Source organism: Lynx rufus, unplaced genomic scaffold (assembly GCF_022079265.1).
Source record: "Lynx rufus isolate CCGP_SWC_20201006 ecotype Redwood Valley unplaced genomic scaffold, mLynRuf1.p SCAF_11, whole genome shotgun sequence".
Taxonomy (NCBI): domain Eukaryota; kingdom Metazoa; phylum Chordata; class Mammalia; order Carnivora; family Felidae; genus Lynx; species Lynx rufus.
In genome coordinates, this window is record NW_025814825.1 from 48,848,179 (window position 1) to 49,136,536 (window position 288,358).

Here is a 288,358-nt window from a genome sequence, read left to right on the forward strand (position 1 = left end):
TTCTTGTGATTTTTTTTTCCACTTTGTCCTAAAAATAGAGTGCAAGAAGGGAAATCATGTTAATTGAGGGTTCTGGTTAATTGAAGTTTTTACTATAATTACCCATTATAAAAATGAAGGGTTTGGGCAGAGAAGAATAGATTCATAGTCTTGGGCATATTTAATTATTACCTTGGCTTGTAAATAACCCTGTGGTGAAAAATTGCTGCTTTAGAAAGATACACATTTCAAAATTCCCTTCCATAAAGCAACAAAGACGATTAACTGTAGTTACATTTGAGAATTGATTTAGGATGAGAGGTGTGCTGCCTGTGCCTTGTCCTCTAGTGCTTAGTATTTTCATTCAGCATGGAGTAAATACAAAGGTAAAAAGCGCATAAAGGCAAGCTGGTTATTTTTTAAACTCAAGGGTGATACATACGCATCCAGTTGCTATCTTGACCAAACCAAGATTTTTAAAAGAACAATCTTCTTTTTGGCCACTAGAGGGTGTAATAGACCTAACAATCCACTATGTTTCTAGTCCTTTGAGTTTTAACTTCCCTCGCTTTAGTCTGTAGGCACCATGTTTGTTGTGAAATACTCAGAACTTAGAAGAGGAGACGTTCCCTTTGTTGCTTATCATTCTCCTCACTAGACTATTCTCAACGTTTTGTCATAGCAAGTCCCATTTCATCAATAAAAACACCACCAGCAAGGACTCTAATGCCTGTGGTGAACACGATGAAACAATTTTTGAAGTGATGTCTCAGAAACCATGGTAAAAATTACTCTTCATGCCCGTGAGTGGAGATAAAATGCTTCCTTCAATAATTGGCATGTTTTGACTGGGGAGGTAATTGATAACATCTCTCTTTTTTAATGCCTTCTGTTATCAAAAATTATGCTAAGTGCTTTTTGTGTACTATCTAATTTGGCTTTCCCAACATCCCAACCAAGTAGATGTTATTTTCATTTTGTAGATAATGAGACTAAAGCTTACAGAAAATGAAAAGGAGGTGCTAGCATTTATTTCACCCATAAAAATTCAGATTTCTAAAATTAGTGACAGATGTGTGCCAGACCCAATGTGGCTCCAGGGTACATTTTTTGTGAGGTTTTTTTAGTTGGGATTGTAAGTCCATCCATTGTGAATTCATGTTTTGATAGAAGAAGGGGTGTAGATTTGGGATAAAATGTTAACTTTTGATTTGGGAGACTTTTCTTTTTTTTTCAACAAATCACCCCAAGAATGAAGAAATTGATGAATACCATCAAAGCAGGAATGGCCTATGGTGACATTATCCTTTAGGTTAAGAACCAACCCTTAAACCTTCACCATGACTCCTGGAAGACAAGGTATCTCTATATCTTTGATTAAGATACAAGAGGCTTTATTTATTTTCCTTTTTGATTTTCAGTGTTGGGGATAAGGAGAGACATTCCAAGGAAAATGTCATTGTAAAAACTTTCAGACTGCTTAATCTAGTTACGGAATTAGTTTTATTAAAAAAAAAACTTAATTTATTTTTCAAAAAAATTTTTTTTACATTTATTCTTTTTTTTTTAATTTTTTTTAACGTTTATTTATTTTTGAGACAGAGAGAGACAGAGCATGAACGGGGAAGGGTCAAAGAGAGAGGGAGACACAGAATCTGAAACAGGCTCCAGGCTCCAAGCTGTCAGCACAGAGCCCGATGCGGGACTCGAACTCACGGACCGTGAGATCATGACCTGAGCCGAAGTCAGACGCTTAACCGACTGAGCCACCCAGGCACCCCAACATTTATTCATTTCTGAGAGACAGGGCACAAGCAGGAGAGAGGCAGAGAGAGAGAGAGACACACACACACAGAATCTGAAGCAGGCTCCAGGCTCTGAGCTGTCAGCACAGAGCCTGACACGGGGCTCAAACTCACAAACCATGAGATATTGACCTGAGCTGAAGTCGGACACACAACCGACTGAGCCACCCAGGCACCCCTAATTTATTTTTTAAGTAAGCTCTAGGCCCAGTGTGGGGCTTGAACTCTCAACCCTGAGATCAAGAGTCACGTGCTCCATCAACTGAGCCAGCCAGGCACCCCTAGTTCTAGAAGTAGCTTCGAAGTCTACATTAATTTACCTACAACTTTATTTAAATGAATATATTTGAAGACGATCTTCTGTGGAGAAAAATCTAGTGTACATGCTAGTGATCAGAACAAGGATAAGCCTTTTGGGGAAGTTCTGATAGAAAAAACTTGCAAATTCATTGGTTTTCAAAGGGATTTCATTTCTAAGAGATGACCATCAGAGGGCAATCCTGGGTCTAAATTTAGTTTTAATTCATTGCGGGAACTTTTCTTCAAAATATCTTTGAACCTCCATTGGGGACTTGATTCTGATTATGGATTGCTGGGTGCCGTTTAAGGCTGAGGAAGATTTATAGGTACCAGATTACTCCATTCATTCCTTCAGCCTGGTTTTCTTGCTCTGACTTAAGAAGAATCCGTCCTCAGAGAAGCTGTGCTCGCCTAACATAAAGCTCAGAGGCCGCTAAGCCAGGATTTAAGCAAAGGACTTCAAGTCTGTATCTCCCGCTCTTCTGCTGTACCATAATTTCCCTTAGAAGCTCATCAGATCATAACCTGGGAACACATACACATTCTAGAGTGCCCTGCAAATTAATGCTTAAAACGTTACTATGGAAATCATTGAGAGAAATATATTGCAGGACTGAGCCTGTATATTATGTAATCAATAATTGTTTTCCTTAAAGTTTCAAGTCTAAGATGTCTATGAGAGTTTTGTGCATTTTCTCAAGTTAATCAAAATGCTGATTTTACTGCTGCAACCTGAAATATTATAAATGTCATTTATACCTTACGTGACAAACTCTGGTACCTTTTGATATTACTTCATAGCAAAAAAGTTATGTATTTTATCCAGCAGAAAGATAAATGGATACATAGCCAACCCATAGTTATTTTTAAGACCTGTATCATTTCTGTTGGGTAAGTCTTGATACTGAAGCAATGGTGAACGTTCTTGATTAAGCTAGCTTTTGTTTTATTCCTACACAAACAGCTTTAGGATCTGTCATCCTCCAGGGCCAGCTTTGACCTTGCTTACAATAGTAAAAACAAACACGCACCAAAAAACCCTCATTTTCAGTCCCAGGTAACCCCCATCACTCGCCAGAATACTAGTTCTTTTGCTAAACTCCATACCTTAGAATCAATAGCATTGATGGTATTAATCTAATTTGGTAAAAGGCGAAGGAGGAAGCAGAGTGGTAGTATTAATCTAGCGTGGAGGTGCACTGATAAATACGAAGTTTCTACAGAATGATTCCAAAGCTTTTTAGCTCTGCTTTCAAAATGACAACCAGTATGCGGTACAAAATCTTGTCTAAAATCTTGTAGACAGGATTGTGTCCTCACTGTCTGTCTACTTGTAGAACAGACTGCCCCTCAAAAAGCCAAGAAACTTAAGAGCCCTGGGGAAAGACCAATTTGGAGTCTCATTTGGTTGGACTTCTCAGACCAGTGTCCCTTCAGGTTGATATTTAGCCTGGAGGTTTTTCAAGAAAAGCTTGGATCTCCCACAGCAGTAATATTCTCGCGGATGGGTTGGAAACGAGAAAGTGGTATGGTTGTAAAATTCAGGAGTTGAGAGGTAGACAGTTTTGTGGAGTTCCCTCTGGTACACTTGGCCTCAAGTACCTTTCCTGGGTTTAAAAAAGGTTGGTAGTGACTGTCCCAGCCCGCGCCTGGGGCTGCAGTGCTGCTAGACCCTCTTCCAGGATTTGCCAGTCTGGTGTCTGTCCTCGATGTAAGAGCATTTTCTCTCACAGGCAGGATCTAAACTAATCGGTTTTCCCAAAAGCAATAGGTTCTGAGCGGGAGCTGTGGAGGAAGTCGTTGTTGCGTTCTATAACTCACCCTTTCCTGTTGAGTAATGCTCCAGGGGCTGGATTTCAGTGGCGGCCAGCTTCATAGACTTTGACTTCAGAATAGGTGACCGCTCGGTTTGAGGAGCGAGCCGGCAGATACGGCCAGCTTGATGGCGGGCACAGGCCTACTCTTCCGGGGGTGTTTACTAGGCTCACTGGTTAAGGTTAACGATTACCTCCTACCCAATTTCTAGTTTAGAAGTGTTGGCTGCAATCATTTCAACTTAAATGAAGGTAATCTGGGGCTATTAAGACCACCAAAAACGTTTTCCAAAATGTTAGCTGCTGGCCCACGGGGGCGAGGGGAGGCTTCCACGGCCCTCGATGTTTGGCTCTGTTTGGCCTTGTAAAATACTTTGTTGTGTGGTAATTGAGACTCTTCGTTTTTAAAATATCTTTTATAGGAAATGATTTTGTATCGGTATGGTCTCATGTCTCCGCTTTGACCTTTAGGTTAATGTTGGGCAAGACTACATGCTCGTGCGCTCGCTAAAGTCGGGCTGAGCGTGGCTCAATTAACTGCACAGGAACAGGGCAGGCTGGGTGGGGCGAGCTCTGGAATCCTACCCCACTCATCGAGCAAAGTCAGGCGTGGGGAGAACGGCTCGGGCCGAGGCCCAGGAAGTCCAGGCCAGCAGGTGAAACACGGACCCCGGGCGACATGGCAGTCGACCAAAAGCACGGTCCGGTAAAGTGGTCTTCGTCGGGGAAGTGTACGTCCCAGTCAGGAATCCGGAGCAGGAAAGCGGGACTGCAAGTCTCCTAGCATGCTGCCGGAGCCCCAGCCACAGGCTGCAAGAGCAGCGCTTCCTCTGCTTCCTGTGGGGCAATGGCAGGATCTCCAGCTTAAGGGGCCCGGGGATAGTTCCTCAGGACAGGAACTCAGATGGAAGGAGAATGACAGATGGAGATCCTGTTGTCAGACCCGAGGCACACGATACCACTCAGAATTCCAGGAGCAAGGCTGTGCTGGAGCCTAGACACAAGGTCATGACTGGCCCAGAGACAGGCGTGGCTTAATGCTGAGTGAGTCCCCAGAGCCCCGGAGCTAGAGCCGCCTTAGTTCCTCCTGCCTCATCGGGACTGGTCCTGGAGGCCACAGCCAGGGGAGGGGGGCCAGGGGCTCCAGCCGCGGAGGGAGAGCTGTGCTGCAGAGACCGGAAGGGGCCTGGCCCGACTGTCCCAGCGGAGGCAGCCCTCTGTGACAGCAGACAGCCATGTAAGAGTGCTGCAGGGCAGGGGGAGCGTCTTGTTACTATTTCACACCAGAACCTACCTGGGAGGGCTAGCAACGGCCAACGAGCTACCAAAACGCTAGCTGTGAATCCGGCCCGATGTTCCTCGTGAACTCACTTGCCTTATCTGCAGGTACGGTGTCACCACAAAAATTAGCTCTGGCGACGACTCTGGCCCCCGACCGGGAGTCACCACAAGATGCTCCCCACGAGTACCAACTGACTGGGTTGAAGAGAATGAGTGGTGTCTCCCTCCTCCTGGAATACGTGAGGCTGTGAGTTTAGCCAAACAGCTTTGATTCCACCAGGTACATCCTCCACGAGGCTGGCGGTGGTCATCGCCTTTTGCCGTGACCCGGAAGGCCTCTCTGATTCCTCTTGCCGCGCTTGCCCAAATAATGACCTCTCCACTCCTCCAGCCTGCTGCTAGAGAGAGAATGGCTTCCTTGGGCCGTCACCCGTAGGAGCTCAGACCTGTCATCAGTGTCTGCTTGAATCACTCAGCCCTCTAAGCCAGCAGTGGTCCGCAGAACCCCCGCTCCTCCTCCCCGGTAAGCAGACCCTCTCTCCACCCCTCTTCCTAACCCACACACCTGGCGGAGGGCTGGCACTCTCTCAGGTCCCTTCCTGGCTCTCCAGGCAGCCTCCGCCACCTGACGGAGGATGTTTCTTTCATCAGAATGACTTTCTTCCTTTACGAACTCCAGTAGTACTTTGGGATCATACTTCTCCCAGCCTGTCTTAAATTAACATTATCGATTATGTATCTGTCTCCTCTAGCAGCTCGGGCGCTCTGGGAGCACAGAGACTGTACCTTGCCCATCCTTTTGTCCTCCGCCGTGCCTGGCCAAAAATAGAATCTGCATTTCTGTGGCTCACAAGAGGCAGCACGGTTCACGTTGATGACACGGTGAACGATACGTGTTTAGCAAAAAGATGCTCTCATATATACGAAATCGTGAAAGTCGGGAAGTGGCTTAGGATAAAAGTCCTGGGTGACGTGATTAGTCTGACCTGTAAGGCAAATCATTGCCACGGTTTATCAAGTGCCTACCCTGTGTAGGCATTGTATTACGTGTTTGAATTACATTATCTCCTTTCATCCACCGATCTGCACCGTAGGGTTAATGCCACTGAAGGGAACCCAAGGTTTAGACAGCAGCGGAGTAACTTCTCTTACGTGGGCACCCAGGAAGTGGCAGATCTGGGATTCAGACTCCAAGTCCGTTTCTTACGGTCATGCCAGGTTATTCACCAAATGCAGCCTTCTTCTCAGCTAGTAGGAAAATCAAGTGTTAGAGCTTGTAGCAATGTCAGAGAAGCCTTCCCCAACCTGTCTCTCAGGGTAAAGTGGCCTCCGGGTGAGGCAGAGTTTGCCCCCCTGGCAAATTGCTTGAGCAGCCCGGCAGGCGTTCACTAATCCAGGGTGGGGAGGGGCTTCCTGTGCAAGTGTACAATGAGGTTTTGGTTAGGAACCCAAGGACAACTTGGGGGATCCACAAAGAGTGTTGATTGGTCTTTGTATTAGCAAACTACTACAGATATGTTTTTAAATGGACAGTGATATCACACCACATCCTGAACCCCAGTGTGGTTTTCCAAGTGGCGTATTGCCGATAATTATTTATTTAACTGAAGGCTGCTGTCATTGATAGATATCATTGACACATTCTAACTCTGTGGGTTAAGTGTAATAGCTAGAATTTACTGAACACCAAGTGCTTAAGATGGATGCATTAATTTATTTTTTTAACATTTTTATTTATTTTTGAGAGAGACAGAGAGTGAGCGGGGGAGAGGCGGAGAGAGAGGGAGACACAGAATCTGAAGCAGGCTACAGGCTCTGAGCTGTCAGCACAGAGCCTGACGCGGGGCCCGAACCCACGAACCATGAGACCATGACCCGCGCCGAAGTCGGATGTTTAACCTACTGAGCCACCCAGTCACCCCTGGATGCATTAATTTAATATAACAAACCTCTGAGGTAGATGCTATTATCCCATTTTACCAATAAGAAAACTAAAGTTTAAAGTAGCTGCCTGACGTCACACAATTAGTGGCAAACCTTGGGTTCCTAACCGACATAATCAAACTTGAGAGCTTATACTTCTATGGTCTTTAATTCCAAAAGATAACTGCTGTCCTGTCATCTTAATTTACGTGAATCTCTGGGGACAGCAGACATCAATTAAATAAACTGACACTGCCCTAGGCTCACGTTTTCTTTCCCTCTCAAGTCATTTTGGTGCTAGAATATGGCATATGACCTGTCACATTGTCTTATTAAACAATTAATACCGGGGCGCCTGGGTGGCGCAGTCGGTTAAGCGTCCGACTTCAGCCAGGTCACGATCTCGCGGTCCGTGAGTTCGAGCCCCGCGTCGGGCTCTGTGCTGATGGCTCAGAGCCTGGAGCCTGTTTCCGATTCTGTGTCTCCCTCTCTCTCTGCCCCTCCCCCGTTCATGCTCTGTCTCTCTCTGTCCCAAAAATAAATAAACGTTGAAAAAAAAAAAATTAAAAAAAAAAAAAAAACAATTAATACCAATAATACCCTGCAACTTCCACATCCGATATTGTTGTAGCATTCTTTTTCTTTGTCCAACAACAAAGCATGATAGTTTCAAAACTAAGAGTTTATGCCCTGGAGTCCTAGAGATCTGACTTTCATTCCTAGCTCTTCACTTTTCTATCAAACGGGCGGTTTGGGGCAGTTTTAAAAATTCTTCTTTGGGCGGTTATAAAAATTAAGCAAGATTATAATATACACAAAACTTACCCCAGTATCAGTAAGCCCTGAATTAATGTTAGCCTTGTTGGTGTTACCGCTTTCCCCGCCCCCTCATCTCCTTTATCTGCTGGAAGAAAATGCATATTAGGAAAAAGATTAAACTCTAGCTAGCTTATCCCTTTCACTGTTATCCATTTGAAATGTTGTCATTCTTATACTTTCCAGAATTCTTTGTACAACTGTGACCAGACTTCCAATCTTTGAAAAAGGACCAAAGATGACGAGGAATGAGTAGATAGCCCTGTGTAACTTGCCCTTTTCCAGTAAGAAATGGCATTGGGAGGTGTGGTTTGTGCCCTGGAAGGTGATGGATGAGACAATTGTCATGATCATTCCTCCCAGGCAAGGAAGCTCCAGAGGGGCAACTTCCTTCGAGATCAAGGGGAGTGCCTGGACCTAGGGCAGCTTCCTGGAGAATCCCACAGGACTGGACAGATCACTGTGATACCAAGTCGCGTTCAGGGGAGCAACGGACTTTGGGGCCCTTGTTAACAAGGCCGACCTTTCCTAGCTCTCTCTGCCCCTTGACAGCTGAGTGCCATCACACAGGGTGTGGGCCATCTGCGAGCTTTGTGGCCCTAACTGTCTCATCTTGGCAATCTAGAAAGGTCCTTTATGAAGGGCGCCTGGGTGGCTCAGTGGGTTAAGCATCCAACTTCGGCTCAGGTCATGATCTCACAGTTCGTGAGTTCGAGCCCCACATCGGGCTCTGTGCTGACAGCTCAGAGCCTGGAGCCTTCTTCGGATTCTGTGTCTCCTTCCCTCTCTGCCCCACCCCGCTAGCGCGTGCTCTCTCTCTCTCTCTCTCTCTCTCTCTCTCTCTCTCTCTCTCAATAATAAACCTTAAAAATTAAAAAAGAAAGAAAGAAAAACCTGAATATACTCACAATATAATGGTTAGTAGTAACGGAGAGGGAATGGGAGTATGTACAAGTAAATGGGAGGAAAACTCCAGCATGTGAAATTCTTTCCATGGTTTGAAAAATTAAAAATACTACGTATTTCATCTTCGTAGGGGAAAGACCAGAAAGAACACACCCAAACAGCCACAGTGGTGGCTTCTCGATGCTGGGATTACAAGTGCTTTTTATCCTCTTGACTCTTTTTTATATTTCCAAAGTTTGAATCATAAAATACTAAAAACTCAGAAAGTCAAACACTATGGTAAATTAAGGGAAATGTGATCTTTAAATCCTGTATCAGTATTGAATAATAAAAGGCACAGTACTGAACCACACCTGTAGTGTGCTACTGTTTGTGTAATAAAGGGAGCAAACAGTATATATTATTTCTGGTAAAATATCTCTGGAAAAATAAACCAGAAAGCAATCACAGGGGGCTGACCATGGGAAAAGGAACTAGCCTGTGGGGGACAGGGGTGGGATGGAGACTTTTCCTATAAACCTTTTTATACTTTAGTACCTATATAAAAAGCTTGCAAAATACAGTGTACATTTTTTCCAGTCTTTGTGAGGCCAAGAGTTTCTGAAAACGGTCAGAAAGCGTCTCAATGTAAGTGAACTGTGTGTTCCCCTTTTGAAACCCGCTCAGTATGATCTACAGTAAGTAGAGCATCTGTAAGATACCAAGTATCACCATCCATCATACTGTGGTGCTATTTAGCTAAAGGCCCACATGTCAAATGCATATCCTTATTCTGAGCCAAAAGAAAAGAAAAACCAGTTTTAATAGCCCGTTAGGTTTCCCTTTTCACCTTGGCTTGTAAGAAGACTTAACGCTTTATTTTGTCTTTAACCAGATTTTCTAAGCGAAGGAAATAGACTCTTCCCTATACCCACCCCATTTATTCACTCCCATCTTTCAAATCTTGTTCTGATCGTTTTCCATGTACTTAGAGTTGGCCTCTACCTCTCTGCAGTTTCAGAACCTCTTTGGAAGTGAATGGATACGTATTAATCCGTTGCTGTGTAACAAGCCCTTCCAAAATGCAGAGGCTTGAAACAGCAGTTTGCCTTTATTGTATCTCTTGGTTCCTTTGGGTCAGAAATGCAGGAGCGTCCTGGCTTGGGGACCTTTCCAGAGGTTGCAGTTAAGATGCCAGCCAGAGCTGTGGTCATCTGAGGGCTTGACTGGGGCTGGAGGGTCTACTGCCAGGATATTGGCAAGCTGGCATTTGCTGTTGGCGGGACACCTTCCGTCCTCCCTCCGTGCGCTGCTTGCTTGTCCTCGTGACAGGGTGGCCCAAAGAGAGACAACCCAAAAGAGGACAAGGCGGAAACTGCAATGCCTTTTATGACCTGGCCTCGGAAGTCACACACCTTCACTTCGGCTTTGCCCTCTTCGTCAAAAGCAAGTCACTGGGTCCAGCCAGTCTTTGAGGGGAGGGATGTTAGTTGCCACCTTCTGAAGGAGGGAGCGTCAAAGAATTTGCAGTCATATTTAAAAACAAACACAGGGTGCGGCGCCTGGGTGGCTCAGTTGTTGAGCACGTGACTCTTGATTTCGGCTCAGGCGGTGGGATCCAGCCCCACAGCGGGTTCTGCGCTGACAGTGCGGAGCCTGCTTGGGATTCTCTCTCTCCCTCTCTCTCTCTCTCTCTGCCCCTCCCCTGCTTGCACTCCCTCTCTTAAAATAAATGCACAGATTTGAAAAACAAACACATGGAATAATAATCAGAAATAGGGCACCTGGGTGGCTCAGCCAGTTGAGCATGTGACTCTTGATTTTGGCTCAGGGCTTGAACTCACCATGAACTCATGGTCATGATCTCACGGTTGGTGAGTTCAAGCCCCATGTCGGGGGAATCCCGCTTGAGATTCTCTGTCTCCCTGTCTCTGTCTCTGTCAAAAAATAAATAAATAAATATTAAAAAAAGAATCAACTAATATCAAATTAGTCAAATGAGAAGGTAAAGACCATGAGAAATAAAAGAAAGGAGGTTTTTGGATGGAGGGAACACCCACGGAGCACACCTACTGTCCTACGCTCTGTACTCCGGACTTAGCATACATTATTGTGTTTAATTTCAACACTTTTGCTAATGTTAATTTTTGAGAGAGAGTGCACAAGCAGGGGAGAGGCGAGGAGAGGCGGGGAGAGGCAGAGAGAGGGAGAGGGACAGAGGATCTGAAGCGGGCTCCGTGCAGACAGCAGAGAGCCGGATGTGGGGCCCAGACTCACGAACCGTGAGATCATGACCTGAGCCAAAGCCGGACGCTCACCCAACTGAGCCACCCAGGCGCCCTTTGTGTTTCATTTCATAAAAACATATTCTCAGTTTTACAGGTGAGGAAAGTGAGAACTCTAAGGCCTCTAACTTGTCCAAGGTCACATAGTGTCAGAGGAGCACGTGAAGCACCTGTCAGCCTGAGATCACACCTGTGCCATCACTCTACCTCAGTGGGAAAAGGAACGCTTTCTTGATTATTTGCCCTCTTGACTTACCTAAACCGTGACCATTTTGCCACCGGGGAGAAATATGAGCAATACTCCAGGTTGAATGAATTCTGACAGAGATGTTTAACTCATTTCTAAAGCCTCTGGAATCAAACAGGTGTCAACTCTCCTTCGGAAGCCCCTCCCCTGCCTTTTGCCATTGCCAGTGTTTGCCCAGTGCAGGTAGCGCCATGCCTCTGCTCACCCCTGACTTTGAAAGCCATCCAACTTCTCTTCCCATTATAGCTGGCTGTGACATGGAGGCCAGTGAGGTCAATGGAGTAGGGTGACACCGAGCACAGGGTGTGTGAGGACGAGGCCCTCCCTCTCATGGGACTGAGCCAAGTCCAATAGGGTGGAGATTGGACAGCCCATCTGCCCTGGTGCCATGCTGGACTGCAAGGGCTTGATAAGGCCAGGGAACCACCCGCCCAACTTAGCGCCCTCTTCCAAATATAGATTTCTCCCAGCACTGCCCTCCCAGCCGTTGACCGTCACATGGGTACCTTCCTCCAAAGGTAGCTGCTGGTCTCTGCCACTGTGAGATGGGACCCGATCCAGGGCAGGACCAGCTCTTTGGGGTGCCAGGTTTTCAGGCCATGGGTGTGGAGAAAGCACTGTGACTTCTTACCTCCCCTGCCCACACTTTCCTTCTCAGCAATGGCCTCTCCATTCCTCTTAGGAAACAAACTTCTCTGACGGATTCTCTGGTCGACACTGTCCTCTCTTCTGAGAACTTATGCCTGGAGAATCACTGGAGCTCTGTGCCATTGCTACTCTCAGCTCCCAAGGCACATTTCCCCGTGCAGAGAATTTTCCTTGAGTTGGAAGTTTGAGGAACCAGCACTGTTTGTCACAACCAGAGCATTATTGTCTTACTCCAGAGCTGGAGTAAGAAGTAGGCCAACTGGGCATTAACCAGGACTCTGGTCTATAGAGGCACTAAAAACCATCCTGATAAGATAAAACATCGACTCCCTGGAATTTCTCTTAGCAGGTATGTTTCAACCATCTGAGATTGAAAAAACACCTGATGAGGTATTTTGGGGTGAGGGAAGTCATCGAGAACTCTTGTATCAATGTGTCTCCAGAGGGGAAGATCTGGTTAACATCGGGGCTTCTTTTTCTGGGTGTGATCTGTGCATTCAAAGACCATTGCTACTCCCACCTCGCCCTGCTTGGTCCTCCACCCTTCTGTCTGTGCTCAGCCTTCTCTTTAAGAAAAGGAGTAAAAATATTGAGAATTTATCACCTGGAACACCACCAAGGGCTTAGCTGGCACAGGCCCCGGGGCTTGTGTGCCCTGGTGGGAGCAGGGTGTGTATGGGGCAAGCTGTCCCCTGAGCTGGCCTCCGGGTGGACCAGATTTGCCACTCACTGGGACAGCAGAGGGAGACCTTGGGAGGGACTGGACCCATAGGCCACCTTCCCCTCAGATCTCCTTCTGGTTTAATGGTCTGTAATTGAGTTTTCCCTTTCCTCCTAGCTGGAGCTGATCCCTCACTCGAAAGCCCCTGACAACCGACATTGAACAAAGCAGGGGGAGCTCACAGTCCTGCCAGATGGGCAGCCGTGAGCCAGGACCAGTCGTGTTATGTGCAGGTGAGTGAAGGTCTTGTGGAGCGGCCTTGTGCCCTGACCGTCAGCTGTGTTTCCCTGAGACCCCCAGTGCGGGCCCTGGGAGAGGTCAGCCTTGAGGTAGAAGGTTCAGGAATGATAAATTCCGCTATTAGGCACGGTGCCTCTGCCGCGTCGATGGCAGTGAGCTGGGTGCTTTACCTGGAAGATGGACTTTTGGACAACACCCCCCCCCCCACCCAGCGGCTGGGGGGACAGGCTCCAATATTATTTACCCCGTCTTAGGAGCGAGGAACCTCAGTCCCGTAGAGGCGAAACAACTTGCCCAAGATGATCAGTGACGGAGGATCAGGAATCAAAGGCTGGTGTCTCTGAGCCACTGTGTCTCTCCCGAGAGAGAAGTAGCTTCTTTCGTGCTTGGGACTCCCAATTCTTGCCTCTCCTGTGCCTCTGCCTGTTCTCCCCTCCTCCAAGGATGGAGGCTTCATCCTGGGAAGCTGGTGGGCAGCTCGAGTGATCCTTGCTGTGAGACAGGCTTTTCCAGAACAGATCTCAGACCTGAGACGTAGGGGCATGTGTCCCTCCAGAAGGCAGAGCCCCTTTGGTGAGAGGACACAGAGCTGTGCTTGGGGCCCACGGACTCTACTCCAGGACGAGAGAATGAGGCGAGGCAGACGCTGAGCGGCCGAGGAGAAGAAAGCAAACATGTGAACTTTGGAGCCAGAAGCTCTGTCACAGAGCAGCTGAGAGACCTTGGGCACATTTCTCCTCTGAGCTCAGTTTTCTCAGCCGCTAAGTGGAGGTCAGCCTACTTGCCTCGTAGAGGTGATGTTGGGGATGGAACAAGTGTGAGTCGGGTGCCTGGCGCCGGAGCTGGTCCACCCCAGGCGTCCAGACGCTGTCACTGAAGGCACGTGAGGCCCCTCCTGGGACTTCCCCCAGCCCTACCCCTGCTGCCCCTCACTGTTCCTGTCTCTTTCTGCTTCTCCCACCTTCTTTCTCTCCCATTTCCTCCTCAGTGGCTGGAGGCCTCCCGGAGGGGTCACTGGACATACCCTTTGGTGGCCTAGGACGCTTCCGATGGGCAAGGTGGATAGCCAGGCCCGAGTCAGTCCTGTGACAGCCACACCCCATGCCCCTGACCTACCCGCCCACCTCACTCACAGCCACCTTCCCTCCTCACCCCTGCCTCCCACCCCAGGAGCTCCGACCCCGCTCTGGGAGAGACAACTGACTGCAAAGAGACCGTGGCCACAGTCACTCTTAATTGGAGGGGAGACTGCAGACTGCCTTTCTTCCTCCCCGCCCCCGACTCCTCCAAGCCAGAGGAAAGGAGAAGCACGGGGAGGGAGCCCAGGGATCGCCACGCTTGGCTGCCTGGCTTTCTGCACACAGGGGATTGAGGCCGCCTAACTGACAGATAGTAAACACGGGTAAAGACTCCAGGGCAGAGAAGAAGGGGTAGTTGGGCTGAGGCGGCCACGGCACTGGGGACGGGGAGGTTCGAGGGTCTTGGGAGAAGGCCAGATGGCTCCCTGCCACGTCCCCATCTGGGCCTCTGCCAACTTGAAGCCCAGTGAGCAGGGCCTTTCGCACAAAGGCCGATGTGCACAGGAAGGGGGCCGTGGGAGTATGGCCTGGGGGGACGTGGAAACGAGGGGTTCCCCTTCCGTGTGAGGCCTGGCAGCTTAGGACTCCCCTCTTGGCGCCCCCTTCCCCACGGTCCTACTCGGGATCTCGTGCCATCTCCACACTGCCCCCTCGGCTCACCTGCTCCTGGGAGGCAGGCCTGGGACAGGCCCCCACGCTGCGAGTGTGGATTTTTCCAACAAGGGGTTGGCGTCTCTCGGCCCTGCTGAAGGGAGTGCTCAGGGAAAGGCCCGAGGCTGCTTGGGAGATCCAGCCTCAGCCACCAGCCCCTGACACCCCCCTTCCCCAGGTTGGCCCCAAATCCGGAGGCTCTAGGCTTCTGGCCAAGCATGGGGTTCTGAATGAGGCAAGAGCTGCCTGCTCTCCGCCCGGGGTCCGTGCGCCACCCTCACTCCAAACAGGGCCGGCTGGCTGGGTTATGGTCTCCATTCAACACACTTCTGTTTCCAAGGCTTCACGTTGTGCGCAGCCCCCTGAGGAAGAGGGGGGATCAGAGACATCCCAGCTCCTGTGGGGCGAACTCTCCTGTTTCGCCGTCTGCCTTGCTCCTCAGAGAGGCCTTGCAGCCCTCGGCCTGACCCACCTGAGCTCTGGGCTGCCCGCCAAGCCCAGTGAGCCCCTCCCTGAGGACTCGCGCCCCCCTGCTCGCCCTCCCTCCTCCTCCTTCCCGGGCTTGACAACGCAGCCACGTCCTTCCCAGAGTGGCCAAAACAAAGAGAGCAGGCAGGGCTGGGTTCAAATTGTATCCCTCTGTTACGACTTTGGGCAAATCTCTTAACTCTCTTTGAGCCTAGGTGCCAAGTCCAGACCTGGAAAGCAGGTCTGTCCTGCAGAGTCGTGAGAATTTACAAAGGTGCGATCTCTAGGGCAGCCTGCCGGCAGAGGGACCACGGGGCTGTCACATCCCATTGATGCCCCCTCCTAAATCTCTCTCCCTTTGGGTCCCTCTTGCTGTTCCCAGTGTCCAGGTGCTAGTCTAGACCTCTCATTTTTCGCCTGGGTTCATTTCAGCAGCCCCCTTGCTCAGCCCTCCTGTCAGAGGCCCCTCAGTGCAGCTCACCTGCTGAAAAGGGAGACCTTTAACACGCAAACTGTGGTCCTGTCCCCTCCCCGCCTAGAGTCTGTGCCGTGGAGGAAAGGTGAAACTCCCTTTGCACACGGGAGCCCTTTGGGGACCTGGCCCCGTTGGCTCTTGGCTTTATTTCCACGCTGCGCCTTCTGACCTTACCGCAGCCGCGTGCTGTCATGCCTGTGTCCTTGCATATCCCTTCCTTGAGGGGCATGTCCTTCCCCAGCTCATCCGGGAGCCAACATTTTGTCCCCCTGAGGAGAAGGGGAAAAGGACCCACTGTGTGTCTGGAAACTGTGGCGAGTAGTTTACTTGCGTTATTTCGTGAGGTGGGTTACTGTCCTCAGTCTTAGCTTCGTGGGTGATTGCACCAAAGTCTCAAGGGGTTGGTGGTACCCCCAAAGCCACTCTCTGCCTTTACAACTGTCTCCCAGCCCAAACGCTTCCCCCCCCCCCCCCACAAAGCCTTCCCCCACTCCAAGTACAAAGGCTGGATCTGCCTTGGTGTTTGGGGAATGAATTGTGTAAATGAGTTTCAGAGAAGCAAAAAGTTTCTGTTTGGGGCAAGTGCATGATCAATCCAGCAAATGTGGATTCAGCCGGTCCTATATTCAAGGGACAGGTCTTGTGTTAAAAACCACTTGGTGGACAAAAATAAGTGATGGCCAGGAGGTGGACAAATTGGAGTATCCATACTTTGCTAATGGAAATGTAAAATGGTCCAACCACTTTGGAAAACAGTTTGGCAAATCTTCAAAGAAGTTAAACTTGAAGTTACCCTACCATCCACCGATTCCACTCCTAGGTATATGCCCCCCAAGTTGAAAACATACGTTCACATAAAACCTTACAAATGTTCACACCAGCATTATTCATAATAGCCGAAAAGTGGAAACAACTCGTGTCCATCAACTGACGGATGTATAAACAAACTGTGGTATTAGCCATACAGTGAAATGTCATTCAGCAGCAGATAAGAAGTGGTGATATGTGACATTATAAGTGAATAAAGCCACATATCGTACAATTCCATTTATATGAAATCTCATGGATAGTAAAATCCATACAGAGTATAGATTAGGTTTCTGGGAGCTGGGAATATGGTGACTGCTGACGGCCGTGAGCTTTCTTTTGGGGGAGATGAGAATTTTCTAAAATTAGACAGTGATAATGATTGCAGAACTCTGTAAACATACTAAAAATCCCTGAATCATTCACCTTCACATGATGAATGTATGGTATGTAAACTATATCTTAATAAATCTATTTATAATGTTTATTTCTTTTGAGAGAGAGAGAGAGAGAGAGTGGGGGAGGGACAGAAAGAGAGAGAGGGACAGAGAATCCCAAGAAGGCTCCACGCTGTCAGTGCAGAGCCCGATGCAGGACTCAAACTCATGACTTGTGAGATAATGACCTGAGCTGAAACCAAGAGTCTGACACTCAACCGAATGAACCACCGAGGAGCCCCCAAGCTGTTTTCTAAAAAAAGAATTACACGCAACCTAAAGGCCCAACAATAGGAGACTGGTAGGAGGAAAAAAAAAAAAAAACGTGATACAACTGTCTGATACGACACTCTGCGGTGATTTCCAATGAAATAAAATGTTGATATGAAAATATCTTAAGATTATTAAACAGGCATAAAAGGAGTTAGAGAATCCAAAATAGAACAGATTCTACTCTAAGTGAATGTGGTGTGTGTGAGTGTGTGTGTCTGCATAGGAGAATGGAAAGATCACCAAAATGCTACAAGTCCCAGCTGGGGCATCATGGATAAATTTTATCCTTTTTTTTTTTTGCGGGGGAGGGCTCTCGGAATTTTCTATTTCCAAACAGCAAACATATGTTAGTTGTACAATTTCTAAAAAAGAGTGATAAAGGACTCCTGGTGGCTCAGTCAGTTAAGCATCTGACTCTGGATTTCGGCTCAGGTCATGATCTCATGGTTCCTGAGATCAAGCCCTACGTCGGGCTCTGTGCTGATAGCGTGGAGTCTGCTTGAGATTCTCTCTCTCCCTCTCTCTCTGCCCCTCCTCTGCTCATGCTGTTTCCCTCTCAAAATAAATAAACTTAAAAAAAAAAAAAACTTTAAAGAGTGATTCAGTGGTCATCCATACCCCTCCAAGAGCTCACAATCTAGCAAAGAAGATGTACAATAATATAGCAAAGGGAGGCTAAGAGATTGGCTGAGGGTAGAGTTAAGTTTCACTGCAGGGCTCCAGGGAGATCTCTTGGAGGGGTTGGAGTTCCAAATATGGCTGGAAGAAGGATTTGGGGGGTAAATGAGAAAAATGGGCCAATGACATTTGGTTTTCCATGGGACAGAGGCAAAGAGGGAAAGGGCATTTATCATTAACTGTCCCCAAGGATCCTATGTCCTGTGATCCAGTCCTCTACTGGTTGCGTAGGTCCAGAGAGCAATGATGCCTTCCATATCCCTACAACCATTGGTGAGTCTGTAGGTACAGTTGTCAAAACCAATAGCCAAGATTCATCCAGGATTATCCCTGGCAGTGTTTGATAGCATCTGGACCAGAGTTCCCTGGGACTGCCACACTGGAGGGTGGGAAGAGAGTCCCCCACCTTTCCAGCAAAATGGATGAAGAGAGGTGGGACATTGACCCTTAGTACCCTGCTCTTTCCCACCTTCCATCTTCTCTTGGTCCTTTTTCAATGCTGTTTCCTCTCAAGCTGGGGGGGGGGGTGCCCGTGGGCTGTCAACAGAAGTCAGAGGCTGTGAAATAAAGCCACCTTTAAGATCAACAGGAAGCAGGGAGATAAACCACGAGAAGAATGACTTGGGGAGGGCATGTATTGGGTTTGGTCTTATTGTTAGTGGTCTCGGTGGTGATGGTGGCGGGGAATTGAGGCCAGAAGCAGGAAGCCAGGTTTCCCAGCCTCAGCTTTTGATGGTTTCCGGGTCTGCTTGGCCCTGCAACGAAGGGACCGGCTCTGTGATGAACCAGCTCTTTTAAGTTGCCTTTGTCTTCCAGGGGGTGTTAATAGGTTCTTGTGAAACAGCTGCTCCTGTGAGGGGTCCCTCACAGTTCAAGAAATGCAGAGCAAGTTAACCAAGGTCTGGGCATCACCCTAAATCATAGGATTGGGAGTGAACCCCAGTGCACACACACAGAAAGTTCACGCACAGCCGGGGGAAAATTCCCAAAGGGACCCACAGTCTGCCTCAAGTTAAGAATCACTACTATGAGGGGCACCTGAGTATCTCAGTTGGTTGAGTATCTGACTCTTGATTTCGGGTCGGGTCATTATCTCACAATTGGTGAAATTGAGCCCCACATCTTGCTCTGTGCTGACAGCATGGAGCCTGCCTGGAATCCTCTCGTGCTCTCTCGCTCTCTCTCTCTCTCTCTCTCTCTCTCTCTCTCTCAACCCCTCCCCCACTTGCTCTCTTTCTTTCTACATAAATTAAAAAAAAAAAAAAAGAATCACTACTATAGAAAAAAGAGCACTGGACTAGGAGTCAAAAACAAAGTTTGAGTCTCAGCCTTGCAACTTACATGCTTTGTGATTTTAGGCAAGTTATTTAATGTCTCTGGGCCTTAGTTTTCTCATCTGGAAATGATATGTAAATGAGCTATAGCACCTGAAAGCATCTACTCCTGATTCTTAGGTGGCCAGAAATATTTGCTGTATGTGAGCGTCTCTGGAGAGGGTGGGAGGGCATTCGGGTCAAACAAGGAACCCGTGCAATGCAGCAGGAAGTAATTGGGGCTTATAAACTGTGCAAAGACACTGCCACAAAGAACCACTTTCTTTTTCCCCTATTTGTCCCTCTCCTGCCTCCGCCTTCCCCCCACCGGTATTTCACCCAGAACCACTGCATACACCCCACCAAGTGTCTTGCTCCTTTCTTATTGGTCTTTCTAGCTGCCACGTGTATCGCCACGTGTCCTGACTCCTCCAGAATTCTGTGAGCTCCCCCAGGGTAGAGAAATGGCAGCATGGGGTCAAACAGACCTCGCCTGTTTCTACTGAGACTGTTTCTACTGAGTACAGAGATCTTGGATGACTCCATCCCTCTGAGCCTCGATGTTGTCATTGATAAGGAAGGAATAATTCAGAGTACCTTAGTTACTTCTGCTGACGGTGCTGCTCCAGATGCTGGAGTACAGAGGTGACGGAGACCCACTAAATCCCAGTCCACGTGGAGATCCTATTTTTGTGGAAGGAGATAATAGGGGCGAGCCACATGGCTCAGTTGGCCTCTCCCAAAGAACAAGGCCAAAGACCAGGTGCTAAATGAGAAGTGTCTCCAGAATGGAGGGAAGACGAGGTTAGTGCCGCCCTTCCCCACCACTGGAAAACTCACCGAGAACATAGATTCATAAAGAGTAAGAAGCGGGTGGGTCCCCACAGCTTGTACTCCAACACCCTGATTTTACAAAGGCAGGGACACATCCGGGTTAGATATGTATCTTACCTAGGGTCACAGAGCTGGTTTAAGACAGGGCAGAACCACACCCCATGTTTCCTGAGTCCAGTGTCAATGCATGAAGCTGGCTGGACAAACCTTCCGATGGGAAAGGGAAACCCCACATGTCTCCCTGGGATCCCCCCACCAGAGTAGAGCCACCAGGTAGCCCCTAACACCACCTACAGCCGTGTCTGTGCCTTGACTATGCCAGCAGCTCCTCATCTAGGATTCTAGCCTACACGCACGTGCTCAGGCGTGCACGATTAGCCCCCGAAGCATCATTTAAAAAAAAATGCAGGTCAAGCCCTGCATTGGGCTCTGTGCTGACACCATGGTGCCTGCTTGGGATTCTCCCTCTCTCCCTCTCTCTCTCTCTCTCTCTCTCTCTTTCTCTCTCAAAAAAAAAATAATAAAATTATTTTAATTATTTTAATTATTATTTTAATAATAAAATAAAAAATAATAAAAAAAGAAGAAATTTCTTCATTTTTTAGGAGAAAAAAATGTTATTATATATCTCTGCGTTTCTTTTGTATCTAGAGAAACAAATGACATTTTCCAAGATAAGTAACAAAAGAAACCAGCAGAGCTGTTTCACAAATCTGAACACGGGGTCCTCAGCCAAGGTTGATCTGAACTGTAACAAGAGCTAGAAGTTCGGGGAGTAGGTGGCTGTTCTGTCCGCACAATGACTGGCGAGGTGCTTAACCCCTGTTCAGGAGTGGAGGGAAGGAGGTGACAAGGCCCCCATCTCCTTCCTGCCTTCAGGGAGATTAAAGAGCTAAAGGGACTTCAGGCTAAGCTTTGAACTCCTGGGACACGCAGCACCCTTCCACTGTCCCTGCATACATGTCAGGACAGAGGGATTTTCTCTGCCCTTCCAGAAAGTAGCCCTTCAGGAGCATAGGACTGTCTGAGGGCTCCCCCATCTGACTGAGAGTAAGAAGGCCTGGGTCTGGCCCTGCTCTGGCCCCCCTTCCATGTGGGGAAGCAGACAAGTAGGTGAACTGTCTTTTCCATCAGCATTCCCCTAACACCTGCCTCTCTGGCCTCACAGGGATAGGGTAAGGCTCACAAAGGAAAATATGAAGTAGCCAGGCCCTGACTGGTTTCTGGGGAGCACCAGTGTTGCCATAAGGGAATCAGTGGCTCTGTGGCCAAAATAGTCCGGAAAAGGCTGGATAAATAGAGTTAGACTGGTTCCTTCACAGCAGACCTTCTCAGAGCCTTGAACATCTAGATGCATTGTGACGTGTCAGGTGTGGCTATGGTATTTATCATTTCCCAAACTTGTCTGACCATAGGACCACTTTGGAGAAAAACATCTAAAAATCTGGAATAAAGGTGATCCATGGAACAACGGTTTGAGAAACACACCAACTGGATGAATGTGGGGTAAACACAAAACATCATTCAAAGGCACAATGGTAGAGGTAGTGATTGCAGCGTAAATTCCGTCATTAACACCTCCTGCTCGGTTTCCCTGGCCCTTCTCACCAGGCTGGAGGTTTTTTAAACTGCGGATCATAAACCATTAGCGGTTAGTGAAATCAATTCAGCTGGTCACGATCAGCTTTAAAACGAATTTGGCTAGAATGAAAAACAAGAGTGCACTGCATTCAGTACAGTTAGGTATTGTTTTCTGAAACACGTATACACGCAAGTCTGTGCTGGGTCGTGACAGAAAATGTATTTCTTAACCGCGGGTTGTAGTCAGAAAGTTTGGAAAACGCTGCTGTGAGCCCTCCTTCCAGAAAGAAGGGCCACTACCAAGGGAAGGTTACCCTCGTCTTCCGACTGAACCTGTGTGACTATCTGGTGAGGGCTTGGGGGACAGGGGCCTCTCTCCCTGGCCGGGTGGTTGCAGGATAGATTTTAGGATTAGCAGTGTCACCTTGCCGGACCCAGAGAACGACAGAGGCCCCCTTTGTTATTCACCGTGTTCCAGAAATGCAACTGATCTTTCATTCTTTTTTCAAATGCTACTTTTCCTCTCCAACCAGAAAGCACCTTTCCACCTGGGAAAACAGGCTTGCGGAGGCTCTAGCTTCTTGGTTCACCTTAGACATTCAGGATGCAACTTAAAACACTAAGATTCATTTTGACCCCCTCTGCTGGATTTGTCTTTTTTTTTTTTTTAATGTTGTGCCTTGACTTAAGTCATTTCCTCATTTCTGGTTCTACATTCTGTGACAGGTGAGCATTGTTTAAAACGTTGGGGTGTTTCACATCAACCAGTTAGAGAAAATATTCCGTGGATCTTTATTTATTCCTCAGTTAAGGGGCAGATGATCTGCTCCCTCTGTGCCTCTGTCTTCTCATCCGTCCAATGGGAGTAATGAAATCTGCCTCAGAGGGAAGTTACGGGGAATAAATAAGACCGTCTCTCTTAGACACTTGACCACAGTCCTGTCGCACAGGAAGAGCTCAATTAAGAAGGAATTTGGTTGCCATTCCTCCTACGGCGTCATAGAGTGTAATTCATCTGTTTACTTGAAACTTGAGGTGATCTGGTCCAGCCCTCTGTCTTTCAATGGACCTTTCAAAGTTTGTGAAAGAGGCCAGAGTATTCAGAAGTGGGTCCCAAACCTCCAGACTCCCCAGCTATCTTTCACCTCCTGTCTGCTGGAGAGAGAGTCTGGTGTCTTGAAGGATTCTTCTGTGCCTCGGGGAAGCTCTCAGGTCCTTCCGAAGATGACCTCAACCTGCCCTCCCTGTAGGGTCTGCCCAGGACTTTCACTGAAAGTGAAACCCCCCTCATCCCTGGCAAACTGGTGGGTTAGTCACCCTACCTGGCAGGTTCCCCGCCACTGTGGCCTCTCACTCGGGTCCATCCCCCACACCCTCTTTCCTGCCCCCTGGGCTGTGCTCTGTGCTCCCACAGTCCCCTGGTTTCAATGTCCCAAGTTCATTGACATTTCTCGCTTGGCTTGTCCACCTTCTCAACTAGACTCTGGGTCCCTTGAGGCCAGGAACCATGTCTTGCCCTATCAAATTCACTTGCATCCCCCAGCAGCTTGCAAAGCTCAGAGCAGAGACTCAGGAGAGGCTGGGTGAAGGCTGGTAAGTGGAGGCAGGGGAGAGGGGAAGGACAGGCCACTGCTCAGAATCAAGGAGGAGCAGGTGTAAAGAAGTCCCAGGGACTCCCTCTCCTTTCGTCCTGCTCAGGATCCAAGCCCAGGAGCCCCTGCCCTGTCCCTCTGGGACTCCACACCTGTGCCACTGCCCCAGGCACGCATAGAATTCACGGAGAGTCCTTCTCTTGATTACAACTGCGGGCTGGGCGGATAATGTGGACTCTGACCTTGGTCAGCCTTTGTCAATGGGCCTTTATGAAACTCCTGAGGCCTAAAAAGAATGAAATCTTGCCACTTGCAACAACGTGGATGGAACTAGAGGGTATTACGCTAAGTGAAATAAGTCAGTCCGAGAAAGACAAGCATCATATGATTTCACTCATATGTGGAATTTAAGAAACAAAACAGATGAACATAAGGAAAAGAAAAATGAGATAAAAACAGAGAGGCAGGCAAACCATAAGAGACTCTTAAATACAGAGAACAAACTGAGGGTTGCTGGAGGGGTGTTGGGTGGCTAGGCTGAATGGGGGAGGGGTATTAAGGAGAATACTTACTGTGATGAGCACTGGGTGTCCTATATAAGTGAAGGATCACTAAATTCTACTCCTGAAACACTTATTACACTATGTTAACTAATTTGAATTTAAATAAAATTTGAAAAAAAGAAAATTTAAAAAAACCCACCTCAGACACATTTAATCAGAATCCTTGGAGGTGGGTCCCAGCGATCGGCTCTTGAACAGGTGATTGTGATGTAAACAAAAATTACAGACACCTGTGATCTAGTTGCAGTATTTCCTCCACCTGCTGCACTCCCAGATACCCGCCCCCCCCCCACCCCACCCCAGACCAGACCCCTGGATCACATCTTACCAGAAAGGCAAATACAAGCCCAGTAACTTCAGGGCAAGGGACCAGGGAGGAGACGGAGCTGCCCAATGGCATGGTCATTCAGAAAGCGAAGCGCAGCAGGACGTGACCTCTCCCCAGCCTTGGAGGAGACCCCAGAATCTAGAATTGGCAAAGGGGCAAAGGCAAGCTTTAGAGCAGCCTGGCCAAAGGCCCTAGGCCTTCACTCCCGTCTTCCAGTACATGGTCTTCCTGGAACCATAAAGCCAAATCGTTGACTTTTGATTTTTTTTTTAAGCGTTTTGTTTTTTTTTTGAGAGACAGAGCGTGAGGGAGGGAGGGGCAGAGAGAGAGAGAGGGAGACACAGAATCCAAAGCAGGCTCCAGGCTCCGAGCTGTCAGCACAGAGCCCCACATGGGGCTCGAAATCATGAACAGTGAGATCATGACCTGAGCCAAAGTCAGACGCTTAACCGACGGAGCCACCCAGGCGCCCAAGTTTTGATTTTTTTTTTTAAATTGATCCTTGGGTATTGTTAACCGAGAGCCAGACCCCAAAAGAGGATTTCAGGAGAGCCCCAAATTCCCTGTGTAGAGGGTTGGGGGCGGGCAAAGTCCGTACTTCTCTGGAATAAGGCAGTGTAGAATAATGGTTAATAGTGTAAACTTCAGAGTCAAACACTGAGATTGAAACTTGGTTATACCAGTTTACAGCCTTTGGCACAAGTTACTCAACCTTTTCAAGGCTCTGTTTTCTCATCTGCTAAATGGGGATAATGATAATACCCTGTAGGGTTGTTGCCAGGACTAAATGGATCAGTACATGTAAAGCACGCAGAGCAGGATTAGGTAAATAATGAATATCATTGATCATTAGCTGTTAGGACAAAATAATAGCTTTGGGCACATTGTCAACAAAAGTCAATAATACAAAATGAAGTTAAGAATCACTAGGGGCGCCTGGGTGGCTCAGTCGGTTGAGTGTCTGACTCTTGATTTTGACTCAGGTCATGATCCCAGGGTCATGGGATCGAGCCCCACATGGGGCTCCGTGTCGGGCTCTGCACAGAGCATAGAGCCTGCTTGAGATTCATTCTCTCTCTCTCTCTCTCCCCCCCCCCCGCCCCCTCTGCTCTTCTCCCCCTCTCTCCCTCTCAAAAGAAAAAAATAAATAAATAAACACTGAAGTCCTCTGGGAGCTGGTTGGAGTGTGGCCTCACCATTGAGGAGATCTGAAGGCTCTGCTAGTCAATGTGGGGCTGGAGACAAGTAACCTCACTCCCTAATTGACTCCCTTAACTCTTCTGGCAAACGGCAGCAGTGGCCGTGCTCCTGGGACTTTCGTGAGGATGGCTTGAGAGGCCGCATGCAGGGACTCAGCACAGTGCCCGACACGGAAGAAGCATGGGCACTCCTGAAGGCTCCACAACCACTCCCACCGTTTGGGACCAGTGGGGGTTCCCTACAGCATCTCCTCTACCCTTTCCCCAAAAGCCACCTTCCATCCCCCCAAAGCAGTGGGGGAAATGGCCCATGGAAACCTCCTTCGGTCTGTCCATACTCTCTGATAAGGGATAACTTTTCTGCAAGGAAGGGCGGTAACAAAGACCAGCCTCCCAGCTGTTGGCCTCCGGGTGGAGAGGATCAGCCATTGCCCCTCAGAAATGAAAGGCTTTCTTCGCCTCATTTCGTCCCCTCCCACTCAGCGAATGTGGCTTCCCTCTACTGCCTCCTGCCCACCCCCCCCCCCCCACCCCGGGCTCTTCCCAGCCCTGCTCCACACACATATCTCTGGAGCATCAGGGCAGCTCTGAAGACAGCTCAGGTGCCCTGGAGCCATCAGAAGGTGCCAGAAAGTCTGACACATCGATTCAGGAAAGACCTGCCCTAAAAGTAGAATCACAGAATCTCAGGCCACACAGAAGTTGGGAACCCTGAGAGGACATCTGGTCCAGCCTCCTTTCAGGGAAGGACTCCCGTAAAGCCAGCTTCCACGTTCCCAAACACAGGCTCTGGGGCCCTCCCCAGAGATTCAGCTGTGGTTCTGGGGTGAGGCCTCGGCTGCTGGAGCATCTCGGGTGACTCCTGTGATCAGGCAAGTGACAGCATCCCTTGCATACCTCTGGGAATGGGGAGCTCACCAATCCTTCTCAAGGGTGGGGGAGAGGATGCACTTAATGGTTAAGAGTGTGGACTTTGCAGCCAGATGTGGGCAGGAACCTCAGTTCTCCCACATGCTAACTCAGCCGCATTCAACCAGTTACTTAACTCTGCTGAGCCTAATTTCTCATCTGTGGTGTCGGGACACTAATTAACTGCAGGCATCTACTCCCCAGGTGGTCAGGAGGTTTACTTTAGCCCATGGACAGGAGAGCGCGTGGCATCATGCTTGACCCCATCCTCGGGAAACCCCTGTGAGAAAATTAATAACAGCAACAACAAGAAAACAGTCTTCCGTGCTTTCCTCGCTTAGGCGGACGTGCGCCTGCCCGGGGAGTGTATCCAGGCCCTCTCCCTGCCGTCCCCAGTCCCACTCTCTAATCTCTTATTTGGGATAGCTCTCCAAGCAGATGCCACTTTTTTTCCTTCCAGCTTTATTGAGATACGATTGACAAATGTGAACTGTAGATATCGGGGTACAGCTCGATGTTTTGATACACATGTGCACTGTGAAATGACAACCACAATCAAGCCAATTAACGTATCCATCACCTCACACACTTCTCTCTGTGTGGGGGTGTGGTGAGACATCCTGAGCTCTGCTCTCTTAGCACATTTCAAATACAGGATTCGGTATTATCAACTCTAATCGCCACGCTGTACGTTAGGTCTCCAGAACATATGCATTTTATAGCTGAAAGTCTGTACCTTTTTTTGTTTTGTTTTTTAATTTTTTTTTAACGTTTATTTATTTTTGGGACAGAGAAAGACAGAGCACGAACGGAGGAGGGGCAGAGAGAGAGGGAGACACAGAATCGGAAACAGGCTCCAGGCTCTGAGCCATCAGCCCAGAGCCCGACGCGGGGCTGGAACTCACGGACCGCGAGATCGTGACCTGAGCCAAAGTCGGAGGCTTAACCGACTGAGCCACCCAGGCGCCCCGAAAGTCTGTACCTTTTGACTAACCTCCCCCGTCTCCTGTGCCTGCTCCAGCCCTGGTAACCACCAGCCTACTCTCTGTTACTAGGGGTTTGGCTTTTTTTAAGATTCCAATCTTAAAGTGAGACCATGGACTCTTTGTCTTTCTCTGTCTGGCTTATTTCAGTTTAGCATAATGTCCTCCAGATTCATCCATGTTGTCTCAAAAAGCAGGATTTCCTTCTTTTTGAAGGCTGAATAATATTCCATTCTGTATGTGTGTGTGCTTATATACAAATAATATATATAATAACTATGTATATATAATATACATATGTATATATACATATATGCATTATATCTGTATAGATACATATATACATTGTATACATTATATATACGTATATATACATTGTATACATTGTATATATGTACCTATACATATATATATACATTGTATACATTGTATATATGTATATACACATACATTGTATACCTTATATATGTATAGATACATATATACATTGTAGACATTATATATATGTATCTATACATATATACATTATATATGTGTATATATACACATTATATATATATAAACTATATATATACACATATGTATATATACATTATATATATATAAACTATATATATGTGTATATATACACATATATATATATAATACATGCACACACAAAATACAACACATTTTCTTTATCTACTCTGTCTACGACTCTTGGGTTGTTTCCATATCTTGGCCACACCCCACAAGGTTTTTTTCTGCCCCTTGAATATGAGGATCCCCAGGCTGGGTGGCAACCTGCAGGGTTCAGTCTGAGATCTTCCCTCAGACCTCCTGTGGTGCCACAAATCCCCAACACTTCACATCTTTACTTCTAAAAGGCCCCGTGAAAATGTTTGACTGAAAGGAGGAAACAGGGGACTTAGGGGCAGCCAACAGCCCATTAGAACACTTAGCTCAGAATAAGTTGCAGGAGGAGAGCAAGTTGCCAAGGGAAAGGCCCGGGACCTACGCTCTGAGTGGGATCAGCATCCAGGGGTCTACAGAGGCTGCCAAGCCAAGGTGGCTGGATCCCAAGTGGCCTCCTGGTGCTAAACATGTGTTCTCCCCTCCCCCACCCAGTCCAGCTCTCCCTGCCCCCCCCCCATTAACATGTGCCCCGTGATTTCTGGAGTAACTGCTTCCTCTTTTCCCAAGAGGGAGAGGACCCCTGAACACTTCGCACCGGCTGGTCATCGTCGGATGGAAGGCGTGATGGATTTTTCCTAACTCTGGGAGGAGCCCAGGATCTGCCCCTCGGTGGGTGGTCCAGAGCCCAGGCTCAGGAGCCAAATGGCCTTGGTGCTGATCGTGCTTCACCACTTACTACGCTAAGCCTCAGTTTGTTCATCTGTAAAAAAGGAATAATAACGGGTATCCACCACACCGGGTTACTTTAAGAAATAAATAAGACAACTCACATAAAAGTGTCTAGCAAGCCTTTGCTCCTGTTACTAATAGAAGCCAAAGCTCTCCTGACCTGTATGGAGAATTGGACGAATGTGCTTTGCTTTGCGTCTCGTGGTTTGAGAATAGGCAGAGCTGGTCTGCCTATTTCCACAGGTGGGAAATATTTGGTCTAAAACACTTGGTCATTCTGGGTGTCAAAGCATCACACAGTGTCCCCTAGAGCTGGTAGGCTGGCTGGGAAGACTGGACAAATAACTATGGACCAAAGGCTAGGGCTCGGCCACCAGTGTTCCCCCCCCACGCAGAGCTCATGTGCAGCACCCAAGCGGCAACACCTCTATTACTGGAGGTTAACTGTTACTGGGGCTGTTGCTGGAGTGGCCCCCTGGAGCCCTTTGTGACCCTGGGCTCTGTCCATGGCTGCCGCCCCAGGAAGGGGATGATCAGTCTCCACGTCCTTTGCTCTGTGCTTGTGGTAGGACACTCTGGGGGCGCATGAGCAGCCCTGTTCCTGGGGTGGGATTTGGGCACAGCTTTGTGGCAGGAGAGGATTTCTGGTGACCTGTTAGCTTCCAGGGACATGACGGGGTGTCTTTTTTCTTCCCAACAGCCTTGAGCCAGGGATTTGACACCACCCAGGGATGATTTTCCTTGTGTTTGCATTTACGCTATGGGAGGTTAAGCCTGATGTGTGGTCCTCCCGGGACTTCCCCGAGAGGACCCCCGCCTTGCTGTCTTCCTCCCGGCCCATTTATTTTGTGACCACCCTGGGCTGCTGGGGCCACCAGTGGCCAAAAAGAAGATCTTTTAACTGCTAATAAAGAAGACATCCTCTATCCCACACTGCACTGAGGAGCAGTAAATTTTCTAACAGAGATGGGAGATCAGGAGTCAAAGCATGAAATCAGAAAGAGAAATGCCCTGTTTCCCTGGGACTCGCTGAAGTATTCCCAACTTTGGAATGGCCATGCTCACCTCCTGTTGAGGTCTGAGAGTCGTAGCTCAAGAGCCTGGCGGGGCATAGGGGGTGTCCTGTCTCGTGATGACAGGTCCTGGGAAGGCAAAGGGCCCTCTCAGAATGCAGGATCCTCCTTTCTTTCAGGAAGGCGATTCTGCACATGAGATCTTTGTTGGCCCCTCCCTGCTCTGGGCTGGGGAGGAGATCTGTACCACACAGGGGGCCCAACCCTGCTTTCACGGGTGAGGAACCTGAGGGGAAGTGACTCACCCAAGATTACAGCCAAATGAATCCTAGGGGGAAATCACACCTCGTATTTCAGAGTTGGACAGAGCTGCGTCCAAGTTGTGCTGTCCGATCCTGGATATACAACCGATCTTCCTGAGATCCACATTCATCCATATAAAAAGAATACCTCCTTTTGCAACACTGTTGTGAAGATGAAATTACTGTTTACCATGCTGGTCTGTGGTAGGTCATCAACTAATCATCCTGCGAGCCCTCCCCTCCCCCTCCCCCCACACAGAGTTATTAGTCATTCATTCCCTTCTCTGCCTGGTTCCCACAATACTCGTATTACTCCTTTTGGGGCACTTTCCATTATTTTATTATAATAATTTGTAATATTAGATGAAGATGTCTCTTCATCTCTGTGAGCACCTTTAGGGTTAGATCAAAGAGGATCAAACCCCCATTCCATCTCTTTTCTCATCCCAGCCTGAGCCCCTAAACTCACACACAAGTGCCCATGCACCCACACCCCCAATCCATTCTTAATAAGATGGCCGACACTGTACATCATTGGCCAATGGTGGCAGAGATGGCATCAGTAAAGTTGGGTACAAAGCCCTTGGCTTTCTGGTGTTGACTTCTCCACTGGGGGAGGGGGACCTGCCCCCTCTTCCTCAGCATCCTGTGTTCTTCTGTTCTCTCTCCTCCCTCTCACTTCCCCACTAAAGTAGGAAAATGGCCCACAAGCCTTCAAGGAGCCAAACAGGGTGGTAAGGGCTGGGTTCAGTTTTAAACTTTTAAATAAATTGAAGTGTTCGAGCTGAGTGCTTCTCAAAGTATGGTCCTAGGACCACACTCATTAGCATCACATAACAGGCTTCCTGACACACAGTTTGTGGTCTGAGTCAGAATCAGGTAGTGGGAACCTGGAATCTGCATATTTATGAATCCAAAGTACATCTCAGACTGAAGTTTGAGAACAGATGGATTGAGTCTCAGGCTCTACATTTTGGGGGACTAACCACAGGCTACAGAAAGAGTTAAGAGGGGATAGACTCACTGGCCTCCCTTTAATCCTCAGAAATGCCCCACAATGAACACACTGATAATGAACTTGGCTTCTTTGAAGCAAATGGGATGTCCAGCTCGCCTTTGTTCTTCCTCATCGTTGTGTAGTGTTTGCTGTTTATATTTAAACACAAAACAAAACAAAAAACTTGAATGTAGCTTGAGGACCAGCCTTCTACATGATGCAGGTAAGTCACTGATGTGAACTCAAGGGCACCAAAGAGACCTCCCTGCCCTCCCAAACTCTCCCCCAACATGCTGGCCCCATGTCTGAAATTCCATCATAGGTACTGCTAATGTTCTTTGAGTATGGCTTCGTGTTTTGGGGGTCCCCAGAAATGTTCCTAGGAGTGCCGGCTCAGCTGTCATCCATCGTTAAGCTACGCATAATGACGCCCACAGCTTTTCCTAACTCCCCCACTGCTGTGTACTGTTGGTGTTCTGCATAGTGTTCTGAAAGCCAGATGACGTGCCTGTCCCTCTCATGCTACTTTCTAGATTCTTCATTGTATAGTAAGCTAACATGACCAGAAAATTACAATCATGCCCATCTACCTTAAAACAACCATTTTTATTCTGTAATGCTTTTCTACAGTCACTATCACTGTGCACCTAAGATTTTACACACATGTCACCAAGGCCTGCAAGCTGTTTCTAGGTTCTTCCTTTACCTGATACTATTTCCTCTGCACATCTCTCCATGCATCCACTTGGACTTCACTATTATCCTTGTTGATGGTGAAGTAATGTCTCATTAGTTTGACAAAGCAAACTTTGCTTAACTGACCCTGTTTGGTTGGGCATGTGGGCAATTTCCAGATTTTCATCATTCTGAATCACACCGCTATAAATATCTTTATACAAATGGCTCTTTAACTTTTGACCAATTTCCTGGAGACAGCTTCCCCAGAAGGGCATTTCCCAGGACCCTTTTGGATTTTGAGCTCCTGGAAATCAAGAACTGCACTTACTGTTTCCCTGACATTTTATATCTCCTATGCCTACTTTTCAACCCCCTATCTCGCCCAGGACAGAAGTGTGTCCATCTGCATCTGCTGAGGAGGTTTCTGCATCTGCTGTCTGAAATTGCGGGGAAGAAAGAGAGTAGCCCTATCTTTCCTACTGTCCTTCTAGAAAGGAACTGATCATCTTTATTCAAGAAATACATGAATCTTTGAAGGACTCAATGGCTGGGACATTGTCCGATGGTGTTTGGGAGGCCACTTCCAGCAACTGCTGAAGGAAGGACCCTCAGTGCACTAGGCTGGCTACCCACCTGTCAGCCTCAGAGTTTAACTTGGTTAGTTTTCCTTGAGAACCGTTGTGGGTCCTTTTATTTCCTAGAAGTAAGTGATGAGGACAAGGAGAGGTTTTTTACCCCAGAAAAAAAAAGGCTCCTGGACTGAAAGAGCCCAAGACCCCAGCGTTGAGCAAAGGTGAGGTCTGAGTTATTTCTAGGAGATCAGGAACATTTCATTTTAAGCTATATGCATTCAATAAACAGATTATCAGGAATTAATTTCCCGTTAGTGGGACTCCTCATGGGTCATAAGTGCTGTAACAGCTCGCATACTGGGGACAACATGGGCCCTTGGAGTCCCAGCCTTGCCACTCACCCACTGTGTATCCAAAGATAAATCACTGACCTCAACAATTTCCTTGGAAGCTATGCAGTGGGAACAGTGCTGGTCCTCAGGGGTTCTACAGAGTCACTGTGAGGTTCAACCATGTATGCATGAAAGTGCTTCATAAACACTAAGCAAATGGCATGGATTTCTGTTGTTTATTAGTATTTGGATTACTATCTTTGGCTAATTGGAGAATACTTCTCTTGTGCTTTTGAATGGGTCTATGACCTGTGTCTTTGCTTAGAGCATCAGGTAATTGAGTTTAACAGCTCAACCTAGTCAAGAAAAGTATTATTTCAGTCATCATGTATTGAATGTTACTTTATTCATAAGACACTGAACTTCCTCAGGAAAGAGGAGAGTCTGGGTACCAGACTCTTCCCCATCCATTACTTTATCCATATTATATCCTGCATGATAGAAAGTATTATTCCCAAGTAATGGAACAGAAATGACTTGCAAAATGTCCTATCTCTATACATGCCAGGAGATTTGAACTTTGTTTGTCTCTCTCCAGGGCGTATCCCCTTGTCCCAATATCTTCCTCTCTACCTGTCCATGGGGTCTTTAGTCTAGATAATAATGGATCAAGGCATATAGATAGTAAGTATGGGAGGAAGGAGAAAGTACAATAATAGTTTGCTACATGCATCGGTTAGTTGTTGCTGCATAACAAACGACCCCAAAATTTAGTGGCTTAAAATAATAAGCATGTATTTAGCTCTTAAGTCTGTGGGTTGGCTAAGTGGTTCTTCTGGTCTATGATGGCCTCACTCATGCTCCTGTGGTTAGTTGTGGGTTGCCTGTGGGTTGACTCATTGATCATGGTTGGGCTTTCTCACATGTCTGGGGCCTCAGCTAGAACAATAGGGCTAACTCAGCTCTGCTTCATTTAGTCTCTTATCCAGTAGGCAAGACTGGGCTTGTTCTAATGGCAGAGGCAGGATTCCAACAGGACAGAAGTAAGACTACTTGGGGCGTAGGCTCAAAAGTGGCCCACTGTCATTTCTGCTGGCCAAACAAAGAAAGAAGCTGGCTCTGTTTCAAGGAGTGGGAGAGTAGATTCTTATTCCCGATGGGAGCCCCTACAAAGCCACATTGCAAAGGGCCTGATGCAGAGAGGACGTTAACTGAGGCCGTCAATGCAATAAGTCTACAGTCCAATAGTTCTGTTCTACATATCTTATCTACATTTAGGTATGTAATCCTCATAACACCTGTATGAAATGGGAACTTCTGGTAGCCTTACTTTACAGGTGGGGACATTGAGATACAAACGAATTCAGCAAATTTACCCAGAGTGGTACAGCTGCTAAGCGACAGAGGCAAGATGAGAACCCAGAACCCACTCTCTTAGCCATTCATGTCTCATAGTCAGGTGTGTTCACGGCACAGTCCTTCCCTGGGGAGGGACAGAAACCAAAGCCATCAAGGGAGACTGGACAGGCTACGCATCCCTCAATGCCTGATTGTGCAGCTCTAGCAGGTGGTCAGGTTGGCCAACTTACGTAACCAGGCTCTCCTGAGGAGGCGCTGAGGGAAGAGAGGTAAGCAGTCCTGGAGGGATAGCACAGCTCAGCCTGGAGCATCGACCCCCAGATCACTGAAAGTGCTTGTTTTGTTGCATTTAACTTTTTAGAAAGGTCCCCTGCCTGGGACTTCCCGTGTCTGGCTCCGTCTGCGAGCTGTTTGTCTGGGAAGAGCTGGGAAGCCCTTGGACCTCAGAGGCCCGGACTGCCACGTCAGCTCAGTATTGTCACAAAAATAGCCCTTCTCAGGGAAGGCAGGTACTTCCTCTGGCTGTATTTCCACCCCCACCACCCCCCCCCACCCCCGCCCCCTGCAGCCCCGCCTGGCCCTCAGAAGAAAAGAGACAAGAAGCACAAGCAATGGGGCCGGGGGTGAGGGGGCTTTATGGGGACTCAGCAGTAACAAAGGGAGGAAATGAATATGCAGTATTAGTAATTACACTGTACACATCCCAATTTGTATTTCAATATGTCATTTCCATAATAAAACTGCCAAAGCAGTAGCTAATGACACGGACTCATGTCAGGGAGTTGGCAGAGGAAGGGAGGACAGGGGCTTTCTTTTCCCTAATAACAAAATTGCCTTCAGTGAGAAACTCTTTCATGGCAGACGGCTGTTTCCAAGGTAGATGTATTCCAGGAGAAGAGGCTGCAACCCAAGCCTTCTATGGAAAAGGAGCCACGGTTGGCTGGCCAGCTGTTGGGAGCTCCTGGAGTGCCATAACCGTATGGAGTTGTATTCCAGGGAACAGAGGCAGTCTGTGGGACCCTCAGGCCAGAGAAGAACAAACTGAGATGGGCTTTGGGCTTTGGAAAGCCCATGAGATAAAAGCATGAGCTCGCAACAGCCTTGCGAATCTGACCGTGTGGTCCAACCCTCCCCAACCCACCCTGTGGCTGAAAACCTCTGCACCATTGCACCTGCTGTTTCTTCCACGTGAAGTGCCCTTTCCCCTTTGCCTACCTGCTTGTTTGTTTGAATTCAGTGTATGGTCACCTCCCTAAAAAGCCAGCCCCGACCACCAGTCCTCAGCGTCAGATTCTTGTTCTGGAGGGATCTGCTCTCCCTCTCCCAGATTCAGACATCTGCAGCACTTGCCCAATCCATGCAATTGTCACTTCTCTTTCCCCCCTGTCCCCCTGGACTGTAAGCCCCTGGAGGGCAGAGAGCCCCGGGGAGGGGTGGGGGTTGAAGCAGGAGTTGCAGGGCCCTTCTGAGAAAGGAGTTGGGGAGCAATTGCCACAACTTTCTTTCTCCACCTTCCCTGATGGCCAGGTGAAACTTACCTGGCTTTGCCCCAAACTCATTTCCTCACTTAGAGATGGGATAGAGTGTGATATTCAGGAAAAATAACAGAATAAGTGTCTGGGCATGAAAAAATTAATAGTGCCCATAATTGTATGGTGCTTTCCCAATTACAGAGCTCTTTGTGGACGATTTCAACTGATTCTCTCATAACAACACTGTGAGGTAAGCAGGCATGTATTATAATTATTCTTGTTTCACAGAGAGGAAGCCAAGGCTACAAGAATAAGTGATCTATCCAAGGTCACAAAGGTGTGTGTGTGGAGCTAAGTCCTGAGCCTGGGTCTTCAATTCCAATTCCAGAGCTCTTCCCACCAATATGAAATGTGTCTGAGGTGGTTTCATAAAGTAAACTGGTCATCCAGCTCTGATGTTATCATAGCATTGGAACCAGAGGGCTCCCATTACCGTTAGCTCATATTTTTTTGAAGAAACCAATACAAAAAGATTTGAAATAATACCTATAAGAAGAACTTGCTTTTTCTCAACTCGATATTGGGTGAATGCTCTTTAGAAATACCCTCTCCTGAATTTGTTATCTTAGAGCCAGAAGTTTTGGCCAGAACGAAAGAAAACAAAGGAGGTTCTCTAGCTGAGAGTCTCCTCAAACACTAGCTTTTTAAGTGAAAGAATTACATAATCTTCGTTCAATCTTTAATCCCTCAAGATCTCCCTTTTCATCCATTGTCTTGTCCCCTCCAAGCAAAATCACACCGAAGCCCTTGATTTTATTAGAAAAGATAAAGCAAAATCAACCAATAAGCAAATAAGAAACATGTCCCTTCCACTCCATTTTCCTTTTCTGTTCTGCCCTAGACTTCTAGAAAGGTCTTTCTCCAGGTCTCCACAGCTTTCTCAAGTCCACTTGTCTGCTCCGTCTGCAAAACCACCTGCTTCATTTGAACCTCTTCTTCTCCATCCTGGACTATCAGCCTCTGGAGGGGTTTCCCATCTTTAGGCTCTCTCTGATGCTCACAAGATAAGACACCCCCAGCCCCCGTGTTACAAACAGTCCCTACCCATGACTCAGCCAGGTCAAGTTTCTAACATGGTTTAATTAACAGGCCTGCAGTGGGCGGAAAAAGGGCTACATCCTAAAATGTCTGTCCCCTAATCCTTGGGACCTGAGAATAAGTTACCTCTACATCTACTTTGCAGATGTGATTAAGCTAGGGATCTTGAGCTAGGGGGATTACCCTGGATTATCTAAGTGGGCCCAATATAACCTCAAGGGTCCTTATAAGTGAAAAGGGGAGGCAAGAGAGAGAAAGATAGGTTTGAAGACAGTACATTGCTGGCTTTGGAGATGGAGAAAAGGGACTACAGATAGACCAAGAAATGCAGGCAGCCTCTAGAAGCTGGAAGAGGCAAGAAAAAGGATTTTTCCCTAAAGTCTCTAGAAGGAACATAGCCCTTTGGGTACCTTGGTTTTAGCCTGGTAAGGTCATTTCTGACCTCCATAAATAGAAGATGACAATTTTCATTGTTTTAAGCACTAAGTTTGTAGTAATTTGTTACAACTGCAATAGGAAACTAATACAAGGCCTTTCATCATTTTTCCCTGACTTACCCTTGCCAACCTCGTCTCCTGCCAACCTCGTCAGCCTCTCAGCCCTTCAGTCACTCAGACTGCCCTTAAGTACACCATTCTCTTTCACACCTTTGTGCCTTTGCAAAGGCTGTTCCCTCTGACCCAATGCTCTTCCCCTTTTGGCTGCCTCTGAATTCCTCTTGGTTCTTCAAGACTGATCTCAAGGGTCATTTCTATGGGAAGCTGTTTCTGTCCCTTTAGCTGATCTAGCTGTCTCAGCCACTATGTGTCTCTCTTTATTTGAGCCCCTGAGATAGACTCTATGCATTTTTTTGTCCATTTTTTTTATTGATGAATCCTTTATGCCTATTGTAGACACTCAACAAATATCTGTTGAATGGCTGTGTCTTTCTTTCCTAATCGAATAGAGGATCCTGGCACCTAAACTTTTCCTACTTTGTGTATTAAGCATCTAGCCCAATGCCTGGCCCCTGGTAACTCCTCAAATATATTCTTGATTGATTGATAGCAGTAAACCATGGCTTGAAAATAGATTGCTCTGAAGTCTCATCGGGCTTCAGAAAAGTAAAACTTAGATTTCTGCCCTACTTCCTGGGAAAACTGGCATCCCCCAGGCCGGGGCAGTACTCAGAGCAGCTTGCTCAACACCCCATCACCTGTTCCAACTGGTGGTGCACTTACACGTGTCTGTTGCTTCCACACACGTTGCCCCATAGTTTCTGCAGAATGACCTTGAGTGGTGCACGTGATTACCACCACCCACCTGCCCTTTGCCTATAAGGCAACTAGGAAGTCAGCTTTAGAGGCGGGAATCCAATCCACGTATCCTTATGCCAAAGCCAGGATTCTTTCCACCCAGTCTTACTGCTTTGGGGCTGATCGGCACTCGCGGGGACAGTTATCTCTCTCCCTCAAAGCTTTGCCCCCTGACAATTTACATGGGTATAGGAGAGGGAGGGAAGAAGATGGTGAGGGGCTGTATTTAAGTCACAGACCGTATTGAAAGATATGCTTGCTTGTGCCCAGAATATATCCAGAAGGATACACAGGAAACCAGGGTGGTGGTTGTCCAGAGTGGGAAAGAGATACCCTTTGTTTATTGGGTCGCTATGTGTCAGGCACTGTTTAAGGCACTGGGGATACACCAGTGGATGAAACAGGCACAATATATACCCCTTTGTACTGTTTGGCACTTTCAGTGTATATATTCTCCTTAAAAAAAAAAAAAAATTCTAAGGGGGCGCCTGGGTGGCTCAGTCGGTTGAGCGTCCGACTTTGGCTCAGGTCATGATCTCGGGGCCCGTGAGTTAGAGCCCCGCGTCGGGCTCTGTGCATACTGCTCGGAACCTGGAGCCTGTTTCGGATTCTATGTCTCCCTCTCTCTCTGACCCTCCCCCGTTCATGCTCTGTCTCTCCCTGTCTCAAAAATGAATAAAACGTTAAACAAAAAAAATTTTTTTAAATTAAAAAAAAAATTCTAATAAATAGACAGGGGGAAAATCACATTCATACTATGAATACTATTTCCTTATTCAAAAGAATACCCCGGTATATTGCTGCGTGGAAAAGAGTCACAATTTATACCATATTATTTTTTGTGCATAAACAGGTATACATCTACAAAATTCCATATGTTTATGTTTGCAAAGACGAATGCAAATATATGAGGAAAAACCTGGTAGGATTGTGGTGAGTGATCTGAGGAGGTGTGGTAAGATGAACGGGAACTGTACTTTTTACACCACTTATTTCTGTATCGTTTCAAATGTGTCTGTGTGTAAACACATATAACTTTCAGGTTAAAAAAAAAGACTCCGAGACCCTGAGGCCATAGCTGGTCTAGAACACGAATCCTGGTGAAAGAGCTCCATCCACCCTTGAAGGCTGCTTCACCTCCAGGTTTGGACTGGCCATCGCAAATCGAGTCAGGGCTGAAAAGCTCTCCCCCCTCTTTTCTGGAAATAAAGAAAGCCGGCTGGCTTTGAAAACTGATAATGCTGTACCTGAAGATAAGGCCAGAGCCCTCAGGAAGCCTGGAGGGGGTGGGAGGGCCCTGGGCGCTGCAAGAACCACATTGTTGATGGTGTCACCCAGACCCCTGCTCCAGGAAACAACAATGAAAAGATATTGGCAACTTTGACATAGAGGAAATTGCTTTCTTCGGTAGAAAAGAAGAGTTCTGTTTTGAGGACAAAAAGCCACTTGCCCTGACAAAATGCTTAATTAGGAGATAAGCCAGGGAGCAGTGGGAGGGGTGTTGTTTGCCAGGGGTCCTGGGGAGTGAGAACACAGATGCTGTCCTGGCGCCCCACTGTCACCGCTGATCAGGGCTTTGCTGGCCGCTGGAGAAGCGGTGTGTGAGCAATTATGGTCAAGGTTCTCCTGGCCCTGGGACAAGCCATCAAATCTGTTTCAGGACCTCAGTTTACTCATCTGTAAACTAGTGACTGTGATCAGCGAGACTGCCTTCCAGTGAAGACACCGAGTTTATCTGCTCAGTGGCTTGTGGCTCAGGCCACTGGGATTATTGCACAGGCAGTTCCACTCAGTGCCTAGAGCTTGGGCTCTGGAGCCCTGAGGCTCTGGGGGCAGACCACCTACGTCAGACTCCTGTGTCTTACCAGCTGTTCCCACACTTACCAGCTGTGGGCGCTTGGGTGATCTCTCGACCTCTACGTGCCTCAGTTTACTTACCAGTAAGTTGAGGGTAAGGCTGGGACTTAAACCTCATAGAATTGTTGCTAAGACTCAATGAGCTAATACCTGTTCAACAATCTGTGCCTGGCCCGTGGTGGGCAGCGTGTGGTGCATATTAGGGGCCATTAACGGTGCAACGGTAATAAACACAAGGTAAGTGTATCCTGAGGGCTCAAAGTCCCTTTCTCACCATTCTCTGGTTGTCCAATCCTGTGAGCTTGGAAGACATATGGAACAGGACACCTCTTCTTCCTGCCGCCCAGTGAGATGAAACAGAGCGGGGGCGGGGGGGGGGGGGGCTTGGCCTCCACATCCCCGGCTACCCTGCTGGAGAGGGAGACCCAAGACCTCTGTTTCCCTGGTTTCAGGATCAACGTTTTCTCTAGATGTGGCTCTAAGGCGGCCCAGCCAAGGAAGCAGTGATGTGGAATGTGTGCCCACTTGCTGTGCTGCCTTGAAAAGTCCTCAAGAGAGTGAAGATGGCAAGTGTGGGGCCTCCTGCGTGGGACTGAAAACCGGAGATGACCTAGAATCGGGTGCTATGGCCGACTGAAGTTGACGAAACTGGACGTCTGAGAAGGGATATGTGTCCGTCCTGGTGGGTGGGTGCCTTGAGGGACTTGGGCTTGGCTGTTTTTCATGGAATCACTCCTTCCCAAAAGGGGTAGGGAGAGGGGTGTTCCTGGCAAGCCACCCTCCAGTGTGGTGAGCAGTAGTTGGGGACACCCCAAAATACCTCCTCTGATCTCTGATTGCCAGCTGCAGATGTTACAAAGGTGTGGCCCATTATAGAGGGCACACTACCCACACCACCCTCCTCAGACACCAGGTTTAGAGTATAAATTGCCACAGGAAGGGTCCAAACATGTGTCATCAGCCTAAACTCCTTTTGCATCACTTAAGAGCTAATGACGAATTAGGTGGCAGCTTCTTGAAAATTAGAATGGCACCCAAGTGATGGGGACACTGCGTGTGTTGGAGAGAGGGGGCAGGACGTCTTTAGACACAGCTAGCTAGTGGGAGCAAACTAAGTGCAGGACAATTTGACAAAACCTTTTTATAACCTTAAAAATGTGCAAACGTATACCCAGCTATTCCCTTCCAGGAATGTATCCTAAGGAAATAATTAAGGACTTGGAGCATAGATTTTGCTACCGGATGTTTATTGTAACATTGTTTACAGCAGCAAAAAATATTTGGAAACAATTTAAATGTCTACCATTGGGAGGCTGGTTAAATAAATGATGGTACAGTCATACAATAGAATACTGTGCAGTCATTAAAATATTGTAAGAGCATATTTATTGACCTGGAAAGATGTTCATGATTCATTATTGAGTGAAAAAAAAAAAAAAGAGGTTACAAAACAGCCTGTACAGAATGACCTCATTTTTTGGTTAAAAAATACATATAAATATAAATATATAAAAATATATTCATATATATAATATAGCTAGGGAGAACGTTTTTTTTCTTTCTTTTTTTTAGGGAAGACTGCTAAAGGCACATGTAATACAGGGCCTTATACAGAATGTTTCTGGATTATGGTAATAAAGCTCTTCACTTAACATTTTTGACTTTACTCTGGAGGGGAAGGTGGTACAAATTAGGGGCCTGAAGTGGGAAAAGTAGGTGTGTTTGTGTGTATATATCCACCAAAATGTTATCAGTAGCAGCTGGGACTTGGGTAAATTTTTATTATCCTATTTTTTCTTCTCTGTATTTCTGTGATGATTATTTACTTAGTTTTTTAAAAAATTAAGCTGTTAAAAAAAAAGACTAAAGGAAATCCAAGCTAGATGGCTGGAGGACCAGGAGAGCTGGGGGTGGAGGGGAGGGGGCTGAGAGAACAAAAAGGCAATCTCCATTTGCTTCAGCCTCTCATCCAGTCTTTCAGGGACAACGTCCATGACCTTACCTGGGACACGTGTCACCACACCAGGCCCTGTTTTCTGCAGCCATGTCTCCTCAGACACAATCCTGCGGACTCATGCTAGATTACACATCCGGGCAGACTCTGGGTCTCCTTGGCCTGACTCTGCCATGTGGCTACCTCAGGCTTGGAAAGGAGAAAAAATGAAACCAAAACTGCTGGGTGCAGGCGAGCTCTCCCAGGACACATGAGACAGAGAATTCCAGCCCAAGGACCAGGATAACATTCAGAAAAGGGAGCTTCCTGCCTGGTAATATCTTGCAAGCACACATGTGTTTATATATGCATACAGTGAGTCTTTTGTCCCAGCTTTTCTGAGATATAATTGATCTGTAACATTGTACAGATTTAAGGTATACAGTGTGATGATTGGATACACATATATATCGTGAAGTCGTCATCAGAAGAAAGTTAACACACCATCACGTCACAGTTGCCTTTGCGTGTGTGTTGTGAGTACTTCTAAGATCTAGTCTTTTGACAACTTTCAAGTACACGACACAGTATTGTTAACTGTAGTCACCCTCCTCTACGTGAGATCCCCAGAACTTCGTACCTGGAGATTTGTACTCTTTGACCACCTTCACCCATCTCTCCCACCACCCAACCCCCACCCCGGCAACCACCCATCTACTCTTTGTTTCTATGGGTTCACTTTTCATTGTTGTTGTTGTTGTTTTTGTCTGGATCCCCCATATAAGTGAGATAATAGAATATTTGTCTTTCTCTGTCTCACTGATTTCACTTAACATAATACCCTCGAGTTAAGTTTCATCCATGTTGGTAGTTTCAGCCACAGATGGCAGGATTTCTTTCCTTTTAACGGCTAAATACTATTCTGTTATCTACATGGATATATACCATGCTTTCTTGATCCACTCATCTGTGGATGGACACTTAGGCTGTTTCCGTGTTTTGGCTATTGTAAATAATGCTGCAGCGAGCATGGAGGTGCAGGTATCCTTGAGCTAGTGCTGTCATTTCCTTCTGACATGTACCCAGAAGTGAGACTGCTGGATCATGTGTATGATAGTTCAAATTTTAATTTCTTGGGGAAACTTCATACTATTATTTTATAGTGGCTGCATCCATTTCCTGTCTCACCAACTGTGCACAAAGCTTCCCTTTTCTGCATGTCCTCACTGGCACTTGTCATCTTTCTGATCAACCATATTAACAGGTGTGATGTCGCCAGTCAGAGTGGCCAAAATGAACAAATCAGGAGACTATAGATGCTGGAGAGGATGTGGAGAAACGGGAACCCTCTTGCACTGTTGGTGGGAATGCAAATTGGTGCAGCCGCTCTGGAAAGCAGTGTGGAGGTTCCTCAGAAAATTAAAAATAGACCTACCCTATGACCCAGCAATAGCACTGCTAGGAATCTACCCAAGGGATACAGGAGTACTGATGCATAGGGGCACTTGTACCCCAATGTTCATAGCAGCACTCTCAACAATAGCCAAATTATGGAAAGAGCCTAAATGTCCATCAACTGATGAATGGATAAAGAAATTGTGGTTTATATACACAATGGAATACTACGTGGCAATGAGAAAAAATGAAATATGGCCTTTTGTAGCAACGTGGATGGAACTGGAGAGTGTGATGCTAAGTGAAATAAGCCATACAGAGAAAGACAGATACCATATGGTTTCACTCTTATGTGGATCCTGAGAAACTTAACAGGAACCCATGGGGGAGGGGAAGGGGAAAAAAAAAAAAAAAAAAAGGACGTTAGAGTGGGAGAGAGCCAAAGCATAAGAGACTGTTAAAAACTGAGAACAAACTGAGGGTTGATGGGGGGTGGGAGGGAGGGGCGGGTGGGTGATGGGTATTGAGGAGGGCACCTTTTGGGATGAGCACTGGGTGTTGTATGGAAACCAATTTGTCAATAAACTTCATATAAAAAAATAATAATAATAATAATAAAAAAAACAGGTGTGATGTGATATCTCATCATGGTTTTTGACTTGCATTTCTCCTATGATTGGTGATGTTGAGCATCTTTACGTGTACCTGTTGGCCGTCTGCATATCTTCTTTGGAAAAATGTCTATTTACGTTCTTTCTCCATTTTTAATTGGATTATTTGAGGGAGGTTGCTATTAATTTGTCTGAGTTCCTCATATTTAAAAAAAATTTTTAATGTTTTTATTTATATTTGAGAGACAGAGAGAGAGAGAGAGAGAAACAAAGCATGAATGGGGGAGGAGCAGAGAGAGAGGGAGACACAGAATCCTAAGCAGGCTCCAGGCTCTGAGCTGTCAGCACAGAGCCTGACACAGGGCTTGAACTCATGAACCATGAGATCATGACCTGAGCCAAAGTCAGACGCTCAACTGACTGAGCCACCCAGGTGCCCCCTCATATATTTTAGATATTAGCCCCTTATCATACATATGACCTGCAAATATCTTCTCCCATTCCATGGATTGCTTTCTCATTTTGTTGATTTTTTTTCCTTTGCTGAGTAGAAGCTTTTTAATTTGACAAGTTCTACTTGTTTATTGTTGCTTTTGTTGCCTGTGCTATCAGCGTCATGTGCAAAAGACCATTGCCAAGACAAGAGTCAATGAGCTTTCTCCTTACGTTTTTTCTAGGAGTTTTACAGTTTCAGCTCTTACACTTAAGTCTTTAATCTATTTCAAGTTAATTTTTGTGAGTGGTGTGAGATTGGGTTTATACAAAGTCTTGAAATCAAGCAGATTGAGTCCTTTCACTTTATTCTTCTTTTCCAAAATTGTTTTAGCTATTTTAATTCATTTTCTTTTCCACATAAACTTTAGAACAATCTTGTTTATATCTGCCTTTTCCCCTGCTTTCAAGATTTCTTTGTCTTTAATTTCTAGACATTGTATTACAATGTGTCTTGTCATAGATTTGTTTGGATTTATCTTGTCTGGTATTCCCTCGCCTTCTTAAAACTACAGTTTAGGGGCGCCTGGATGGCGCAGTCGGTTAAGCGTCCGACTTCAGCCAGGTCACGATCTCGCGGTCCGGGAGTTCGAGCCCCGCGTCGGGCTCTGGGCTGATGGCTCGGAGCCTGGAGCCTGTTTCCGATTCTGTGTCTCCCTCTCTCTCTGCCCCTCCCCTGTTCATGCTCTGTCTCTCTCTGTCCCAAAAATAAATAAACGTTGAAAAAAAAATTTAAAATCATTTAAAAAAAAACAAAAACAAAACAGGGTTTTTTTGTAGTTATGTCTCAGCAAATTTCAGAAGTTCTCCATCATTATTTTTTCAAGTATTTTTTCAGTCTTTTTTCCCTCTCCTTCTGGGACTCCGGTGAGATGAACATTAGATTTATTGCTATAGTCCTATGTGTTCTTGAGGAGCTGTTTTTGGTTTTTCAGTCTTTTTTCTCTCAATTGTTCAGACTGGGTAATTTCTATTGTTCTGCCTTCAGTCCATGTATTATTTCTTCTGTCCCCTCCATTCTGCTGTAAAGCCCATCCACTAAGTTTTTTATTTTGATTATTGTACTTTTCAGTTCTAAATCTCCCATTTGGTTTTTCTTTAGATCTTTCATTTCTTTGCTGAGACTTTCTGTTTTTTCATTCGTTTCAGACATGTTTGCAATTGTTGACGGAATCATATTTCCATCATATCTAGGTGTTGGCATTCATTGCCTTTCTTCATTTGATTTGAGATCTTCCTGTTTCTCGAAATGATTTTCTACTGAAACCCGGACACTTTCATATTACATTATAAGACTCTGCACCTTATTTAAACCATCTGTTTCATGTGGCTTCCAGTGACTATGGCAGGAGAAGAGAGGTGCTGCCTTGTTACTGGTAGGTAGAGATAGAGTCCAGGTAACCCTTTTAGCCTCCACTGGTGCCTGAGGAGAAGGGCACATTGTCAAGCTGTGCAAGGGTGAGAGTTCCCTATGTGGTCTGCACTAAGACTGCAGGGCCTTCATTAACGCCCGTAGGGATGACGTCCCTAGCTCCATACTCCGTCTTCTCTGACATCACTCTGGAAGTGGGTATCGGGGAGCCTTGTTACAACATGGCTGGAGTAAAAGTTTATTCTCCCCATTTGGCCTTTACTTGTGTGGGTGTGGGTGGGTTACAGTTTTACTGTGGTATTTGGCTGAAGCAGAGTGGTTATTACCTAAAAGTTTTTTGTCTTGCCAGGATGCCCTTTTCCTGGTCCTTTGGTTCCAGAGAACAGACTTTTGTTTGGCCTTTTTCTGTGTGCACCTGGTGTTCCAGGTTGCTGCCTTCTTTAGCTCCAAGACTAAGGTAAATAAAGTAAAACTAAAGCCCAGAGAGCTCATCACGGTGTTGTTCCTTGAATCCTGAGATGCCTAGCCATTGTGCCTTCCTCTCTCCTCCTCTAAGAGTTGTCTTATGTTTGTTTTATATATAATGTTCAAGGTTCTTTGTTGTGCTTAGTAGAAAGAATAAAGTATGTCTACCCCATCTTCCTAGAAGTGGAAGTTCTTTCCCCCACCCCAAGTTTTTACTTGTACCTCCTAACCAAAGCAAAAACCCATTGAAATTTCAGTATCATGCTAACTTTTGGCTTAACTCACCAGCATTTTTAGGTGATCAGAGTCCTTTGCTAATGGAATACCTCCATGACATATTTTGGGCCCATCTTTCCAGAGAGATAATTGTGCCTAAACCATGTAAGGATCCTCTCTAGGTAAATCTGTCATCACAGTAATATTGACCCCATCAAAGGGTGTTAAATCTTGATAGTTCAAAGAGGGGGGAAGTGGAGATAGTTTTACATCCAAGATGGATGTCCTAAAACCCCCAACATGACTAGCTGTTGGGTCTTGCTTTACCATGCAAAAACTCTGGTGGCTGACAATGTGCCCCCCTCCAAATTAATTACCTGCAACCTCCTTCCCCCAACATTTTGGGTTTGATTTCTGAGAGATATTGACCAAATTTCCATTTTCTTTCTTTCTGCACAGCAAGTTACCAAAACCAAATTAGGAACAAATCTCTGAATATTATTAATAAAGGAGGAGTTTCCTTTGAACTCGAGTCTTTTTAACTGTGTTTCCCAGAGATTTCCTGTGCAGCTTCAAAAGGAGTTCATGACCACTTTGATTAGGACTTTATTTCAAGCCCTAATGGAAAGGGGCACATTCTCAGAATATCCATCAGTATGAGTGTTACCCAGTTATGTCCCCTTGTAAAAAAACAGCACAGCCCCTTCTTGGGATCCACACTAATAAAATGATTTTCTTCATTGGAGGTGACAGCTCTTTCTCCAGCTCTGAGCCCTAAGTGTGGCGGGAAAACTTCTGAAAACCAAAGAAGATTTTTCTACTGCTACTTGGTTTGCTCTTAGGTCCACCCTCATATTGAACACACATGGACAAAATGCTGTCTGTTGCAACTAGACTCTTTTATTGCACTGTTATTTCAGTCATTTAGGGGTTTGGAGGAAGATGGGGGGCACAATATGGCTAATGGAGACAGATGGTCAATGCAATTATCACTTGAAAAACAGGTTTGTCCTTCAAAAATGGCAACAGCGGTGGACTCTCAATGGCAGGTGAAATTTGGAAAAGGATTAAGAAAGGATTACCTTAGAGAAAAAGAACAGATGTATCCAGGGTGTTCCAGTTTGGGGGTGGGAACCTTCAGCTTTTGAATGACACCCTCAAAATGGCCCCTTCACATTTCAATTGCATTTGCACCCAGGGATTATGGCAATGGTCAGTGTTGGTTACCTTAAATAAGGAAAAAAGATAAGGTGAAAGCAAAAATTTCCTTCCATTCTTTGAAGGGAAAACATAACTTAAAGGGGAGGGTATGTTGCACTTTTTAGCAAAACAGAAGAGTATACTTACCTGAAGGGAAGATAGGAAACCCAAAAGTCTCAAAGCTCTCCACCCTGCATGAACACTGATGTTCCACTTTATAGCCCTGGGAATAGGTGGAAAAAGAATCAATTCTCTGGGGAGAGCGTCTGTGGCGTCAAGGCCAGAATTTCTACAAGTGAGCTGATCACAGAGTATTATGAATAGAAGTGACCGTCTGCCCTATATCCATTTTATAGGTAAAGAAATTTAGCCCAGAGAAGTGCAATGACCTGCCTAAGATCATGACCGGTTAGTGACAGAGTCACAACTGGAATTTAGTCCATTTCCTTTGTACTATGAGTCATCCTACTTTACAAGACTTGGTCAAGGGCTCAAAGACAGAAAGGTGAGAACAAGGAGGTCTGAGCCCACGTTCTGTCCAACGGAGGGACTCTTCGGAGGGGGGGGGGCTCCAGGTTGTACTGCTGCCCCACCCATGTTGTCTATTTTACTGCCAAGCCTTGGGAGAGGAAGATCTGCAGGGGAGATCTGGGAGAGGTAGCAGCGATGAAATAATAATAACAGCTACTTATTGAATGTGTCGTCCATGCTAGGCACCGTGCTAAGCTCTTTACAGGCATTAATCCATTGGATCCTCGTAATAACCTTATGAAGTGAGTATTCCAGAGATTCTAATTTAATCGCACTTCATCTCCCAAACTAAAGTTGCCAGATAAATACAGGATGATCATTTAAATTTGAATATCAGATGGACAACAAAAAATTTTTAGCCTAAGTACGTCCCAAATATTACAAGGGTCATACTTATACTAAAACATTATTCCTTGTTTACCTGAAATTCAAATTTAACTGGGCGTCTTGCATTTTCATTTGATAAATCTGGCGATCCCATCCCTACGGGCACAGGCTGAGACCCTCCGTCGTATGTGACCAACAGTCTTTCCAAATGCACTACATGTTGTTCCCAGCTTCACAACCTTTGGCCAAGGCAGCAGATACATGTGGTTTCTCAGCACCTTCTGTGTGTCCTCTACCTCAGCCGTGGAGTTAATTGTGTAAAAGGAAGGACAGACCATGAGAGGCACTTGGTGTCACGGTAGATTGGTGATGTCTGATAAATGACACGGAAGGTACTTTTCTATTTTCTGAGTTGGTCCCGCGTGCTGAGCTCCAGTTTTCAAACAATGTCTACTGAACAGGTTTTCTGGGCATGGCATTTGTTAGGCCCTGCTGGAGACACCACGGAGGCTCTGGAAGAACTCACAGCCTGGGAAGGGAGGACCCAAGTTTCCTCTATTGGAGAAATTTTCAGTCTATAATCGAATAAGGAATTGGAACAAGCACCCTTGCAATGCACGTAAACCCAATTAGCAAGACCGCATAAACTCATACCCGCCAAACGTGCGGCTGGACCCAACTGAATGAAGGTAAGCGGGTTATGAACAGGAGGAAGGGATGTTCCGCTGTGCCAGGCTGGAGGCCTTGGAGTGCCCAGCTCTGCCACTTGCTAGCTGCGCCATCTGGGGCAAGGCACTTATTTTTCCCCAGTCTCCATGTCTTCACCTGTCACATGGGGGTGAGAATAATAGCTCATGGAATGACTGCGAAGCTGAAATAAAATTGTGGTTGGAGAATGGGGCCTGGAATGTTACAAGCATTCTATGAATACTAGCTCTTGTGCCTACCGTGTCTCTAAGATACTCTGGGACTACATCACATGTTTTATAATAAACTCAAAAGCCCTCATGCCCAAAGGATGTAAAATTAAAACTAATGGGATGAGAAAACATTTCCCTTAACATCAATTCAGCCTAAGAATTGATAGAGCCCAGTTCTTCCAAGGCTTTAAAAAGTACACAGGAAATGCCTGGGTGGCTCGGTCAGTGAAACGTCCGACTTCACCTCAGGTCATGATCTCCCGTGTCGTGGGTTTGAGCCCCGCGTCAGGCTCTGTGCTGACGGCTGGAAGCCCTTCTTCAGATTTTGTGTCTCCCTCTCTCTCTGCCCCTCCCCCACTCACGTTCTGTCTCTCTCTCCCTCTCTCAAAAATAAAATAAATATTAAAAAAAAAATTTTAAGGACACAGGAAATGCACACCAATTTCCCAATTCCAGTGTTTCTGCTGGGGATATTCTACTCAATTCGACTTTAACAATGATGCAATTAAGTATCAAAAGTCTAAGACAGATTCTGGCAACTGTATACCAACATGTCATTCTCCTGTGCTAGCCTGTCTAGGATGGGTGTTTTTAGGGTGTAGTTATATGGAAATAGCCTCTGATTACATTTCTGACTTTTCCAGGTAGGTTATAATTTTAGACAGCTGTTTTGACGTGACTCTTTGGCAGGCCACACATATCTGCGAGAGCTTCAGAACTCTGAAATAGGATGACATAAAATTTTAAAAAAAATTAACTCTTCTGAGACATAATGCAGTATTCTTACTATGTGGAAACATGCAAAGGTTCATTTGTACGCAAACAAAAATGAATGTCCAACGTAAGCAAGAAGCTAGAGAAAGGGAGATATGAAGGTAAACCCGTCCTCACTCTCGTTTACGACTGTTTCTTTGATGTGTAAGAGGATGTAATAGTCTCTCGGTATGAATCCCATATTCTGGCTCCACCTTAAGGTTTACATTTCATTTTCTGAAAGACACAGGAGTAAAGAGGCCTGTCTCTGCGTGCATGTATGTGACTATATGTATATCTGTATATGTACGACTGGTCCTATGTCTTCTATATTTATACCTGGGGTAAGAGATGAGTCCCGTGTGGGTAGAGGTTTTGGCCCTTTCCTCACTGCTGAGTCCCTATAACCAGAACAAGCCTGACATATGGAAGACTATGTCTTCTGATGGAATGAATTAATCTGCATGTTAAGTATGTGCTCATATATCCATTATCCCTGATAAATGTACCCACTCCTTTGCTCATCAACCTTTTCACCCATGAGAACTGAGTTCTGGAGCAGGAAAGAGAGAGGGCAACTTGCAAGCCTCAGATAGGAGAGATGGAAAAGGGAGAAAGAGAAAATAGGCTTCAGAAGGAAAGAAGGGGTGAGTAGTGGGCAGGTATCCGGGCAGAAGTTCAGAAACTAAAAGCAGCACCATTCTGGGCTGCTTCCTTCTGTAGATCTTGTATCTTCTTCAGTGTGGGGGTGGGGGGGGGGCTGCCTCCCTGATTACTGAGTCCAGTGTTTCACAGACCGGGGTCCTGGGCCTTCAGACCTCATTGAAGACAGAAAGGGGCTCCTCTGACTTTTTGTTGATTTGTTTTCAAAACAAAAAACAAAGCAAACAAAAAAACAAGAAACAAAAAACAGTGGGAAGCAGGCTTTTCTCAGAGATAAGGCAGATTGGGATATCCAAGATTCCAGTTTCTTTGCTTTGGGCTAGAATTTTACTAGCTTAGTGTGGTCATACTTGTTCTCCCCTGCTGACCCAAACAGGCAGTAGCATCCCAGTAGATCCCAGTAGGATCCCAGTAGCATCCCAGCATTAATGAACCTGGAGGAGATGAATTAATGATGCTTCTTGGAATGGGGAAGAGCGGAAGACGGTGCCACAGAACTCACCCTTCAGAGGAGAGGACACAGATGCAGCAAATGATGGGATTTTTATCCAAAATTACCTGGTCATGCAGCGGAAGAGCTGGCCCAAAACCCTGGGCTTGTATCTCTTTCTCCCATCTTTTTGTCATTGGTTTTGTTTTCCCTGAAAATCTTCCAGGACTCTTGAGACTAATACTATGCTGACATGTGCACAGCACCTAACAGTTTCCAAAGTCCCTTTATATATATCCCATCAGCAAGGTAAACATTGTTCTTCCCATTGAGCACGTGAAAATACTGAGGTTCTAAAAGGTTAAGCAAATTACACAAGTTCAACCAGCTAATAATCAGAAGGAAGATCCTTTTTGGTACCTTAATGTACGTGAATTTCGAATCTTTGCTGAATGCATTTTTTATTTTTTATTTTTTAATTTTTTTTAACGTTTATTTATTTTTGGGACAGAGAGAGACAGAGCATGAACGGGGGAGGGGCAGAGACAGAGGGAGACACAGAATGGGAAGCAGGCTCCAGGCTCTGAGCCATCAGCCCAGAGCCCGACGTGGGGCTCGAACTCACGGACCGCGAGATCGTGACCTGAGCTGAAGTCGGACGCTTAACCGACTGAGCCACCCAGGTGCCCCTGAATGCATTTTTTAAAATATGGGGATGTTAAAGAAAATAGGGGCCGGAAGGACTGCTCTCAGCTAGTAGAAACCCTACAATGAGAATACAATGAAAAAAAAAAAAGCTCCATATGACTCCCACTTTGGTCTCAGGCCATTGCTTTCATCATCTGGTAATGCTTCCATCAGAAGCATCTTATTACAGAGGAGACCCATCTTGTCACAAGAGATATAGAGCAGTAAGGACAGGGGAAAGGGTGATTGAACCTCTGCACTTTTGGGGAAGGGAACCTCAACCATCTGGCTCAGTGGGTTTCTGGCTTCTTGACAGACAGTATTTTGATAGTTAAACTTTAATACGAGTGACTCAGGAGTAGTTTTGCAGACAGTGTCAAATGCCTCTTCTTGCCATGCTGGAGCAAGGAAGCCATGAAGGGCCAGCACCAAGGTTCCAGCCGGGCAGGAAGGAGCATTCATGACTTTGACCCTCATGCCTTAAGTCCCTGTCATGTGCCGTGTATGTGCTGTGCTAGGTGCCACGGGCTGGGGATGCCAGGGGGAGCAAGGCATGCTCCGTGCCCTTAATGAGCTCATAATCTAATGAACCCTGTAAGTACTGGGCGTTGCATTGGAGAAGCCCAGGAGTTGGTTGATGCCAGGAAGAGCCTGGCAGCTTGGAGGTCCAGGAGAAGGGAGGGCAGAGTCCAGAAGAGCAGAGATAATGCCCCAGGAGCAGGTGACACCCGGGTGAGCTCCAATGTAGGGTGGAGGCTATTTATCCTCTGTCCTTGTCTACACCCACTGGTGAATGTGTGGGTGGGGGTGGGGGTATGGGGAGTGGTTGATGGAGGCCTGGTCAGCACTTTTAAGGCTGTTCCAGGAGCCAGTGGGAGAGGTAGTCACACAGTTCTCCTTGTTCCTGTCATTCTGCTTGCGTCTAACCAGTCCGTAAACCTCTACTCCTGGGCTTTCCTTGAAGCCAGTTCTCCCTCCTAGTAGATGAAGGCTCCTCCCTTCATCTCCCTTCATCACCTCCTAGTAGGTGAGGGCTCCCAAGGAAAGAAGAAGTCAACTCCTCAGGTCTTTGCTGGACAATCCCTTTCCAAAGGGAAAGGTGCTCAGGAAAAACTTGGCTAGGAAAGCTCTGGGGAATTAGGACCCGAGTGACAATATTGGGGACAGGAGATCTCTTGATGGTGTTTATCAAGCCTAAGTACAAAGACCACAGGTCAAAGAACAGGGAAGAACCTGATCTGGCCATGCTGGCAAGGTCCAAGGAAAAGCTAGATGGTGGAGTAGTGGACTTAGGCAGAAAGGTCTAGGGAGGGAAGGATGGATAAAGAGGAAGAGTAGGGCTAAGGAACCTAGGAGAACCAAAATGGCCCAGGACAGGAAAGGGCATCCCATCCACATGTAGAATGGGGAGCTGGGGTGGGGGGGCACTCTCCTTGGGTCTTAGTAATTAACCGGCCTCTGTGTACCTGAAGACATAATTAACAAGCAAAACAAACTCCTTTGATGTGAGAATGTAGAATGTCTGGGGGGGGAAAGGGGGCAAATACATGAGAGAGTGATCTGGCTTTAAAATGCAAACAAGGTTGACAGAAAAATATTACCAACAGGCAAATAGGCCAAACAAAGAAACAGAAATTTGGGGAAACAAGACCCTGACTGAATAGGCATCCAAGGTATCTTGGGCCTTTGGGCACATCTTGGCTGGCCTCACTGGGCACTGCAAAAAGTCACTACTTTTCTTTCAAAGGGTTCACATGTTTTTATCAGGCCAGCTGTCTTCTCATCCACTACCTGTTCTCTGCAAAAATTGCCAGCAAGTTTCCAAAGAAGCCGTTTATTTATGGAGTCAAAGCCCCGGAGAAAGTGAGGTGCAAAGGGCTTGAATAGCTCCTCCTGGGAAGCAAAGCTAATCGGGAATGGAGCTGAGCTTGTAACCCAGCATCCTGGATGCCTGTCCTGTGATATAACCCCTGAAACACCACTCTTTCTGTGGGGGCCAATGTTATTAGAGGAGTCTGTGAATTGGGGGATAGTGTGGGAGGAGGGAGAGAGCAGTATGATGCTCTCAATTTAACACTTGATGGGCTTGGGGGAAAAAATAAGGAAGGGGCTTGGAGCTTTAGGTTGGCACATTCATCATTCCACACACATGTTACCAAAATGCATACATGCAACTGTCCTATATGTGGGCTAGAGTCTGGGGCACAATAGCACAGACTTTGTGAAACAAAAAGGCATTTCTCCTGCCTCCACTGTGTCTCTTGTGGTGCCATTGTCTGATGCTAAGAACTCACATAATAACAAAAAACAATGCCCCTATGAAGGGGGGGAAACTTGATTTGGCACCAGCAGTGGTGTTTTCCATGGGAATGATGGTGGGGGCTGTGGCGGACTGTGGGAATAGTGCAAATCAGCACTTTTTTGTAGATTTTCTTCAAGCCATTGTTTATTTTGGCTTTGGTCAGATCCGTGGCCCAGCTTGAAGATTCCCACTGGGCTTTCTGAAGCTCGCAGACCTATGAGAGATGAAACAGGGATAAATAAATAATTACAAAACACCCTACCCCCGCCCAGGCACTCATGTGTGGGGTGTGCCTACCTCGGTGGGTGTGGGTAGACAGACATGTAGGTCACAGCACTGCATATGTACGCATTTGGCACCCACTGGGGAATTAGAGACTAAGGTTTTCTTGGGGCTTAGCTGGTTCATTGTCTCACTATCATCTTTCAACTGGGACAAGGGAGATCGGGGCTGTCTTACACACGTGCCAAGTTTTGCAAAATGGCATTAGATAAAAGCTGTTTGAAAATATACCTTCCTAAAGTCCTCAGACACTTAGGGACTTTTAAACATGAGCGACTCGGGTTGTGGTCCCAGCAGGAACAAAAAGTCAGCAGTCAGTCTGATCGTGGAAGGTGAACTTTTATTTCACAGCTCCTAGGAGCTTCTACTCTCCCCTAGCTGAAGGATGCAAAGACCAATCATGCAAAATTTGTCACAGGATGAAAAATGAACGGACAGTATGTGTAGTATGATTGTATCCAAATGTGAATTGGAAATGTGAATACATTTGCTTTAAAATGCCAATTACCGGGGCGCCTGGGTGGCTCGGTCAGTTAAACGTCCCACTTCAGCTCAAGTCATAATCTGTGGTTTGTGGGTTCGAGCGCCCGTCAGGGTCTGTGCTGACAGCTCAGAGCCTGGAGCCTGCTTCAGATCCTGTGTCTCCCTCTCTCTCCATGCCCCTCCCCCGCTCACGCTCTGTCTCTCTCAAAAATGAATCAACGTTAGAAAAAATTAAAATGCCACTGATTGGTGCCGTCATCTCAGCAGCAGGTTATTATATTCTAAAAGTACACAAGACTTTAGCGAATGTTTTACAAAGAAATGTACTTTCTCTCCTTTTTTAAAAAAAGTTTCCATTTCCAGTAAGAGTCTTCTGGACAAATGTGTGTGAGGCCACTCTGAGTTTTAGGGTGGCTGGGTTGCTCAACTGCAGGGGGCAGTATTCCATGTGTCTTCTGCCTAAGTGGTTCCCTGGCAGCGGGTGGGGGGGCTGGAGGGGGGGGATTTCCAGTTGGCTTTGCAAGGTGACAATATTTGGATGGGTTTGTTGCAGAGATGTTTTCCAACAAAGTGCAGAACAGTCTTGTTTCCTGTAGCTTGTTCCCTCCACCTCTTAGATACAAGTAGGGGACCCAGGTTCTCATCTGGGTCTGGATTGAAAGAAAAAGATCTTACTAGGGGCCAGGTAGTGTGCTAAGTGCAGATATGATTTAATCAGCACAAGAATCTTATTGGAGTTTCATGGATGGGGAACAGGCCAAGAGAGGTTGGGGGACTTGCCCAAACTCACACAGTCTATGTGTTTCAGAGCTGGACTTGAACTCTTCTCTGTGACACTCCCCAATGGCCTTCAACTATCCCTCTGACTCCCACTGTACCTCCCAGGCCTGGAAAGCATCCATGGTTCCGGCAGACCCTGAGTGGGTGGGTGACAGCAGCAGCAGCAGCAGCAGCAGCAAAGACAACATCTTCGACTTCGACTTCAGTCTTCAGAGCCAAAAGGTGGAGTTCAGCTGGGGTGGGGTGGGGGTCGGTCCTGGGCTGCCATTTTTCTGTGGCTCTGTCAAATAAAAGGGTGCCAGGTGTGGAGGCACCCTAGTGTGAGCTTTGCACAGCTGGACCAAGGCCGGGAAGAGGAGTGTGGAGAGAGATGCTTACATCTCCTCCCCTTCCTGGAAAATAGCTTTGCATTTGAAGGGAGAAAGAACGAGTTGAGTAAATTTGTAACTGGGATTTGGTGGCTTGGGGATTTCATTTGACCCGGTGAAGGCACATGCCTATGCCTGTCTGTGTGTAGGGGTGTGTGAACTGGGGGGAGGAAACTCCAGGCTACATATGATGGGTTTTTTGGATTGGGCTTTTATTTTTTAAAAAAAGTCATACCAGCTGCCATTTATTGGGGATCCACTCACTATGTGCGAGGCATTGTCCTGGACCCTTTACCAGGTATTATTTTTATGTGAAGAAAAAAAATAGCTCACTAGTTTGTTTTCCTGCAGGTGCACTCGGAGGCATCGAGTATTTTTTCCATTTGTGTTAAAATACAGTGCTCTGCTCTGAGGTAAGATTTGGGGAGAGGCGGGGAAGGGTGCAGGGACGGGCAGAGGGCGTCCCTGTCTCGCTTTTCTCCACCTTTTATTTTGACCGGTCCGATGGTGACAGGCTCGCACTAGGACCCAGGCGCCAGAGCGCCTCCGTCTGTCCTGTAGGTTCATTCAATCTCCCATACACACAGACCCACTGCGAGACAGACACACACTCACACACACTCACACACACAACTGCACGCAGCGAGGCTCGGGAAGTCAGGTCGCCTCCTCGCCTCGGCGCCTCCTCCGCTCCGGCCAGCCGGGTCTTCTCCAGGGACCGGAGCTCGGCGGGGCCGCGCAGCCCCAAAAGAGGACGAGCTCGGCGGACCCCGGTTCCTCCATGGGCAAACGCGGGCGGCCGCGCAAGGAAGCGCGCTGTGAGGGCGCGGGGCTGGCCCCCGCCGCGCCCCCGGCGGTGGCCGCGCCCCAGCCCCCGGCCCAGCCCGAGGAGCCCGCGGGGGCCAAGCTCAGGTGCCCCTTCTCGGACATTTTCAACACCAGCGAGAACTCGATGGAGAAGCACATCAACACTTTTCTGCAGAACGTGCAGATTCTGCTCGAGGCCGCCAGCTACCTGGAGCAGATCGAGAAAGAAAACAAAAGTAAGTTTAGGGGCCCCTGCTCCTCCTCGGCGCCCGGCTCTTTCTTCCTCAACCACTTGGGCGACCCCTGTCGCCTGCTCGGCCCGCGCCCCCCTTCCCCCAACACACATCCAGCCCTCGGCAGTAAAGCCGATGACACCGGAGAAAGGACACGCACGCACAAAGCTGCTAAAGATGTAACAAAGACGAGCGGGGGCGGGGGGTGGATGGCGAGGGGGGCCTGTCGGTGCGTCCGTCTGTCCGTCTCCGGGAGGCTGGGAGGACCGCCGGATGGACAAGCGGGGGAGTGTTGTTTGCTGACAACTGAGCCGAGAGCTCATCTCTTCGAGGTCGCCTTTCTTCCTTTTTCTCCCCCCCCCCCCCCAACCCCGGAGCCTTCTCGGGCAGACAAGTGTTGTTTTTCTGTCGCTCGTTCCTGGGTGGGGTGGGGATTAGAAGCCGAAAGTTGGAAATCGTAGGCAGAGCTCAGCGGCTGGAGAAAAAAACACACGCAGACACACACGACAACAATAACAACAACAACCAAACAGCCCTCCACGGCATGGGCTTGGTCTGGCTGGCTCGGCTCTGCTTCTCCCTTCTGTCTACTGTGCTTCTTCCTCCCCTCTCGTAGCAGGGCTCAGGCCATCGCGTCCACGGATACAGTCCCCCAGCACCTCTGTTGCCCTGGGGTGCCACCCCCCCCCAACTCCCTCCACCAAACAGGCCGGCTGGGCCGGGCAGCGCCAGCAGCTTGCCCCGGACCCGCCGTCCTGCGCCCGGGAAACTTGGCGAGGGGGACACAGCTAAAAGGAAACTTTGGGATCTCGCAGGAAACAATAGTTGGGGAAGAAGGTGTGGGCTGTTGTGTGAGGTTTCTTTATTTTCCGGGAGACGACTTACGAGTGAGCGCGCCTGGCTGGGAAGGCGAACGCCTGCCTTGTCGATTTCTACTGTCGTCCTCCTCTCCCCCCCCCCCCACCCCGGCCGATTCAGGTGGAGAGCAGTGCTGGGGAGAGGGGTGCTGGGAGCCCCACCCCGGCCTGGCCTCCTTTTTGTATTTGTTTGTTTCATTTTTGCCTCTGCCTGCTGGGTCCCCCAGTCCTCCCAGGCAGTCGACTCAGCGTCCTAACGGGGGCACGCGTGTGCGGTGTCTCCAGCACAGTCCTCACAAATAATAGCTGCGAGAAGGGGGAAAGGGCCAAGGCAGAAAAACCGATAGACTAGGGAAAACCAGGCTGTTTAATCTGTCCGAACAAGTAGGAAGATCAATGAGACGAGAGAGCGAGGGGGAAAAAAAAAATGGTCCGATTGCAACGTGTCAGATCTTGCAACCTCCTCCCCCCAAAACACAACAACAACAGTCCTCAAACACAAAAACACCTTAGCTGACCAACACCCCAGGCCTCCGTGGTGAAAGTAACCGTGTGTTGCCAGCGCAATTGTGCAGTGGCTGGAGGCAAAAACAAGGATTTGTGTTGGGAGGACGGTTGTGTGCGTTTTCTTTCTCTTCTCTCCTGTTTTCTCGGAGTGCCTGGGTTGCGAGAAAGGCGCATCGCTGGCTGTGTAGCCGAAGCAGTTTGCGATTATTCATCCGGGCGGGAGGGGGGGGCGAGGTGCATTTGTCAGGAGGGTAGTTTCTGAAAAGCTAGAGCTGGTAGGGAGCTGGGTGAAGACGTGGTTTTGTTTGGTGTGTTTGCTTTTGTTGGAGGGGGGAGGGGCGCGATTTCTTTAGCTACCCCCCACCCCTGTCCGGGGTTCTCTGGAGTCTGTCCCGTGGTACCGACTCTGGTGGGGGTGCACTAAAAGAGGGCACCTTGGCAGTGTGTGGCAAACCTGGGACCCCCACCCCCAGCACGGTGTACGAAGAAGGCGTTTGGAGCTTCCACCGCGTCCCGCCCCCCCCCTCACCCGCAGACAATCGGAGACCTCCGCCCCCCCTTGCCGCCTCCCCCACCCTCCCCCGCCGCCCTGGCCGCCGCCACCTCCTAGTTTACCCCGTGCCGGGGCTCCGGCGTGGCCACCAGTCACGTAAGCAGAGGGCCGGGCGCGCCGGGCCGGGCTACCCCTCACGGGGCGGGCCAGCGGCAGCCGACTGGGGCTCCTGTGGCGGAGGAAGCCAGGGGGCTTCCTCCTGGTCCCTCTCCCGAGCGTCCGCGCTGCAAGCCCAGCAGCCCCCGAAGAGGGGTTCAGGAACCTCAGCGCCCCAGTCAAAGTCAACTTCGTGTGCGTAATCAGCCCCTCGGCCCCACTGCCCCCCCTCCGGCCGGCTCCCCGCGGGAGTATTTTTAGCTCTGTTGCCTCTATTTGCTGCCGCTGTTTGGCTCTGCATGACGTGATGCCAACGGCCCCCAGATTTCCCCGAGAGCGTGGGGGCGCTGCGCCTTGCCCAGCTTGGCTGCGGGGACCCTGCTCCAGGCCCTCGTCCCCTCCCCAGCAGCTCACGCAGGCGAGGGTGACCTCCAGCAAACTAAGGGCTACCATCGCCAGGCCCTTTATTATGCCCCCTGCAAACAGGAGCGGCCCACGGGGGTTGCTTTATCCTCCCCACTTTCGACTCCCCCTCCAACCTCCCACCGGGGCTGGGTTTCCCAGTACGGAAAACGGCGGGCCCTACATCTGCCTCAATTTATTGGGGGCGCTTCTTCGCGCTGGCGGCGCTCGCCGTTGTTTTCTGTTCGCTGCACACAATGCCCGCGCGTCACGGCGGTCCGCGTGTGCACAGCAATAACGCGAGTTGGGGGGCGGGTCGTGCGTGCGCCGGGCTCGGGCACTGCGGGTCGCTCCGCGCGCGCGGGGCTTGTTTTGCTTCAGAGCCCCGCTTTCCGAAACGCTTACATCATTCAGTCGTTGGGGGAGGGAGGAGGATCTGGGCGTTCCGATAGGACTCCAGCATTTCTCAGGTCCCTGGTTTTTGGAAGGAAGCAGGGATCCTAGCTGTTTATGATGTTCATTATGATAGGAGGGGGCTCAAGTTTTGTTTGTTGGGCAAGTTTTGTTTTTTTTTTTCTCTCTCTTTTTAGGTCACTACTGCAAAGGGCACTGCTGGCCGGCTCAGGTGCACAACCTCCCCGCCTTCATTTCAGCCAGTTCCCCTGTAATCACTTGATCTCAGTTTCTCCGCCTCCTCCTCCTCCCCCTCCCAGCTAGAGACACATGGTTTCCACATGGAGACAAACTTCTTTCCTCTGACTGGACTTGACCTAGCTGCGTTGTTCAGCCTATCGGCAGCTTCAGCTTTCTCTGACATCACGCGTTGCTGAGGCCTGAAACTGGTGGGTGGAGCCAGGAGGCAAGCCAGGAAATCTCTGGGAGCTGTAGTGTGGCCAGCTGCTACAATCCCTTCTTAAAGGGACGCTCTTCTCCCCTGAGACGGGTGTCAGCTTTGATTCTTCATTTCGGGTTCGGTGAGACCTTCCCGAAATGCTCCAGTAGACCCTGGTCACGAGTTCACATGTTTCGTTTTTACTGTTGTTTGCAAAGTACTTACTTGGCAGCCGCTTGCCTTATTTTCCATTGTTGCCAGAACTGCTTTTCATTGCCTCTTTGAGGTTTCCGTAGTAGGAGGAGTGCTCACCAAGTTGTGGCCACAATGTTGAATTATTCCCAGTAGGTATGGTGAGCCTCCTCAGGAGGAAGGGGTTCAAATTAAGTCACCCAGTATTGACTGTTCTGTGCAAGGCAAGGATTCCCAAGGATATGTGGGTACATTCTCCTGACGTTCCAACTGATGCGAATCCTTAAGGATCTCAAATTAAAGGTCTCCAGAAATATTAATCAATGGAGACTGTGACCCGTTATCACAAAATCAGAAGTTATATATAAATCATCTCTGGCATCACCTCTATCCATTTGGGGTACAGTGAAGGGGTGGCAATTTAGGACCGACTGATAATTAGAAAAATATTTACTTCCTGTTTTGGAAAAGGTTAAACTGAAAGGGAGGAAGAATGAGATTCACAAAGCAGTGTTATGTGCAGAAAAGCTGTTCCGTGGTCAAGTAAAAGCTACTGTAGTGTAACGTCTAGAGGGTTAGAAATGGGCTTCCCAGTGTCTGGGGAGGGTCACTTGGGGGGCAGTGCTTAAGATACAGAAGAATGATTACATGGGAGTAGAAGCCATAGATCGCCCTCTGGAGTGGATTATCTGGGTTTAGAGTGAGGTGCTTTCCTGGACCAGGCATGGACAGGCCAAGGGGCAGCCTCTTCTTCCTGATGGAGAAAAGCTGCTGCTGTGTGCTTTCATGGGCCCCGCCCTGCCTTCCCCATGTAATCGCCTCTGCTCCCGTCCAGCAGGTCCACCAGCAAGCAGGCTTCGCAGTCATGCCTCTGTGCTTGACTCAGACTCTTCCTTCTGTCTAGAATGGCCTCATTCTCTTACTCCACTGGGGTTATCTGTTTCTTACTCACCCTTCAAGACCTAGGTAAGTTCCTACCTCCTCTAGGAAGCCTCCTCTGGCTATTTCTTAATTCAGGGTAGTTGAGAGAATGAAAACCTTACAGTTACCCAGAGTAGGGCCCAAATTCCTCCGTCACTGCTTACTGGCTTTGTGACTGTAGGTGCAAGTTACCTAACCTCTGAGGTTCCATTTCTTTTTTGTAAAATGAGGATAACAATAACACCAGCCTCACATCATTGCTGAACAACTAAATGAGGTACTCTATTTAAACATTTAAAGTACCTAGAATATAGTAGGTGCTCAATAAATAGTCTCTGAGCCTTGATAATCAGTACTATGCAATTTTCCACTTGCTTCCTATGTATTAGCTTTATCCTCACAGGGAGATGATTAGCATCCTAAGGGAAAAGATCACCAATAATATTTCAGTATATGTCACCATTGCATATAGCATACCACTGGGCATATAGAAGACATTTAATGTCCATTCTTTGATTGGTTGGATTTGTCATTTACTGGCTATGGCACAGTGATCAGGTTTGAAGGCCAGGGGACACAGAATAGACTTTCTGGAGACTTGGAGAAGAATTGGAAATACTGATCTCTTCCAAGGAGAGGGGAAGTTTCATGTAATCAACATAGAGTGCCCTTGGGCTACAAAGACCAGGGGCTGCAAAGAAATGGTATTTCAGGCCTGGAGAGCTGAAAGTGCCCACTGTCATCAACTGTGACCCTGAAAATGAATGTTACTAGCTTAGAGAGCAGGAGACTAGGGCAAGTTATGCTAAAATTAAGGGGTTTGATGGCAACTAATGTTCAAGCAGGTCACATTTCTGCATAGAGGGCATCTTACAATTCATTCATTCATTCTGCAAATATGTATTGAACATGTACTATGTGCACTTGCTTCTTTCCTGAAAATTCTGTGGGTTCATTTATGGTGGGAGTGGAATGGGACATTTGGTTTTTGGGGAGTTGTGTAAAGAACACTTTTTTAATGTTTATTTATTTATTGTTGGGGGGGCAGAGAGAGAGAGAGAGAGAGGGAGAGAGAGAGAATCCTGAGCAGGCTTCGTGCTGTCAGCGCAGAGCCCAACATGGGCTCTCGAACTCACAAACTGTGAGATCCTGACCTGAGCTGAAATGAAGAGTCGGACACTTAACCAACTGAGCCACCAGGCGCCCTGTGTAAAGAACATTCGTAAATCGAGTTTTTGTTTTTGCTGTATCCTAAATTATGTTTCTCAGATTCAGCTTTTTTCTTCCAGTTTTAAATATGATCTCTGCCCACTGGTAAATGCCAGAAGTCGACTTTGAGGATAGTTGTGGCTTTCAGAGTCCCAGAGCTCCCAGGGACTAGGCACCCTACAGAGGATGCCCAGGGAAAGGGAACAGAGCCTTCGAAATTCGGAGAAGTTGAATTGAACCATTCCTGGTTTGTGGGGGGAAAGAAAGTTCCTTCCGTCAGCTCCAAGGCAAGACAGCATGTTCACTGACCTTCCCTTGCTGATGAAAATGCTGTACCATTGACATACCCAGAAATGGGAATTTTCATCTGAGGATGGCTGGGCAAAAGTTTGGAGGCAAAACTGAGGGAAATGAAGAAGATTCTAGCATGTTGCAGCAGCAACTAATTGCATTACATACTGTGAATACTGGTTACCATTTTTTGAGCACTGACTGTATACCAAGTATGGGGCTAAACATGCATTATCTCCTCCAGTATTCACAACAACGCCATGATGTGTGCAATTTTATTGCCCCATTTTATAGAGGGGGTAACCAAGGTGCAGGGATGTTGAGTAACTTGCCCAAAGGTCATATGGTTTAGTAAGTGGCAAAGCTAATTTTTGGAACCTAGGCCTCTGATTCCCGAATGAGCCTGCAGTCTTAACCATATATATGCATGTACACGTTTTCCAGTCAAGGAATGAAGTCCAGAGAGGTAAAATGACTTGCCCAAGGTCACCCAGCAACCTAAAGCAGAGCTGGTATTTGAAACACTCTGTTGATTGTTCAAGGTCTTCCTGTACACACCCTGCTTAGAAAAGGCTTAGAAGTAAGGCCGAGGACAGAATAGCCAACCAGAGAGGGTTTTTTGTTTTGTTTTGTTTTTGTTTTTCAGACTTGTTCAACTCTCCTGGCCCTAACTCAAGTTTAGGCTCCTAGGAAACACCACCCCCTCCTGCTGCCTTTCCCAAGTCCGTCCTCTGGGCATATCAGAGGACTTGGGCTGTTGCTATGGTACTGGGGCCAACAGCAGGTTCATCAAAAGCTGGGTCTTTTGCCTTTAAAAAAAGCCTGGCCCTGCAGAAACGAATTGGCCACAAAGATTTGCATCAGTCATTGTGGCTTGTTCTGTTTTAGATCCCCCCTGCCTCCCTACCCCACCCCCTCCTCCCTACCACCACCACTTTCTATAAATACAGTTGGATAAATATTGATTTAAACCGGGTTTCTGGAGGAGAAGCACATGGCTGCCCTGGCCTGGTCTTCACTTAGATACCACCAGCATGCCAGGCCTGACACACCTAACCCCCGACAGCTCTGGCTTCCAAATGACCCGTTTGGGGGAGGTAAGTTGTGGTTTTGTGGCTTTGATTAAGAGAGAGAGAGAGAGAGAGAGAGAGAGAGAGAAAGAGAGAAAGACAGGAGAGAGAGAGAAGGAGTGAAAAGGCAACAACCCAGCAAGAAATAGGAATCTTCTTGCAGAATGAAGAAAGCAGTTCTCGGCAGGCAGAAATGGGGAGCGGGAGGCCGTATTGCAGACTGGCCTTCTGAACCGTTCTCTTGCCTTTCCCATTCTTCCTTCCACTCCATTTTGGGTTTTGTTTTTAAAGGAGGCAGGTGGTAAGTGTCAGGGCCAGAAGGAGCCCCAGAGGTCACAGAGCATCCATCATCCTATTACAGATGGGGAAGCTGAAGCCCAGAGAGGGACAGTGGCTTGCCCAAGATGACACAGCAGAAGCAGAACCAGATTCTTCTGGGCCTCTTGCCTGGTGTGAGAATGGGTTACAAGCAGAGCCCCAAACTGGGCTTTTGTTTTACAGGTCAGGTGCTTATAAAGTCAGCAATTCTCAAACCTGGTTTACTGATCCTAGGGTGTGGCCGGTTGGTTATTGCAAAGGCCATTGCAACATTCACAATAGTCTTTCAAAATGAAGCTAATTTGAATTTGCCATTTAGAAAAAAAAAATTTTTCTTTTACACTGGGGCTGGGGGAAGTAGGAGGAGTCCAAAGGCAGTGACAGTGACAGGATGGCTACCCAAGCCTTATCTGAGGAGGAGAAATACAAGTCTTCCCAGAGGGGCCTCCTCTGGGGGCGGTGGGTGGAGCTCTGGGCTCACACTGAAGAGTGGCTTCAATTCCACAGGGACAGACACCTGCTCTCTGGCTCTTCTGCTACTAAAGGGAAGTAATTGTCTCTGATATCATTGTCCCTGAGTGGCCTGGCTGGAGGTGTTAAAGCTGTCAACAGCTGACTTGATCTCTCTGGCCAAAAATAATGGGAATTTGCCACCATCCCCTCCAGAACTTGAGCCTCCTTCTCTGCTTCCTCATCTTTGCAGAGTTGCGCTAGGCCCCTTGCTTGTGAAACATTTTGAAAGTTCAGGTGACCCTTGTTTTGAGCAATAAATCTCCAGGAAATATATGTAAATAAGATCTCTTTTTTTTTTTAAACAAATTTAAATTAGAGAAACTCTCTTTAAAAGGCCCTTGTGGCAAATACTTTTATTTGGAATTATGTTTCTTGCCAGGGGTTCTCCCTAAATTTGTTCCCTGAATGTCTTCCTTCCTTCCTTCCTTCCCTCAGACTGATGTTTAAGGAGCACATACTGTTTTATGTCAGGCACTGTGCTAGGTCCTGGAGATAACAGTCCCTGCCCTCATGGAGTGTATACTCTATTCCAGTGCCAGTTTTTAGAAATTCGTTTGTCTTAAACCCCAACAATGTAGAATTACACCTGACTTGGATTTTGTGTCTTCAGTTCTAGACATCATTACAGACAGAACAAAATTTATCCTCCTCTCCCTGCACCCCCTACCCCCACCTCCATGTTTAAAATCTTTTGTGTTTGTCCTTGTAATTTTTCCAGATCTGACTTGTTGTTGTTGTTGTTGTTGTTTTACTACCTGAGCTTAGGAACTAAGTACCCCGTGAGCAGCCTTGTAAATAAACACATTCCACTCTCAGTTCTTTCCGGAATGGGGCATTCTGTACTTAGAGGACTGTCCATACCAGTGTTCCTACCAAGTGCACCCTCCTATATAACATGCCCTTGGCCACATATCTCTAGTACCCAACTCCAGCATCTGCTAAGGAAATTTAAACACAGCAAAATTAGAAAGATAAACATAGTGTCCTGAGGGAGATTAGGAAATTCAAACTAAAGCCAATAAAAAGGGATTTGGATTACCTCCTATTTGAGATATTTTACTCTTGTGTGTTTAGGGCCATTAGCAAGAATACTTGAATAAAGATGATTTGGGACAGTTTTAATACTGTTGTATTAAAATGGAGGGCATGCCCAGGGCTGCTTTGTTCGTGGCCATGGGTGGCGAAGTGTGAGCTGGGATGGCCTTTGTTTTTCTTTCTACGGTGGCCCAGACTGCCTTATGGCATCCCTGTGTTATCTCCCTCTTACCTCCACCACACCTGACCTCCCATACCATATTTCTTGACTCTTTTAAGGCCCTGAGTGCCTTGCATATGACCCTCTTTCATTCTTTTCACCAGCTGTAAAATGTAGCTCAGTTCAACAGATAATTTCTAAGACCTGCCAGGAGCCAAGCACTGTGCTTGGTCCTTTCAAAGTGCAGGAGGTGTGGAACTGGAGAGTTCCAGCTCAGATTCCAGTGCAAATGATAGACAAATAAAGACCAATAAAGAATTCTTGTCTATCTCCTAGGAGTCTGATAACCTGTCCCCAAGGGGACTGCTGACAGGTGCAATGTTTTCTCTGTTTTCCAGAGGAACAGTGATCATGACTCCCTTTACTGAGCAGTTACTATGTACGAGCACAATGCTAAGTGCTTTGTATTAAATCCTCACAACCATTGAATAGGAGGGTGCTAGGATTATCCTCATTATAAGTGAGGAAAGCCTTAGCCTTAGCAGGGCTAGCTAACTTTCCTAAAGTCATATGTTAACATAGAGCGGAGCTGAGACTCAAACCTAGGTTTTTCTTTCTTCCTAGGAGAACTTAGGCCTCAGGGGGCAAGAGGCAAGAGATGGAATCTGGACTGTTTGAATTACGAGCTGAGGGTCCCCTTGGGGATGCCTCCCTGGAGTGACTTCCTTTACTTCCCACTCATCCTGGGACAGAGAGAGGGCAGCCAAAACCTTCCAGGGCTCTCTGGGTATTGACAGTAAAGTCTGACTAGGGCCCTTTTCCTGAAGGGCAATGGTCTAGGGTGTTGCTACTTGCATGTGCAGCACCACCTTGCCCAGCACCCCCTGGGGAACTCACCCAACCAGTAGAGCTCCTGTGGTTCTGCACACTAGGGTGGCAAGGGTGTGAATCCATACACTATGAGGCTATGCTAGGTTTCCTGAAGGCGTTCGAGCTTGTAGGGGAACTGGTCTGGCCATGCTTGGAGCCAAGGGCTTCTGCCACAGAAGCCAGAGGGGCGAGAGGCACGTGTGAGCTGCGGAGATGAGCTATAGACCCTGACTGCCACCGTGACAGTGTGGGCAGGCTGGTTCTGGTCAGTCGGCATAGGCCAACCTCTTCTCCTCAGTGAAGATTGAGGAAGCAAGAGTGATCTTAAATATAACTGGGTTCATGTCACTTGTTTAAGCCTTTCAATAGTTTATCTCACCCTGACTATGTAGAGTGAGTGTGGTCCAAGGATGCACAGCCTTGGCATCTGTTGCCACTTTGTCAGAAATGGGACTCCCAGGCTCCACCCCAGACCTGCTGGATCTGAATCTGTATTTTGCCACAATTTCCAGGTGATTTTTTTGCTCATTTAAGTTTGAGAAGCCAGCCTAGACAGCCCTTGTGATTGCCCTGATGCTTCTACCCACCTAAAGCAACCCCTCATTTATCATTTATCCTTTATCCTATTTATCACAATTTGCAATGATTTTACTTGTTTATCATCAGTCTCTCCGGCTAGAATACAAGGAGCACAATGGAGCACAGGGACCATTAAGTAGTTTCGTTAATTATTCTATCTTCAGCATCTAGCTTAGTGCCCAACACATAATAGATGCTTAAGGAATATCTGTTGAATGAATGATGAGTTCTCTGTCTTTAATATTCTGACCTAGTGCTTCTCAACAAGGGAGCTACTGGTGAGGTAGTTCTTCTTGTGAAGATTAGTGTAGAATAATGCAGGTTGTAACATCCGTGGTTCCCACTCAGTAAATGCCAACAGGACCCTCTAGTCATTGTGACACTCAAGAAAGCCACTCCTACTTATTTCCAAAGCCTCCTGGGGGTTGGGATTACCCCTGGCTGAGACCATTGCCCTAACCAATTTTGTCTGTTTTGTCTGATTGAACATACCTTGATGAATGCTGTGGGGTCCCAGAATTAGAAAATCTAAGTTTGAATCCAGTCACTACCTAGGTGACATTGAGCAAATCCCTTAAGCTTTCTGGGCCTCATCTGTGAAACAGGGAATCTCAGAGGTGTGCTGAGAATTACATGAACTGACTGTATGAGCAGCACAGTCATGTACACAGTTGGTTCTCATTTCATGCAAGCTGGTATGCAAATGGAGGCATAGTGTTCTAGGGTCTCTGGGGAATCCCAGAATCCCAGAATCAGAATGCTGGGGCTGGGAGAGATGGCGAGATCACTGATGTCCTTGGGCAAGCAAGGGCCTGGTGTTTTTATTCTAAATGGTGCACCCGAGGCTGAGAACTCAGCCCCAAAGCAGCAGGCTAGGTGTGTGATTTAATTAATAGTGTCCAGGGCCTAGCTGAGCCTAAGAGTGACCTCTACAAGTTTCTGCTGCCTGGAAGGGAGTGGTGATGCCAATGGGTGGGGGCAGGGCAGCTCTAGCCAGACTCCTGGCAGAGGAGGGAGGGTTACCCAGGACTGTGGCAAGAATGTGGGGCATCCTCTTAGCAGCAAGGAAGGCCTCTGGCGATCTTTTTTTTTTAAGGCTTTAAAATCAAGTTGCATCTATGTTTGAAAGAACTGCTGATTGCATCCAAGACCTGATACATGCAACAAAAAAATAGTATATTCTTGCTTTTGAATACAGATACAAACATTCTAAAGAAAATATTAACTCATGGAATGAGTGCTGTTTCAAAAGAATAACGTACTGTGGCTGACCAGGCTATATGCCAGGGATGGCTGAAACTCACAACATCTACCCAGTATAGATGATTACAACCACGAACTAAAGGAGAATAATAGGTGACTGAAACAACAAATGATGAAATGTCATTTGAAAAAAGTATTTGGGAGGCATTCCTGATGAAGAAAACTACTTCCATACAATAAAGATTATTTACCTGTGGTGGTCTTTTAATTATAGCGGTGTAATGAGGTTAGGCCCATGGCTCTGTGGTCATCACCAGCAAAGGAGTTGATTCTGAGGCCACCGCTTTCCTTAGAGAACAATGAACCTTAAACAGAAAACAAAAGCAGGCTGTGGATCCCTTTGGAATGTAACTTGATATTTAAAGGTTTGGGGCTCCACAAATTTAAAAGATCACAATACTTATATATTTATTTATTGTTAAGAACACGAATCAAAAAAAAAAAAAAAAAAACCAAAAAAGAATATAAAGATGAGTTGAGAGCACAGGATGAGAGCCTGTAGGTCTGAATCCTAATCCTTGCTCCATCGGATTTGATAGATAGCTCTGTGGCCTTGGGTAAGTTACCCTACCTCTCTGACCCCTCAGTTTTTTCATCTGAAAAATGGAAAATGGAGACTGGATTGAGGAATAAGCTTACTGATATAAACTTCTATGAAATAAACCATGAAATGATATTTGGGGGGGACATTAATGTGGCATGTCCCTGGCAAGATCCTGTTCCAAAATCCAGAATACTTGATCAGTTACACCCCAAGTGGGATGCTCCAGGGTCAGCAAGTGGCTTAGATGTGCATATTAACTGAGTCCTGCAATGCAGATTTCTTCTTGGATCCAAGTTAATGCAAAAAAGAAGAAAAAGCACATTCAAGAAATTAACGCATCCATTATAATCACCGAAATAGGCTGCTGTAATAAGGGCCATTTAATAAAATTGTAAAAAGCCCTTTTCTAAGGGGGAAGAGATAGGCCAGGATGGAAGTCAAGTGCAGCTGTTTGAGCCTCTGCCAGTGGCCTGATCTCACCAGAAAACTGAAGTTAAAAAACAACAAACTTCCAGATTCAGCGATCTCAGATGAGCACTGCCTCCCCCTACCGTTTCCTCCCACCCCCATGTCCTTTCTTTCCCTGTCTCCCCAGTTCAGGCACCTGGGTGGCTTGGTGCTTTTCCGTGTGGTTGGGATGTCAGCCGGCAGCCCTGGCGACTGGAGCCCTGGGAGGCGGCAGCTACCTCTCGGGTTTAGCATTACGTCATCCCTTCTAGACCCAAATTTATCTCGGCTGCACACAGACCCGCAGTTCTGAGCTGCCGCTGACTTGAGGAGAGCTTACGCATGAAGTTAGGCAAGGCTGACTCACTGGGCAGAAGGAAAGGTTTTCTGCTGCTCTTCACGTTTTTGGGCCCTGAGGGGAGAGGTAGGAAGGAGGCTGCGGTTGCCATTTCGGGGTGGAGGATGGAAAGATGTATAGCTATTACGGTTTTCATTTAAGAGCTCAGGACTCACCCTTCCTCCATCTTCAACCTTCATTATTTGAAAACCCCCCCATCCTTAAAGATAATTGCAGAAAACAGTGCCCTTCACAGTAAGCATGTTGCACTTTCAGGGAAGTACTCTCATTAAGTGCCAGGCGTCACCAACACAGTGACTTTGGACTTGTAGCTTAACCTCATGGTCCCTTCCCTTCTTTCTATCTCTCCTGTCTGCAGAAAAGATATAATACAGACCAGCCCCCTCCATTGTTCATGAATCTGCAGTAAGTCATTTGGAAATTTGCATTGAGTAAACGTGATGGAAAGGACCCCAAAGAATGGAGAGCTTTGCCTGTTTACTCTGAAGGGCAGATTTTCCCCATCTGGGCTGTGTTTGTTACAGGTCTGGGGGATTCAGGGGGACTTTTTCCATCTTCAAATGAGGCTTCCCTTAGAGAGATATTTTAGGGACAGGACAGAACCAGAGACTGTGGGTAAGATTCCAGGTTCTTTTGTCAGAAGGCAAAAGCCTTCTGGAAGCCTTGCTTTTCCTCAGTTTCCACATTTGCATTTGTAGTGCAAACTGGATTCATCTGAGCAAAAGAAAGGCCATGGCTGCCTTTGGGTTCCTCCAGGCTGGGACTGGTGCTGAGGGATGGTTTGTGGGGAGCATTACTCTCCTGAGGCTAGAGCCCCAAGCTTTGTGCTGTGGGAGGCCCTTGTGGCCAATGTCAAAGCAAGACCTCAGGGAGCCCGAGCAGGGAGAAGGAAATAGCACCTTCAATTGCTATTAGAAAAGACTGAATATTCCTGCACATAAATCCATCCTTAACACTGCCACACTGCTCACCATCACCATCACCTCTACTTTTCTTTAACATATGCAGGTGGCCTTTTTGGTGACTCTTGCCCTACTTTCCATTTCCTCATCTCCCTCTTGGCCATGGCTCTAAAAGAAGGGCTGGTTAGTTCATCTGGAGGTCAACTGTGAAAGGTCAGGCACGTGCACCAAGTATCTTGCTTTCCCTTAATAACCTGCTACGGCTTATGATCTATGGATTTAATCCCAAGTGCATTTTCAGTTGGTACTTTTTTTTCTTGACTGCATGTCACATGGTTTACCTCCCATTGGGGAGACTTTTATTGGTCATAAATTTACCTCTTTTAAATCCTGGAGTAGCCCTTAGCAATTTGGGATCTAAAGATTAAGAGTCTACAAGTGGTAGAAACTAACTTTCAACCAATAATTTTTGCCCTCAACCAACAGGTCTTCTTGTTGAATAGCTATTTTCTTTTAAATAATTCCATTCTTCCCCTTACCCAATGTATCCCTTGTTGAGAGTTATTGATATCCGGTGGGAAAGCCCGTATCTGAAGTGACCTAACCAACAGCAGAAGAAGCAAAGTCCCTGTTTCAAAGTCTTTGCAAAATTAACTCTCCTGTGGCTTGTGAACACCTTCACTTTTGGGTCTCCCTGCATTTGATGGAACACCTATTTGGTTCTTAAATGTGGTGCCAAATGTAATATTTAAAAGGGCCGACATAATTTTGCAGCTTTTGACCTCATTGGGAATCTTGTTCACTTTGAAAAAAAAAGAGTGGAGGAGAGAGGGCATTAAAATGCAGCATGAATCTCATAACATTTTTGAGAGTAAGATTTTCATTCTGAGATGATATTTTCTGCAGTAGCCACTGGAATGACCACAGGGAAGGGGAAATTCTCCCCTCACCAAGAGCTTCCTGTTATTTTGGATGTCCACAAGCAGGTTAAAATAATCAGGGTGGGAAAAAGTTATGGATGTTTACACAATTCCCAGCTTGCTCCTAGAGCATTCAACAGTTTTGACCCTCTTGCCCTTCCTCTCCCTAGACCAATGGTTCTCAACTGGAAGTGATTTTGGGCCCCGGCAGACATTTGGCAATGTCTGGAGACCTTTTTGGTTGGTAGTGTGCTACTGGCATCTAGTGGGTAGAGGCCAGGAATGCTGCTGAACATCCTACAAAGCACAAGTCCACCCCCGCCCCAACCCTCCTGAATTATTTGTCCAAAATGTGAATAATGCAGAGGTTGAGAAACTCTGGTCTAGACTTCGAGGGCTTGTTAGACTGAGGACTTGGAAAGAGAATGACAGTGAGGGTAGCCATTGGCAGTCCTTTATTATGGTACCTGCTCTCCTTAGCCACTGCTTTCAGTTCCCTCTCTATGGAGGAGAACACGAGTGGAAACAGTCATCACAGCTTCCATTAATTGAGTATTATGTACTAAGTGCTGTAATTTTTTCATTGAATCTTCACAATAAGCCCTACTGGTTATAGACTCCTTGAGAGTAGGATCCATGTCTGTTTCTCTCCTTACACATTATGTCTAGTACAGTGCCTGGCACATGACAGGCCCTCAATGTTTGGATAAATGGAGTGACCGTATCCATTTTATACATGAGTAAATGAGGCTTTAAGGGTCCAGGCAGCTAGTGTAAGTAGCAGAGTCAGGATCTGAACTGAGCCCTGTGTGACTTCAGCACCAAATCACTTACCCACTGAATTATATCCTTCACTTGCAGCACCAGAGAGGCTTTCGAGCCTCTAAAGTCACTAGTGAGGGGCTTGAGGAGAAAGAAGTTTTTAAAAATAAGATTTAAAAAACCCATGAAAAACAAAACTACTGTGTGGAAACTAAGGGGGGAAGAAGAGCCTTATGGAAGCCCTCTCTGGCTCTGACGGGATCAGATCCCTTGTTTCTGAACAGTGATCTTGGTTTTTCAAATGCTTCTGTATGTGCTGGCCGAACAGCACATTTTGCGATGGGTAAACTGAGGCATGGAAGTTACTGGAAAAAGTAGTACTAGACAGAGGGCTGGAACATGGCACTTCAGATAAAGAATGCTTTAGCTTCTGGGCACCCGCTGGGAGTCGCTAAGAAAGAAGCTTCCTGGGACCTCGCTCAAATTCTTACTTCCCAGAAGTAAAGCCCCATAACTTCTTAGTCCTTACACCCTGAAGACAGAGGCTAAGCGGGACTACATCTCCCAGCGGCCATTGCGGAATTCGGCAGGGCGCAGGCGCACTGAAGTGGTCGGCATACTACCACTCCCGGCGTGCAGTAAGAGGGGAGGGACTACATTTCCCACGAGGCAGAGGAAGGGGCGGGACGGGGCGGGCCTCGATGCTGCGCCCGCCCCTCCCCCGTGCTCGCGCGGAGAGGTAAACAAACCGCGCGCGGGCTGCCGGCGGCGGCGGCGGGCGAGGCGGGCGAGGCGGGCGCGGCGGGGGCGGCAAGGGCGGCGGAGAGCGCGCCGAGCCGCGGCCGGGCTGGCCCGCCCGCCCGCCGCACATGTCCCGGGGCGGCACCGGCCTGTAGCCGCCCGCGGCGCCTCCTGTCGGCCGGGGAAAGGAACGCGGAGAGGCCCCGGTCGCCACCAGCGGTGCCCATGGAGCGGGTGCGGATGATCAACGTGCAGCGCCTGCTTGAGGCGGCCGAGTTTTTGGAGCGCCGGGACCGAGGTAACGGCTGGGCGCCGCCGCCGCCGCCGCCTCCGCTACCACCTGAGCCCGCGCTCTCCTCCGAGTGCGGTGCGGCGTGTGAGGGGAGGGAGGGTGCGTGTGTGAGGACCGGAGTCCGTGCGTGAGGAGTCGAGTGAGTGTGAGGGGAGAGGTGCGTGTGTGAGCAGGGATGTGTGAGGGGAGGAAGGGGTGCGTGTGTAAGGACGGGTGTGTGAGGGGTGCGCGTGTGAGGGGAGGCGGGGGTGGGTGCGTGAGGGGTGCGTGTGAGGGGAGGCAGGGATGCGTGCGTGAGGGGAGACGGGTTAGAGTGAGGAGGGGTGCGTGCGTGAGGGGTGCGTGCGAGGGGAGGCAGGGGTGTGTGTGAGGAGGGGAGGGCGCGTGAGGGGAGGGAGAGGTGCGTGTGAGGGGAAGCAGGGGTGCGCGTGAGGAGGGGAGTGCCTGTGAGAGGAGGCAGGAGTGCATGTGAGGGGAGACGGGGTTGCGTGTGAGGGGAGGCGAGGCAGGGCTGCAATGTGAGCAGGGGTGCGAGGGGAGGGTGCGGTGATGGTAGGCACCTGGAGCCCGTGAGGGGGCGGTGCGGGAGCGGCCGCGCGTGCGTGTGTGTGAGGGTGGCACGTGTGCGCGGGGAGGTTGAGGCGAGGCGGGTGTGGGGGATCTGGGGGCGGGGGGGGGGGCGGGAGCAGCGGGAGGGTGTGTGCTGAGAGTGGGCGCGAACCCGAGGACTTGGGGAGGAGAGAGGGCAGGACGCACCGCAGGGAGGGGGCGGCAGCAGCGCGGGCAGGGGTAGGGGAGACTCGGCCCGGGGCGTCGCAAGGGAGGCCAACTGGAGAGCTAGTGGGGAGGAGGCTGGCCACCCGTGGGGGAGGGGCCCCTGAGAAGCTGAGGTTTGAGGAGATGGGACCCCATCAGGGACAGGTGTCAGGACACGGGGGAGCGAAGAGCAGGACCTCTGAAACTGGTGGCAGGAGAGAAAATGTCCTCTGAGACAAGGCGATCGAATTGTTTAAGTACGTGAAAATGTGGCGCTTGGGGAGGAGACACCTAGAATGGGGAGAGTTAAAGGGGGTTTTGAGGCCAGCGAGATAACTGAAGTGAATGGTAACTAGTCTCCCAAAGCAGCGTGTTTGAGTCAAGAATTCTTGGCGAAGAGGATTTTGGAGAGGATGGAGAATTTACTTGGTTGAGGAGGTGGTATCTGTACACCTTTCAGGTGACGGGCTGGGTCTGTAGATAATGCCACAGGTTTGGTGTCCTGGCAAGGACTGAGAATTTTATCTTCCAAAAAGTGGAACAATTTTTACCTCTTTTCCTGCAGCTGCTTTTAGCAGTGTGTGACTGCAGGGACTTCCGATCTGTGGGTCCATGGATTTGGGTATGTTCCTGTTACATCTTTTTTTCTTGCTGTCTCTTTAGAGTGTGAACATGGCTATGCCTCAACGTTCCCCTCCATGCCGAGCCCGCGGCTGCAGCATTCAAAGCCCCCAAGAAGATTGACCCGGGCACAGAAACACAGCAACGGGAGCAGCAACACCAGCACTGCCAACAGGTAGCAAGCTGTGGGAGGAGGTTTAGAAAGGGTTGCTGGTGGGAGGGAGCACACGCTCCGGCGAAAATGCAGGCCCTGGTGACCTCAGTTCTCTAATACCAAGTCTAGAGCAGCACTGAATAATAGCCAAATGAGTTCCTTTGCGACCGTCCTTGGAGATTTGGCCCTTTTAAAATAATAAACTCTGGATATCCTAACCTGACTTTGTGTGGAAGGGAAGAAGTGGAATCCGAAAGACCACTAAAGAGTTTTTGCTGGGATTAAGCCAGGAGGTCTGTGACGGATGGAGAGGGACAGTAAGTTGAGGGACTTCACAGCATGTGTCCATGCATGCAACCGAGTGCTAAAAGTAATCTTGGGCCAGCCTTAAACTTGGATGATCCAAGAATTTCTAAAACCCAGAAATAGCTCAGGCAGGATATAAAGCAGAATCAAGGGTTTTGTTAAAGGAATAAAAATATTTAGAGTAGGAAGTTAGTGGGCATGGTCTATTTGTTGTTTATGGATGAAAGGGAAGACCATGCTATGAAAGTGTTGTCTCTTATTGGGTAAGATTGAATTGGTAAGGGAGATTTTAAATTAAAAACAACAAATGACACAAAGAATATGCTTATTTTTCAGTCCAAAGAGGTCCCTAGAAAATGCTTGTCTGGGTGTAGTCAGACACAGTTGACTTCCATTTTTTGAAAACTTTTGGTAGTGTCTGGCTGTCTCTTCAGTGTTTTGTCCCAGAGGGCCAGCAAATTCTAAGGATTCATCTCATAGGAAGTTTTCAAAAGGCCATCTTAAAATCAACAGATGTTGTCTTTTCCATCAGTAAGAGGAATTAAATGAGACCTTTTTTCCTGATTCCCAAAGAGAATACAAGCATTTTTTTTTGGAGAGGTACAGAGCAATCTCTCAGTAACTAAGTTTGCCTGAAGAGTTTGGAGAACTCCGGACAAGTAGTTGGGTAGTCACTTGAAGAAGCAGGTTGGGAAGAGAGCAGGAGTAGGGGCTCTTACTAATTGATGCAGGAAACCTGAGGCTCCTATAGATAATAATTAAGCTTAAAAGGTTGGATCTTCCCACTCTGTATTTTTGACACTGCTGAGGCAAAACTAGGATTCACTCTTCTCCCTTTGACTAATCGTTAAAGCTGTGTTTTCTTTTTTGGCTTCGTCATTAAGACTATTTTGTATCTTTTAAACTTAATTTTCAAAATTGTAAAACTAATTACCCATGAACTTGGTATGTTATATTTTTATGTGTGGGCCTAGAGGGTTTGCTATAGTATGATGGGTTTGGGATGAAAATATGTAACATGATATAGAGTATTAAAACAATAAATACAAATTTTCTTGTTCACAGTTTCTCTGGTTAATGTCTCAGCAATTAGGATCTATATTCAAGAATTCATGGGTTTTTCAACCCACGTGTAGGTTAAAAAAAATTTTTTTTTTTTAATTTAGAGATGTGCAGAGAGTACCAGATAGGAAACCAGGCCTGGGTTTTGTTATGCTACAAGTATTTATTGAGTTTTTCCTATTTTATAGAAATCAGGTAAATGATATCGTTACATTTTCTCTTCATCTCTGTTCTCATCTGTAAAATGAAGGGATGGTCTACATACTCACCAAGGTCCCTACCTCCCCTGAAGTTCTATGACACTGATTTATTGATACTTTTAGAGATCAGTTACTATATTAGTTATTCAATATACCACTTCCATCATTGCAGATGTGACATTTTTACTAACAATTCAAGGATTATAGAGGCATTAATTAGACATTCATTTCTAGATTTTACCAGTTATGTTGCAGGTCATGAATAAGTCTTTGTCATCTGTTGACTTACACTTTGCTCAGCTTGGAGTTTTGACTCAGTGCTATTTCTCTTTTGTGGTAGTGTTCCTTTTAGGATTCTGTGATTGTGTGTAGGACCACAGTGCTAATTACCATATGTTTTAACATAGCATATCAGAAAAGTTTTAAAACTACAGGCATGCCATGTTGTTCTTACAGTACCCATGGGAAAATAATTGTGTATATACTGGACCACCCAAGGTTAAGGAAGATAATTTTTCATGGAAATGTAAGTAATAAGAAGGAAAGAGAAAGAAATAGAGTTCAGAATGTATTAAGGTCCACCCATGGGTAGGGTTTAGGCCGGGGCCTATAGATGAGAACTAGTATGTTAAGTGGAACATTAGAAATTATTTTTCCTTACATTCGTTTAAAATTTCTGCTTCATGGACTAGAGGAGCCAAGGATCAATTTCCAGTGCCAGGGTATGTGGAAATGGGGTTGTTAGTCCATTTGAAGGAGACCTTATAGACTTCTGTTAACCTTAAGCCTATTACTGGACTTAAAAGAAATTTTATTATATTGGTTACATAGAGCATATATACATATGTATACATATATATGTATACATATGTATACATATATACATAGAGAAAGAATACTTGTAAAAATTTCCACTTGTAGTCATCTTAAACAAGGAAAGGAATAGAGTTATGAGTATATTTGTTTTATTTTTGGGAACAAAAAGCACTTGTGTCGAGGTTGTTACTGTTATGCATCTTGGATGTTGGGTATGTTGTATGTCATACAATGACATTCATTTCTCTGACATTGTAGGATCTTTTAGATATAATGTTGGCTGATTTTTCCCCCCTAATATTGTCAGGTATAATATGGTCTTCCTGATATAAAATGTTATTTTATAAATTTATGGGTGAATGTTAACTCCTGATATTATAAGTCTTGAAATCTTATTTTCACACAAGTACAAAGGAGAGAAAATAAGTGATGTAATGTGATATTACAAGCATGTACCTCGAAAATCTCAGTAATTTCATCTTTTGGTATCCTTCTAACTGACAATTCAGAAGTGGGATCTATAATATGTAATTATTTTTTAAATACCTGGTTGACTTTACTGTAGTCTTGGTCATGGCCTTCTGGCACATTTCCTGAAATTACCCTTCCTGAGATGTTACTGGTATTAGAAAACCTGGCTGCAATTGCTATCTGGCTCATTGAGGAGCATCAGATAAGCTTAAATTCCCAGCGTTTTAACTCTTTGGTCTCACAACTGAAAAATTTCAAGATCTGTCAGCTTTAGAACTCTACTACCACTAGTCTGCCTGGCTTCACTGTAATGCTGATTTTCTCCTAAATACTTCATGAATTTACCTTCTTTTCTCTTATCTTCATTACGACCCTCCTGATGAGATACCATCCATCTCTCAACCTGGAGAACCATCATAACCTCCTAACTTGTATCTGTGCAACCACTCCTGCCCCATATACAATTCTGATTAATTATATTGGCTAGCTGCCTTTCAGTTCCTTCAGTACACCATGTTTCCTCCTGCTTCACTGTCTTTGCACATATTCTGTTCTTTCCCCTTTTGCCAAATTGTGTCTGTCTAATAACACTCATTTCCACTCAGTCATAACTTCTGGGAAGCTTTTCTTCATCTGCCAAAGTAGATAAGGTAGTCACGTACCTGATGGCACGTTTGTGAATATACAGTTTGTAGATACATACAGTTCTCTGACTGAAGAATTCATGTCTCATTCATTGGACTAGAAGCTATATGAAAGCAGAAATTGAATCTCTACTGCTTAAGGATTTATCCCCAGTAACTATTACAGTGCTTTGTACATCGTAGGTGTTTCTTAAAGAATGGAAGGTTTTCAAACTCCAGGTAGCCTGCCTTCTTTAGGAATTGAGTTTCTCTTTTGTGCTGAGTATCATATTCAACTCTGGAAGGAAAAATTATGCAATTCCTGCTTTGGCAAACTCTGAATACTTTTTTTTTTTAAGTTATTTATTTATTTATTTTGAGAGAGATAGAGACAGCACAAGTAGGGGAGGGGGGAGAAAGAGAGAGAGAGGGAGGGAGGGAGGGAGGGAGAGAGGGAGGGAGGGAGAAACCGAATCCCAAGCAGGCTCCATGCTGCCAGCACAGAGCCCAATGCAGGGCTTGAACTCCCAAAGCCACAAAATCATGACCTGTTCTGAAACCAAGAGTCAGATGCTTAACTGACTGAGCCACCCAGGCACCCCTGATTACTTTGTATCCTAAAGGACTTTAACAATAATACATCTGGAAGGGAAAATAATATGTATTATTTGAAGAGTAAAAAACTCAAACTACTATAATATACTAAGTGTATATTATAGTATACTATAATATAGTCTGTAAGTATATTATAGTAGACTGTAGAATGTTGCACTTAATTTTAAAGAACATTCATTGTCATCTTGTCACGAAAAATATTAAAACTTGTATATGTAAGAACCATAAGTCTTGGCAGTAATATTGGCAGTAAATGTTGGTATGAGCTTATGACACATAGCAATTGCATTGTTTTAAGATGATGTAGGAAGTGGTAGTAAGTACCAATTTATGCTTGAATTTTAAGTTGAGAAAAATTTATTCTATTTGGTATTTTTTGGATATTAAGGAATCTCACAGTAACAGCTATATTTCAGTTCCACCTGCTTAGGATTGAGGACATCGAAAAACAAAACAACTTTCCTTTTGCTTGTAAGGCTTTAGTTTAACTTTTCTTAAAACTACAGAATAATTAAATATGTTAGTCTTAGAGGGAATGATTGTAGTGTTATGTTTTCAGGTTTGTAGCCTTTTGAGCTGCCTTTGTGCATTATTAGTTTTTGGGGGGAATAGTGGTGAATTCTTTTTTTAGGATAGTTGTAGAGGATTTTTTCCAGTAGAAGTAATTTGAAATTTGTTATATCTTCTGTTTTTATTTTTAAACATGTACCTATTTGTTCACTAAATAGTTGAATGAAACCATATAGTTATTGTGAAATTCCTTTTTACTATTCTGTGCTTTTCAAATTTTCTGTATCAAGAAATAGTTTCTGAGTCTCTGTCGAGTAGAAAATTCCCAAAGTTTCAGGACAAAAGTAGAGATTAGTAGCAGTTAAATTCTTTGTGATATTAGTATTGTTCTTCAGTATTTTCCAAACGTTGAGTGATTAACACAGCCTATGTAATGTTTTCTGTGATATTCTGTCTTTGACTAAAACCAAGTTTAAATGAAAAATTCTCAAGAATTATTTATATGCCTCACTCTAAACAAACTCAGACTTTCCATTAAATGCTTCATTGAAACAGAAGTTTACTGTTGCAGAGTTTCTAAAGGACATACTCCCTGTGGAAGTATTGTTTCAAGGAGACATGATGATCATGACTTATAAGTCAGTAGGACAGCTGCTTATGTTCCTATTTGATGAGCAGCCTTTTGCCAGAATATTGAATACATGATGTAGAAGATCACAAATTTTAGAAAGGGAATTCAGGATTTCATTTGGTATAGTTCTCTGCTTTATGAAGGTAAGATATTAACACTCATTTTGTGATTAAAACTCATGTGGCCTAGAGATGGTAAGAGATACCTATTTAACTATAAGTGGTGGTTGGTTTAAGATCAGTCTGGATTTTAAGCAGAATATGCATCATTCTAACCAGATGAGACTGTTGGCCTGAAGAAAGCTTTTTCCTTCTAGATTTCTCCTTACAAATGAAACAGCGTTACCTCCTTTTGGGTATAGTATGATATCTTAAGTGAAGCTGTTTTCCAAACAGAAATCTAATCAAAGAGGTTTGATGATATGGTTTGACCAAGTATATATTTCTGGGTCCCAATTTTGATCAGTAATGCCAATGTAATTTAAGTGTGCATATTTTTTGTTAGATTATTTTTATTTTTCATTTTGGCTTCCTACATTTTAAAGTACTGGCAGCCTTCCCCCATCCCCGTGCTCCACCCCCCCCCCCCCCCGCCCCCGGCTGTGTATGTGTGTGTACACACCATCTTCGTTGCCATTTAATGAAGGAAACACATGTTGTCAAGTAAATATATAAATATATTATTTCAAACTGTGATGAGTTTAATGTGAGGGAAATATAGGATTCCATGGGGGGCATAACAGAGGACCTGATTAAATTTGATAGATGAAGGCAGGCATCTCAAGAATTGAACCTTTTGCAGTCTTGCTTTCTCTTATCTTGAATGTTTTTTCATGTTCATACACATCTGTTAAATCATTTTTAATTATAGTATGATACTCTGATTCATGTGTATACCATAATTCGTTAACCCAGTCATCCATTGATGACATTTAAGTTATTTTTAGATTATTTTTTTCATTTGAAACAGGGCACTATGAACAGACAACTTTGTGCAGATACCTCTGTGCATTTGTCCACCTAGATCCTTTGGATAAACATGAAGAATTAGAATTGTTGGCTCAAAGAGTAGAATCCATCTTCAATAATAATGAATAGTAACCCCTTACATTTAATATACTACTTATGCATAAATACCTGTAATGTACATTATTACCTCATTTGAATTTCATAACAGTTCTGTGAGGTAAAATGAAAATATTTTCCCTGTTTTTTTGATGAGGAAACTGGACTGGCATGCAATGCAAGGTAACTTGCACAGGTAGAACTAGGAGATGAGACAGATCCCTGGATTTGTTTCTCTAGGATCAGCAAATAATCCTCAGTAATAATTTACTTAAAGGGGTGCCTGAGTGGCTCAGTCTGTTAACTGTCCGACTTCAGCTCAGGTCATGATCTCACAGTTTGTGAGTTCAAGCCCCGCGTCGGTCTCTGTGCTGACAGCTGACAGCCTGGAGCCTGCTTCAGATTCTGTGTCTCCCTCTCTCTCTGCCCCTCACCTGCTTGCTCGCTCGCTCTTTCTCTGTCTCTCTCAAAAATAAATAAAACATTAAAAAAAAAAAAAAAACTAAGACTCAGTGACTGTACCCTGAAATTTTTGTGTTAGTGCTCTCCTCTTCCGCTCTGCCAAATGCTTGAAACATGTGGTCAGCATCTGCTACTTTAATGCCTTCCCACCAATATTTTTCAACTTTTGTAATTTGCTTCCTTTTTCGCTATAGCTACTGAGACTGCTTTCTTAAAGGTAATTAGTAACCAAATGTATTGAACTGACAGTATATATATATATATATATATATATATATATATAACTGTTGCTATACATGCTTCCCTACAATAGAGTTTATGGTATGTTTGGAAATATATGTATATAATAAAATGGTAAATAATACAAGTCAGTAAGATGTCATAAACATGGCTGTTTTTATTTATCAGATGACAGTATACAGATTAAATTATTTAGATTTATAGAAAAGATTACAATAGGTTCTTGTAGAAATGCTGTAGACTCCTAGTATATACTTATTCATTGATTAACTTTAACATACATTCAGGGAGATATAGGGATTCCATAACTTAATGTAAGTGAAATTCCTTGCATTTTATCTAAGTAACTAATTTCTTAGAAAATATTTGGTTTGATAGATAATTTTGTTATTAACGTTGCTTCATACATTTCAGGGAAAAGTATTGTGGATTTTCTTTTTATTTAGTTTTATGACATTGGATAAAAGGGTTTCTGTGCGGTATTTATTTCCTTATGTTTGTTTATCATGGGAAATATTTTTGATAGTCTTTTGAGAACACTATGTAAACACTATTTGTGGAGGCCACATGATGAGAGCTTTGAAGCCATTTGAAATGGGCATTTTTAAATTATAGAAGAATATAATTTTAAATACAGAAGAACATAACTTTTAATATAGAACATAATTTTAATTATAGAAGAATATAATTTTAAATATAGAAGAACATAAATTTGTTACATATTTTGACAAAACAACTGATTTTCCTTTATTCTTATTTTGATTAATTAGACATGGACAATTTAGGATTCTCTTTGAGGAACTGTAAAGAACCTTTCTTTTTATGTAATGAGAGACTAGCGGGTAAAAGGTAAGTTTGTTTTGGTATTAGAGGAAATGTAAATTTTGAGGTTTTAAGTTTTGATTACCATAGACTTGTGTGATAGTATATGTCTTCTATATGAATACCAGGAAAAAAGTGACTTTCAGACTCCACAAAACTCTGGGCGATATATTGGTTTTTTTTTGTTTTGTTTTGTTTTTTGGTTTTTTTTTTTTTGTTGTTTTTCCAACGTTTATTTATTTATTTTTGGGACAGAGAGAGACAGAGCATGAACGGGGGAGGGGCAGAGAGAGAGGGAGACACAGAATCGGAAACAGGCTCCAGGCTCTGAGCCATCAGCCCAGAGCCTGACGCGGGGCTCGAACTCATGGACCGCGAGATCGTGACCTGGCTGAAGTCGGACGCTTAACCGACTGCGCCACCCAGGCGCCCCGATATATTGTTTTTAATACGGAACGTGTTAGGATTGGTTTCTGTAGTCTTTGTTGGTAACAGTCCGCAGAAGTTACAATTTAAAATTTAAAACTAGTCTGGTTCTAAAACCATTTGATGTTCTTAACATTATCATTTTAACATGTTATCCAGTCCATTGTCCTTTGGAAGGCAGGTTACATTCCTGGAAATAGTACAGTATGCCAAAAAGAAGTATTTAAATCTCATTTTTCTATAGAATCATGGTTTTTTAGGGAGGTTACCAAAAACCCAGAGTCTAATATTTTTATGGAATTTATCACAAACACCACATTTCATCCATTTAAAGAAACAAAACAATTTATCTACATAAAAGTTAAACATCTTTAAGTATATATAAATTAATTAAATAGAATTACATGGTGGTTACTTAACTATTGTAAGGATATAATGCCAAAGTCATAGTGTATGTTATATAGTTGTAATTTTTTTAATGAGTTATGCCTTATTTATTTATTTGCAAAAAGTGGATGATAGAACGTGAGTTATACAAGGGCAGAGACTTTGTAATTTTACAGTATTTATATTCCTAGTGTAGGTGCTATTCATTAAATACTAAATGAATAGCTGAATACTTTGAGCATGATCATGTAGATCTGAAGGTATTTTTGAATGAAATGTTCACATATTTTTGACAAGACTTTTAGAGAGACTTAGGCACAATTGATTGCTTTGTATGAAATATAGGGGTGTTTAATGTCATTATTCTCATTGTAATTTTGTGACAGGTATCCTTATTGCCGACAAAGTTATGTTTGTGTTTTTAACATTGAAGTTGAAGCCCATATTATCAGAATTGCTGAGTAACGTTTCTTTTATTCTTTAAACAAACATTTAAGTATTAGTAGGAATTTAATATTAACTTACTAAGTACCAGTAAGTGTTTCATACTGTTGGCCTTTTTCATAGATGTGGTAAATAACTTGGATGTTAATGATAGAGTGTAACAAGTGTGAAACACTGTCCTATGAGATGAAGGTCTCCTATTCTACATGTCCACAGGAATACTTGAGTGTGAATGGTCATAGCATTATTCATAATCACCAAAAACTGGAAACAAAATATCCATAAGCTGGTGAATGAATGGACAAACAAAATGCAGTGTATTCATACAATGGAAATACTTTGAGCAATAAAAATAAACTACTCATACGTATAACAAAGTGGATGAACCTCAAAAACATTAAATGAAGTCAGATACTTAATAGTACATATTTCACATGATTCCATCATGTGAAATTTATAAAAAAGGGAAAACTATAGAAAGCAGATCAGTGGTGGTCTAGGAAATGGGAGTGGAAATTGGCTGCGAATGGGCATGAGGAAACTTTTGGGGGAGACAGAAGTGTCCTAAAACTAGGTTGTGATAAAGGTTATGCAACTGTATAAATTTACTGAATCTCACTAAACTGTATACTTAAAGGGGCGCCTGGGTGGCGCAGTCGGTTAAGCATCCGACTTCAGCCAGGTCACGATCTCGCGGTCTGGGAGTTCGAGCCCCGCGTCGGGCTCTGGGCTGATGGCTCAGAGCCTGGAGCCTGTTTCCGATTCTGTGTCTCCCTCTCTCTCTGGCCCTCCCCCGTTCATGCTCTGTCTCTCTCTGTCCCGAAAATAAATAAACGTTGAAAAAAAAAATTTTTTTTTAAAAATAAACTGTATACTTAAAATGGGTGAATTTTATAGTATGCATATTATACCTCAGTTGAAGTGTAAAAGAAAAAGAAAATTGCCCATTCCTGTTTATTGCACTAAGATGAGTCTTGAACATGTGACAGATGCTAAAAGAACTAAAGGTGTAGTGAATGAATGAATGAATGAATAAATAAATATTAAGCAATGAAGCCTTCAAAACTTGAAATAAACCAATAAGAGGTTAGAAGTAGGGAGTGTAGCCAGTTGGAAAAAGGTACCTCCATTCTCCTACAGCTACCAAAGCAAGGAGATTCAGCTGTCCTGCCAGCCTCTCTTCTACTACTCTCTTTGAGAATCACTTTTCTGTGTGGTGTACTTCTCTTAGTAAGATTCTTTGAAATAGATGCATAACATCTAGTACTATAGAGAAGAATGTAATATATTAACAATAAAACTTAGGATCAATTTCAAAAAAAAATGGGCTTTATATTATAAGTAATGCTGTTAATTGTGGTTCCATTCATTTCTTTTCCCACCAAAGTAACTACTGAATGTCTATTTCATGCCCAACTCTATCCTAAAATATCAAATTACAATTTTGAAGTCAAGGGATTTAGGAAATCACCTATATTTTCTCCATTTTTTTCTTAATTTTTTTTTTTTTTTTATATTTATTTTTGAGAAACAGAGTGAGACAAAGCGTGAACGGGGGAGGGGCAGAGAGAGTAGGAGACACAGAATCTGAAGCAGGCTTCAGGCCCCGAGCAAGCGGTTAGCACAGAGCCTGATGCGGGGCTCGAACCCACAAACTGTGAGATCATGACCTGAGCCGAAGTCGGACGCTCAACCGACTGAGCCACCCAGGTGCCCCTATTTTCTCCGTTTTTTAAATGTTTGTTTATTTTTGAGAAAGACAGAGCACAAGCAGGGGAGGGGCAGAGAGAGAGGGAGACACAGAATCCGAAGCAGACTCCAGGCTCTGAGCTGTCAGCACAGAGCCTGATGTGGGGCTTGAACTCCAGGACCATGAGATCATGACACAAGCCAAAGTCAGATGCTTAACCGACAGAGCTACCCAAGCCCCCTGATATTTTCTCCATTTTTAAACATTTTTAGAATGTTGCTCTGTAATAGAATGTGTTATCACACATTAAATATCCTGTTTTAACTTTTGTAAGTATGCTTAAGAGCAATAATTTTAATTTCGAAATTCCCTGTGTTTCTTTTAAAAATTAAAAAAAATTTATTTTATTTTATTTTTGAGAGAAACAGATAAGAGTGTGAGCGGAGGAGGGGCAGAGAGAGAGAGACACACACAGAATCTGAAGCAGGATCCAGGCTCTGAGCATCAGCACAGAGCCTGAAGCAGGGTTTGAAACCATGAACTGTGAGATCATGATCTGAGCCCAAGTTGGATGCTTAGCCGACTAAGCCATCCAGGTGCTTCTATCTGTAGTTTTTAATATTGCTCTCTCACCTAAGAAGTGATTATTTCATAAATAATGTGTAACTTTAGTATGTATTAGATACTTCTTAATTTCTGGCACTGCTAAGAATAGAAAGTGAGGTAGTTATCTTTTATTTTAAATTCATAACATGTTTAAAAAGTAATAGTTGTATATAGTAGCAAGAGTCCATTAATACCAAGTGGCTTATAAAGAAGAATAACATTTCCCTGCCTTATCTTTCCCCTTCCATTTTCTACTTCCTAGACGCTACCACTTCCAACGATATAACAATTTCTTCGGCTGTTTGCTTTCTTATTTATTTATTTTTTTTAAGCTTTCATTTATTAAGTAATCTCTACTCCCAGTGTGGGGCTTGAACTAATAATCCCACGATCAAGAGTTGCATGCTCTTCCAACCAAGCCAGCCAGGTCCCCCTGCTTTTTTATTTCTAAATAAGAAGCAGGGAGCCTAGGTGGCTTAGTCAATTAAGTATCTGACACTTGACTTCGGGCTTAGGTCATGATCTCAGGGTTCATGAGATCAAACCCCCTTTTGGTTTCTGGGCTCTATGCTGACAGGGGCAGAGCTGGCTTGGGATTCTCTCTCTCCCTCTGTCTGCCACTCCCCTGTGCTATCTCTCAAAAATAAATAAATATTTAAATAAATAAACGAGAAGCTTGTCCTGCTTATTATCTATTGATTTCCTGTTACAGAAGATGAAGACTTGACTGTCTATACTCTTAACTAACAGCAGATTAATTGTATGCCAGAAATGAAAATTTTTTTAAGTGGACATAAATATAGATATTTCCCAAAGGAATGACGTTTTTAAATTATGTACTTTCTAGTAATTTATATTATTAGTCTCCCACAATAAGGAATTAATATTTTACTCTCATTTTTTAGTACTTTGTGGTACATTAGATTATTGCCTCAATTTCTGGATGAGGCTTACTACTTTTTTAAAAAATAAGTTTTGTTTGGATATAATTTCTATACAATAAAAACCCCCAGTTTTTAGTATATAATTCAGTGGCTTGACATATGTATACAATCATACAATCTCCAGCAAAATTATGATATAGAACATTTTCATCACCTCAAAATATTACCTCATGCTTCTTGACAGTTTCCTATCTGTACCTCTTGTTCCTGGCAACTTCTGAACTGTTCTGTCACTGCAGTTTTGCCATTTTTACAGTTTTATATAAATAAAATCATATACATACTCTTTTGTGTCAGATTTCTTTCACTTAGCATAGGGTTTTGGGTTTTTTTTTTAATGTTTATTTTTGAGAGAGAGGAAGAGCACAAGTAGGGAAGAGGCAGAGAGAGAGAGAGGGAGACACAGAATTCAAAGCAGGCTCCAGGCTCTGAGTTGTCAGCGCAGAGTTCAAAGTGGGGCTCGAATCCATGAACCATGAGGTCATGACCTGAGCTGAAGTCGGACACTTAACTGACTGAGCCACTCAGGCGCGCTTAGCATAGTGTTCTTTGAGATTCATTCATGGTGTTCTGTATTTCAGCAGTTCAGTTCTCTGTATTGCTGAGTAATAGTCCATTGTATGAATCTACCACAATTTGTTTATCCATTCACCGGTTGATAGACATTTAGGTTGCATATAGTTTTTAGCTATTATACGTAAAGATGCCATGTACTTTCACGAACAGCTCTTTGTGTATATATGTACCTAGGAGTGACATTACTGAGTCATGGAGTAAGTGTATATTTAACTTTATAAAGAAATTGCCAAACCATTCTCCAAAGTGTCTGTACCCATTTTACATTCTGACTAGCAGCGTAAGAGACTTTCAGTAGCTCCACAACCTGGATGGCCCTTGGTACTGTCAGTCTGTAAATTTTAGCCATTCTAGTGGGTGGGTCATGATAGCTTCTGGTTTACTTTGCATTTTCCTTATAACTGATAATCATGGGCATCTTTATATATGCTTGTTTGGTATTGATATATCTTCTTTGGTGAAGTGTCTGATTATATTTTCTGCATTTCTTCTCTTGAGTTGTTTGTTTTCTTGTTGAGCTGTAAAGTATTCTTTGCAAATTCTGGATATAAGTTCTTTACTGTGTATGGGTTTTGCAAATGTTTTCTCCTACTCAGTGGTTAACTTTATCATTTTTTTTAAATGCTTATTTATTTTTGAGAGAGATACAGGGTGCCAGCAGGGAAGGGGCAGAGAGATGGAGACACAGAATCTGAAGCAGGCTCCAGGCTCTGAGCTGTCAGCACAGAGCCCAGTTCAGGGCACGAACTCATAGTGAGATCATGACCTGAGTCAAAGTTGGACACTTAACCGACTAAGCCACCCAGGCGCCCCAGCCTTTATCATTTTGTTAACAGTGTCTTTTGAAGAACCAAAGTTGCATATTTTGATGAAGTCCAGTTGATATTTGTCATTTATTGTTCATGCTCCTTATGTCCTAAGAAATCTTTTCATAATCCAAGATCATGAGTATTTTCTCTTGTTTTCTTCTAGCAGTCTTACAGTTTTAGGTTTTACATTTAGATCTAAGCTTTATTTAGAGTTAATTTTTGTAGAAGGTGTGAGGCAAGGGCTAAATACCATTTTTTGGCAAATAGACATCTGGTTGTTCTAGTACTATTTTTTGAAAAGACTATATTTTCTACATTGAATTACCTTAGCATCTTTGTAAAAAATCATTTGACCATATATGTGCAAATCTATGATTGGTTCATTGATCAAAATATTTATTTTATTTCAAAACCATAGTGTCTTCATTACTATAGTTTTTTTTTTTTTTTTAATAAGTCATGGAATCAGGTAGTGTAAGTCTTCCAATGTGCTCCTTTTTTCAAAAGTTCCTTTGACTATTTTAGGTCTTTTGCAATTTAAGATACATTATAAAATCTGCTTGTCAGTTTCTATAATAAAGCCTACTAGAATTTTGATGGGGATTGCATTGACTCTATAGATTAATTTGGGGAGACCTGACACATGTGAACGATATTGTATCTTTCTATTAATGAATATGGTATGTCTCTTCATTTTGTCAATTATTTAGATGTTTTTTATGTTTTATTTTTTAAATGTTTATTTTTGAGAGAGAGAGCACAAGTGAGAGAGGGGCAGAGAGACAGGGGGAGACACAGAATCCAAAGCAGGCTCCAAGCTCTGAGCTGTCGGCACAGAGCCTGATGCAAGGCTCAAACTCACGAACCATAGATCGTGACCTGAGCCGAAGTCAGGTGCCCCTAGATGTTTTTAAAGTTCAGCGATATTTTGTAGTTTTTCAGAATGTGAGTAATGTATGTATTTGTTAAATTTATCCTTAAGTATTTATTATTCTTTGATGCTATTATTGTAAATGGCAATTGAATTTGGTATATTTTAATAATTTGTATATTCCTTAGGGTTTTCTAAATAGATGATAAATGATGTTGTTTACAGTAAAGATATTTTTACTTCTTCCTTTCCATTCTATATATTTCTTTTTCCTGCCTTATTTTACTGGTGAGGACCTCTAATACAGTGCTACATAGAAGTAGTGAGAGTGAACGTCCTTACCTTGTTCCTCATCTTGAGAAAACATGCATCCTTTCACCATGGAGTATGATAATTTTTTGTAGATGCCTTTTCACAGGTTCAGGAAATTCTTAATTTATGAGGTGTGTGTGTGTGTGTGTGTGTTTTAAATCTTTAATAGATGCTGAATTTTGTCAAATGCTTTTTCTTCACTTATTGAGATTATACTATACTGTATTTTTTTATTCTGTTAATGTGGTCAGTTGCAGTGATTGATATTTTTGTTGAATATTAAATCAGTCTTGCATTCCTGGAGTAAACTCTACTTGGTCATGGTGTAGTTTGCAATACTGATGCCAACACCCTGCAGTTAACACAGCGTCCACAAGTCTAAGGTGCAGTCCTCAACATGACTGCCCTCACTACAGATGCCAGCTGTAAATTCAGGAGTCTCTAGGCCACCTACCCTTCTGACTATCTGGCTACCAATTTGGGGGTTCTCACAATCCCCTCAAGTTTGTTAATTCACTAGAACTACTCACAGAACTCAGGAGAGCACTATACTTATTACAGATTTTATTATAAATGATACAAATCAAGACTAGCCAAATGAAGAGATATATAGGGCAAAGTTTGGGAGAGTTGGGAACATGGAGCTTTTGTGTTTTTTCTCTGTAGAATCAAGATGCATTGCCTTCCTGGCACATGGATGTATTTACCAACCAAGAAGCTCACCTGAGCCTCAGATTTCAGAGTTTTTATTTCATTATGTAGTCATAATTGATTGAATCATTGGCCACATGATTGAACTCAATCTCTAGTGACCATTCTCTCCCTGGAGGTTAGGAGGTCAGGTGATATCAGTGTCTTACAGCCTCAACCCTCTAATCACACAGTTCATCTTTCTGGCAAGACCAGCCCCCGATTTGAGTCATCTCTTCAGCATAAATTCAAGCGTGGTCCAAGGCTCCACCATGAATAATGTAGACACTCCTATAACTTGAAAATTCCAAGGTTTCAGGAAGTCAGAACAAAGGCCAGACAAATTTTTTTTTATTGTAAAACTCATACTTTCTATTTGCTGTTGGATTCAGTTCGCTAAGAATTTTTGTGTCTGTGTTCATAAAGGATAGTAATCTGGTTTTTAGGTTTTTTCCCCCCAGTGTAATTTCTTTGTCAGAGTTTGCTATCAGGATAATACTGGCCTCAAAATGAGTTGGGAAGTGTTTCTTCTTCCTTTATTTTTTGAAAGATTTTATGCTTAGTAACATTTGCCAATGAAAACTTCTGGGCCTACACTTTTCTTTGTGGGAAGGTTTTTGATTATGGATTCAGTTTCTTTAATAGATGCAAGAATATTCAGGGTTTCTAATTATTCTTGAGTCAGTTTTGATAATTTTTATCTTTCAAGAAATTTATCCATTTTATCTAAGTTGTTTGAATATATTGGCATAAAGTTGTTCATCATATTCTCTTACCATTCTTGTAATGTGTGTCATCCATAGTGATGTGTGCTCTTTCATCCTGGTGGCTTTTTTTTTTTTTTTTTTATTGGTAGTTTCTGTCTCTTTCATCAGTCTTAGAAGTTTATCAGTTTTGCTGACCTTTTTAAAGTCAGCTTTTAGTTTAGTTTTGTTTTTTTTCCCCCCTAAGTTTATTTATGTTGAGAGAGAGAGAGCAAGAATCCCAAGCAGGCTCTGCACTGTCAGTGCAGAGTCTAATGTGAGATTTGAACTCACCAGTCGTGAGATAATGAAATCAAGAGTTTGGGCCACCCAGGTGCCCCAGTCAGCTTTTGGTTTTATGGCTATTCTCCGTTGTTTCCTGTTTCTTATTTTGGTCATTCTTGTTCTTGTCTTTATTTTTCTCCTGTACTTCATAGTTTATCAGCCTCAGCACTTGACAATTTGGGCCAGATAATTCTGTTTTGAGCATCATAAGATGTTTAGCAGCATCCCTGACCTCTCCTTACAAAATGCCAGTGGATCTCCCTAGTTGTAATAACAGAATGTCTCCAGACATTGCCAAATATCTTCTGGTGAGCAAAATAGCCCACACTTGACAACCATTGCCCAACTTCTTTCAGTTTAGTGTGCTTCTTTTTCTAGATTCTAAATGTGGAATCTCAGATCATTGATTTTGGACTCCACCCCCAACAAAAATATTTAAAGCTAAACATTTGTCTCAAAGCACTGCTTTAGCTGTATTGAGCAAATTTTGATTATGTTGCATTTTCTTTATTATCCAGTTGAAGGTGTGTGTGTATATCCTTCAAGTGGATACACACACACACACACACACACACACACACACACACACACACATATATATTTTTTAAAGGTTTTATTTTTTTAAGTAATGTGGGACTCAAACTTACAACCCTGAGATCAAGTGTTGCATGCTCTACCAACTGAGCCAGCTGGGCACCCTTGTTTTCTAATTTCTTTGTGATTTGTTCTTTAACCTGTAACTTCTTATTTCTTTCCTCTATTTCTTTGAGTTTAATTTGCTCCTCTTTTCATAGCTTCTTAAGGTAAAAGAATTTACTCTGTATAATTTTAGTAGTGAAAATTATACTTTACAAAGTGTGTAACTTAGGGATATTTATGTAGTGAGCCAGAAGATTTATCGGAGGCTTAAATTAGGGTGTTTGCTATATTTGAAATAAGAATTGCTTTTTACTGAATTCATTTCATATGTAATTAAAATTTTTCCCTGTTTATTGAAAGTGAACATGCAGAAAAACAAATCCTAAGTGTACAGTTTGATGAATTTTCGCAAAGGTAAAGAAATAAAATATTACAGACTCTCTTCGAAGCCCTTCCCTTTGACTCTTTCCAGTGAGTGTCACCCTCTCCCTGAGGCAACCACTATTCTAACTTTTGATACTTTAAATTAATTTGGCCAGGTTTGAGCTTGTATGGGTGGAGTTATACAGTATATGTTTTTGTGTCTGCCTTTTTTCGTTCAACATTATGTTGAAATTAGAAGATTCATCCATGTTATTGAATAAAAGGTGTTCATTTTCAATGCTCTGTAGTATTACATTGTATGAGTATTTCACAATTTGTTTATTCTACTATTGATGGACATTTGTTTCTAATTTTTGGCTAGTATGAAAAGAATAAGCATTGCTTTGTATGTTCTTTGATGAACATATATATTATTTTGGTATATGCCTATGTGTGGAGATGCTGAGTCCATGTAAGGATTGCATATATTCAGCTTTCATATGTAAGTTTTAAGGGAAATTTAATTGATTGTAGTTATTGTTACACATCCTTTTTAGACACTTGCTTTTTTTGTGACCTTAGTTATTACGGTAGTTATGCTTTTGTCATTGTTAAGGAAGAAGCAATATGTTTCTTACAAGGCATTTTTCCTAAAAGCCTGCAATATTCAAGTTTTAGTGTTTTTATGGTTTTTAAAATGTAACTTTGATAGGAACAAATATACAAAATTACCTTCTTGAAAGAATTACTTTAATAAATAAGTCCTGGAGGTAAAAAGTATGACATAGGGAATATAGTCCATAAAATTGTAATAACATTGTTTGGTGACAGATGGTGACTACACTTACTGAGCACTGAGTAATGTATGGAATTGTTGAATCATTATGTTGTGTACCTGAAACTAGTTTAATACTGTATGTTAATTATACTTCAATAAAATTTAATTTAAAAAAGGAATAATTACTTTATTGCCAGTTAGCATGGTTTTCTTCTTTTACAGTGTTTTTCAAACTATCTCAGCACTAATGTGGCTGAAGTTTTCTGTTTTTCTTCTCCTTTAAATATATGTATATGAAATTACAAACTTTAAGATACAATTAGTAGATATTTGTTTAGCTTCAGAGAATGTGTTCTTTTCATTGTGTGGAGGGAAACATCCATAAGACATTTTAGGATTACAAAGCAAATAAAACAAAAATGTTAGCAAATTTGGGGTTGGCTCATCAGTTCAACAAAGGTGGCGAGATCTTTCCTTTTGCTAAAAGAGAATATTAATTCTGGGAATGGCTGCTTTTATTTTTTTCCACGGTGGCACTACTCGAGCCAAACTGTTTTGTTCAGTTTCAGTCCTGTGCTTCACTTCATTGACTGCCACCAAACTACAATCTAAAGAATTAAAAGTTTATGTATTAGAGCTCTGTTGTAGTCAATGAAAAGTCACAGATCTGGTTGAGATAATGATTCCCATTCAGACAGGGAATTCATTAGCATGTCTCTCTTAAAGGGATATTATTTGTGAAAAAGATTACCTGTGATTCAATGATAGAATGATAGAAATGTCTTTTCTCTGTCCTTGAAAGTTAAGCATTCAGAGTAAGGGTATCCTAAAGGCATACAATTCATTAGTGTTTGCTTTCAGAGGTGCATTTTATTTGGAGAAGAGAAGTGGGCTAACCCGATGGATTATTAGAACATCTCAGTTTTATAGAGAATTTATCATAATTGAGTATTTCAGTGGCACATTATTGGTAGGGTTTGTTTGGACACATAGGCTCAGAGAAGCAAAAAGAGGTTGTTCCTAGTATGTGATACTCATTTCTTGCCAACAGTATTTAGATCATTATTTTTTCTGTGTACACATAATTAGTCATCTTTCTCTCTGTCATAACCTAAACCTTGTACTATCTTCACAGCTGACTAAATGACCAAAATACTTATATTTTCTTTCAGTTTCTTTTTTCATCATTATGGTTGTTTATTTCCAGGCTCATTCTGAGTATATTGAGAACTTATTGATTTATTGCCCCATGTAGTATACTCAGTTGTTTTAGGTAGTATATTCTTAGTTTTGTTAAAAATAATAAGAGTAGTTGCAATGGCTGACATTTACTGAATATTTATTATGGTTACATGCTTTTACATATTTTTCTCTAATTCTCACAGTAACCCAGCCAAGCCACGTGTTATTATTCCAGTTTTACAAATGAGGAAACTTAATCAGAGAGGTTAAATAATTTGTTTAAAGTTACACAGCTAGTGTGAGTGATCGAGTTAATAGACTCAGGACTTTTGTCCTGTAACACCACAGGTCTTTATGACCTATTAGTTGCTGTTCTCTGGTTTTGCTTTGGACATTACAGCTCTGCTTATTTTATTATTTTTATTTTTATTTTTGTTTTTATTTTTATTTTTCTTCCAAGTTATTTAAATTCCAGTTAACATACAGTGTAATACTAGTTTCTGGTGTAGGATTTAGTGATTTATCACTTACATACAACACCCAGTGCTCATCACAAGTGCCCTCTTTAATGCCCATCACCCATTTAACCCTCCCCCTGCCATCTTCCCTCCAGCAACCCTCAGTTCTCTATGGTTACGAATCTGTTTTATGGTTTGTGTGTCTGTCTTCACACCGCCCCATACTCATTGTTTTGTTTTTTCCAATTCCACATATGAGTGAAATCATACAGTATTTGTCTTTCTCTGGCTTATTTCACTTAGCGTAATACTCTCTAGCTCCATCCATGTCACTGCAAATGGCAAGATTTCATTCTTTTTTATTGCTGAGTAATGGTCCATTATATTATATACGACAACTTCTTTATCCATTCATCAGTGGATGGACATTTGGACTCTTTCCATACCTTGGCTATTGTTGGTGAGGCTGCTATAAACATCGGGGTGCATGTATCTCTTCAAATTAGTATTTTTGTATCCTTTGGGTAAGTACCTAGTAGTATAAATTGCTGGATCATAGAATAGTTCTATTTTTAACTTTTTGAGAAACCTCCATACTGTTTTCCAGAGTGGCTGCACCAGTTTGCATTCCTATCAGCAGTATAAGAGGGTTCCTCTTTCTTTCTCCACATCCTTGCCAACATCTGTTGTTTCCTGTGTTGTTAATTTTAGCCATTCTGACAGGTGTGAGGTGATACCTCATTGTAGTTTTGATTTGTATTTCCCTGATGATGAGTGATGTTGAGCATCTTTTCATGTATGTGTTAGCCATCTGTATGTCTTTTTTGGAAAAAATGTTTATTCATTGCTTCTTGGCCTTTTGGCTAAGATCAAGTGTGGAAAAATGTTTATTTATGTCTTCTGCCCATTTTTAACTAGATTATTTGGGTTTTTTTTGGGTGTTGAGTTTTAGAAGTTCCTTATATATTTTAAGTTACTAACGCTTTATCAGATATGTCATTTACAAATATCTTCTCCCATTCTGAAGGTTGCCTTTTAGTTTTATTGATTGTTGCCTTGCTCTGCAGAAGCTTTTTATCTTGATGAAGTCCCAATAGTTTATTTTTGCTTTTGTTTCCCTTGCCTCAGGAGACGTAAGAAGTTGCTACGGCCAATGCCGGAGAGGTTTTCCTCTAGGATTATGATGGTTTCCTATCTCACATTTATTTTGAATTTTGAATCCATTTTGAATTTATTTTTGTGTGTGGTATAAAACAGTGGTCTAGTTTCATTCTTTTGCATGTTGCTGTCCAGTTTTCCCAACACCATTTCTTGAAGAAACTCTTTCCTTGGATATTCTTTCCTGCTTTGTTGAAGATTAGTTGGCCATATAGTTGTGGGACAGCTCTGCTTGTTTACTTATGCTCCTTTCCACTTGGTATGTCCTCTCCCTATCAGGTCCAGCCTCTACTAGTAGCAAATAGTCCATCATTTAAGATCCATACCAAATGCCACCTTTTTCTGACATTTACCCTGATAGCCATATTTGGGAAGTAAATTCTGCCTTGTTTGTTTGTGTTTGTTTATTTTGGTGGGGAGGGTCAGAAGGAGAGGGAGAATCTCAAGCAGACTCCATGCCCAGCACAGCCTGACACAGGACTCCATCTCACAATCATGAGATCATAACCTGAGCCAAAATCAAGAATCAGATGTTTAACCGACACAGCCACCCAGGCGCCTCAAATCTGCCTACTTTAAACTCCCATAACACTTTGTACCTTTCTTTATGTATTTATTTCGCCTTGAGTTATAATTATTAGTATACATGTCTTAAATTTACCAGAGACGGTCTTTGATTCCCTGTAGTCTAAGACAGTCTTAAAGATACACATTATTTGTTTACTTGATATTACAGGCAAAAAAGCCGTGAAAACAGAAGTACTACTGATAGATTTTTTTAAAAAGTGTAAGAACATGACAATATGGTAAAGATTAGTACACACACAATCATTTTTGTTTCTTGATATTTGGAAATATTGTTAAATGCTACTAGGGGTATAACTAGTATGATGTGCGTTTCTTGGTTTGATGAAAAAGTTCATATTCTTAGCTGTCATTTTATATTTTTTTAGAAACAAGACAAATAAAAGTCTGAGAGAGGTGGGAAGAACCTGCTGTTTTAATTTTGTTCACAGCAGTGGGTCAGATTATGTTCTTTTGGTGCTAGCTTTGATAATAGGTTCAATACAATATTGGAATTCAACAATTGGTTATCTTTGGGTATATATTATTTTGCATTTATGGCCATATGTGGGATCTCTAGACTGTTTAGATTAAGTTTATGGTAAGTAATCTACTTCTATCTAAATAGGTTGTTTCCATTTATTATTTACTTTACTATTTCATTGTTTTTATTTTACTTGTTCTAGGTTTTCTTCTCAGATAAAGGCAGTTAAACCAAAACTTACTACAAGGGGGTGGGGAATTTCATTATTGATTACCCATTCAAATTTTGAACAAATTTTTTGTTTTAAATCTCTCTAAAATATGTCTTATTCCTCTTTTGACTTACTGATTCACTTTGACAAAAAAGAACTTAAAACTTTTTGTAAATACTTATTATAGTGATAGAGATTTGGCTGTAATTTACTTGTTGGGTTTTGAACTCTTAAGTCTGTTAAACGAAAGGTTCTATGTTTTTATAATTTCTTCCATCTGAATTGTACGTATCCTTGCTGTTAATTTGACTGAACTCTTGAAGCATCTTAAGATTTTTTTTTAACCTCTTTTGAAGGAGAAGTCCTTTTATTAAGATAATCTTTTGAAAATGAACATTAGTCTTTTTTATCCTGTGTCACTTGGACCTTGTGATACTGCTAAGAAAGCAGAGGGTGGACAGGAGACAGTAACTCAAAAAAGCCTTTGGCTCTTGAACTAAGACAGTGGGTAAAATTTCTACAAATTGAGATTGACGACAACACTCCTGTTGTTTATTTGTTTTATTATTTAGTTAAAAATTTTTTTTAACATTTATTCATTTTTGAGAGACAGCATGAGCAGGGGAGGAACAGAGGGAGAGGAAGACAGAGAATCCCAAGCAGGCTCTGTGCTATCCTGTCAGTGCAGAGCCTGATGTGGAGCTTGAACCCATGAACCATGAGATCACGACCCAAGCTGAAATCAAGAGTTGGACGCTTAACCGACTGAGCTAGCCAGATGCCCCTAAAGTTTAGAAATGTAATTGTCAAATATCCATTGGAATGACAAATCAGATTAAGGTAATCAGTAATATTCTGAAAACAGTTGACATTAACCAGAATATATTAAATGATTAAAGTATTAGTTTCTGTGACAGGAACTTGAACTCTACTTTATAAAATTCTTGTTATTGCTAATGTTAAATTATTGTAAAAGTAATACATATTCATTCAAGAGAACTAGTATAACATAATTCTAATAATAGCTAACTTTAGAGTTTGTTATATTTTGCTATTCAGTGTAAATTATTTATTCCTCCTAACAATCACATGAGGCAAGTACTGTTACTTTTCCTATTTCATAGATGAGGAAACTGAGCATAGAGAAATGAAGACTTTAACTAGACCAAACAGTACTTGAACCCAGGAGATCTGGCCTAGAGTCTGGCCCTTAACCTCTCTTTCCAGGTAGTTAAGAACTTGAGTTTTGGGATAAGAAAGACCTGGGCTTAAATCCTGGTTACTACTTACACTCTTGGGACAAGAGTGTGTCTCTTGACCTGAGGTTCAGTATTCTTGTTTATAAAACAAGGGTATTTGGGGGAGAAAATGAAATAATATATGGACTGCTTAGCACACTGTTTAGCAGACACTGTACTTGTTCAGTAGATGGTAAGTATTATAACAAATATTGGTAAGCAAAATGAAAAAAAGGCCCAAAAAGAAAACAACCATTGTTAGCATTTTGGGGTATATCCTCCCAGTCTTTTAAAAGTGTGTTTCTTGGGGCACCTAGTGGCTCAGCTGGTTAAGCATCTTTGGCTCAGGTCATGATCTCAGGGTTTGTGAGTTCAAGCCCCTCATCATACTCACTGCTGTCTGCCCAGAGCCTGCTTCACATCCTCTGTCCCCCTCTCTCTGCCCCTCCCCACTCCCTCAAAAATGAATAAACTCTTGAAAAAATAAAATCACTTAGCAGTAAGGCAAACCTTATTCAGCTTCTGTGCTAGCCAAAACATTTTTTTCTCTCTGTGTTTAGGAGTGACTAAGTGGAGATGGAAGAGGACATAGAAATACATTTTTCTTTTTAAACAAAAATGGATTATATGTGAATTAAAAATCTACAGATCAGGGCTCTTGGGTGGCTTAGTTAAGTGTCTGTCTCTTGATTTTGGCTCAGGTCATCATCTCAGGGTTCGAGGACCCTGTGTCAGCTGTGCTGTCAGCCTTGAGTCTGCTTGGGATTCTCTCTTTACCCCCCTCTTTCTGCCCCTCCCCCTGACTCATGCACATGCACATTCTCTCTGTCTCAAATAAATAAACTTAAAAAAAAATTTTTTTAAATCTACAAATCAACAAAATGTAGGATAGGGGTAGGCAAGAAAACGTGCTAGCATTAATTTTATTAAGATAACAGTGAGGGGCGCCTGGGTAGCTCAGTCAGTTAAGCATTTGATTTAGGCTGAGGTCATAATCTCACGTTCTAGAATTTGAGCCCCACATGGGGCTCACTGCTGTCAGTGCATAGCCCACTTTGGAGTCTCTGTATCCCTCTCTCTCTGCTCCTTCCCTGCTCACACTCTCTCTCCTCTCTCAAAAATAAATGAACATTAAAAAAAAGTAACAGTGAAACACCAGTTTCAGAATATTTAGTTGTTAACTGAAGACACTATATCTGAATGAATAATTCTAACGAACGTAGGCTATTTCTTCTTGATGAGTGTGATTGTAGAAGTCTGACTATATATTGCATTGTTAAAGAAATTCTCTGGGTGTGGTACAGCAGTAACTAATCCCCCTTTCCATAACCTTAGCAACAAATGGCTAATGGTCTTTTTTGTTTTCCTTTTAGGTCTACACACAATGAGCTGGAAAAGAACCGGTGAGTCAGTGATGAGCGCAGCTTTCATTTTTATTAAAAAGCAAACTCAGTGTTTTATCTGTGAAGATAATGTAATAGTACATATGTAGTTATAATTTTAAAATGTATAGCATATCATGAATCTGATATGTATGTATTCTTTCCAAAAAAAATGACCTTAAGTAGTAAATTTATACCATCTAAACTGGAGGACCTCAGTAAATTTTTAAGCTCATTTGAATTTTGAGTTTATGATGTAGCCTTCTTTCTTTCTGTTTCTAAAAACAGGTTAATTGTAATAGGCTATGGCTTAAATATGGTCATGCTATAGGATTAGGTTTCTGTAGTGTAGCTAACAAATATTATGACAAATTGTAGGCCATTGAATTTCTCTTTTTTTGCAGTTTGTTTATTTGTTCATTTATTCATGCATTCAGCAATCTTTATCAAGCATGAACTATATGTCAGTGCCAGGCAGGCATAATGCTTTAGATAGAAAATATAAGAATGTGTGAGATAGTTTTTGTCTTTAAAGAACTTACAGCTTTCTGAGGGAAACAGGTAATTAAAATACTGTATAGTGTGGTAAGTATAGTAATGGAGTAGAGTATACTGAAAAATCACTTTGGAAAGTCATCTGATTTTCTTTTGAGGGAGTCTTAGAAGGCTCTAGAGACGATGGTGAGTGAGTACTTTGTGTTGAAGAAACTATAAGAGGTTCAGTATGAGTACTGTATAAAAGATTATAGCAAGAGGCAAGCCAGGCTAGTTATTGACACCTATGCTAAAGAGTTTGGGTGTCTTCTGAGAGCAGTAGGGAGCAGTTGGATGATTTTAAGGTGAGCTGTCATGTGATCAGATTTGTGTTTTGGAAAATCACTTTGGCCATAGTTTGAAGAACTGGTTGATTGGAAGAAGGGATCTCAGACAAGAAAACTCTTTTGGAAGCTGTTGGAAGCTTCCAATGTAGGAGATAGAAGTAGCCAGAGTAAAGAGACTATATGGAGTAGAATCAGTAGAAATTGGTGGTTTGTTGACTATGGAAGTATTACTATTTACCAAGAAAAAGAAAGCAGGATGAGGAATTGTTTGGGAGAGAAGATGAGATTGTATGAGCAAAATACTGTTTTTGATACAGAGACTAGATTAATAACAACAAACTGGAATAATCTGCATCAGCCATTTCTGACAAATAAGATTTCCATGACCTTCAACTTTTTGTCCTTTTTTTTTTGTAAATTTTTAAAAATGTTTTTATTTATATTTGACAGAGAGAGAGAGAGAGAGAGAGACAGAGCATGAGTGGGGGTGGGGAGCAGAGAGAGGGAGACAGAATCTGAAGCAGGCTCCAGGCTCTGAGCTGTCAGCACAGAGCTCGATGCAGGACTAGAACTCATGAACCATGAAATCATGACCGGAGCTGAAGTCTGATGCTTTACCAACTGAGCCACCCAGGCACCCCTTGGTCCTTTTTTTTTAAATAGAAGGGGCTTTATAGATTGACTAACCTAACTGCCTCATTGTAGATGAATTTAAATGTCAAATCCTCTTGAACAGGCTTAGCATAGTCCTCCAGGCTGACTTAGTGGCTTTTACCACTTTGCACAATGCTCTGTTCGTATCTCCTATTGTAAAACTTAATCAGGTAGTATTGTAATTATCTGTTCATGTCTCTTTCTGCCAAATGACTACAACTGCCTCAAAGGCAGGGATTCTGTTTTGTTCAATTTTGTAACCTCAGTACTTAGTATTTGATGCATTTATAGTAAGTGATGGCTTTAATATTGATGGATAAAACTGGAGCAAAGTTCGGTGGTCTAGTCCAAAACTGCTTTGTGGGAAAGATTTATGGCTAGATTAAACATGACAAAAACACCAAGAAATGACAGCTCTGAGGATTCTAAAATTAAAAACTTACATTGTACTTTAAATTAGAGCATCAAGACTGTATTTTGGATCACATTTTAAAATACTGGTAAACACCTAGGGACATCTCGGTGGCTCAGTCAGTTAAGTGTCCAACTCTTGATCTCGGCTCAGGTCATGATCTCAGGGTTTGTGAGTTCGAGCCCCGCATTGGGCTCTGCACTGCTCAGAGCCTGCTTGGGATTCTCTTTCTTTCTCTCTCTCTCTCTTTTTTCCCCCACTTGTACTCTCTCTCAAAATAAATAAACTTAACAAAATTAAAAAATAGAATAGTGGTAAGCATCCAAATGTAGTCCTTGGGAGACCTTCATTGGAAACCTGGTAAAAGCCTTTAACACTGAAGTGAAGAGACTCTTTGAAACTATTTGAAATGGAGTTTTTTAAACCTTTGAGTAAATTTTGTTTAATGCATTTCATGTACCAATTCTGACTTATTGATAACTTTATCACCCATATTATTACTTTGATTTGTCCTAAAGTTGTTTAATCTAGTATCTGTCTGTGGCACTGGTGTAACATGTGTAGCTTTTGATTACCTGGTCCTTATGTGATCTCCAGTATCTCCAGTGAAGGTTTTTGTTTTCATTTTATTTACTTAGGCCTAAGACTCTCTAGCTGATTTCCTACCCTACCTCACTTAAGACATGATTCCCTCATCCTCTATTGTCTTCTTCTTTCTCCCTTCTCTCCTTCTTTTCTTTCTCCTTTCCTCTCTTCCCTGAGGCTTAACTGAAAGGTAATATAAACTTAACCTTTCCAAGATGTATTTGTTCTTTTTTTTAATTTTTTAAATTTTATTTATTTTTGAGAGAGAGACGAGCATGAGCAGGGGAGGGGCAGAGAGAGAGAGAGACAGAATCTGAAGCAGGCTCCAGGCTCTGAGCTGTCAGCACAGAGCCTGATGCGGGGCTCGAACCCACAAACCGTGAGATCATGACCTGAGCCAAAGTCAGACGCTTAACTGACTGAGCCACCCAGGCGCCCCTGTATTTGGTTTTTTAAAAAATATTTATTTTTGAGAGAGAAAGAGAGCTGGCAAGCAAAGGAGGGGCAGAGAGAGAGGGAGACAGAGGATCTGAAACAGGCTCCGTGTTGTCAGTGCAGAGCCCAACACAGGGCTTGAACCCATGAAGCATGAGATCATGACCTGAGCTGAAGTCAGGTGCCCAACTGACTGAGCAACCCAGGCACCCCAAGATGTATTTGTTTTTAAAAGGGGTAGTTATCAATATAAATAAATCTCAAATTTAATGGAATGTGTCAGAGGGTGAGTAACAAAGAAGAATCCGTTTTAATAATCAATCCATTTTAATAATCTATACTCCATTTACGAAAAGTTAGAGGCTTGTGATCTAGTGAAAACCAAAAATATTGGTAAGCACAGGATAATTTAAAGGGAGAGAGGTATTTTAGCCAAATAGCAACAAGGCAACACAAGAATATTTTTAAAATCTAAGCCTGTTTTGTTACTAAGTTTTTAAGCCCTTGCTCATTTTATTTAACAGCTCTTTCTTTTCCCCAAGGCACCATTTTTATTTGATACATTAAAGAAAAAAAGTTAACCTAGCTTTGGCTTCCTTTAAAATAAATAGAATTTTGACTTTGCCTTTCATTTGCTTTTGAGTGTGATTTTACATGAGGAAAGTAATTCACTATCAAAAGGGTAATTTGATTTTGTCTTCATTCTGAGAAGATGTTCCTAAAGTAATTCATATTCTTGAAATTTTTCCACTTTACATGTGATATATTTATGTCTTTATTTATACTTTACATGTGATATATTTATGTCAGGAATGGTTTTTTTTTTTTTTAACGTGGTTTAAAATCTTGCATATAAAGCTGCTCTGAGTTAGTCTTTTTTTTTTTTTTTTTTTTTTTTAACTGGGGCAAAGCAGTGAGAATTAATGTAGATGATTTTGAAGTGTTAGCGAATAACAGAGGAATTCCAGATGGCTATCTTGAAGCCCTAAGATTGTTGAAGCTCTGGGTCTGGCCTTGAGGAGACAGTAGCCAGCAAATGTTGAGTTTCATACTCCCATATCTCAGAGGAAAGCCTAATGGTTGACATTTGGAGTCTGGCAGGCCCTGTGTAGTTTGCTCTGACCTGCAGTTACCCCAATATACGGAGCTTGAAGTAGTTTCAAGACTGATAAAGGGATTCAGGTTTTCGGATAGGTCCTGGGGGCTTATTTCTGCCTAAAACCTGATGGTTACACTGAGCCTACTCTAGACGGTTCAGAGCATTTATTACTTGTATCCTTACCTTGTCCCCCTAGATCTATACATTTATTATTTGTATCCTTACCTTATCCCCCTAGACCTATAATAACTTGTAACTGGCTCCAGAGGTGGAAGTAAAAGGGAAGCAAAGTACCTTTAGATGTAGATGTTCTACATTCTTCAGGAATCTATGTGAATCCTCTCATGGTAAAATTAATGAATCTTTGAGATTTAAGAATTAAGAAGTTTACGTCGTCCATTGGCTTATCTTTATGAGTTGTAGCCTTAGCAGAGAAAAAAACCCCATCCCGTGCAGATGTTAGATCACTTCATTGCTTTTTCATTTTCTTAATTCAGATTATTGATGATGTTTTTGAAAGCATCATGGGGCGCTTGGGTGGCTCAGTCGATTGAGCATCTGGCTTTGGCTCAGGTCATGATCTTGCAGTTTGTAGGTTCGAGCCCTGCATCGGGCTCTGTGCTGACAGCTCAGAGCCTGGAGCCTGTTTCTGATTCCATGTCTCCTCCTCTCTCTACCTGCCACCCGCCCCTCTCCCCTCCCCCCCCCCATGCTCATGCTCATGCTCTGTCTCTCAATAATAAATAAATGTTAAAAAAAAATTTAAAAAAAAGTGTCAACAACTTTAACAGGACTTTAATGGTCAAGAACCTTAGAAGAGGCCATTCAACCCTGATAGCTGTTATTCCTTTGAAACAAAAGGCTTATCTTTATTGCAATTTTGGCAAAGCCTAGTAGGGCCAAATGAGGATACTGGCAGAGCAGAAGTGCCTGAGTATTTGGGATAAAAGAGAAGCAGGTCCAATGAATGGTAATAGGTGTCTTCCATATAGAGACTTCCTCATATTTCTGAGGGAAAGATAAAAATGACATTTATGGAGTACTTACTGTATTCCCCCACTATGCAAGACTGTTATGTAATCTTGTAGGAAGGCAGAAAGTGTAGGTCAAATTATTATTGAAAACTAGCCATTTTGACCATCATAACTACAATTTGAAACAAGATGATGGAAACACAAAAGCATTCCTAACCATGATTCTATCTGATCATAAATATGTTAGCTGTATTTAATATCAATCTTCAGTAATGATTAATAAATATTCTTTGTGGCATTGTGGTGGATAAAATGAAGTATAAGATCGTGACTCTATCCTATCTTTAAGATTTAGGTCATTATAGTTTGGTAATTATGGGTTTCATCTTTCAGTACCAGGATCTAGTTTAGTTATCAGTGAATGTCTAGAAAGGTGCATTAAAGGTGTTTTTGAAGTTGAAGGTTGAAACCCCCTAGTAGTCTTATGCAATCATTTAGTGAGTCATTTTGAAAAAGAAATAGAAAAGACTAGAAAATACCAAAGTGCGTTGCTTGAAGTAAAGTTAAATGTAGAATTATGGGACTTGTGTATACTGGGTTATGATATAAAATATTGTGGTCATAGTCAAAAAGCCACTGCTCTGGATAGTGAAGGAGAATGTATGCTGAGACATGAAGAAAGACATAGAATTTGAATCTATGGAAAAAAATAGGGAAAGAGGTCAGTGTAAGTAGAGCCATGGAAGCCATGGAAGGTGACATCATAAAGGAAAGACTGAGTAGACCATATTGAATGGAAGAGCAGAGTCTATCGAAATGGGAAATGAAGCTAGAAAGGTGTTTTAGTATTCAATTGTGGAATGTTATTGAATGTTACGGAATTTGGATTTTATTTTGTTGGTAGTAGTGAGTTTTTGAGGCTTTTGAAGCAAAATGATAGGTATGATCAAAGTGTTTATAAAAAAAAAAAAGTACAGACTAGTTTGGATGCTTTTGAAGGACCTCATCTAGTAGTAGGATATAGGAACCAGCACTCAGGTAATGGAATTGGGAACAGAAAGGAAGACAGAGGACTAAGCAACACCATAAAGAAAGAATATTATTTTCTGTTAACTGCTACCATTCATTTTTCCTTATATTTCATTATTTGCATAGCAACAGTGATGTTCCTAAAGGGCATATCAAATCATGTCATTTCTGCTTGAGTCCTCCACAGCTTCCTTTTGCAATTAGGTAAAATCTATGACCTACAAAGTCCTACTACCCTATCTCTTGTCTCCTATGGTCCAGCTGACACTGCTTTCTTTTTTTTCCACATGATAATTTTCATCTTACGGCTTTTGCACTTCTTTCCTCTGCTTGGAAAACCCTTGCTCTACTAGCTCTTGTTATTATTTAGTTGTCAGGTCATCTCCTTAGAGAACAGTAATTGTTCCCCAGTCACTCTCTATCCTATTGCCTTTTCTGTCATCTTAACATTCAATCTGTCTGAATTATTTATGTTTGAGTTATGGGACTTCTTTTGTAGAGTGTAAGTTTCAGAAAGGCAGGGACTTTGCTGTATTTACCCTTAGCACATAGCAGTCATTCAGTAAATATTCATTGAATGAAAAAATGATTATATGTGTTATTGAGTATAACCATCACAAACAATGTATGCACTTGAATTATAATGGCTTCAGTGAAAAATGACAATTACAAAATACTCGAGTTCAACAGACATATTATCATAATAAAATAATTTTATAGGATATATATGGAAAACTTAATGAATTCTTAAAACATAAATAAATTATATGAAAAAGCTTCATAATTGGGAACATCTTAAAAGGTTTTTACCATTAAGGACATTATCTTGCTTATAAGAAGAGAATCAGTAACTAATTGATTCTTTCAGTTCATTAGGATATCATATAGTGCACTAAGACAAAGGTAATTTTGTAGAGAAATAGTTTATCTGATGGAATCATGTTCCACTTGTGAGATCTTCATTTCTTTTTCATTCTATGAGTTGAAAATGGCAAGCATTTTTACAAGGTAAAGATTTATATATACTTGGAGACTAGAATATCAAATAGTTTCAACTTTTTTGTGTTAGAATTTTTGATGTATTAGTTATCTTTATCCCAATGATTTTTACATGATAAAGAATACAATATTTTTTTCTAGACTATCAACATAGCCAGTCTCCATTTGACATGGACATTTTGACAGAGTGATTATTTTGGTCTACTTTATCTTAGAACAAAACAGAAGACTAAATCTTTGTGACCATGGGTTAAGGCAGTGGTATCTTAGTATATTACCTGACTATTTAGGATTCCTTGGAAGGAGGAGCATATCTTGACTGGTTTTAGCTGCCTGTTTTGGGTGCTTGTATAACATTTGTTTAAAAAGAATATGCACTTTTTAAAAAATATTTTATTTTTTAAGTAATATGTACACCCAAAATGGGGCTTGAACTCACAACTCTGAGATCAAGAGTTGCATGCTCCACTGACTGAGCCAGCCAGGCTCCCCAAGAACATGCATTTTTTTTTTAATGTTTCAGGTTTATTTATTTACTTTGAGAGAGACAGAGACAGCACAAGTGGGGAAGGAGCAGAGAGAGAAGGAGAGAGAGAATCCCAAGCAGGCTCCCTGCTGCCAGCACAGAGCCCGATGTGCGGCTCAAACTCACAAAACCATGAGATCATGACCTGAGCTGAACCAAGAGTCGGAGGCTTAACAAACTGAGCCACCCAGGCACCCCAAGAATGTACATTTTTATATATAGTGTGTACATTTTAGAAAAAATGTATATTTGTTAGGAGGAAAAAATAAATTACAAGATTGGTTTGGCAGAACTTTCACTGAAACTTTTACCTCAACTAATAGCACTCAGAAGATACTTGCTTGCATTAAAGACAAGTTATGGGATTAGTGAAACTAAACTTTTATTGTAGGTTTGAAATATATGACTGTAGCTGGATCAGAAGTCCACAGTTTGGGATTGGTTCAATAATTTTGGGAAGTTTAATCAAAAGCTCTTCCTAGCCTTGGTTCATTACTAAGATCTAAATCTCAGTATGAAAATACCTTATAGTAACTTCCTTAGCCTGATAAAGGGCATTTCTGAAAAATCCACAATTAACATCATACTTAATGGTGAAAGACTAAATGCTTTCCCCTAAAATCAAGAATAAGACAAGGATGTCTGTTCTTATGGCTTCTATTCAACATTGTTCTAGAGGCTCTAGCCAGGGAAATTAGGTGAGAGAAAAATAAAAGGCATCAAGATTGAAAGGCAAGAGGAACCATTTTTACTTGCAGATATTATAGTCTTATGTATAGAAAATCCTTACAAATCCACATATACAAAAAAAACCTATTAGAGCTTGTGAACAAATTTAGCAACGTTGCAGAGTTCAAGATTGACACACAAAAACTAGTTGTATTTCTGTACACTAGTCTGAAAATGAATTTATGACAATAATTCCACTTCTATTGGCATCCAAAAGAATAAAATACCAGGAATAAATTTAACCAAGGAGGCAAAATATTTGAATACTGGAAAGTACTACTTAACATTGTTCAAGTGATAGTACTCTCTATATTGATGTACAGATTCAATGCAAGGCCTGTTAAAATCCCAGCTTCTTTTTTAACAGGAATTGACAACTGATTTTAAAGTTCGTATGGAAATGCAAGGTACCCAGATAAGCAAAACAATCTTGAAAAAAAAAAATTGAAAGACTCTTACTTCCTAATTTCAAAACTTACTACCAAGCTACATAATCAAGGTAATGTGGTATTGGCCAAAGAATAGACTTACAGATTAATAGAATGAAGTCCAGAGATAATCACTCACATTTGTGTTGTGCCAAAGACATTTTTTCAACAAAGATATCAAGACAGTTCAGTGTCTTTTCAACAAGTGGTAGCTGATACAACTGGGTATCTACAATGAAAAATAATGAAGTTAGATTGTTACCTCACACCACATATAATAATTATCTTAAATGGATCATAGACCTGAATTTAAAAGGAAAACTATAAAATTCTTAGAACATTAGAGTAAATCTTTATGAATTTGTGCTAGGCAATCGTTTCTTACCATATGACACCAAAAGTACAAGCAACAAAATAAAAAATTAGATACATTGAACTTTATCAAAATTAAAAACATTTGTGCTTCACAGGATACCATTAAGAAAATGAAGACAAATTACAGAATGGGAGAAAAATACTTGTAACATGTATCCACTAATAGCCCTGTATTCAGAATATAGAAAGAACTCTTAGAACTAAACAATAAAAAGACAACCCAATATAAAAACAGGCAAAAGATTTGAATATCTATTTCTCCAAAGAAAATATACAAATAGCACATGAAAAGATGTTCAACATCTGTGGTCATTAGGGAAATGCAAATCAAAACTATGTGATACTACTTCACACTCACTAATGGCTAACTTAAAAAAACTCACCAACTTTTGTGGTCATCCATTCATTGTATCAGTCACTATTGATTGGTAGAAAGGTCCTAAAAAGTTGACTGACTCATAGTTTGGCACTTAAAAAGTAGTGATGTCATCATCATCTGATGGCACTACTCAAATGACTCAACACTTTATAGTTACTTAAGACCTGTAATTAAACACAGATAAGTTTCCAATATAATATATAGTGCTACTACCTAATATGGCTTGAGTACTTGATAATGAGTAAAGTTTGAGCTCCGTCGCATATAAGAAGCGTATATTTAAGGGTCTTTAATAACCTCTAATTAACAGTGAAATCTAACAGAATTAAGACCATAATGCATAATACATTGAAAGGTTGTACTAACTGTGCAAGTTTCTCTTAAGGTGTAATAAAATACAGCCTGATTGTATTTGTTAGGCCTTGAACAACAAAGTTTAAAAGTGTAGTTGTGGAGGGAAGGAGAAATATCATTGTCCAGAGACCAGGAAAGAACCACCAATCTAATTTTCTGGTTCAGCAAATAAAATGAAGCTACTTCCCTTTTTTAGTCTGAAGATGGAGAACTGACACCTTTATTTTTAATTCATGTAAAAGTCCTGAATAAGATAATTTTATTCTTTGTACTTCTTTAGATAATAGGAGTCCAGTTACAGTACTGAGTTACTGAGAGTAACTATAGACAACAAAAAAGTATTTATGCATTGGAAAGTAGAGGATACTTATTTAACAGAGTTTTTCTATTTATAAAGCTATAGAACCAGATAAATGTAGATGCTAACATTATCAAACAGTATGTAGAGTACCATGTTGTTTGTCATGGAGACATATATCTGATATATTTATTCTTGTATGCAAGAAAATGAATATTTTAACTGTATTTTTATAAAGGGATAGGAATGCTGAAAACTGCAGACAAACCAAAAATAACTGTCAGAGTGCAGAGATGGGCACCTGTTAGAATTAAATGTTATATGAGATAGAGATGAAGTAATTGGTGGGTTTTGAAGATAAAATTTATGGTTAATAAAGGAAGCATAGCCAAGATAAAATTACACATCTAAAATGCAGTCTATGCAGTGAAGTCATTGCATTGCTATTTAGATAGATTCACAGTTTCTGAATTGACCTTTGTCAGAAATAGCTCATTAAGGTTAAGCTTTCTACTCCCAGACCCAGGCTGCAAGGTGACAGAGGCAGACTTAGACAAGAATTACATGCTAGAAATCAAGTGTTCTCAGAACTATAGCTGTACAGTTCCTAAAGTTGAAATCACTTTTACAACCAATAAGATGGGAGGAGAGGAGATCAGTAGGTCTTAAAAATAGCCCAGAAATGTTAAAACTTGAAACTCTAAAATTTTGTCTAGAAAAAAATAATTGTTAGACTTTAAATAATTGACATGGTGAATATCTTAACATGGTGAAGGTGTAGTATCTTTTTATCCAAGTGATTGCAGAGTGTGTATCTCTGTGCAGCTATAACTTGGTTAAGAAAACACTTCCTCTCAAACTGTGAATTTGTAATTTTAAAAAGGGAATAGTTTAATTACTAGACTTTTCTGATACATTTTAGATGATACAGATGATACTGTATCACTTTTTACTTTATATGCATCTTTGAGGAATATGTTTGATCCATAAAACTAGCCATACTTTCTATACTGATGCTCATAGTAATTATATAGCAGCAGGATTCTACTAGACTTTTTTAAAAATGTTTATTTATTTTGAGAGAGAGAGAGAGAGCACATGCAGGGGCAGGGCAGAGAGAGAGGGAGAGAGAGAGAGAGAGAGACAGAGAGAGAATCCCAAGCAGGATCCATGCTCCTAGCACAGAATCTGAGGCAGAGCTCGAACTCATGAACCACACTGTGAGATCAAGACCTAAGCATAAATCAAGAGCCAGACACTGAACCAACTGAGCCAAGCTGGCACCCAGAATTCTAGACTTTAAGGGCAATATGCTATTTTGCTAAATTCCTTTGCCACATATAGTACTTAGTATAGTGTAAATGCTCTGATAAATATTGGTTTAATAATAATAACTGCAATTCAAGTACTTTTTCTTAAGCACCTTCTTCATTTAAAGAAATTTCTATTTTGGTAGAAATTTTGGCAATTAAAGCATGCATGCCAAGAGGTACATCAGTAAGAAATCTTTTTATTACATGAAGAGATTTCTTTGGTATCTTGCATTTTTTAACCTTTAAAAATGAAGAAATTCAGATATGTTTGATATATTTTAGCTTTTGCAGAGAAGAGAAGTTCTTTTGTACTTCTATTTTTCTATATATTCTAGTGAATAATGCCAATTGAAAGTCCCGTGGGTGTTACTAGTGGAAAAACCACAGATCTAAAGGAGAACTCAGTAATGAGAATAGAATTTTCTAATATAGTTACTTGCTAACCAGTTCTTGAAGACAAATTTTCTTAGAAAATAATTAACAGCCCTGGGATAAACACATGACATGTTGCTTATACTCATATTTTCGAACTCAAGAAAAGTTGAAACTTAATAAGCTCATAAGTATAGGATTTCCTTGTTTTGTTACTTTGGGGAAAGCTAATGGAGAAAGGTAGACTTTAATACTAAACATGGCTTGAGGGCTAAGTTGTTGAAAAGGATACCTGGAATCCAACACAGCTTCTTTGTGGATTCGTAATCTGTTAATGTGAGAATTGTACCAGAAGTCAGAAGATATTTTCTTTTCATCTCTACTACTGGTAGGCTGTGGATGTTATATAAATTATCTGGTTTCTTTGAGTCTTGCTTTTCCTTGGCAGTAAAAGGAAGAGACCTAGATGATTTCTGAATTCCCTTCCTACATGAAGTTTTAGAGTTCTGTGAATTTTAAGTTCAGTAATCATAGGCATATTAGAAACTTTATTCTTTTTAGAAACTTTATTATTCTGTTGTCTGCAAAGCATTTTCCTAATATAAATACATGTGCAACATATGTATTTACAAATACATACATAAATGCAAATGCATGCAACCCCTCCTCCCAACATACACACAAAATGAAAAAAACAGCTGGAAAAATGAGTTTAGAATCTCTCATCCTTTAAACTTTGGGACTTTGTAAAATATATAAAGATTATTGTAATACATGGTGCCATAGTTACAATAATAAAAGCCTATTTTGTAAGTAGTTACTTTATAATGATAAAAAAGTACTTATTTTAAAATGATAATATTTTATAATTCTATAAAACTAGAATTTACCTTGGGAAGAATATGTGTCTGTGTGTATATAAATAATATAAACACATTCCTCAAAGCTGTATACACGCGCGCACACACACACACACACACACAGGTAGATATGAATTCTGAAATTTAAATACTACTGAGTATTTAGGACCTTGTACCTTTTGGAAAAATACTTACCACTGACTTCTAAGGAAATGTAACAAGTTAATCTGTAAACATTACTGTGCTAAATCCTAGTCACTTTTTTTTTTTTAATTCTCTAACTAGTTTATATTTTCTCAGGCTCCAGAAATTCTGTTTTGTGATTGTAACTGTATTGCTGTATCAAATCAGTCATTTTAATAGGCCCCTGTGATCACTAGATGAGGTATGTCATACCAGGAGGGAAAAGCACGTTGCTGTTACACAGAACTTTAAGGAAGGATGGTTTAGCTTGCTTAAAACATTTTATCTATAAACAATCTGAAGAGAAAGTAGCTGTAGGTCAATGTATTAGAATCTTTCTTCCTTACCATTTGAAGAATCAAAGTAGCTTTTTAATAATGTCCTCATTACTTTGATAGTCTGCCAAGCCCTAATTTTGGGACATCTCCACTGTCCCTTACCCCCACCCCATTTAGAGTTCTTAAGGGTTCTTGGAAACCAGAGTTGTGCTAAGTCCACTAGAATTTGTACTGTCTTTAACTGAAACCTCCTTAGAAGTCAGTCATTCCCACTTATTGTCTCCCTATAGCATTTAGCATTCAGCACAGTGACTGTTCAACTTTTTTTTTAATCCCCCCAGAGAGTGTGAGGCAAAATCACATTCTAGTTTACGGATACGGCTTCACTTTCTCTAAAATTAAGTATAGAATTGAATGATCCTCAAGATCTCTTCTAGTCCAGAAAATTCTGAGATTTCAAGTACCCAATCCCACTTTTTACTCTCAGATGCAGTTTTTGGACCAAGGGCTAGGACCCATTATCTCCTAACTCTTAAAGGCATTTCTAGTATATTATTATGACTTCCACTTCCTCATTTGCTGAAACTGTGGACACCAGGTTCAAACTTCATCTTATTTTCTGCTTTTATACTTTTGGCTCAAATTCTTTGACTCTCCCCACCCCAGCTTCTCTTTTGAACGTCTAATGCACAGGATGGCATGAACAAGAATAACAAAAGTTTTTACAATAACCAAAATGAAGAAGTAACCTGAATTTCCACTGATAGGGGAATGGTGTAATATAGTCATAACTTGCAGCAGGTAAAAAGAATGATACAGACTTCTATGTGTGTTTATGGAGAGATTTCCAGGCACATAAAGTAGAAAAGAAAATAGAAAAAATAGTATTTTCAATATGACCTCATTATGTTAAAAAGTACCACAGTCATCTGTGTAAATACATTAGAAAATTTCTGGAAAGATAAATGTCAGATTGATACACTTGTTACCTCCAGGAAAGGGAGTGGGAGTCAAATAGAAACTATTATGTTGATTTTATTGTTAGAGTTTTTGTAATAAAAGTGTATATTGTGAATATTATATATATTGTGTATATTAAAAAGGTAATACACATCCTATTAATACATTTCCATAGATAATAAAGCTGGAAGGGGCCTTAGAAAATCATCTAGTCTGGTATCCTTATTTTATGGATAAGGAAACCTAAGCCCATCTAAGTTATATTCTCCACCAAGTTGATTAATGACAAAGTCAAGATAAGAATCTAGATTTTCTGATACCCAAAACCAGAACTTTTTCCACACTGCCTTCTAGGTACAGCTAAAATAAATGTTTTTCATGAAGTGTTTCCTGATTGTACAAAGGGATATCTTCTCTAAATTCCTATCTGTACATTGCCTGTATCACTTACATGAATTTCACCTACACTACCTTATAATACAACGTCCTTCCCTTCTGGATCATATATATCACGTGAGGGAAAAAACTTTAACTTGCTCGTTTTTATATCTGACACACATTTTTTGGATAACAGGTGCTCGGTGAATTAATAATTAATATTTTTGTTTGATTTTTGTGGCAAGCTGTGCACCTCATGTTAGATTAAGAGGGGAAAGTTAAATGCCAAACCAAATAAACAGCTGTGGGGATTTTTTTGTTTTTGTTTTTTGCTATTTTGTGAAGCCAGCAACTTCAAGATAGAAAGTATTTTAGGAAGGCACATAGTGAGATATTTACTACCCTGCAAATATCTTCCCTTTCCAAGGAAAATACTTTGTTCTCCACTCGTGCTTCAGAGAGAACAGTTTGTCCCCATAGGATATTCTAGGTAATATGACCCACTTAGGAAATATGTGGTGATTGTGCTTCATAATGGGACCTCTGCTAAAGTTGTTGTACCATGGGAAAATGCCTCTTGAGTGTGATGGTTTTACAGATGAAAGTACATTTTTCTCTGTATTTGAATTGGTACAGCAGACCAAGAAACTCAATTATGACTTAAAGTTTTACTATAAATAGCATAGAAGATGTGATAGATCTTTTTGTTGTTGTGAAAACATTTCCTCAAAATGTTTTGGAGTTTATATAAGCATATTGCCCTTGATGTATTGTCACCCTGTTCTGTCTAAATAGCTCTATAACTTGATATTAGCATCTTACTAAATTTCAGCTTGCTTTTTTTTTTTTTATAAATTTTTTTTTTTTTTTCAACGTTTATTTATTTTTGGGACAGAGAGAGACAGGGCATGAACGGGGGAGGGGCAGAGAGAGAGGGAGATACAGAATCGGAAACAGGCTCCAGGCTCTGAGCCATCAGCCCAGAGCCCGACGCGGGGCTCGAACTCACGGACCGCGAGATCGTGACCTGGCTGAAGTCGGACGCTTAACCGACTGCGCCACCCAGGCGCCCCTCAGCTTGCTTTTTGAGATATAGTCTTCTTCTATGATTTTTATCTGCAGTTGTTTTGTTTTTGATTTTTTGGTAACTTGGTTTATTCTGTTAGCTGTTTAATTTGACATCATTAAAAGCCTGCAGAATTTTTTAAACAGATTCTTTCATTAAAGTTCCCATTATCAGCTAGAACATTGTGCTTGGGAAGATTCTTAGGAAGACTTTTTTTTTTTTTTTTTTTGAAAGGCTAATGTTTCTCTTAGTTTAGAATTAATAACCTTAGGACAATATCACAGAATGCTGAGTATTTCCATAAATGCTTCTAGCCAAAGAGATTGTTATTGAAAGGGCCAATTGGTGCTCATAGGTTTTCATCTAGTCATACTTGCTATACCAGAATTCAAAAGTGTATGTGTGTGTGTGCACATGTGTGCCTGTAGTTTTATTTTAAAGTGCAGTTATGAGTTTGGCTCATTTGAAAACTATGAAGTAATTAAAATAGAGATAAGACTTTACTAAATAGTTACTAAATCTGTAACTAGTGAATTTCAAATATGGTATATTGAAACTTGTTCTTGCTTTGTTGAGCATTTTATTAGAAATTTTAAAAATTATGTTTAGCACATTTTGATCTGCTATGCTTGGAAGAAAAGATTTTAGAGGTTAGTTTTTCACTGTTCTTGTTCATAGATTTTTTTTAACTTTCATAGAAATAAAGATTGTAGATTAATTTACTCACAAAATTAATAGGCCTTTGTCATTTTCTAAATTTTTAATTGGCTGTAGAATTTGCTATAAGAAAATTCCTTTTATTTTAAAATTGTAGTCAACAGTGCTTAGTTTAGTAATATTTGAATGGAATGGAAAAAATGATTTTTGTTTTAATTCAAGTATAATATATAGTGTTATATTAGTTTCAGGTGTACAATATAATGATTTAGCAATTATATATATTAGTGTTTATCATGACATATATACTCTTAACCCTTCATCTGTCTCGCCCATTCTCTCCCCACCCCCCTCTAGCAGCCACTAGTTTGTTCTCTATATTTAAACATCTGTTTTGAAAAAACAGATTTTTAAACATTAGCTTGAGGGCATTTTCTGGTTAGTGCTTTAATTTAAAAACAGTTTTTTTTCAAATGGTAGTTCTTTATGGAGAAACATTTTTAGAAATGATATAAAGAACTGTATTCTATCTGTGATTTCGTAGTTTAGGCATAGCAAAGCTGGAGCTCAAACAGGTGTTTGAACTTGGCAGCTTTAATTTGCAAAGTGGCTCTACCTCTCTTGGTAAATGAAGGTTAATTAGAGGTTTCTCAACCTATTTGATCGAGCTTTGAGTACTGTAGTACAGAGGGGTTGTATGCTAGTACAGGTCCAACAGACAGAGGTTAGAAATAAACAATTGTTAAGAATCATTCATCTTTTAGCTTTAGTTTTACTTTTTCCACCAAAGTACAATTTGACCTCTTTCTCTCTACCCCCTTCCCACCCTTTGTACTTTTACGTGAGATAACTAGGAAATATGTTGGAAGTTTTGTTTTAGGAATTGTTTCAAATTTCCTTGATCCTTAAAATTTAGCATTTGTTTTGAACACCAATCTAAGATGACTTGAGTATCAGTCTAAGATGACTTCCGCCTGATGGTTAGATGTCTATGCTAATGTCTCTTTAAGAGTCTTATACACCATTAACCCCAACATCATGTTTTCTAATTTAAAATCTTTGGTGGAAATGAGAGTTCATTTGAAGTGGCTTCATTTCTGGCACTGACAAAGGACCCCTAAAGAGAATTACAAACAACTGATAAGCACTTACTTACTAGGTATTGACTGTGTGCTAGGTACTGGGGATAGGATAAAAGGAGAAGTCCTGGATTCTGCTTTTGAGGATTTATAGTCTAACTAGTTAGAAGACAAAATATATATTATAAAGCCCCCATAAGCAATATAATAATTAAGTGCTGACTTGTGTGTATCCCAGATGGGAGTTGAGTTAACCTCATAGCAGCAGGTTATCATAGGCTAAAACTATCATAAACAACTTAGTTACAAGTGCTTATTCTTGTGACTTGTGTGCTTCTGTCTAGGCATTTGCCAAAATTGGTTTTATCATATTTTCAATATGTTTGGAAGGGCTTTCAGGAAAAATGCTGCATCTGAAGCTTTTTTGCGCTTTTAATCATTAAAATATAGTTTGTCACTTATTCTGGAGTGAAAGTGAACTTTCAGCTATTCAGCATGTATAAGATTCATATAGACCTGGGACTACATTTAAAGACTGTGATAAAGTCTTCTTAATCTATAGTTGCTTTCCTGATATGCTGTGACATATCATGTCACAGCTAAAATACAGAAGTCATTTTTAGTGGCTGTTTTTCTTACTGAGGGGTGTCTACTATGGTTTTCTCTCTTTTGTAGTTGCAGTGTTGGTGAATACCCAAGTGTCTTGTGGAAAAAGCTTTAACTGGGACATGGGACAGTTAAAACTGCTATAGCTCTGGGTAAATAAGGAAAACTGAAAGCCCATTTCCTTAGCTCTCCAGAATCTCTTCTATGTCATTTTGGTTTGGAGTACCTATTGAAGATGTTCCTTTTATTTTAGTAAGCCCTATATGATGAAGTCTTAGAAACTTCTGTGATTATGTTTTTCCCTTTGTGACTTACATTTCTTCTGAGTGCTTCACAATTTATCCTTTAATAGATAACCCCAAACAAGATGTTTCTGTGGGAAATATTGTGCTTCTGTAAACTTTTTTCTAGTACATCAACTTTAGATTACTGATTTCTAAAAATTTCAACATACAGCCTCTTAAGTTTGCATAAAAACTGATACTGGAGGTTTATATGGCATTTTATGCCATTACAAAAAAATCTATTTTTCATAATATGCTTTATTTTCTAATATTTTTACCCAAAAGTAATTAGAACAATATTAACGCTTTAAACTACTGTAAAATTAAACGAGAAAATTTGGGTTTTCTAATTTGGAAAGAAGGGAGAAATCTGGAAATGAAGAAAGGATACACCAAGATTTTTTTCACCAAAATCATAATGACTAGAATTAGGAAGTATAGTCCCTTGAAGCTTAAAAGAGGGATTTTTGAATTTAAAAAAGAAAATGGATAGTCCTGCTTTACACAGTGAAATTCTTACAGGGATTTATTACACTAATAAAAAATGGAAATAAAATCAAACCACTTTAGATCAGTTCTTTAATAAAACATTGCTACTGTTTATATATATATATATATATGACCATATATATATATATGTTTTATATACATATATATATGTATATATATATATGTTTTATATACATATATATGTATATATATATATACATGTATATATATATATACATATATATATGTATATAAAACATATATATATATATGGTCATGGAAGACAACCATCATAGTTTTCCTGAGCCATCTGTTGGTGTCACTGACAAATATGTACTCTTTGGTATTTGGATCATTGGTGTGACCAATTACGGCATTTTTCTCTAGGGTTGTAATGTCTGTATGGTTTTTCTGTCTTGATTCACTTTATTCCAGTCTGATTCACAATTATTCCTTTACAGAACAGCTTGTATTTGGCATAGCTGTAAAAAAAAAAAAAAAAAAATCCAGTCTTTTCTAAATAAGGTTCTTTTTCAATCGGAAATTCCGTCTTTGTAGTTAAAACATTTGTAAACATAACACAATTTAGATAGAGCTGAATGACTTTGCAAGACTGCTATTTTTGTAATGCAGGAGGCTTTTCCTAAAGAGCAATTTGGTGATACTGGGCTCCTAGAACTCCCTTGAAAGCGGTTGGAATTTACTGCTATATGTATTGGGTCAGATGAAGGAGGAAACATGCATTTTCTGGCTTGCAATGTTCAGGAAATATTGGTATGTTTAGAAGAAATTACTGAATACATTTTGGGTGTTATTTTTCATCATTTCAAAGGATCCTTCACATATCTTTTGTCCCCTGAGATTAGAGATGTTGGTGATCCCAAAGATATTTCAGGACTTTCATCCTGTTATATCTCTAGTATCTGAAAGGAAATACAGCCAAGTTGGGCAAACTTATTCTCCAAATTCTGTCACCTTCTTTGGTTGGAGCAACAATTTTTATATTCTCATTGGAATATACTTAGGCAAGCCATACAAACTGCCCTGCAGAACAGCCAGGATTTTGATTGGCAGTGGTAACAAAATGGAACATGTTCCCTCAGACCGGCTTCTTCTTCTTTTCATATTCATAGAACAGTCTAGATTTGTTCTATAATCAAAGTGTAATGGCACTTGTGCAGCATTCTTGGACAGAAGGTTATGTTGGTATTGAGTTAAGGCTGGAATCATACAAAATAAGTATTAGATTTCTGATTTTTCTCTCATTGAATTTTTTTCCTGGGCTTATCCAGAGGAGAGTCAAACTAAGATTTAGACAGATACAAATAGAAACAAGTCATAAATTTGAGCACAGTTTTTTACTGATAAAAATTGTCTTTTAGGAGACATTGTAATTGTTTTTACTCTGCTGAATACTTTTTCCTTTTCAGAAGGGTTTTAAGAAGTAAAGTAGTTCTTATGACATGTTCATATTTTACCTGCTAAAAATGCTCAGTGCCCTAATATAACACTGAAAATATTTCTGTTTATCAGAAGAGAGCATGCCCAGGATTGCAGCCAGGTGTTTTGTGAAGCTGCCTCCAAAAGAAACTTTCAAAAACTACACTTCAGTTGGGCCCTTTGTGATCAGAAAAAAATATGATACAGTATAATAAAAGAGAAAGATGGGAAGGGTTATGTAACTTTGAAATAAAGATAAACCAAAACATTAATTCTCTGTCATTGTCAGGACTGTGGCATATTTAACATTCTGTGTATCTTATTTTTTTAGGGATTTTCAATGCCCAATAAATACCTCAGGATTATTATTATTTTTTTAATCATACATTAGTCAACAGTTGCTCTTTGTTATTACCCTTTTCCTGCCCTAAATTTCACTCTCCCAAACAAAACAAAACAAAAAGCAGCCCCACATTTCAATTTCAGGGAAATTTTTCTAAAATGGGACTTTAAAAATAATCCCTGGCTAACTTGACTGAAATGGCAGATATTCCGCAATGCCAGACCCATTTGCCCTCTGCCAGTAGTAAGCATGGTCGCTATTTTTAATCATTTAGCTTCGTATTTCAGGTTACTTATATTCAGTACAAATTATGGATATTCATCTTCCAGGGATGTGTTCCTTCTTAGGCCAGAGTATTTCTTTTCCATTTAAATAAAATGTGTCTTTCTTCTAAGTGAGTACACTTCCTTAAAATGAACTATTATACTAATCACATCTTGTTATAAAAGCATTGTGCTATTTTCATTTTATAATTCTAAATGAACATTTGTATTCCAAAGCATTCTTCAAGCATGTTGTTTGTGCTGTGTAGAATCATCATTTTATTAAAGATAAGTAACAGTATTTCTTCATTTCCCTCTACAACCCTGGACTATAATTTGGTATAATAAAATAGTTGCACTGGGCTTGTGGGTAGGAGTGGGGCTGTGAGTGTTAGAATTACACTCTTATAGAAGAGTAGACTAATGCTTGCTGTGTGCATTTTGTGTGTAAAACTAGGGCAGTATCTTACAGAACGTTATCACCGTGTCTCAAATCTGACTTGCCAGCACGTAGGAAGTTTGTTTTGGTTTCAAAATGTACTTTACCCCATGGTGGCTGGCAGGGTACAATACTATTGACATCACTGTGTTTCAAATAGAAAATTAACAAGTAGCTACTGTTGTGATTGCAGATTGCCTTCCCAGTCCCTGTGAGAGAATGCTTTTTCTTTGGACAGCAACACTTCTCAGCCCCTTGGTACCATTAAATCAGCCAATGGGGGCTGCCAGAATAGGGATGAACACCAACAAAAAGCTGAAGAATAGAAAAACGTTAATAATGCAAAAATCTTTCATCAGTTTCCAAATTGATGTGAAAGATAAATAATTGTTAAAAATTTCTCTCCCACCCACAGCTAAGTTTTGACAGTAGGCCAGGTTCAGAGCCTGATCTCTCCAGAGAGGAGAATCCTTTCCCTCCACCCAAACCCCTGGAGAGTTGCCAAAGGAAAATAAGCTATTTTGTATTTAGAACAAATTGCCACTGTTTTCTCCAGTGATGTAGCCCTATTTCCCAGACTTTGAAACTTGGAATACAGAAAGTTCTTGTGTGACCAAAGAAGAAATATGGTGAATGAATGATCAAGTTTTTTGTTTTTTTTTTTAACCAAATACTCATAAGCAGATAAGGGGGCGGGGGGGATGAGATGTATACATGGAAGCTAAATTTAGTGCAGAATGGATGTCAAATGAACAATTTTTGTTAAATCACTTTGGAGATTTGGTTCCTTGTGGGGGTTTTCAGTGAAGAACATATGCCTCTACAACCAGATTTTAATTATTTTTTTTTTCAAATAAGGCTGTCAAAAATCAAGTTTTCCTTATAGATGAATGCAGGACAGTTTTAAAAATTGTTTATGTGTTCTGTACTATAGGCTTTAACTGATCAGCAGTCCTGTGATTTTGTAAAACTGCAGTTGCTAGTTTCTCATGTTATCAGATGGGATAAAACTGTTCATTTAATTTCTTTTTCTCTCTTGCATTGTAGAGTATTTCTTTTTAGACTTTCCCTCTCTTACCTCGGTTTTCTTAGCTTTATGTCTTTTCTGTTTTTTTTCTTAGTAATTGCCTTCCTGCCATTATACTTGTTGTTGTTACTATTTCTTGAACAACAGCTGGAACAAAGGCCAAACTTGAATTGAATTTTCTGTTTGCTAGGAGGCTTATTAATAAGGTTAGAAAGTTGAAATTGGTGACCAAAAAACTGGATTAAAAAAAATGATCTGGGGGGGCTCCTGGGTAGCTCAGTCGGTTGAGTGTCCCACTCTTGATATCAGCGTAGGTCTTGATCTCAGGGTTGTGAGTTCAAGCCCCATATTGGGCTCCACGCTGCACAGGGAACCTACAAAGAAAAAAAAATCTGTGAAGTTCATTTTACATTGTCTTAGTCCCCCATCCCTGTAAATGCATCGATAAATCAGTCTAATGGCTGTAATTCTTAATCCTGTTTCACTATTAAAAGAGATGCTGACCCTAGAGTTAGATTGGAGATTGTCAGGAACTCTACAAGTAGTCATCTTTGGTGGTAACTTCAGTGGCACACGAATTTCTAGTGTACAGTTCTGGCATCCATAAGCAGATCTCTCATGAATGTCGACCTGGCATCTGAATATACTGTTTGGAGGCCCCAGTATTGTTACCTCAACTTTGTGAGTTAGAGAGTCCCAGAAATATCCACTAGAAATTATGTTACATTCCTCCTTCCCACTGTGTGCCAGTTATTCTGTTTGTTATTGGAAAAACTGAAATGACTAAAAATATAGACTCAGTCTTATCTAGAAAGTAACAAAAATATAATATGATTAGTATGAAAACCAACTATTAATTTTCTGAGGAAGGATGTAGCAAGGAAGGTGTCATAGAAGAAATAGTAGTTTGGCTGTGGTCTGATAAATGAGTTAGATACGAACTAGGTAGATAGTAAAGAGAAGGACATTCCAGGTAGAGAAATGGGTAAGTATAAAAGCACATTTGGTTTGTGGAAGAGGTTTGCAAGGATATGGGCAATAGAAAGTGTGGCTAGAAAAGTGGTAGGCAGAAGTCCAAATTATAGCATCTTCAAACAGATAAAAATTACTACTGGCATCACAGCATCTTGTTTCAGCGTCATAATAAGGTGCCACTGATTGTTTACTGATAATCATTGTTATTGACTGAATGGCACTTCGTCCTCTTCATATCTGAGATGTAAAGACTAAATAAAACTCAACCCATATGGAATCTGTGCAGTTTGAGAAAGAATGTATCACTATTTTGTCCTCATTAATTTATTGAGTACTCACGTCTCCCCGTCTCTTCTCCCCAACTCCATTCTCCCTCACTCTCTAAACGTTTGAAAAACGTAATCCTAGCTATGATTCAGAAGTGATATTCTGAATTCTAAAGTTCTGATACTGATCTGTAGCAATTTGCTCTAGTAGTTTGAACATAGATTCCTGGAGGTCTTGAGATACAGTGTAAAATAGTGCAAGATTTATTTGAAGTCTTCTTTTGTCTTAAAAGTGTACTTTGCATTTGTGTTTATTTTCCTATAAAATGGTGTTTTCTTCCAAATCTTTGAGGAAAAGTAGGACTTCAGAAGGCATATTACTGTATGTTTAACCTTCTCCCTTTAAATATTCTGGCTTTCTACCCTAAGAACTACTTAGATTTTATTTGGAGAAAGTGATTTTAAAAAGTCTTCCATGGGGCGCCTGGGTGGCGCAGTCGGTTAAGCGTCCGACTTCAGCCAGGTCACGATCTCGCGGTCCGTGAGTTTGAGCCCCACGTCGGGCTCTGGGCTGATGGCTCAGAGCCTGGAGCCTGTTTCCGATTCTGTGTCTCCCTCTCTCTCTGCCCCTCCCCCGTTCATGCTCTGTCTCTCTCTGTCCCAAAAATAAATAAACGTTGAAAAAAAAAAAATTAAAAAAAAAAAAAAAAAGTCTTCCAAGAGTGAATAACATGTATCTCAGCCTTAACTGATTTTATTCAGTTGTATAGAGATGAGCCCTTTAGTGCTAAGATGGACAGTGTGACTGTGGAATAATTTATATTAATATAATATTATATAGTATATATAATTTACAGTTTCATTATAACACTTGTTGATATTTCTATCTGGTTATTTGATAAGATATCAATTGAATTACGATGAATATTAAAGCAGCTTTTTTTTTTAATAGAGTCCCAGCTATTCAACTAAGTTTTTGTTTTGTTTTCATTAAGCCTCACAACATCACCATCAGTTCTGATGCTAGGGAAATGCCATTTACCAAGTTACTACCTGGGAGCACTTAATAGTCTGTTTACTTTTTGTGAGGCAGATAATAAGTAAGTTGTAAGTGAAAACATATAATTAGCACATGCCATTTTATGAGAATAGCTTGTCTAAGTTTTCTTATTTCACAAACAGAATAAGCTGAACAGAATATGATCATATTTGTTTTTGTAAATAAGATCCATGACTTTATATCTGGATCCATTTTTAATGTCATTTTTCATAAGAAAAAGAGGTAGGCAGATTTTTTTTTGTATCTTGAGATTTTTGAAGCTTTTCAACACTAAATTTTAGAGAAACATTGAAATAAAAATGTATAGGATAAGCAGCTAGTTGCTGTCATGTGCAGAAGTGTTGTGTAGGGAGTTGGGAAACCTGGCCACAAGCCACTGCAGTTTTGAAGAATGTGGCTCAAGGGAGGACTCTCAGCCCGTTGCGTAACTTTCAGCAGAGAGGAAAGTACAAAAACTGTCCCTATCACTTGACTTGTTTTCCATTTTGATTTAGTTACTTGGCACAGTCTTGGTATCCTGTAGTGGGGGAATGAAAGACAAGCAAGTTCCAATGAAGGACCGTGCCTCCGAGGGCATCAGCCAATGGATGGTTTGTGAGACCTGGCAGGTGTTAAATTTCATATTGTTTTTGGGCAGAAGGATTAGAGTTTCAAGAGACGGCTTGAAAAAACATCATCCTATAGTACTTGCAATTTTTTTTTTCTAAAAGAGAATTCTTTCCTCTCTCTTCCCTCAACACTGTGTGCTTCTTGTGGTGTATATACCTCTGCTTTAAAATATCACAGCTACTAGGTAAGAGGGGCCATTTTATAGCAAAATCATTTCTCCTCATGTTCTGTGATATTTCAGTTTGGCAGTAGAGTTTACAAGGTTTGAAATCAAAAGCAGTGTTGGTTCCTTCAGGGAAAAATGATCCCAATCTACCAAAATAAAAGCCAAACAGACTCTAATTGTTCCTTTTCCCGCTGGGGCCTTGTCCTTTTTGAAGGTATGGGTTAGTTTGATAGGACCTTCTCTCTAACAAGGTTAGTCACTGGGAATTGCCTCTTTCCCTGGATAAAACCCACTTTTAAATCTATTTTAAAACAGACCTCAAAGAGTATTTGAAAATAAAAGTACTTTGGTATCTCTCCATTCTCTTGCCCCCTCCCTCAGCAAGGAGACTCCAGTTTTCTTACAGGGCACCCTTGCTGCAGTGTCTAATCCTCATGCTAAATTAGGAAGGATTTATGTTTTCATAGTTTTTATTGAACTATCCATGTGTTGTGAAAACTTAAGTAAATGCTAACCAGGGGGCTAAATTTTTTTCTCATTTTCTGTCAAGGCTAGTTCCATAAATTTTACAATGTCAGGCTTTTTCTGTTGGTTGCTAGTCTGGTGTTCATCAGAATATTCAGAGCAGCAGCCTTAACTTTCCCCAGCCTTCTTAACCTGCTTTGACTAAAGGTGCAGTATATGCCTTTCATGAATCCTATGTCAGCTCTTCCACAACTTGGAGACTTGAAAAATACCATTTTATGTTACTGGCAAATTTTTTTCTCAATGCATAAGGATTTTCAAATCAAACCAAGGGGTTTTTTTTGTTTGTTTTGTTTTTTCCTTCTGTCTCTTGTCCTCTTTCTTCCTCCAGTGTCTTGCAGCCCATGATTTGGCAACCCCTTACAGGAGGCTCCTGAGCCACCAGTCACATGAGAATGAAGGCAAGAAAAGAAAGGACCAGATGGCATCAAAAGATATGCCTTTCTAGGTCGTTGGTGGTTAAGCTTGCAATCTGGTTACCAGCAGGGAGACCATGGGGGAAAGGGTGAGAACAGCACAGCACCACTGTAAGGGAAGAAGAATTTTGCCGTACGGTTTGTTTCAATAATTTGCTGGAGAAAAAAAATTTATACATGAAGGTGAATGAATTTTCTGATTTAACTTTCCAGTTTACAGTCACAGGGTATCACATGGCTCTTGGAAGGGTGAATTTACCTAAAACTGGCATATAACAAGCATGTGGAAAACTGTGTGCAGTATTTGGATGGCAGCTTTGAAAAGTGTGGCTCCCACTTGGTCAGTTGCTGTCCTTCAACTGCCATTAACCTTTTGTTACTTTATTCTCTATAAATTCCTGACTCACAAGTATAAAAACTGAAGGAAATGACATTTGGCTCTCACAGATAGACCTTTCCCCACAGGAGAGCAGAGGACATCATTTACCACTCCTTCATACTCATATCTGTTTTGGAGATTGTATTTACAAGACATGGAAAATGGCATCACTGGCCTTTGTGAGACATGATAACTCAGAGTATCTTTTCTTAAGCTGTAACTTGGAGCACATTTATAATTATTTGACTGAAGAAATGTTCGATAGTGGCTAATAAAAAGTATTTTAGAGGGCAGTCTGACCTCTCTGTTCATCAGCCATCTTACACATTGACTCCCTTGGCCTGGGCAAATTCTGATTTGATAGTGCTATTGCAGCAGACCAGACTGCTGAACTTGGCTGATATTTCCTTACAAAATTCCAACTTAGTTGTTTTCCCCTGAAAGAAAAAAGTTAAGATATTTTTAATTTTAGGTTCAAACTTGATTTCAATATATGAACTTGAGTCCTGTACTCTTTTAATTACCTTGAGAAGTGTTGCTTTCTCATAGATGAATTCAATATCTCTCAAGTCCAAAGTCAAATTTCAGCTTCTCTTGTAAGTCTTCTTTCTCCAATTACAATCTCTCCTTTTATTCAGATTCTGTTGCCCTTGATTTCTGTATGACTCATTTCATTATGAACCAAATGAGCAAAACAATATGTTTCATTCTGTAGTTTAGATTATAAACTCTTAAAGTTTCTGTTTCTACTTCTGCCATTCAAGCAAGTATGTGGAATATTGCTGAATAAACAAAAGGTAGTAAAAAAAATCCCTCGATAAGAAGAAAGAAAAAACATAGATATTTTAATATTATGTTAGTTGATTTCTGCCTAGATTTTAATGTGACTGTAGATCTCACGAAACAGAAAACTGACCCACCCATTATTTTTTCCTTGATGTAAAAGTAAGGAGTCATTCTGAAGTTCCTTAAACTCTGTAAAAGATACTTCCTATGTAGTTCTGGGGTTAAGTAATTTAAACAAAATTGACAAGTTATTCTTGTCATTTATGTTAACTTTACTAGTTGCTCTGTTAACTTTTTTAGATGACTGAATTCAGAGCCCCCCTTGACAGCCTCTAATTAGCTAGACAACCACCAGTCTTTCTCTCTACCCTCCAGTAATATCATGAGTACAGTTGTTAAGCATATGCTGTAATAATCCTAATGAAGAGGTTAAAGGATTTTTTAGTATGGATTTTTTTTAGTGGTTTTTGTTTTTGTTTTTTGCTTGCTTTGGTTTTTTGATGTTTTAGTCTACTCAGCAAGAGCGCTTTGTGATCATGTGAATCCTCCCTTAAGAGGTTTCCTAGTTAAAAATGAGAATTTTGCTAAAGGTTCTGTGATTTGGGGTAGCACAGCAGGGGAGCAGAGTGACTTTAAAATTGTTAAATTTGAAATTGAAGTTGGAGCACCTGGGTGGCTCAGTCCGTTAAGCAACCAGGTCATGATCTTGCAGGTTGTGGGTTTGAGCCCTTTATCAGGCTTTATGCTAATAGCTTGGAGCCTGTAGCCTCCTTCAGATTTTTTCTCCCTGTCTCTCTACTCCTCCTCCCTCTTCATACTCTATTTCTCAAAAATAAATAATCATTAAAAAATTTTTTAAAAATTGTTAAATCTCTTTAAGGGGAATCCATTGATATACTTTTAATTTAGGGAAATTTTTAAAATTCCTTTATCTACATCAGGTATGACAGATTTCATCTTAGAGCCAACTATTAGATTTGAGTTAATGGGCTCAGTAAAGAGATTTGGAATGGAAATACTAATGGACCTCTAACTATAGCCGGGGTAGTGGGTAGTGTAAGAATCTTGACAGTTCATCACCAAACCTCTGATCTCATTCCCCTGAATCATCTTGCTTATCTGTGACATAATTGGTTGCTTATTGCCTTCTCCTACCCCTCTTTCAAATTGCTAGCATTTGAGAATTTCACTTGTCATTATATCTTGTGTATTAAGACAGAAGCATAGTTTGCTGGGTGAACTAGTAAAACCATTTTGGCCCTCCTTGAGAAGATGATGTGTTTTGTTCCTGGTGCAACTGAGACAGTTGCTATAAATATTCAGTTATAGCTCTTTAAGGAATAAGGATGAACTGTAAATACATACTTGGATTTTCTTTTCAGATATACTTTTAATTGCTGAATTATATTGTGCCTATGAAGCACAGAACCAGAGATTGTTTTAGGGTACAATTATGTACCTAGAACCCTCATCATGGGTCATCATGATCATAGTATCTTAAGGATATGGGGAAGGTAAATCTGTGAGACTCTGTGCTAGCATTTTCAGGAGAAAATTTTCCTAACTTGCCCAAAGGATGGGTGGATTAAATAAATGCAATGACTTTTAGTAAAGAATTTTGTCACCTAGCTTTTTGCCATGTGTAGAAAATTGGAGGTGGGGTAATGAGAGAGAGAGGAGAGGGAGAAAGAAATAAAAATTAAAAACTAATGAGCTGGTACATTTAGATATTAGGAAGTAGGTTGTTGTTTCAGTGGCTGAAACAACCTGTCCCTGTGGGGACAGGTATGTGTGTGGGTGTGTGCAAAAGATGGGAGGGAGGAAATGGAAAATTTGTGAGCCTTTTCTACCCCCTGGGGGTACTCCAGCTGAAGACCGCTAGGTCTCTAGCCTGTGGTTCTAGGCATTCGAAATGAAATACAATTAATTGCCCTGTATGCTTTCCTACTTACACATTAATACAGCTGGAGACAGTTGGGGAGGGTTAAAAATTAAATCATCTCTGACAGATTACCATTGGGGATAATAATCTGAAGTGACCATGTCTACAGAGTACAACAGAAATGGCAGACTGAAAACCAGTAGTCATGCCTATACTTGCAGATACTTAGAAACTGAAGAATTAGAGGTGTAACATGAGTATAGACTAAATAATGTGTGAATTATTATTTGTCTTAAAATAGATTTTAGGATGTTTCTAGTAGAATATTCAAGCTGTGCTGATTTGATTTTCTTTCTTTTTTTTTTTTTTTTTTTTGGTCTTTCTTAGACGAGCTCATCTGCGCCTGTGTTTAGAACGCTTAAAAGTTCTGATTCCCCTAGGACCAGACTGTACCAGGCACACAACACTTGGTTTGCTCAACAAAGCCAAAGCACACATCAAGGTGAGAATTTCTGCTTTCATATTTGTACATGTCTCGGCCCTTGTTTCATTATAAGCAGTGATTCTTATTCATAAACATCAGCTAGCCCCCTGTGCCCTCCTTAATCACTGACCTCAAGAGAAATCTTTCTGAAAACTTACCAACTAATCTGATGGGAGCAACATAAACTGATTAAACTAAACTGTTTTGACAGCATGGCCATTTGAGGAGCTGGAAATACTAGGAAAAAACAATTACTCTGCTGATCCCTAGAAGGAAGGCAGTTGTGCCCTCTGGTGGAGATGAGTTTATTTGGCTCCGTGTGTCAGTATTTTTCCATCAAACTACAGTGCAGAGCAAGTTTCTCTTTCATGGAGATAACTTTACAGACTTTGAGAATTCCATACTGTTCTTGTAATGTAGCATTCATTACACACACAAAAAGTGAAAAAAGAAGTATTCTTGATGTTTAAAAGTATGTATTTATGTATGTTTTTATACACACACACACACACATATATACTTGTATTTTCATATTTTCTCTGCCAAAGAAGAAATGTTTTAAGATATTAGGTAGAAATCAGTTTTATTGTTTGTACTGGACTGTGCACAAACTAAAATATCATTTTATCATTTTAGAAACTTGAAGAAGCTGAAAGGAAGAGCCAGCACCAGCTAGAGAACTTGGAACGAGAACAGAGATTTTTAAAGCGGCGACTGGAACAGCTGCAGGGTCCTCAGGAGATGGAACGAATACGAATGGACAGCATTGGATCAACTGTTTCTTCAGATCGTTCTGATTCAGAGCGAGGTAGGCAGTGAACTTCTTCCCTAATGAAATACTAAGCATCCTTGTATCTAAATTTAGGCAGGGTAAGTTGGAAAGCACTCTATTTTCTTCTATTTGCTTTCTTCTTTCTTCAGCTAATACTGTAACGTTCTAGATTTTTGTGCAATCACAACATTGTCTAGCAACCCCTATATGAACTATAGAACTTTTTTCCTTGATTATATACATAATGTATTAACTTTCCACTTTGAAACAATTTTAGACTGACATAAAAGTGTTTTCTATAGAAAATTGTAGAGTTCTCATATGCTCTTCCCCCAGGTTTCCCTAATGTTAACATCTTATGTAGCCATAATATAGTTATTATAACCAGAAAATTAATATTCATGTAATACTTTTAATCTGTAGACCTTATTCAAATTTCATCAGTTTTCCCACTAATGTCCTTTGTCTGATCTAGGATCCTGTGTAGGATCCAACATTGCATTAGATAGTTCCTCAGTCTTTCGTAATCATGACACTTCTTTTTTAAAAAATTTTTTTAAGTTTATTCATTTTTTTGAGAGAGCATGAGTGGGGGAGGAACAGAGAGAAAGAGACACAGAATCTGAAGCAGGCTCCAGGCTCTAAGCTGTCAGCACAGAGCCTGACTCAGGGCTTGAACCATGAACCACAAGATCATGACCTGAGCCAAATTCAGCCACTTAACTGACTGAACCATTCAGGCGCCCCCCAACCATGACGCTTCTGAAGAGTATTGGTTAGTTATTTTAGACAGGGTCTCTCTAGTGTCTTATGTTCTCCCATTATTAAATTGAGGTTATACATTTGGGGGGAAGAAATATCACAGAAGTGATGTGCCCTTCTCAATTCATTCTATTAGGAAGATATGTGACGTTGATATGTTTTGTTACTGGTGATATAAATTTTTATGTCTGTATTTTAAAGCACCACACCATTTCTCTCTTCCCATCTGTCCCATAACATTTGTCTTTGGCAGAATGAAAGAACAAGAATTAATCAAAAATTTGTTTGAATTTTACTGATCTCTTTATAACTCCCACCACATCAGGCCTATAGCACTTAAAAGATCCCAGAGGTGAACTTCACCCTCATGATTTTAAGCTTTACATTTGGGAAAACAGCTCATGAGGATTCTAAAACAAAAAAGGAAATGTTTGTAAAATACCTTTTGACTTTTTATTATGGAAATTTTCAAACATACACAAAAGTAAAATCGAATATTGTCATGTACCCATCATCCAATTTGAATAGCTATCAACATTCTGCCATTCTTTTTTTTTTTTTTTTTTAATTTTTTTTCAACGTTTATTTATTTTGGGGACAGAGAGAGACAGAGCATGAACGGGGGAGGGGCAGAGAGAGAGGGAGACACAGAATCGGAAACAGGCTCCAGGCTCTGAGCCATCAGCCCAGAGCCCGACGCGGGCTCGAACTCCCGGACCGCGAGATCGTGACCTGGCTGAAGTCGGACGCTTAACCGACTGCGCCACACAGGCGCCCCAACATTCTGCCATTCTTGTTTCATCTGTTATCTATCCCCTCATCCTCACCATTTTTTCTGGAATATTTTAAATCAAATCCCAGATAACATTAATAATTTTGTCCCTAAATAGTTCAGTATGTATCTTTAATAAATGGCACTTAAAAAAATCATAATGCTATTATAGCCCACAAAATCAATGAAATCAGATAATCTTATTTAATGTCTGATAATCCAATTTCTGATAGATTTTCTCAAAGATAGCATTTTACCTTTCATTAGAGCCCAAAATCCATATTGCATTTGTTTTTGCCTTTTAAGGTACTTTTAATCTATAATAGTTTTCCCTTCCCCATTTCTTTGTTGTAGAAACTGAGTCATTTTTCTTATAGAATTCCCACATTTTAGATTTGGCTGATGGAATCCTCATGATGTCATTTAACATGTTCTTCTGTCCTTATTTCCTGTAAACTGGTTGGTGGATCTAGTGACTTGATTAAATTCAGGTTCTTTTTTGAGTCAAGAATACTTCATAGGTGATACTGATACATTTATGCAAATGCTCAACCTTTCACTTAATAGTTTTAGTAATCATCAGTGATTGCCCCAATTTATTATTTTTTTAGATATTACAAATAGTACTTCCTAATTCTACCATTCTTCTTGCATTTATTAAATTTTTTATAAAGAAGAAATTTTGGGGGGTGCCTGAGTGGCTCGGTTTGTTAAGTGTCTGACTTCGGCTCAGGTCATGATCTTGAGGTTCATGAGTTTGAGCCCCATGTCGGGCTCTCTGCTGTCAGCACAGAGCCTCCTTCACATCCTCTGTTTCCCTCTCTCTCTGCCCCTCCCCACCCTCTTTCTCGCTCTCAAAATAAATAAAAACATTGAAAAAAAAAAAAAGAACGTTTCTTCATCAACTTTTTTGGTTACCCTGAAATAAAATCCATATAGGGAAAATGGGATAGATTCTTTTTTTAAACTTAGGTGTTTTTGGTTTTTTAGTCAATTTTCTGAATAATGAATCATCAGTGTCTTAGCAACCTCCAGAGGTAACAGGGTTTTTTGTTTTGCCTTTTGTTTTTTATTATCTTATGAATTCCTCATAGGTTGTTATGTATTGAATACGTTCTAATCCATGAAGTCATTCTTTTTGTCCTTTTTTAATTTTTTTATTTTAGAAAGAATACGAGCAGGGGGAGAGGGGCAGAGAGAGTGAGAGACTCTTAAGCAGACTCCACACTCAGTGCAGAGTCCAACACGGGGCTCAATTCCACAACCCCAGGATCATAACCTAAGCCAAAATCAAGAGTCAGACGCTCAACCAGCTGAGCCACCCAGGCGAACCTTTATTCTTTTTAATAATCAAATTTCCCACATTCCATAGAAGCATTTCAAATTGATTTTTGATCCCTTTTAACACAACCCTGGGAGTCCTGGGTTTATTGTTTTTGTTGTTGTTTTGCTGTGTAAGTTTATTTTTACATGGCACTCAGTTTCAGAGAACAAAAGTTTACCAGAGACAACAGCAAGAACCTCAAGGACATGCCACATTTATGAATGTCACTGAGGTGTAGCAGAAATAACCCTGAATTAGGAGGCAGACCTTGATGCTAGTCTTTTTTCTACTGGTTACTAGCTGTGTGACTTTGTCAGGTGTTCAGCTTTAGCTGCGCTTCCTGATGTTAACTCCTCTTTGTACCCATCCCAACCTCCAAATTTGACTAATGGTGTATCTTCATTATAGTGTTCATTTTTTTTAGTAGTGCTAGTGTAGTACCTCTTTTCCCTATTCTTATCTGGAAGCCCTGTTTCCCAGTATTACAGGGGACTTTTAGTAATATCTCTAGTCCATTTGACTAGAGCAGTCTCTCATTTTACTTTGTTATGATTGAGTGCAGCATGCTCTGTTGGATAGGGTGTCTTGATTTTATTTTCCAGTTGTAGGTTGGATGAGTATTCTGTGATACTGGGAAACACTAAATAGCCTGTGAAGCATTGTGGATGTAAAACAAATAGTTATGAATTCATAGGATTGTTTGGACAGCTTATTTGGATAGATGCCTGCATTTTAGAAACAGATTTCTAAAACTTTTTGAAGCAACAAGTCCTTTTGAAAATTATACTCTTTGAAATAACTTACTCTGTCTTCTTGGGCTCAGCAAGAATCCACTTTTCCTAAAGCAATTGTGATCAGTGTGAACCCTTAGAATCAGTGCCAAATATAAAACATTAGGCTTTGAGTTTAAAAGAATTGAATAATCCTGAGTTCATTCTAGCTGTTATGGGAGAGAACAATTTTTCAAGTGCTTTTTTTTTTTAAATGTATGTTGCATTTTATATATTATTGGTGATTGTATATGTAATGTTTAACAAACTACCTGTTGATAGCTGGTCGTATATGTATTTAGGGATTTTTTTTTAAATCATGTTTGATGTTTGAAGTAAACTTAAATATCACCATTGAAATATCTTTACTATAATCTTTACTGTAGATCTCCCTATAATCCAGAGACTTTTCAGGCTCATACCCTCATTTCAAGCTATGTTTGATGCAAGAAAATTAAATTGAATTGAAGGCAAATCCCTCAGAGTTCACTTTGTAATGACTGGCTTAGTTTGGCTATTGAATACACAGAGGTCTTTATGATGAATCCTAGAAGTCTGTAGATCTGTCTGTAGGATGATATTACCAAAGGCAAGAATTAATGGATAAATTTTCTCGTTCACCTATACTAAGTTTATGCTTTTTTTCCTCTTTAAGGCAACTCTGATTAATAAACAGCACTGAGAATTAGTTTCTAGTTTAATGCAAAACAGATGTTGTTAAACCAGTTGGGGTTGGGATCTTTTAATATTAAGCACTAATTCCCAAATAGGCCAAGTGCTTTTGGTGGGAGGTCCAGACGGACTGGCGTCAAAGGCTTTAGAAAACTTGCTGCCTAAATTGAGACCACCGCTGGATACCAGACATTCCCCTTTGCAAAAATATATCCGTGTCTCTTCACCTTTGATTACTTCTGTCCTCCAGGGTTCACCGATAATAAACTCGTGTAACAATTATTTAAGAAAAATTATTTCATACTACCCAAAGTAATCACTTTTCTTATGCCCTTTCCTCATTAATTTTTGGAAGTGCATGTATACTAGATTACTGATGCTCTTCCTTTTTTCTCTTTGGCAGAGGAGATTGAAGTGGATGTTGAAAGCACAGAGTTCTCCCATGGAGAAGTGGACAATATCAGTACCACCAGCATCAGTGACATTGATGACCACAGCAGCCTGCAGAGTATTGGGAGTGACGAGGGTTACTCCAGTGCCAGTGTCAAACTTTCATTCACTTCCTAGAACCCAGCATGACATAACAGTGCAGGGCAAAATATTCACTGGGCCAATTCAATCCAAACAATCTCTTAAATTGGGTTCATGATGCAGTCTCCTCTTTAAAACTAAACAAAACTATACTTGAACAAAAGGGTCAAAAGACCTCTATTTAAGCAAATACTTAGCAAAAAGTGGGGCAGAGCCTCCCCAGCAGAACAAATACTCATTCGTATTTGAAAATCACAGCTTCTAATGGCAGCAGAAAACTTCTGTGAAATTTTCTTGATTTAGTTTATTTGAAAGAGGACATTGGAGATTCTGTCCTCTATCTTCTCTAGTTTGCTCATACTACAATGAGTAGACACATTTAAGGATGGGGTTATGAACCCTTCCCGAGTTTTAATGGTCCTAAAAAACAAAATCAAACCTATAGTAATGAGAAGACAAGATAATCAGGCATTAATCTTGGATAGCTAAAGAGCTATTAAAACTCAGCCTGGGACAGCTTATCATGAAGCCTGTGGATGATCAATTCTTGAAAAAACAAACAAAAAAACAAAAAAAAAAGCAAGCTCATTTCATGCTCTGCAAAAGGAGAGACTCCCATGAAGCCTTTTGAAAGGGATCATCATGCAGCTCAGCTTTCTGTTGGATTCCATGCTAAGCAAGCTAACCTTATCCTGCATTGTTAGCAGTAGGGCACCCAACCGCCAGCTCAACAGTCAGCCGCCCTTAGGCCCTTGGGCAGCATGGGGGCAGTCTGTGTATGACAGCCTCTACCACACAGGGCCTATAATTCGGATTGAGGGGCCAGAAGGAAAAAGCTCTCCATGCCTCTGTGTCTGCGTAGGCCAGAAGAGTTGTGCAACGCAGATTAGCAGGTCAAGGTCTGAGCCACGGCAGCATTTTTATTTCAGATTTTGATAACTGTTTGTATGTGTTGAAAACCAAAATGACATCTTTTTAAAGCTTGTCCATAAAAAACATAGATGTCTTTTATAGTGGAAAAACACATGGGAAAAAAATCATCTATTTTGATGCAGCATTTGATAATGATAAAACACCTCACACCTCACTCTTTATAGTGCACAAAACGAATGAGGTCTGGGCTAGGTAGAAAAAGGTCAATGCTGTTTTTGTTTTCTTTTAGAATCATTACCTTTACCAGCTTTTAACCATCTGATATCTATAGTAGACACATTATAATACTTAACATAGTTAAGTTTGGCACTTGTCTCATTTTATTGTAAAGGTTTGCTTCCATTTTCTTACAGGCAGTCTCTCTCCTTCCTCACAGTCCCACTGTGCAGGTGCTATTGTTGCTCTTCTCAATATTTTCAGAAATGTTTTCTTTTAAGTGAAATTTCTTTTCTAACCTGCACTTTGATGTCATGTGTTCCCTTTGTCTTTCAAAATCCAAGGTTCCCCCTGGCCCTCTCCTTTACCCCAGGAAGCTTTCTTGGACACCTTATCCCTGGCTCTTTGGACTTTGTATACTTTAAATAATTTAACTACCCTTAATTACTTAAAAAAAAAAAGCTTTATGATTTTCATAACTTATTGCTGATTTTAATGGGTTGTTAATTTCAGTCCTGTAGTTTTATTTTGTTTAGATAGGGCTGGGCAAGGAAAAAGAAAATAAAGACAACCATATTTAGCAGTGCAGTTGAGTTGTGTGTGTAATGTTAGACTATCCTTTGTAAGTAGCACTTTAACAGCTTTCACTGCTTCTCTGTATGAAGTGTACCATCTTGGCCATACACAAGGCCTCAGCATATACTTACTTGTTTTTTGTGCTTTTCCTGTGCCTCCCAAAATATTTTATCCTTGATTGTGCTATGTTTGAGTGGAAGAAATTCTTTGAAGTAGATGTGTGAAAAACTGCATGCCTTTAGAAGCCCATTATTAGAACTTGCTAATAACTTCAGGTGCTGGGGACTTAATGAAAAACATGGCAAATTCATTTCTCTGGCCCAGGTAAATTACTTCTGGTTTTACTTATAATTACTCCTGGCTGGGTCAAAATGTTGCTCTATATATTTGCTTTCTTTTGACTTTCCCAAGGGAGACAGTTTAAAGACTCTGCTAACTACCATGGAAAGAAAATGGAAGCCAGTGATTCAGCTTCCATTTTGTTACTCCCATGGCATTCACTTACATCACTTGCCTAGGGCTGGAATTTCGGTCTTCATTCAGGAGAACTTGAGGTGCTGCCATTTTGTTGTATATGTACAAGTTGGTGGGCTGGGAAGCCTTTGTCACGAATCTATAATACCTATTTCAACTGCCCCCTAAATTACTCCTTCCCCGGGTTTGTTTTCCTTGCGGGAGGGGAATGGATTGTATGATGAGTGAAAAGTATTAATTTTTTAAAAGACAAATCGACTTTGAAGATATAAAAGTTAATTGCAAGAAATAAAAATTGTGAATGAAGAACACCCGAGTGCTTTTTGTACACCCTTCTCTATGAAGGAAAAAATATGAATGAGCATCCACACCTTGAAAAGCAACTATCTCCTAAGCTGATACTACTTCAGTAGTCCAGAATTAATGGCAATTTGAATCATTGCCATGTCCTGTTCTGTAATTTAAACAGGTGCCTTCTTGACTGATGTGATAACTCCATGTAACCTAACTGCAGATGGTTTAATGTACCCGATAATCTTAACTGCTTCAGGTAGGACACAAAGCCATTTGTTATTATCCATTCTTAATAACTTTTTAGAGGAATCACTTTGTACTGTCATTTAAATTGAAAATAAGTCTGGAAGTTATTTAGTCCCCACCCACTAACCTGAGTTAAAGTACCCTTTGTGTAAAATGCCTAAGTAATATATTAATAGATAGAGGTAAAGTCCTGTTTCAGTGCATATTTGTTACCAAAGAAGATTCTGATGAAGTCAAACTAGTTTCTGATTAGAATAGGTATGAGAATTCTGGTAGAAATGCCTCTTCCAGTCCCCATGACAGTGATAGCTTTTAGCATTATGAAGGGATTTCAAAAGGCAGGATTATTGAGGCAAATCTTCTAACCTAAGGCCACACTACTTCCTGGGTCATTTCTCATGAGAAAATTGTTTAACCTCTTAGGTAAGTTTCTTTGGGAAGTTTGTTTTCTTCCACTTGAAGCAACTAGCGGCTTTTCCCTTTCTTCTTTCATTATCCTTCCACCTCAAAAATTCCATACTTCCTACCAACAACAGCATGATGTGGGAAGAATAGGGTTTTTTGGGTCACATTTAAATCTCAGTTCTAATATTTGCTAAGGACTCTGGGCAAGTTACTTAATTTCTTCATGGAGCCTGTTTCCTCCTGAAAAGTTGTTGTAAATACTACCTCTATCTTGGAAGATTGTAAGACTCAGTCTAGGAGTTTGTAGCACCAAAAGGAAAGTAAGAGGTATGTACTTCTCAGCTTTCTCTGATTAATGCAACCTTCTAATTTTTTTCATCTTTAATCTTGAATTTTAGTTATTCTGACTCTGGGTCTTACAGAAAAAGACTATTTCTATTAAATAAATGGTTCATTTTCACAAAATTCCATGACAGGCTATACTTTGTAAGAAGTCAATTTTGATGTCCTATAGAATTTTTTAAATAAAGACTTTATAAGATTGATGTATCAGCGGTTTTAGTGATTACCTGGTCTTTCTAAAAAAAAAAGACTAACCTGAGCTTGAGTATGTTAAACACTAATAGTAACCATTGCATAATGCCCTAGTTAATATTTAGTGTTGGCCTTGCCAAGAAAAAAATCTTGGCTCATGTACTAGATCTAATAGGAAACTGGTTTTCTTGTGGAATACATCTGAGTCTTTTAAATAATAAGTGTAGCTCAAGATACATGTACTGGCTGACAACCTCACTTCTTGGTTCTGTTTTACCTTTCTATACAGTCATAAATTGTTAGGGGAAATGGCTTAGATGAAGCTCTTTTAAAGTATTGCCAACTAACTTCCTATAATTTTGAAATTTTTTCCATTTCCTCAAGCTCTTAACTCTTTGTTATGGAGGGAATGCTTCAAGTCTTTACTGGTAGGGCAATAACTGCCATATTTATCTTAGATTTTCACATCAGGGCATCAGACAGCATTGTAGAATGTAAAAGCCATAAAATATCTCTAAAATATATGTCAAAAATACAGATTTAAGAGGCCAGTTGCTTCTAAATTAGCACTATCACACTCTGAAAGCTATGTCAACTAAACCTGACAGTGCTTTTTTGGAAGGAAAAACTTGGCAAAAGAACCAAAGGGATATTTACTCCTTCCTGCATACTTCTGAGCAATGAATGAACAATTGGGCAATTACCATCTATTAAAGACTAGCCTAGCTGCAGGTCTCAGGCTTCAACTCTAGTTTTCCCAGGATATAGAATCAAGTGTTTCCTCCAAGCCTGAATTCTTTCTTTGGTTAGAAATGCATCGCATCTTGCTAAAGTCAGTTCAGGGCTTGAAAGGGGAAAAAATAAAAGCACATCCAGTTTCACCAAGAAAAGGAAATCATGAGCCAGCAAAATAATAAATACGACTTTGGGCCTCAGGTTGACACAGTAGCTCTTCAAACAAAAAGCAACCTTTTCTCCTAATGCGTGTTAACTACGGCTTCTTTAGCTGTGATCTTAAATAACTGGGAAAACAAATTACAATTGTAGTAATTGCAGTAGCTTGAGTCTGTACTGGTTTTGTAAAAATGAATTGGTGAAATGCTTGGTGTAAGTAAATTGTCAATTTTTATTTCCTAGGAACTAGAAGATTACTTTATCCAAAATTCGGTATTTTTAGCTAGTTCAGCTGTCAACTACCAAAGGCCCAGTATTATTTTCAGATCTTCTTTACCCCCTCAAGTCCACAAAAGAACCACTTTTATATATACATAAGCTGAAAGGCAGAAAAGGCAATTGAAGAACCTCACAGAAGTCTTAACACCTTCATCCTGTTTTCTTTTACTACTTTCTTTTGGCTAGTCCAAAACAAATTCTTAGAATGTCAATATTGGTCTCTGTGCCTCTTAAGGTATTTTTTTTAAGAACATGTCTGTACACACACAGTATTAGGGGATTCAATTACTTGGGTTTGTGTTTAAACTGTGGTATTACCTGTTATATTGTCTGCTATGCTCTTCCTCTCCACTATAGTAAAAATTCAGTTTAACTTGCAACTCAAAAATCCTAGATATAAAGCATGTTTACATTTACTGTTGAACAGGTAAATTACCATTTATAGTAACTGGTTGCTTCACAGTAAAATACAAATATTACGATCCAGCAGATATTTATTGAACTCTTTAAAGATTTTAACAAACATAAAAACTAGTTTTAAGATTTTTCCCCCCTTCATCTTTCAGTTAATATCCAAGTTGAGGCAAAAAGCCAAACCAGAGCTTTAAAAATATTTTTTGGTTAAACTTGCAGAAGTGAGGTTTTTCACCTTTTGTAATTATGACCTACAGACACGATTTATAAAACTATGACTTTTGTTGGTTAACCTGATGGTTTTCCCGTATTTTTTTTTAAAGTTCATTTATTTTGAGAGGGTGAGAGTGAGCACGCATGAGTGTGGGGGGTGGGGGGTGGAGGTGGGGGAGGGGGACAGATCTCAAGCTGGCTCTGTTCTGTCAGCGCAGATACCTTACAAGGGACCCAAACCCAGGAACCATGAGATCACGACCTGAGCCAAAACCAAGTCTGGACACTTAACAGACCGAGCCAGCCAGGCACCATCCCCCTTGCTATTTTAAAGGCAGATTCACTCAGCATTAAAACTGCATTGTAATGGAAACACACCCTGTGCACATACACACATGCACACCCTTCATTGTGACAGAGCATTTAAAATAAGGAGTTATAAATGAACGCACTTCATTTTGGTTTGATGCCTAATCTTCATAATCTTCAGAAAATTGCCAGTTACTAATTAACTTTTCCTTCATTTCAAAAATCAAACTTTACATTTAACGTAACATGGTTATAGGCCAGGGATGCACACCAGAATCACCTGTGGTGTTTGTCTCGAAACAGATATACTTTGGCCTAAATAGCTCTGGAATAGGACCCAGATCCAGGAATTCCTCTAATTTTAAGCAAGCATTAGAGGTAACTATTATAAACTTGTAACCTCTTCCCATTACAGATATGTGCTAAAATATTCTAACACAAAAACTTCTATAGCATGTACTTAATATAGAACTTTGGTAATTTGATAGCACTTCACTAATACATTTGTAACTCAAGGCTTCAAATTATAAGTAATGGGCATTATAATCCATTATAATGTGAATTTTTTTTTTTAATATTTATTATTTAGAGGGTGGGGAGGGGCAGAGAGGGAGAGGGAATCCCAAGCAGACTTAAGCTGTGAGCGTGGAGCCTGACTGCAGAGCTTGAACCATGAGATCATGACCTAAGCTGAAATCAAGACTCGGATGCTTAACCGAGCCAACCAGGTGCCCATGAATTGTCATTGATAAGGTTAGAAAAAACGATCTTCACCATTACTGCTTGCACAGTAATAGCAAACACTTCTACAGTGTTTACCATATGTCAGGTATTCTAAGCACTTTACACATATTAACTCACTCATCCTTACAACCTAATGAAACACACTCTCATATTCTACAGCTGAGAAAACTAAGGCAAGGAAGAGTTATGCACACAGGTTACAAATGGGCCAGGATTCAATCAGCAGTCTGGCTCCTGAGTCCTCTATGGCCTTTCTACATGTTAATTAAAAAAGCATTTATCTGTGACATTAAAATTTTAAATGTAATTATTTGGGTTTTTTTGGGGGGAGGGGGTTGGGACTGTTCTTTCCTTGAAATAGTCAATAACAAAGTCAAATGTCAAGTTTTGAGAAGATCCATGACAGCTACTTGGGGGCTGTACATGACAAATGGTTTATTCAGTTTCATCAGAGCTTCAAGACTCCTTTCTTGACAGAGGGGAAATTACATTTTATAACAGAGCTCCATAAGACAATGTCATATTTGATTTTAAGAGTATTGAACTTAGCCACCTTCATTTGTAAAATACCACTGGTATCATGCTTCTCATTAAAACCTCACACTAGGAGACAGGTACTCCATGTCCCTAGGGATCCTTTTAGTTTAGTCCAGAAACACTGTTATCATCTTGACACCAGGACTTTTCAAAGGGCCATATCTAGGTCTTTGACACAAAGACTCTTGTGCTATACACTTTTTTTTTTTTAATGTTTTATATAGTATGGTCACCTTTATTCCTTTTCTCTCCCGCAAAGCCCCTCCAGAATTAAATGTGCAGAAATTAAATGTGACTCTTTGGGTCAAAGGAGATACAAGTCTCAGCACAAGAGTCTTGCCTACACAAACACCAGGTGAAATTACTATTCCAACAAACATGCCAAGGTAATCTCACCAAAATCCATTTTGTGTGGTGACACAATTATACCAAATTTCCTTCCAAGTGCTTTTTAGAGTTTCCTTGCAATCCTTCAAAGATACCATTATTAGTTCTTAAGATGCTTGTTACACCGGTTACAAGAACAGTGTATTTTTAGGAGTTCTTCAGGCTAAGTAGCCCCTTTCTGTTGTAATTTGTGCCATGTATTTAAGAAAGACTTCACCTTTCATTCTGTCCTACAAGTTCTACCCTGTGGCCATAAATTATAGAAAGGAAAACAGTGATCCTCCTGGGTTGGGAGGGAGGAGAAGGGGCAATATAAAGAATTCTACTTCTCACCACTGTCCTCCTAAGTTTCAATTTGCCAAAATAATTAAAATTCATTAAATTAAAATTTTTATTTTCCCCCTTACCAAAAATTTACAAACACCTCTATACACAGCACAAACCCTTAAAAATAGTTTGTCCTTTAGGATCCAATTTCTTATATCTAATGGAAGAAGTACATAAGGATTTATTGAAACCTTTATCACACACTCAATATTCTCTTTTCTGTGGAAATGATGAATGCATGTACACTGAAGCTTAATCACTAGATCAATGCTGCCAGCTAGGACTTAACCACCCTTCTGTTAACACATCCTGGAGATTTTAAAAACACTTTATTTAATAAAAGTTAAACATACAAAAAACTGAAATTAACACATATCCTAAAAATCACCATCTTCCATTAATAGGAAGACATTTTACTATGCATATATTTGGCTTAAACTCAACTCAGGATAACTGTGATGTTCACTTAAACCAACAAATGCTGACAACTTGATCTAGTTAACAAAAATTACAAACTCAGCTACATGAACATAATATACAGGGAAATTATGGTCAGATTAATGCACAAGAAATACAGTAAATTTTTAATGATGAAACATTCAGTATTCTTGTTCATTAATTTAGCCTTGGTTTTTTTGTTTTTTGTTTTTTTACAAAAATAGTATCTACACTGTATACAGGGCTATACATCAGCTTTTTGTTTTCTTATATAAACATTACACATCCAAAAAATGGTACCACTACCATAAGGGAAAAATCAACACAGGAAAAGAGCAAACATTAAAAAAAAAACACCACCTTAGAAAAGGTAGCAGGTCCTAAACATGGTTTCTTATTACATAAAACTCAGTGGAAAGAATGTAAAAGCTGAATCAATTTTAGAGATAGCCTAATAGGCTTAGCAAACAAATTATTGAAGGAAAAACCTCAAAACAAAGTTTGCCATTTACAAATTAACATATTTCTAGGCTTAATTAGGCAATAGCTAGGTTTACGTTGAAGATAAAAGAGCTCTTTAACAGGTTGGTATTTTGCCTTGATGTTCCAGTGAATTGCTACAATATGTGGCAAGTTCAAAGATCTGAGTATTCCAAGTTAGGACTTCACAAAATGTATACACCATCCATTAAGTAAGGGCCTGATATTAGGAAGATCAACAATTCATCTAAGTGCTGTATTTATGCAGCATCTATCTAGAAAAGTTGCTTTATTCAACAAACTTTGAGGAAACTGTGGTAGTAGTAACAAAAGTTAAATGAATAGCAGTTATCAAATGCAATTTCTTCAAGTTTCATTCTATTGAAGTCAAACAAGGACGACAATGGTATCTTCCTTACTCATCTAACAAATAATTTACCTTTAGAAAAATATAAGGATAAAAAGGTAAATGTAAAGCCCTGCAGAGATGAAATCCAACAGTTTTTCTGATTATTGAGGCATCAAATGCCTGACATTGTATTTAGAGGTATCTTGATATTGTGTCATAGGTTTATCAGCAATTCCACAAGTTCCTACTCCAACTTTGCCGGTTACACTCTCAGGTGAAGCAAAAATACTCCTTTTAACCTAGTGGAAATAAAACAGAAACCATTTTGATTAGTTTTGGGGGAACAAAATTTCTATGATACACTTAAGTACATCAAGAGAACTGGAGTGCTCTTTTAAATAAAATCTACCAGAGATCCCTAGCATATAAAGCAGGTTAACAAACAGGTAGGATTCACCATACTCCCTCTAAGGGTATGTTAGGTACCAAACAGTTTTTCAAATTTTAATTTATAGAAGGGTAAACAATCTAGATCTTTTGTAATTCCTGATATAAACTCTCTCATAGTGTTTCTATTGCAGAGACCATGGCTAATGGAGATATTTTGCAATAAGCCAAATGGAAGATGGAAGAGGATTATGATAACAAGACCCAGCTATGATCTTTTGAACCTATGTACCACATTTTTTCATTTATTTTTTAATGTTTATTTATTTTTGAGAGAGAGAGAGAGAGACAGAGCATGAGTGGGGGAGGGGCAGAGAGAGAGAGAGGGAGACAGAATCTGAAGCAGGCTCCAGGCTCCAAGCTGTCAGCACACAGCCTGGCGCAGGGCTCGAACCCACAAACTGTGAGATCATTACCTGAGCCGAAGTTGGATGCTTAACTGACTGAGCCACCCCAGGTGCACAACCCCCCCCCACCACCTTTTTCATTTTAAAGTTATTTTAATGACAGTTACACTTTTCAAGTTTATGAAGTATGATGAAAGGATTTACTAACCTGGCCTTTTTTGTTTTTAGAATAGGCTCTATTGTTAAACTGTTGCCATTTCACCTTCTGGTCCTCTCTTTCCTGCTCAAGTTCTTTTATTCTCTGTGCTTTTTTCAAAGCTTTCTTCTTTTTATATTCACGCTGCTGGGCAATCATTTCTTTTCTGTGTGGATATAACAGCTAAATGTCAACTCTTAAGATTTAATAGATGATTTCTTTAGAGATATTTAGCAGTGCAAAAAACAAAAACAAAACCCTAGAACAACAACAACAACAAAAACCCATAATAAACCTACACATTCCATGAATAGAAGCACTAAACATCAACAATGCCAATCACCCAGTATTACTACGTAAGGTTATTTGAGATACACAGCATCCTTGGAAGCTTTCAAACCATATCTATAATCTATTACCCATTCAAATCAACTATTTAAACTAGGACTTTCTGACATTTACATCACTTTTGCCAGATGTGTTTCAGAATGAGTTTTAATGTTAATAGAGGTCTAAACCTTTATCCTTTTCTAAATGGATAGCAACTTTATGCTGCATTTTGCAAAACTATATAAAGAGATGCAATGCAGATAAAACTATTTCATCTAGACTAGAAAAGTACAGAACAAAGGAAAATCACAGCTTAAAATTCTTAAAAACAAAAACTGGGGTTTTCAAAAACACTCCTCTATCTAGGATCAGAGCCTAAAGCTCTCTCAATAATTTCTGCTCAGTTTACATACTGACTTCTCACCAACAGGATGATGAGGTCTTTAAAAAAGAGGCAATACAATCTAGAGGTCTTTGTATCATGTAATCATCACTATGAAGCTAAGGGTGGCTTTTTTACACAGATGTCAAAGACTAAAAATAGAGCGATGTTACATTGTTCTATGATCTGATTTTTTACTTTTTTTTAATGTTTATTTTTGGGAGAGAGAGAAAGAGAGTACGAGTGGGGAAGGGGCAGAGAGAGACAGCAACCCAAGCAGGCTCCAGGCTCTGAGCTGTCAGCACAGAGGCCGATGCATGGCTTGAACCCACAAACCGCAATATCATGACCTAAGCTGAAGTCGGACGTTTAACTGAATGAGCCACCCAGGCGCCCCTACAGTCTGATTTTCTTATTGGGATACTTAGGTGATCTAGTTTCCCCAAGCTCAAATATATTTACTTATGTAGCAACTTTTTAAAGTCTTGAGGGGCGCCTGGGTGGCTCAGTTGGTTAAGTGTCCAACCCAGGTCTTAAATTTCAGGGCCCTGAGTTCAAGCCTCACGTTGCTCCATGCTGGTCATGGAGCCTACTTAAAACAACAAAACTGTTGAAAAATCCAGAAAGAGAAAACTGTGGAAAATGTGTGTAAGTTTATTAAAATGTTAATTCTACCTCATATACAGGTCAAGCCATACACTTCTCTATCCTCCCACTGCTGCTCCCTGAGTTCAGGACACCATTACCTCACACCTGATCACTGCACTAGCTGCTTTCCCTCGGCTGTCAGGGATTATTTGAAAGCTCAACTATGATCATATTATCTCCTCTATTTGAAATACATCAGTGGCTGTCAAGCTCTTTGTGATTTGGCCTCAACCTCTAAGCTCTTGTCAAACCACCCATCTTCAAGCCCTATTTTCACTATAGGAATTTGTTTCCATTACTTCTATGTTCCCACCTTGTTTTCTTTAAGTAAACATTTACTAAACTCTTACATTATCAAGAACTGTACCACATGCTTTATTAATGCTAACACTTAATCCTTAGAACCCTACAAAATAGATACTATCAACCCTGTTTGACAAATGAGGAAAGAAGTTAAAAGGTTTGCCCAAGGTCATACCTTCAAGTTCATTACCTAGCTAACTCCTTTTCTTTTCAAATCTCAGTTTAGATGTCATTTTCTCAAAGAAATTTCCCCTGATGACTAAAGTACAGTTTAGGTATCTTTCCTCTGTTCCCTTAAAGTAACCATTATGTTCCCTTAGTAACTTCTATAATTTACTATTAAAATTCTCCTTTAATTTTGTGTTTTCTTCTCTAGACTATAAACTCAATCAGGACAAGGTCCAAGTTGGTTGTCTTCACTATGGTATAACTCCAGCACATGGTTCAGTGAGAGGTACATATTATCTTCTTAAGAAATGTTTACTGAATGCCTAAGTGGGAACCAAAATGTCTTCACTTTACCTAGGTATACACATACAATGCTGACCCTATACAGCTAATCTTCAAAACAACGATAAGGAGTATTTTAACATTCTCACCCTAATCTAGCCTGCGTGAATTCCACAGACTGCCTCAAATACCAAAATGGGGAAGATTACATTTAAACTGCTAAAGTCAAAGTCACTTACTTTGACATGGGCTTGTTGCCACTGTCCTCCTTTGCCTTCCTTCCTTCTTCTACAGGTTTGAGGTTCAACAGTGGAGTCACTTCAGCATTGCCATAGCCAGCAAAGGTGATTGCAGCAGTGCCATTTTCTTCATCTATCTCCTCAATCTCGGCTTCATAACACCTGTAAAGATATCATGACTGTAAGCAGGTGAGTAAAGGTTTAGTACTCAACCTATAAGACTTACACTGCAGTGATTCAACTATTACATGTGTCTAAAATGGAACTTCTGTAATCAGTTGGCTCTTTGGTAAAGATAATACAAACAGTAGTTGGAGTTAGCCATCTACTATCAAAAAAAAGGGGGTTCCTAATCAAAATATTGTCAGGAAAGTCTCCTACATGTCTATTAAATGTGCTTTAGTCTATCTCTTTGAGAAAAGATATTTTTTATAGGAATAACTTCAGTGTATGTGCTTCACGTAAGTCTAAGATAGCCAACCATTCACTCAATTTTCAATCTGAGGAAGAAATTAGGATTATTTTTTAACTATCCATTCATTTTCCTCTGCTTTGATTTTTCTGTCCTCTAGGATCCAAGCCTACCAACTGCCCCAAAATTTATTCTAAAGCTAAAAATTAAACTGTATTATAGTGGTAACCACCCAAGAATCAAATTGACTTTACAAATCATATTGGCTATACAGAAAGATTAAAACAGGGTAGTTCAAACTGAATAAAAACTTCTTACCATTGTATTTTATTATTTCATGTTATAGTTAGAGTTTTTTTCTACACTTACTGTCCATCTTCACTCCAGATTGCCATACACTTGTCTCCTACTTTCCATGAATGAGTGGGCTGAGTAGAAGCAAAACTGTCTGAACTTGCAAGAGTTTCAGAAGGCTGAGTTGACAGAAGGTCTTTGGTTAGTTCTATAACTTCCTAAAAAGAAAAAACAAAAACCATAGCATTATTTTTATAATTTGCTTATCACCTTTCAACAGGTTTTTATTTTGATGACTTTAGCTCTCCACCATAAAGCACTTATTAAGTACACTACATAAATCTACTTGCAGTTCATAACGATACTATGATGTAGGTACCATGATTATCCTCATGTAGAAACTAAGATACAATATTTTATACAGTGGTGGAACTGGGATTTAAACCCACAGCTGCCTTTCAATTAACCTCAAATACTAACAGAAAGCGGCAGACTTGAGCTTATACCATTCTTCCTTTCTTTCTTCCTGTCTCTTTCTCTTTCTTTTTTTAAGTAAGCTCTACACCCAACATGGGGTTTGAACTCCTGACCCTATTATCAGGAGTCGCTTGTTCTACTGACTAAGCCAGCAAGGTGCCCCTACCATGGCATTATTTCTAAGTGCCTGTTTTAGCTAAAGAGATCTAATATGAGAAACAATCAATTATGAGGGACTGAACTAGATTCAAGATCACTTTTATCTTCTATCTTTGTCACATGTATTTCATGCAACTGGATTGTTTTACAGGGCATTATTGGCAGTAGTATTAACTCTCTAGCCAACATGTTCCCCACCCCCATCAAAAAAAAAAAACCAAACCCGAAACACTTGAAGCAACCTTATTAGTAATACCTATTTCTACTAAAGTATTATAGGCATATAGAAAAAGCCAGTAGTCTTCCTAGTCACTTATTATAAAACTTACCCCATCCAGATAAGCAAATTACCAGGTCAGATTTAAAATATTCTAAAAAGCACATTAGCACAGCTTCATTTAAAAGGAAAAAAATAAATGTAACACACATAGGCAGGCAATACCTGCCTGTGTGGCAAATATTTTCTCTATTTCAGGCTTACACTTATTGGCTTCATTCAAGGGTGTTTGGTAGGGTTAGTTAAAAAACTTAAAAGATATAGTACAAATGGCCAGATTTTGCTACCTATCTGCTTTTTTCACTCCAATGAAGATCTATGTTATGTATTACCTTATATGATTTATTTTAAAAACTCACATACCTGTTCCCCCACTGTTGCATATAAAATACCTTAAAACATCACAGTGTTTTGGGAGAAAAAGTAGCAAAGTTAAACTCTATACTGAGTTTATGTCTCCCACTGAAGTTTTATAATAGTAGCTCTGGTTCAGTAGCCAAGAAGTTATATATTACCTCTTTCCTAAAGATTCTAAATCTTCCTGGCTATTTCTGAAAAACTAATATTTGAGCCTTCAAAAAAAAAGGGGAGGGGGGAGTAAGCCCTTGGAGAAAGGCCTGTTTTGTAAATAGAAAAACTAGGCTAACTCAGATTTGAATTAAAAATTCAGTATAGTATCTTAAATGACATTTTATTAGGTACCAAATAGCCATTCAAATGCCTTTTAATTAGATAATCCTTTGCAAATAAGGCAAAGAATTTCCAAATAAATAGATCAGGTACTATACAAAGAAGAATAAACTGTCCAGTCTTGTTTTTAATCGATTACTATTAAGGCCAGGAATATAATCCTTGACTCAAGAGCCAATACAATCCTTATCATTAAATAATTCCATTTAACTAAAACACAAACATGATTTCTGCATTTGTAGGTCTCTGATTTAGATTCTACCTCTCTTAAGACAGAGCATCTTGCCATTTTATTTTCCTAAGGAAATTACAGTTTCACCAAAGGGTCCTGAAAAGCTGTGCACGTTACAATAATTTTCAGAGCCCTGCACTGAAGTGACACTTTAAAAAAAATCCAGGGCTTATCCCTAGTTGTCCTTTCATTTTGCCATGTTTTACATACCCCTCCCAACAAACTATGAAGACCCTTTCAATGTTTTCTTTACATGTGCATATGGACCAAAGTATTAGAGAAACTATTTTATGTATGAGGGGGTTCTTAAAGGTACATACCATTAATTACTTTTCCTCCCCCAAGTCTGAGTTCTGAAACTGCTCCTTCATCGACAGATGGGCAGCAGTTACAGTAATCGGCAATTCCAGGAAGCATCAGATGTTGTGATCTACATATCAGCAGGTCAAAGGGTGCACTCAAGCACTCTGCTTACTGAAGGAAGGCGTTTCGGGGATGCAGAGAGCCACTGTAATATATGAGACAAGTGACTTGACCCCTGCCTCCTTTAGAACCAGTTTATTCAGCAAAACAGCCTAATAAATTGACTATTTTTGTGATTATCACAGACTGCCTCGGGAGCTAGTAAAAGCTAGCTAGATTTTACTATACCTACTTTTTTAAGTGAAAAAAAGGCAATTAGGACTTCAGTAGATTAATGTGCTGCCTGCTGAGTAACTGTATTCTATATGAAAGACAGTACATATAAATGTGGAAGCCTTACTGGCAAAATGAAGTCAATGAAAAAATGTAGGAAAGCACTTTGTCATAAATGAAAGGGGAAACAAATTCAAAACCAGGATAAAGACATTCCACTAAAGGAACACAAAATAAAGAAGGCCACAAACTCAGTCATCAGTCTGAACAACTTTTCAGCAAATATAAAAGGCAGAATTAAATATCCAAGGTATGAGGTATATCCCAGAAAATAGAGAAGAGAAAAAAAGGAAAATTATTTTTAAAAAACCCACGACAAAACAGAAGCTATAGTCAGTGGAGACAATTACTAGGTGGAAGCAGATATGTAAACACTTTTCAGAACTTTAATCTTCAATGATGCCTTCCATCTCTGAGTAATTTTCAATTCAAAACAGACCTGTATCTAGTAAACCAAAATGAAAAATTTGTTTTCATGACAAAATAAGAGCGGAAGAAATCGTGATCACGTCTGGTCAGGAAAAACGTACTATATTACTACTATCTGAAGTTTTAGAACTTAAGCTTCTAAATCTGTGCTATCCAATATGGTACTCACATGTGGCTACTAAAATAAAATTAAGAATTCAGTTCTTCAGCTATCCTAGCTACAGTTCAAATATTTAATTGTCCCTAGTGGCTCCAGTACTACAGTAGATATAGAACGTTTCCATCATCACAGAAAGTTCTACTGTAAACAGTGCTGTTCTAAATGGGTATTTTACGGATAAATAACCATTACTAACTGAACCCTAAATAAGCCATTTATGTGCTTACCACAATGGCCTCTCTCCCTATAATACTTCCACTATAGATCATGTCATAGCAAGGCAATTCTGCCTGGACCCTGACAATTCATTCCAGAAACATTAAAAAGACCTTACAATAATGTTGTTTCAACCTTCACTCCCAACTCCCCCTCCACCAGTTCCACATATATCCCTCCTCCAACTGCCCAGGAAGCAATATACACAATATTGACAATGGTTTATTTTCTTCAAAGAAAAAAAGGACTGCTTTTAAGTTGGTAAAACAAGATGCATGCCAGGATCCTTCTTTGAAGCAAGCAGAAAGCTGGCCTAGGAATGGGAGAAACTGCTCCCAAAACATCTTTTTATTATTGACTGGCACTCTGAAATTCAGTGGCCGACTTCTACATACTGACGATGGGTCTTGTTTTCCGTGTTTTTAAAAACCACATACTATTGCAACTCAGGCAAGTTTATCCTAAATCTACAACTTAAACCTGAAAATATTCAACTCATTTTAATTATGTCCAGATAAATCCTTTCAAAGTCCTGTATCTGGACACCATTTCAAATAAGTTTCATTCATTTGCAGTTCTAATATCCCTAAAATATTAATGTTAATGGGCAAGAGGATGATAAAGGGAGGGAAAGAATTTAGATAGGATAAAGATGATTCAAGTTTTGTACTGAATCAGTAAAGACCATCTAACCAAAATACCTTTTTAAAATTTTCAAAATAATCAGGTTCAAAATTTTAAGTTCTCAAAATTTTTTAAAATGAATACACATGTACATACATACAGTATTTTTATTAATCAACATAATGTTCTAAGAAACAACAGATATTTACTATAATGGTTTTGTCTGTCTTGAAACCCCAGTGCAAATTTTAAAAAGCAAGTTTCATACCTACGGAACTCTTCCATAACAAAACAAATTAAGATCTCCTTTCCACATCAATTTAACCTCAACAAGCACCAACAACTACACTGTAAAATCTACCGTTAAATTCAAACATTACGTAACATTTATGCAGAAAACAAGTATCTCCTTAAATATTTTTATAATGTGTTTTCAATATAAGATGTTTACCTGCTAGCTTTGAAACACACATACACTCTTATTTCATGTTCAAGAACCTTTGTGACATTAAAAAGAACCCTAATCATGTTACATTTTTCTCATTTTTTTTAGTCATTTATAAAATTCTTCCACATTTGTTTTCATTCCAGTACAATTAACATTTTTAATTCCATATTATTTTTGTCCTTTTAGTTACCTTTGGAACTAAATTTCTTTTGCCAGATCTTTAAAAATAAAAGTACTTTCCACTGTAAAGTTAAATCAACTCTGATTTTTAAAAAATTATATGAGCATATAAAATTTACACAACAAAGAACAATGCTTTACTCATTTCGATGTATACAACTGAGGAAGCGGCAACCCTACTTCTGTGAGCAATATACACCTATGTGCATATACACGTTTACACACAAGGGAGGATAGCGGGAGAAACACTCCGAATTGTGCTTTGGATTCTATGCAAGAAATCATCTGAAAAACACAAATACTTTTTTTCAAACAATATAACTATTAGCGTCCTCTGATACTTACTTGTAAATCTTTCTTTAATTTCAGCAAATCTTCATTTTCTCCATTTCCAGACAATGCAGCTTCAACTTGCTGGAGTTGAGCTTTGTAGCTTGCCAGCTGTTTTGCTAGATCCTCTGACATCTAGGGAAAATAAAAAGGGTAAGACCATGAAAACTGAACAGAAAACACCATAAAAAATAACTTCCCTGTCTGCCTGACTTAATCTTTACCAGTTTTGCTCCCAACTCCTTCATAGAAGTCATTGCTGCAGCTCCTCACCATTACCTTTACACTTAGTTCTGAGAAAAGCTGTGAGCCAAACCCAAACATCAAGGCAATGAATTCTGCAGAGTATAAACTTGTCAGATAAATTCCACACAGAAACAGAAAATAAGAGCTAAGATAAAAGGGAAAAGGAGAATTTCTATTTTTTAAACTTGTGTTAACAAGAAAGACACTGTATTTGGCTGAGTTGTTACATCTTCACCAAAAAAAAAAGGGGGGGGGGCAGCACTAATCGGTTGGAAGAGTCAAAGACTGCCGACAAAAATATTTTGAAGCACTAGAGAAAACTTCCAGAACAAAATACAAATAGCTTTTGGATTAACTACATAAAAAATTCTCTGTACACGAGCTCTTTAGTTAGCGTGTTTAGAACCTCTTCCCCAGAGCAAACAAACCAACAAACCAACCCCAAAAAAACCCAGTCACTTAAATACTGTCGATGCAGCGTCTTCATCAGAGAAACCGCACAAATACTATCCCAGTTAGGCATTTTAAGGAGCGTGCCTTTCACCAAATCTGGCTCATTCTTCTCCGGAAAGTAAGATAAAAGAATCCTTTCTCGATTTACAAAGCAAACACGCCGGGTTTCCGAGGATCCTTCTCTGTGTTTACGATTCCCGTCCAACGACAGCCTGGAAGCTTGGAAGGGCTCCAAGGGGGCTACCGCGAGCCTGCCTGCTCTCCTCCCAGTCACCCAACACCTCGGGGCCCGCCACAACTGGTCCATTATTTCAGACCTCGACATGCAAACACAATCTCCAGGGAAACCGAAAACACAAACGGAGCGGACCCCAGCGGGGCCAGAGCCTTACCCCCCCCCCCCCCCAAACACGCTCGGCACAGAACGGCCAAGGGCGTCCTAAAGAGGCCTCTCGCGTCCCCACCCCACCCGACGACGGGTTTCCGGGGTTAGCCTCGTTCGCCGCCACGACACCGAGGCCCGAGGCCCGAGCCCCACCCGGGGCAGCGCAGGGTCCAAAACCCTGGCTGGGAGAGGTGGCCGGGCTCCCAACGTCCCTGCCGGCGCCCAGGCCTCTCCAGGGCGGCCCACTCCTCGGCCTCAGGCCTCCGCTTCAACTCGAGAGAGGCCGAGGCCTAGCGAGGCCCTGCGGGCTGCCTCACCCGGTTCTTTACCTTGTGTGGGGTTGGGGGCAGGGCGGCAAGAAGGGGTCGGGACGGCGACAGCAGCGGCAGCAAAAGGAAAAAAAAAAATCTCCGCGGCAACAACAAGGCGACTAGATCTGAAACAGAACTTGCTCGGCGATGAGGGGGAGGGGAAAAAAGCTGGAGACTGGAAGGAGGAAAAGACAGAAGCGGGTGAAATCTCGCGAACGTTGAAAGCCTCGCGAAAGGTCGCCCTACTCACGCGATTCCCAGCGTTCTCTGGGCGGCCCAGCCTTACTGGCGTTAGGGACGCGGACTGGGCGGAGCTTCGTTGGAAGGAAATGGCGTAGGTGGGCCGCGCCAGGCGCCGGATGTAGGTCTGGCTTATCTCAATTTCTGCTGAGAGTCGGGAGAGGTTATCTTTCGTAGGAGTTGGTGCTTTTGGGCCATTCCTTAAGTTCCCGAGGGAGTAATCGCGTGTGCCTTCTTAGACTAGTGGTGCTGGGAGTTGGGAGGAACGGCGTTTAGTGCAGCGTTTATACTAGTGTTGGTTCGCAAAATGTGGTCCCGGCAACCTAGTTCCTGGTAATTTATTACAAATGCAAATTCTCAGCACCCATCCCACACCTACTGAATCAGAATCTCGAGGTGGCTCAGCAGCCTAGTTTAACAAGCGCTCCAGGTGATACCAATGTCAGCCCAAATTTGACAGCCATCGCTTTACCAAAAGCCAATTAAATTGTAGCAGAACCTGTTGGAGAAGAGGTTGATTTATTTAAAACCTATTTTGTTACAACCTACTTGGTTTTAATAAAGTAAATTGTATATAGGTTAATCTCGCCTGGTAGGGAACAATCTCCAAGTTACAGTATTAAATGATGAGCAGAATGATGTGAATACTTGCATTTATGTTTAAAAAGCAATGCGCATTGTCTATGTTTCTAATAATATATACTCTTTCTAGACGGGTACATAAACCTATCTAGAGGTTTGGAATGGAAGCCAAATATTTTCACTGATTATCTTTTTTACTGTTTATCCTTTAAAAATTTTTTCCATACGTATACCGTTTGTTTGTTTTTTTCCAGTTAAAAAGAAAATCCTGTGACAAAGAGGCTATATGAATGCCAGGAAGGAACCTTCCCAGGCGAACTGGGGTCTTTTGCTAGACCGTTCAAGAAGGTCCTCCTCTCAGATGGGCTCTTTTGGACTGTGACATCTTGCTTTAATGCCTTCTTGCTTTTTTGAAGGGGTCTTCTCTTTTCTTCTCTACATACACAGACATATATCCCTCTTATTTAGTCAGATAACCTTTATAGAGATGGAAATTAGATTTGTGATAATCGAGTGGCAATTTGTAAGAATTGAAAATGCTGCAGAGGGCAGCAGTGTGTTGCTTGAATTAAGAGGGAAGACCAGAAAGGATGTAATTCCTTAACATAATAGAAATTTGTTTAAAATATAATGTAGTTTTTAACAACTGCTTTTATTCTAATTGTGTACTTTAAGAACTAATGCCAGGAGGATCTTCCCAGAGTATAAAGTAAACTTTACAGTTGTGTAAAAATCTCTCAAATAAGAGAACTCTTAATGGAAACCACCCCCCCCCCCCCGCCCATCAGAAAATAGGAAAGTATTTATTATAAGGTCCTATATGGATTTCTGGATCATCTTGATAGCTTTTGTTTTCAGTATTGTTTTTAATCTCTCCCTCCTCTGTGCAACATAGATTATATTTCGGCAGGGGGAGCAATATAGTTTTAATTTTAGTTCCCACAAAGAGATAGCAGTTGTATGTACCAGGCGTCATTCTAAGCACTTTACATGTACCCATTTAATTTTCACAATGGTTCAATAGAAACAAAACTGGAGCAAATATAAACTTTGACTAAGAGTGATACTTCAAGTAAGGGTTCAGAATTACCATCTCAATTGAAGTGTGAAAATCTACTTTCCTTATCTAACATTCTCATTCAAATCTGATCATGTTTATTCTTCAAAAACAGCTGTATCTAAAACTTCTAGTTCTTTATTTTTTTCTTTTTAATTTTTATTTAACTTATTTTTTAAATTTATATCTAAGTTAGCATATAGTGCATCAATGATTTTAGGAGTAGATTCCTTAATGCCCCTTACCCATTTAGCCCATCCCCCCTCCTACAACCCCTCCGGTAACCCTCTGTTTGTTCTCCATATTAAAGAGTCTCTTATGTTTTTGTCCTCCCTGTTTTTATATTATTTTTGCTTCCCTTCCCTTATGTTCATCTGTTTTGTATCTTAAAGTCCTCATATGAGTGAAGTCCTATGATATTTGTCTTTCTCTAATTTCGCTTAGCATAATATTAACCCTCTACTTCCATCCGCATAGTTGCGAACGGCAAGATTTCTTTCTTTTTGATTGCCGAGTAATACTCCTTTGTATATATATATACCACATCTTCTTTATCCATTCATTCATCTATGGACATTTGGGCTCTTTCCATATTTTGGCTATTGTTGATAGTACTGCTATAAACATTGGGGTGCATGTGCCCCTTTGAAACAGCACACCTGTATCCCTTGGATAAATACCTAGTAGTGTAATTGCTAGGTTGTAGGTTCTATTTTTAATTTTTTGAGGAACCTCCATACTGTTTTCCTGAGTGGCTGCACCAGTTTTCATTCCCACCAGCAGTGCAAAAGAGATCCATTTTCTCTGCATCCTCACCAACATCTGTTGTTGCTTGAATTGTTAATGTTAGTCATTCTGACAGGTGTGAGGTGGTATCTCATTGTGGTTTTGATTTGTATTTCCCTGATGATGAGTGATGTTGAGCATTTTTTCATGTTTCAGTTGGCCATCTGGATGTATTCTTTGGAGAAGTTCTATTCATGTCTTTTGTCCATTTCTTCACTGGATTATTTGTTTTTTGGGTGTTGAATTTGAGAAGTTCTGTATAGATTTTGGATTCCAACCCTCTATCTGATATGTCATTTACAAATATCTTCTCCCATTCTGTCGGTTGCCTTTTAGTTTTGCTGATTGTTTCCTTTGCTGTGCAGAAGTTTTTATTTTGATGAGGTCCCAATAGTTCATTTTTGCTTTTGTTTCCCTTGCTTCTGGAAACGTGTTGAGTAAGAAGTTGCTGCGGCCAAGGTCAAAGAGGTCTTTGCTTTCTCCTGGAGGATTTTGATGGCTTCCTGTCTTACATTTAGGTCTTTCATCCATTTTGAGTTTATTTTTGTGTATGGTGTAAGAAGGTGGTCCAGGTTCATTTTTCTGCATGTCGCTGTCCAGTTTTCCCAGCATCACTTGCTAAACAGACTGTCTTTATTCCATTGGATATTCTTTCCTGCTTTGTCAAAAATTAATTGGCCATATGTTTGTGGGTCCGTTTCTGGGTTCTCTATTCTGTTTCATTGACCTGAGTGTCTATTCTTGTGCCAGTACCATACTGTCTTGATGATTACAGCTTTGTAATACAGCTTGAAGTCTGTAAACCTTCTAGTTCTTTAAACCTGATATTTATTTTATTGAAACCTAGTAAGTAGGAGCACCTGGGTATTTCAGCTGGTTAATTGTTCAACTCTTGATTTCGTCTTAGGTCATGAACTTTTGGTTGGTGAGTTGGAGCCCCTCATCAGGCTCCGCACTGAGAGTGTGGAAACCTGCTTGGGATTCTCTCTTCCTCTCTCTCTGCCCTTCTCCCACGTGGGATGACAAAATAGACATTAAAAAAATACTTAGGGGGCACCTGGGTGGCTCAGTCGGTTGGGCGTCTGACTTCGGCTCAGGTCATGATCTCGTGGTCCGTGAGTTTGAGCCCTGTGTCGGGCTCTGTGCTGACAGCTCAGAGCCTGGAGCCTATTTCAGATTCTGTGTCTCCCTCTCTCTCTGACCCTCCCCCATTCATGCTCTGTCTCTCTCTGTCTCAAAAATAAATAATTTTATTTATTTATTTTAAATTTATATAAATTTAAATTTAAATTTAAATAAATTTAAATTTAAATTTAAATATTAAATTAAATAAAATTTAAATATAAAATTTAAATTTAAGTTTAAATATTTAAATTTAAATAATTTAAAAAAAATTTTTTTAAAACTTAGTAGGTAAATAACATTTGAAGACTCCAAATTGTCATTAGAATATACAACTATTTCCTTTCACTACTAAAGAAAATTAAAGTATAGCAGCTGCCTTTGGAAATGTACCAACCCACTGCAGAGCACAAGAGTATGCAACAAACTGTTGGTAAACTGAGAGACTGTATTCTTTAGCTTAGCTTTTACTGCATCCCTTCCTGACAAAAGGTAGCCTCAGATTTGCTCACATTTTTTACTATCTTGACAAATGCCTAAAGGGATGAAGTAGAGACATGCATATAGACATAATAGCTGCTTGTGCCCTTTGCCTTCTTTAGTCCTAATAGATGTTTTGAATGTTTGCCTGGAGATTTGCTGCAGGGCAAGCTACTGGCTTGCCTATTATGTATATATATATAGTGGATATATTGATATATATATCTATATATACATGACATATATATTATATATATCTGTATATATTATACATATCTATTATATGTATCTTCTTAGAAGTATGTATTATATGTATATAAGTACTTCTTAGAAGTACTTAGTAAGTAGTTCTTAGATGTATTATATGTATATATTATATATATCTATATATATATATATTATACATATCTATTATATATATCGTCTTAGAAGTATACATAGGGGTACCTGGGTGGCTCAGTCGGTTAGGCATCCAACTCTTGATTTCAGCTCAGGTCATGATCTCACAGGTCGTGAGTTCTAGCCCCAAGTCGGGCTCTGCACTCTCTGTGCAGAGCCTGCTTGGGATTCTCTCTCTTTCTGCCCCTCCCCTGCTCATTCTCTCTCTACCTGTCTGTCTGTCTGACTCTCTCTCTCTCTCTCTGTTTCTCTCAAAATAAAATTTAAAAACCTTTTAAAAATACGAATTTTTAAAAAAAGGGATATAATTTCTCCCAGTGGAGAGTGCCCATATCTTGACATCTAGATACATTTATCCATAAAGAGACAGCATTCCTTGGAAAAATGGCTGTTTTTAGGTCTCAGGCACAGAAAGTACAAAAGTATTTAGGTGAGCCTAGAGCACCTTGCCAGAAAGCGAGGAAGTATCCCAAAACTAATAAGATCACGTCAAAAGCTCATAGAACCCAATTTGACTCCAGTGGCCAAATGTGAGTCAAGTTGGGCTAAACAGAATAATGACTGTGATAGATTATCAGAGCACTGAATGCATTTTTAGAATCCCTGAGTCAGAATCCCTCAGTCAGTTGGTTAAGCATCTGACTTCGGCTCAGGTCATGATCTCATGGTTGGTGAGTTCAAGCCCCACATCTGACTCTGTACTGACAACTCAGAGCCTGGAGCCTGCTTTGGATCTGTGTCTCTCTCTATATACACCTCTCCCACTCACGTTCTCTCTCTCTCTCTCTCTCTCTCTCTCACTCTCTCTCTCTCTCTCTCAAAAATAAATAAACATTAAAATCCCTAAGTCTAGAGTGATACTCAGAATCAAGGGTGAGGGAAGGGCCTTTTTTCTTTGTAGGAGAATGCTGGCCAATACCTATAGATGGAATAATAGAATTGGAAAAATCGTTATGTGCAGTCCCCAATAATTGAGGCAAAGATCATCAATAGAAGCTAAAACCCATCTTGTAAAGAAGTAGGAGAAAGGGGGATGTTTGCAAAGTGGCAGAATATCACACCATAGATTACTTAATTACAAAGGGAGAGTAAGGAAATTCAGCAGTCACCAACTTAACCTAGTGATCACATTGAGCATGACCAATGGTGGGACAACCTGACTTTATAGTCCTCTTGACTTGATGCAACATGAAATAACAGCATCACCAATGAAAAGTCTGCCAAAAATGCTTAACCTGACTATAATCAATCCTTTTGACCCAAATTTCAATTTACAGGAAATATGGAGTTAGAGGAACAGATAAAATGACCCTGATGGAAGAATCAGATCCAGAATGTGAGACATTCCATAAGAAAACGCCTAAATTCTTCAAAAGGTCAGTGTCGTTAAAAAGAGTGTGGAACTGTTCTAGATTAAGATACAAAAGACCTGGGGCGCCTGGGTGGCGCAGTCGGTTAAGTGTCCGACTTCAGCCAGGTCACCATCTCATGGTCAGTGAGTTCGAGCCCCGCGTCGGGCTCTGGGCTGATGGCTCAGAGCCTGGAGCTTGTTTCCGATTCTGTGTCTCCCTCTCTCTCTGCCCCTCCCCCGTTCACGCTCTGTCTCTCTCTGTCCCCAAAATAAATAAAAAACGTTAAAAAAAAAAAAAAAGATACAAAAGACCTAACAATAAATGCAATGGATAAATCTTGATTGGGTCTTGGTTTGAAAAAGCTATAACAGAAATTTTAGGGTACTTTGGGAAATTTGAATATGGACTGGGTATTAGATGATATTGAATTACTATTAACTGAGTGTGAAATTTACTTTGGTTACTTAGGAAAATGACCCATTCAGATATTTAGGGATGAAATACCATAACATCTGTAATTTATCTTTAAATGGTTCAGCAAAAAAAAATTGTATGGAATTTCATAAAATCATGTGGGTGTGTGCATGAATATATGTATACTTGTGTGTATTTACACAGTAGTAGCCACTTATCCACGGGCAATATGTTCCAAGACCCCTAGAGGATGCCTGAAACCATAAATAATGCCAAACCCCATATATACTGTGTTTTTTCCCATACATAACATACTTATAATAAGGTTTAACTTATAAATGAGGCACAGTAAGAGATTAACAATAATAATAAAATAGAACAGTTATAACAATATTATAACAATATACTGTAACAAAAGTTATGTGACTGTGGTCTCTCTCTCTCAAAATATCTTCTTGTACTATACTCACCCTTCTTGTGATGATGTGAGATGATAAAATGCCTATGCAATGAGATGAAGTGAGGTGAATGACGTAGGTGTTGTGACATAGTGTCAGGTTTCTATTGACTTTCTGACTGTACATCAGAAGAGGATTATCTGCTTGTAGACTGCAGTTGACCATGGGTAACTGAAACCGTGGAAAGTGAAACTGCAGATAAGGGGGGACTACTGTGTGTGTGTGTGTGTGTGTGTGTGTGTACACACATATATGTATACGTGTATGAATATATATATAGAGAGAGAGAGAGGAAGAAAGAATTAAAATGTGTTAGATGTTAAGATGTTAATGGTTATTGTGGAGGATATGTGACTTCATTGTACTAATCTTTCAACTTTTCTGTATGTTTCAAATTTTTCAAAATAAAAAGAGAAAAGTATTTGTAAACTAGCTAGTATGGTTTTAGGTGATGTGTGTGTGTGTGTGTGTGTGTGTGTGTGTGTGTGTGTGTGTTTAGGGAATGGTGGGGGAATCTCAGCAGGTTGAGAGGATCTCTAGGAGCTAGAAGTAGTTTAACAAGCTTAGAAGTAATATGAGAGATTACAAAAGCTTATGTGATTGTCAGAAACAAAAGGCCATAGAAAGCCTATGGGTCAAGGTCTAGCAGGAAGATGTGGGCAGTGGAGGCTGAAGCAGTCACAGGAGCTCTTTGAAGGCCAGGAAGGAAAGCATGAGAATGAATTACTTTGACTTCCCCACATGCAGGAGAGAGTCCAAAGGGCCTTGCCCTCTGATGTGGTGATAGGAACTTTTTTCATTTTTTTTTTTTTTGGCCCTATCTGGCTTTCTCATATAACAGCCTCCAGAGGTAGTCTTAAGATGGTCTTTTAAACTCAGAGTTAATTGGATTCATCTGTATCACAGCCCTTGAAAATACCCTCTTTATCTGAGTGTTTCCCACCCCCATGTTCATGTTGACTATTTATTTAACTTAGAAAATTTATTTAACTTAGAAAATAACTTAGTTATTGCAGAAACAGCCTGGAACATTCCATATCACTATTATTGTACAATGAATAATAGAGCATAATAGAGCAACCTTTTTTTTTTTTTTTTTTTTTTTTTTTTTTAGGATACTTACACCAGACAACCTGAGTAGCCGGGGATATATGTACCCAAATGTAAAGAGCAAAAAGGAGACAGTGAACACAACTTCTTTCCAGAAGCCAAAATAAGCCCCAGATTTTTGCCCCATGAAAACTAATGCACATAGTTTGATACGGTCACATTTAACCATTTTATTGATAATAGTGTCAGCAGTTGCAAAGAACTGTACAATGGAGGCCTCAATGCTCAAAGAACCCATTAGGTGGCAGTGGGGACACAGGCATCTTTTGATGTCTGATTACAGCCCGCCCCCGCCCATGCTTCCTCCAGTTATGGAGCCTTAGGGAAGTGACATCGTCAGGCAGCTTTTCAGGGGAGGAGATAGGGGAGGCAAACAACCAGAGAAAACAAACAAAAGTTATGGCCTATAGTATCCAACAGATGAGGAACTGTTGGTCATCTGGACTCAACTCCTGTTCTTGATTTTAACATGTTTTTATTTGTCCTTGTTATGATTCTTTCAGTAAAATAACTTTATACCTAAGTTCTGTAGATGACTTGTGTGCTGTTTACAATATCTCTGTGTTGTCAGTTTTTGAACATAAGCTAGAACATGAGTATGGAGTATGGCTCATTTTGCTTGGGACCCAGTACATTTAATACGTACATTTATAGTGACACTCTCATTCTCTGTAATGAGTGCTCATGAAAGGCTTTTTGTGGTCCTGGTACGTGCTGTACATTGAGATTCCTGGGAAAAGGACTCTGACATTTCTTTGCAAGAAGTTTATTGGGGAGTTCCTTTAGGAACATCCCCTGTGAGAGTGACAGGAGCAGGGCTGGGCAGAGGGAGAAGAAGCTGCCACACATGTGCAGCCCATCCTGTAGGAGCTCCAGAGCTGGATGGCTCCTCAGAGACCCCCTTGGGACTTTATACCTACCCAACCCCAAATGATCAGCCAATACATGTGGGCTGCCCCTGTGAAGGGGGCAGAAAAATAATTCGGCTGGACACTGTCAGCCACCAACACTCCTTCATTCTGGGTGAATGAGCACCTCAGTCCCGAAAGAGGAATCTGGGCCACACACCAGAGTATCTACAGCAGGGGAGAAGGTCTACTTTCTCTGCATCACCCTTATTTTTAGGCACCTCTGATGCTGCCTCTCCCACAGACGCTACCTGTATTAGAAACTGTGAAACAGGGGCACCTGGGTGGCTCAGTCGGTTAAGCGGCCGACTTCGGCTCAGGTCATGATCTCGCAGTCCGTGAGTTCGAGCCCCATGTCGGGCTCTGTGCTGACAGCTCAGAGCCTGGAGCCTGTTTCAGATTCTGTGTCTCCCTCTCTCTCTGCCCCTCCCCTGTTCATGCTCTGTCTCTCCCTGTCTCAAAAATAAATTAAAAAAACGTTAAAAAAAATTAAAAAACAAAACAAAACTATGAAACAGGCAGGCCCGAGTGCTGGAGTCCATCTGGGCACCCTCTGGAGGGATGCAGTGCAGGGTCACCATGGCAGACCTGCAGCAGCTCCAGGTGCAGAAGGCAGTAGACTCCTCGGTGAAGAGTCTGGAGAGAGAGAACATCCAGAAGATGCTCATGTTCTGGTACAGCTGTTGTGAGGATAGTCGGGAGGCCATGCGGCAGGTGCACCAGTGCATTGAACACTGCCATGCGCCTCTGGCTCAAACCCAGTTGAAGAAATTCCAGGGCTGCCTGGCCCAGTGCACCATGCACTGCAGTGACAAAGCCAAAGATTCAATAGATGCAGGAAATAGAGGGTTTCAGGTGAAGTGGCAGCTGGAGACTTGTGTGACCAAGTATGTGGATGACCACATGCACCTCATCCCAACCATGACTGAGAAGATCTCTTATCCACTGGGAAATTGAAGTCTTTGTAATTGGCCATCAAGGCTGACAGCAGTAATCCATTTAATTTTTTTTTAATGTTTATTTTATTTTTGAGAGATACAGAGCATGAGTGGAGGTGGGGCAGAGAGCAAGAGGGAAACACAGAATCTGAAGCAGGCTCCAGGCTCCAAACTGTCAGCATAGAACCCGACATGGGACTCGAATCCATGAATCCTCAGATGGTGACCTGAGCCGATGCGGGAGGCTTAACTGACTGAGCCACCCAGTGCCCCAGCAGTAATCCATTTAAAAAGCAAAATGAATTTTGGTCTTTGAAGTTTATGAAGAAATTAAGGATAGCAGGCAAGTTTGAGGCATGTGTCACTTGCCTCTACACACTGGTTCCTTTGTGTTTCAACCCTAGAAAGTGAAATGGAAAAAACTGGTGCTAAAATTTGGGTCTGAGATAGCACAGGAGAATTTTTGGTAACCTAAATTTCACATGCACTGGCACTAGGGATCTCCCTTGTACCAAGTCAGAGGCTTTAAGGTACAAGATTCTTCTTAGTATACAGGTACAAACAGGTTGCTAGGTTCCCCTAACCTGCCTATGATCTGGTGGAGTACAAGCAGAGATGTTTCTGTTGTTGCCAACCTCCTGTTTACCAGAAGGATCACCAAATCATTTTCTATAAGCTGTAAAACAAAGTCCATGAGGTCGCTAATTTAGAAGGGAAAAAAGCTTTCTGGGTCTTTGTTTTGCTTGGTTTTGTTTTATATACAATGTTTTGTTTTATATATATGAAGTTGATTTAAGGTGCAGAGGTAGGAGAGGTAGTTTGGGTAAGAACTTTGAACAGTTCCTCGTGGGTATCTATTTCTGGCCATCAAGATGTGGATATGCATTTCTTGAAATACGTATTACATCTTTCAGCTAAGAGACCCTGCAGAAACAAGAGAAGGGATGTTACACTGGGTATGGGAAGCAGATCTCCCCTCTCACTGGCTGTCATGATGGGCCCTGAGCCTATCTGCAGCAGAACAACTGAACAATCTTGCCATAACACTTTCCCTTGAAGGGAAAGGGGGTTTTGATTGCACTATGTACCAGTATCCAGGAGTGAACATTGAAGGAGAAACTGTTGCCTTCTTAATTAAGAGAGTTATTAGGTACTGAATTTGGAAAAACCTGGTTTTTATAGAAGAGAAGGAATGAAAGCCTAAACTCAGTATTGCTTATTTAGCCCCCTGAAATAACAGAGCCCTATTGAGACAATCCCTTGGCAACAGGAAGGCTGAAGGAGAAAAAGTAAGCAACTCAGGTGAGCTGTGATTCCTTTAAAGCAAAAGATGAACAGCCACCCCCTCATTACCAAATAACACTTTTGCCTGTGGCCGTTGCAGTAAGTAGTATTCTGTCCTTTATCATTTCATTATTTTTTTTCACCAATTTATTATTTGAAATGATAACATAGCCAATATTTGGTGTTTCAAGGTTGTAATATATGTTCCTAGTGGTTCAGCTTAAAAAAAAAAAAGGTATAGTTTTTCCTCAAAAAAGAAAAAAAGAAACTGTGAAACAATGTCACCTTCTCATTTTGTTTTCCCAACATTAAAAGCTAATAGAAAATGTCTTGGTACTTCCTGCAGATGATGTCATGTTTGTTTTAAATCGATTTCTGAGTGTGTGTGTGTGTGTAGAGAGAAATTAATATATAAATGCTAATATATATATATATATATAATGCTATAGGAGAGCTTGCTTATGCATAAGCAACTCAGATATACAGATTAAGCATTTCTTCCGTTGAAAAATTTTCCATTAGGGTAAATTTTATTTTTTACAAAAAAGGAATACATAATTTTTTCCCTTAAAATAGCCTCTTCATGGGTAGAAAACAATCAACTATTTATAAAGAAGTTTTAAAATTTTTTAAATTTTATATTTTTGCCTGATTTTGTCTTCTTTTGTATTCTATGACACTGATGCTTACTAACTTTTTTCCAGTTTCAGCTAGAAGAATTACTTTCTTTCCCTTATAGTCATTTGACTAATTTGACCCCCAAATGTCTTTTGGATGTATTTCCCTTTCTCCATCCTAGTGCTATACAGACCAAGCTGTCATAATTTTCTCTCCTAGCCTGATGTAATAGTCCCTAAGAATGGGGTTCCCTCCCTGAGATTCATCGTCCACACTTGGCTCCCAGATTGATCTTCTGGAAACACCAGTCTAAGCATACCCACACCTACTCGTGAAATCCCAACCTGTTAGCCCACCATATAAGGCCACTGGTGATATGGTCACAGCCTGCTTCACGTCCTGAGCACTGACCACACGTTCCAGGTACAAACTTACCCTGCTCTTTCATGCCTTACTGCTTTGCTCCTAGGTTCTGTTCTATGTCGCATGCTTTTCCTCACTTCCCTGTTTGGAAGAATATCTTTTTTTTTTTTTAATTTTTTTAATGTTTATTCTTGAGAGAGAGACAGAGCACGAGCAGGGGAGGGGCAGAGAGAAAGGGAGACACAGAATCCGAAAGTAGGCTCCAAGCTCTGGGTGGCTCAGCTGGTTGAGCGTCTGACTTCGGCTCAAGTCATGATCTCTCAGTCCATGAGTTTGAGCCCCATGTCAGGCTCTGTGCTGACAGCTCAGAACCTGGAGCCTGCTTCAGATTCTGTATTTCCCCCTCTGTCTGCTCCTCCCCCACTCACACTCTCTCTCTGACTCTCAAAAATAAATAAGCATTAAAGAAGATTATATATATAAAAAAAGATCCAGTTCCAAAGGGGCATTGTGACTGCTCACCACCTTTCTCAGACGGGGCTTCTTGCCTCCCTCATCTGCTTCCTTTAGTATTTTTACATATAGTAAGAACACCCTAGACTACTGGTGTTTAGAGTAGAGCTCCTTGGGGCATCTGGGTGGCTCAGTTGATTAAACATCCGACTCTTAGTTTCTGTTCAGGTCATGATCTCGCAGATCTGTGGGTTCAAGCTCTGCATTGGGCTCTATGCTGACTGCGCAGAGGCTGCTTGGGATTCTCTGTCTCACTCTCTATCTCTCTAACCCTTCCCTACTTGTGCTGTCTCTGTCTCTCTCAAAATAGATAAATAAATAAAACTTAAAAAAAAAAAAGAACAGCTCCTTTAGGAATCCTATGGAAGGGGCAAGGTGTGTCTGGCACTAATAGAATTCCATCTCCTTGAGAACATAGAAGAAGCAAACTTTTGACAGCAGTGAACATTATATTTGACTTTGGAGAATATTCTAAAGATTTCTTGTAATTAGCATTATGATATTTCTCTGACATGGGCATATAACCACATGACACTAGTTTCTTCATAAGGCTATTACTACTAAGGAATCAAGGTTTTGAAGCATTTTCTGGTTGGAGAGAACTTTTAATTGATCCTAATTAATGGTGTGTCTGCAGGCAATTGAAAGTGATTTTTACATTCACGTTTGCTGATAAGGATATAGATAGGAAAAACAGGACTGTAATAGCTTGATGATGAGCAATTTAATCAGTGTATCTCTGGTTTATTTTTTTAGCGTTACTGATTAGCTGCCTAATTTGTTGCTTTCTCCACAGGCAGAGGGAATTAGAACCAGTTAACCTGATAGTCAATGGAAGAATAAAACTAATGTAAGTACAACAAGAAAGGGACTATAATTTATAGATATATGTGGCCATTCATCTTGTGGTTTAGGAAGGCAAAAGTATTGAATGTGGAGCCCATGTTTTTTGACTTTCTTTTGCTATGACTTGTAAAGTGCCCAGGTTAGGTCACTTTTTCTGTCCCAACGTAAAAAAAAAAAAAAAAAAAAAAAAAGATACATAGCTCCCTGCATCATCATGAGACAAACAAGTTGATGTGACTATAATAGCTGCCTGTAACAGTTTGTGAGCCCAGATTAAATGGTCTTGGGCCTCTTCTGGCTGTAACTGAATTTGTTTCGTTTCACTTGGCTTTTGCTTTGCATCACTCTCTGACCCCTGTTTTATGATCCAAAGAAGGCATGTCAACATGCTTGACTGGCAGGTGGAATAGTACTTTGGACCCAGGATCTGTAGTTCTAGTGTGCATTCTGCCTCTCACTAGCTCAGAGACCTTAACTTGGGTCAGCCTGCATTTCCTTATCTATGTTTCCTTGTGGCCCTGAGACTTTTTGCTTCTTAGGTTTATGGGGAGTCAAGAAAGTTGACATATATGGGATGCCTGGGTGGATCAGTCAGTTGAGAGTCCAACTTCGGCTTGGGTCATGATCAAACAGTTCATGTGTTCAAGCCCTGCATCGGGCTGTGGGCTGATAGTTCAGAGCCTAGAGCCTGCTTCAGATTCTGGGCCTCCCTCTCTGCCCCTTCCCAACTCACACTCTGTCTCTGTCTCTGTCTCTCTCTTTCTCAAAAATAAACATTAAAAAAAAAAAAAAAAGAAAGAAAGTTGACATATGGTCTTTCCTGATTAATCCAGTCCATAGACAATTAACTTGATCCTACCCCCATCTCTCCTTTCTCTGACTTTTTAAGGAAGTATACCTGGGTTACACAGTCTAACCTGTATTAGTCCTCTGATGGTAAGCTCCTGTAAAGCAGGATTCCATGCATGAAATCCCATCTCATCCCTTCCCCCCACTCCCCCCCCAGTCAACTCCTAGATCTAGGCATTTGTTGTGGATTCAATTAATACATGTCAGCTATAGGAGGAACCTCAGGGACTCCACAGTTTTATCTCTTCAAAATTGACTTCTTTTACTTTGCAGAGAAAAGAAAGGTCATCTAGCATAAATTTCCTTTGATAGCTCCCCCCTCCAGCACATACACCTAAAAATTATTTGTGTTGACTCATCCTTAGAAAGATTGAAAAAATATGACTATATTAAAATATAAATCATGTATATAACCAAAAAATTAGGCAAGCCACAAGGCACAAGAAGATATTTGCAGTTAAGAATCAGTAACCAGAATTTAAAAAACAAAACAAAAACAAAAACCACACTATACATGATACATAATCATTAAGAAAACAGCCTAATGGAATGGTGAAAATAATGAGGAGAAGAAGATAGAGGAAAAGATACGAACAAACAATTTACAAAAGAAAGAATCCCAAATGACCAATAAACATATGGGAGATACTCAAACTTATGCATAATCAGGGTCAGGCATATGTCAACAAAAACTGTAACCCATTAAGTGGGAGAAAATTTAAAAGACTGGAAAAAGCCCAGACAGTGGTAACACTATGCATAGCTGATGGGAGTACATGTGGTTCTATCCATGTGGAGAGTGAATGGGCACCTCTCCCAAGCCAGCAATTCCACTCCCTGAGAAGCTCTCGATACGTAATAAGGAGACACATAAAATGTATTACAGCTTTGATTTTAAAAACAGAAACCTTAAAAATAACAATCTGAATGTCCACTAACAAAGAAATGGAGAAAAAAAATTACTGGATGAATAAATATTCATGAAATTAGTAAAAACAAACTAGAGGTACATGTATCAACGTGGATAAATGTCAAAAACAATGTTCAGCAAAAATAAATTACAGAGTAATATGTATAGCAGGAGGCCACTTACACAAATTTTAAAGTCATGCAAAAATATGTTGTTTACAGGAACACATGTATAGTAAAAGTGTAAGACCATGCATGGGAATGAAAACTACCAAATTCAGGATGGTGTTTTATCTGGGGAAGAAGAAAGGGCCATTGGGATCAGAGAGTAGTACGCAGGAGGCTTTCCACTACATCTGTAATATTTAACATATACATTTATTTATTTTAAAATATGTAAGTTCTCTCAAGGCCTCCTTTGTAAACCTTAGGAAAATGTACCCAACACCTCACAGGCGTGGCTTGGATACCATGTTACTAGAAGATGCCAACACAGCCCCACATCAGGGCTTATAACTTTGGAGCCAAATGCCCCCCTTCAGTCAGTGATCCTCATACGGGACATAATCTGTATGACCGTGGGTGTATGTACCAGTCTGACAACATCAAACAAACAAACAAACCCATCTTCTCCTCCTTCCTTGCATCTCAGAGTCAAAGGGTGAGATCTTTCTTCTGCCCGAGGCAAACCCCTCCAGCTGGGCTGAGCTGGGCTCATTTCTCCTCAACTTCTCTCTGTCATTAACCCCTCATCCCTCCTCAACTTCCCTCTGTCATTAACCCCTCATCCCTGCAGCTCCAGCCTTGCTTCCCTACATGCTCTTTCTCCCAGCCTTTGACCCTGTGTTTCTATTTGCTGCTACTCTATCCCACTGTGGTCTGGTTTTCTCTTTCACCACATCACTGAAATCACTCTTATCCATAAAGTCACCAAGGCCCTGTAACCCTCAAAGAGAGGGAGCCACTCAGCAGTTCTTGCCTCACTTGATCTTTGCAATATTTGGCACCTTCCTTGGAAAACTCCTCTTTTGGCTTCTGTGACATTATTTCTCTTGCATTTCCTTCCTTTGGCTGCTAGTCTGTTTTCATGGCTCTTGTTCTACCTCCCAGCTTGTGAATGCTAGTGTTCCTAATTCACCTCTGCTTCTTCTCACTGTCAACATTTACTTAACAAATATTTATTGAACCCCTACTGGATGCTAGGCGCTTTTCTCAGTGCTAGGAATTCAGCAGTGATAAGGCCTTGCCCTCACGGAGCTAACATTCCCGTGAGGGGAGACTGACAGCAACGGTTTAAAAAATAGAACTGGGGCGCCTGGGTGGCGCAGTCGGTTACACGTCCGACTTCAGCCAGGTCACGATCTCGCGGTCCGTGAGTTCGAGCCCCGCGTCGGGCTCTGGGCTGATGGCTCAGAGCCTGGAGCCTGTTTCCGATTCTGTGTCTCCCTCTCTCTCTGCCCCTCCCCCGTTCATGCTCTGTCTCTCTCTGTCCCAAAAATAAATAAAAAACGTTGAAAAAAAAAATAGAACTAGGGGCGCCTGGGTGGCTCAGTCGGTTAAGTGGCCGACTTCGGCTCAGGTCATGATCTCGTGGTCCGTGAGTTCGAGCCCCGCGTCGGGCTCTGTGCTGACAGCTCAGAGCCTGGAGCCTGTTTCAGATTCTGTGTCTCCCTCTCTCTGACCCTCCCCTGTTCATGCTCTGTCTCTCTCTGTCTCAAAAATAAACGTTAAAAAATTAAAAAAATAATAATAATAAAAATAAAAAATAGAACTATAATATTTACATGGTGATAAATTCCATGGAGGAAAATAAAAGAAAGTAAGGGGATACATGTGCCAAAGGAAGGGACCAGTTGTATTTGTTGTATAGCGAAAGGTCAGGAGAGCCTCAATTAAAAATTGACTTTGGGGCTGACACATGAAGGGAGTAAGAATTGTGAGCCTGTGGATATTTGGTGGAAGATCATTCCATGCAGAAGGAACAGCAAGTGCAGAGGCTCTGGAGTGAGAATGTTCCAGTTTGGGACATATTGAGTTTGAAAGGCCTATTATACATTTAAGTGGAAATGCCAAGAAGGATATAGATATAGATATAGATATAGATATAGATATAGATATAGATATAGATATATCCTTTCTAGAACATAAGCTCCATTCGAACAAGAGCTTGTAAAATAGACCAAGGTCCCACCAGCTAAAGGGAGGAAATCCAAGAGAAAATAATGTCATAAGGAAGGTGTCAAATGTTGCAAAGATTGAGTAGAGGGACTGCAGAGTGGCTCTGTCTTTAAAATTTAGAGGACCTTTCTGACTTTATGGATGATAGTCATTTCGTATATATGTGTATATATATATGTGTGTGTGTGTGTGTATATATACATATATATACGTACATATGTATATATACACATATATATGCACATATATACATATATATACCTATGTGTATACATATATATACATGTATATATATATACATGTGTATACATATATATATATATATAAAATAAAGTAGATTTGGGCAGGAGCAGGTTTGTTAGAAGTGTGAGAGAGTGAACCAAGAGTTTAATTTGGACTAGGTTAAGTGATAGTATTTTAAAAATCAACATGGAGATGTAAGTAGGTACTTGAATTTATTTAAGAAATTGTTTTGGTTTGAGAGAGGGCACAAGTAAGCAAGGGGCAGAGAGAAAGGGTGAGAGAGAATTCCACAAGTTGCAGAGAGAGAGAGAGATAAGCGGGGCTTACCTGCAGCGGGGCTTGTGCTCACCCGAAATGGGGCTCGGGCTCACCTGATGCTGGACTTGAGCTCACCCAAAGCAGGGCTCAAACTCACAAACCGTTAAATCATGGCCTGAGCAGGGCTCGAGCCCACCCAATGTGGGGCTTGTGCTCACCCAAAGTGGGGCTTGAGCTCACCTGATGTGGGGCTCGAACTCACAAACCTTGAGATCATGACCTGAACGAAAGTCCGATGCTTAATTGACTGAGCCACGCTGCTGCCCCTATTTAAGAAATATTTGTTGGGCACCTGGAATTTCATGTCTGTTAATAGCAGAATAGTTTATATTGGATTAACCCTTTTGCAAATAAGAATTATAAACTCTGGGGGCGCCTGGGTGGCGCAGTCGGTTAAGCGTCCGACTTCAGCCAGGTCACGATCTCGCGGTCCGGGAGTTCGAGCCCCGCGTCGGGCTCTGGGCTGATGGCTCAGAGCCTGGAGCCTGTTTCTGATTCTGTGTCTCCCTCTCTCTCTGCCCCTCCCCCATTCATGCTCTGTCTCTCTCTGTCCCAAAAATAAATAAAAAATGTTAAAAAAAAAATTGTTAAAAGAATTATAAACTCTGGATGAAAAAAATTACCTAAAGGCATTAAAAAGAAACCAAACTAGAAACTAGAGAAGAGTTGACACTTAGGAGAAGAGAATGGCACTAGATGAGTTACTAGTTTTTTTAATGGCTTTTTGCCTCAGGGCAAGCACCAGAAAATGTCATGCTGGGGCACTTAGAATATGGATAGAAACCCACAGTTTTGATGAATTTATTTGAGGAATTAGCAGACAGAGTTTGAGGCTATCACAGCAACTGGAAAATGGTAGTGGTAGTGGAATACCCTAGAAAGGAGAGAATTGCAGAGGAGAGGTTCCAGATTCTGTGCATTAAGTTTTCCCAAGCTCTAGCTGATCTCTGAACTACACACATGTGGGGGCAGACTTCAGTCAGTCCAACAAATGACGAAAGAACTGAATGGAAATTTTAATCATAGAGGAGAAAAATTTAGTAACCAAGTTAGCACTTTAGTAAAATAAAAAATTCAAAGCTTAGCATAACAAAAACCATAGTTTCTATAATGTGCCATTTACAATGTGCAAGCACAATACAAAATTACTAGATAATCAAAAAAGCAGAAAAACGTGACCCATAATCAAGAGAAAAGACAATAGATGGAAGTTGATCCTAAGATGAGCAGAAATCAGAATTAGGACACAGTTCTTTTAAACTATTATAAGGGATAAAAACTGGTGCAGCCACTCTGGAAAACAGTATGGAGGTTCCTCAAAAAATTAAAAATAAAACTACCCTATGACCCAGCAATTGCACTACCAAGTATCCAAAAAATACAGAAGTGCTGTCTCAAAGGGGCATGTTCATCCCAATATTTATAGCAGCGCTGTCAACAATGGCCAAAGTATGGGAAGAGCCCAAAGTATGTCCATCGACTGATGAATGGATAAAGAAGATGTTGTATATGTATACAATGGAGTATTATTCGGCAATCAAAAAGAATGAAATCGTGCCATTTTCAACAACGTGGATGTAACTAGAGTGTATTATGCTAAGTGAAATAAGTCAGTCAGAGAAAGACAAATATATGATTTCACTCATATGTGGAATTTAAGATACAAAACAGATGAACATAAGGGAAGGGAAGCAAAAATAATATAAAAACAGAGAAGAAGACAAACTAAGAGACTCTTAAATACAGAGAACAAACAGGGTTGCTGGAGGGGTGTTGGATGAGGGGAAGGACTAAAGGGGTGAGGGGCACTAAGGAGGACACTTGTTGGGATGAGCACTGGGTATGATCAGTGCTCGCACTTGGGTAGACCAGCTGGCTTAAATTGGGAGGGCAGTCTTTTTCAGTGAAATTATTTTTGGACTCTTTTCAACTGTAGGTGGTAGACTACCCTTATTTGCTTTTTATACCACTTTTTATGGAATAGTACTCATACCCACCATTCATATTCCTGGGGCCTTTGCTTCTGAGCTAGATTTAGTAGGCCCTTTTATGAGTCTATCTAAAATGGGTTTTAGCAACTCATTTGCCAAAACAAGGTCTAAATTTCTCCAAAATATTATCTTTTGTTTGCAGTCCTTTTCAGCTCATCAGCAATTACTGATTTCAGATCCACCATGTAGGGAGATGGTTCTCTCTGAACATAGAGACCAGCTCAAACTGGGAAGCCGGGACCCACAGAATGGTTGGACTCTCACGGCTGTACAGGTGTGAGTCACCCGTAACTTTGTAGAGAGGCCTTTGCTCCTGCCGCACCCCTACATCAGCTGCTCTTTGCTTCTGCTCACCTTCCATTTGCCAGAGCTGGCTGGGTAAAGGACTGGAAAGTGGGCAAGCCAGAACTCACCTCTGCTCTTGCTGCTTTATACCAGTCCTCTTCTCGGTGGCCTACTGTTCTCCTTCTAGGAGCTTCCAGAAAAAATTATTCTCTTACAAAGTTTATAGTATGTCCCCTACTTGAAAAATATGCACATATTTTGGGTGTTTTCATTGCTGAAGCTAATGACCAGATTCGTATTTTCTGTAGATACCTCTTGATTTACTTAGTGTTCTTGCTCTGAACCCACTTAACAGATAACAGAGGGAGGGTTCTTGAAACCTGGGAGAGGCAATATTCCTCCAGAATGTCCAACCCAAGCCACACACAGCAAGTCTGTTGCCAACTCTCTACCTCTCAGAAACTCCTTTAGGATGACAGAGATCCCTTTAAAGTTCACTAAAAAGCAATTCAGATGCAGCAGAAGTATCAACAACAAAGATATACCAAAGAAGGAAAATAAGTTGTCAAGAACAGTGAGTAATGGTAGAGTTAAAAAAAATCAATATCTTTCCACATATTTCTATGCATGGGGTGCATCCATCAAAGTGAGTGGGTGACATTTGTCCCAGCCTAGCTGAGCCAGCCAGTGCTGCATGACTCACCTTCTGTGCTATCAGCAAACCACCAAGCCTCTTGCCTGGGAGTTAACAGACTCACTAAAAGGAAACTCTATTCCGAATCTGTCATTAATTGCATCTTTAAATGTAATCCACCTGCCAGCCAATTTACAAATTTCCTCCATATTCTCCAGGTTATTTCTAACTTTCCTCCCGATCACTTTTGCAGCCTAGCTGGATTTGATTGGGTTTATCTTAGTTTGCTTTGAGGAGGAATTGATATATCTCCGTCTCTAAGAAGATCATTGTTTCTCCCTCACAGAGGTCAGGTAGAGCAGAGAGGTGATCTCATAGGGTTTTTCCACCCAGTGATTCTGATTTTTAAAACAAATATGTGAAAGCCCCAATCATTGCCTCTTAAAATCCCCTTTGTGCTCAAAGAGGAAGCTTGGTGAATAGTTCCAGCAAAGTATCAGGAATATCTGATAGCACTGATTCACCGAGTTTTGGAAACAAACCTCAGTTTCTCCAATTATGGGTTCAAGATGAGAAAACTTCCCTTTCTCACGTACCAACGAGGTAGCAATGCAGAGATCAGCCTGTCCTCTGACAAACATGAGACATGAATTGACACGTGTACCAGCTTTTTCCACCCCACCTCATGCTGTGCCCTTCTGACTACATGGTTTCCCTGGGTTCTCTATTCAAGTCTTATTCATCCTTGGAGGTCCCCCTTTCTCTCAGGAACTTTTCCCAACTTACTGGCTCAGAGGGAGCTTTTCTTCCCCTGAATTGCTCTGGCACATATGCCAAAATTTCTTATACAACATTTGGTGTAGGCTTTCCAGGGTAGGGACTGTGCTGTATTCTTATTTGTCCACTTATGGGACGGAAGTGCTTAGCTTACAGCACTGGTGTGCAATGTAGGCTGGGCATCAGAATCGCCCGTGCAGCTTTTAAGACATTACCAATGTTCAGGCCCCATAACAGACCTTCTGAATCAGAATCGCTACTTAGGTGAAATTACAGATCTTCCTCAAGTTATGGTGGCGTTACATCCCAGTAAATCCATTGTAAGTTGAAAATATCGCAAGTAGAAAATGCATTTAATATACCTAACCTACAGAACATCACCGCTTAGTCTAGTCTATCTTAAACATGCTCAGAACACCTACATTAGCCTATTGTTGGGCAAAATCATCTAACACAAGTGTGTTTTATAATGAAGTGTTGAATATCTCATGTCATTTATTGAATACCATACTGAAAGTGAAAAAAAGAATGGTTGTATGGGTACAGATTGATTACAAGTGTAGCAGCTGTTTATTTTCATCATCACATGGCTGATGGCATCATGAGAGATGGTATGGTATATGGCTAACCTGGGAAAAGATCAAAATTCAAAGTATGGTTTCTACAGAATGCATGTTGCTTTCACACCATTGAAAAGTTGAAAAATCATAAGTCACACCATTGTAACTTGGGGGCTGTCTGTATATAGACTCTAGATTTGCATCAAAAATCTTGTGATGGCTGCCCCCTGACCCCATCTCCAGGTCACTGGCTCCTACCCCCTTTATTTCTTACAGAACCTCCTTGTGTTCAGAGAGTCACCCTTCCTCAACATAGTTCCCTTGCTTCAGAGGAAGCCCCCATCACCTTAAGTGTGAGGTCAGGGGCTGAATAATCTGAAGCTAAATCCATGATTCAGGAATAGTCATGTGACCCAACTGTGGTCTCTGAGAGAAGCAAGAGGAGGGCTGAAGACTTCTGGGAAGGGTCTTTCTCTTGTAGGAAGCTTTACTTTTTCCTGCTGTAACTAGTTGTTACTGGCAGCCACTCTGTGTGCTCTTTCTCACCTGCCTCTCCCTCTCCTCCAGAGGGAACAAGTCTTAGAATGAAGCTGTGAAAAAACCTGGATCCTTGGTGGTAGATCAAGCAAACCTGAGTTCATTGAAATTTGGACTGCCACTTATGTGCACTAATAAGTGCCTCATTGTTTAAGACAGTTCTGTTACTTGTGGCTGAAATACTCTCCTAGATACTCTTGTTTTTATTCCTTCAATCCCAGGTATCACCTGGCACAATGTCCTCTTTAGTAAATGCTCAATAAGCATTTGTTGAATGAATGAATTCACAGTCATTGAGCACCTATATATGCCAAGTACTGGAGATGAAGTAGTAACTAAATAAAGTCCCAGTCATCATGGATTTTATACTCTGGTGGAAATAAAACTGCCTTTTGTGGATCAGGTTAGCAGCCTCTGTAGAGAAATAAACTTTGTTTCTGTTTGTGCAAGTAGATGGGTTCAACCAACATAAGTGGTTAGAATGGGAACACTTGTGCCAAAGGCTCACTGCTTAGGAATTCACCTGACCACCAGAGTGACTTTCTGCAGTTAAAGAAAAAGGAAATAACAAGTGGGATCATGAAGAATGCTTTGTCCCCAAGTTCATGACTCAGAGGAAAAACTACAGTGCTCTTATTACCATATCTCAGCCACAGAGCATAAGACACGTAATTGCAGAGGACCAAATGGGAGTAACAATCTGAAAGGGTTAGGAAAACTCTATTTTACTAAATAAATGGAATTCAAAGAAGGGAAAACGTGACCTACTGAGTATCAGTCTGTGAGTGTATGAAAGGTAATCACAAGGTAGGTGAGGATCAACTCACATCTAGCTCTTCCCTCTGTGTGATGCCCAGTGCTGAAGATTAAGGGAGGAATCACCTGCTGAGGGAAATGCCTGATGTGAAGGCAGACTTTGGGTAGCAACAGGCTTGGTCAGAAGGCAAATTCAGAGGGGTGGGTAGGAAGGAGCAATCCAACAAATGAGTTGAGGGGCAAAATCCGGAAGACTAACAGTGACGCAAGGCAAAGAGAAACATTAGACCTAGAAAGATGAGGGCTTCGTGGACCAGGGCTCAGGAACTTTGAGGCCAGAGTCAAGGACATTGACCCTCCTGTCCTGAGGTCAGGCCTTCATAGTAAACTCAGTACCAGCTGACAGGAGACTGACAAAGCATGACCCCTTCCAGGGTAGGAGGTGTCACAAAGGCCTTGTGAGATAAGGTACTCAGTGTAGTGTAAATATTCAGTGAATGAATGAGCTCATCAGGCTGCCCTGTAAGATGGCAGCAGCCAGACCATTCTTCTTCCTTAAGCATTGAAAGTATAGGTTCTGGAACTGGCAAAAATTTCAGCTCTGTGAAACAAAAAGAATTGTGATGGACATCTTTTTCTTTTTTTTTTTTTTCCTCCCACAACTTTCATCTCTGCCCCCTGGTGATAGCACTGAAGTTTTTTGGGGGAGGCCAATCCTCCTCTTCCCCCAAACCATGGGGCCCAGGTGATGCCAATTCCCAATCACACTCTCCCATCTAGGAGTGGGTTACTTGACTAATTAGCATATTACTTTCCTCTAGACACAGTGATTGGTTCAGGGATGGGCATACAATCCAGGTTGGTCCAATGGAAGTCAATTCTGAGATCTTTGCTGGAAAGGCTGGAAGAGGCAGCTGTCTTTCTGCTGGGGCTGCTGAACTGTACAATGTAGAACCTAAGCACAGAGCTGGCAGGAGCCACTGCATGAAGAGGGCTTGCCAAGGGGAACCAATCCAAAGGAGAGCAGGGCTAAGAGAGAGGTAAGGAGAGATTGAAAGGCAATAATTCTGGCAATATAATTTTGAGTCTCTGGTACCAGCTATGCCTAAAGACAGGCCTACTCCTAGTCTTCTCTTTTACTATTGCTTAAGATAGTCTAAACTAGGTTTCTGTTACTTGCAACTTGGTGTCCTGAAATGATAAATAATGGAGACCATATTATGATAACTTGCTTTCCCATCTTCTCAGATAAATTGATGAGATCCAGCCAATCAACTTATATAGTGCTTTCTATTGCCAAATATTGTTCCAAGCACTGGGGATAAAACCATGAATACAACTGAGACCTTGCCTTTGAGGAACTTAACTTCCAGCAGGAAGAGACCACTATTAAACAAATCAACAATAAATACATAAGAAAAGTTCAGGTATAGATAGAATCAAGAATATTACATAGGATCATGAGCAGGGAAGCCAGGGAAGGTCTCTTGAAGGAGGTGGTGACATTTGAGATGAGGTCATAATAATAAGAGGCAGCCATTCAAAGACTAGGGAAGAATGCTCCCACATAAAGAAGAGTGGGGGAGCTGGGCAGTTCAGTCGGCTAAGCATCCCACTCTTGATTTCAGCTCATGTCATGATCTCACGGTTCTTGAGTTTGAGGCCCAAGTCAGCTGTGCTGTCAGCACAGAGCCTGATTGGGATTCTCTGTCTTCCTCTCTCTCTGCCCCTCCCCCACTTGCTCTCTCTCAAAAATAAACATTAAAAAAAAAGAGCAAATGTAAAGTCCCTGAGATATGAATAAGACTGGCCTATTCGGGAGACAGGCAGTGAGTATGGCTGGAGTGTCCTGAGTGAGGGACAAGTGAAGAAAGAAGAGACTGGACAGGTAAGCTGGGGCAGCTCCTTAACCTGAGAGTTTGGGTTTTATTCTGAATGCAGTGGGCACTCACTGGAGTGTTAAGAGGATCAAATTTACCATTGTTGGGTGAAGGTTGGACTAAAGGAAGACAAGAGGGAAGGAAGAAAGGCCTATTGGGAGATAACACAGTAGTCCAGGCAAGAAATAAAGGAGGGACCCTGGACCAGGGTTGGAGTATCCAAGATGGAAATGGAGACAGGTGGTGGATTTAGGATACATTTTGGAGGCAGAGCCAATAGGATATACTGATGGGTTACAAGTGAGGTGTGAGGAAAGGGATGATGCAAGCAGAATGATCAAGTTTTAGTCCAAGCAGTTAAGTGGATGATGGTGTCATTTACAAAAAGGAGAAATCTGAATTGGGGTAGAAAAGAATCCATACTTCTGTCTTAACTGTGTGGGAGATTCAAGTAGAGGTCAAGTGGGCAGTTGGTTAGCCACACCTCGAATTCAGCAGAGATGTTTAGGCTAGAGATAGTTATTTGCATGTCATAGACATATGGATGGACTGGGGGAGGACACTCAACTAAAGAGGAAAAGATTGATGATCAAAAACAGCCCTGGGCCTGCACCAGTGGGAAAAGGAGCAAAGGGAAATGAGAAACGGCTGGTGAAGTAAGAAGAAAACCAGACAAACATGATGACACAGAAGCTTAGACAAGTGTTTGGAGAACAAGAGAGTTGTCATCTAGGTTGAATGCTGACACTGAGATTAAGTAAGAGGAGGACAGAGAACTGGCTATTGGCTTGGGCCAGATGACCCAGATATGGGACTGTTTAGTGGAGATATGAGGGCAAAAGTCACATTGCACTGCAACGAAGAGAAGAGAGCCAAAGGAGAACACCAAGGTGGTAACTTAAGGCTTGTAGGGCAGACACATGGAATGTATTGATAAGCCTTTGTTAGGGAGATGCTGTCTTTAAGAGTCAAGATATTTTTACAGTTTAGTTTAAATTTACATACAGTGAAATGTATATGCCCTAAGTGATGAGGTCTTTTTATTGAGGTAAAATTCACATCACGTTTTCATCACTCCCAAGGGAGACCCCATACTCCTCAATGGTATGGGGTTTTGAAACTTTTGGTATATACTTTCTTAATATATCATTTAATATGCTCCAAGTAAACATTTATTTTTTAGGTCTGAGTAGCTAAACGCCACATAATAAAACAGCTCTTTATTGAAAGAACATGGGCCAAGCCAAAGTAATCTGTGATGTTAGAAGTCAGTATCATGATTATCTTTGGGGAGGAGAGAGTTTGTAGTGAATGGAAGGAGAACACCAGGGGGGCTTCTGAGGTGGTCTGTTTCTGGACTTGGGTGGTTGTTTCATGGATGTGTTCACTTCAAGATACTTGAATTCAAATTGTATATTCATGATAGATATACTTCTCTGTTAGTATGCTTCAATTTAAATGTTTTAAAAAATAGCTAAGGAATCAGGAGGCCTGGGCTTCAGTTCCAATGCAGGAGGTGGGTAGCTGTGTAATCCTGTGCAAGTCACTTAACCTCTCTGGACCTCAAATTGACTCAACTGTAAATGCATTGAGCCACGTGCCCTTCAAGGTTCCTTCCACCCAACATGGTTCCACATGCAGTTTCCTTGATTTGAAGTCGGGCACTTGTGTTACTGAAATCAGCCTGCAGCCCTCACTGACCTTGACAGAGGGAGAGTCAAGCCTTTTTCATGTTCTTCCTTTCAGAAACTAAGTGTTGCAGCTGATGTCTCTGTGGTATCACTTGTCACTGGCAAGGCAGCTGTGAAGTTAATGATAGTGCAAATAAAAAGCTGCTAGTAATTAGACGGCTGGATGTTCAAGCATTATTGTTATTTTTAAAAAAATCAATTAGCTGAATAAGAAAATGCCATTGAGACAAACATTTATTTTTCTCCCTAGCACAGCTCCAGCTGGGTAGGAGGATAATGTGGTCAATTCCAGAAGGGGAAAGTATGGTTCTGATATATTGGAAATTAATATATGTTTTTAGAGCCGCATAGAGGAAGATAGAGGCTTTCAGGTTTTTTTCTTTTTAAGTTTTTGTAAGGGAGGAAGAAGCTTCACATAATTACCTGTGATTTGTACCCACTACTGCTTTATTAGCAAGCCTCTAGCTCTGGCAATGACCACATCTCCATTTCCTCCTTTTAGAAGGCCTTTTGTAAGAAAAAATGCTTTTAGGACATCTGGGGTTATTGATCAGTATTCCAGTCTCTGGGATAAGACCTGGGGACTCTATGAAACAAGTAAATGAAGCAACAGAAATTTTTTCCTCTACTTCTCTTGTTCATTGTTCAAATAACTGCATTTAGCCAAGCAGGTAATGTAATATGGTTGTGTTTGTTTAGAGCTTTCTTCTCTTCTGAAGACTGCCTGGGTCTGTGTCCTGCATTAACCAGGTAATTCTGGGGCCAATTGTGGAAATTTACTGTAAAAGGAGATTCTGTTAGTACCCACCTCAGGGTGTATGTGTTTGTATATGTATGCACACATGTGTGCACACACACACATGAATTAGTTTGCATAACCCAAGGAAAATACTTTGCTCAGTGCCTGACATGCAACAGGCAATCAGTAAATAGTAGCTATTTTTACTCTGGGGGAAAAAGAGGTAGTTCTTATGCCTGTGGGGAAGGGGCAGGGAAGCATCAAGCAGCAGAAAGTGGATCCAACTGTTTTCTTTTTGTGTGGCCTTGTGGACTCCTGCATATAAAGGCTCTCATGAGACCCCCAGTAGGGCTTTTAGACTTCTCTGCTGATCAGTTTTTAGTCCCTGCTTGTTGCACTTTTAGAACCACAAATAGCCCTGGAGAGAGGGAGTCAGAAGATGTGACAGTTCCCCAGCAATGGATGGTGACCACACCCCCTGCCGCAGCAGCTGGTGACACAGGCCTTTAGCATAATGGAAAGCATTTGGGGATCTATTTTTCTCTGGCTGCGTAGAGGATTACTCACCTCACTCCTCTGTGTCACAAGGAAAGGGGGGGCACAATAAATTGCCAAGGATGAGTCAAGCTTTAATAGAGCATCTCTGCTCTGACTGCTACTTCTTATGCACTCCTGAGATTCAAATGGCAAAGCAAAGTCTTAAACTCACGCTCTTTTTCTTCTTTCTTTTTGGGGAACAGTGGCAACTGGAGCTGTGCTTTTTTTCTTCTTTTCTTTTCTTTTCTTTTCTTTTCTTTCCTTTCCTTTTCTTTTCTTTCCTTTTCTTTTCTTTTCTTTCTTTCTCTCTTTCTTTCTCTCTTTCTTTTCTTTCTCTTTTTTGGAACTGTATTTTGATTGTGTTCTTTCTGGGTTAGAGAATGAAGGAAAGTAATAGTCCCAAAGCTGGCTCCTCTAGGGCCTCTGTGAGTCTTGATCATGAACCCTGGCTGGTTTGGCCACTTCAGCTCTTACCTTCTAAAATGTCCACCCCCACCCAAGCATTTCCACCTTCCCTTCCAGGAATGGCCATGGTCAGCTGGCTCTGGATTAAAAATGAGTGTGGACAGTTTCTCCTTCCCTGACCAGTACACTGCTGTGGCTTCTTGGTGGATTTTCCCCCTATCTGCTGCTAGGTTTAGCTCAGTCAAGAAGCTGCTTAATTCCCACATGAGTGTACGTGCCACTGTCTATGGCTCCGACCTCCCTATAAAGCTCTCTCCTCAGGGTGGCATGGAGTCTTTCCCCTGAGTTGTCAAGGGAGAGGGATGCTAATGAGAGAGGAGACGTGATCAGTGTTATGATCATTCAGTGTTTAAGGTAAACACCATGTGTTTGCATATATTTTCTTATCCCATGTATGAAGCAGTGGAAAGATCAGAAAGAAATAGGTAGGGTCAGGTTTAGGGTACGGGGCAGAAGAGAACAGACGACATTGTTGAGTTGATTAGCCAACTGGCAGGAGGCATATTTTGAACATCTCCAAAGACCGTAGGAAACAACACTGCAGAAAACGTTGATTTTAACTGAACCTAGTGCGCTTGAGGTGAGCAGTTCCCAAACTTAGCCGAGCATTAGAGTCACAGGGAGCTTTCCGATGATACATGTTCTGGGCTGTGTGCCGGGGAATTCTGAGTCCCTGGTCTTGGATGAGAATCTTCATTTTAGAAGTTTTCCCAGGTGGTTTTGATGACCAGGTTTTTTAATTACTGACTTGGGCCACATTTTGAGGGGAGATAGTCACATGTTATCAACCATCAACAAGGCAGCTCAGGCTTCCTTCTAAACCTTTTGTTGTGAAATGTAACACACAAACAGAAAAGCATAGGAAATGGAAATGTGGCTCAAAGCAAACACCCAAGCATCAACATAGAACATTGCAATACGTTACGTTTTGGGTTTTTTTGTTTTGGGTTTTTTTTTTGTTTTGTTTTGTTTTTGCAATATACAAAGTCTTGAAAATCTCCATGTTTATAAACCACTGGAGCTGTTCCATTTCTCCAGGATCTGAATTGCAAGCCTTGGGTTTTAGGTGTATCCCTGTTAACTCTCGAGCTTTTCTCTGACTTTTCACCCTCCATACTCTTGCACTTGGATCCTGTGATAAACCAGGGGTCAGAATGTTGTGTCACGTCACCATTAGCTCCTCTACCTGCCTGAATATGACCTTGGACAAGGTATTTCACACTGCTGGCCCTTAGATTTCCTATCTATGAAATAAGAAAAACAACAGAATCTACCCCATAGGATTTTTGTGAGCATTAAATTTATTGAGCAAACTCAATATTGCCTGGCAATCTGCAATTTTCCTGTCCTATCAGACCCTGTTTTCACTTGGCTCCTCTCCAAAACATCTCTTCCCAGAAATTATCCCTGTGTACCAGAAGCTTGTGCCATTTCCATCCATATAGAGGCACACTCTCTTATCTCTTGTTTTAAAAGGAAACAAGCAAACAAAAAACCCTCCTTGACCCCACATCACTCTCCTGCCATTACCTTATTTTTCTGCCTCTGTTCACGGCATTTTTGTAATTACCATCTCTACGTGTTCACTCTATGTGGTCTCTGTGCTCTGCAGTTGGAGCTTCTGTTGTCCCTAAGCCACCGAGACCACACCTGTCAAGACAACCGAGAGTGTCTGCTTTGCCCCAGTCCAGCAATTACTGCTGTGTTCTGAACTTGGTTGGTCTTTCAGCAGTGTTTGACAGAGTCGACCATGCTGAGGGTTGGAGAGAGAAGCTTCCAGGTAGAGGGAACTGCAAGCCCAGAGGCTCTCAGAGGGGGAAAAGCTTAGTGGGCTCAAGAAATAAACAAAGGCTGGTGTTACTGGAGCCCAGAGAGGGAGGAGTATGAGCTGAGAAGGCAAAGTCTTCTTCGCCAAAGCATATGGCCCCTTGTCAACTGCAGTGAAGCTTCCGCATGGCACTTGGCACAGAGCAGGTGCTCAGTGTTAGCTATTATCACTGTTATTATTAAGATCTTCACAGTGCCGAGTGTGAGAAAGAGGGGGAGGTGGCTGGATAGGGAGGCAAATTAAAAGTCGCAGGTCTTGAAGAGCTTACAGCCTATTGAGCGTCTAGATTATACCCGTCACATGGGTAACTGAATGAGAGCCCACAAACCGATTTCTTAATGGTATATTTGTTGTCATCACCCCTCCCTCTACCCCCCCCCACTTTCTTGGTGAATTGCATCCCATTCTGTGATTCTTTCTGGATAATTAAGGATTAGCTTTTCACTTGAAAGGGAGAAGTGGGCTGTAAGTCCCACTGAAGAAAGAGATGACTAAGAAGCTTCCAACCATGAGATTACCATGTGGGCTGAGGACAGACACTGGCCCTGTGTCCTCCATGCTTTTCCAGACTACTGAAAGTAATCCCCTCCAAATAAATAATAGCTGCTCTGTTGTTTCATTTGGGCCAAGTTGCAAATTACACAAAAGAAATCAGTCTCTGGAAGCAGCCCTTTGGTTTTCTGATGCGATACATGTGACCTAAAGCAGGTGTGTTTTTCTCCTCCTGGTGTCCTTGCCACACACCTTCCTACTGTGGGCATACCTGCAGGCACGCACACACACACATAACACACATTCAACATATAAACACACTTATACACCATACTCAACTCACCCCCAGATATTTAATACATACACTCAACACAAACACATCTTTTTCACATCTAAAATTAATTTGCTTTCATTTCCAAACTCTGACGCTAGCAGAGTTCTTCCTCAAAATGATAAACCCCTAGAACATTCTTGGTAATGGCATGTAAATGAGTTAGATCACTATGTTCCCTGTTTTTGATTCTGGTAGACCATTCATATGGCAAGAAATATGCTAGGGAAGAATGTATTCCATTCTTAATCCGATTGTTTTGAGACTTTTGTGCTTGAGGACATTTTGTCATTATATTGGTTTTTTTGTGTTCCTCTTTGTCACGTCTGGAAGTTCAATATTCTTTTCTGTCACATGCCATTTCCAGCATCCCTAGCCTGTGAGATGTCTTTATCCTCTCCATCTTAGATTTGAAAGCATCTGTTGAGTGTCTGAATGTGTCTGGCTCAATATAGGTGCCTCACTTGAAGAAAACCTAATAAGGAGTATTAAAAGTCAAAGTATTTTTCTTATTTTTTAAAAATTTTCCTCTACATTAATAATCAGACTTTATTTCAGAACCTATCAATCTGCCACTGATGGAAATGGGGAAAAAAATTGTTCCATCACCCACAGATAGTTTGAGAAACAATTAAATAAACAACACTGAAGCCAAGAAATTCTATTCATGAAAAGACACACAAAGGATGAAAAAACAAGCCACATGATGGGGGGGCAGGGGGGCGGGGGGGATGTTTGCAGCCTACTAATGGTTAAGGGAGCTTTAAGAATCAATTCAAATAAAAATGGGCCAAGAAATGAATACATTACATGAGAAATCCTAATGCCTGGTGAACAACTGAGGTGTGCCCCCACCTCACTATCAGCAGGGAAATGAATATTAAAACCACAGCAAAAGCCACAGAGTATTAATAGAGAGTAAAATTTCTGATTGACAGAAAGAAGTGTCATAATCCCAAATGTTGGTGAGGACACCGAGCATCAGGGGCTTTCTGGTGCGAAGACAAACTCCTCAGAGCCTTGCCTTTGGAACACTGACAGCATCCTCTGAAGCTGAACATAAAAAGCTTGACCCATGAACAGCAATTCTACTCCAAGCCCCAGTCCTAGGAACTGAAAACATGGTACAAACCCAATGAAGAAAGCAGCATGATTTGTGATGGTTGTAAAGTGAAAATAAGCCAGATGACCGCCAATAGTGGACTGGATAAATAGATGGTGTGCCATTCACACTATGGAATAGTTGACAGCAGCAAAGACCATTGAGCCACAGCTTCTGACAATGACATCGATGAGGCTCACAGACTGTACCATCCATCCATTCGGACATAAGACACTCCAGGGTCAGACTCTCCTGTAAATTCAGTAGGTTCCTAGTGCTGGAGTTAGTCCTGTCTGCAGAGCCCATGTCTACTTGATTCCCAGACATCTTGGGGGTGAGAGAGGGTCCCTGAAAGGGTCTTGGATGAGAGGAGTCCTGCACTCCCCTGGGCATTGCTGTGATTGTTCTTGTTGCTGCTGTTGAGAACATTTGGCCTGCTGGTTCTTGAATCATCATAGGTGCTTGTTCGGTTGATTCATACGTCCCTCCTGCTCCTCATAGGCTGAGTACCTGCCCCTCTCAAAGTGTTTCCCTGGCTCCTGGTCCCTGCTGTGGACCCTGTGTTCCTGGTGCCACCTCCTCGGGGGTCTGGGGAAGGCACAAGGCCCATGAAATGCCTAGGTTCTTACAGCCTTCACTCCTCTGTTCCTGCCCCCTGAGCTTGGTACATTTTTTTAAAGATTTTTATTTTTAAGTAATCTCTATACCCAGCATGGTGCTCGAAGCCAGAACCCTGAGAACGCATGTTCCACCAACTGAGTCAGCCAGGTGCCTCGAGCTTGGTGTATTTTTCATTGTTTTTTCTCACATAGGGTTTCAAGCCATATACCCATTGTGCATAATAAGGTTAATCCCAGAAGCATTAGAGAATGAGGCCATCCTGGCCCTGGCCTCTGCAGACATAGCCCAGATCGATGACTGGGTAGAAAACACGTAATGAAAATGTTAAGACATTGAGAGAATGCAGAGAACCAGGGATCTGCCTTTTCCTCCAGAAGACAAGCAGTCACCTCGTTTCCTTCCCAGCTGTAGGCTCCTACAATGCCACTCCTTAACCACATCTTCCAGCACCCCCAAAATCAACTCCCTCTCAGCAATTTTTTAAAACCTCAAACATGGCATACTACACACAAAGTTGGCCTTGTCACCTGTATTTTTTTGGCAATTGGACATTTAGGTCTGCCTTGTCAAAGGTTTCTTACTACTCATGATATAGAGGTGCTAATGGCTGGACACTTGGGATTTGTCTATTATGAGACTGCGGTGAAAAAGAACCTCCTGTTTAATCACCCTTCCCAAGACTGGGTTTCCTTGGGTAGTTATTAACATGTTTAACTTTTTCTTTCAAGAAAAGAGGATGTGGGCAGAGAGGATCTTCTGTGGGCCTACGGGGAAATCGGGGCTCTTCTTTGTACTAGCAGATCATCTTGGGGGAGAGGCTTAGTATATGGAGGTGATGTGGGAAAATTCCCATAAGGATGGCCTGGATGAAATGCAATAACACATTGGTCAAGATGCTTCAAGAAGTTGAAAGCATTATACAGCAACAATAAGATGTGACTATAAAGTAATGGGACAGATTTCACTGGAATCATATACTGGAACCAGCCATATTGCTTTATGTTTGGACAGATGATACCCAGAAGACTGAGAAGACCTGATTCAGACAGACTCCAGGAAAAACTGAAAATGTACTGTATCGTGTAGAAGTCTGTGGGGTAGGCTGGCTTCAGGCACTATGAGATTCAAATGCTCAAGCAATGTCACAAGGATAGGATTTCTTTTCCTGGCTCTGCCTTCTGACATATTGGCTCTCATAAGTCTTCTTGTTGTGGAGACAAGATGGCTATGGCAGCTTACGCCTCCTGTCCTTTCAGGTTTTGGTACAGCAGGAAAGGGAAAGAATCTTCCTCCCTCGTGGCTGAAACCTGTCCCAAATTGAGTCTTCTTGACCCTAATTGGCCAGTCTTTGGTCAGGTGGCCATCCCTGAACCAGCCAGAGAATGTGATTCTCTGGTTGTCTCAGCCCAGATCTAACAATTTGGGGGGACTTAAGACAAAGTCAACTCCACTAGAATCCTATGGACTGAGAAAAAGTAAATCCCTGAACATAAACTCAATGCTATTCTGGCATTAAGTGAAATGAACATTGGGCCATCAAGAAGCCACAAATTTTCACTGCATTTAGCGACTTGCTGTTCATGAACCTGTCATTTCAAAATTCTGGCTCAGCTGAGTTTCCTTCAGGAAATGTCTCTGCATTTTGTTTTAGAAACAAGCAATTAGATGCATGTGTGTGGCGAGAGAAATGTTTGCATATTGAAATGGCCTTTAAAAGTGTTTCTCTTTCAGTGAGATAGCTCTTCCTCCTGTCTTGTAAAGAGGTTTGCCTCACAAAGGTCTAGCAACATTAAAGTAGTTCTTAATCAGAATTGTAGGGAAAGCAAACACAAAGGCATCTTCCCTCTGCACACCTGAGAAGAGATTAAATGCAGAAAAAAACCCCAATACATGCAAGGTCATTGAAATCAGAGCAAAGAAGGGGAAAACCAATCATTGTGGGGGGGTTTTGATCAAACGTGATTACATTTAAAATAAGCTCAGCCATGCTTCTCCTGTCACAAAGGGAAAGTGGAGGAGGTTGCCAAATAAGCTCCCTGCCTTCAAGTTTTGAAAGAGCCAATTATGAGATGCAAATGACCCAAAATTGGGCTAGGAAATTAATGCTAGAATAACTGATAAGTGTGTGAGTTCTCTGGTCTTATCTTCTCAGGTGATACATCTGCTACAACAACTCCTTTCTGCATCATCTGTTTTTTTTCCCTTCTCTACCTCACCCTCAAATCTTCATGCCGTAGCTTGCCAGTCTCACGAAGCCCAGGGGAACCCAGTAGGGCTTGTAACCCATAGCCAGGCCCTCCTGAGCTACGGATAGCTGCTCGGAGCCCTTTCCCCACCCCACCATTCATAAGTCAATGGTACTATCCCACCCTCGACCCTGCTTCTGGAGAGAATGGGGTGACTGTGGAATAGGTGAGCCCTGGGAGGCAAGCCAGAGGGGCCACAAGGAGCGTGGGCACAGAGAAGACCATCTGACAGCCACAGGGGAGTCACAGGACCAGAGGGGCTCTTTTGGCTCTTTTTCTAGCTCTTGGACAAGCGGTTCCCAGCTCCCTCCTCCACATTCCTTATTTCCAGCCAACGTGCACCCAAAACTGTGTTGACCCTCAGATTTTGCTTTGTTTGGCCAGTAACAGGTTTTAACATATTTTAAATGTAAATGCCTTTGAGTACAGTCTATGTGTATATGTGTGTATGTATGTGTATGTATGTAATCCTGGAGTTTTCCACAGTCCCTACTACTCCCTGTTGCCTTTCACAGGCCTCTGAATGACCTGCAGCTAGTGGGTAACACATTAACGCTTTCACTCTTATCACCTTAATTCTCTCCTTTCTCTTTCTGAAATAAGCAGTCACTGAGGAATGACTCAGTCTTGAGTGTATGCCCCCTCCCATGCTTCTCCTGCTTCCCTGAGCCACACACAGACTCCCACTCTCCCAGTCTGTGTTCCATGTCCCCAAATAAGCAACCCTCCTCTGAGTCTGCACACACTTTGGCACCTCTTCCAGCCATGACTTCCAGCTCCCTCCTAGTTAACTCACACTCTACCTCCAGTGCTCGGCCCAAATGTGAATTCCTCAGGAAAGCCCTGAGGCTTCCTGACAGCCCCAGACTAAGATGGATCCCATCACATGCTCAGAACACCCTGTATGTCTTTTTAAAAAACTTTAAAAAAACTATTTATTTATTTTTGAGAGAGCACAGTGGGCCACGGGCAGAGAGAGAGGGGCACAGAAGATCCGAAGTGGGCTCCCTGCTGACAGCAGACAGTCCGATGCGAGGCTTGAACCCACAACCATGAGATCATGACCTGAGCCGAAGTCGGACACTTAACTGACTGAGCCCCAAACACCCTGTATTTCTGCTTCACGGCATTTGCCTTGATTGTCTTGCAGTAATTACCTGTCTGCGTTCCTCCCTCACTCCAACACCTGCCCAACTCCACCACCTGCCAAACGTGAGCTCAGGGAGGACAGTTATTCAGTTTGTTGTGTTCATAGTTTATCTCCAGCTCCAAAAGAGCACAATTTGAGTGCTCATTACATGTTGATCAGTGAGTGCGTGAATGAATGAAAAGACGGAGATGGCAGGGAGGCGAATTTCAGGGGAAAGACCGCACAGACACAGGGTCCAAGGGAATACTGCAAGGGGCGCATGACAGTACCATGGGGAGTCTCGTTCATTCATAAATCCCAGCCTCCGAGAATGTGCTGGCTTCCCGAAGTCACCTCGGAACAGGTTCTTTCCCTAGCACTGGGTCCCAACAGCCTACTGTGTGGGGGTGGAAGAGGATTTCCCAGCTTCTGTGGGCCCTTTTACTTGACCCCAGTAAGTCCCCTTTTGCATTCCCTCTGGTAAGCTTTCCTCACCTTCCCTGCTCTGTGCAAACCCCTCACTCTATTCCCTCTTGGAATGAAAGCCGTTTAGTGACATCTTCCTTGGGTTCTCTCTTTTTTGTATCTCAACTCTGGTCTTCAGCAGCACTTCTATTTAATGGTATAGGGTGAGCAGTCTTCCCAGGAAAAGTTTTTCTAAATGTTTCTGGTTTTACCTGAATTGTTTTTGTTTGAGGTTTAAATGCATCTATAGATTTTCTGACCCATTCAGGAACTTTGCTATTTTTAAATAAAAGAGGGATGTGCCAAGTAATAGCAAATCGAAACCATCTCCATTGGTGCAAACCACCTTCAAGAAGGACAGACCACCTTTTGGAAGCCTAACATAGTGGGGGAGGGGCTCCTTTCTGGGTGCTGAGCCTGCTCTGACCCCAGGCCCTCATTGGTGGCCCTGTGCCAACTCTGCATTCTGAGGGGATCAAACCCCTCTAACTGTGATGACTCACCAGGCTCCCTGAGCTCAGGGTCAGTGGATGTCACTCTTTCCCCCTGCACTGAAGCCCAGGAAAGCCCCAGGGCATGGGTCACCAGGTGGCAGCCTCTGATGGGCCTATCTGTGTCCCAGGACAGTGGCTGTGCCTGTCTGAGTAGGGAGTGTGTTGTGAGGTCCCATTTACAAGAATGGGAAGAGATTAGAGAAATGGCTTTTTCTGTGTTCTGTGAAGACTTTAAATGAACCAACCTCTTACTTCTACCCCCTGAGCCTGTGACACAGGAGTGTGCCTCATGGTTGGTGTTAAAGGATAGCATATTTGTGTCTCCTCACCCAAATTCATATGTTGAAATCCTAACCCTCAATGTGATGGTTTCAAGAGGTGGGGCTTTTGTGAAGTAATTAGGTCACGAGAGTGAACGAATGAAAAGACTGAGATGGCAGGGAGGAGAATTTCAGGGGAAAGACCACACAGACACAGGGTCCAAGGGCATACCATAAGGGGTGCATGAATAGGATCAGTGCCCTTGTAAAAGAGATCCCAGAGTGCTAGTTCACTCTCTTTCCACCATGTGAGGATTCAATGAGAAGTTGGATGTTTGCAGCATGGAAAAGGGTTTTCACCAGAACCTGACCATGCTGGCCTCTGCTTTTGAGTTTCTAGCCTCTAGAAACTTGAGAAATAAACATGTGTTGTTTAAGCCCCCTAGTCCATGGTAATCTGTTATAGCAGCCTGAACTATGAGTTGTTGGGTTGGAAGAAGTGTTCTCTGCTTACACAGAAGTCTCCCCACAGTCCCTTCTGGGTCCTTCATATACTTTTCCCTCCTTCAGTTCCTGCCACCATGGACTAGAGTATGTCAGTGTGGTCAGGCCCAAAGTGTGAGGAGGTCTCCTCCTCCTGCACACCCCTATCCTGACCAGAGAGGCATATTAATCACCAAAGGGGACATAGAGCTGGTCAGTCATCAAGTATTTTCCCTACCCTGGGGAGGACATCATAGTGGAAGAGAAGAAATTCCTGGAAGAGTCAGTGGTTCAAAGACACTTACGGCCTGGACAGTTAATAATAAAATATCAGGTTAATACCTCCCAGAACCATAGCAGCTAGGAGCCATTCATCTCAGAGCCCCAGGAAACAATGGCAGCCGCTCAAAGAAGCTTGGAGCTTCTTGAAGATTTGGTGTTGGACATTTGGAGGAGATGGTGGCTGGAGGCTCAGAACTCCATGTGCTAAGTAGCGTGAGCCCTGCCACCAAGTCATGCTACCGTATCTTGCTTCTGACACAGGATAAGATTTATAGCTCCAATTGTGGCTGGCCTTTTGGCTCCAGGCTTGATCCATCTAGACCCTTGTACTCTTTCTAAATGCCTTTCATTAGCCTTTCCCTGCTCAAAAATTTTTATGAATTTCTAGTTTTCTAAAGCAAAAGAAAAAAAAATTTGACCTCCCTTGCCAGGCCAGTGCTCAAGACTGTCCTAGTCTTTCACAGTGGAGTCTCCCCAGCCTTTTCCACTTCTGCCCTTCATGAGACATCTGAGAGCAGTGAGGTGCAAGCCTCCATGCCCGACTACTACTTCTCCTCTAGTACTTGCTCCTTTTTCAAGGTCCACTTCTGGGAAGACGTTCCTTCTTGAAGCATCCCCTGCCCACCTTATCCCTGTGGGTCCCTTAACCCTGGTTCCATAACAGGTACTTGTAAAATTCTTGTCCATTGATTTAGCCGGCCATCACAGTCCAGAGAGAGTAGTTACTGTGTAGGATTAGGTAAGGCTGAGTGTCTTTGCAGATGCTTTTTCTGGAATGCAATTTGACAATGTGAACCAAGAGTCTTAAAAATGTCTACATCCCTTGACTTGGGAATAGTACTTCTATAAATCCATCCTAAGTAAATTAACTGACATGCCATCAATATGAATAAAACAAAAGTGTCTGCAATTTACTAAACTGCTAAGCACTTATGTGTGCCAAACCTCGACTGCTGGCCAGTTTATATACATTCATTCCTATGATCCTCTGAGTCACCCCATGAGATAACTATTATGATCTTCATTTCACAAATGAGACACTGAGGCCAGAAAATTTTATGGAACTTGACTATTATTACATCCTTGGTAAATGAAAGAATCAGAATCTGACTCCAAGGCCCATGCACTGCATCCTTATTATGCCAGTGGAAAATCATGAGCAATATAAACGTCTAGCAAGAGGAAATGAACTAATTTTGCTATACGCACATTATGGGATCTTATCAGCCGTCAAAATAATGTTTTTGGAAGACCGTTCAATGACATGGGAAATACTTCAGATAAAAAGTTAAGTGAAAATAATAAGATTCTATAGTGGGTTGAATGGTGACCCTAAAAGATATGTCACATCGAACTCCTCAGAGCTTATGAGTGTGACCTCATTTAGAAAAAAAAAAAAAAAAAAAACCCTTTGCAGATGTAATTAAGGATCTTGAGGTAAGATCATCCTGGATTATCCAGGCAGGTTCTAAATCAAGTAACAAGCATCCTTATAAGAGACAGGAGAAATAAAAGACACAAAGAAGCATGGAAGGCAATGTGAAGATGGAAGCAAAGATTGGAGTAATGTGTCTATAAGCCAAGGAATGTCAGCAACCACGAGAAACCAGAAGAAGCAAGAAACAAATTCTTCCCTACAACCTTTGTAAGGAGCACGGCCCTGCGAACACGTGGATTTCAGACTTCTGGCTTCCAGCGCTGTGAGAAAATATATTTCTGTTGCTTTAAGCCACCAAGCTTGTGGTAATTTGTTGCATCAGCCCCAAGACGCTGATTTCTAGCCATAGATGCCTTTAGAAGCCTTCCTCCCTTTCCAGCCTGTCATGGCAATCTAGACCTGCTGCACTCGACCCCAACCTATATCTCAAGTTGACAAACATTCTGTAGCTTCTACCCAAGAATGCTGTCCTCTCTCTCCTGGGCCTGTGTCCCCTGAGTTCTCCATCTGCCTGAGAAGATCAATACAGATATAGACACATACCAATATGTGTGTTATAAAAATCTGTACTTAATACCACTGCTGGGATCTGGTGCAGCACTGTCCTAAGCGTAAGGGACACATGCAGACCCGCTTCCATTATGTAGTGTTTTACCGTTTGCAAATCACATCCACGCGCACTGTTTGGTCTTCACGCCACACTGTAAGGTGTGCAAAATATTTTATGTTTTATATTTTAATATTATTTATATTATATTTACATATTTTATACCTGTTTTGCAGGTGAGTAAACTGAGGCTTCACAGATATTAAGTGCCTCGCTTACTCAAAGTCATGCAGTAGGGCAGAGCTTAAACCCAGATTTCCTAGTTATTCTTTCCATGATACTAAGCTCCCTTCAGACCCAATGTTTTGGAAATTCAGGGAGAGGAAGGTGAAATCTCATAGCAGGGATCCAGGCAGTTTTCTTAGAAGAGGTAGAATTCATTTTACAGTTTCTTGTAAAATGATAGAATCCCAGTAGATTGGGGGTTGGCAATTTGTGGTCTGTGGGCTAAATGTGTCCTGCCTTCTATTTTTGTAAATAAAGTTTTATTAGAACACAGCCTGGCTTATTCATTTACATATTGTCTATGGCTGTTTCTATGCTACAACAGCACAGGTGAGTAGTTGTGACATAAACTGTGTGACCTGTGAAGTCTAAACTACTGTTTGACCCTTTACAGAAGAAGCTTGCCGACCCTTGCAATATATGGTCCCATGTGTGGGGGAGGAGCTTGTGGGGGCAGAGATTGCCTGCAAGATAAGGAAATCCATAGCTTCTGGTTAAAGTAATATTTGGGACACCTGCTTAGGATTCCTCTCTCCCTCTTTCTCTGCCCCTTACCCCCCCAAAATAAATAAACTTTTAAAAAAAATTTAAAAAGCAAAAGTAACATTCAATTCCTTGGAATAACTACATTTCTAGTCTTAATAATAATAGCAAACACTTATCTGGTACCTGTTATGAGCCAGGCAGTATTTTAACTGCTTTACACCTAACAACAGTTATTATTGTTATCATCATCATCATCATTATCACCATAATCCCCATTTTATAGTTGAGGAAATAGGACAGAGAGATCAAGTAGCATGCCCAAGCATGCCCAGCTAGCATGGGGGCAGAACTAGGGCTCAGTGCTGGGTAGTACCTGCCAGAGGCCGTGTGTAAAACCTCCCCCATATTGCTTCCCACACCCTTAGGAATCCTTAATTCATTTGACAAGAATGTATGGAGCCCCACCATGATGTAGGCCTGGTGCTCGGTAAGAGCCCGCTGTTTCTTTCTGCTTGGGCATATCTGACAATTTTCCTGACAGCCTACACACCTTGCCACTCACCTAGGAGCAGAAACACTATGGTGACTCTCTCTTGATGCATTGGCCTGGGGAGGTCAGGGAAGCTATGACAGGGCAAATGTAAAGGTTTTTCCGGAACAAAGACAAAGTGCTAAAGCCATGATGCAGTGATCAAAGACAGAGTCACCAGCTGAGTAAGGAAACGAGGGAGGCTGCAGGCCCTGTCGTGACGCCCAGAGACTAGTCATCTTGGCCTTGAGGATGTCTTACATCCACCAAAGCTTCAGGACTCCGCTGCAAGCCGCGTCGTGATTAACTGGAGAAGGACGGCAAGTCAGCTAGCTCCAACACTGCACCCCGACCCATCCGCACCAATCAGCTTTGCTCAGCGGCCTAAACATCCTATTGTGGCTTATTTCTTACCCCCTGCAAAGGAGATTGGTGCAAGAAAATGGAAGTATCTGGCATCTTATCAGGAGACACAAATTTTCATACCGATTATTTCATCAGAGATGGGGGGAAGGAGAAAGCTGCTCTGTTGGGGTATGTTTAAGAGCAAGCAAGGGGCACACTGGAGCAGGTTCCCATCTGCAGAGGTGAATGCATCTGTCCCTGGCCTCCTGCCGTTCCGCCCCCAATGGGTGGGGAGGTGGGAGTGGGAAGAGAAACTGTCTAGAGTCAGTACCCGCCCTCTCCCCCCACAACCCCTGCTCTCCGGGCAGCAAGCCTGGTAGAAGAAGACCAGTTTGGGCCTCAGTGCCTCTCTGTCACATGAATCCCTCCCCTCCTCACCCCACAGCCCCATACTGAGAAGAAGAAAGAATTGGTCCAGACTCCCAGCCCTTGGGAAGTATCGCACACAGCATCAGTCATGGACTCATAGGTGTCAAGTTGAAAAAAAAAAAAATACACTCAAAATACACTCAACCCCAAACGAAATGGAATGAAAGAAAAAATACTTGAGTATGAATACCAGGCTGCCCTCTCAAGATAGCTCCATTATCTGGAGGCGAGCCCAGAAGGCAGGAGAGAAAACTGTTTCTGAGTTCCTTAATCATTCCCAGAGCGGTGAAGCCCTCAGGGGATGTCATTCCCAGCCATCTGCCCATGACCTCTGCTGACGGTCCTTGGCACAACTGTGGGTGAGCTGGCTGGCTGAGGATCAGGGGACCCTCAGAGTTAGAAGAGGTGGGCCCTTGAGCAAAAGGCAGAGGACCAGGACCCACTTTGGAGACACACAGAGCCTGGCTTGTATGTCAGCCCCCCGTGCGCCTCTGCTTGGCTGGTGCCTCTGCTGTGAGGAGCTGGGCACCACTCACGGTACTGACTGCCTGCTCTTGTTCCCTTTGTGCCTGGAGCTGAAGCTTCCAGCTGCGTACCGGCTTGGTCAGGATCTCAGGAACGAGCTGCCCCACAGGCATTTGTTGCAGATGCCCAGGTCCAAACGGCAGATGCACCACCACCATTGAAATCAGCATGTGATTACAGAGAGCCTTCATATGCTGTGCCCAGGGCCCAGACCCTGTGCCCTCAAAGCTTAATGACTGGTTGGCGGGGGGGGGGGGGGGGGGGGGGGGACACAGCCCCGAAGCAGATAAATACAGAAACGTAAAGGCCACTATGTGCTCTGAAAGAGGTGAACCGGGTGCAGAGAGGGGAGGTGCTGAGAGACCTAAGTTAGCTGGGGGCTCAGAGGAAGTGTCAGTGGTGACTGGCAGAGAGGAGAGTGACGCAGGGGGAAGAAACCACCCCTGCAAAGCACAGAGCTCAGGCCACCAAGAAGCCACCAATGACCCAAGTTGAGTACAAGGGGAGAGAGCAGCACAGGAAGGGGACGGGGCTCAGGCAGGGCCCAGTCTGATGTGACTCCTGCTGGGACCTCCCCCAGGGCTCGGGTCTCCAGGCACCAAACATAGCAGCACAGACAGACGGTGCTCTCTCGGGAGATCCAGGAGTTGTTTACTTACTGTTTCTCCCTCTCTCCCAACTTTCAATTCCTCACTGCGTTTAAACCCAGACCACGCAACATTTTTCCTCCTGTCCGTGTTCGTTTCAACGCCATCACTCCTGCCCTGTCTGAACTACACTGGGCAAAAATACATGTCTAGGATAGACACCAAAGACAAGGAAAGGACACTTCCCTGGAGGCCCCATTCTCCGTCCAGCCCTGGGAGCAAGGCTGTGACAGTGCAGGAGGGGATGGAGTTGGTGGGGGGGGGAGTTGGATTTGAGTCCTGACTCTGTTCCCCCCCCCCCCCGCCCCGCCCCCCGCTGACTGTGTGTGACCTTTGAGCAAGTCACTCCCCACTCTGGGAATTCGTTGCCCCACCTGTTGAATGGATGGGTTGCACTAGGTCAGGAGATCCCTACCTGGGGTAAGCTTTAAGGGGGTCCAAGAATCCCTGGAATTAGATGCAAAATTTAGTGGGCGTGAGTATTATGCATTTTTCTGGGGAAGGTCCACAGCTGTCGTTTAATTCGCAAAGGAAACCAGGACACCCAAAACGGTCAGGAACACCTGTGCTGGGGGAGGTCTGTGCACCCACAGCTCTTAAAATCCTCAGATTGTCGACTGAGGTCTCATCAGAGGTGCGCTTACTGTAAAGCTGACAAGACACTGGCTTCTGGGGCCCCCAGACCGGGGCGGGGTGGGGGGGGAGTCTGGGAGGGTTCCAGGCAGGGAAGGCGTGCAGGTTACAAACAGGAAGCATTTCTACGTCTGCATTTCTGGTAACCTAGCAAAGGAGGTCTCTGAGGACACAGACCCGAATCTGTGGAGTGTCAGCAGTTTCCCGTGCTCCCCGGCCCTCCCATCTAAATAAATACTCACTTTTGTACTTTGTTTTCAGAATTTTGTATTCTTTTTAGTAAGCAATGCCCCCAAACTTTAAGTCTTTGGACGCCACACAACCGATATTGGCTCCGGGCCCCCAGTGTGACCCAGGCTAAGAGGACCCAGGGCGTGGTGGGGTCCCACCCTTGGGGGCGGATCTGACTGTCCAGCTCTCCTCTTCCTCGGCCTGCTTCGCCAATCCTGGTTTCTGCTGCTTTTCCTTTCTTTCTCTTTCCTTTAATGTGATTCCAGGGAGTGGGTCGGAAATGACCTGCGTGAGGGGCCGAGCTCCCCGGGACAATGGCCCGGTATTTTTGACGTGGGAGTGGCGTCTGCTGTGACTCAGCCCCTTACCGGGACGGGGACGACACCTCCTTCAGAGTAGCCGCTGCGTTGGGTTTCAGGCAGCCCAGCTGCGTTCTGCGTGACCGAATCGGACACCTCTCACTTCCTCTGTGAACGGAACTCGGTGTTTGGATGATGTGCAGGCAAGTTGGTTGTGCAAAACAGCACATCTCCACCTTCGGTCTCCCACCCCAGCCCCTGAGGTCTAAAGAAAAAGCGGGGGCGGGGGGACGAGAAAAAAACACCCCCTGAGAAGAATCGGGCTTCAAACAAATAAAGACTTGGCTAAGAGGCCCAAGCACCGCTGTCGCTGTCGGGACTGACGGGTGTGAGACGCTGTGACCTCCAGTGGGTCACTGGAGGAACACTGCTCTCAAGCTGCCTGGCAAGTAGCACTTGCTCTGCGCCCTTGCCTCCTCATCCTTACAGTGACAGCGACTTGTGTGTTCTGTGGGGTGTACCCAGCGTGGGACAGGGGGCAGCACCGGGCAGCCGCCTGCGCCTGGGGTGGCCGGACGACCTGGGAATATGGCGCAGCCACCGGTGCTGCCGTAGGGCCCAGCCGCCGGAGCACTTTCCCTGCCGTGGCTTACCTCCCGCTGGCCCTTCTCCCACCCTAGACGAAGGGCAGCCAAGGGCCGCGGGGCTCCCCGCTCCCCACCTTGACAAGACACGGAGGGGACGGATGTTTGGGCCTCTGAACCTGCCCCTTTCCTTCTCGCTCGTGGCCTCAGTCGCTAGACCGTGACACATCGATGAACAAATCCTCCAGGAATGATGCTCCCTTGAAGTTCTGGGCCGAGTTAAAATAAGCAAATCCATGAAAATATGTACAAGTCATGTGAGGCGGCGGCGGCGGTCTGCATCGTGTCACCCTGCAGGGGAGTCTCTGCAAGGCTGCGCTCGCGCTGCAAAGGCACGGGGCTCTCCTCCTGCTTGGCCAGGGGATAGGCAGGCAGGGCCAGGGGATGGTTGGAGACTTGCAGCCCCAGAACCGGGCGAGTCACTGATGCCCTCTGGGCCTCACCTTCCTGTTTGGGGAGGGGGGACTCTAATACCCAGCTCGGAGAGATGTTTGCAGGATTAAAGGAACGCTCCTCAGCAGGGTGTCTGGCTAAGGTGCCCAGGGCATATTCAGCACGTCCCTCTGCGTTCCCTTCTTTCTGGGCCCTTCCTCTTCCTCTGGCTTCACTGTCTCCCCTCTGGGTCCTGCCAGTTCCCCGTCACCATCATGTTCAGCAGCCGCAGAGGCCCGTGGCTCATCCTGCTTTTGCGAGCCACTCCCCTGTTTCTTCCCCAGACCTACTGCCCTTCCAGGTCCTGTGTCTCTGGGCCACGCTTCAGCAACCACGTCCCACCTGCTTGGCGTGGCTCGGCACCTGTGGGCGTGATGCCGTTCTGTCAGCTCGTGGACTTTTTCTGCCGCGTTCACATGCCTGCCCCCCTCCCCTTGCACTGTGAGCTCCTGTGGGGTCCTTCTCAGCTGGGGACAGGAAACCTAGCATGGGGTCCGGCCCACAACAGGGGCTAAAGTCCCCAAATGAAGGATCCAGCCTCCGCCCACCTGCCCATCACAACACGGAGGCCCCAGGAGTTCTCATTGTCCCAGGACAGGACGACAAGGGCCAGAAAGGTCAGCTGAGCCCCCCCCCCCACCACCACCACAGGTGACTTCTCCTAAGAGGGAGGAGGAGGAGCTGGAGGAAGAAGTCACAGCTTCAGGAGGCCCATTCTTGCGGGCAGGAACCAGAATTCCGTCTTCAGAGGCTCTGTGCAAAGCCTGACGTGGAGTGGGGTCATGGTCAGCCTCCATCCTGGGGCCCCCCTTTCCCCACAGGCCCTCTGCCTCGAGGCGGCCAGGCAATAGTCCAGGCTTCTCATAGCGCTCCATATTGTCATCAGCTGCTCTGGATCATAAGCCTTGGGTTTGACATCCTGGAATGCCTTCCGAATCTGTCTGAGTAATATCTTCCTCTGGTTTTGAAGTTTCTGCCAAGGAGGAATGTCGCTGGAATGCAGCCTCTGCTGACACCTGGGCTGCCGGTCCTCAGCCACGAGGCTGACCCAGCTGTCTCACCCATCATCCAGCGGATGACACGGCTTGCCAGGTGTGGGCCAGGGGTGCTCTGGTGAACCAGTCACCCTCTCCCAGAGAGCATGTCTCCAACTCAGGCAGCCCCGGGAAAGGGCACAGTCTGTGGCTACGAGTGATCACAACAACCTTCAAAACGAACAATAATAGCTAGCCTATTAAAGCACGTCCTATGCACAAGGCTCAGCCAAGCACAACCCATGTAGGATCGAATTTAATTATCCCAGGCAACCCAGTCAGGTATTGATATCCCCATTTTACAGCCAAGAAAACCGAGGCTCTAAAACTAAACAACTTGCTTGAGGCCACACGGTGGCAGAGCCTGTGTGCCAGGCCGCCTGGAGACTGTTCCTCTCACCACTGTGCTCCCCTGTCTCATGGGAATGGAGTGAAGCTGATTCTGAGCCCACACGGAGGTTTAAACAGGAGGTTTCATCAGTGCCAGTGACTGAGCAAGGCTACCAGCAGCCACAGAGGGATTCCCCTCCACAGGGGCTCCAGGTGGAAAAACAAACAGGAGGGAATGGGCCACTCCTTGCCTGTCCCTCCCAACCTCCCCAATCCAACCCACTTTCCTTTCCCACGTGTATTCCAGCCACCCTCCCACCACCCTCTGCTGTATACCAGAAAGGAAGAGAGAGATTTTTGAGCGTGTACAACACATCAGTTTGTCTTTGTCATCCAAATTAATCTTCATTCCAGCCTGCTGAAGCTAGGCATCATTCTTTCCATTTTATAGATGGAGAAGCTGAGGCCCCCAAGAAGACAAGTGATTTATACAAGCTCACTTTGTTGGCCGAAAAGCCCACCCTGATCTCGAGCCTGCACTTGGTCTGCCATACCATAAAGCAAAGAAACCCTCAGAAGTAGCAGAAACAACCGGAAGCTTGAGAGGAGGGCTGAGAAGGAGGAGGGGATGGCCAGGGAGGGAGAGGTGTGCCGTCCTCTGATAGAGCTCAACCCCAGACCTCCCCTGCTCGGACTAGCTGGTCAGCCCCCTGACAAAGGGAAAGTGGACACCAGCCCTCCAGCAGACAGGTGTCTGCAGGGCAAGCCACCCATCGCCGGCCTCCTGGGTAGTGCACTTAGCACAAAGCATCAGGAAATGCTAGACTTCCGGATGCCACCAGCTCAGCCTCCTGGGAGCTCAGATTGCACTCGAGCTGTCCACCAGGCTCCCTAGCAGCTCACCTTGCCACCAGCCAGAGGTTCCCACGGCCAAGGAGCTGGGTTGGGCTGCATGACTTCTCTTTAGGGAGCCGCCACCCAGACCACAGGCACTGATGCACCTACCTGCCACCTCTCCCTGTAAAAACAAAGGCGGGCAGGAGCAGGCCTATTGCATAGGACTTGAGAAACCTCGAGGAGGTGCCCATAGCTGTGGAGCCGAGTGGCCCTGGGTTAAATCCCAGTGCTTCCTCTGGGCAGCCAGGTGACCTTGGGCAAACTATAATGCCTTGCTAAGCCTTAGCATATACATTTGTAAAAAGGTGTCAACAATACCTCTTCCATGGCTTAGGTGGAATCAGAAATTTACACAAGCATCTATCCCAATGCCTGAAACATAGTAGGGACTCCTGAAGTTAGAGCTCTGAATTTTTATTACAATACTAAATGTCTCCAAGATTCATGCAGTTGGAAAGAAGAGCTCCAGAATAATTCCAAATGATGGAGCAACAAAAGCCACTGATTGAAATGTTCTCGGTGACTAAGAACCAAGGATGGTTATTTAGTCTGGAAGTAAGAGGACGGTGATGTCAGGAGAAGAAAGAGGACAGATCCATGTTAGGTGATATTCTTGGACCACATTGTGTGTGTGTGTGTGTGTGTGTGTGTGTGCGCACGCACAAATGGGAAGGGGACACACACTCAGTAGACTAAAATTTAGTTCCCACCCTCAAGGCATTTACAGAGAACTGAAATACCAAACAGCAACAGCAAGAATAACAAAACTCAAAATGTCAAAATCAATGTTTGTGAGATGTGTAGAGACAGGAGAATTCACTTCCGGCTTGGGTGGGGTCCTAAGTGGCACACCGTGCTTCCCAGAGGAGGTTTGAATATGATTTCAACAGTGGGGGTTGGAGAGAGGGCAAAGAGGATTGTTGAGAAAAGCCACGAGAGAGGAGAAATCAGAGTGTGCTCAGTGAATCTCGGGTAATATGGAAAAAATACCAAGTATCAGAACATTCTTACTATTTACCTCTATGTGGTGGGATTGACTTATATTTTTCTTGTACCTTCCTGAATACTCTAAATTCTCTAAAAAGAGCATGGATGATTTTTACATGCAGGAAAGTCATTATTTTTAAAAATAAGCATCAAGAGCAAAATCAGAAAAAGGTAGTTCCTTTGAGGCTAAAAACAAGGAAGCGAGAATTTTTAAAACCCCGGGGCAGGTGGCAATAGAGAAAGGAGCGGGTGTCCAGCTGGGGCCTCAGTCTCAGCGCTAATGACATTTTGGGCCAGACCATTCCCTGTCCCGTGCTGGTGACATCCTGGACTCTACCCACTAGATGTCCCTTCACCCTGTCCCCCAAAATGTCTCCAGAAATTTGCCCAATGTCCCCTATGGGGAAAATGGTCCCTGGATGAGAACCGCTCCTTTAAGCCCTGGAATCTTTGATGTGAAGGAAACGTCATCCTTCTGTAGCTGCCTACATGTACAAAGGATGGAATCCCTTCATCGTGTCTTTGCTCTCCTAAATGCTTCTTTTTTTCATCCAGCCCCAGCCCAGTTCAGGAGACAGAAAGCCTGAACTGAGGTCTCAAGTCTTAACATGACTGTGGGTGAGTCGAATGGCCAATCGGTGCCTCCGTTTACCTCTCCGTAAAATGAGAGGTAGACTAGGTGAGCTCTAAGATGCCATGAGCCAATGCCAATGCCTTATTTTATAAGTGAAGAAAGTGGCGTTTGGAAATGTTTTGCTCCAGATGACACACCTAACCATTGGCAGAGCCGTTGCTGACAGCCAAGTCTCCCGACCCCCTTCGCCCCATGCTCCTCCTTCCATGTCCTCTGTGCATTACCAATATTGCTTCCTTGTGCCAAAAAAGAAAGACGGAGAGTGACTAAGCCAGGTCCCTTCTATGCACCACTGAGTGAGCGAGGCCGCAGAGAAACCTCCTCTCCTTAAGTAACAACAGCAGCAATGACATGACTTTCTGAATGTGCCAAAGCAACACGCAGAAACACAGGACTAATTGGCTCTTTCAAGACAGCACAGAGTCTGGGGGTGATGAATTGCGCGCTACTCAATGGGGCTGCTGTGACAGAGGGCTGCAAATGCCACGCTGGGGATGTGTTAATGAAGGCTCTGCATGCACAACATGAGAGGCAATTATTCTGTTCTCCCTGGCACGGGCTCCTCCCGGCAGGACAGCTGCCGATAGGGTTGGAAGGCGTTCAGCAGAAAGTTCGGCGACAGAGCCAGATGGAGAAGGAGGAGGACTTGCTGTCTGGACCAGCCATCGTCAAACAGACGGAGTGCTTGTCCATCTGCGCTGCCCTTCTCCTGGAGGACGTGCAGAGGAGGTGGCACGGAGGGAGGACGGGGAGGAGGCTCAGGTGGCAGAAGGAAAGAGGTCCGGGCCGCTGCTGGCCTGCCCAGCAGCCTCCATCTCTGGTCGTTCTGCAGCCTGTGGGGTTGCTGTCCCCCCTGGCCTGGACGTACCGACCCGAGGGGTGCCAGGACAAAACACGGCTGGGCAGGGAGGCCGGTCAGTTTGCAGGTGGGCTGCATGGCAGCTGCTTCCAGGGCGGAGGTTCTTCCAAGTGCCAGAAGGGGGGGGGGGGTTGTCACCTTTCTCTGCTGCCCCACTGGTGGAATCGTCCAGGCAAATCTGGTCCCCACCCCACCCAGGTGAAGTCGGGTTAAAAATAACATCCAGAGCAGCTGCGGGGACCAGCTGAGTCACGAGGGCTCAGAGGAAGTAGGTCCCACACATTTCCCAGGGTGATGTGAGGGGCAGGAGCAGGTTATGGAGTCTGTGGACGGGCATGTGACCCCCGGGTATTAGCAGCAGCCTCTCCCTCCCCTACCTGCTGGCATTCCCAGGCCAGGACAGATCGTTCTGTTTCACTGTGTTCCTGTCACGTGCTGCCTCCTCTGTGAGTCAGGAAGGCCTGCCTGGCTTATCATGTGTGACTTAGCATTGGCCACATGCCTCCCCTCTCTATTTCTTTTCCTTTTTTGCGGGGGGGCGGGGGGGGAGAAGGACAGAGGGAGAGGGAGAGAGGGAATCCCAAGCAGCCTCCATGCCCATGCAGAGCCTGACGCAGGGCTCGAGTTCACGACCGTGAGATCATGACCTGAGCCAAAATCAAGAGTTGGACACTCAACCGACTAAGCCACCCAGGCACCCCTCCTGTCTCTGTTTCTAACCAAGCTTCAGAAGATGGCTGTACCACTGAACAACCCCACCAGGAAATCACTGTCTCTAACTCTGGTAATTGTCATTCTAGAGAAGATCATCCTGGGCTAGTGACCTCTTTGGAAGAGTAGGACAGATGGCACAGGCTGGTGGAGGTGAGGTTTGCAGGAAGCGAGAGAAAGGAGCCTTCTGGGGGCAGCGTCTCGTAATGGAAGGATTTAGGGGGGTTGGAAGCTGAATTATCCTTGAGATGAGTTGGCCACAGTCCTGGCAAGAACTTGGGCGAAAATAATGGAAACACCATGCAGGTCTCTCCTCCTGCAGACCCGCAGAGCTCAGGCCTGAGGCTGGGAGTTAACCAGCTAGGCCCCAGCGAATGCAGGTGCAGGGAGAAGACAGCCCCCAGGGGCTGGGGGGCTCTCCAACAGATGTTCCTGTCACTGAACTAACCCCAAACCGCTTGGTGCATCATGCAGGACCCTCTGCTGCTCGGGACCTTCTTACCTCCCACCCCCCCCCCCTTCTCCCCACTGAGTGGACATTGGAGCCCAGCACACAGGGGGTTTCAGACTTCACATGTATCAGAATGCCTGATGGAAGGATTGTCAAAGTCACAGCCTCCAGGCTCTATTCCCTGAGGTTCTGATCCCGTAAACCGGGGCAGGACTCAGGACACCACATTTTTATCAAGCATCCTGGGAAATCCCCAGGCAGGTGGCTTCCGGACTCCACTGTGAGAATCCTGGTTCCATGGCTAGGAACTCAGACTCTGAAGTCAGACCAGAATCCAAATCCCAGCTCTGCTGCTCACAGCTATAGGACCTCCGAGCCTCAGCTTCCTCCTCCATAAAATGGGGAGATGACAATACCTTCTTTGTGTCGAAGGATTAAATGAGATGGTTGATACAAAGGTCCAACAGACTTCCTGGAAAGCAGCGAGCACTTAATAGATGTTAGCCCTTCTCGCTGGTGGCCTCCTGGCTCTTTCCTGCCCCCCACACCTCCCTCCCACACAGGTGCTCAATGTACAATGACATGTTTGTGGCTGTGACTCAAAGCTGTCCTCCTCTTTAGGGGAAATGATGCAGGGCCTGTGGGGGTGACCTGTTCCCTGTTTAGGGAACTGTGTCTTTTTGCCACCCCTGAGGGAGGACCCCACTTTTCACAAAGAAACAAAAGGTTCTCTCCGAGCACCCCCAACCAGCCAGAATGTTGGAAAAGCCTCTTTTTTGGACAGCTTGATGTCTTTTTTGGGCTTTGAAAAGAAAACAGAAGTCAGCTTGTGAATAGTACCACGACTGCACGAGGAGTCCAAGGGAGCGGGTGTGGGCTGGGCAGAGCCAGCGCTGATGCAGGAAACTGGGGAAGGATGAGGCTCCCTGCACGGAGGCTGTTGGCCCTGAGCCCTCTCCTCGCCCTCCTGGGCCCCCCTAGCCAAGTGGACCCCCCAGGGCACAGCCAGGGCTCCCCTCCCCACTGCTGGCTGTGCTCACACCTCCTTCTCCTCTCTGGCCGCTCCTTGTGGCCACACCTCAGGGGCCCATCTTCTGTGCTTTTCTTTTCCTCCCAGGCTGCTCACACCTTGAGCAAGGTGAGCCAAGGTCCAGAGACAGCAGCTTGTACACAGGCCGGGACACGGTAGGCCTCTGCAGCAGCCAGGCCCAGAGGCAGGGCTCGGCAGGCCGAGGGCTCCGAAGCTGGCAGTTCTAGAGGAGGACCATTTCCTCAAGGATCAGGCCGTCTGGAAAGGTGGCTCTAGACAGGGCAGGGGCCAGAGCAACGGAGGAAGGTGGGCTGGCTCACCAAGCCTGCTCAGAATTACCCCCTGGCAGTCAGACCACACCCAAGTTTTCGGCCGCTTCTGTGAGTCTCCGGTGAGGTCTAAGCTGTGAGGCCTGCGTGTGGCGATGACCCCACGGCCTAGAAGCCGCCGTCCCGTCTGACATTTGAAATTGCACCATTGGAGGGCGCTGGCTCCTGTGGGCTTTGGGTCCCATTTACCTTCTCATGATAACACCGTAAACTCCTGTATACAATAAGCACTTACTAGTTGAAAGCTAAAAGCAGAAGCAGTAAGTAGTGGTCCTCATTCATCTTTAACACGTTAGTATTACTGAACTTACAGTTCTTTGCCAAGAACACTTTTGAAAACAGACAAAAGAAGACAGGCTTTTGTTCAACAGGGAGGAAGAATCCTGCTAGAGAGCCCGCTAACCCGTGTGGGCAAAGTCAGCCACACGTCCTGTGCCTCGGTTTCCCTCTTGATATAATACTTCTGGTTCTCTTGTCCTCTAGCTGTTAAAACTTTTCTTTTTTCTTTCTTTTTTTTTTTTTTAAAGACAAAATGAGGTAATAGCTTTCTGTGGGTCCTGGAAGCATATTCACCCTTAGACGTAAGTGCAAGGGAGTGAGACTCAGCACAGGTGGTCAGCACACCGATTCTGCCGTCAGCTCCACAGCCTGTGGACACAGAGGAGGGCAGCGTGTGAAGACCACCGGCTACACATGGCAAGGGGCAAGGAGGCCCTGTCCAGACTCTATGACCTGCTTGCAAGTCCTAACTCCTGCCAGTGACTGAGGTCATCCGCCACCTGCAAAGCTGAAAGAGAAGTCACAGAGGGAGGCGTCTCGCGGCAGCGTGGTGGGCGGCTAGGGGCACAGGCTCTCAGGGCACGGTGCTCTGGGGTCAGGTCTCCACTCCACCCCTAACCCGCAGGGTGACCTGGGGCAAGCCCCTTACTACCTCTGAGGCTCTGGAAGACGGGGATCCTAACTGGCTGTGGCCCGGGTTCAAGGAAGGCCTGCACGGACAGCGTTTAGCTCAGTGCCTGACTGTGTCCCTGGGAGGAAAAACCATAATGCTCCTGAAAGGCTTTCAAGAGAAGAGATTTGGTTTCTCAGCATTTCGTGGGGAACAATGAGAAGTTCCTGGTGGGGAGGGTGGGGGCGGGGAGAGCTGACATTTGCCCTGAAGGAAGCAAGGGAGAGTTTCTTCTTTGAAGAAGGGCTGCTCTCAGTGTTTTCTTTTCTTGCACCCTCGGGGTCCGGGGAAGTGGATGAAGCAGCTGCCCAGTTCCCCGGGACAGTCCAGGGGTCCTGTCATCGCTGGTCCCTCAGGGCGGAGTGCTCTTCCCATCCCTGGGCTGACTCACGTCCACAGAGCAGGCGCTGTGCCCCGGAGACAGCTGCCCTTTCGAAGAAAACCCCCTCCTGGTGCAGCGAGGAGGGAAATAGAAACTCACTTGACCTTTACCTAGAAACTCCCTGCTTACGATGTGATGAGTTGTTTAATGCCTCTCTCCCCTCTAGGCTCTTGAAGGTCACCTTGTTCACCCCCTTAGTGCCCCGGGCAGCAGGTGCTCCAGTAAATGGATGGATGGATCAATAGCCAGATGGATGGATGGGGAATTATGATGCCACCTTGTCCTGAGCACCTCACAGGCCAGCTGAGACGTCAAGATTCACCTGACTGCAATTCGCAAGTGCAGAAAACAACCTTTGCTTGAGTTTCAAATTGAGAGTATGATGTTAGAGTGCAGTGCTTTGGGGAGGCCAGTGAGAATGAGGCTCACAGACCTCCAGCTTCGGGGAGTGCAGGTTCTAGCTGCTGGGTTCTAAAATCCACTGCTGCTGAGGCCACGCTGCCCCGGGCAGCAAGGGTACCTTGGCAGGCCCGTCCCTGGAGACACAGACTCCTCTGACTGCTAAGGACCCCCCAGCAGCCTAGCCAGGCCTTCCTTAACCTGCACGGCAGTCTAGGATGCTTTTGCACCACCTGACTTCCCTCGGTCCTTCACTCGGGGTGAGACTCACACGGAGGTCAGACAGCGCTCCGAACCTCTCTGGCTCCCTCTCCTTCTCTCACGTAGGGATTTCTCCAAGGAAAACCCTAGCATGGCCAGTCCTGTCTTGGCGTCCGTTTATCAGAGGACCCAGAAGAACATAGCCTTAGAAGTTTAACGTGTTCTCTGGGCCAGGGAGTCAGAACAGGCTTAATGAGGAGGCAGCACACCGTGGACTTGGCTAGCAGAATGCAGACGGCTGGGAGGGCAGATTCCTGGTTCGGGCAGCGCGGGTACAGGCTGCGGTGCCAGCCCTCTGGGGAGAGAGGCCGTGTCTGCCTCATTCACTGCCAACCTCCTGCACGTGACACAGCACCAGGCTCATAGTGGTCCCTCACTGAACTCCTGTTGAATCAATGAATGAACAGACTCCTTCTCCCTCCTCTTAGCGCCGCAATCCCTTGTGCTTACCTATGTTCTAGAAGCCATCACGTTAAAAAAAAAAAATTTTTTTTTAAGGTTTATTCATTTTTCAGAGACAGAGTGTGAGGGGGGAGGAGGAGACACAGAGGGAGACAGAATCCGAAGCAGGCTCCAGGCTCTGAGCTGTCAGCACAGAATCTGACGCGGGGCTGGAACTCACGGACCGTGAGATCATGACCTGAGCCGAAGTCGGACGCTCAACCGACCGAGCCACCCGGGCGCCCCGAAGCCATCACATTTTACATTATAGAAATAGTTACTCATTTCTGTCTGTCCCTAGGCAGTTTGCTTCTTGAAGGCAAGGAGTCTTATTCTCGAGCCCCACAGACCTGGCTTACAGTTGGTGTCCAAAGAAGGAATTAATAGGGTGAAAACCCATGACCGAGGGAGAAGTTGGTCTTGAGGTTACGGCTCAATTAGTTACCGTATGTGAGAGGCAGCTTCTGGTTAAGGGGGGCGGGGGGGCGGACACTCCTGAGTGCTGGTCAGGGCGTCTCCGTGTGTAAAGTGTTCCGAGGAAGATCTGGCGGCATCCTGGCACCAAGGTCAGCTCCTTTCATCCCAGCTAACGTTCTGTGGTCTCAAGAGGATCGTCTGTTGAGGGTCTCTCATATTTTTCCAAGTCCCACCAGACACATGATTTTGTGGCAGCCATACAACTCCATGGCATGGAGAAGTTAGCTATTATTCCCAATTTGACAGCCTGTGGTTTTAAGCTGCCCTCACCCACCGACACTTCCGCAGGCAACAGCACCCCAGTTTTGCTTTGAGGAACACCCTTCTCCCAACAGACTGTCCTGAGGGCCTGTCTACCAAAGTGTCCCACCCTTTCCTGCCCAAGGGGTGTTCACATGACTTGAGTAAGGCCCTCAGAGGCGCTTTTTAGAATTTGAATCTTGTGCGGTGAGACACAGGGATTCATAACAGTTGAGGCATAACTACGTGACCCAGAAATTCTACTTCCCCTTGTATCTGATTCCTAGACAGCCTCCCATCCCTTCACTCACGAGAACCTAGTTTCTGAAGATGCTCCGAGCTGAGAAGTAGCTACAGGGATGGGTAACAGGGAGGAAATCCGCCCCCAGCCCCTCTGGAGGGAAAGTCGGGAGTCTAGAGTTCTCAGCTGGAGACCCCAACCATTTCCGGGCCCCTGGGCTCTCTATACCCCGGTGTCCTGGCCATTCCACATTTACTAAGCACCTGGCAGGAACGCCAAGATGGAAAGGACACCGTTCTGCCCTCCAGGGGTTCTGCACGGGCGCCTCACACACCCGGCGGAGCCCCTCTGCTTCCAGCCAGGGCTGTGCAGGACAGTGCCCGGCAAGCCAACAGCATCCCATCTTGCCTTTCGGTTCCTGCCCCAGGGCTCCCTTGGGCCACAGGGGCCTGCTGGGTCTACAAGAGAGTGCGCAGAAGTTCATTCCCCCAGGGAACCCACCACCAGTGGGGGACAGAGCCGGGGGGTAAATGCAGCGGCCTCCCTCCCTTAAGGAGTTGAAGACTTCCCCAGTGTTTCCTTGGGAAGCTGAGCCCCCATTTCCTACAGAGGCCACCTGGACAACACATCCTCCGCGGGCTTTTCCTTCTTCCCCATGTTACATTCACCATCCTTTACTCCTAGGGTCACTTTTCACACAAATTACCCACACCCAGGTCCTTATTCAGGCTCTATTTGGGGGAAATCTAAGATAGACTCCTCATCTATTATCGGGATATCAGTCCTGAAATCAAGATAAGAGCAGGGTACTGGGGAGCACAGAGGAGGAAGCAACAGCCACGTGGGGACAAGGAGGGCTCCCAAGAGTGGTGACATTTGGTCTGAGTCTTGAAGGATGAGGACGCATCGGCCACAAACAATGGATAGAAGGCATTCATCCCAGGCAGGGGCCAGCCCATGCAGAGACCGTAGACAGGGAACGTGAGCAAACTTCAAATATTGCAACCTGCTGGTGTCCAGTATCCGTGCAGGTGGGCCCCGAGCCGGGAAGGGGCCACACACAGACCAGTGGGGAGGGCCCAAGGGAGGAACGGACAAGAACCATCCATGGAGTGGCCACGGGTACAGGAGCGCCTGCAGCCAGGTCTAGCGAGTCCGCGGAGGCTCCCAGAGCCGGCAGGAGACGCCGCAGTGCTGGTGGTAGGTAGCCTGGCTCCTACTACAGGGCACAGGGAAGCCTCGCCCACTTCCTGGCAGTGATAAAGAGGTGGCCGATGGCCGTGACTTGAACCTCGGAGGCAGCTTCATCTTGCAAAACCCTCCTGGGAAATCACCCCAACGCCCCCTCCACCAGCAAGCCCCTGTGGCGGCTCAGGCTTCTTCCTTCACCCACACCCACCCCCCCCACCCCGGCCAGACACGCCCACCTGGCCACCCTCCCCCACCTGCCACCTGCCACCTTCCACCTGCCGCCTCACCGCCACAGAGGGCTCCTTGGAAGGCACCTCTTCCCTGAAAAAGAACAGTCTCCAGTGCTCTTTTCCCCCAAAGGACACCTACCCTGATGCCCGACAGCACTTCCTGATGTTTATATGGTTTTTAAGATAGCACAGAGGGGCCCGGCAGGTTTTTTAATTGCCTCTTTGTCTTCTGCTTTAGGGAGCGAGAAGGATCCCCAGGGGCTTGTTATCTGGAGAGGTCGCCCTGCTCCAGGAGATGAGGGATCCACCAAGGAGGGATTGGGAGGAGTGGCCGCAGTCTCCCTTTCCCTCTCGCCAACCCGGAGCTGGGACTCGATCCACCTTTGAAGGGAGTCCTGGTGCCACTCTGCCTCCGGGCTCAGTGACAGCCGGTGTTACCTCCACTGTCAGCCCCACGGGAAGACACAGACAGGCTGCCTGAGGCACCACAGCCCAGCCTGACAGGTTCGCACACAGGCAACCTCACCTTGGAGCAAAATCTGGAACAATCTTCCCGACCGAGATCTTACAGACAGCAAGGGGTGGAAGGGTCCCTTAGGCCCTGCGAACCCAGGACAGCAAGTTGAATGTTCCCATAACTGGGGGTGCTATGGTTCCAGTAATTAGGGAGAGAGGAGGTACGCGTGTGAGTGGAGTATGCGCGAGGAAAGAGGAAAGGCTGGAGTCAGAAGATGACGCCAGAGGCATTTGCTGCGCGCTGTGTCCAGGACCTGGTGCTTTACCTAGACTTTCTCACCAATGCTGTGATGAGATATGTACTGCTGGTGCCATTATTTGTGGAGGTCCTCCCACCCTTCCTCCCTCCCTCCCTCCCTCCCACCCTTCCTCCCTTCCTTCCTTCCTTCCTTCCTTCCTTATTTCTTCATTCATTCATTCATTCATTCACTCATCACTCCTTGAACCCCCACAGGAAAGTTGTCCCCAAACTATGGTCCAGATGCCCAGCAAGAATGGCCCTGACCTGGCCTAAGTCTCCAATAAAGAGACTTTCTGCTCGCTGCGCTCAGCGGATGTGACCTCAGTTGCCCGGTGCCCCACGCGCACATGCAGAGCATCTCTGTCCCCCCATCTGTGCCCTCCTGGCCCAGCCCCTTGGCTCCTCATGGCCTCCTGGGCTCCTCCTCCCATGCAGGCTCTCAAGCCTGGCCCCTGCTCTCCCAGCACCCCTGTCAGCTCCTACCGCACCTGCCAGGCCGGCTCTCCGTAGTGGGAGAAAGGGGGCCAGCACACATCCCCTGCTTCAGCCAGCCAGGCTGCCCAGCAGAGTCAAGGGCAAGTGGGAAGTTACGGAGGGCTGCGGCCTCTGGCTCAGCCCTGCACCCAGCTTGCGCCCCTGAGGGCATGCTCTGTTCAGACTTTACCAAAGGTCCTGGCCAACGGCCTGGGGAGGTCCCACTGCCCCAGCAACACCACGGTCCCCACCCTGCCCTCTTCCCCAGGGCTCAGCATCCGAGTGTCCATCCGGGAAGTTTGTCCTTCCTCCCGGGCAACCTGGCCTTGGCTAGGGAACATCCCAGAGTGTGATTTCCGTCCAGCTCTGTCCCATGACTGCTGTGCCATGGAAACGCCACCCTCTGCTCCCCTCCCGGCGCCACCTCAAGGCCACTTCCCGTGCAACTTTCCTGCTCCTGGGATCAGAGTCATTCCCACACTGGCCCAGGCTTGGGTCAGCCCCCTCTTCTCCCTTCCTCCCTCACTCCTCTGTCCCTCCCACTCTCCGGAAGGGTAGAAGGTCTGTCACCAGGCCCCACAACTGATTAATTGCCCAGCTTTCACTGATAATTCCACCCCTGAGGGCTGCAGCCCAAAGCTTCGAGTAAACATAGTGATTTTCCTTAAATAAACATCCTCTGCACAAAGTAAAGTTGGTGGCCCGGCCAGCTGACCCTGCCACTGTTTTCACCTCTGTGCTCTGCCTCTCCCTGCTCTCCCCTCCCCCTCTCACAAGCCTATGGGAACAGACTGGGAATCAATCCACAAGGGGCCCCTGGCTTTACTTTAGTCACGGCCTTCTTGACCCTCTCTTCCGCCTGAGGAATCTCCCCTTCCCGGCACCACACCCCTACCTGCCACCTGCAGTCTTGAGCTGTTCATTAAGCTGACAGCTCTTGCTCCCTGCTACCTGTGACCCTTTCAGTGGCTCCAGCCACGCAACCCGACAAGGGGCAAAGGTAACCAAGGCCGGCTCTGGGCCCTTCCATCTTAATCCCACTTTCCTGCCTCTGCCCTCACGGCTTCAGTTTTGCAACCTCCCCTCCAATTCCATGCCCTACTGTGGGGGGTGGGGGGGGTGGGGGGGGAGGGTGGAGGCCCTGGAGACCTGCATGCTCTGTAAGAAAGAATAGATCGGGAGCAGGGAACCGCAGAGGACAGAGCTCCCCGCACCAGCTTGTGACAGACGGTGGTGAGTGCGGGTCACACGACTGAGTGGTGGAGTGATCCCGGCCTCTGCTTCTCAGGGGGACCCTGGAGTGACACCTTCCCCCTGTGGCCTTAATGACCCCTCAGACGCTGTGGTCACTTACCACCTGGATATTTTGGAATATTAGTTTCTCTTTTTTTTCTCTGTGTGGTATCTCTCTTTCCTTCCTTCCATTCAAGCAGGACCGATTTGACAGTCTTGCTGAGTCTTTGCTCAAAAATTGAGGACAGTTTAGGGAGTTAGCAGAGGAGATAAACAGGGAAAATTTCCTGGGATAGACAGACGTCCCAGGGGAGCCGTGGAGGGCAGATTCTCCTTAATCACCTGCTCTAAGACCAGAGAGAGAATCTTCCAGCAGGAGATGGGGAGGATCTCCAGCACCAGGAGCACCAGCCATGCTTCATGGCAGGGTGTGTGCAGACAGTAAGACTCCAGGGAGGGGTGCCCCCCGCCCCCAACAGTGCATCAGGCATGTGGAGCCACCAGAACTGACCAACCTTTGGCACAGACGTAGCACAGAGCCACGGAAGCCAAAGATAAGCAGGACAGCATTTCTGGGCTAAATCATGGAGACCGGTGTTTGGCCCCATGTCTTGGTGCAGTATAGGATCTTGGAACATCTCACAAACCTAAACGCACCAGAACTGACAGAGGCGACACTCTCTGCAGCCTGGGGGAATGGGGCTCAGAGTCAGAAATGAGTTCCACTTACAACACATGACTTCTGAGTTTGTGCACCAAGGTTCGTATCAGTAAAGACCAGAGGACTTGAAGTTACCAGTTACGCTATTTCCTGTCTTCATGCTGGGCCTTTGCACATGCTGTTCCCTCGCCTAGAAAGCCCTTCTTTCCTGCAGTCTGTTTGGTGAATCCTGTTGGCTCTTTAAAACCAGGATCAGATGGTTTCTTCTCTCTGGGAAACCTTCCCACGGAGGCATAATTGTCTGGACCCTGCTTCCCTTTCTCTGCATTACTTACCTATTACATATGCATCTTTATTTCTTTTTACTGGTATATAATTCACACACCATAACATTCATTTTCCTGAAGTACACAGTTCAGTATTTTTAGCATACTCCCCAAATTGTGTGACCATCACCACTATCTAATTCCAGAACATTTTCATCACTTCCAAAATAAACTCCACACCCATTACCAGGTATTCCTTTCTCCTCTCTCCCTAGTCCCTGGCAACCACTAATCTATTTTCTCTCTCCATGGGTTCGCCTATTCTCGATGTGTCATATAAACGGAATCATCCTATATTTGTCCTCTTGTGTCTGGCTTCTTTCAATTAGCATAATGTTTTCAAGGTTCATCCATGTTGTGACATGTAGATGTACTTCCTTTTTTTTTTATGATAACAATATATTTTATTATTTGACCAAGCTACTTTTCAACATCACGTAGTTATTACACAATAGAAAAAGAATAGCTTCCTATTCAAAATGAATTACTGTAGATTTATTTAGCATGTCTTATTTTTATAAATAAATTAAGTATCGAGTTTAAACAAATTTTACATCCATTTCACAATGTTTTATCCTTTCCTGCCTGGTGATGATTCACTTTCCAAATAGTTTTTTCACTGTATATAAAGACTGGTAAAATTGTAAATAAGCATTACAGCTTGAATTCACAGAAAATATTTATAATCTGGAGAGACCAGAATCTGTTTTGAACACACGCTCCTCTTTTTGTAAATATTAATTCACCATCACATTTTTCCGTGGGTTTCTGTACCTACGTTTTCTTGGAACTTAGGGGCAGGAAATGGTAGAAGGCAGGAAAAGGATACTTCAAAGGCTTTTTTTGGAGGACTGCATTTCCTAGGACTAATCAGATAGATGACTTCCACTGTAACTCTTTGGTTATCAAAGGAATAGGAGGGATAATAAATTCTCAGTATATTTATTAACCTCATGCAATATCATCAGAGAAGTAAATGAAAAGATTTAGGTGAAAGGTTCAAGTTACGGGGTGCCTGGGTGGGTCACTTGGTTAAGGGTAAGACTCTCGGTTTCAGCTCAGGTCATGATCTCGAGGTTTGTGAGTTCAAGCCCGGCATTGGGCTCTCTGCTGGTGTGCAGAGCCTGCCTGGGATTCTCTCTCTCTCCCTCTCTCTCTGCCCTTCCCCCTCTTGCATTCTTTCTCTCTCTCTCCCTCCCTCTCTCAAAATAAACAAACTTAAAAAAAAAAAGGTTCAGGTTACAAGAGTAAAAAGGCAAAAAAAAAGAAAAGCCCCCAAAACCAAAAAAGAAATAAAGAATAAAAAGGCATCTTCATAGACAAACCTCTGATATTCCTAGCGCTCTCGTTTATTTCCCTGTGTGAGTTTCTTCTTCTTAAGATAAACTGGAAGTACAATAAAAACAATCCAGAGAAAAGTTGACATGCATACAAATAGAAATTGGATAAACATATATTTTAAATATTAAACTCCATTTTTTTCTGTTCTGAAGGAAAACATGAGTACATTTTCTTTAATGTTTATTTTTGAGAGAAAGAGAGTGTGTTGGGGCACCTGGGTGGCTCAGTCAGTTGAGCAGCCAACTTTGGCTCAGGTCATGATCTCACGGTTTGTGGGTTTGAGCCCCACTTCGGGCTCTGTGCTGACAGCTGAGAGCTTGGAGCCTGCTTCAGATTCTGGGTCTCCCTCTCTCTTGGTCCCTTACCCACTCTTGCTCTGTCTCGCTCTCTCAAAAATTAAAACACACACACACACACACGTTAAAAAAAGAGAGAGAGAAAGAGAGAGAGTGTGTGTGTGTGTGTGTGTGTGTGTGTGTGGGGGTGGGAGAGGGGCGGAGAGAGAGGGAGACAGAGGATCTGAAGCAGGCTCCACGCCGATAGATGAGAGCCCAGTGCAGGACTTGAACTGACAAACCTTGACATCATGACCTGAGCGGAAGCCAGGACGCCCAACCCATTGAGCCACCCAGGTGCCCAGAGAATACTTTTTCAACTTAAAATTCTGAGTTCTGTTTCTTTTTAGAAATTTCACTTACTCATAACTTTTACTTCATACTTTTGTAACTTTAATTTTTTTAAAGATTAACTGCTTTACATTTCCCACTGTGGCAAAAAAAAAGAAAACCTTACTGCACTGAATAGCTTCACAGTTATCAGTTGAATGTACTCTATTCGCTTTTATGGCTGAATAACATTCTGTTGTATGGATGGACCATTTGTTACTTACCCGTGATCGTTCAATGGGCATGTGGGTTGTTTTCATTTGGGGGTTATTCTGAATAACTTCCATGTTTAACATTTTGAGGAACCGACCATTGTTTTCCAAAGCGAATGCACTGATTTATATTCCCACCAGCAATGCACAAGGACTCCGATTCTCTACACCCTTTCCAGCTCTTGTTACTATCTTCCCTTTTGATTATAGTCATCCCAGTGTGAAGTGGTGTTTCACTGTGGCTTTGATTTGCATCTCTCAAATGACTAATGATGTTTGAGCATCTTTTTATGTACTGTTTGTACTTTTTATGTACTGTTTGGCCATTTGTATATCTTCTTTGGAGAAATGTCTATTTGAATCCTTTGCCCATCTTTAAACTTAGTTATGCGTCTTTACTGCTGAGTTGTACATGGACACATTTCTACTTGAGCGTTTACCATACGATTTACATTTTACATGTCTGTAATTTACGTTTTACATGTCTGAGTACCCTGTGGCCAAATGTGGGCAGGGCCTGAGTCTGATTCAAATCTGTGCCTTCCTCAGGGGCAGAATGCAGGGCACACATAATGGGCCCTCTTTAACTGCTTCGGGACTGGAGACCCAAGCTCTTCATGAAGCTGCTGTGGTTTCATCCAAGGTTGTTCCTTCTCAAAGTACTTACATTTCTAGGTTACCTATATGTGGAGGCCCATGTAGGTCTGGGGTCCTTTCCTGGCAAGCAGAGGTAGAGCTCAGGGCTCTGAGTTCTAGGACACACTCCCACACTGCCTACGGAAGGGCCCCACCCAACTCCCAGCCTTCCCTCTGCCTTTACTCTGGTGGAAGTGATGAGGAGAAATGATTGCTTTTGAGCCAAGGTTGATACAGGTTGAATCTTCTTCTTCTTCTTCTCCTTCTCCTCCTCCCCCTCCCCCTCCCCCTCCTCCTCCTTCTTCTTCTTCTTCTTCTTTGAGACAGAGAGAGAAAGAGAGAGAGAGAGAGCAGATGAGCAGGGGAAAGGGACAGAGGGAGAGAGAGAGACTATCTAGCAGCCTCCACACTCAGCGTGAAACCTGATGCAAGGCCCAATTCTACAACCCTGGAATCATGACCTGAGCCAAAATCAAGAGTCCCCAAAGGACGCTCAACCAACGAGCCACCTGGGTGCTCCCAGGGTTGGATCTTAAATAAGGGAAGAAAATCTTCATCTCTGTGTGTACCACATAGATCCCAAGATACGTTGGTCCTGTAACCCCCCTTTGTGAGTCTGTTCATCCTACCTGACTCATGTGCTGGGGACCTTTGGTTTGCTGCCCTGACAGGGGTGCTGCGCTCCCCGTGGTGGCTCCCCCAGACTCTGCTCGTATCCTTGTACAGGGTCCCTTTGTTCACCCTCCTCAACTACCCAATTTGACTAGGTCCTGTTTCCTGCTGGGCTCTGGCTGATACAGCTGGCCACGGTCAAGTGCAATGACTACGAGTCAGGGTTTTGGTCTCAGACCTGGCACACTTTAGCTGCATTGACATGGGCTCTCAAGCCTCCACTTCGTCGTCTGCGAAACGGAGACAACCCCAGTTGTGTCTGTTTTATTGATCTTTAATTGACATATTATATTAGTTTCAGGTATCAATGTGATGACAATATTTGCATTTATTGCAAAATGATCACCACAATGAATCTAGTTAACATCTGTCACCACACAGTTACAAATTTTTTTTCTGGTGATGAGAAGTTTTGAGATCTCCAGTCTCTGCAACTTTCAAATATGCGATGCAGTATTAGTTAACTAAAGTCACCATCCCCATAACTTATTTATTACATAACTGGAAATTTGTACCTGTTGACCCCCTTCACCTCTTTCACTCACTCCCACCTCCTGCCCTTGGCAACCACCAAGATGATGTGAGAAGGAAATGAGGCAGTGGCCATTAGGACAGTGCCTGTCACTCACCCCGTTGCCAGCAATGAGAGATGCCATTGTTAGGATGACTCCAGCCTTGGGGAACAGATAAGGGAACTGATTTACTCCTTTCTCTTGCCTACTTGGCTCCATTTCATTGGAAAGCAACAGCTGAAGGGCAAGTGACTGAAACAGGAGTAAAAGAGATGTTTGGTCAGCACTTGCTCCATGGTGGGGGCTAGTGGGAGGACAGGGAAGTCTGAGACGATCCTGCTCTTAGGGAGTCGACCGAAGTCAAGACAGAGCCCCAGGGAACCAGGGGACAAGAGGGTCTACTGAACCTGTCAGCTGCAGCCTTGGCCACTCAAGGCGCGTGAACCTACTGCTCAAGAGGGGATTTATTCTGTGTGCTTCTGGGGGCACCAGGAAATGAACATTCTTCTCAGCTCTAGATCCTGTGCAACTCCCACTTGCTAACAAGTGGGCCTCCTTCAGATTTATCTCGGAAGCTGCTGGAGTGTAACAGGAAGGGCAGCAGGCCTGGGGGCTGTGGAGACCTTGGTGTGACCGCCCTTCCGCTGCCCGCTGGCTGGGACCCTGGGCAAGCCCCGTGACCTCTCTGCCCCTCAGCCTCTTCCTCTGTATTGCACACACATGATAGCATTTTCAAAGGGGATAACGGCCATTCAAACTTTTTAAAAAAGGAAATAAGAAAGTATAGAATGTAAGAATAAGGGCTCTGGGAATGCCCTGAGGGATCAGAGCCAGAGAGGGCCTGGGCTGGGTTGAGGGTTGAAGGCCCAGTGGGTCTGGCCTGGTGTCTGGGGATCCCTGGGCAGGGGTCTGGGGGGATCCAGACAAAAGGTTGCCTTTCAGTGGGTGGGGTGAAGCGACATGCTGTAAGCAGCTGAGAATGCGATTGGAGACACTAGCAGCTTCCAGTCCCTTGTGGCGGGGGCAGCGGTCAGGCACAGGCGAGGGGATGGGGTATTGGCAAGTGTTGGCCACAGAGTGCCGACAGCTACGGGTACGCCCATCCATTCTTTCATTGGCTCAACAACATTCAGACCCGTAGCGGCCACAGGGCCATAGCAGGAAAGAGAGCCACATCCTGATCTTGCAAAGATCACAGACTTTTAGGGGCGCCTGGGTGGCTCAGTCGGTTAAGTGTCCGACTTCGGCTCAGGTCACGATCTCACGGTCCGTGAGTTCCAGCCCCGCGTCGGGCTCTGGGCTGATGGCCCAGAGCCTGGAGCCTGCTTCCGGTTCTGTGTCTCCCTCTCTCTCTGCCCCTCCCCCGTTCATGCTCTGTCTCTCTCTGTCTCAAAAATAAATAAACGTTAAAAAAAAATTTTAAAAAAAAAGATCACAGACTTTTACACACCTCGCACGGTTAGGCCAGGTTCACTTGAAGGCCTAGGGCTGTCTCGTGAGCTCAGTGATGGTGGGAAAGGACAAATGACTTGAGTTTTCTGGACCTTTCCCTCATCTGTGGAGATAGCTCACAGGGTTGACTGGAGGAATAACAGCACGTGAGATCATGATGGAAAATATTTACCATTCCCTGAGTGCCAGTAAATGGCAACTATTTTATTGACATTCATTCATGTATGCTTGAAATTTTAATAACTCAATACAAGTTTTTCTAAAGAAACACTTCTGTGTATGCACGAAGAGAAATGTATGCCTAATTGTCTATAATAGTCAAATACTGAAAACAGCCCAAGTGCCCAAGAGCAGGGGAACATTTAACTGTAACGTGTGCATAAAGGACACACAGCACAGCACCTCACAAGAATGAGGTAGCTAGGGGCGCCTGGGTGGCTCAGTCGGTTGAGCGACCGACTCTTGATTTCGGCTCCGGTTGTGATCTCACGGTTCGTGGGATCGAGCCCTGTGTGGGGCTTCGCGTTGAGAATGCTAAGTCTGCCTGGGATTCTCTCTGTCCCTCCCGTACTCATCCTCCCTCTGTCTCTCAAAATAAATAAACTTAAAAAAAAAAAAAAAAGAATGAGGTACCTTACATGAACTGACATGGAAAGATCTGCAAGAAATGGCATGAAGTATAAAGGGCAAGTTGCAAAATAGAACAGAATGGTTCAATTTCTGTAAGCCTACCAAAGACGATCTAGAAGAATTCACACAAAGTGATTTCACTGTGGTTACCCCTGGAGGAGGGGATGTGGTTAAGGAAGGTGGCCCAAGGGGGGTTTACTTTGTCTACATCATTTAAGTTCAAGAATACCTGTTACCCTTCAGATAGCAAAAATGATTTGAAACGAATGGCTTTATTTTATTTTATTTTTTGCACCCCTCTGGGCCTCCGTTTATTTTTCCGCAGAATGAGGGCTTTGCACTAGGAAATAGTTGATGTTCCTGCCGTTCAAATTTTGTCATTGTGGTTAAAATACACAGCATAAAATTTACCGTGTTAGCCATTTCTAAGTTTACAGGTCAGCGGCATTAAGCACTTTCGTGCCGTTTGCTGTGTGACCGTCACCATTGCCCGTCCTCAGAACTTTTACGTCACCCCCATCTGAAATTCTGTGACAAGTAAATACTAGCTCCCTATTCCCTTCTCCCACCAGCCCCTGGCAACCACTATTCTACTTTCTGTCTCTATGAATTTGTCTGTTCCAGGTATCTCTTAAAATTTTTTAATGTTTTGGGAAGGCAAGCTGGGGCAGCCACTCTGGAAAACAGGATGGAGGTTCCTCAAAAAACTAAAAATAGAACTACCCTATGACCCAGAAATTGCACTACTAGGCATTTATCCATGGGACACAGATGTGCTGTTTCGAAGGGACACATGCACCCCCATGTTTACAGCAGCACTATCGACAATAGCCAAAGTATGGAAAGAGCCCAAATGTCCATCGATGGATGAATGGATGAAGATGTGGTATATATATATATACAATGGAGTATTACTCGGCAATCAAAAAGAATGAAATCTTGCCATTTGGTACTATGTGGACGGAACTGGAGGGTATTATGCTAAGTGAAATTAGTCAGAGAAAGACAAAAATCGTATGACTTCACTCATATGAGGACTTTAAGAGACAAAACAGATGAACATAAGGGAAGGGAAACAAAAATAATATAAAACAGGGAGGGGGACAAAACAGAAGAGACTCATAAATATGGAGAACAAACTGAGGGTTATGGGAGGGGTTGTGGGAGGGGGGATGGGCTAAATGGGGAAGGGGCACTAGGGAAATCTACTCCTGAAATCATTGGTGCACTGTATGCTAACTAATTTGGATGTAAGTTTAAAAAGATAAAAAAATAAAATTAAAAAAAATTTTAATGTTTATTTTTGAGAGGGAGTGATGCGGGAAGGGGCAGAGAGAGGCTGAGACACGGAATCCAAAGCAGGCTCCAGGTTCTGAGCTGTCAGCACAGAGCCTGGCGCGGGGTTCGAACTCACAAATCACGAGATCATGACCTGAGCCGAAGTCGGGTGCTTAACCAATTGAGCCACCCAGGTCCCCCAGGTATCCCTTATAAATGGAAACATATTTGCCCTTTTTTGTCTGGCTTATTTCCCCTAGCATAATGTCCTTAAGGTTTGCCTATGTTGTAGCAGGTGTCAGAGTTTCATTTCTCCTTCAGGCGGAATCGTATTCTATTGTATGTGTAGAGCAAATAGATAAACAATCTATTCCTCCGCCAGTGGACGTTTGAGTTGTTTCCACCTTGGCTCTTGTCAGTAGTGCTGCCGTGCACCCTGGGATACAGATATTCTGTATTCTTTCAAGTCTTTTGTGCATACACCCAGATGTGAAATTGCTGGATCATATGATAATTCTATCATTAATTTTCTGAGGAGTCTCCATACTGTTTTCCGTAGAGGCTACATTCCCACCAACAGTGCACAGGGTTTCAATTTCTCCATGTCCTTATCAACACTTGTCATTTTCTGCTTCGTAAATAATTTCTCCCACCCTGTGAGCTGTCTCTTTGCTCTGTGATAGTGTCCTCTGATGCACAACGTTTTAAGTTTTGATAAAGCCCAATGTACCCGAAGGAACGATTTTTAAAATACCAACAATAAAAAGAGAAGAAAAGAAAGACAGAAAAGGAAAGAACAGGAAGACGAGGCAGAGACGGTGGAACAAAACACAGACTCCGTGGGTCTTAGCCGTTGTTCCTTGGGCTACATCACCGGCCTGTCAGACGCCCCGGCCCAGGGCCACAGCCCAGGAGAGCAGCCCAGGAGGGCGAGGCCGGGTGGGCTCCGGGAAGCCCCAGCTCGGCCAGGCCTGAGGCCTGATCGCAGGGAGTGGGCGTGTGTGGATGAGCCTGTTGTTGCCCTGGGGTTTCCCTGAAACCGATGCGTAGGGGACAGGTGGGTGGGCTCAAAGGCAGGAAGTCCTCAGTCAGGAAACCTGTGGGCGTGCCCACCTGCCTCTCTCAGCCTTGTTAACTGAAACTTAAATTCCAGGCCCCAGAGCCGTGGTTCCTAAAGAGCATGTATCTCTCTGCCCTTTGCTCCCCGCAATAATTCCCCACCTATCACTCACGGCCTTTCTTTGGTTTCAGGAGGGTTTTTGTTTTGTTTTGTTTTTGTTTTTTTCAGATTCTAAAAATACTATGCCTCTCGCAAACGGACCAGAGTACAAAAGCTAAAAACTAACCACAAGGCCGGCACCCTGTGGTGATAATGGTTCCTTGACACTGAATGCCAACCTCGTGCCAGGAACCGTGCCTGGACTCCCCCAGCACCCCCTCCAGCCCCCAGCCCTTCCGGTAGACACAAGCCCTGTTTGAGGACAGAAGGAACTGAGCCATCAGTGAAGGGCTAGTGTGAGCAGAGTGGGGCTCACCTCGGTTTTTCTGGTTTGAAAGCACATTTCTACGTTAGCTTCTATCCTGTTACTGTTAATATTGGGGCTTATTGTTTTCTAGCCTTAAAAAATAATTGTTTTGGGGCATCTGGATGGCTCAGTCAGTTAAGCGTCCAACTTCGGCTCAGGTCATGATCTCGTGGTTCATGAGTCTGAGCCCCAAGTCTGGCTCTGTGCTGACAGCTCGAAGCCTGGAGACTGCTTCTGATTCTGTGTCTCCCTCTCTCTCTGCCCCTCCCCCACTTGCGCGCGCGCATGTGTGTGCTCTCTCTCTCTCTCTCAAAAATAAATAGACATTAAAAAATTTTTTTAATTAAAAAATAAAAAATAATAATTATTTTACATTTCAAAACTCCCCTTGGACATATAGAGTCGTTTAGGTATTTTTGGAACAATAAGACATGCTATTTATAACATTTCCTCATAAAATGATCACATCAAATGTTATTTAAAGTTGTTTTTAAAAAATCGGGTGCTGTTTGCTCCTGCCCCAACCCTGCTGTACTGGGCCTTGTGGGCAGTTTCCTTCTTCCTGCAGGTCTCAAGGGGGCAGCTCAGCCAGGTCTGAGGACCTTCATGTTCTCTAGATGCCAATCACTAGGTAAAGTGTCCTCACCCTTCCACGTTCTGGAAAGGGGTGGAAGTATGGGTTTCCCAGAGGCTGCTGGGAAGGTGCCCCATTGGTCTCTCGTGGGTCTATTCCAACTTCCAACTCTAGACAAGGCTTAGAGACACCCCAAACACACTGGAGTCCCTACCTGGTCACCCGGGCTTGAAACAGGGCTGAAGATACCACACGTCCAAGACTGTAGGACCGGAGATGGCAGCCAGTTTTTTTCTCATCACATCAATAACGTAACATGAAGCTGCAGGGAAGCAAAAGTAAAATAAAATTCATCTGCAATCTCATGACCTAGGAAGGATGACTAACATATATTTTGTGATACATATATATGTGAGGGGGTGGTGGTAATGCCTGTGTTTTTAAACAAACAAAAAAACGCAATTATACGAACTGTACTGTGTTCTTACCTTTCTTCTCTTAGCAATATGTCATGAACATCTTACTGGCTGTGTGACCTTGCGAAAGTTAATCAAACTCTCTGTGCCTCAGTTTCCTCATATGTGAAATGGGGATGCTCTGAGGATTAGAGAAGTTATGTCAAGTTCAGAATTGAGCCTGATACACAGTGTGCTCTCAATAAGCGTAGTTGCAATTTTTCTATTGTTAGTCATTCTTTTTTTTTTTTTAATTTTTTTTTAACTTTTTTTTTATTTATTTTTTTGGGACAGAGAGAGACAGAGCATGAACGGGGGAGGGGCAGAGAGAGAGGGAGACACAGAATCGGAAACAGGCTCCAGGCTCTGAGCCATCAGCCCAGAGCCCGACGCGGGGCTCGAACTCACGGACCGCGAGATCGTGACCTGGCTGAAGTCGGACGCCTAACCGACTGCGCCACCCAGGCGCCCCAGTTGTTAGTCATTCTTAACGGCTGCATAGAATTCCATCGTATAGACCAGTGGATGTGGTTCTCAACTGGGTGGATTGTAACGTCGAGAGACATTTTTGGTTTGTCACACCGGGGTGGAAAGTGCTATTGGCATCTAGTGGGTGGAGACCAGGATGCTTCTAAATATCCTCCAGGGCGCAGGACAGCCCCCAACAGGAAATCAGGAGTGCCGAGGTTGAGAAACCCTGGTCTGGATGATTCCTGGTTTGCGTAACCCTCTCCCTGTTGCTGGACATGTACTTTGGACTGATCTCGCTTATTCTGCACCACACTGCAATGAACATGCCAGCGGCGGCTTTAGGCAGGAGGGAGAAGTGATCCTGGCCTGCCTCGTGGGGAGTAATTTGGTGCTTAGGGAAGGGTACAGAGTGGCTGTGCCCATATCCAGCCCACGACAGCGGGTGGGAAGGAAGTCTGATATGCATGGCCCTCCAGACCTCATGCACCTCCTGTGACCCCACTAACAATGACTGGTGGGTCATGTCAGTGGCAACAGAGGGACAGGACTCACCAAGAGCTGTCCGGCTGAGATAAGGGAGAGAAATGCAGGGCTCATATATGTTACGCTTCTGGGTGAGCTGTGGCGGGTGGGGGCAGGGAGGATGAGTTGGGGATGTCTTCCTTGTCTCCAGACTATGAACTAAAATTTATAAACTTTGTCTGGACACCAAAAAAACCCACATTTTTTTTTTTTCAACGTTTATTTATTTTTGGGACAGAGAGAGACAGAGCATGAACGGGGGAGGGGCAGAGAGAGAGGGAGACACAGAATCGGAAACAGGCTCCAGGCTCTGAGCCATCAGCCCAGAGCCTGACGCGGGGCTCGAACTCCCGGACCGCGAGATCGTGACCTGGCTGAAGTCGGACGCTTAACTGACTGTGCCACCCAGGCGCCCCTTTTTTTAAAAAAATTTTTTTTTTCAACGTTTATTTATTTTTGGGACAGAGAGAGACAGAGCATGAACGGGGGAGGGGCAGAGAGAGAGGGAGACACAGAATCGGAAACAGGCTTCAGGCTCTGAGCCATCAGCCCAGAGCCCGACGCGGGGCTCGAACTCCCGGACCGGGAGATCGTGACCTGGCTGAAGTCGGACGCTTAACCGACTGCGCCACCCAGGCGCCCCAAAAAAACCCACATTTTAAAAAGCACTTCTCTGCTATTAGTTCTCATAAGGGGCTCCCTGGGTCCCAGAGGTTTTGACAGGCTGAATGCCGGGCTTCCCGGGCTATAGCACGAAGTCCCTTCCTCTGATCAGGCTGCTGCCTGCCTCCCTCCTGAAGGATCCCAACCTCGCCCCCCTGAGTCCTCCCCACGCCGGCAGCCCCCCAGTGGCCCCCCAGTCTTTATTTTTCCAGCCTTCTCTCCACCAGGCACTGGGACCAAATGAACAACCCAGACAGGGCCCCTGCCTTCACGGGAGCAGACCACACACATGGAAACGAGTCAGTAAGCAGGCGATTCTGAAAGATGGGGTGACACACGGAGCATCTTCTCTGAGGAGACCACTGGGCTGCTGTGACCTGATGATGAAAAGCCTGTGAAGATCTGGAGGAAGAAGTTTGTGGCAGAGGGAGCAGCAAGTTCAAGGACCTGTGCTCAGTTGGGGAATAGACACAGTTTTTTTTTTTTTAATGAAAAAAATTTTAATTAATTAATTATTTATTTAGAGAGTGGGGAGAGAGTGCGCGAGCAGGCGAGGGGCAGAGAGAGAGGGAGAGAGAGAATCTCTAGCAGGTTCTGCACTGTCGGACCGGAGCCCGACGCAGGGGTGGATCCCTCGAACTGTGAGATCATAACTGAGCCAAGATCAAGAGTCGGCCGCCCAATCGACTGAGCCACCCAGGCACGCCGGAATAGACACATTTTATAGCAGAAAGTCTCAACCGCCTTACCCAAAGCTGCCATTTTGTGGGCAAGCAGGCCGGGGCCGGAGGAGCTAGTAGGTAGACGATTCCTCTCCCCACTGGGCCAGGCAAGTCTGCAACCCCCCCTCCAGCTTCAGCACACCCACCCTGGAGGCATAGAACACAGTCCTGGGAGGATCCTCTCTGGCTGGGTCCTCTCCCTCCTCTGAGACAGATGCGGGTAGGTGAGGGCAGCGTTTCGAGAGACCCTGGAGCCCTTTCTCCTTGTCTGTCCGTGGGGCACCTTAATCACCAGCTGAAAAAACAAACTTAGGGGCAGCTCACCTCACAGCAGGTGCAGAGATGCCAAGGCTGTGAGGGTCACATGGGCCCCGATTCTCCTCTCAGGGTGAGACAAGCAAGCGTGACCTGGAAGAATAAAAGCTTTTGTGGTTCTGATTGCCCCGTGTCCCAGTTTCCACATTAAAACCCCAACATTCTGGGGCGCCTGGGTGGCTCAGTCGGTTAAGCGTCCAATTTCCGTCCAGGTCATGATCTCTCAGTTTGAGGTTTTGAGCCCCGCGTCGAGCTCTGTGCTGACAGCTCAGAGCCTGGAGCCTGCTTTGGATTCTGTGTCTATCTCTCTGCTCCTCTCCCAGGCACTGTCTGTTTCTCTCTCTCTCTCTCTCTCTCTCTCTCTCAAAAAAAAAAAAAAAAAGTAAAAACCCAACAAACTAAAATCTTTTAGGTCCTCATCTGGTCCTTAAGGAACCAGAATTCTAATTAACCAGTTTAAAGGTGCGATGACAATGCTTTCACCCAATGGTTAGGCAGGTTAAACAAGAAAATTCCTTAAAGGGGCAAGTGGAAATCCCGCACAAAACACCATTGGGTCTTAAACAGAGAAACGGTGTGCATCCATCTCCTGTTAAGAGAAATGGAGAGTAAAACTTCTCTGAAACACCAGGCTTCCCCTGTCCATTTGGGAAAGACTGAAATGTGCTAATATGGGAGGGTGGGGTGTAGCCTGTACAAACTTGATGGAGGGCCAGTTGGCTTTATGTTGTAAATGTATGAAAGTTTGTACTCTGACCTGGTGACTACTTCCAGGAATTTATCCCCCAGCTAGACCCACAGGTGTCTTGTTTGTAAAAGCAGATGGCAACTTAAACGTCCTACTGTGGGATTGGCTAAGACATCATGGGATGTCCACACATCAGAGGACCACGCGGCTGTGAAAATCATGAGGAGTCTGGCCACCTCTTCCTCCAAAGACTGGTCTTGGAGACCACAGCCTGCGAGGGCCCCCATCCACAGCGTACTCTCTAGCATAGCCCCACACCGCTGGTTAGAATGCCGGATTTGCCTACAGAGCAAGCGACACTGGTGCCCCAGTGACAGACCACGGGGACCTCAGCCCGATTTAGCTCTGCAGAGGGCGGCTGTTCCAGGGTACTCCCTCACTGGTCAACCCCAGGCCCTGAACCCTCAGGCCGCTGGTCCTTCCCCGCTCATCTATCCTGACTTGTATCCTCAGGCTAAGCCAAGACTTTGCTCCTTCCCTCGAGGGGTATCCGCTCGGGACACGGCTCTTCCAAAATTATGGCTCTGCCAGCTCAGGGAGCCCACCCTGGGGTGGAGCTAATTCCCCAGGAACACTTGCCCTGTGGCTCAGCTTCCCTGGGATGAATCACCCAGGCCCCTGAGAGGCTCCTCTGTCCCCTCCTCCCTGCATTTCACAAACCTACATTTTCTTGAGAAGCTGGGTGGCCTGGTGGTGAAGTGCAAACGCTCTGCTAATTAACTTCCTGGGCTCCAATTTGGGCCCCAGGATTTCCTAGTATGTGTGCGCTTAGTAGAGTCACCTACGCTCTCTGTTCTTAGCAATGGAGCTGCTAATAGCTTCTCTTGAAGAGCTCCTTAATAGCACTTGGCACAAAACACGTACCCAATAAATGTTACTATTATTTTATGGGCCACTGGGAAGCTAGCTGGAGTCAATCCACAGTGTATTGAGAGGAAATTTGTTTCCTCACTGTTTCCCTCAACGGAACTCAGGAGGAGAAAGTCATTGGGCAATGCTCCGCCCAGCAACCAGCAACTGTTGGGGGAGGTGGCCCTGGCTGCCATGTTGGCCTTTGTTTTTAAGAGGTGTGGCTGGAATCCAGATAAGGCCCAGCCGGCACTCCCTCCCCGCCCCCCCCCCCCCCACCGTGTGAGCCAGCCCTCCTGGATGGCCAAGGAGCATGGGGACCATTCTCTGCTGGGGTCTCTGACCGATGATGGAGGAATTAGGAGGAGGTGGGGCTGGTAAGGTCCCAGCAGCTTGTGTCACCCAGTGGGTACTTTTAATTCTAGCCTTACAACCTCCACGCAGGTAAGAGCACCTGAGAGGGACTTGAGTGGGAGAGGAAGCCCTCTCCCCTGTCCTCTCCCACTTCAGCTTCTTGATTGAGCATACAGGACCCCTCAACCCTTCACCCAACCCCAGGCTTCTGCTCCCCCGCTCCGGGCCCAGAGCACCTCTGGGCCAGCCTCTCCCATTCACCGGCCTCACCTCTGCTCCTTCCCCTCTCCTCCCCCTGCCTCGCTTCCTCCCAGCCTCACACAAAGGCACAGGCCCTCTCAGCCATATGGCTCCATTATCTAATATTCCCCAGATTTATGACAACAATGCTGAGAAGTCAGCTGCCCCAAGGCACCGTCCGAGGCTTGAGGACACATCGGTGATGGAAGCCGCTCTCTGGAAGCCAGGGATGGAAATCTCAGCAGCAATCTTCCTTGTAAAAAAGTGGCAACTCCACTCAGGGGATGTGTGCTACCAAGCCCTCTGCAGATTCCTTTGCTCTGAAAAGGCCTAAGGGGTGGCACCTTCAGCACCCCCAGGCTGAGGCATTAAACAAGTAGTGACTGGGCATGAACTGAGGACAATGAGCCCTGGGACGGGAACTCCTGCCCTCGGGGCAGTCGTGAGCACCTGACTCCGTGCAGGGCCTGACCCTGAGTGGACACACTTTGCCCATCCGCTCAATGGGCCCGCGCGTGACACACTTCTTTCACATCACTGTGGGGACTTGCCTGCCCAACCCACAGGGCGTCGACACACGCTGGATGCACACATCCCACAGATAACCCACCTATTCACACACGCTCACCACTCACATCTGACAAAGCCACTTCGAGTTCACACTCAAAACTGCTCCCTGGGGCAACAGATAATTCTCCACTCACACCTCCCACGTTCTCACTTCCACCCACACCTGCACGCTCCCCCTCGCAGATGCAGAGCTGACTCCCAGCCCCCACTCTCGAGTACACCCGCCACTTTCAGAGCCTGCCCTGACCCACATTTTCAGACCCAGACCGTGACTCACAGCTTCACGTCAGACACTCGGCCACACACACACACACACACACACACACACGGAGCCATCCCCATGTAGCCACACACAGACACACTCCTGCCCTCCCTCTCAGCACTCCGAGTGCAAGCCCTGCAGGGGTGAGGATGGTCTGGGCTTCTAGGAAATTAGCTCCCACCCTCCTTGGAGGCAGGGGGATTCTGATCCTGATCTTGCACCTGCTTTCTGACCCCACAACCACTGCCAGCCCCAGGGTGAGCCCTGGAAACCTCAGGGAATAGGTGACCATCCCACTCTGATCTGCCAGTGTCCCAGGAACCCTTTCTGCCCTGAGGAAACCCGCAGGGCTAGTTACTGTCTGCGGGAACCCAGTTTGGGCCTGGCTCGGTAAAGGAATACCTGACCGTGAGCTTGTGCCTGAAGGCCACTCATTTCCCCTGAGTTTGCCCCCCATTTACAAGCCTATAAAATGTCGCAAGGCTTTTCCTCAACAAGTGGCCTTGGGTCCTAGCTGCTGTCCTCCACCCCTCCATTCCTCTCTGCCTCGAGGCAGGGACATGCTCAGGCAATCCCACACCGAGCTGATCCCCCGTCCCCCAGGTTGATGGAGCCCAGAGCTTTCAGCAAGAAGCCTAGAGGCACGGCAGACCTGACTCCAGGAGCAGGACACTGCTCCCTGGATATGCTTTGAGGGGAGCATTTAAGCTGGACTCCTTGCCCCAAATACCACCTACTATCCGTCATCCCACAGTTAAAGCTCCAGTCCTTTGGGTTTTGAAGACATCACCTGCCTGGTCAGACATCCCCTCAACTTCCCCCTGCACAGGTCTTCACATCCCTGGGCTGCCTCCACCCTGATCTTCAGGCCTAGGAAAGGTGAGATGACTAGACGGGAGAGGCAGGAAGGAGCCAAAAAAGAAATCCTCCCTCCCCCCCCGTTTTGCTGAAAGTGTTGAACATTTTCATGGCAACCCTGTGGCTCACAGGACAGAGCCAGGCTCTAGGCCTTGCCTTGCCACTTGGTAGCCGTGGTGCCTTGGGCAGGTGTCTTTATCTCTTTGCACCACTCTTCATCTTTAAAATGGGGATACTGTGCGGTACACAGTACGTTTGAGTGCATGTTCAGGTGGTAACTGGCCCACACAGGAAGTACTCGGTAGCATCTGTGGTTCTAGGCATCCTTGAGGTTCAGGGTGGGAAGCCCCAGCCCTGGCCTTTTTCCAGAGCTTCAGGGACGCTGGGTTTCCACCCAGAGCCCAGGCTGGGAGTGCCAGCCCAGGCCTGAGAGCAGAAGGCGGGGCCTGAGGGCAGCTTCGGAATTGGCCAACTAGAGCCAGATGGAGACTAAGCCCCTGGAGGCGTGGCCCCTCTGTTGGAGACCAGATTCCCAGTGAGTAGGGCTGGGAAGGCATGGAAACCAGGGGGTCCTATCTGCGGGGAGGCTTCCCTATACCTCACCTCCAGGGCCTTAGCCTGCAGGGATCTATCTCCTCTCCACCAGGAGGCTGCAGATTTCCCCGTTTTGCAGATTTAAAGGGATTTTCTATCCACTGTCTCCCCCACTTCTCACTGCAGCCCTTTGGAGGTAGGAATTTTGAAGCTCCCATTTTTTACAGATGAGGACCAGAAAAGCGAAGGGACTCACCAAGATCACACAAATCTGAGTGATCGCACAAGTGAGATTCCAACCTGGATCTTCTGGCTATGATGCTAACCCCCTGCCCATCATGCCAGGGTGTCCCCAGAGTTCCCAAGGGCAGGGAGCTCAGCATGGCTATGATTTGTCCCTCAGGAATGGCAACCTTGGATATCAGCCTTATTCAGTAAAAAGATGCTCCCCCAGACGCCCTGGCCCGTCCCTTTCACCGTCAGTTCCTTTGGGCCCACACAGGGAAGAGGCTGGCCATGGAGTGCCAGCTTCACATCATTGTCACCCACCAAGTCGTCCACTTTCTTTGCCACCCGGCCTCTCCCATGCCCTGTGCTTCCTGAGAATGTCTATAGGACCCTGGGCCCTTCACGTTGCTTCCTGCCTCCCTGCCTTGGCTCATATGCTTCCCTCTGCCTGGAATACTCTCACCTGCACTGCTCGTGTGGTAACTCCATTGTCCTTCAGAGTCAGCTCAAGCGCCACCTTCTCCAGGGAGCCCTCCCTGACTTCTCTCCCCCAACGAGCCTCACTCTATTGGGGCATTACCCACTCACCATCATAATGGCCCTTCTTGTCTTCCCCTGGAGTCCACAAGGATGCAAATCTTGCCTTGCCCTCAGCTCAACAGCACCACGGAAAGGAAAGCTCTAAGTGTCAGCAACCCATTACACACTGGCTTAGGTAAAAGGGAATTAGTTGGCTTATATGGACTGAAAAGCCAAGAGGAGTTGAGTTGGCTTTGAACAAAGCTAGAGATTCAAAAGATGTGATCAAGAATCTTCCTCTCATAAGAGACTCTTAAAAACTGAGAATAAACTGAGGGTTGATGGGGCGTGGGAGGGAGGGGAAAGTGGGTGATGAGCATTGAGGAGGGCACCTGTTGGGATGAGCACTGGGTGTTGTATAGAAACCAATTTGACAATACATTTTGTACTAAAAAAAAAAAAAAAAAAAAGAATCTTCCTCTCTGGAGCACCTGGGTGGCTCAGTCGGCTGCACATCCAACTTCGGCTCAGGTCATGATCTCACAGTTTGTGAGTTCAAGCCCCTCAACAGGCTCTCTGCTGTCGGTACGGAGCCTGCTTCAGATCCTTCTCTGTCTGCCCCTCTGCTGCTCATGTTCTCAAAAATAAATAAACATTAAAAACGTAATAATAATGAGCCTGGGTGGCTCAGTTGGTTAAGTGTCTGACTTCCGCTCAGGTCATGATCTCACGCTTTGTGAGTTTGAGCCCCACGTCGGGTTCTGCACTGTCAGCTCAGAGCTTGGATCCTGCTTCAGATTCTGTGTCTCCCTCTCTCTCTGCCCCTTGCCCGCTCACACTCTGTCTCTCTCTCTCTCCCTCAAAAGTAAATAAACATTAAAAAATGTTAATAATAATAAAATAAAAACAAAAAAGAATCTTCCTCTCCGTCACCAGCCCCCCACCCCCACCCCACGCACACCTGCTCCTCTCTGTGGGGCCTCCGTTCTTAGATTCCCCACAGTGGTGACTAGGATGGCGACACCCAGCTCCAGGTTTCCATCCTGCAGATGAATAAAGGCGTTCACAGAGAGCTCCTCTTTGCCAAGAGTTCAGGCAAAATCCCAGGAATGGTTTTGACTGGCCAGGACTAGCTTTCATGCCCCCTCAAGTATCTGGAAAGCAGATAAACCCCACTGAAGCATTTACAACTGGGGAAGAGGGGGAGTGGGGCATGATTCTCCCAAAGAAAGTAGGATCACTTTTACCAGAAGAAGAGAGAATGGACCCAGGCTACACAAAAACAATGTCTATCAAAGCAGGGCTTTTTAAACTTCAAGGAGCAGACGGATCTCTTGGGGATTTTGTTTTAAAAAATTTTGTTCATGTTTATTTATTTTTGAGAGAGGGAGACGGACGGCGAGCAGGGGAGGGGCAGAAAGAGGGAGTCACAGAATCCGAAGCAGGCTCCAGGCTCTGAGCTGTCAGCACCAAGCCCGACACGGGGCTTGAACCCATGAACCATGAGATCATGACCTGAGCTGAAGTAGGTTCAACCCACTGAGCACCCAGGCACCCCTTTTGGGGATCTTGTTAAAATGCAATTTCTGCTGCAGAAGGTCTGGCGTGGGGCTTACGAGTCTGCATTTCTGCCAAGCTCCCGGGCTGCTGCCGCTGCTCCACTGGGAAGGCAGAGACCTCTTCTGAGTGGCGAGAGCCCTCGTGCATCTGACACCCGCCCGAATAGACAACACACAACACGTGAGGGGCACTGATAGGACTTGGTGCCCATCCTGGTCCTTCCTGCACCCCCCGGCCAAGCTGTGTCTCTCAGATTGCCCTTCACCATAACCCAGCGAGGAGAGCAGGACAAGTCTTCCTTCTCATTCCTGTTCCGCAGACAAGAAAACAGAGGCTCCAATAAATTCTGAGACTCTCCGAAGTCACACCTGTGGCAAGGAGTTGGGCTTGTCCCAGCTGCCTGTCTCTCTGAAGGACTCCCCACACAACCCCACGAGCAGAAAATTGTGTCACCTGCAGAGGTGCCAAGGTTTTTATAGCCAACACACACCTGGGTGACCTCCTGGCTCTGCTGTTTGTAAATCAACGTTGCAAAGGGCAAAGGTCATATGGGCAGCCCCTCCCCACCTCCGTGCCTTGGTTATTTTTAATCTCTCCTTTATCAGTTTTCTCCTTCCTGCTCTCCAGTCGTTATCATTACATAACAGATACAGTCTCACCCAGGGTGGGGCCGGTCTCACCTGGGCTCCAAGGAACGAAATGCGTGTGTCCCTGGCTTCTGATGCCACCAGGGTTGGGCTGGGCATTTGCAAGTGATTTGGAGAAGGAATCTTCAGCAGATCTATAGGCTGGCACCAGTTAGGGTGATCGTATGAGCTATTGCAGAGGAAGAGAGTTCCCCGTCTGTTATACGTTGAATTGTGTGCCCCCAAAATTATCTCCTGAAATCCTCACTGCCAGCACTTTGGGTGACCTTAATTAGAAAAAGGATCTTGGCGGGGGGGGGGGGGGGGGCAGGTGGCTCCGTCGGTTAAGCATCCAACTTCAGCTCAGGTCACGATCTCACGGATCGTGAGTTCGAGCCCACGTCGAGCCCTCTGTCCTGACAGCTCGAGCCAGGATCCTGCTTCAGAATCTGTGTCTCCCTCTCTCTTTGCCCCTCCCCCACTCACACTCTGTCTCTGTCTCTCTGTCTCTCTTTCTCAATAATAAATAAAAATTTAAAAATAATAAAAGAAAGAAAAAGGATCTTTACAGATGTAGTTAGTTATTAAGATGCGGTCATAGGAGACTGGGGTGGGCACCTAATCCAGTATGACTGCTGTCCTTAAACAAAGGGGACATTTGGACGCAGACACACACAAGGAGGACGCCGCGTGAAGATAGAGGCAGAGATGAGGTGATGTAGTAGAAGCTAAAGAACTCAAGGATCGCCAGCAAACCTCCGGAAGCCAGGAGAGAGGCCTGGAACAGAGTCCCTCTCGGCCTCAGGAGGAATCTGCCCTGCTGACGACACCTTGACCTCAAGCTTCTAGCCCCCAGAACTGTGGCAACAAATTTCTGTTGTTTAAGCCACTGCGTTGGTGGCACTTTGTTAGGGCTAACCTAGGACACGAACACATCATCTCTAGAGGTGCTCAAGCAGGGCAGACTTGGCAGGGTATTGTCCCCTGGAAATATTATGCACACCACCTACATAATTTTAAATTTTCTAGTAGCCACAGTAAAAAGCAACAACAGCAACAACAAAAAAAGAAAGAAAGACCACAGATGAAATTAATTTCATGTTTTATTTCATACAATATATACAAAACACCATTTCCATAGGCAGTAAGTCCTAAAAAGAGCTATTAATGAGATGTTTTGGGGTTTTTTTTGGGGGGGGGTTAAATGTTTATTTATTTTGAGAGAGAGAGTGCACACACGTGTGTGTGCTAGCAGAGGAAAAGGCAGAGAAAGTTGAAGAGAGAGAATCCCAAGCAAGTTCCAAGCTGTCAGTGCAGAACCCGACTCGGGACTCCATCTTATGACTCGAGAGATCATGACCTGAGCTGAAATCAAGAGTCGGTCACTTACGCAACCGAGCCCCCCAGGGGCCCCTACTAATGAGATGTTTTAGATTTTTTGTCTTGTGGGAAGTCTTTGCAATCTAGTGTGTTATGTTCCACTTAGAGCACAGCTCAACTGAGATTAGCCTCATTTCAAGGGCTCAACAGCCACCCGTAGCTGGCGGCCTCTATATTGGATAACGTCGGTCCGGGTCTTTCTCTCCTCCGTATCTGTGCAGCTTTAGGCATTTTACTGATCCTGTTAGAGCCCGTTTCTTCACTATAAAAATGGGAACAATCCTGACACCTCCACCACAGGCTGGTATGAGGATTAAGTAAGAAGAATGTGTCTATGTTTAGCGGGTTCCTGGCGCTGGGTAAACTTCTAGCCACGCACCGTTAGAAACTTGTTGGCGTCAGACCCAATATTTAAGGACCTTCCCATTCCAGAGGCTCAGACGATCACTGCATTTCTCACCAGGTTCTTCCTGAGCCCCCTCCACACTCACACCCCACCCCAGGCTCCCCACTCGGACCAACATGAGTCCACGTCCTCCGGGGAGGGTCCCAGCTCCCATTTTAAACTCTCAGAGCACCCAGGGAGAGCTCGCAATTTAACACTTAAGCGTTCTGTTACTGGTGTTCTTACACGTGAGTCAAGGTTTAAGTCCCTTGAAGGCAGGGATATGCCTTCTCTGGTTTCTCGTCTGGCCGCTGAGTTCTGGGCCTGTTCCATCACTCCACCAGGCAACAAACCTTCACTGAGTGAGCACCCACCCCACGTCAGCCACTGGTCCCTGCCAGGCCTAGAGTGGGTGTCCATCACGACCCAGAGCCCAGTGTAGAGTAGCTGTACCTCTGGGCCACCCCAGGGAGCAGAGGTCCTAGCGCTGCCCAGGAAAAAGAGGTCAGAGGTGCCAGCAGCGATGCTGTGCAGCATGCCTCCTTGCTCACGGGCAGGGAAAGGCTCCCTGCCCTGGGCGGGGGTGGGCCTCACGCAGGGGCTCGGGGTGGCCGAGCTCGTCAGGCCCAGGAGGAGACTCTCGGGTCTGGTGGGAGACCAAGGGCTGCCCTTTGAGCCACCTGCCCTCCCCGTCTCTCTCTCACCCGATGGCACGGGGCTTGTTTACTACAAGTCGCACCCTGGCAGAGGCACAGCTGACCGGGAAGGGTGAATGAATCACCAGCACGTCCAGGAGACGCTGATGTGGGGGAGAGTCACAATCACGGCAGCCCAGCCCAGCCCCTCCTAACCCACTGCTCCCACCCTCAACACACACAAACAGTGCTGTCGGCTGAGTGATCACGCTTGGGCCGTGCCTGGAACGGGACAGGGAAAGACCGGCTGGCACCACAAGGCCGGTGGGTGTTCGAGGCCTCGCCCACTTGCCCTTATGTGAGCACCTCTCTTTGCTGTCAGGGCTCTGACACAGCCATCCTCCTTACAGATTACAGGGGGGGGCCTTTGTCCCCCCACCCCAAGCCAGTCCTGTAGGTCCATCCCACCCCAGTCTTCCCTGCCGGTTCCTGTCTTATTCCACCGAGGTGAAAGCCCCGGGGGTAAAATCAGACAATGCCACCCACTAGCTGTGTGGCCTTGGTGAAGTTATCCAACTTCTCTGAGCTCCAGATTCCTCAACCATAAAACGAGGATAACAATAATGTCTACTTCATTGGGTTGTTGTGATGCTTAAATGAGACAATTTCCATCACGTACGTGGTGTAGTGAGTGGCACTACAGGCTAAATGTTTAGCATACAGGCTAAATGTTCTTATCTGGGGACGCCTGGGTGGCTTAGTTAAGCGTCTGACTTCAACTCTGGTCATGATCTTGTGGTTCGTGAGTTCGAGCCCCGCATCAGGCTCGCCCTGACAGTGTGGCCCCTGCTTGGGATTCTCTCTTTCTCCCGCTCTCTCTGCCCCTCCCCCACTTGTGCACGTGCTCTCTCTCTCTCTCTCTCTCAAAGAAATAAACTTAAAAAAATAAATGCTCTTCTCTGATCACAGCAGTGATTATCATTTGCTTGTAGAGCATGGCACAAACCTCATTCTGCTACCGGATTGCACATTCCAATCCAGGGCTAAGCTAGCAAACACAATGTCAATTTCACCTGCTTTTCGGGGATCTCACGCCTATGACTTTCTGCTGAGGAATTTGCACTGATAGAAGCAACTCGTTCATTCCGCAAATATGTACCGAGCACCCACTAGGAAGTGACGTGTTCTTGGCGGTCCCAAGAGCAGAACTGGGGGATGTGGACAAGAGGCAGCTGCCCAGACCCACATCATGAAAGTTCCTTTCATGCTTTGTTGAGGTGACAGCAGGTTCTTCGCCTGGGTCTCTGAATATAGGTCCCAACGTGGCCTGGAGCTGATGTCTAAGGAGATGAGGCAAGAGGGACCCATGCTCAGAGATTTGGACCAGCTTTGGTGTTGGGGTCCCTGCTCCACCTAACTCTCATGATCGTGGGAAAGTCAATTAGTCTCACAGAGCCTCAGTTTCTTCCTCTATTGAATGGGCATAACAAGGGGCGCCTGGGTGGCTCCGTCGGTTGTGTTCAGCTCTTGATTTTGGCTCAGGTCATGATCTCACGGTTCGTCAAATGGAGCCCCCTGTCGGGCTCTGCACAGAGTACGGAGCCTGCTTCGGATTCTCTCTCTCCCTCTCTCTGCCCCTCCCCCGCTTGTGCTTGTGCCCGCATGCGTGTGCACGCTCTCTCTCTCTCAAAATAAATAAAATAAACTTAAAAAAACCCAGGCATAACAATACCTAGCCTGTGACCTCACAGGGGGGCTGTCAGCTCATGTGTGCGGAAGCCTCTTAGTAACCATATTCTCCCTTCCTTCTTCACTCCCTCCACCCGTCATCCCTCCACTCACCCATCCAATCTTTCTGTTTTTAATTACCAACTCTCTTCCAGCCACTGTGGAGGAGCTAGGAGTAGAGGGGAACAGACTCAGGGAAGTACTGAGCACCAGGTTCAACAGAGAGGAGCGCCGGTCCATCATCCACCTCCACGCGCTGATGTTGGGACACCCGGACAAGTTCTTGGGGGGCTGACCCTTCTTCTGTCCAGCCCAGGTGACTGGTAGCCCCTCTGGGCCCAAACCTGGTCTAGGTGAGAAGCAGCCCATGCTCCTGGGCGGATGGCCAGGGTGGACCTCCCCTCGGCTTGGACCCCAGCCAGCCCTCCCCACTGGGCTCGTGACCCTCTGTTTCCTGTTGCTTGGCAGGAAATGAGCTCTGAAGGAAAAGGACTGGGTGGGCTCCAGACAGCACACCCCCGCTTCAGACGGAAAGTAGGAAAAAGGGGAGGTCCCAGCCATGTCTACCCCCTTCCCTCAGAAAAGCAATGCTTTTAAACAAACGTCCCCAGCGGATTTCTGCTTAGTACTCAGGAAAGAACTGGAACATGGGGCCATTCCTGGCTTCAAGAAAGCCTGGGGAGAAAGGGAGCAGGATTATGATGATTGGTTTAGACCAGGGGTCGGCAACAATTTCTGCAAAGGGCCAGAGAGGAAATATTTTAGGCTTTGGGGGCCACATAATCACTGCTACAACTACTCAGCTCTGCCTGGCGGCGTGAAAGCAGCAGGCACATGAGAGCATGGGTAAGGCTGTCGCCCCAGCACAACTTCACGAACGCTGACACTCGAAGATCATGTAACCTTCAGGTGTCACAAAATATTTTTCTTTTGATTGTTCTCAACCACTTAACAGATATCAAAAACCATTGTAGCCTGTGGGCCATACAAAACCAGGGGGCAGTCAGATTTGGCCTTCGGGTCATAGGTTGCCCATCCTTGGCTCAGGCCAGTCGGAACCCATTGCCTGGGCTGGGCACACCGTCACTCCAGGGAAGGATGCGTGTGTTTGGTATGTGGTGTGTGTATGTGTGTTTACTGGCACCACTTGGGGATGATGGGAGTAGCAGCAAGTAATAGCATTACCCCCAGGCCATATTGTCACTGCACAGGAAGAACAGTAGGATTTGAACCCAAACCATCCAAACTTGAGAGCCTACCCTCTTCGCCTCCGCGCTAACATTCTCTGCTCAGAAACCTCACCTCACAGGGAAGGTAAGGCTGGGGGAGGAGGCATGTGATCAGGCATCAGCATCAGGATGTTGCCAAGAAGGCTTCTGCAGGGACACAAGTCTATACACTCCCAAGGCTTTCCAGTGGCCTCTTGGGAGGACCCAGACAGGAGATCAGAGGAACGCCCACCTCCCTCCCTCCCCCACGTGAATGCACATCCCCTGGTGGGGATGGGGCGGGGGCTTCCCTCCGGCCCTGGAGCAGGATTTCCGTTTCCCTTGACATTGACAGACCGGAAATTGGGTCTTATTCTCATGGTAGGATGCGAAGCCCTCCCCCGTCTCCCTGGCTCCCTTTTTCTCAGTTTCCCTTCTGCCTGCCCCAGCATGGAGGAAATTCAGGGAAGTATCTAACCACTGAGGTGGCCTCAAAGACTATGTAAGCTCAGAGATGTCATCCTTTCAGCCATTAAAAATTCTCTTTTCAGCTCCCACTGGATGATTTATTTTTAAAAATCCATTCAGTTCTCGGGGCGCCTGGGTGGCTCAGTCAGTTGAGCATCCGACTTTGGCTTGGGTCATGATCTTGCAGTTCATGAGTTCGAGCCCTGCATTGGGCTCTGTGCTGACAGCTCAAAGCCTGGAACCTGCTTCGGATTCTGTGTCTCCCTCTCTCTCTGCAAACCCCTGCCTGCCTTGCTTGCCCTCTGTCTGTCTCTCTCTCTCAAAAATAAATAAACATTAAAAAAAATTTTCTTCATTCAGTTCTCACTGAGCATGAGCTAGGCTCTCTCCCAGGGAGTTCTACATCCTGTAAAAGGATTCATGTAATCCTCCCAATAACCCTGTGAGGTAGGCATCATTAGACCCATTTCACAAAAGTGGCAACTGAGGCCCAGAGAGTTTATTTACATAATGGCAGAGCCAGGATTTAACCCAGGTTCGACCGACCCCAGAGCCCCTCTCTCTGCTGCCACACGCTGCCTCTGCCCCACAGGAGGCCCGGGAAAGAAGGAGGCACTGGAGAATCAGAGATCAGAGCTCAGGTGCTGGAGTCAAAGAGACTTGAATTGAAATTCTGGATGCAGATGTATACTAACTGCTTTTTGAGCAAGTCATTTACTATCTCTTAACCTCAGTTTCCCCTCCTGTGTGTGTGGGGGGGGATCTATTCTCTTTTCCTCCACTGCCATGATTTCTCCAAAACCACTATTCTCCATTCTTCCCCATTCTTACGGTTCTCCTGGCAATGATCTCACTTGCCAGCTGCAGGAGTGAGCACAGCACAGGAAGAGTCTGCCTGAGAATAAAGCAAAAGCAAAAAAAAAAAAAAAAGAGGCAGAAATGAGAGACCCTCATAGGAGAAGATTGTCAAAGACTTCACCTGAGCTCCTGGCTCCCACTCTGCCTAAGATCTACCCTGTGTTGTCCTAGTTATAGAAACCTACCGGTGTTTGTCTAGGCCAGTCTGAGATAGTTTTCTGACACTTGCAATCAATAGAACGAAAGCCTCAAGAAGGCAAGGACATTTGTCTAAGTTAATGCTGTATCTCCAGCTTTGGGCACCTAGAAGGTCCTCAATCAATCTTTGCTAAATAGACCCAAAGAACTTCAGATATGACATCCCACTTCATGGAATGTTGTGGGGATAAAGTGGGGCTGGATGAACATGCAAGGCTTGGCCCCCGTGCCTGGCATGGTGAGCCTCAGGGACCACGACTCTGAGCCAGAACCCTGCCCGCCTGCAGCTTCCAGTCTGGTGGACTCTCCTCCCCACTGTCCGTAGGCGGGTGGGGGTGGGGCTAAGTCAGGAGCGATGATCGAAGACCACGAGTGGAAACTCAAGCTGTAAGGAACACAGAAAACACTGCAGACCTGGTCCCTACCCTCCAGGACTCAATTTGGCACCCTCCAGTCTCCGTGGCTCCCCGCCACGTGGCTCCCCACCACCCTGAGCTGGAACCACCACGCCGCTGTCGGTAAACAGCAGACCACAACCTCCATACCCTGTTTCCGGCCACCCCCACAGGCCTCCAAAGCCAGGAGTGGACACGACCTCCCCTGCCCCGTGCGCCCTGCCGCAGCCTGCTGGATGTGTCACGTTTCTAGTGCCCCCTGATCTCTCTGGGCCCCCCAAAAGTCTCATTGCTGACCTGCCTCACTTGCACCTTATTTCCTGCTGAGCACTCCTTTGTACTGTGACCAGGGAGATTAGTCTAAAATCCAGGAAGCCCTTCAAAGGCTGCTGATGGCTCACCAGGACAGAGTTGCCAGGAGCCCTCCGGGATCTGTCCCTTGCCCTCTCCTCCAGCACCATCACCTCCAGGGCCAGATGAGATGCCTAGGACATAACATCGAAGGGGGTGCTCACTCTCAGGCTTGTGCAAGTGCCCCGGTTGTCTTCCTTGCCTCCCCCCGTGTGCTGGCCCAGACGCCCCCCGGAGTCACTCCAGCGGGGTCCTCAGGAGACCCCAGACTATCACGGGTTGCCCTGCTTCTGTTCATGGGGATCTTTGGCCTGAAATGCCCCTTCCACCACCTTTGCTGCCTACCTTCCTTTCCTTTAAACATCACCTCCTCCAAGAAGCCCTCCCTGAACACTCCTGGTCCAGTTTGGTCAGCCTCAGCTCACCACACCTACTACACCACGTTGTCTGCCACTCAACTGTAGCCCCTTGAGAGCAGGATCCAAGTCGTAATTTGTATTTGTTGAGTGTCTCTCCCTTGAGTGTATTTGTTGAGTGTCTAGGTCTCCCTTAAAATGCCCTGGGCTACAAGGATTCAGAAAACCTTCCTCAAGATGACTGCAGCCACATAGACTCTATTACCTCAGCTAACAAAAGGGTCTTGGGTACGGTGTTCCATATTGGCTCATTCAGGAGCATAACCGAAAACCCAGGTTCTTCAGGCTCTGCTATCCTCAGAATATCAGCCACATTCTCGAGGGGATCTCCTCATGGTGAAACAATGGCTGCCCAGTTCCAGGTTTTAAATCCTCACACCAAGATACAATACCTAGTAGAAGAGGGGGGCATCTCTTGTGTGTCTCATTTTGAGAACCAAAAAAACACCTTTTCCAGAACCTGCCCCCTCACTTTTTCCCACAACTCATCGGTCAAGATGGCATCACATGCCCACACCTACACCAATCTCTGTAAGGAAAATTGGATGGCACCTGGTCCTAGGGCAGGTGCCCTAGGCAAGACTATCCATGCCCAAACAGGAAAGGGGAAGGGCCATCTGGGGCAACCATGTCGACTCTCAGTTGCTACTGGCTTCTGGACTTGGACAGACATGGTGACATAGCATAAAGAGCACTGGGTTGCGTGAGTTGATGAACAGCCTTCCTTCTACCACCGAGAACTTGAGAAAAGAAGGTCCAGGACTGGGTCCTACTTCTGAGTTTTGTGCTTGGGCTTCTCCAGTGATCACATTTTCTACTTCCTCTCACCCCGAACCCTACTGCACCCCTACTGCAGAGCTGGGTCTACTGTGGGCTTGCTGGACGGCCAAGACATGCCCCCCAACGGCCTTCGGAAAATACATATGCTCCCCATTCCCAAGAAGCACCCCGAGAAGTTACCCTCTGAATCCTTTTCTCCTTGTCATTTTCAATCTGGGTAATTAAACTCAACACCTCCAGGGTGATTAAAAATTAATTCTGCGTTCAACAGGCCCGGAAATGAAATGCAGTGGGAAACACACTTGGCGTTCCCGGCTAGATGTAATTAGAAAATCATCCTGCCGGGGGGGGGAAGGAAGGGAAGAAAGGCACTGTTGCAGCCACAGAAGGTGCTGCTTACACGGTAACAAGCCTCTTCTCAGCCTCTAATTGATGAGACTGTTGCTGACAGTTGCAGTGTACAGGCAGTTGGCTTACACCAGGGGTCTTCTAAATCGACAAGGGACTTAGAAGTGAGTACTGCTCCTGCCCAAGCCTGTTCGAGTCCCCACTGCCTGTGCGGCACCCCCACCCCACTGCCAACAGCCGCTGCCAGCCCTCGCTCCCCCTCAGCAGTGCCATCTGCAGCAGGCAAACCCTGGCACCGTCCCAGCATCTCCTCGCCTGCTGTCCCCCAATGCCCCATCCATCCTGCTCTGGTCCTCTCCTCAACCCTCCCTTTGCTTCCAGCTTCTCTCCCCCAGGGGTGGTCCCTCTGCAGGCTGGCCGCCCCTGGGAAGTCTCCAGTGCTCTTTGTCTCCCAGGCAACAGCCTGTTGCTTGGGATGCCAGCCATTCCGGGATGCCACAAAAGGGCATTTCCTTTCCCCATCCCAGAAGCCACCAGGGGCCTTCGCACCTCCCACACCATCCAACTTTCCCATCTGGTGCCTCTGAACACCGTGGGCAGCAGGAAATATCTATTTAACCCTCAAGGGCTAGAATGCCTTACTATTTTGAGGAGCTCAGTAGCCTGTGGCAGAAACCGTGTTCTGTTCAAGATGATCCTGCCCCTATGAACCATGTAACTGCAACAAGGCATGAGGAGAAGTTCTGGGTCTTTCTTGACCTTCTGGAAGGAAATAGGACAGTGCTGTCCAGCATGGTGGCCACCACCCACATGTGGCTATTAAATTTAAATTAAGTTATGGGACTCCTGGGTGGCTTAGTCAGTTAAGCGTCCAACTTCAGCTCGGGTCATGATCTCGCAGTCTGTGATTTGAAGTCCCACATCAGGCTCTGTGCTGACAGTTCAGAGCCTGGAGCCCGCTTTGGATTCTGTGTCTACCTTTCTCTGCCCCTGCCCCGCTCGTGCTCTGTCTCTCAAAAATATAATAAACATTTTTTTTTAATTTTTAGAAAAATTTTAATTAAGTTAAATAGAATAAGATTAAAAATTTGGTTCCTCATCTGCCTATGTGGCTTGTGGCTACCCCATTGCGCAGTGCAAAAAAGCATTCCATCATCACAGAAAGTTCTTTTGGACAGCTCTGCCCTAGCACATACACTTCTGAGCATGGGCACAGAAGTTGGGCAGACCCTTGGCCATTTACTCCATAACCCTGGGCAACACGCTTAATTTCCTGAAGCCTCCCCCTGTTTCTTCCTCTGTAACAGTAGCTATCTCAGAGGATCATGAGGTCCAAAAAAGAGAATCCAGGTACCTGCTCCAGCATAGCATCTGACAATAGGAAGAGTTGATACATAGAAGCTATTGACTCTTGGAGTAAGAGAGTAGAGCCTGGTGAAGCAGAAAGATTCCGGATAAAGGAGACTGAGTTCTAGCCCCAACTCCATCACTACCTGTAAGCCACACATGAAGGCTGTGACCCATACAGCCTAAATTAAATTTTTTTAAAAAATATTTATTTACTTTAGAGAGAGAGACAGAGTATGAGCAGGGTAGAGGCAGAGAGAGGGAGACACAGAATCTGAAGCAGGCTCCAGGCTCTGAGCTGTCTGCACAGAGCCCGATGCAGGGCTCAAACTCACAAACTGTGAGATCATGACCTGAGCCAAAGTTGGACACCTAACCGACTAAGCCACCTAGGCGCCCCATATGGCCTCAACTTAAAAGAATGTATCAGAAAAAGTCTAAATGAAATGGAAAATCCAGCACAGATTTTTCTATGGAGCCTAGGACCCAGCATCCAACTGCCTGCTGAGCAGCTCCAGGAAGATGCCTTACACGGGGTCCTTAGAATGAAGAATCCCAGATGGGATAGGGCGTCCTCCACCCCACACCCACCTGCTCCTCCTGTACTCCCTAGTTCAGGAGTAGCATCTGGTGCTCCTCCTTTCCAGGAAGCTAGAAACTATACTTGCTCTGTCTCCTCAATTTATAATCCTATGATGTAAAATTATTACCACCATTTTACAGACACGGAAACTAAGGTCTTGCTACATAGTGGTAGAATCAGGTTCCAGAGTCTGTGCTCTTTTCTTTCTTTTCTTTTAAGTAATGGGGAACTTCGAGTGCCCAATGGGGGACTCGAACTCGTGACCCTAAGATCAGGAGTCAGATGCTCTATCAACTGAGCCAGTCAGGGGCCCCCTAGAGTCTGTGCTCCTGAGCACACCAATAAAACACTTTGACATTACATCTTCAGATCTGGACCCATGGCCAGCACCCTATTCTGGAAACCAAGGCCTCCTACAGGGCTCAGAGATACAGTCCTCTCACTGGTCCTCAGTCCCCACCCCCCATGCCCAACTACAGTCCTGTATATAAGCTGAATATCTGGTGACGTCATTTTCCTGATAAGAGTCCCTCATCATCTTGTTCACCATTGGGTCCCCGGAGTCTGGCGCTTAATGAATGTACCAATACTTGATTGAATGCATGAATCTTTTGAAACAGTCCAGTCTAAGAGACTATTGGGATTATGTGATTGAAATGGTTTTGAAGCACCCAGGACTCTGAACAGGGCAATCTGGGTGGGACCTCAGAGATGATGTGATGGACGAGTAATTATAACTCAGAAGGCACAACAAATTATACAGTGTCCATTCTGAGAAAGAATGGGCCAAAGAGGATAAGAGAGAGGGACTGGTGTGCAGGGGGTAGAGGAAATGAATTCAAAGAACAGAAACGTGACACTGTGCCTCCTGGAAGGAAGGTGTGCCAAGCAGCCCCCAGGGAATGATGAAATTGATTCACTGGACTGTTTCATTGCCACTGCCATTGGTACAATGGACTCTAGACTTTGGTCTCCAGAGTTTGGCTTAATGTCTGCCAGGGCCAGTGTGGCAGTCACCTCTGGGTGTCCTCAACAAACCTAGTTTCTGCTTCTGGGAACTGAGGAGCGGACCCTGACACATGGGATATGTTCAAGTGCTGTGTCCCTTCCCCACCCGCACCGCCTCCAGGAGACCTTCCTAGGCAGCCAGCCTAACCCTCCCTGGCAGGCATTTCAAGTTTGTGAGTCCTCAGACAGGTCATTTCATTACTGTGGGGCCTCACAATCCTCTTTGGAAGATTGGGGTTGAACTAGATGCCTCCTAGAGGTCGCGTCATCTCAGTGTTTGGGGCCTGGTGTCCACGGAGCATAGCCATGGCCCCTCGCGCACTCTATCCCATGGTGTTTCATTCCTACTCCTAGTCAGAAACAGAGTCTTAGGCTGAGAACTTGCCAAGAAATACAGACCCTCGCCCAAGCAAGGCTCAAGGATGAGCCCTTCTCAGCATTTGCTCAGACACGATCAGAGGCAGGGCCTGGGGTGGGCACTGAGCTGGGTGGGCATCAGGACGACCTGGGTTCGGGCCAGCCTCAGCCCTGCCACTGACTTTCAGGGCATTTCAGGTATTTCTCTACACTCTACTGTCTTCACCCATAAAATGGACATTAAACACTTGGACACTAGGTGGGCAATTCCCAACCTAGGGTCCCCAGAGACTTCCAAAGGGGAACAAGATATTTAAAATGGAGAAATCTGGTGGACAGCACCACCTATGCAAACTCAGCACCAATAATGGACCAAACCGGCATTCTGTGCCTTCTGATACAATGCAATGGGAATATCACGCATGCAGTATTCTTGCCCCCAGACATGTTTCATCCAGTTCTAACCATGAGACAGTCGGATCCAAATTAAAGGCTAGTCTCTAGAACAAGTGACAATGATTCCTCAAAAATGTCACTGTCATGAGAGAAAGAAAAGGCAGAGGATAACTAGTCGACCTGATGTACGCCTCTTGTTAAGATTCTAGGGGCGCCTGGGTGGCGCAGTCGGTTAAGCGTCCGACTTCAGCCAGGTCACGATCTCGCGGTCCGTGAGTTCGAGCCCCGCGTCAGGCTCTGGGCTGATGGCTCAGAGCCTGGAGCCTGTTTCCGATTCTGTGTCTCCCTCTCTCTGCCCCTCCCCCGTTCATGCTCTGTCTCTCTCTGTCCCAAAAATAAATAAACGTTGAAAAAAAAAAATTAAAAAAAAAAAAGATTCTAGATTAAAAAGGGCGCCTGGGTGGCTCCGTCGGTTAAGCGGCCGACTTCGGCTCAGGTCATGATCTCGCAGTTTGCAGATTTGAGCCCCACGTCGGGCTCTGTACTGGCAGCTGGAGCCTGGAGTCCGCTTTCCGACTGTGTGTCCCCCTCTCTCTCTGCCCCTCCCATGCTCATGCTCTGTCTCTGTCTCTCAATAATAAATAAACGTTAAAAAAAATTTTTTTTAAAAAGATTCTAGATTAAAAAGAACACGGAGAGAGTTTAATATGGAATATATATTAGGCAATATTGCATCAATTTATCAACTTTTTTTTTTTTTTAATTTATTTTTGGGACAGAGAGAGACAGAGCATGAACGGGGGAGGGGCAGAGAGAGAGGGAGACACAGAATCGGAAACAGGCTCCAGGCTCCGAGCCATCAGCCCAGAGCCCGACGCGGGGCTCGAACTCACGGACCGCGAGATCGTGACCTGGCTGAAGTCGGACGCTTAACCGACTGCGCCACCCAGGCGCCCCAACATCAATTTAAATTTATTGAGTGTGATAATAGTGATGATAGAGGAGAACATCCTTGCTTTTGTGAGATAATAGCTCATCTGGTCAGAAGAAATCGTCAGCAAACTTGCAACTAACTTCCTGTAAGAGAGAGGGAAAGAAAGCAAATGTGGCAAAATGTCAATGGTTGACGAATCTAGGTGAAACGTTCATAGGTGCTCATTGTATTCCTCTTCTAATTTTTCAGTAGGTTGAAATTTTCTGAAAAAAAAAAAAAAAAAAAGGTGAGAGGGAAAAAAGCTTAACAGAAATTGTACCCAGGATATGGTTGCTTTGAGTTGATCACTAAAAAGCAGAGCAAACATTTGAGCTTTTACCGCATGCCACACACTGTCAAGAGCTTTATGTGAATTATTTCACTTACTCCTCATATCATTCTTATGAGGAGGGACTATTAATAGAAAAGAAGATCCTAGAGCACAGAGGGGTGAAGTAATTTGCTCAAGGTCACACAGCTAGGAAGCAGCTAATCCAAGAAATAGTGGCTTTAGGCCTGTTCCCTTTTATTTATTTTTTAATGTTTATTTATTTATTTCTGAGAGAGGGAGAGAGAGAGAAACACACAAGCGGAGGAGGGGAAGAAAGAGAGAGGGAGACACAGAATTCAAAGCAGGCTCCAGGCTCCGAACTGTCGGCACAGAGCCCAATGCAGGGCGCAGGGCTCCGACTCACAGCCCGTGAGATCATGACCCAAGCCGAAGTCGGGCGCTTAACCGACGGAGCCACCCAGGCACCGCAGGCCTGTTCCCTTTACTACCTTCTCCTAAATTAAGTCTCTCAAAACATGGATTCTCCAGGATGAAAATAATAAAGTTCTGGGAGAAGAAAAAAGGATCAGTGATTGTCAGAGGTTAGTGGGGAGGCGGGAACGAATGGGCAGAGCACAAAGGATTTTTAGGGCATTGAAAATACTCTGTATGATACTATATTAGTGGATACATGTCCTTATGCATTTGTCAAAACTCATAGAATGTGCACACTGAGAGTGAGCTCCGATGTGAGCTAGGGACTTCGGGTGACTGTGATGTGTCTGTGGGGGTGCATCAGTTGTAACAAGTGGACCTCTCTAGCGGGGGAAGCTGACAGCGGAAGAGGCTGTGCAGTGTGGGGCCAGGGACGGTACAGGAACGCTGTGCTTTCTGCTCAGCTTTGCTATGAATCTAAAACTGCTCTAAAAAATACTCTGTTTTAAAAACACAGCTACTGGGGTGCCTGGGTGGCTCAGTCGGTTGAGCGTCCGACCTCGGCTCAAGTCATGATCTCGCACTCCGTGAGTTCAAGCCCCGCATCGGGCTCTGTGCTGACAGCTCAGAGCCTGGAGCCTGTTTCAGATTCTGTGTCTCCCTCTCTCTCTGGCCCTCCCCCTGTTCATGCTCTGTCTCTATCTCGAAAATAAATAAATGTTAAAAAAAAAAAAAAAAACACAGCTACTAGGGTGCCTGGATGGCTGTTAGTTGAAGCATCCGACTTCGGCTCAGGTCATGATCTCACAGTTCGTGAGTTCGAGCCCCGCGTCGGGCTCTGTGCTGACAACTCAGAGCCTGGAGCCTGCTTTGGATTCTGGGTCTCCCTCTCCCTCTGCCCCTCCCTTGCTTATGCTTTGTCTCTCGCTCGCTCTCAAAAATAAACATTAAAAATTTTTTTACATAAAAATAAAATAAATAAGTAAATCTACACTCTCCTAGATTCCAGACACAATTCAGGTCTGCCCGCACAACTCACATGAGATTTGAAAGTGGAAGGACGGTGGGGGCTAAACGTCTAACTACCTCTCCTTTGGTTGGCAAGTCTGCTTTTACCTCAATGGTGTCAGCAAAACTCAAGGGTCCAGGTGCTGGCTTGGTGGGTGTTGAGAGGAAAGACGTGGGCACCCAGTGTGCCTGGATCATGTCAGGCACACTGTGCTTCTGGAGCTGCTGGAAGAGCGGTTTCACGACTGGGGTGTCTTCTGAATGCATTGTTGGCAGTGCCTTCTGATTGCAGAAGACACAGCCGCTCTCTTGGTGGCCCAGTTCCTCAGTGTGACTTACGGGGACGCTCCTAAAAGCTCAACCTAGAGCCTCGACTTCTGCAGTGATTCTGTAAGTCAGGTAATATCCAGTCAGAAAGCCCCTCCTCTTTATTTATTTCTTTTTTTAATGTTTATTTATTTTTGAGAGACAGAGACAGAGTGGAGCAGGGGAGGGGCAGACAGAGGCGGACACAGAATCCGAAGCAGGCTCCAGGCTCTGAGCTGTCAGCACAGAGCTCAAGGTGGGGCTCAGACCCACGAACCGTGGGGTCATGACCTGAGCCAAAGTCGGACGCCTAACTGACTAAGCCATGCGGGCACCCCTCACCCCCTCTTCTTTAAGATGGCTAAAATGGTTCTCTTCTCCTCAGGTCAATCCTGACTGATAGAACTAACACCATGCTAGATGCATCAAGTTCTGAATAAACATGTCAGTCAAATGAAAAGCATATCCTTGGCACCCATTCTTTTCCAGGGGCTTTAGCAAGCACTCAGGGTCACACAGAGGGCCCTTGGCCTCAAGGAATTTGCTGCCCAGCAGAGATGCCCAGCAGAAAAAAAAAAAAAAAAAAAAGGAACGCAGGAATTCAGAAAAGGGGAAAAGTAACAATAGCTCGAGGACGTCCGCAGTTTTGCCATCAGCATCCATTCACCTGTCTCCCGGTAAGCATGCCTCTGTTTCCCTCTAGAGGAGCGTGGAGCCCATCCATCTGCATATCCAAAGATTCAAATGATTTAGGTCTAAGCTAAGCCATGGACCCTGGCCCTCTGGACATAAGACTGGCTCAGGAATGGGCACCTGACCCATGTCAAGCCGATCAGGGACAACGTGTCTCGATTTCAGGACTAAATTTGGGCTTTGGAGAAATTAAGACTCGTTCTTTCACCATGCCTGAAACTTGGAAGAATGTTAGAGCTGGAACTACCATGTGGTGCCTGACATTTCAGCCTTCATAAAAGAAGGCAGAGCCAAGAGTTAGGCAAAAGGAAAATACTGACATTAGTTGAGCTATTAGTTAACCTTCCCGTAAATAAGATCACCTGGCCTTTTGGGTTACGAACCAAAACTTCCATTTTTTTTTTCATAAGCCTGTTTGGGATGGAATTTCTTACCACACGCAACCACAAGTGTCCTCACTGATTCGGAGGCAACAGAAGGAATGAGACCCTGAATGACTGATGGAATCCAGAAAAGGGAAGAGGTGGGAGGACATTCCAGGCAGAGAAACCGTCCATGGAAGCCCATGGAATGCAGTTCCCATTAGTTCTTGAAGACCCAGCATCAACTCCTGGCTCTACCGGCTGGTAGCCTTCTAACCCTTACTCTCTCTCCAAGCCACAGTGGCCTCTGGAATCAAATGAGCTTAAAGGCATCAACTTCCCAGGGCTGTGGAGATAAAGGTCACGGTGCCTGGTGCAAAGTAGACTCTCAGCACATGACTGCTGAACAAACTGATCATTTTGGCCAGAGAGGAGATTGGAACAGAAAAGTCATATGTGATAAGGTGTGCAAGGGCAAGAAGGTTTGTCTATTGACCCCTGCTAGGAGCTTTGATACTTATCTCCAGTCCTCATGACAACCCCATAAGGCACTGCCATACTATTTCCAGATAAGGAAACTGCGTCTCTGAGAAGTAAGCTAGTTTGTCCAAAATCACATAGCTGACAAGCCCAGGAGCTATAATCCAGTCTGACTCCACACCCATGCCTTTCCCCCATAGTAACTGCTGCCTGTGGACAGGGTCTGAGACCCCAGGGGCCTTCAGTACCAGCCAAACAGAGTGGCCTTTCCTCGGCAAGTAAGAGCAAGCTGCCCAGCCTGGGCAAATACAGGAAGGAGTGTTTCCATCCAATAGTAGTTGATTCACAGGTGGACCGAAAGGCCAAGCGTGGCAGAGAGAAGACATTTCAACCAACCAGCTCTCCAGGGGTGGTGTGGACTCTAGCTTGGGAAGAGTATAGAGGGAACCCAGAACTTGGGGAAGGGATGATCTGAGCTACCCAGAGGCCTGGGTCCCTGCGACCAGCTGCATTCTGGGAATCATGCCATCCCCAGAGGGCCCTGCTGGCTGGCTTTAGGGAGAGGCCAGGAGGAAGTGCAGATTGGGGCCCAAGAGCACCCCCGCCCAGTGCCAGTGCCGAAGAGGAAGATTTGCATCTGTCTGGGAGGAGGTTGTTTGTATTCTCTTTTCCCTCTCTCTCTAGCCCTCCCCTTCCCCCCCCACCCCCCCCACCAGCTAACAACTGGTAAAACCTGCAGGGCTGATGCCCAGCCTGGGTCCCTTCCTCTGACTCAGTGGCAGGGAAGGGGAGTGTCCCAGAGAGCCACCCACATCCCTAGCTGGCAGCCTGGCCCCCAGGGTCTCTGTGTCCACCAACTTCCCCCGGGCACACTTGTTCTTCTTGGCTTCCCCTCAAGATACAAAGGCTTCCAGGCACAAACGCGCCCAAACAATCGGCTCTCTCAGGCCTCCGGCAATCAGGATGGAGGGTGTTAGCAGGCCCTGACCGTCCTCAGCACTTTAGCTTTTGCCCATTTCATCTGCCCCGGCTCGCCGGATTCCTACATCTACTCTTGAGGTTGGTAACACACCCATTTTACAGAGGAGTAAACTGAGGCCAAGAAAGGGAGAAGGATTTGCCTAAGGTCACAGAGCTAACAAATGGTGACCAGAATCCAAATCTTTTGACTCCCAGCCTAAAGGGTCATATCCAGCAAAGGTACACATACCGAGGATGCTGCCCTGCTCACCAATATGAAAGCTTGTATACTTGCCACCCCACCCCCACCGTCTCTGGAAGTTCCTTGGGTGTCAGGTAGGTGCCCACGGCCAGTCTGCCGATGTTTCTTCTGCTGACCCCCTGGCTGATGTCTGCTGGGTACTGGGCAACTGAGGCAGGGACCTCATCTCTCTCACTGTCTGGGGTACCCCACGAGATCCCTGCTTCTCTGCAAAGGCTGTGATGCCTGGAGCTGGCCGAGGCGACAGGCCCTCAGTCCTCACCAGCAGAAAACGGTTCTTTGCTCTGAGCCGAAATAGTCAGAAGGCCCCTCTCTCTGACTCATGTCCCAGTTTGCAGCCTGGACCCCAAAGAACCCTCTTAGCTGTTCCCCGCAGCCCTCTCTCTATGGAGAGTAAGGGGTCAGTGTTTCTTGTCAGCTTGTCCCCATTCACTCACTGACAGTAACAGCCCCTACTCAGGTTATGATTCCAGGACAACCACCTCCTTCGCCATCATGACCACGCTCCCTGTGAAGATCCCGGTCCCACACACCCACATCCGGGTCCCGAGGGGACTGTGTCCCACCCCCTCTTAGTATACTCCATCCCCCTGGTTGTCACCGGTTAAGGGATGGGTACACGACCAAAGTCAGACCAATCAGAGCCAGTGAAACTCAGTTCCAGCATTTTGAGCTCTCAGCAAAGCAGACTGGTTCTTTGCCCTGGGGGGAGAAGGCGTGAGGCTTAAAGCTTCTGCAGGCATCTTGCCCCCAAGGTGTGGAACCTGTCCTGGCTTGAGCTGTTACCTGGAGAAGAGCTGAGGCCAAAGACAACAGGGAACACCGGGTCTTGATGACATCATTTAGAGTTCCTGATGAAGCCTTATCTGAAGCCAGCCACACCACTTGGACTTCATTTCCAAGGCCAGCATTAAGCAAAAAATAGGATTTGCTTTCACTTCCAACCAAAATTCTCATGATACAGAAGGTCAGGCCTGTGCCCCTTTCTTGTCTCCCTGCCCCACCCCTACTACTCACCAAACTTCCTCCTCAGAGGCCTACCTACCTACCCCTATGTAAATAACGCACACAAATTGATACCCAGGATCACCACCACTGGTCCATAAGTTCCTCTGTGCTATTTAGGACTGTTTGTGCCATATAGAAAAAGCTGTCCCATTAACAGTCCCCTGTTGGCTTGGTGAGGTGGGGACGAGTAGAGAGGAGAGTAGAGAGTAGAGAGAACAAGACGTGATGGCACACACTGGCTCTGCCCAAGTGGATCTAGAACCCCAAGTCTGCCTGCCTTCTGGGGGATGGTACCCACAGCAGGACTCCGCCCAGGGCTCGGGAAAGGCATCCTGCCTGACCTGGCCAGTGGGGCCTCCTACCACCACTTCCATTGGGAAGGATGGATCAGAAGAAAGCAGAGACCACTGATAGAGTTGTGTTTTTGAACGGGCCCTTCCCAGGATGATTTATCCCCGAGCTAAGAGGCCTTAAGCACCCTCGTTTTTCACTGCGTCCTCCCGGCTTGGCTCCCTTCCAGCCACACCCCCAAGTAAATCCTTTCCTTCTGAGAGCAGAAGCCTGAGGATGAGTCAGAGCCTCATTCTCGTCATTCCTTCCTCAGTGGTCAGGCCTCACCCCTTCTCCCTGCCAGCCCCTCCTCTGGGCAGCCATCTGCCCCGTGTACAGGGCTCGCTGTGTCCACAGAGCCGCTCAGAGGGCCCTCTGAGTGTGAGGCCAGGTGGGCAGGGCTGACCTCTCAGCTCCTGGAGTCTCTTAGGAGATCTGGGGCCTCCAGGGATGGGCTACGGCGACTAGAGTCTGTCCCAGCCCCTCCAGGACCTTCCCTGGGGTCTCTGCCAACAGGCCCTGTCTTCCTCACCAGGGTCAAGTTCATGTCTGTGTCTGTCCCAAAGAAGAGGAACCAAAACCCCTTTAGAGAGTTCCTCCTGTGCCCAGGCCCTGCTGTGAACTCCGAGTTCTCATACCCACCCTCAGCACTGAGAGCGCTAGCCACACTTCTGAATGAGGAAACAAGGTTCTCGGGTGGCAGAGCTCACACCTGTGTCATCAGCACATCATCTCTGCTTGTTCAGGCTACACTGCACGCTCCCCAGGGGCTGCAGTTCCAGGCCCCTTCCATTCCCTCTCTGCCCTGACCTCCAGCAAGCTTCCTCCGGGCCTGAGGCTGGTAGGCCCCAAGCCCAGAGTGGATTCTTTCATACCCTTTGGTGTGAATCAAGCATGAGCAACCCCCAGGGGCCTTCCTGCCTTATGTGGAAGAAGGGTGAGAAACCAGATAAGAAATTGTCTGTGTACCAGCACATCTCTTCTCATGGCCACACCACAGACACCATCATTGTCCTCACAGGGGGGGATCTATGCCCCAGAGGTCCTGGAGCTGGGGTGTCAGACGAAGAGAATAAAACCGAGAGGCTGCCTTGCCTGCCTACAGGAGGGTGACGTTTGTGGGAAGAAGCAACTTCTCCCAGCAGTTAAAGGAATGTTCTACTTTAAAACAAATAATTAAGGGGGACTTGGAAGCCATGGGGAGCCCCTGCAGGGGCCCTGGGAAAGTTATCTGGGGGGGGGGGCGGTGGTCTGTGAGGAAGGGTCCGTTCAACCTGGGGTGAGTCTCTGAGCAAGGGTTTACCTCAGGCTCAGTTCAAGCCCTCCCTCCACAGTATTAAGTCACTGAAAGAACAGTTTAATAAGCACCAGGTAATCCTGACAGCTCAAAAGAGATATAGAAAAACAGTCTGGGATGGGGCCCCTGGGTGGCTCAGTCATCTGAGCCTCCGACTTCAACTCAGGTCATGATCTCATGGCTCCTGAGTTCGAGCTCCCGCGTCAGGTTCCATGGTGTCAGTGCAGAGCCCGCTTGGGATCCTCTGTCCCCGTCTCTCTCTGCCTCTCCCCTGCTCATGGTCTCTCTCTCTCTCTCAAAAAGAAATAATTAAAAAAAAAAAAAAAGAAAGAAAGAAAATCAGTCTGGGACCTTGTAGAATCTTCTAGAATTAGATCCAAGCCTGCTGCACATTAGAATCACCTGAGGAGCTTTTAAAGGTGATTTTTGTTAAAGGAGCCTCCGGGTTTACTCTAGACCAACTGAGTTATAATCTCAGGATGGGGGCTGGGCAGCTATGTTTTTTCATCTCCTCAGGTTGACTCTACTGAGCTGTGTTTCTCAAATTTCTCTGATGAGAAAAATCATCCAGGGGGCACATAAAAAAAAAAAAAAAGAAAAAAAAAAGATGGCCAGGCACCCAACCAACCAGTGAGGCCCAGGAATATGCATTTCTCACAGAGGTACCTGGGTTCCAGGGCAAACCCTTCGGCCCAGCCTCCCTCAGCTCATTGCCCCTTCTATCCTCTGTGCTTCACAGAGCGCTTCCCTGACAAGTGGGCTTCCCTGGGACTAAACATAGCACCCGTCTTCTTCCTAGTACTCACCACTCTTTGTGTGTCAGCGCCTTTCTGTGTGAGTTTCATGTCAGTCTCCCTCCAGACTGTAAACTCCACGAGGGCAAGAACCATGTCTGTTTGGGGCTAACAGTGCGGGATCTGAGGGCTGACCTGCCTGGCCTCCAACCCCAGCTCCACGACTCACCTGTTCTCCCATCTTGGTCAAGTTCCTTCTCTTTCTTGTGCTGTCATCTGTAAAGTGGAGATTCCAATGACAATGCCTGCCACACAAGGTTGATGTGAGAAATAAAGGAGATTACAAACGTAAAATGAGTTTTTTTTTAATTAAAATGTTTAAATGTTTATTTTTGAGAGAGAGAGAGAAAAGCGAGCAGGGGAGGGGCAGGGAGAGAGAGGGAGAGAGAAAGAGAATCCCAAGCAGGCCCCACACTGTTATTGGCACAGAGCCCCAGTCGGGACTCGAGCCCCAGAACTTTGAGATCCTGACCTGAGCCGAAATCTAGAGTCGGACATTTAACCAACTGGCCACCCAGGCGCCCCACAAGTGTAAAATATTTAATATAGTTGCTGGCGCATAGGCAGTGGTCAATAAATGTTAATTACATTGATTATCGTTGGCTACAGAAGAAACACTCCAAAACAGTGGCTGGAAACTATCGCCGTTGAACGGCTCACAATTCTCTGGATTGGCGACTTGGGCAAGGCCTGATGGGATGGCTCGGCTCTGCTACCAGTGGTTTGGGCTGGACCCATGCTAGCATTTGCAGTCAGTATGCAGCAAGTTCATGGCTTTTGATCAGTGAGTTTGGGGGAGGGGAGCAGGGACAACATCAGCTTGCCCAGGAGGAGTCAGGAAATGTATACTACGTTTCTGTCCCTGTCCACCAGCCTTCCTGTTGCCTGCAGGGGAAACCAAGGCCTCCAGGCCTCATGTCTTTTCTGCCCAGGAGCTTTCCTAGGGCCTGCTGAGTCACCCACCTGCTGCAGAGAAGGCACCTATTTTTAGCCTGAGGTAAATGAGCTCACAGTCACCCAGACCACATTCCCTTGTGTCTCTTTGTCACAGCTGTTGCGACTGGATGACTGGACGGGGACTGCGTCACAGGGGACCCCCCTCCCCCCCCCATCAAGGTACCTCCATCTCCTTCCTTTCCTTCCTCCGAGATACCACACTGCACGGCAGTCTCTCCCGTCACCGAGTGTGGCACCAAGGGGGACGTAGCCAGAGCGGCCTGCTCCTGGGTGGGGGGAGTATCTCATCACTGGCACCGTTAAGAATTCCTGTGCATCACTGTCAGTGGGTTTTATTATCGTTTTTAACTCTTCTGTGCACAATACACCCCCTTCTTGTGCCCACGCGGCCACTCCCACGACCCCACCCCCGGAGCTGCCACTGCGTGGAAGCTAGGACTGTGGGGCCTGGAGGCCAGCGGACTGATGAAGCTCCACCCCGCTAGCTGTCCGACCCGAGCAGGACCCACGACCACTCCGACCCCTGACCTCTCCCAGGTCACCCAGGCCGGCAATCAGTCACAGGATGTCAGAACAGAAAGGGCACCGAGATGTCATCAAGTGCAGCCTCCCTCTTTACCGACAGGAAAAGGGAAGTGAAGGAGCGGTGGCTTGCCTGTGTGCCAGGTGCCAGAGACCCCTCTCCGACCTCGTTCAACCACAGCCACCTCATGGATAAAAAGCCAGTAAAAAGTCAGTGCTTATGAGAAGGCCACTGCTGGTCAGAAATATTAGCTCCTGAGCCCAGAAGCCCAGCACCTGGAACGGGGTGCAAAGTAGAGTATTTCTCTGTGGGTCGCCCGAGACACCTGAGTGCTTATCAAAAGTGCAGGTCCCTGGGCTCCACTCCGGATTGGGGTTTGAGTCCTAGCACTCCTGCTCATTCGCCGCAGCACTTGGAGGATGTAAACTATCTCTGCCTCAGTTTCCTCACCTGTAAAATGAGGCTAGCCGTCCTCATGTAGATGTGAGAGACAATGCACTCACGTGGGGGGTGCGGGCAGCACAGTGCCCGGCATATTGGACCTGTGCCCTGGAGTTATTAGCATTTATTTCTCTGACCCCAGGCCTGGGGGCCTGAGCCATGGCTCTAGGCAGCGCTTGGGAAGTTCTGTTCCCCCCACCAGGGCACTGAAAGCAGGCCCTACCTCTTCCAGATCAGCCTAGCTGGGAGCTAGCAACTCCCAGAACTGACTGCAAACCTCTGCCGATCTGTGGCACTCCTCTGACTAGGGTCTCAAGACCGGTCCACAGTCGATTGGCTGAGGAGCCCCCCAACCTGTCCCCCAACACAGGGGCTAGACGCAGATGGCATTCCGCAGGAAAGCACTCCTTTGATCTCCTCTCCCCCTGTCCCCCTCTGGTGACAGAGCCTGAGGTCTGTCAGACCTTTTTAGGACCAAAACTCTTTTCCCAGACAAAACCTGACAGCACACAGGTCCCCAGGCAATTGACAAAATCTGCTCTCCATGAGTTGAAGTTGATTTTCTAAGTTCGAACTGCCGACATATTACTGTGCTAATGAAACCGGTGTGAACGCAAGTGGGCTCTGATGTGTGACAATCATGTATCACTTCTAAATCTATGTGTTGATGCCTATTACAAAGACTCAAGTCGTTTAAAATACACTTCGGAAATTATATTTGAATTGAGCATTGGCAAAAGCCACGAAGGTCCCTGAAAAAATGCCAGGGTTTTGGTTAGCACACTTTGCAGCCCTGGAAGATTCCAAAGGCCTTTTATTGGTCAGGAGACTGAGGCCCAGGTGGGAAAAGGGACGTGCTCTGTAGGTGGCCACAGCAATGAGAACCCAGGTCCACCGAGTGCCCGGCCACTGCTCCGTGGCCACACCACATTCCCAGCCTAAGCAGCGGGGTGGGCTGCCCACAGCTTAGGAAGCTGGCACGGGTGGCTTTAGCTATTGCCCAAATTGTCTTAAGTGACAAAGGCTCGCTATGACTCAGTATCTGTGGCTGATAGGGGCTCATGGGGACAAAGCCTGGGGTGAGGAAGGTGGTAGGTGTGTAGGGGCCCCACCAGGGAGGAGGAGGGATGATACAAAAAGGGTCTACATTGCCTCCCCTTTGTGGCTAAACCTTTGGTCCAGCCAAATTCTCACTCGGGAAACAATACCTGAGGTTTGCAGAGCTTTGAGATGCTGGATCCTTAAAGGCTCCAAAGAAATGTAAATTATTTCCATCAGCGATGACAATTTCCTCCCTGACCTGCACACAGCCCTCTGTGCTGGAGGAGACAAAGGATTTCCAGGCCCAGGGAGTCCCGCCTGACCTGGGGACCAGCCAGGGACTCAGCCGCCTTTTCCACCACCCCGCCCACCATGCAGAATATGGCTTCTTCCTGCGGGAGAGCCGCTACCAGAGTGCCCAGTCACCATGCTCCCCGCCCTGAGAAGAGTGTTCTGGGAGGGTATGGCAAAGCACCTCATGCAAACAGGCCTGTGGTGACCTGCCCTGGGTGGGTGGGTGAGGAGGCTGTATCCAGGAAGGAGGGGTGCATGGCCAGCGGGGGGGATCTCTCCCCAACACTCAGCCTCTGCTCCCTATGGAGAACATCTCCTGGGACCTCAGTGCACAGGATCCTTGTTGGAAGGGAAGGACGGAAGGAGGCACAAAGTACTTGAGAGTCCTCCCACTTACTTAATAGCTGTGGGCTCTGGATGGTACTTCCATTTTGTTTTGTCTGTTGTCCTTCGCTTTTTCAAAGGCACATGCAAACAGTTTTTTAAAAGCAAACCGAAACAACACTCACAACTCCTCTGATCCTTTTACCCAGTTCTCCAAGGCTCCTGTTTCCCTTCCCTGAAGGGACCGCTGTTACCAGTTTGGGGACATCCTTCTAATACTCTCTGTATATATAAGTGTGTGTGTGTGTGTGTGTGTGTGTGTGAATCTATCCTTTTATTTTTTACATAAATGTGAACACACTACGTACATTTTTCTGGAAATTTTATCTTATTTTTCATTTAAGGACAAATTTTGGAAATGAGTTCATAATGGCAGCTGGAATCTATGTATGTCCTTCCTAATGGCTACCAACAAGGCCCTCAACCTACCATAAACTATCTAACCAGCTCCCCCCTCTGTCCCTCCCCACCCACCATAGACATTTAATGAGTCCTCAATGTTTTGCTCCTTTGATGAACACTCTTGTGACTGTGTCTATTTTAACTCTGCTCCTCCTACATTTCTAGGGGGTCTGGAACATTCTGGGCATTGGGTAGGGGGCTACAGGGGACAAGGGGGATCACACCGCAGGAGAGACCCCCTGGCTCTCAAGCCGCAATGGCAGCCCTACCCATGACCTTTAGGGAGACCTCAGGTGAACAAAGAAACTAAAGAGGTTTAAAGAGGAAAAAGGAAGTGGGCAGGCTGGATGAATAAGATTCTTTTTTTGAAATTATTTTAACAAGTTCTTTTCTGATTACACAGTAAAACATACTCACTATAGGAAATTTGGAAAACATTGAACAAATGTAAAAATAAAAGTCACGAGGTGACACAGCTAAGAGCCAGGATGGTACCTGGCACACAGAAAGCACCTAATAATTGTTGAGTACAGAATGAGAGCAACAAAAGAGGTAAGGTTAAAACTGTGGCAGAGGATGCAGGGAGAAAGGGAAGCCATTAAAGTTTCCAGAAGAGAACATTCTTCTGGACAGGAAGACAGTGGCGCTCCCCACCCCTGCCCCCAGAGCAAAGCAGGGCCTCAGGGGTTTTATGAGGAAGCCTTGGGGTCAATACCAAACACTGCCTGGGGCCCAGGAAGGGCTCAGGGCCCAAAGGTCCCCGGTGAGTGACAACCTCACAGCAGTTGCTATGGTGATGCGGGTGGAAGGCAGAGGCTGAGAGGTCAGGAGAAGAGGAAGTCCAGAGGGTGAGTTTACAAGTCTTTCAAGAAGTTTAGCAGCAAAAGGAACGAGAGGAGTCCCAGCTCAGGGAGAAGGTTGTAGGGAAGAGGGAAAGAAAGGTTTTGTTTTGTTTGGGTTGGGTTGGAAGGTATTTCAACACATTTATAGGCTGAGGAGAAGAAATCAACAGAAGTGATCAAAGAGAGGAAGTGATGAAAGATGTACTCCACTTCTGTAGACTTCAGCTTCCTCATTTGAAAAATCAGAATGTGGATAAGGGATCTCTGAGGCCCTGCTTGCTTTTCAGTTCCCTGATTCATCCATCCATCCATCCATCCATCTTCCTTTAACACACATTGCAGACCTTGCCCTGGGCTTGGTGGGGGGAGGGGCAGAGGACGGGTGCAGGGAGGCCCTGGAGGGAAGTAGAAGCAAGGTCCCTCTCTCCAGGGTCCTGTGGTTGAACGGGAAGAACAGAGAAGACAGTCAGGCAATGTAACTATATCACAAAGCATCTTCAAAACCCACACCCTTATAGTCCTTTGAATCATTCTAGCACTTACCAAACCCCTGCCTCCCCCATCCCTGGTGTGCCTGCCCATCCCTCCGCCTTTGAGACCCTGCCATCCACTTACTGTTTCACTGAGTATCCCCCATACCCAGCAGTGTGCCAGATCCATGTAAGCAACTGGTGAAGTGGTATTTTCACGTCCACTTATTTAGTTACGTTCATTGATCCTGTGCCATGTGCCAGACATGAGGAGACAATAGTGAGCAAAAGAGATCCCTGATCTCCTTGAATTGGCTGGGGACCAAGACCATCAAATAGTTACACATGAACTTATAATTCCAGCTGTGATGGGAGAGAACAGGGCTTTTCCATGGGTAGGAAGATCAGAAAAGGCCTCTCTGAAGAAGTAACTCGGGATCTGAAAGAACAGGTAGGTGTTCACTAGGTGAATCGCCTTCCAGGTGGGGACAAGGTCAGGACACAGCCTGCTGCAAAGGTAGTAAAGCATAGAGAGGGGGAGGGAAGGAGGGAAACAGAGAGGAGGGGAAGGGGTGGGGGAGGACAAGGGTCTGACAGAAAGGCAGTGTGGCTGGGTGTCCCTAGACCAGACAGGAAAGACAGCAGGGCCTGTATGTAGCCAAGGGAGGGAATGTTCTTTATCTGGGAGCAGTGGGAAGCCGTGCCGTGGTTTCAGCATGGAGACAACATGACGGGTTTGGGTTTCAAAGAATTGTCCCGGAAGAAGTTGCCAGTGAGAACACTTAGTGTGAGCCCATCACACATACTCTCTATTGGGGTGTGGATGGGGGCTGGCTTTCACCCTGTACTTTAAACCAGTCCGTAATATTTTTTAATAATGAGTCTGTTCTGCTTTGGTTATCAGGGAAAAAAAAAATATTGAAACCGTAGAACAGCTTGGGGAAGGAGTGGATGCCTCACGGCCACTGAGAAGGCCCTGCCACCCCAGGATGGTGTGAATTGTACCCGGACCAGACAGGCGGGGTGGGGAGGGGCTGGGCTTTGTTGCCGGCGTCAGCTGGCCTTGGTATCCACCGGACCGGACCGGCTTCTGCTCAGAGAGCTCATCCAGAGTGCTTGGGGAAACAGGCCCAAAGGGGGCTCAGTCTCTGCCTGGGGTGCCCGCCCTCCCAAGAGGCGTGAGGGGAGGAAGGAGGTGTATAAGACCTGAGGAGGAGACCGCATCTCCTGAAGACCGGTCCCAACACCAAGGCAGCGGGAGCTGGCTCCAGCTAGCCCCGCCTCTCCCTCTGAACTAGCCTTGGAAATGGGGCTGCTCCCCAGAGACCCTTGTTCTCAACCTCCAGCAAGGACTCGGCCTACAGGGAGTGTTTTGTTGATGGTGCCCAGCAACCAGGGCTGCTGTTTCAGCGGGAGGTTGGAGCCCCAGGGAGGAATGCCCTGCCCAAGGAGTGCCCAGCTTCCACGGAGCAGAGGGCAAGCTGACAGAGCCCAGGTGGGGGTTCCCTTTGCTCCCTGCCCTTAATGCAGAATCCTTGAGAGCAGGCTGACCTGCTGAACAAGGTCAAGGGAAGGGGAAGGAGGAAATGAGAATTCTTCCCACCAGTTAGATCCTACTTTGCTATGTGATGTTTGAGAAGTCACCAGGAGCGCTCACCAAGTGTTGGGGAAGCGAGGGACCCCTGTGAGCGGTGGGGGGCAGTCAGGCTGCCCCGACAGTTTCACTGGCTGTGTGTGAAGGGAAGATGAGGCTTCCAGCAGCCTGGCTGGGACACTACGGGTTCATCCCCTCCTGGGAAGAGAGTAGGTGTCTTACTAAAGCCAAACTCTGTGGGGAGGAACACCTAGAAGGGCTGTTGGTTATCTCCAACCTGAAAGCTGCAGCCCAGATCTCAGACCGTGGAGGCTGAGGGAAGAAGAAGGACAGGGGAGGTTCTGTCGTCGGACAGATCTAGTTTGACACCCTGATCTGCCTCGGTTTCCTCACCTGGGAAAAGGGAATGACAACTGCCTCCATCTCATGGCATGGTGACCGGGGCTGACCAGGATAATTTGGTAAAGGGCCTGGCACACAGCTCCCCTCCCTGCCTCCATACTTGCACCTGCATTCTCCCGTGTGTCCTCAGACCCAGGTTATGACCTGGTGGCCAGGGGGAGGCCTTGCACAGGCCACTTCCTCTCTAGGTTTCAGTTTCTTCAGTTTATGAAACTGGGAGCTCTGTGAAAAGACCAAAGACAGGACGGGTCGTCCTTTCTGACCTGCAAGTCGTTTTTGCCTCATTGGAGGTACAGGGACGATACGGGCTCAGGGGTGGGCTGTGTCCAGATGCCCCCTAAATCCCAAATGGCTGATGCCCGTTTGTTTTCCACAAGAACTGATAGCAAAGGAGGATTTGATGATTTCAGCCACACAGAGGAGACACTCCAATTGTCTCAGCCTGGCTCAGATTAGACGTTCTCTGGAAAAGTGGTGGGTTGGTGGAGGGAGGTGAGGTGGGAGATAAGGAAGCTGGAGAGAGTCATCGCGCAGGTGGGTAAGGAAATCACCAATGAATCATTCCTGAACTGTTTTCATCTGCACTCTGTAGAAACCTACCTTGTAGGACTCTGGTCTAAAAATACCAGCACAAGGGGCGTCTTTGTGGCTCAGTCGGTTAAGCATCCAACTCTTGGTTTCGGTCATGATCTCATGGTTTCGTGAGTTTGATCCCCACATCAGGCTTTGTACTGACCGCACAGAGCCTACTTGGGATTCTCTCCCTCCCCCTCTCTCTCTGACCCTCCCCTGTTCACACTGTCTCTGTGTGTCTCAAAAAGTAATTAATTAATTAAAAAAATAAAAATACTAGCACAAATACAGAAAGATATACCTAAGAGCACGTTCATTACAAGATTGCTTGTCTTGGTAAAATGGGAAGCAACCCCTCCCCTTGCCAAAAATACACAGCATTCTGGCAAAGCTACCTAGATCAGCCTGGAAAGTGTTCCATGATACGGTATTATGTGAAAAAGCAAGTAACAGAATTGAATTATGGCGGGATCTCAATTTTATTACTGTACAGGTCTTGTAATATATACACGAGTATAGTTTATGAACCAATTCTACACACACACACACAGACACACACACACACACACACACATTTTAAAGAACAGAAAAGAAAATCCTAGAGTACACAGTAAACTGTTAACAGCAGCCACCCCCAGGGTGGAAAAAAGATATTTAATTTTTATGTGATACACTTTTCCACAGCACTGTTTGAATCTCTTAAAATTAGCACGTATTAGATCTAACACCGTCCCCTCAATGAACAAGAAAGGAACCGGAGAGGGTCAGATGGCCAAACTTCTCCTAGGAGCGAGCAGAGGAATGAGACTACAGGAGTGAGGCCCACGTTGCGGAGTGCTGCTCCAACAGTGAAGTGGGGTCCATGAAAACAAGGTGGTGGGGGGAGAGACAATTCCTCTCTCTGGTGACCAGGTATCCTACACCTCTCTCCCCCAGCACCTGGCTAGGGCCCCACATAGCACTCAGGGACTGTACTCCTTGGAGAAGCCCCTCAGCTCTCAGGGAGACAAGGTGCATGACCATTAACCACTCTGCAAGTCCTGGGGAGAACTGAAGCATGCTGTTTCTTCATTCTGGGATCCCCACTAAAGGAGCCCCTGCTAATAACCAACCTGGTAGCAATAATAATGCTCACCATTTGGTAGGCTTTCCAGGTGCTCAGTAGCTGTATGGCAAGTATCGTCTCGTTTTATCCCAGTCAGGATCCTCTAAAGTGGGCAGTTCCAACTTTTGTTTCCATTTTATGAATAAAGAGACTGAAACTCAGAGGGGAGGTAAGACTTACTGAAGGTCTCATAGCCATAGAGGGCAAATGCTGAGTCCAAAGTGAGTTTGGGCTCTGACTCGAAAACGTACCTCAAAGCCACCATTCAGTGATTTCTTAGTGATGCGCACGGCAAGTAAGTAGACCCCGGTGGTTTTTTGGGACTGTGCCTTCTTCATAAAGTCACCATTATCTTGACTGCAGATGAGTCACAAGAATCTGGGGTTGGACTGGTGATTGATGTCAGTGGCTGGGGTCAGCTGAGGCAAATTATCCCTAGGCTGTGATGCCTGACACTGCCCATGAGCTGGTTATGACCCAAATTTAAAGAAAAGGTGGGAGAAAAAGAATCTTTGTCCACTCCATGGCTCAGCTAGCCATTGTGTTTACATGGTTATAAAAGGTCAACTATGAATAATGACATAAACCAAAATTGCCATTTATTACTCTATTGGGAAGACAGAGGTAAGAGAGAGGAGATGATGCATGAAGGAGATGAAAGAACTCGTCTCCCCAGGCAAGAAATCAAAAAATTTTCCCCAAGCCCCAAAAGTCAGGAAGAAACTATATGAGGTGTTATTGAGAGACAGAAAAACAAATGACCCACAGAATTAGTTTTAAGCATTGAAGGTGGCTAATGCCAGAGATGGATCAAAGCTGCATTTTTTCATGACTGTGTAGAAAACTTTGACTCTCATTATATTCTTGGGTCACTTTGATTCTTAAAAAAAATAATAATAATAATGTTAATGAGGAAAAAAAGAAAAAAGAAATTAAATAAAATCCAAAGGAGAAGCCAGAAGGACAATTCTGGCCCCAGATGGGGTGGGACAGAGAGGAATGGGCTTGGGTCAGAGAACAGGGGTCTGGGAGACAGGGTCTCCCTTGTCAATGGAGCAAAGGAAAGGTGAGGGAATGAATGGCACTGGCAGGGAGATTGTGAGAATGGATGCTTCACGTGGAACAGGTAAGGATTTGGGAAGGTAAGAGGGTTAAAAAAAAGAAGAAGAAGAACCAAGGAAACAAAGAAAAGAAAGTCTGGTCATTCCACAGACAAAGTCATGCACCTCTGAACTCTCCTGCCCTTTGTTGGGAGGGAAATGACCAAATGGGCCTTTTGGTCGCACAAATGTAAAACACACCAGTGGTCTTCCCCCCAAACAGGGACGTTTCCACCATGAAGCCAGTGTGTCATTGAGCGATATGAATATGAATTGTTGGACTCAGACATCAATGGTTAGGCCCACACATTGGACTCTGGGGGTGTTGCAGCCTGAGGCACTGAGGATGTGAATGTGGCCTCAGGCGATTCTGAGAACAAGGGGACTATATACGTGGGTATCAAAGGTGTCGGGATAGTGTGTGCTCTTCCAGACTCCTGAGGACTGAACACCCACAGACCCAGAAGAAATCCAGGTAGGAGGAATCAACAGGCCTCGGTCAGGGCTGTGTCCCTCTGGAAAGACAGCTCCCCTGCCCCTGAGGGAACCAGGCAAGCCCAGAGCTTGCGCCCAGAGAGGCCAAGGCCTCCAGACTGGCCCACCAGGTCCCTCCTCCAGAATTGTACTTCCTTCTCCAGGAAGCATTTTCTGATGAGCTCACTAACTCACACTTTGCCCTGACGTAACTGACTTCTTAGTGTTCTCACCTCCAGATGTGGGGTGTGCAGAGAACAGCTCAGCCCGTTTCTAAGAGGTTAGGTGCATGAAACAGTGGGAGAAAGCCCAGCCCTTAGCATCTGAGACCTAGGTTTGAGTCCCAGCTTTCCCACATTTCCACATGCTGGCTGTGTGGACTTCTTGATATTATATTTTCCCTGGGAAAATTAAGATTGACAAACTCACTTCCTGGAGTTGTGAGGCTTCAAGCTCCTGACATGGGTTGAGCAATGGCCCCGAGTGGAGCTGGGAAAATGACTGAGACCCAGGGGCTGAGAAGGGTTGGAGTGAGGTGGGTGTGGGTAGCCCCCTCGGGGAACACTGCAGGAGTGATTCCTGCCAAGGCAAGGAGTTGGACCTGACGTCCTCAGATGTCCAGGTCAAGCTCACGTCACTCTTGCCTCAGGGACTCCGAGCGCCTCTGGCTGCAGTGTCTCCCACAATCCTCTCCATGCTGGAGAAGAGCCTGGTGCTGGTCCAGACTTCCATGAGAGGCTGGCTCCAGGCAGCTTCCCCTGCAGCTCTCTAGGAAACAAAATTCTGACCATTGGGTTCTCTCCGGATGGAGAAACAGGCCTGTTGGCAGTCCTGTTTCAGATGAGCCTTTGAACTCTTTCTCTCCCTGTCTGTGTCTGTGTCTCTGTCTCTCTCTCCCTCTTTCTCTCTGTGGATTCAGATGGCACATGCTTCCTCCTATGCATGTTCTGTATCTTCTTTGGATGCCCCTGTGTCTTGTGGCTATGCCACTGGGGTCTCCAGCCAAAGTATATCACTGTACACATGGCTCCCACCCTCTGATTCTGACTTCCTCTATCCCAACGGTCTCACCAACACCCTTTCCCGTCTTCCATTTTCTTCCATCTTCACAACAAGCCTGAGACAAATGTCAGGGAGGGACAATTATTTCCCTTTCCACTGGCCATTTCCCAGTGCTCATCAAGTAAAGAGGCCTTGGTGGACCTTTCCTGTGTCATCTTTCCCTCATGCACCTTACACTGGGACCCAACAGACCACCCACTGTGCCACATAGTAATGTGTTTCCCGACCTCAGTGATTTCACTCACGTTGTATTCTCCACCTGGTATTTCCCCCTCCTTCTTTGAATATCAGAATTGAATTCATCTACCAAGATCCAGCTCTAAGGCCGCCACCTCCTTTGGGGCCTCTGCCCAGCACTCCCCAATGGGCTTCAACTGCTTCTTTCTCTGCACGTGCTAAGCACTTTGTATTTACCTCCCTTGGCACGCTGATTTCATTCTGCTTGGAGCTGCTGGTGGTTTGTACAAGTTAGTCTCTCCCAGGGTCTGTGAGCAACCTGAGAGTCAGAACTCCAATTTAGTTCTCGTTGCTCTGTGACCTTGAAAAGTCCCTTGACCTTTTATGGTCTGTAAATTAGGGATGACACCAGCTTATCCTGGTGGGGGTGAGGATTAATCAAGTAGTGCAGCCCGGTGCCCCCAGGGCCCGCTTGGAGAATGTTGGGGTATGGTAATGCAAGTTAGAGCCAGGTGGGGCCGGGCCCCCAGACACTATTCACCTACTTCCTTCCCCAAAATGCATCAACCAACCTGGGGTGGGGGTGGGGGTAAGATTGCCGTGGTGCTTAAAGGCAGCTGCACATTGAAATCCCCAGTGACCTGTTCCATTAGAATCCCTTGGGGAGCCTGCTGGAAATGCAGAGCACGGGGCCTCACCCCAGACCTTCTGATCAGATTTCTAGAGCTGGGGCCCAGGAACCTGTGTTTTTAACAAGCTTCCCAGGAGCCTCAGACGCAACCGTTCTAGTCACGCTGGGCCATAGTAAACATGGAGGGCAGCAGGGGTGAGGACATGATGCCCACAGCTTTCTCTTTGCTCAGATGATAGTGGAAGTGGATTTGGAGACTAAGGTGCCAACAGCTAGAGCCCCCGCCCAGGGCCGGATATGGTGGTGGTGATCCTCAGTCAGATGCGGTTACCGGATTCACCTCTGTCTCCCCAGCCAGTCAGCAGAGTACCTGGCCCAGCCTGGGAGCTTGGCAAATATTTGTTGAACCAACTGAACTTCCCGGGAGCCAGCTCTGGCAGGAGACGGAGGTCCTGGTCTCCTGGGCTCGACCCCAGCCCCTGTGCTTCCCCGGGGCCTGGCTGTCTCCCCATAAATCCGATGGCAGGCAGCCGACTGGCTCCACTGGGGAGGGCGTATATGGGGTGGGCAGACGGGGGTGGGCAGAGGGGGAAACTTTGGTCCTCGGCCCAGTTTGCCATTCCTCAAGGAAGGGAATATGAGGGTAGAGAGGTAAATGCCTGGGGACACGCTTCCCCCTCCCACCCCCCGCCCCCAGCAAAGAGTAGTAGGAATGGAAACCAGTCAGCAAGAATTTACTGAGGTGAGACCATGCCCTTGGATTTAGAGCTCACCCAGGGCCTCTAGGTTCCAGCTGCACATGAGAATATCTGAAGAAGCTTAACAAAATATTTTTAATGTTTATTTATTTTTGAGAGAGAGAGAGAAAACAAGCAGGGGAGAGGCAGAGAGAGAGGGAGACGTGGAATCTGAAGCAGGCTCCAGGCTCTGAGCTGTCAGCACAGAGCCCAACCTGGGGCTCGAACTCACGAGCTGTGAGATCATGACCTGAGCTGAAGTCGGAGGCTTAACTGACTGAGCCACCCGGGTGCCCCAGAACATCTGAAGAAGTTTAAAACTACCCATATGCGTGGTCTCACGTGAGATCCAAAGAATCAAAATCTCTGGAGTGGTGCCTGGGCATCAATATTTCTGTAAAGCAATTCTGTTATGTGGCTGGAAGTGAAAGACTGCTGGGCTGACCCGTCCTTTCCTCTCTTTTCTCCTCCTTGCATCTGGCATGACCTTGACATTTGTAATAATGGCTGCAAATCATAATTAGTGAGCCCCTTGTGTGTGCCAGGCACCACAGTGGTTACTATATATCTAGCAGGGATCGTGCTAGACTTGGCCCCTGCCCTCGCAGGGCCTCAGCCTCTGAAGATTGGAAGGGATGAAGGGAGGCTTTCTGAAGGACATGGAGGCTATACAAAGGTCTGATGGACGATAGGACAGGTAGGGGTTAGCCAGGGAGGGCAGGGTGGCAGGAGGGAGGTGGCCAGGGGGGACAGCACATCCAAAGCCCTGAAGCAAGAAAGAGCTTGGCTCATGGAAGGAGTGAAGGAAGTTCAGGTCCACTGTACGGTGGATGGAGGGATTCCCATGGGAGGAAGTAGAAGCGGGAGAGGCAGACAGGCCTAGATCGTAAAGAAGTTTGTAAGCCACGTTAAGGAAGCCAATTTTGATCCTAAAAATAAGAAGCCAGTGACGGATCTGTAAGATGGGAGGGTAGAGGTTGATATGCACAGATTCATGTTTTGTGTGCTGCTGGGGCAGAATGCACTGGAGATGGAGGCCATGAGGCAGGGCGGCCAGTGAGCAGCTGACGTGGCCGCTGGGAGGGAGATGACAGCTGCCTGGATGCGGGCAGTGGTAGCCATGGAAGGAGGTGAGCAAAGTCAAGAGCTACAGAGGAGGTGGCATGAACAGGGCTTAGTGATTGATGGGACAAGGGCAAGAAGGAGTGCCCGGGATGATGCTTAGGTTTCTGGTTTACCAGCTGGGTGGATGGGCTACCATGTCTTGAGCTGTAGAACCAGGTAGAATTGCAGGTTAGAGAGGGAAGATGATGGGTCTAGTTTGAAGCCTGTTGAGTTTGAGGATCAAAATTGTTCTGGCAACAACTGTTCCTCTCCCAACAGGCAGAGGAAGGTAACCAGGTAGGCATGGAGGGATAGGACTGAGATGTCCAGAGACCATGGTCTAGGTTTCCCTTCAGCACGACTCCCCTTGTGACATTGGACAACCCCTCGCCTTCTCGGGGGCCCTCTTGTAATAGAAGGGATTGGTCTTCCGTGTTTGGCACCACTGGGGCCTTAGAGGCCCCTCCCCGCCAGCAGTGCTCCTGGGATTGCGTGTCAACGCCTCTCGGGGGAAAGGGCTGTTGTTCTTGGTCCTCACATCCAGGATGTTCACCAGGAAGGGGGCCTGTGCCCGAGGGAGCTGGTGAAGTGCAAACAACTCGGAGTTGGCCACAGCGCCCCGTTCCTCCAGCAGAGCCTCCCTCCGGGAGGGCGGCTCCAGCAGATCCCCAGGCAACCTCACCTGAGCCCCAGGAGGCCCGGAGTGGAGCCCAGGTGCCAGGGCTGCTAAGTGCAGGGCCCAGCCAAGTCCTGTTCCTGCTCCTTCAAACACTCGGGCCTTCCCTCCCCCTCATTTCACCCTCCCGCATGCCCCAGCGTTTCAACTGCCAGACTTAGGGGGTAAAAAAGGGACACCCATCTAAATTTGAATTTCAGACAAATACAAATACTTTTTTAATAGAAGTATGCCTAGGCGTGCCTGGGTGGCTCCGTTGGCTAAACATCCGACTTTGGCTCACGCCATGATCTCGCGGTCTGTGAGTTCAAGTCCCGAGTCAGGCTCTGTGCGAACAGCTCAAGCCTGGAGACTGCTTCGGATTCTGTGTCTCCCTCTGCCCCTCCGCCGCCCACACTCTGTCTCTCTCTCAAAAATAAATAAACATTAAAAAAAATTTTTTTAAAGGAGAGCCTGGGTGGCTCACTTGGTTAAGCATCAGACTTTAGCTCGGGTCATGATCTCGCATTTTGTGAGTTCGAGCCCGGCGTCGGGCTCTGTGCTAACAGCTCAAGCCTGGAGGCTGCTTCTTGTTCTGTGTCTCCCTCTCTCTCTGCCCCTCCCCTGCTTGCACTCTGTCTCTCTCTCAAAAGTAAAAAAACGTTAAAAAAATTTTTTTAATTAAAAAATAGAAGTATGCCTGGGCAATATTTAGGACTTATTTTATATTGAGATATAAATTTGGTATTTATGTAAAATTCAAATTTAACTGGGCATCTGTATTTTACTTTTTTTATATTGAGATATAAATTTGGTATTTATGTAAAATTCAAATTTAACTGGGCATCTGTATTTTACTTTTTTTATATTGAGATATAAATTTGGTATTTATGTAAAATTCAAATTTAACTGGGCATCTGTATTTTACTTTTTTTATATTGAGATATAAATTTGGTATTTATGTAAAATTCAAATTTAACTGGGCATCTGTATTTTACTTTTTTTATATTGGGATATAAATTTGGTATTTATGTAAAATTCAAATTTAACTGGGCATCTGTATTTTACCTGGGAATCCTACCCAAAGACTCCAGGAGCCAGCCCATAATCCCTAAAGAGGAAGAAACAGTTCCCCCAGTCCCTGCAGTCCCTCCCCCCACCCTGCCTTACTTGCTCTCACTAGAGGCCCGTGAGAACTTGTCATTCCCCAGATCCTTGGCCCCACCAGATGTTAGGTCCTGGCTTTGGAGCCAGGGGTATCTTTAGAAAGGTGTCGCATCTAATTAACCTAATAAGTAGGTTGTAAGCTCTGACCGGAACCGGCGGAGGATTCACTGTGACAGATGGGGAGGAGTGGGTCGTGCCTGCTGCAGGCGTGCTGGCTGTGGCCTGCGGAAGGGCTAATAGGAGGCCTTGACTTCACATCAGATACAGGGCAAGCAGCAGTCACACCAACACCATATTAACAGTGATAATAACTGCTATTTATGGAGCCCTTACTGTGTGCCAAGCTCTGAGCAAGCATTATCTCACCGAATTCTCACATCAACTCAGAAGGCAAAAACTATTATTATCCCCATTTAACAGACAACAACATGACAAAACTGAGGCCCTCAGAGGTTGAGTAAGCTGTTCTAGTTCACACAGCTAGAAAAGGGTAGGGATGAAGGTTTGAACCCAGCCATTTGGACTCTGGAGCCCCCACTGGTTCCTTTCCCCCGCACCTCCCGCCCCACCTCCTAATTTCTAAGCCATTTGGTGGATGACATGTATACAGTGAGATGGAAGGAAATTCATTCATTCATTCTACCAACTGTGAATCATTTACTGAGTTTGAGACGTACCTCCCTCCACTGGCCTCAGGGAAGTGGCAGTCTGGTGGGAGAAACAGATGTAAGTGATTGTCAAATAAATGAAACAAAAAATATTCAATGAAATAGCATAATTGCTTTGATATGGTGTTGCTGTCAGGGAAGGCAGTGGGAGAAGGGCAGTCAAAAGCCTGGGCCCCAGAGCCAGGCTGCTTGAGCGCAAAGCCTCCCGTCACTGGGTGTGTGTGCCTTTTTGGGTAGGTTATTTTGCTTCTCCGTGCCTCAGTTTCCCTGTATGCAAAATGGAAATAATGCCACCCATCTCACAACGTTGTAAAGAGTCAGTGAATTGATATTTGAAAAGTACTTAGATAGGGCTTAGCACATAGCAAGCACTTTATTCAACAAACACTTACTGTGTGCCTGCAATGTGCCAAACACTGGTCTAGGCTCTCGGGACACATGGGTGAGCAAAATAGATAAAGATACCTGTCTTTGTAGTTTATATCGTTGCTTACATTCTAATGGCAGGTATTATCATTTTTAAGTGAACTATTATTGTGTAAATAATGTTAACTGTTAGTGGTTTTAAGTTGATATTTTTAAATGATCTGTTAAATCATTATTTTGAAAACTTTTTAAAAAACATTTATTTATTTTTGAGAGACAGAGACAGAGAGAGGGAGATACAGAATCTGAAGTAGGGTCCAGGCTCTGAGCTGTCAGCACAGAGCTCAATGCGGGGCTCAAAACCCACAAACCATGAGATCATGACCTGAGCTGAAGTTGGACGCTTAACTGAGCCATCCAGGTGGCCCCTGATATATTTTTTCAGTTTATTTATTTTGAGAGAGACAGAGAGAGAGCACAAGTCAGGGAGGAGCAGGGGGGGCGGGTACAGAGGATCTGAAGCGGGCTCCGTGCTGCCTGAATGCGGGGCTCAAACGCGCAAACCACAAGATCATGACCTGAGCCGAAGTCAGACGCTTAACCGACTGAGCCACCCAGGCATCCCAAACCAGGTAGAAATTTAGTTCTCTGAGTTGGTACAGACATTTCGTAGGGTTTCAGAGATGGATGGGTGACTTCATTTCAAACCCCCACTGGGTCTGGGGTTGAGGCTACTGATAACCTGCCAGCCTCAAGGCAGACAGGTTGAAAAGCTGGAGATCAGCTGGGCCTGCCAGCACCTAAGTCTGCCGGCAGCTGCTGGGTGGGCAGAAAAGCAGGGGGCTGGAGGGGAGGGGTGGTCCGTCCCACTGGGGCTGGAGGATGAGAACTGGGCTTTTTCTGAGAATCTCTTGTGATACTCTGGTCTGAGAAGAAAGCCTGGCCCCAAGTAGGTGGCTAAGTTCATAAAAGCTAATGGGTAAGGTGAACGTGGCATTGAGGCGGGGGGGGGGGGGGGGGCAGGGGGGTGGAATCAGCCACTGCTCCTGGCAGTTCTGATGATTGCTAAAAACAGGGTTCTGGACACGGACCCATGACACTCCAGGGCCCCACAGCCTTCTAGGAACTCCCACCCCAAGCGTGGCCTCCTGCCCTGGCCCCTGGGCCTGGTACACACCTGCTCAGGGGAATGACTTGTGATTTGTCACCTGTCCGGCCGCCTGCCTGCTCCAGGGGGTGGGGAGGGCGCCGGAAGCCCTGTGGGAAAGGTGAAGCTGTCGGGAGGATTCCAAGGGGGCAGAGGGGGAGAGGCAGGTGTGCCCAGGGAGCGCCAAGAACAGGTGCTGCCTTCTCACGTTCTCATTGTTCCAAGAGAAGCAGCCTCTGGCTGAGAGCAGAGTGTCACATGTGCAGCCCGTGACCACCTCCCCCAGCCCATGTGCAGGGTGTGGGGGCTTGGGGCACTGCAGGGTGTTTGGTTTGCAGCCAGTGAGGGCCAGGGAGGCCCCTAGGACTATTTTTGTTTGGAAACACACAATTTAAACTTAGGCTAATGGAAGGCTTCTGGTTTAGGACAAGGGGGCCTTCTGGCCACTGGTAGCTGGTGATTGCACATGTGTAGATATGGTCATGCGCCGCACCCAGGGGGCCACATCTGCTTTATGCGTCAGGGTGTCCGTGTCTGTGCCCCCATCTCCGGGTGGACCTGCCTGTGCGTGTCTGGGTGCCTGCCGTATGTGAGTCCACGTACATACACGAGAACGGCTTGTATGTTGATTTGCGGTGGGCAGGAAGGAACTCTACCAAGCAAGTCAGAAAACGTGAATTCTCTGGCGTCTCCTCCCAGCTGGGCCTCCCTCGGAGCGGGCCCTTGGGGTCTGTCCCTTTGGTCAAGCTACATTGGCCGGTGCCGGTGACCCTGGGCGTGTTGGAGTCCCGGTGCCATGGCCTGCAGTGGGAGAGGATCTGGGGCTCAGGGAGCCTCCGAGCATTGGCAGCAGGGTCATGGGATTCACCCCATGACTGGCTAATTGGTCCCTTAGCACCAAGCTCAGGCATCATCATCCTGGCACTTCTGCCCCTGCTGCTGCCACACCCTCTGCCAGACTGCACTGGGGACAGGAAGAGAAGCTCTGTCAGCCCAGGGACCCACCCAACCACCAGCCAAGCCAAGGAATAAATCAGTATTCAGTGCTCAGCCTGGCCCCGTGGCCTTGGCCTGCTCTGGCCACTTCCTGTTGGAGGCAGCCCTCGTGCTCCCTGATCTCACAGTGAGAACATGTTGTTTCTGGAGAAGCTGCCCAGCGTGGCTATTAGCAGGAAGTCAAAGGTGGTGGCCATCCTTGAATCTGGTCAGCAAACAGTGTCTGCAAAACAAACATAAAACTCCATGCCACCCTCCCATCTCTGCTCAGACTTCCTTGTTCTTCATCCCTCCCTCTCCTTCCCACTGGTCATCCTTTTGTGGAAACCCTAGTGCAATGCTGTCCAGTGGAACTTTCTGCATCGAGGCAAATATTTTCTATCTGTGCTCTCCAATATGGTAGCTACCAGCCACACGTGGCTATCGAGTGCTTGAAATGGGGCTAGTGTGATTCAGGAACTGGGTTTTTAATTTTATTTAATTTGGGATGGCACAGCTCTAGGGAACCAATTCCAACCGAAGGGGCTAAAAATGACATCCTCCAGATGCTATGCTAGTGGTAAAGTTCTTCCATGTCCGTGGGTCCCCATGAACCTCACAGCAACTCTGCCAGGCCAGGGCAGGAACTGCTAGCCCCACTGCACAGAGGGTCAAGTGACATGCCCAAGGTCTCCCAGCCAGCAGGCAGAGGGGCGGGCTGGAGCCCAGGTCTCCTAATTCTGAAAGGGAGGCTTGCTCCATCACTGGCCTCATCCCAGCAGACCTGCAACATGGCACTGACAGTTCAGCCACAAACAATGACTTATGCTGGAATTGCAGACCCAGACTTGACCTGTGGAGAAGAGGCTGAAGGGGTGGTGTATGGAGGGGTCATTGGAACCTAAAATTTCTCCCTTCATTTGTAGATAAAGAGAGAGGAAAATGGATATGTATGGGGGCCACTTATATGCCAGGCTCTGTGTAAGGCTCTTTACAAATGCTACCTCATTTACTTTCACAAGGTCAGGTGTTATTCTCCCCATTTTACAGATAAGGAGACAGAGGCTCAGAGGCGTGGCTTGACTTGTCCAAGATCATACAACAAACAAGCGGCAGAGCTGGGTTTTGAACCAGGCACTTGGGCTCTAAAGGTTTCTCTTCTGCCAGGCCCTGGCTCTGGATGAAGGCCTGACATAGAAGAAGCTGCTGGTGGGAATCAGACAGCTCTCTGAACTGCACCCTCACTATTTGCAGAACTCTTGCAGGTGGTGGGGGGGGGGGGGTGGCGGGGAGGGGATGGGGCTGGGGGGTGCGGGGGAGAACCACAGGGAATCCCTTGGCCCTGGCCCCAGGGAACCTGCTGCCAGGGCTCAGGAAACCTACATAAGTGAGTCAATTACAAAGACTGAACAAAGAAGGGTGACTGGGATGGCCTGGGTGAGCCACTCCAATCCACAGGGACGAGGAGAAAAACATCTTTGTTGGTGATTCACACACATTTGATGCTTTCGTTCAGCACTTCCAAGGCCAGGTGCCTGACCAATTTGTTTCAAATATCTGTTGTAAGTCACAAAGCACCCCAGACTTCATGGCTTAGGACACCAGTCACTGATTTGTTCATGATGCTGCAGCCTGGGCAGGGCCTGGTGGAGACACCTTATCTCTGTTCTGCTAGGGTATCAGCTGGGCCACGTCTTCTACTCATCCTGACAGGGATCCTACGTGTGGTCCCATCCGGCCGGCTGGGGGGCCAGCCGAGGCCTGGGACGGACACCAGGATGACTGTGCCTTTCTCCCTTGCCATCAGGCTCACCTCCTCTCCACGCAGCCTCTCCAGCAGGAGCTGGGCTTCTTACCCGGAAGCTCAGGGCTCGTAGGAAGCTACCAGGCCTCACTGATGAAGGTCCGGTCTCACGGGGTGTTGTGAGGGCGTGGGGGCAGAGCGTGTGTGCCCCACATATCCTGGGGTCTGGCTACCACGACCACTGGCTAGCCCTGAGGCTGCAGTGCCCAGAACCTGTCTCAGCCTCCACACCTGGACGAGTGATGAAGCCCTAATGCTCTGTGTGGGCGCCTTCTAGTTTTATCTTTCAAAGCTCATGCCCTTTACGCCCGGTCTCTACCTAACTGAACTGTCCTCTACCACGTACCACGTGCCTCAGGGCCTCTCCAAGCTCCGCTCTCGGCCCAGAGGACCATTCCTCCCGTTGTCCATCTGGCCAATTCTCCACCAGCTCTCCTCCTCCCCAGGGCCCTTCTGGACCATCCCCACCCCCGGCGCTGGCTTTCTCTGTTTCTCCCCCAGTTGCTCAGAGGTGACCACGGCTCACCTGGATGGTAGAGGCAGGTGGGGCCCAGATGCTTATGTTGCTTCTTAGAGGCTGGAGAAAGCAGCCCCGTGGGGAAGTCTTCTCAGAGGCCTAGCCTTGACCCTGACAGTGGGTCCTGGTGATCAGACACAAGGGAGGCCAAACCCAACTCTGGAGCCGGCTCTGAAGCTCAAATCCCACTTACAGCCTAATTTTTCCGTGCCTCTGTTTTCTCGGCGGCACAATTAAGATACAATAGTACTTAGCCCCTAAGTGTTTGTAAAGGAGAAAATTACACGAAAGGCCCCTGTGTCCCATGCGTGGTGAACGCTCCTCAATTTCTGCTCTTACTGTTAATATGTGTTCCTTGTAGGCCAGGCTGTGGGCGTCTGACTCCCTTGTGAGCTGGGACGGCACCTCAGCAGGGCAGAACCAAGGCTGACTCCCCTGTGACCTTCAGCCCACTCTGGCCTCCCTCTCCCAGCCCTGGGAGGCCAGCTGGAGCCAGCGTGACCTGACACGCTCTTCCTAAGCACCCCATCCCCACCCCTCTCGTCAGTGCCTCTCTGCCTGGACTCCAGTCTGGGGATGTCAGCAGGAGGCCATGGTCCTCCAGCAGCCTGGGCTTTGGTACCCCACAGCCCTCACTGCATGTCACAGAGAAGGAAGGGTCTGACACTGAAGGCAAAGAGGCTACTGAAGAGAGTAGGGATCGCGCCCCTTTCCAAAATCTGGCTGGTGGCTCAGTGTTAAGCTCACACCATTTGTCACGGAGCCCCGAGACAAGTTTAGGGAGCATCAGTCTTGGAGTATTGGGGCTTCATCTAGTTAGAGAACCAGCCATTTTTGCTGTCCATTCTTTTCTTTATTCCACAGAGATTTCCTGAGCACGTACTATGTGCCAGGCGCTGTTCGAGACACTGAGGACACTGAGAGAACAGGACTCATAAAAGCGGACCCCAAGAGAAGGATGCCTATGCTTGTGAGTGGGCAGCCCTTTTGTGGCCTTGAGTTCTGGGGGCCCTGTTTGGTCCCCACCCATGCCTGGCATAGGGGCCGAACAGAAACTCTGAACTCCACAATCAGACTCCAGTCCTGGCTCTGCCTCTTATTCACTGAACAGCAAATTGGCTCAACTCTCTGAGCCTCAGTTGCTCATCTGCAAAGTGGGAGTGCATTTGGGAGAGCCAAGGAAGCAACACCTGCCAAGGACCAGCCCTGTGGCAGATGCTTCTTAGCACAGGACAAATGGCCTCCATCCACCCTCTGCCATCCTCAGCCCACCCACAGCCCACCTGCTTGGGCTGGAATCTTGCCCTTCCTTCTGATTTCCCGGGGCTGCACGCGGTTTTGCTGACAATAGCCAAGTCACCTTCTGGACCTCGGAGGACGCTAAAGACCTTTCTTGTGAGCCATTTGCCCTCTGAGGCCGGGGTCACGGAGGTCTTACAACCTGAGATCAGAGAAAGAAGAGGGGGAGGTGACAGGGGCCATATATCAGGGGCCTGTCCCAGCTGTTAGCAGGGATTCCTTCCCAACCCAGGACAGATGGGTCCAGCCTTCCAGAGTCGGATCGATTGAGCACCTGGGGTGGGAGCCAACACTGAGGGTGAGGAATTCGTGTGACCCCGTCATCTCCTGTCAGGAGACTCCCACGCTCCTCTTCCTGCAGCCGGGAAACGAAGTGACAGGTCATTCTGAGAGGCAACTGCTGACAGGCCCTTCTGTAACATTTATTTAGAACTGGCGCCCCTGCCTCCTTCCGAAAGGGGCTGAGGGAATGCTCTGACTTTTGTGGAACGCCTACCAGCTAACCAGGCCTTGCTGCAGTCACATTATCATTGCACCCCCACCAGAATCCCTGCTTTTACGATGAGGAAATTGAGGCCCAGAGAGGTGAAATAACCTGCTGCTGTCACCCAGCTGGTGTAAGGCCGGGGAGCACAAGAAACCTGGTTCCTCTATTTTTTAAATGCAGATATGACAGGACAGGGGGAAAAACATAAAAATCAAAGGGCAGAGAGAGCAACTTTTCTTAACTTCTGGGAGAACCTTCTAAGAATAGGATATACAGGGGTGCCTGGGTGGCTCAGTCGGTTAAGTGTCTGACTTCAGCTTAGGTCATAATCTTGCAGTTTGTGGGTTTGATACCCAAGCGGGGTTCTGTGCCGAAGGCTCGGAGCCTGGAGCCTGCTTCGGATTCTGTGTCTCCCTCTCGCTCTGCACCTTCCCCGCTTGCACTCTGTCTCTCTCAAAAAAAAAAAAAAAAATTAAATGTTTAAAAAAGAATAGGATATATAGAATGCATTTATAATGCTGATAAATGCGTTAAACCTTTTCTGGAGACATGGTTACAGAACCCTTAACAGCACAAACCTTTAGGAAGAGAAACTGGTTAATGGGGGAGGGAGGAATGAGAGAGTTTTACTTCTTGTTCTGTGTCTTTCTATAGCATTTAAACTCTTTGCTGTATTCATTTAAGAAGAAACAAGGGTCATCTGAGTAGCAAGGGTATGGGTCATTGAAAATTTTCTTCTTGATTCTTTCCTGAAATAGAGAAGAAATAGGGGCACCTGGATGGCTCAGTCGGTTAAGCATCTGACTTTGGCTCAAGTCATGATCTCACAGTTCATGAGTTCGAGACCCGTGTCAGGGTCAGGCTCTGTGCTGACAGCTCAGAGCCTGGAGCCTCCTGCTTCAGGTTCTGTGTCTCCCTCTCTCTCTCCCCCTCTCCCACTTGCACTCTGTCTCTCTCAAAAATAAATAAACATTAAAAAAATTTTAAATAAAAATAAATAAAATCTTGTTTTTTAGGTTTATTTATTTTGAGAGAGACAGAGCCAGTGTGAGTGGGGGAGGGGCAGAGAGAGAGGGAGAGAGAGAATCCCAAGCAGGCTCTGTACTGACAGTGCAGAGCCTGACATGGGGTTTAAATTCACGAACTGTGAGATCATGACCTAAGCCGAAAGCAAGGGTTGAATGCTTAACCTACTCAGCCAGCCGGGTGCCCCAAAAATAAAATCTTAAAAAAAAAAAAAAAAAAAGAACTCTTTGTAGGGAGGATCGGAGGGAATAATTATAGTTAAAAGCCAGGTCAAACCAAGACTTTCATGACTGAGAGCAGGAAGCAGCTCTCTGATATCTGTATTGAAGCTGCTGTCATCAATAATTAAAAATGGAAAAACAAAAACCTAGGCTAATGTGGTTTCTGGAACCAAGCATTTCATTTTACTTTGGCCTTATAAGAGGCCTTGAACACAGTAATAGATGCTCAAAAAAAAAAAAAAATCCATTGGTAAATGGATAATTTGCTTGTTGCGTTCACTGGGTCCTGAGCAGGTACCCCGTCAATACTCGTTCATGGAAACCAGTAATAAAATACCGTGGATCGCAAGCAGTATTCCTAGACCCCAGATACAACTCTAAATTAGGTGGGGGCAGGGGATGAGTGGTCAGCGTTGGGATGGGTTGCGAGACTGAGCTCCCCTCCCCGACAAAGGGCCTGGGTAACCGGGGGGACTGACCCCATCACCATCCAGTGTCTGGGAGTGGTGAGCACAGTCAAGGTCTTCCTGACCCGACTGCCATTTCAGTGTAGTGCACAGAAGATGTGCACACTTCCCTAACCACCTACCCTCCAGCCTGAGGTCAGCCACACCTCCCCTTACTTCCCCTCAGCCCTCACCCACGTGCTCTTGTCCACAGACTGGATTGCCACACCTCTTGCGGAGTCCAAAAAGATGCTATCTTCTCAGTTCCTCGAGGGCAAAGGGCGAACATGTTGCAATTCTCACATACCTCTCATTCTAGCTAGGGAAACTGGCGAGACTGCACCAGTGAGGCAGGGAGGGTTTGGGGGCTTCCTGGAGGAGGTGGACAGGCCTAGACCCCTGGGGCCTTGCAAGTGGAGAAGGGAGGGCCCTAAGGACTGGCCCCTGCCTGCCCCTCCCGCTTCGTGATCTCCCCGTAGCCCTTCTCCCAAAGACACACTGGCCTCCTCCTTCCTGTCCTAGAGGGTGTGAGACCTCAGCTGATGGTCATTTTGCCACCCTGTGGGATGAAGAGCAGGGCCAGCCAGCATCGAGTGTGTGTTGAGCCGAAAACCTGATGGTGCCATCGAAATGACGGGTTCGGCCGTGTCTGACACCAGCTCAGTTCAGTCTGTCACCGGTCACAGCGGTTCCAATAAGAGTTTTCTGTCACTTGGAACCAGAAGAGTTCTGAGTGGGATGTCACCGTCCCATCTGCCCCAGCGGTACCTCAGAGCATCATGTGCTCCGGATGGAGGCAACAGAGAGACGCCTCCCGGCGTCCCGGATGACCCGGAACCAGGATGACCCGGATGGCCAGGAACACCGGGCACCATCAACAGTCAGAGAGAAGTCTGGAGAGATGGTGGGCTTGCCCACGGTGGGCTGAGCTCTGGCAGGATGCCCAGATGGGCATGCCCAGGAGACAGGGGAAGCAGTGTGGGTACATCTCTGGAGGGCATGGGAGCCTCTGATCCAGATACGGGAGGTGTGGCACGACCCGAGATCGTGCAGGGGTGGGCGTGGGGACAGGGTTGGAAAGAGGACAGAGGAGACAAAGGAGGCCAGAACCTGGGGACCAGGAATCTTAACTGCAGGGAAAGGAACAGTTAGGAACGAAGGGCAGTCAAGGCGTGGATGGGGGTGGGGGGAGGGGAAATGCTGAGTCACTCTCTCCCTCAGTTTCTTTTTCTGTTAAATGGGTTCACAGTCTCTCTGTGTTGTGTTATGATGAGGATGGAGAAGGCATGGCAAGCCCTTCTCTGAGACCCAGATCTCAAGAAACATGAGCTGGCATCAGTCAAATGGGAGAATAGAGACAGAGCTCACAGTGCGGATATGGAAGGAGAGGCTTTCCGCAGACATGGCTCTCACAGCCTGTTGTGCTGGGCTGCCTGTGGCCACCTCTCTCTGTCCACACCGCTGGGAACCCCTCCAGTAGGAGCCAAGACTCGTTCCCTTTGCACCCAGAGCCCGGCACAGTGCAGGCCAGAGCGAGCATGGGGTGAGTGGTAGGGGAGTGAACGGAGGGCTGGCCTGCGCTGACCTCTGCAGAGGAGGAGGGGGAGCAGAGGAGCCGTTGAATTGGTCTCCTGAGAAGTCACTATTGGCTGTTGGGCCTTACAACGTTGACCTCGCGTCGGCAGCTGCTCTGTGTGTCCCTGTCCCTCCACAGGTCACTACCCACAATCACCTGCCCACCAGCAGGTGCAAGGAAATGGGAGGCGGGGCGTATGAGGCTGCACCCCTCACTCAGTCTCCCAAGGGGCAGACCTGACGGCCGTTTCTGCGGCCCAGCTGGCAGGCAGCCGAGGCCTCTGCCTTTCTACTTGGTAAGGGCGCTTATCTCTGCCTCTGCCGGGATTTGGCACCAGGGCAGCCCAGCAGACAAACACTCCAGACAACAGCTGAGCTCATCTCCAGGAGCGCCTCTCACACACAGGGCCCCCTCAGTGGGGACACCAAGGACACTTCCCACAAAGCAGGTCTCTGGGGAAACTGCACCTTGATCACTCCCCCTGAGGCCTGAAGAGATTCCAGAGGGCTAATCTGATGTGGACTGGGGTGGAGAGGCCTTCAGGAACCCACTGCTCCAGAATCCTGACCTTGTACAACAACACCAGCCCTGAGGCCCCAAATTCCATCCTTGGGGTTTAATTCACTGGGGTGGGTGGTGAGTCCTCCCTTAAACTGAATATACCCCCAGGGTGGGATACACTCACAGTAGGGAAAAACAAACAAACAAACAAACAAACCCCACAGCTGCTCCCACAGACAGAAGGAGAACTGGGAATTGCCAGAGGGCAGGATGCAGAAAGGGAAGGAGTGGAAAAGTACCTTAGAGAACCTTCTCCTCCTTCCAGCTTTGGGTCCAGCCTGGATGTTTGGGCTGAGCTCCCACCTCCCTGTACATTCACAGGGCGCTGACTCCGTGCCAGTTGCTGGGCCGGGTGCCAGGGACACGGATTCGTTCAATCAAGTTCCTTGAGGGAAGGGTGGGGTAAGACCCTCTCTCTCAATATGCGAGAACCTCAGAGCCTGGAAGAGAGTAAAGGGAAGCTCAGAGGCTCTCTTACCTTTCGCTCCTCCTGCCCTTGCCTTTGCAGTCCTACTTTCTGTCTCAGGGCAGAGGAGAGGCACCGGCTGATGGGAGAAGCAGAGCTCTGGGCGAGATGGTCTCTTCTACAGACAATGACGTCTTCCAGTGCAAGCACCTTAGCCCCAACCCCTAAGAGCAGAAAACTCCTCCCCCCCCCCCGTCCCTGCCCCCAAGCAATTCCCAGGGATACTGTCCTTTCTCCTCACCTCCACACAGGAGAGGGGACAAGACTTTGTTCCCCACTGGAGCCCTGTTCAGATTCCAGGTGAACCCTAAAAGGCACAAGTAATGCCCTTTACCTAGAGCAGTGGTTCTCAAAGTCTAGCAGGAGGATCCATCATATCAAATTACCTGGACACTCGTTAGAAAAGGAAATCTCAGGGATGCCTGGGTGGCTCAGTCGGTGAAGTGTCCAACTTTGGCTCAGGTCATGATCTCGCTGTTCCTGAGTTCAAGCCCTGCATCAGGCTCTGTGCTGAAAGCTCAGAGCCTGGACCCTGTTTCAGATTCTGCGTGTGTCTCTCTCTGCCCCTCCCCGCTTGCACGCCCTCTCTCTCTCTCTCAAAAATAAATAAACATTAAAAAAAAAAAAGAAAAGAAAAGAAAAACAAAGAAAACTCAGACCCCACTTTAGGTGCAAGGTTGCTCCAGCAATCCACCTTAACAAGCCCCTTAGGTGATTCTGATGCCACCAGTTTGAGAACCACTGGCCCGGAGGACAGTTAGGCTGGAATTTACTGGGGGCTGGGTATGCGCTGGGGAGAGGGGAAAAGCAAATCACAGTGGCCCAGATGGAAAAGGAGGTGGGCTTCTGTGAGGGAAGGAGCGAGATCAGTTTCAGGGATCTGGTTCTCCCTCCAACTGAGGATTCTTCTAGCAGGCAGGGGTGCAGGTGGGGAGCAGGTCCATGGTTTTCAAAAGCTTTTCAAAGGGGTCTGAAACCCCAACATATCAAGAGCCTTTCTTTGAAAAGCGGTTACCTTATTTAATACACAATCAACACATTGTTACTGAAAAAAGTCAAACCATACTAAAACATGGGGAGCACCAAAGACCCCTCCCCAGAAGCAGCCGTTGTTTTCTGTTTACCCTTTGGGAGCTCCCTGTACAGGTACGTTCATACACCTAAGTACACAGTTGGGTGTTTTTACGTCAACAGGATAATGGTGGGTGTGTAATGCTTCAACTCCCCACCCCCTCCCGTTTCATAACACATCTTAGCCACCCCAGGTCTGGGCCTCTCGGCAACGGCATCTCCAGTGTGGTGGCTACTGGGGCAAGAGGAAAAATACACGTTCACACCACATCAGGCATCCCGCTTTTCCTGCGCCCTCCACGTCCCCCCAGTCATGCCTGCCCCCCCGCCCCAGCATGCAAGGCATGTGCACGTGCACGTGTGTGCATACACGCACACACTGATACCGATCCAGTTTGAGGAAGCCCAGTGTGATAACCCCTGAACTCCCAAGCTTTAGGGTGCTGAGGAGTTGGGGCCTCCGTGGGCTCCGGGGAAGGCATTCTTCAGCCCTGAGAAGGCCCTCCCTGGAACCTGTGGGCAAACAGGCATCGGAAGGCCGTGTCACCGCTGAAAGAGTGGTGTTTGTACACACATTTATCCTGGGGCGGGAGTCCAAAGCTTTCCCCCCGGATTCCCCAAAGCCTCGGAAACCCTGAAAAGGATCAAAAATCACAACTGTAAGTTGGTTGTCTCTTAATGAGGAAGGACCTATTAGTAAAAATAATTCCTGCCTCTCTAGACTACTTTCTCTCTAAGTAGTGACTTAGAAGTAGTGACTGACCCCAGGGTCAGGTCTGGGAGAGCGGCAGCCTTCCCCTCGCTGCCAGCTTGGGCCTGGGCACAGGGAAGTGGCAAAGTGAGAGGGAGGAAAAGTTAAAGATGGGAGGGTGAGGGGGGGAGCACCCCTCGTGTGCTGGGTTGAACAGTGAGTGTCCTCCCTGGAACCCCAGGATGTGGCTTTATGTGGTCCTAAATAGGGTCATTACGGATGCAGTTAAGTTGAGGTCACCCTGGAGTAGGGTGGGCCCTTAATCCAATAACTGGTGTCCTTACAGAAGAGGACGAACACAGGGGCCAAGGAGGGGAGGACACCGAGTGAGCATGGAGGTGGGGGATTGCATGATGTATCTACAAGCCAGGAACCCCCAGGAGCCAGGAGAGAGGCGTGGAACAACGTTTCCCTTGGACATCAACCCTGCCCACCCTTCATTTGGGACTCCCCGGCCTCCAGAACTGTGAGAGAGTACATCTCTGTTGTTTGTGGTGCTTTGTTCTGACGGCCTTGGGAAACTAATACAGCAAAGATAGAGGTGGCAGAAAGCAGAACTCAACGACGGCTTCGGGGGAGACCCTGAAGCTCCCTCCCCAGACTGTCCAGCTGTCAACAACTAGAAGCGCCCAGAGTCTTTGGGTCAACGAGTCTGCACTGTGTCCCACACCGGCTGGGGCTGTACTCCCTCAGGTGTGCAGGCAGTTCTCAGCCTGGAGAGACCTCCCCTCATAAAC

The 288,358-nt window shown here is 44.8% G+C and overlaps 3 protein-coding genes and 1 long non-coding RNA gene across 7 annotated transcripts; 3 read left to right on the forward strand and 1 right to left on the reverse strand.

Moving 5' to 3' along the window:
- Positions 1-56,234: 56,234 nt before the first annotated feature.
- On the forward strand, positions 56,235-138,828 carry MXI1 (MAX interactor 1, dimerization protein). Of its 3 annotated transcripts, none has more exons than XM_047073420.1 (6): positions 56,235-56,686; positions 74,737-74,869; positions 99,902-99,931; positions 129,496-129,610; positions 130,229-130,400; positions 135,068-138,828. In XM_047073420.1, exons 1-6 carry the CDS (start codon positions 56,425-56,427, stop codon positions 135,229-135,231), a joined length of 876 nt encoding a protein of 291 aa, XP_046929376.1. In that variant the 5' UTR covers positions 56,235-56,424; the 3' UTR covers positions 135,232-138,828. The 3 variants fall into 3 exon arrangements, with proteins under 3 accessions (XP_046929376.1, XP_046929377.1, XP_046929378.1); XM_047073421.1 differs by lacking the exon at positions 56,235-56,686 and adding an exon at positions 63,523-63,640; XM_047073422.1 differs by lacking the exon at positions 56,235-56,686 and adding an exon at positions 73,146-73,323.
- A 4,401-nt stretch (positions 138,829-143,229) lies between these two features.
- Positions 143,230-154,647, reverse strand: SMNDC1 (survival motor neuron domain containing 1). Of its 2 annotated transcripts, none has more exons than XM_047073423.1 (6): positions 154,564-154,647; positions 153,166-153,285; positions 148,308-148,450; positions 147,527-147,688; positions 145,187-145,340; positions 143,230-144,483 (listed from the first exon to the last, which is right to left on the reverse strand). In XM_047073423.1, exons 2-6 carry the CDS (start codon positions 153,283-153,285, stop codon positions 144,346-144,348), a joined length of 717 nt encoding a protein of 238 aa, XP_046929379.1. In that variant the 5' UTR covers positions 154,564-154,647; the 3' UTR covers positions 143,230-144,345. The 2 variants fall into 2 exon arrangements, with proteins under 2 accessions (XP_046929379.1, XP_046929380.1); XM_047073424.1 differs by lacking the exon at positions 154,564-154,647 and adding an exon at positions 150,388-150,575 and having other exon boundaries at positions 153,166-153,254.
- A 136-nt stretch (positions 154,648-154,783) lies between these two features.
- LOC124507133 (uncharacterized) lies at positions 154,784-187,645 on the forward strand. Its single transcript, XR_006960936.1, has 5 exons — positions 154,784-154,906; positions 160,489-160,587; positions 166,513-166,716; positions 167,966-168,019; positions 186,954-187,645. It is a non-coding gene; the product is annotated as an uncharacterized LOC124507133 (long non-coding RNA).
- LOC124507132 (protein FAM136A-like) lies at positions 164,015-164,480 on the forward strand. Its single transcript, XM_047073425.1, has one exon. The coding sequence runs from the start codon at positions 164,015-164,017 to the stop codon at positions 164,408-164,410; it is 396 nt and encodes a 131-aa protein (XP_046929381.1). The 3' UTR covers positions 164,411-164,480.
- Positions 187,646-288,358: the final 100,713 nt, after the last annotated feature.

Excerpts from the sequence above, each read along its gene's own strand:
- MXI1 (XM_047073420.1), top strand. The coding sequence starts at position 56,425 with ATGGGCAAACGCGGGCGGCCGCGCAAGGAAGCGCGCTGTGAGGGCGCG. Across the intron at positions 99,932-129,495 it reads AATGAGCTGGAAAAGAACCG|ACGAGCTCATCTGCGCCTGT; the intron begins GTGAGTCAGTGA and ends GGTCTTTCTTAG. Across the intron at positions 129,611-130,228 it reads AAGCCAAAGCACACATCAAG|AAACTTGAAGAAGCTGAAAG; the intron begins GTGAGAATTTCT and ends TTATCATTTTAG.
- LOC124507132 (XM_047073425.1), top strand. The coding sequence starts at position 164,015 with ATGCAGTGCAGGGTCACCATGGCAGACCTGCAGCAGCTCCAGGTGCAG.
- SMNDC1 (XM_047073423.1), bottom strand. The coding sequence starts at position 153,285 with ATGTCAGAGGATCTAGCAAAACAGCTGGCAAGCTACAAAGCTCAACTC. Across the intron at positions 148,451-153,165 it reads AATTAAAGAAAGATTTACAA|GAAGTTATAGAACTAACCAA; the intron begins GTAAGTATCAGA and ends TTTTCTTTTTAG. Across the intron at positions 144,484-145,186 it reads CTAAAAACAAAAAAGGCCAG|GTTAAAAGGAGTATTTTTGC; the intron begins GTTAGTAAATCC and ends TATTTCCACTAG.